This window comes from Oncorhynchus mykiss, chromosome 5 (assembly GCF_057628025.1).
Source record: "Oncorhynchus mykiss isolate SJ-2025 chromosome 5, ASM5762802v1, whole genome shotgun sequence".
NCBI lineage: Eukaryota > Metazoa > Chordata > Actinopteri > Salmoniformes > Salmonidae > Oncorhynchus > Oncorhynchus mykiss.
Genome location: NC_143026.1, coordinates 26,498,748 through 26,787,105, shown reverse-complemented (window position 1 = coordinate 26,787,105; position 288,358 = coordinate 26,498,748). Strand labels below are relative to the sequence as shown.

Sequence of the window (288,358 nt, the reverse complement as noted above, 5' to 3'; positions counted from 1 at the left end):
ATAAAGGATCGCTGACTATCCTGACTAGTCTCCCAGTCCCTGCCACTGAAAAACATCCCCACAGCATGATTCTGCCACCACCATGCTTCACCGTAGAGATGGTGCCAGGTTTCCTCCAGACGTGATGCTTGGTATTCAGGCCAAAGAGTTCAATCTTGGTTTCATCAGACCAGAGAATCTTATTTCTCATGGTCTGAGTGTCTTTTTGACAAACTCCAAGCGGGCTGTCATGTGCCTTTTACTGAGGAGTGGCGTCCGTCTGGCCACTCTACCATAAAGGCCTGATTGATGGAGTGCTGCAGAGATGGCTGTCCTTTTGGAAGGTTCTCCCATCTCCATAGAGGAACTCTGGAGCTCTGTCAGAGTGACCATCGTGTTATTGGTCACCTCCCTGACTAAGGCCATTCTTCCCCAATTGCTCAGTTTGGCCCGGGCGGCCAGCTCTCGGAAGAGTCTTGGTTCCAAACTTCTTCCATTTTAGAATGATGGAGGCCACTGTGTTCTTGGGGACTTTCAATTCTGCAGAAATGTTTTGGTACCCTTCCCCAGATCGGTGCCTTGACACAATCCTCTCTGAGCTCTACGGACTGTTATTTTGGACCTCATGGCTTGGTTTTTGTTCTGATATGCATTGTCAACTGTGGGACCTTATATAGACAGGTGTGTGCCTTTCCAAATCATGTCCAATCAATTGAATTTAACACGTGGACTGCAATGAAGTTGTAGAAACATCTCAAGGATGATCAATGGAAACAGGATGCACCTGAGCTTAATTTCGAGTCTCATAGAAAGGGTCTGAATACTTATGTAAATAAGGTATTTCTGGGTTTTTTTCCCCACAAATTTGCAAAAATGTCTAAAAACCTGTTTTCGTTTTGTCATTTTGTTGTTATTGTGTGTAAAATGATGTGGTTTTTTGTTATTTAATCATTTTTAGAATAAGGCTCTAAAAAATGTAGAAAACTAGAAGGGGTCTGAATACTTTCCGAATGCACTGTATGTGTGTGTGTGTGTGTATGTGTGTGTGTATGGAACCAGAATTTTATGCTTCAAGTTGGCCTGTCATCTGTTCAAGTATGTTTGCTCTACTTCCTCAATCAACAGTCAAAAGTATAAGGGAATGACATACAGAAACACACACGGAAGCACGCAGTGCACACACACACACTTTCCATCTGTATTCTGTAATATGAGAAGGCATTGGTGAATGTAGAGGAGACAGGGCTGGTTGGCTGGTCTCATCTCACTGGCTATGCCTGCTCTCCTCTCCATCGTGCCAAAGCTGCTAGAGAAAACAAACAGCTAAACCAGGTCAGCCAACAGCCTTTCATCCACTTCCCCTGATAGCATGGCCTAGACATGGCATCAATCTCACTGTAATAAGGCTGCTGTGAATGTAATTACAGTGCCCAGGCATACTGTAGATAATCAACTGCTATGAGCACATCCAGAAGCGCTGATGTGGTTTTATGCAGCATAATCTGCCAGTATCACAATGTCTCTCAGTGCTCTGTCTTTCTCTGGGCTGGACCAGATGTCAACCTTCTGATATTTACGCTACCAACTGAGTCAGACAAGCTGCCAATAACTCCAACGAACCGTTTGATTTGCATAAGCAAATAATTGGCAATTATGTTAATGTCATCCAAACAAGCTTTTGATTTAATTGAATGTGTCAGTCAGTAGTTTATTTATTCGATTTGGAATGGGATGGAGATGCCTTCTCTCAGGTGGAAATCATTTTGTCTGTGATGTACTTTATGATGAATACAAATGCTGGGGTAACCTACTCATCAACGATAGATAGGCCTGCCATAGCCTCAGCTGACCTGACCATGTGGAACTGCGGATCAGGCTTTGGTTCTTAGAGAGGTTAGCAGAGTACAATCCTACTGGACTACTGAGCCACAATTAGGACAAGAAAGTTGAACCCAAGACATGGAAAAAGAGCAGAATAAAAGAAAGAGATCAAAGAGAGGATAACTGGAAGTGAAAGAGGGAGAGAGCGACCAATCGTAGAGATAGATAGAGGACTCTACTGCCCAAAAGCCCATTTTAGTATGGGCAGTGCCATTTAGGACTGTAACTATTTTGAAGTAGTCAATTGGGTGGGACTTCCTATGGCTTCCATCCAGGTTATCAGGAGGGATCAGTCTATGAATTATACTTGTGAACAAACATTCCATAACTGCAGGTGGTAGTAAATTGCCAACCTCTAACTATCTCAATGGGACAGACTGAAATCGAGACAGGTGGAGAAAGAGGGAGAGGAACAGGTGGAAAGAAAGATAGGGAATAGAGAAATGCTTAAAGGGGTTAAAGGTATTTTATAGATAAAGGAGTGTGTGGTGTGCCCGCTGTTCACATGCCCCATTCAGCCGTGTCGTGATGTGGTGCCAGAATGTGATTCCCACATTGGGACAGACAGGTTAATTTATTTATGACTCATGGACAGCCACCTCATTAGAAGGCTAAGCACTGCCACTGACCAGGCCAATCCCACCCCAGCCCCATGTCCTTCTTCTGGGTGAGTCATCCCCCTACGCCCCCTCTACACCCTCCACCCAGCAATCCTCTCCCTCTCTCCTTTAATCCCTCATGCTTTTACGCAGAATGCCAAGGTGGTGGGCAGATAATTGTAAATCTGGGTGGGTTAACAGGAATCCTCCTCTCGCCCCTGTCGTGACATGACTTTAACATTCATCTGAAGACTGTTATTTATCTAATTAACTAACTATGTTTAATTGTGACCCGATTAAATTAATTATGTAACAATTAACTCATTAGGATCTGGGGCACCACAATAGCGTTTTTTTAAAGAGTTACCTTCTCCCGAATTACACTTGGAAAGGTCTTTACTTATCACATCTATAAACAGTCAATTTATTAATCATAACCTTGTATCATATCATCATTCTGAACAGTCGTAACTTCCTTGCCACTGCAAAAACCCAAGCCTTACTTATGATTAAGTACTACACAAATTGGTTTAATTATTTATTTACTAGCTAATTAAATGGGACCACAGGATAAACATACATTCTGCATCGGTTATTGACTGTAGACTTAATACGCTGAAAACAGGTCCCTAGCGGAATGACAACAACATGGCTGCTTATTACAAAAGAGATGGAGAGGGAGAAAGAGAGGGACAGAAACACTTAGCATTGGTACATTCAGAAACTACTCTCACCTACAGTAACCATATACTTTGCAACCGAACCGCCGCCTGCTTTGAGTAAGAAATCATGAATGTATTTACGTGAAATGCCTGGGTTTGCTGGGGATCTCTCGGTGAACAGGGCAGCCTTGGAAAGGGTGTTGGGCCGTTTCGCGGCACGCTTGTAAGGCTTTGATTGTCCCAAATGGTTCCAACAACTCTTCTACTGTTGTTCTTCTTTGTGGTTGTCCGGTATCCGGTGACTTGATGTGTAGTCCTGAACAGAACTACAGAGTTGACTTTCCTTCCATTCACTCTTCTTTGAAGATAGGCTAGCCAGCCGTATGGATAGTTTGAGCAGAGTAACAGGATAGTGCTACTTAAATTCGCTTTCGAAGATACTTTACTTAGGACAGCTAATCAGCCATACCAGTGATCGTCCTGGAGATGAGTTTAACTTCTCCACCTCGTGTTGAGATTAAAAGTTAAAAGTTCAAACCACTGTAAACCTGCAGCTACAGCTTCACGGCTTTCTGGTCAGATGTATTTTTTTCTTAACCCATCATTTATACATTTTTCTCAAAAGGGATGGTTCCAGCAGGCTGACACGCTCCTTCACCTCACACCAGGCGGTAACTACTCACTGTGCAAAGTTAGGTAAAACAATCATCTCTTATAGCTTCTTAAATCACATCCCTCTCTTAACAAAAACACTTTCATAATTGTTTATTTTATATGCACAACACGGAGTATGTAAACTTCATATATGTAGTGTGTATACTTTCCAAGTTACAGTATTTGCTTTATAACATTTTTAACGTCATCACAAAATAACAAACAAAATGGCATTAGTGCTCTATAGATTGCTTCTGACCATTCCCCATGTTCTATGTTAGAAGTATTGTTCCAGTATTCGCTTTTGAACATGTTTGAGTTTCAGCAGGAAAAAGTCTGTTGAAACAAGCACTTTGGTGAATCATGAGAGCGCACACTTGAATCTTCTCCCTTGATTTACAACAGGGTGGGATTTGTTGACCCCCACTAGTTCTTTACTTCCCTCTCTAGGGTGAGAGGGGATCTGATTGAAGTTATTCATTGCAAACCTGATCTGACCCATTTGGATTCTCGTGGACAGTCATGACAACCCCTGTCCTTCCGCCTCCCTGTGATATTCTCCAGTGTGACAGTGGTGGATGGGCTGGAGGTCCTGGAGATGATGAGCGTGGTTAAAGGTCTAAATTGCTTCTCATGATGAGAGAGAAAAGCCCACAGCCCCGCTGAGCACTGACAAAGCCCAGGATTCCCCTCCTCACCACGCCAGCTGGAACTCTGTCTTTGTCTGTATCCCTATATAATGGCCTACTTTTGAGCACAGCCCATAGGGCTCTGGTCAGAAGTAGGGTACAATAGGGTGCCATTTTGGATACAGCCTGTATTTTTATCACATACTGTAGAATCAAGATCCCTTTAAATTGGGATTTGCTTTAAACCGGATAAAACTCAGAGTAGAGGCTAAGCTCCTTGAGGTAAGGTCAAACATTCATATCCCCACTCAGACTTCTCCTCGCCCCAACACTCGTATTCCCACTGTCTTCTCCGTGCCTCCAAATCAAGTGACATAGACACTGGCGCAGTGCACCACGTCGGCAGGCAGAAACACACACATTCACACACAGACCCCTAGATTATTAACAGCACAACACCTATCAATACCTGTGTGTGTGTGTGTGTGTGTGTGTGTGTGGATTTGTGGCTGTGCTTGGAGGGGTTCAATTACATGGATGTGTCAGGTCCAGTAATGGAGAGGCCCTGCAGGACAATATCAGCTGTTACTCACTGAGGCTACGTTCTAAATGGCACCCTGTTCCTTATGTTTGAGGGTATGTCAAAGACTATACGGCCCTGGTCAAAATCAGAGCATTATATAGGTAATAGGTTGCCATTTGGGACGTACACTGGATGTATGGCTAGGCCAGGGAGAAGGGCTGATTGAATCTTTAGCTACCATAGTTACTCATGACCACCTCCCATTGACACACATTGTACCAAATAAGCCTTTCTCCCATCTACTGTCTATAACATCACACACACACAATTAGATTCTGTCTCATATCAAATACTATCTCTCAATAGAACAGATAGCGTTCTACAACTGTGTTTATGTCTGTGTGTATGTGTTTTCTAGACGATTATGACACTGTGCATACATGAGCATACATGAGCATACATGAGAATAGAGGTGACATCATTAACACACAAACTGTATAGAGGAACTTTGGTTCACATCACCAAGACATACACACCTGTCTACATAGCAAAGGTTTTTAACTCATCCTTTCCATACGAAACAAATTATACATTTAAATATATTTAATGTAATGCAAAATGTATTTCAGATACATGTAAATACATTTGCATCTTTACTAATATTGCATGTGATGCCTGACAATGTTCCAGAAATGCATGGCTATGAAATCTAGTCTACAGGGTGGCCAAAGTGGTTCCTAATTCAGCTACTTAAATTATTATTTACATATTGGTCAATGGAGATACTATTTTGAGCCACAAAGCCAAAACTTTGGCAGTGATTTTAAATTGTGATGGTGAGTAAAAAAACAACTTTGATTTCACCTAATTTTAACATTGAGATAAAGAGCACATGTTCAACTTCATAAAAAAAATAGTTTTCTCTTCAGCCAAATTAAATAATGAACAAATCTATGAGTGGTATTATATGGCTACAGTGGATGGTTAGCCATGTCATGGTGCGTTCGTAACTAAGTGGGAAGTGAGAATTTACCACATCTGGGGATTTTTCCCAGATTTTGAAAGGCACTCCAACTGGTAATTACTAGTTAAATCATCCGTGATCCCTTGAGACAGGGTGAATGGAAGCTTGTTGTGTGCAGTGGGGATGCGCAATTGAATGCAAGATTCACAAAAATTGTTGAATTGTTAAAACATTTCTAGCCTGTCTATCTATGGGTAACAGGGTGTTAGCCTGTCTATCTAGGCTAACAAACACCCTGTTACCCATGTCTATCTATGGGTAACAGGGTGTTATTCTCAACTCGCTCAGTTTTCTCTCAGTTTTCACCACAAAACACACGGAAATTGCCAAAAAGAGTAGAACCAGCTCATCTACTTTTACACTATGATTTGACTATTAGACTCATGTTTATATTGAAATAAATATTTTAAAAGGAATAGTTTCACCATATTAAAACGAGAGTTCAGTTCATGTAACAGTGTTGACCTTAAATAGTGAGTTTAGTGAGTTAGAATATTCCTAGAGGTCACAGAGGGTGCACGTCAAAATGTTGAATTTTGACACTTTAGCATGTTTTTTTTTTCATATTGAAAATCAGATTGATTAAATTCTTCATGTGGTCTATATTAAAGTGCACTTCATGTCATATAGCAGGCTTTTAGTATATCAAAGGGACATAAAATACACTCATTATGTGGAACGACCCAGTATACATTACACAGAACCCAAACCGTCTGTGTGTGTGCGCCATCGTGCATAATTGTATTTTGTCCCCCTACACCAAGCGCGATCACGACACACAGGTTAAAATATCAAAACAAACTCTGAACCAATTATATTGATTTGGGGACAGGTCGAAAAGCATTAAACATTTATGGCAATTTAGCATTATACATTTATGGCGCACGCACGCAGACGGTTTGGGTTCCAATAATGTATCATGTTTGCAGTCATTTTTGTAGTAATTTAAAAGCATTTAAATGCATGTTAGTGATTTTGGTATGTGTCAAGCACAATAAAAATGCATTTCGACAAAATATATTGTAGCCACGGCAGCCTATTACAAGACTTGGAGGCCTGTCTTGTTGGGGGGCGTGGCTTTGTCTTACTTTTTGGCTTGATTGTGACACCAGTTAATGTGTTATGTTGTGTTCTGTGATGAAAGGTTAACCTGTTCTGCAGTCTTAATGAGACTGACATAAGAGCATGTGATACCAAAGTTCTTTACAATATGATTTGGCCAATATTTTATATTTACCATACATTTTAATAAATAAAAAATATTTCTTACAAATACATTTAAATGCAGACAATATTCACACCCCTTGACTTATTCTAAATTTTGTGACAAACCTAATTGACAGAGTGAAAAAAAGGAAGCAGTAAAGTAATACTGCAAAACATTTTTTTACATACGCTTATAAATACATTCGAACATATATTATGCAATGTTTTTAACATGTATATACAGTATACTATATAAATGTATGTAAAATGTATATCACAATATATGTTAAATGCAGTGGATTTTTTTTAATACATTCTGAAATACAACATTTTGTTTATTTTAGAGAATATTTTCACATGTATTTAAATACATTTTGAAATCAATAAAAAAATCATTTTTTTGGCCAATTTCTAATATTTCATGTATTTCCCCCAAAAATGTATCTAAAAATATATTTTTTATTAATTTTTTCCCCGTATGAGTTAAGTATGCCAAAAAATATTTGCATGGCTCTAATGCATGGGTGTCAAACTCTGGCCCGTGGGCCACATTTGGCCCGCGGGGTAATTATATTTGGCCCACGAGACAATACCAAATTACTACTAGAGCTGGCCCGCCGGTATTATACAGCGCATTCACCACAAATACTACGAATCCCATAATGCTCTGCTGTTTTCGCGCGCCAATCAGGACAGGACCCAGAAACGCTCTCTCCTCTGTGACAGTAGTCATAGCAACATAGACGCTACAACTGTCAGCGAGCTAACCCTTCCCAAAAATGGCGAAAAGAAAGGCAGAAAACAGGAGCTTTCTGGACAAGTGGGAGGCAGAATATCTGTTTACAAATGTAAAAGACCATCCTGTTTGTCTTGTTTGTGGAGTCAACGTGGCTGTAAGTAAGGAGTAGACGACACTATGAAACGAAACACCATGACAAATACAAGGACCTGGACATGACTCAAAGGAGCCAGAAAGTAGAGGAGATGAAAAGAAGTTTGGTTTCACAACAGAATATGTTTAAAAAAGCCACATCACAAAGCGAGGCTGCTGTAAAGGCTAGTTATATAGTGGCAGCAGAGATCGCAAAATCAGCCCGGCCCTTTAATGAGGGAGAGTTCATGAAAAAGTGCATGATGAAGGTTTGTGACCTCGTATGCCCAGAGAAAAAACAAGCATTTTCAAACGTGAGCCTGAGCAGGAACACAGTAGCTGATCGCACATGTGATCTTGCCACCAATCTGTATGACCAGCTGATGGAAAAGGGAAAAGATTTTGTTGCGTTCTCCCTCGCTGTGGATGAGAGCTGCGACGCATCTGATACTGCTCAGCTGTCAGTCTTCATCCGTGGAGTGGACTCAAATCTGTGTGTTACGGAGGAGCTATTAGGATTCAAATCAATGCATGGCACAACCACAGGAAAGGAAATCTTTGAGGAGGTTTCCAAATGTGTAACTGAAATAAAGCTGCCGTGGGATAAACTCGTTGGATTAACGACAGATGGTGCGCCAGCGATGTGCGGTAAAAAGAGTGGACTGGTGGGCATGGTTCGGGAGAAGATGCAGGAAGAGAACTGTGCAGGTGAGCTAACTGTTTACCACTGCATCATACATCAGGAAGCACTGTGTGCCAAAGCCCTAAAGATGGAACATGTTATGACCACAGTAACACAGGTAGTTAACTTTATAAGAGCCAAAGGTCTAAATCACCGCCAGTTTAAATCTTTTCTGGAGGAGTGTGGTTCGGAATACGCAGACGTGCCGTATCACACAGAGGTGAGATGGCTAAGCAGAGGAAAAGTACTGAACAGATGTTTCGAGCTGCGTGAGGAAATATGTCAATTCCTGGAAACCAAAGGGAAGGATACAGCAGAGCTCCGGGAGCAAAAGTTCCTGTGTGAGCTGGCCTTTCTCTGTGACATCTCGAGCCATCTCGATGCGCTGAACCTGCAGCTTCAGGGGCGGTGGCGCATCATCACAGACATGTACGCTGCAGTGAGGGCCTTCAAAACTAAACTGTGCCTGTGGGAGAATCAGATGCTGCAAGGAAACCCTTGCCATTTTCCCTGCTGCCAATCCATAAAAGCGCAGATCTCTACCGCCGTGTTCCCATGCGCACAGTTTGCTGAAAAAAGTGTTCTCGCCGCTGACTTTAGCCGGCGATTTGCCGACTTCGATGCCCAGAAATGCAAGTTTGAACTGCTTAGTAATCCCTTCGCAGTTGATGTGGAAAATGCACCAACCAACATCCAAATGGAGCTGATTGAACTCCAGTGCAACGACACGCTGAAGTCAAAGTATGATGCTGTGGGCGCCGCACAGTTTCCACGGTTCATCCCTGACACAATGCCTCAGCTCCGCACCCAAGCTGCTCAGATGCTCTCCATGTTCGGCAGCACTTATCTATGCGAGCAACTTTTCTCCTCGATGAAGATGACCAAAACAACTCACAGGAGACGTCTGACTGATGAACATCTTCGCTCGATACTGAGGATTTCTTCAGCTCAGAGCTTGAGCCCAGACATTGATGAACTAGCATCCAAGAAGAGATGCCAGGTATCTGGCTTGGGCACATCAGATTAGACCAGTGTGCAATAATTAACGTTTTCTTTATGCACTTTTTCTTGCTACAAGGCATGGGCTTGAATGGTTGATTGATTTATTATCATTTTATTTGTAAAATTATTAGCCAGTGGAAAAAGTTTATTTTGGTATTTAAATCAGAAGGCTGCAAATAGAAAAGAGGCATACAATTTTTATTTAAATTTTATTTATTTAATAAATGAATGCCATTGATGTGTTTTTTCATTTGAAATTCGATTTTGCATGTCTCCACTATTAAATTATATATTGTATGGTAATAAGCGATGCTTGTTCCATATTCAATGTTAAAGCAAAACTTGTTTGGGTCCATATTAAAAGGTTAATTTGTTCAATGTTGGCCCGTGACTTTGTTCAGGTTTTACATTTTGGCCCACTGGGTATTTGAGTTTGACACCCCTGCTCTAATGCATGCATTTCCTTTATGGCCCTCAGTCATTATATTCTGCGATGTAGAATAAGTTATAAGGTCTGTGAACATAGATAAAACATCCTCATCTGAATAAGCTACATTTACAGCATTGTTAGCAGCATAACTCTAAGGCAGTCCACCAATCTCATTACTGCCATCACTTGGGATTAATGACATTCCCGCCGAGGATTTAGGTTCAGCGTGTGTGAGAGGGAGGCCTTCACAATACGTGACGTCCATGCCTTTCCCCACCTTGTCTCACCTTGCCACTGCAGCGCCCAGCCTTCCTTCCTCCTCCCCCAATTCCCACTAAATCTCTCCCAACATTGGCTCTCCAGTGAGGATTCCCGCTCCCTCTCTTATTAGATTCTACTGCTCACCGGTTGGCTGGGAAGAAATGGCCTGATTCTCCAAGAGGTGAACTAGAGCGAAAAGGAACAGTCAGGGGAGGGAAGGAGAGAGGACTGTGGATGGAGAGGCATAGTAAAGAGATAGAGAGGATGGGTAGATGATGATGGTGATAGTGATAAGTGAATTTAGCTGTCTTTGAACAGTTTGGGTGAAGATTAGGTGAACTATAATTTCTCTAGTTCCAGTCTTTCTCTCCTTTATAAGGACAAACCCTCTCTAAGCATCTTCACTGCCAGTGCTGTGTCCTGACTGTTAATTGGTAAAGGACGACAGTGATTAGTTTGCTATTGGATGGTCCTGCCCAGTGTGAATGGGCCCAGCCACAGTGTGGAGTCTTGCTGGGGCTGTGTGACTGTGGCTGGCTGTCCTCCCATGTTGACAGATTTATTATGGTCTGTTTGCCTCTGTTTACCCAGACAAACATTCACTCTGACTGGAACCGAAGTAAACACATTTCCTTGTGTGTGAGTAGCTGGCAGCTAAGGCTGAAATGGAGCTTGATGACATCATCAGATATCGGCTATACATTGAGTCTGAAAAACTCACACACACACACACACACACACACACACACACACTTTTTGCCCTGGGCACATAGAGCTGGGGACTCAGGTCCAGCAGTACAGGGTCCATTAAGAACAGCATGTTCTTTTGGGGATAATGTTGTTGGGAGCAACAGGTCTACTATGAGACAGGTCCAGAACCAAAGGAGCACAAAGGAAGTCTGTGCTGACCCAGATATGTCCTCCAGGCAGAGGGGCGGACAGGGAGGACAGGGAAATGACAAAGGGCACGGTGATCCGATTAAACCTGGCCTCAACGCTCCACTCACCGGTAAAGGCCAGTTCTGTCTACAGTGTCTCGCTCTGTACATTGACTCCCTGTGACCGAATGTGTCTCTCTCCTGCTAAGCAGCAGACAGAAAGAGTGGCACGAGAGAGAGGTAGAATGGGAGAGAGAGGAGAAGGAGAGAAAGTAAAGCGTAAGAAAGAAAGAGGGACATGGTCCAGTCAGCTGAAGAGCGGGATATACAGCATAGAGAAATGACAGGCCATCCAGAGTGGAGATGAATGGAGAAGCATATTAAATGAGGGATGAAAGAGAGCGAGAGAGATAGATAGATAGATAGATTAATGAGTGGTCGTTGTGCTGTCAGGGGCATGAGATATGGGAGATTCTGGGGGTGACTGGTTGTACGGTCCCATAGACCCTGAAGGCTTGGCCTGGCTGCACACAGATGGCACCCTATTACCTATATAGTGCACTGCTTTAGACCAAGGCCCAAAGGGAATAGGAATATGGGTGACAATTGGGACACAGACATACAGTATACAGTACCTGTCTACAGGCATAGAGAGAGACAACTCCCTACAGAAAGCCATGTCTGACAGTGACACATACTGTACAACAGAACTGGGTTCAAATACTATTAGGGTTTGCTCTAACATGCCTGGAGAGCCAAATGGGCAGGTTTTGCTGGTTTTGGCACTATTCTATTGATACATTATCTAGGCAAGCATAATCAAGCAAAGATAAAGTATTTAAAATGATTTAAAATAGTACTTGAATCCAGGTCTGCAGTACAAAGGTTATCATATTGACCTGACATGTCAAACTACATACATGGCATATTCATTAGTGTAGTTTATTTGCATTATACAGGCCATGACATGTCCCAGACATGCATATTAATACATCTAACTCATTCTTCAATCATATCAACCTTTTAATATTGTTATTGGAAAAGTGCTTCAGCTACAGTGCCTTGCGAAAGTATTCGGCCCCCTTGAACTTTGCGACCTTTTGCCACATTTCAGGCTTCAAACATAAAGATATAAAACTGTATTTTTTTGTGAAGAATCAACAACAAGTGGGACACAATCATGAAGTGGAACGACATTTATTGGATATTTCAAACTTTTTTAACAAACAAAAACTGAAAAATTGGGCGTGCAAAATTATTCAGCCCCCTTAAGTTAATACTTTGTAGCTCCACCTTTTGCTGCGATTACAGCTGTAAGTCGCTTGGGGTATGTCTCTATCAGTTTTGCACATCGAGAGACTGAATTTTTTTCCCATTCCTCCTTGCAAAACAGCTCGAGCTCAGTGAGGTTGGATGGAGAGCATTTGTGAACAGCAGTTTTCAGTTCTTTCCACAGATTCTCGATTGGATTCAGGTCTGGACTTTGACTTGGCCATTCTAACACCTGGATATGTTTATTTTTGAACCATTCCATTGTAGATTTTGCTTTATGTTTTGGATCATTGTCTTGTTGGAAGACAAATCTCCGTCCCAGTCTCAGGTCTTTTGCAGACTCCATCAGGTTTTCTTCCAGAATGGTCCTGTATTTGGCTCCATCCATCTTCCCATCAATTTTAACCATCTTCCCTGTCCCTACTGAAGAAAAGCAGGCCCAAACCATGATGCTGCCACCACCATGTTTGACAGTGGGGATGGTGTGTTCAGCTGTGTTGCTTTTACGCCAAACATAACGTTTCGCATTGTTGCCAAAAAGTTCAATTTTGGTTTCATCTGACCAGAGCACCTTCTTCCACATGTTTGGTGTGTCTCCCAGGTGGCTTGTGGCAAACTTTAAACGACACTTTTTATGGATATCTTTAAGAAATGGCTTTCTTCTTGCCACTCTTCCATAAAGGCCAGATTTGTGCAATATACGACTGATTGTTGTCCTATGGACAGAGTCTCCCACCTCAGCTGTAGATCTCTGCAGTTCATCCAGAGTGATCATGGGCCTCTTGGCTGCATCTCTGATCAGTCTTCTCCTTGTATGAGCTGAAAGTTTAGAGGGACGGCCAGGTCTTGGTAGATTTGCAGTGGTCTGATACTCCTTCCATTTCAATATTATCGCTTGCACAGTGCTCCTTGGGATGTTTAAAGCTTGGGAAATCTTTGTGTATCCAAATCCGGCTTTAAACTTCTTCACAACAGTATCTCGGACCTGCCTGGTGTGTTCCTTGTTCTTCATGATGCTCTCTGCGCTTTTAACGGACCTCTGAGACTATCACAGTGCAGGTGCATTTATACGGAGACTTGATTACACACAGGTGGATTGTATTTATCATCATTAGTCATTTAGGTCAACATTGGATCATTCAGAGATCCTCACTGAACTTCTGGAGAAAGTTTGCTGCACTGAAAGTAAAGGGGCTGAATAATTTTGCACGCCCAATTTTTCAGTTTTTGATTTGTTAAAAAAGTTTGAAATATCCAATAAATGTCGTTCCACTTCATGATTGTGTCCCACTTGTTGTTGATTCTTCACAAAAAAATACAGTTTTATATCTTTATGTTTGAAGCCTGAAATGTGGCAAAAGGTCGCAAAGTTCAAGGGGGCCGAATACTTTCGCAAGACACTGTATTTACAATAAACTCCATGAGCTGTGCAAGCAAAAGTCAAATAAGAAAGTCAAAATGATGAGTGTAGGCCTTAGTGCACATGGCTCAGTGTGTGTGTGTGTCTGGGCCTATGCTGTGTTCCTGACAGAGTTCAATGCTATGTTTATCTGTGCTTGTGTATATCAGTGAGTGTGTGTGTCTGGGCCTATGCTGTGTTCCTGAAAGAGTTCAATGCTATGTTTGTCTGTGCTTGTGTATATCAGTGAGTGTGTGTGTCTGGGCCTATGCTGTGTTCCTGACAGAGTTCAATGCTATGTTTGTCTGTGCTTGTGTATATCAGTGTGTGTGTGTCTGGGCCTATGCTGTGTTCCTGACAGAGTTCAATGCTATGTTTGTCTGTGCTTGTGTATATCCGTGTGTGTGTGTCTGGGCCTATGCTGTGTTCCTGACAGAGTTCAATGCTATGTTTGTCTGTGCTTGTGTATATCAGTGAGTGTGTCCTACATGGCACCCTATTTACCATACGGCTCTGGTCAAAAGTAATGTACTATATAGGGAATAAGGTGCCTTATGTGTAATAGAAAGAGATTCCGTATTTAGAAGCTCCTGAACCCCAGTGACGCACTTGGACAAGGACGAGCTCCCACCCACCTCCCGTCTTCACTCAGCAACACCAGTGGGTATAAATAACCAACCAGGAGCTTTGTTTAGTCGCCCAGCACCACACACTCTTCCACCAGCTCTAATTCCGGATCAATCAGTAACTCTGACTCTCATCTAGCTTTAATTTTCCAAACACTCCCACTCTCTTTCTCTCCCTTCCTCCCTCCTCATTTCTATCACCTTCCCTTTCATCACTATTAAATGGGTGGTGAAAGTTGTTCGACCAGACCAAAAGTTTATAGACTCACTGTGGAGTCAGAACCGCTCCATGGGTGTTAGCAGAACCTCTGTGCAAGGTGTTCTACTGGTCTATATGGAGACATCAGACAACTTGTCTTCATCACATCTCCACAGGGGACCAGGCATTATTCATTGCAACATTGATTTGAAGAAACCACTTTGGAAAAGATGCCAAAAGAAATAGGTCTCTCTCTTACTGCTGTGCTGTGTATGCAACCAGCCAGAGCTGACTGTACCAAATGATTTAACCTATCAAAGTGTCACTAGAGGTCACACAGAGATGGGGTTAAAATGGTACTGAAACCTTCAAAGACCCATGACATAAATCCCAGTGTCATCAAGTTTACACTGTTAACGGAAAAGGTTGCTCAAGATATGTCAGTTGAAATACTTGCTGTCCATATCTAACAAAGAAAATACTGACATGAGGGGATGCAGTGGTATTATATAAAACGATAATGTGGGATACTACATGAAGGAGACATAAGCAACAAACAACAAACTGGACGCGATCAAGGCAGCCATTTTGAGCTCAATGCTGAGTCACTTTGTTTTTTCTGAGGTCAACTCTGTCATTTTCTACTCTCCATGGCTCTAAATCTGTCTCCCTCCTTCTCCCCTCTAACTCTCCCTCGTTCTTTCTCGCTCTCTACTCAACGAGAGTTGATTTGGAATTTTTTTACTTCTAATCTACTCCCATAAGGGAGAACATTGCATCGTTAGCTCTCTGAATACTGTTGGTCATTGCCTAGGGTGAAATAAGATGACTGAATAAAGAGGAAATGAAATGCGAGAATACATAGTTTCACCACTCATCTGGCTGTATACCACCTACTGAAAGAATTCATTTTAAGCAAAAACAATATATAAATACAGACCTTGCAGAGCAACAGTTTCTTAACTGACCCGTCATCTGTTGTATATTACTTTGACCTGCAAAATATTTTACAATTCATCAATGGGTGATCAATAAATCAATAGCAATACCATTACCACTTGGATTTGACGTACAGACAGACATAAAACACAGAACGTGAATAAGACAGGCTGTTTATGAGGGGGAAATGATTGCTTGACCTGGGAGTCAAGGTTCCTGACACTGGCTGCTTTACTGCACAGTTGCTTCAGGTCAGGGTCAAACTATAGAATCTCTGGGTCTTCTTTATTATGATGACTCAGTGCCCTGTCACATCATCTAGAGAGAGGAGGGATATACCCAGAGTATACCAAATATTAGGAACTCCTTCCTAATATTGAACACACAATTCGTAGGGGCATGGACTCTACAAGGTGTCGAAAGCATTCCACAGGGATGCTGGCCCATGTTGACTACAATGCTTGTTGTGTCAAGTTTGCTGGATGTCCTTTGGGTGGTGGACCATTCTTGATACACACGGGAAGCTGCTGAGCCTGAAAAACCCAGCAGCATTGCAGTTTTGACACAAACCAGTGTGCCTGGGAGCTACTACCATACCCCGTGCAAAGGCACTTAAATCTATTGTCTTACCCATTCACCCTCTGAATGGCACACATACACAATCCATGTCTCAATCGTATCAAGGCTTAAAAATCCTTCTTTAACTTGTGTCCTCCTCTTCATATACACTGATTGAAGTGGATTTAACAAGTGACACCAATAAGGGATTATAGCTTTCACCTGGATTCACCTGGTCAGTCTATGGTATGGAACGAGCAGTTGTTCTTAATATTTTGTGTACTCAGTGTATTAGGTGACTTGTCCAGTAATGACCTAATCACACCTCTGAGCTCAGACTGAGCCAGGTTTGCTCTGGGGTTGATTTAATCTTTGTGCGAACAATGCAATGCTCTCTCTAGCTCGCCAGCCAGCCCATAGAGAGAGCATTGCATTGTGGATTTTGTAGTCGACTTGAGTTGCAACAGATTTCCACAACTATTTCCACAAGGATTTTCCACGTTGCCTTATGACCATCTAACCTTATGAAACATTCATTCACAAAAAATATTGTTATCACATAGTGTTATTTAAGACGGCAAATTAAAGAAATGAGTGGTTTTGGGTGAATTACTCCTTTAAGATTTTGGCGTTAATGCCTAAACTTAACCCTAACCTTAAAAATGTGGACTTAATGCCTAAACGTAACCTTAAACACTTTGGAATTTGACATTTGAGAAACGTCTAATTCTGACTTGAGATTGTAAGAGCTTGTTGGGACTATATGCATTGACCCTTTTTTAAACTAACTCTCTTGCACTGACTCTATGCACACACACACTGGACTCTACTCACACACACTGTACTTACAGTGACATCCCAACACACATATACTACATATGCCCACATATACATAGCACACACACGCATACTGACGCCAGACAGACACACACACACACACACACACACACACACACACACACACACACACACACACTGCTTCTACTCTCTATTATCTATCCTGCTTATTTAAGCCTCACTTAAATAAACAAACAGATCTGAATCCAGTCAAAAATGTAAGTCAATTTGAATTACCTGCAGCACAACAAATCCATGGAGCAGACAGAGCAGGCTGCAACAGCAAAAGTCTGGTGGTAAGTTGTAACAAATCTTATAGTGCTTTGGCCTGGGCCATAATGCTAGAAAATAATAATAATAAATAAAATAAGCTATAAAAATAGCTATAAAACAAGAAATTATACAAACAACTATCTGTATCTCATGAAAGAGAAAATAATCAGTTATGATTTTAAAGCGGATGTTGTAATATATATACAGATATGGCCGCTGCCAACTAATCTAATCTCAGTGCTTAACTTGGACTGAAATAGCTTATGGAAATCATTTTGGGTGCCAGTACTGTTTATATTTAGTAGCTCCACAATACTTTTGAACTAATATTCTGAGATGAACAGGAGCTCAAGCAGTAGAACATTTGAGGTGCCGGTACTCAGCTCCGGTGAGCTCCTGCCACAAGTCAAGCACTGTCTAATCCACAACATGTTCATCTAATGAAGTGAAGTATTGAACTCTGCAGACAAATGGGAACCTCAACAGCAGCAGAACAAGCTACACCCGTCTACAGAACCATGCACTATTATAGATGAATGGACTCTGTCTTGAGGCAAACAGGCAAATCAATACACCCATCCTCTCAGAAGAAAACATTGCAATCAGCTTTTGTCACAACACTGATTCCTTCTGGTATCTGTCAAGTGATGGGATATTGGTGTCATGTTATCACTAATACAGACAATAAGACTGTGTCCCAAATGGCATCCTATTCCCTGCATAGTGCACTACTTTGGAATAGGGTGCTATTTGGGACACAACGAGACACTGCGAGAGAGAGTCTTACTGCACAGAAGTCTGCAGGCAAATTGCCAGATGAACTGTCAGAGGACAATGTTTAGATCTTACAGATGAGATGAAGTGACTTTCCCAGCCGACCTTAACTCTGGGCCTAGGCTCAATTTCACTCAAAGCTCCTTGAAGAGACGCGGTCAGTCTGCATCTTTTGAAATGTCACATCTAATCCTCCCCTGAGTAAGTGTGCCAACAAACACGTGCAGGCAAGCGCATACGCCAAGGTTTTTATAGTTTTGGGGTTTTATATTATTTACTAGAATGTATATCTATTTTTTACCCCCTTTTTCTCTCCAATTGCGATCTTGTCTCATCGCTACAACTCCCCAACGGGTTCGGGAGAGACAAAGGTCGAGTCATGAGTCCTCCAAAACATGACCCGCAATGCGCCGCTTCTTAACACCCGCCCGCTTATCCCGGAAGCCAGCTGCACCAATGTGTCGGAGTAAACACTGTTCAACTGATGACCGAGGTCAGCCTGCAGGCACCCGGCCCGCCACTAGGAGTTGCTAGAGCGTGTAAAGCCAAGTAAAGCCCCACCAGCCAAACCCTCCCCTAACCTGGACGACACTGGGCCAATTGTGTGCCACCCTATGGGACTCTGGGATCATACCCCAGGCTGCGATGCAGTGCCTTAGACCGCTGCACCACTCTGTGGTTTTCTTTCTACTATTTTGTTTCTTTCTTTTTTCTTTGAAATTCAGTTTAGTTTCTTTCAGGTTTCAGGTATGACCCAGATGTGTCGAAGAAACAAAAGTTTATTTCTAGTACAGGGGCAGGCAAACAACAGGTCAAAGGCAGGCAGAGGTCAGTTATCCAGGGAGGCTGCAAAAGGTCCAGAGCGGAAGGCAGTCTCAGGGTCAGGGCAGGAAGAGGTCAATCATCCAGTGAGGTGGGGCAAGGTATAGAACGGCAGGCAGGTTCAAGGTCAGGGCAGGCAGAAAGGTCAAAACCGGGAAGGACTAGAAAACAGGAGCAAGAACAGACAGGAGCAGGGGAGCAAACACTGGTAGGTTTCACTAAACAAAACAAACTGGCAACAGAAAAACAGAGAACACAGGTATAAATACACAGGGGATAATAGGGAAGATGGGCGACACCTGGAGGGGGTGGAGACAAGCACAAAGACAGGTGAAACAGACCAGGGTGTGACAGTCTCAGTTTGTTTTTAGACCTGATTTGCTCATTTTTATATTGTTTTAGTTGTATACAAATATTTCTGTTTCATTTTTATATTATTGAGTTACATGTTTAGTTTAGTGTTATGGACAGAAAGCGTAGGAGGCTAGGAGACAATCAAGTTAGTTACCTAGATTATTTTTCCCCTTTTAGTGATAGCTAGTTTCAGAAAACTCAGACTCTTGGCAAAAGCAGTGACTGGGGTCTGGGATTAATGACAGACTTTCTTGGTAACTTCGAAAAGGGGAAGAAAAGCATTTCCGGAGAGGGTCCACTTCAGACAGACAACTCCCCCTACAAATCATGAGGCAGGCATGCCAGAACATCACGACTCAAAAAAAGTTTGCAGGCAAAACCTGAGGTGGTTTAAGTGAAGATAGCTGATGCAACTAGGCACTTGCAAAATGCACAATTTTAAAATAACCTCCATGATCACTATCTTGCTAGCTACTATTTTGTGTCTGGGGGATGTGGGAAACAAGGTAGTGACGTAGGCAGTGACATAGTTCCTCTATGCCAAACTGTATCTGTACAGACGTGTACGCCGGAACATTGGCACATTGTTTAATCAAAAGTAATTTTGTTAGGAAAAATACTTTCCCCATTCAAACTCCTGAGAAGGGGAACTGCAGTAGGACATAGAACAGATAAAAACTAATTACACACAAACAATGGCTGTGATTAAACGAGAAAGATTGAAGCACATAATAGTAAAATACTTAACACCCCAATTAAACCAAGAAAAACGACCAACATTTAGACTGAAATGAAAAACCTATTAATTACCTTCAAAACAAAAATGGTTTGGTTTAAACTGAACAGAATATGGTGCGGTGCGTAGGCGATTATGTGAGTAAGACTAATATAGAGAAGGAGGTGTGTGGGAGTTTACCTGCATGTAAACATATGGACATACTGTAAGTGACAATGTCTGTGTAGGAGGTGAGTGATTGAGGGAGAATGGGTCTGTGTTTTGATATTTGTCTTCATGCGTCAGAATGAGGTATTAAAATACCTGAAGCATTGAAAGGGACCCACCTACCTGTTTAAGTCATCTGTGTCCCAGTTCAAAAAGTCTCTGCCTGAGAGAGAAATGTCTGACCATGAAGCATGACCTTCCAAAAATCATGGACCCCCAAACCCCCATTTTCCCATAACTGACTGTTCATTTGGCTGTTTTAATACCTTCACGTTTCACCCTCTGATTTCTTTGCTCTGACATATTGATCCTGTCTAGGTCATCCGCTCTGCTTGCTCTCCATCTCTTCTCCTCCTCTTTTCTCTCCCTCTCTCTTCTTTCTGGCCCAATTTCCCCATCAGATCCTCATCAAATTCCCTTGTCCCTGGGGAGGCGAGTGTGAAAAACCTCATTACCACACATCAATAACACTGTGACATCATGTGATACATGTGTGAAACCTCTCCCTCGGCAGTGCCCGATTTATCCTCACATTACACCAACTTGCTTGTGTCCACTATGATAGGAAAAAAACAAGCTCTTTACACATCCTCATCTCATTCTCTTTCTCACTCCCCGTCCCTCCCCCCACTCAGGACTATCACTATGTGGCACAATGTCTCCCCCTAAAGGGAAACGGAGAAGAAGTCTGTAACTGGAGGAATGGAATCGCAGCCTACATTGCATTACAGATGTAAGAGATAGGAGACACTGATTTCAAAACTGAATCTAGACTAAGAAAGGCTCGAACTGTCTGATCCAAATTGAGCCTCCTGTCAATCATGTCTGCCTACCCAACCAACAGTAGATACTATCAGTAGAACTGAAATGGACAAGAACAATACAAATCACGTAGTTGAATCTTGATTGCCCAGTGCAGTCAGAAATGTGATTTTCCTGTGTTTTCAATATATTTCCACACTCTAAAAGGTTGGAATAATACTGTGAAATTGTGAATAATGACCTTTTAATGTAAGAGCTGTTTGAAAAGGCTGCATGAAATGTCAGCCTGTTTTGGTGGGACGGAGTTTAATCCTGCCTGAATAGATCAATAAGAAAGAGTTCCAAACCTAATTTATGAGACCACTCCCAGACAGTCCTAGCAAAATTATTGCTTGAGAAAGCAATCACAGTAAGGTACTTAATTGTTACCCAGAAAGTATTTCATAACAGCTGCATTGGACCTATTTCATAACAGCTGCATTGGACCTATTTCATAACAGCTGCATTGGACCTATTTCATAACAGCTGCATTGGACCTATTTCATAACAGCTGCATTGGACCTATTTCATAACAGCTGCATTGGACCTATTTCATAACAGCTGCATTGGACCTATAAAGTGTTTTCAGTGTGTTTTTGAAGTCTACTCGGGCCAAATCAGGGGAGATAACATATTTTTCCAGTACACTTGATGAGAAATGCAGCATCTCCAATCCCAGTGAATCCCTCACTATTACGGAGGAACCCAGACATACAGGGCAGCCCACTCAGCATGCATGCATGTGTGTGTGTGTGTGTGTGTGTGTGTGTGTGTGAGGGGTGTTCAATGGTATCCCTGTCTGTAGTGAGGGAAGTCTTTCATGTTTAAGGTGTGTTTTCAGCAGTCTGAGGACATCGGTGTGCTGGTTCCAGCTTTTCAGTTGACAGTCAGGGCTCTTCCTCACTCAGTTCTGACATAAAGGCCTCTCTGTATTGCCCCATCAGATATAATCACAGGTCCCACCAACCAGAGAACAGAGCATGTGTACACACACAATGGGGAGGTTTGATTAAACTGAACTGTGGTGCACCAGACTATGGCCCGCCACGTGACCGGTCTAAACCAGTGATGGCGTAACGCCTTGCTCAAATCAAACTAGTATCTGCGCCACCACAGATAGTCATGCAAGGCACCATGACGGCTCTTTTAGAAACATATATCATATGGCTGGGAGGGAGGGAGGCAGCATGACGGCTCTTTTAGAAACAGATATCATATGGCTGGGAAGGAGGGAGGCAGCATGACGGCTCTTTTAGAAACATATATCATATGGCTGGGAGGGAGGGAGGCAGCATGACGGCTCTTTTAGAAACATATATCATATGGCTGGGAGGGAGGGAGGCAGCATGACGGCTCTTTTAGAAACATATATCATATGGCTGGGAGGGAGGGAGGCACCATGACGGCTCTTTTAGAAACATATATCATATGGCTGGGAGGGAGGGAGGCACCATGACGGCTCTTTTAGAAACATATATCATATGGCTGGGAGGGAGGGAGGCAGCATGACGGCTCTTTTAGAAACATATATCATATGGCTGGGAGGGAGGGAGGCAGCATGACGGCTCTTTTAGAAACATATATCATATGGCTGGGAGGGAGGGAGGCAGCATGACGGCTCTTTTAGAAACATATATCATATGGCTGGGAGGGAGGGAGGCACCATGACGGCTCTTTTAGAAACATATATCATATGGCTGGGAGGGAGGGAGGCAGCATGACGGCTCTTTTAGAAACATATATCATATGGCTGGGAGGGAGGGAGGCACCATGACGGCTCTTTTAGAAACAGATATCATATGGCTGGGAGGGAGGGAGGCAAAAGGACAGATCATTCAGAAAAATATAACATATGGCTGATACGGAGGCAGAAGGACGGATCATTCAGAAACATATAGCAAGCATATGGCTGGGAGGGAGGCAGAAGGACGGATCATTCAGAAACATATAGCATATGGCTGGAGGGAGGCAGAAGGCCGGATCATTCAGAAACATATATCATATGGCTGGGAGGGAGGCAGAAGGACGGATCATTCAGAAACATAGCATATGGCTGGGAGGGAGGCAGAAGGACGGATCATTCAGAAACATATAGCATATGGCTGGGAGGGAGCGAGGCAGAAGGACAGCTCATTCAGAAACATATATCATATGGCTGGGAGGGAGGCAGAAGGACGGATCATTCAGAAACATATATCATATGGCTGGGAGGGAGGCAGAAGGACGGATCATTCAGAAACATATATCATATGGCTGGGAGGGAGGCAGAAGGACGGATCATTCAGAAACATATATCATATGGCTGGGAGGGAGGCAGAAGGACGGATCATTCAGAAACATATATCATATGGCTGGGAGGGAGGGAGGCAGAAGGCCGGATCATTCAGAAACATATATCATATGGCTGGGAGGGAGGCAGAAGGACGGATCATTCAGAAACATATATCATATGGCTGGGAGGGAGGGAGGCAGAAGGTCAGCAGAAGTTTTATATGCATGTTTATCAATAGCATGTGAAAACCTTTGAATTCTAACTCATTTCTCCACATATCTCTCTTTGTTTTGAGCCGACATCACCATCGGCTTTGAACAGGGCAGCCAGGGAGGCAACCAGGTTACCAAAATAATGGAATCACTTTGAACCTGGTGCAAACTTCACCCACCCAGTGCCACGGACCAGCTTAAACAAATTCCCTCCCTATCAGGACAAAGATCAAATCAAATCAAATGTTATTTGTAGACCTTACAGTGAAATGCTTACTTACAAGACCTTAACCAACAATGCAGTTAATAAACATGTGTGTTAAAGTATTGTTGAAATGGTCAAGTTGTCCAGTTTAGTTCAGTAAGTCACAAAAAGCGTTGTTGCATTCACTGAGCATATATGTATGCATTTTGTAAAACGTGGCACCACATTCATATATCTTTAATTGTTTCACTGTAGTCAATCATTATCCAACAGCACTTTTCATGTAGCTAATTCATTCAATATGCCCTTGTTTATTGTACCACATGAATTGTGCCTTTGAATCGGACCCTATCCAGAACTGTGAGGTTGACCATACATTGACCCTACAGTAGTATCAACTTCGCCAACCGTTAGAGAAATGCCACACTAACACAGTCATGATACATCCTCCTTCATGTTCTGACATGCTCTCACACACAACACATGCTGCCTCTTTGCTTCTTTCAGACTTTAGACAGGTTGCGTCTCTTGTGGCATCCTATCCCCTACATAATGCACTGAAGTGAATAGGGTGCTATTTAGGACACACTCCTACAACCACATGGGATCTGTACGATAGAGACGTTCCATTTACTACAACACAATGCAAGGCTTTTGGTGGTAGCATCAACATTAGCTGCGATAAAGGCACTGCTTTATACTGCACTGTATGGATAAACACACATGCAAAAATATATACTGCATTGATTGGCTTAATGTCATGTCAGTACATCTTTTAAGCTAGTTCTAGAGGTAAGTAAAGGCTAATGATTCATTAGTCAAATCAGCTGTGTTTTACAGCTGTCTTGGATGTGCCTGCACATAAGCACCATATAGAATCAGTTCACATTTTACCCCTCCCCCCACGAATGCCTCAGAGAGGATGGCGACGTCCAGCAGATCTTCATCCTGAGGAAGAGGTGGAGCTACAGTGGTTAGGTCATAAGGCTGATCTCAGGCTTTAGTCTCAAAGGAGAGAGAAAGTGATGCAATACCGAGATAAACCAAGAAGAAACATCGACATTCAAAGCTTCACTGCACTGTGTCAGCAGTCTCCTCCCCCTTAGTGGTGTGTTCGCTGTAGTGATTGGATAGCTCAATGTCTGAGTAGGCACTCCCCACCGCCTCCTGCTATTAGTCTGTGGGGTAGTCGGACTGCTCTGACATATGGAAGAATGGAAAGAGGGAAGGGAAGAAAGAAAGGTAGTGAGAAGAAGAGTTGATAGGGGTAATAAAAGAGTGAGGTACAAGTACAACCGGAGGGAGGAAGGAAGGAGAAAGAGAGGGAAGGAGAAGTGTAAGTACAGGAACTGTAACAAAATGCCACTCTAGTCATAGCTGCATATTCATCATCATTTAACCAACCACTTCCGTGGCTCTGCTCTGTGGCAGCATAAACACAACCCATCTCACAGAGCCCAAACAATGTTCAACAATAACAAGGAAGAAGGAAGACAAAAATAAAATTATATTTTATTTTCCCCAGGACAGCAATGTACTGGAGGCAGCGAGCCAATCCCATGAAAGAGAGACGAGAGGGGGGTCAAAAGCTAGCAGAGCGGCACTAAAAACATAAATATTAAACTACTCCAGCTGTGATGGCAACAGAAAAGTAAACAGCTAACTAGCTACTGGCTCGCAGCCTCTTCCCAGCTGGCAAAATAAAATACTTTTTACAAAGTTGTGAAAATGTTGCAGTGAGGTTGTGAAAAGAGGATGGCACTTTTGTTGCCAAATAGCTTAGGTCTCAGAGGTCATTTGGTATTGTGGTCTTGTTGTTGCCTACACCTTGATGCCTGTTGGACCTCCATGACCTCCACAGCACTCTGCTGCTCTATGTGCAGATAAGATAGGATCAGCAGCCTCACCGTCTACCAGAGCAGGTTTGGCCAGCTCGATGCGGGACGCGATCTCAGCCAGGTCAGTGAAGGAGGCGTTGGGACAGGTCACAGGTCTCTGCCTGCAGGACACATGGGACAGACAGTGCACAGGTATATTTGAATAGGGGCTTCATACAGAAATCATTCAGAACAATTGCATTAAAATACACAATTTTACAATGTCTAGTCATATACAGGTATGGAGCACTCCGTTAAAAACAGTATCATCAAAACTCTGTAAATGTCTGCCATTCCATCTCTAATAGTGAGTAAGGCTTTTCTTCATTTTAATACTCCCTCCCTGATCCTCTCCCTCACTCCCTCACTCCCTGATCCTCTTCCTCACTCACTCCCTGATCCTCTCCATCACTTCCTGATACTCCCTCCCTGATCCTCCCCTCACTCCCTGATACTCTCTCCCTCCCTGATACTCCCTCCCTCCCTGATACTCCCTCCCTCACATTGTTGTTGCTGTGTGTGTTATGAGACTCCTCCTGATGGTGGTCCTACAGCATGATCTCCACCACTCCACTGCGAATCCACACATCGAACACAGTGTTGCCATGCTGGTAACCCACCTCCTGCACACACACATCATTCTCACACACAAACAAAGGCTGAATCTAATGTAGCTAATCTCCGGCAATCCTTTAAATCCTTTTCACACTTTTGACTAAGGAGGAGGAAAGATAGATGAATGGCGAAGTGTGAAGAAGTGAGGTCTAGAGTAAGAGGAAGCAAAAAAGACACTGAATGACAGACCTACTCTCCATGTCGAAGACAAAGAGTGAGACTCACAAGGATCGTTTTTAGCGGTTTATGGGCGGTCTGATGTACTCGCAGTAGTCACTGCTCTTCACTGATGCACACAACACACGTAGGGCAGCCACATCTACAGGGGTCAAAGGTCAAATACCACCCTGACAGCTGAACTGTGCTCATACCTCCAGTGTCCTGTTGTTGCGTCCCAAATGACACCCTATTCCTTACAGTGCACTACTTTTGAAAAGAGCAAAAACAGTGCACTAAATAGGAAACAGGGTACAATTTGGGACACATCCTAAGTAATCCTATACATTTCAAGTAATTATTTAAAAAATGGCTTGTATATTCTTAGTAACCAAAAACAAACTTTCACTCCGATATGAACCCAATATCAAGTCATAGAAATTAATTGCAAATTAGCACAAGCCATTAAAGGTGTATTAATAAAATGTATTTTGGTTTACACAGCACCTGAGGCTGTGGAGGAGTGCTATACAGTGCTGTGAGAGAGGCTCACATTCACTTTCTCTGCCAGTTAGTCCCAAGACTAACTCCAGCTGTGCTGTGAAGATGTCTCGTCCTCACCAATCTGCTTGCCCTTGAACACTGTAAATGCTGGAGTTGAAGTCAGCGCCAGAGAACGTAGAAGTGATGGGGTAGGTCAGGTCCAACACCTTTTTAAAATCTGATGTCATCTCCTGCAACATACCATCAAAAAGACTGCGAACAAATCGATGAGAGCCCTTATAATTCACCTTTAATTTTATCACTTTGTCCCATTGAGGTCACAAGACTTCTTAGACCATCCTGGCCAAAATGTAAACACTTGTGTCACGTTCTGACCTTTATTTCCTTTGTTTTGTTGTTATTTAGTATGGTCAGGGCGTGAGTTGGGGTGGGCAGTCTATGTTTGTTTTTCTATGATTTTGGGATTTCTATGTTTCGGCCTAGTATGGTTCTCAATCAGAGGCAGGTGTCATTAGTTGTCTCTGATTGAGAATCATACTTAGGTAGCCTGGGTTTCACTGTTTGTTTGTGGGTGATTGTCTATGTTAGTTGCTTGTGTCAAGCACAGTCCTTATGATAGCTTCATGGTCGTTATTTGTTTATTGTTTTTGTAGTTTACTTTGTGTTTTTTGTCATCTATTAAATGATGCATTCACACCACACTGCGCTTTGGTCCGCTTCTTACGACGATCGTGACAACTTGCCAATAGGCGACAGTTAAAGGTTGAGTGAAGATCAAATTAATATTTCTACATTTGTCTTTCCTAAATTCCTTGCGTCCTCTCTCCTTGCCTCCTTCTCAAGGTATTTTGGACAAAAATATCCAATCTCCCTCCCCTTTGACTTTTTCTTCCAATGCATTTTGAGAAGGAGGCGAGGACGGAGGACGCAACGAATTGAGGAAAGAAACTGAGAAAGAGACTAGATGAGGTGTTGTGGTTCTTCTCACCATGGCCCACTCTCATGCCCTCTTTCACATGCGGCTGTGGTCCTGTGTACAGCGCCCCCATCAGGGAGCCAATGGAAACGCCACCCACCAGGTCCACAGGGATCCCTGCCTCATTCAGAGCAGAGCGAGAGAGACTCCCTCATCAAACTTAAAGGAATGTCGATTGACGTAATGTCTCGGCTTTCATCATGTTGGTGGTTCTGATGACAAAACTAGTACCACATCACTTCACAGGGGGAACAAGACACATAGTTCAAGGCATTTAACAAAACACAAGAGAGAGATGAGGAACCAACCTTGAAACATCTCCTGAACAAAACATAAAAACAGCACAAACAGAAGGAGAAGAGAGAGGAGAGACATGAGAACAAGATCAAATTAAAAGAGTGAGAAATTACATGTGGAAGCAGTCAGTGATTTGAGTGTATCATGGTATGACTTCACAGAAATGACTAGTGACTATATATAGTGCTTAGTGATGTAGAAGTCAGAGATCAGGTGTCATTGGGTCATACCTGTCGCCCCCTCCCTCATCTGAGGGCGATGGCATTTCCGGTCAGCACCCTGGGCAGACGTGAAAAGCCTGAATGGCTGTCAGCTGTCTTTTGGAACACAAGCGGGTACATCTCTATCTGCAGAGGAGGGACAGACACTCAGAAGAACTTAACACACTACTTCCTGAGTGGTTAGACACTAGAAATAACAGCGGGGTTATCTGGCAATTCTACCTTGGTTATGGTTGGTGTCTGATTGTGCAGTTTTGGCAGATCAGATGTGTGTGTTTGCGTGCGTGCGTGTGCATACCAGTTTGGGCAGGCTCCTCTTGGAGTAGACCCTGCATGGGCAGGAGAGGTGCAGGTGTCTGGAGATCCAGCTCCTCATGTTGAGCCACTCCACAGTGCCTTGGGGTGGTGGGCCATCCTCCCTGTGTAACAACACCAGCTGCTTCTGGGCCCTCACCGCACTGCCCTCCAGCATCTGCTACAACTACAGGGTCAAAGAGAAAAGGTCAACTAGAGAATAAAAGGTCATCGAGAGGTCAGACAAAGGGAAGTAGGGCACAGTTTGTCTAAAACTAAACAAACAGACGTATAATGCATACAACAGCCTGTATGCCCATTTCTGTATATTAGAATAACATTCAACAAGCATGGTGGTGGCAGCATCATGTTGTGGTGATGTTTTTCAGAGGCAGGGACTGGGAAACTAGTCAGGATAGAGAGAAAGATGAACAGAGCAAAGTACACAGAGAGCCTTGGTGAAAACCTGCTCCTGAGTGCTTAGGACCTCTGTGTCTAAGGTTTACCTTCCAACAGGACAACAACCATAAGCACACATCCATTCACACATCCATTCTAGTTCCGACAATGCAGTAATAACCAACGAGTAATCTAACCTAACAATTCCACAACTACTACCTTATACACACAAGTGTAAAGGGATAAATAATATGTACATACAAATATATGAATGAGTGATGGTACAGAACGGCATAGGCAAGATGCAGTAGATGGTATAGAGTACAGTACATACATATGAGATGAGTAATGTAGGGTATATAAACATAAAGTGGCATAGTTTAAAGTGGCTAGTGATAAATGTATTACATAAAGATGGCAAGATGCAGTAGATGATATAGAGTACAGTATATACATATTAAATGAGTAGGGTACATAGGGTATGTAAACATTATATTAAGTGGCATTGTTTAAGTGGCTAGTGAAACATTTTTACTTCAATTCCCATCCATTTCCATTATTAAAGTGGCTGGAGTTGAGTCAGTGTGTTGGCAGCAGCCACTCAATGTTAGTGGTGGCTGTTTAACAGTCTGGTAGCCTTGAGATAGAAGCTGTTTTTCAGTCTCTCGGTCCCTGCTTTGATGCACCTGTACTGACCTCGCCTTCTGGATGATAGCGGGGTGAACAGGCAGTGGCTCGGGTGGTTGTTGTCCTTGATGATCTTTATGGCCTTCCTGTGACATCGGGTGGTGTAGGTGTCCTGGAGGGCAGGTAGTTTGCCTCCGGTGATGCGTTGTACAGACCTCACTACCCTCTGGAGAGCCTTACGGTTGTGGGCGGAGCAGTTGCAGTACCAGGTGGTGATACAGCCCGCCTGACTGGATGCTCTCAATTGTGCATCTGTAGAAGTTTGTAAGTGCTTTTGGTGACAAGCCAAATTTCTTCAGCCTCCTGAGGTTGAAGAGGCGCTGCTGCGCCTTCTTCACGACGCTGTCTGTGTGGGGGAACCAATTCAGTTTGTCCGTGATGTGTACGCCGAGGAACTTAAAACTAACTACACTCTCCACTCCCGTCGATGTGGATAGGGGGGTGCTCCCTCTGCTGTTTCCTGAAGTCCACAATCATCTCCTTTGTTTTGTTGACGTTGAGTGTGAGGTTATTTTCCTGACACCACACTCCGAGGGCCCTCACCTCCTCCCTGTAGGCTGTCTCGTCGTTGTTGGTAATCAAGCCTACCACTGTAGTGTCGTCCGCAAACTTGATGATTGAGTTGGAGGCGTGCATGGCCACGCAGTTGTGGGTGAACAGGGAGTACAGGAGAGGGCTCAGAACGCACCCTTGTTGGGGCGGTAAGCAAATTGGAGTGGGTCTAGGGTGTCAGGTAGGGTGGAGGTGATATGGTCCTTGACTAGTCTCTCAAAGCACTTCATGATGACGGAAGTGAGTGCTACGGGGCGGTAGTCGTTTAGCTCAGTTACCTTAGCTTTCTTGGGAACAGCAACAATGGTGACCCTCTTGAAGCATGTGGGAACAGCAGACTGGGATAAGGATTGATTGAATAAACACACCCGCCAGCTGGTCTACGCATGCTCTGAGGACGTGGCTGGGGATGCCATCTAGGCCTGCAGCCTTGCGAGGGTTAACACGTTTAAATGTTTTACTCAAGTAGGCTGCAGTGAAGGAGAGTCCGCAGGTTTTGGTAGCAGGCCGTGTCAGTGGCACTGTATTGTTCTTAAAGCGGGCAAAAAAGTTATTTAGTCTGTCTGGGAGCAAGACATTCTGGTCTGCGACGGGGCTGATTTTCTTTTTGTAATCCGTGATTGACTGTAGACCCTGCCACATACCTGTTGTGTCTGAGCCGTTGAATTGTGACTCTACTTTGTCTCTATACTGACGCTTAGTTTGTTTGATTGCCTTGCGGAGGGAATAGCTACACTGTTTGTATTCGGTCATGTTTCCGGTCACCTTGTCCTGGTTAAAAGCAGTGGTTCGCGCTTTCAGTTTCGCGGAATGCTGCCATCAATCCACGGTTTCTGGTTTGGGAATGTTTTAATCGTTGCTGTGGGTATAACATAGTCAATGCACTTTCTAATGAACTCGCTCACCGAATCAGGGTATTCGTCTATGTTGTTGTTGGACGCAATGCGGAACATATCCCAATCCACGTGATCGAAGCAGTCTTGAAGCGTGGAATCAGATTGGTCGGACCAGCATTGAACAGACCTGAGCGCGGGAGCTTCTTGTTTTAGTCTGTCTGTAGGCTGGAAGCAACAAAATGGAGTTGTGGTCAGCTTTTCCGGAAAGAGGGCGGAGGAGGGCCTTATATGCGTCACGGACGTTAGAATAACAATGATCCAGGGTTTTACCAGCCCTGGTTGCGCAATCGATATGCTGATAGAATTTAGGGAGTCACAGTCTCTGAATGTCCTTGAGTGGCCCAGCCAGAGCCCGGACTTGAACCCGATCGAACATCTCTGCAGATACCTGAAAATAGCTCTGCAGCAACTCTCCCCATCCAACCTGACAGAGCTTGAGAGGATCTGCATAGAAGAATGGGAGAAACTCCTCAAATACAGGTGTACCAATTATGTGGTGTCATACCCAAGAACACTCAAGGCTGTAATCACTGCCAATGGTGCTTCAACAAAGTACTGAGCGAAGGGTCTGAATACTTATGTAAATCTGATATAAACCTGTTTTTGCTTTGTCATTATGGGTTATTGTGTGTAGATTGAGAGGGAAAAAAACAATTTAATCAATTTTAGAATAAGGCTGTAACGTAACAAAATGTGGAAAAATTCAAGGGGTCTGAATACTTTCCGAATGTACTGTTTATAGGCACACTTTATGCAGAAAAACAACCTTTTGAACCACAGTAAAAGCTACAGTAGCAGTTAGGTAGAGAAAAGACTATTACACAATAATATCGAGCCACTTGAGTCTGTCTGTGTGTGGTTGGTATTTTTCTCCATCTCAGTCGATATCATAATCAGGAATAAGTGGTCAGTGAGGTCGACCCTGCCACCAAGCCCCAAGCCCCACACTGTATGATCGGTTCTTTAAGGTTCTTTAGCACAAGGTCTACATCTGTGTCTCAAATTACACCCTATTCCCTACATAGTGAACTACTTTTGACCAGTGCCTTTAGGGTTCTGGTGAAAAGTAGTACACTATGTGGAAAATAGGGTGCCATTTGGGATGGAAACCCAGTGTTTGAGCTGATGAGGGAGGGTGAAGAAATACAATCAACCAGAAGCTATGACTCATTCTGCTGCTTGAGCAAATATTGATCGAACTCTCTCCAGTTCAGTCTACACTTCCATTCTTTTCCTTTTTTCTTTCAATACTTTTTCCCCTATGCCAATTATTTATCATCCACCTGACCGATTTAGACCCTTTTTCCCTTCCCCCCACAACCCACTCTACCTTTTCATTCTCTCCCTTTCACCACCCCCACTTCTCTGAGGTTGAGGAACATACCATGCATTGTAGCTTTGGCCATTGAGCCTGTTGAAACCCACATCAAACACATGATTAAAAAACCTAATGATCTGCACTAAACTTAATCCCACATCAGGGGCTTTCTCTGCCAAGCTCCATGCTAACCTCTCCCCAAGCACCATGCTAGCACGCTAAGCTAGCTAACCTCTCCCCAACCACCATGCTAATACGCTAAGCTATCTAACCTCTCCCCAAGCACCATGCTAATACGCTAAGCTAGCTAATCTCTCCCCAAGCACCATGCTTACATGCTAAGCTAGCTAACCTCTTCTAAAGCCAATGCTAGTTTTGCAATGAAAACTATTGTTTCTATTGGACAAATTCAGGTAGGTTATTTCCTGTTTTGTTTGTTTGTCTGTCTCTTGCTCACTGTCTGCCATTATGTCCGTCTCTGTCAGTCTGCTGATGTACGAAGGGCTATATAAATAAATTTGATTTGATTTGAATTTTGAGGATCATAGCAAAGGGTCTGAATACTTCTGTAAATAAGGTATTTCTGTTTTTTATCTTAAAAATTTGCTCAAATTTTTAAAAAAAACTTTCACTTTATCATTATGGGGTGTTCTTTGTAGATTGATGAGGATACATTTAATTTAATCAATTTTAGGCTGTAACGTAACAAAATGTGGAAAAAGTCAATTGCACTGTACACTCTTCCTCCCTTCCTCACACACTCTCTGTCTCCCTCTCTCTCATAATCACACACCACTCTCTCCTACAAACATACATACACTGCTCCCAACATTTAAACAGTTAGGTATCAAACAACATTTAAGGAGCACCAGAAATAAATACATGTATATAGTTTAGGTTTACTTTAGGCCTATATGAATCCTGCGTTTGAAGAACATCTCAATCAAATTTGCCTCGATTTACCGTCAAGTTACCAGGTTGTTAGCTGGCTATGTATCATGATTGAACAAGTTTTTTGGTTATCAAAACAAGAATTAGCCGCCCAGGATTGGTTTAAAATGGCCCGCGACATTGTTTGTGAAATCACATCAAATGTGCGGGAATCCCGATAGAATGAAAAAAAAAAAAGTATCTCCGGTAATATGGGTCATACGTTTTTAACCATTTAGGCTAGAAACAAGACATTTTCTTTGCTGGAAAGCTGCAAGCATGGCTGTCGCAAAGTGGTGCTCCCTGTTCCCTCTCTCGCACTCAGAGGCATGACAGTGAACTGGCAAAGTCTACACAGGCTGGTCTGTGCTCTTGGTTATAACAGGCGAAGAAATAATACAAGTGAGCGCTGTGGGGGATGCGGAGAGAACCAGGTGAGTGAGGGCCGGTAGGGGATGCGGAGAGAACCAGGTGAGTGAGGGCCGGTAGGGGATGCGGAGAGAACCAGGTGAGTGAGGGCCGGTAGGGGATGCGGAGAGAACCAGGTGAGTGAGGGCCGGTAGGGAATGCGGAGAGAACCAGGTGAGTCAGGGCCGGTAGGGGATGCGGAGAGAACCAGGTGAGTGAGGGCCGGTAGGGGATGCGGAGAGAACCAGGTGAGTGAGGGCCGGTAGGGGTTGCGGAGAGAACCAGGTGAGTGAGGGCCGGTAGGGGATGCGGAGAGAACCAGGTGAGTGAGGGCCGGTAGGGGATGCGGAGAGAACCAGGTGAGTGAGGGCCGGTAGGGGATGCGGAGAGAACCAGGTGAGTGAGAGCTGGTAGTGGATGTGGCTGGCTGATTACAGCTGCCACATGTAAAATGCGCGAAGTGCATGAAAGTGAAGTTAATATTATTGGATCTGCTTAAATTCAACAGAACTTTTAAACAAAACTGACTTTATAAACATTTTATAACAGGCGCTAGAAGATTCATACGGTGTTCTAAAATGTTGCTATCATGACGTTTGGCACCGTGATATTACCGTTGTCTCGATATACCGTGCAACACTAATTCGATTACCATATATACTACGTACATATTACTGTATATTATACGTCTTTATGGTACTCCCTGTCCGAAACTGCTCACCTGCAGCTTGATGATGCCCAGCAGGTCTGGACGATGGCACTGACCTTGCTGGGGTGGACGTTGTCAGAGCATCCCTCACTGTCTGTGTAGTGGAACACTGCCAAGGGTGTGTGCTGCATGGTCACACTCTTCTTCAGGATGGACTGGAGGACAGATGGGAGGACAGAGAGGGAAGGGGGGTGATTCAGACATTAGTGAGGCAGACGCAGGCCCAGAGGCAAAGCTATTGGTGACCCAAATGGCACCCTATTCCCTATATGGCATGTAGGAGGCTCACCTTAGAAATGACAGGGCTGGAGGGGTGTTTGTCTACGGTGACTCTGGCCCGCTCGTACGGGGGGGGGGGGGGGGGAGGAGACAGGGTCCTCCTGAAAGCGGGGTCTGCGTGGGATCCTGACCAGACCCCCCTCTCATACAACCCTGTGTGAGGTGTGTCAGATGGAGCGGAGAAAAAGTCTTATCCAAAATGACAGCCAAATCCCTACATAGTGCACTACTTTTGACAACAGCCCTATGGCCAAATGTATTGCACTATAAAGGGAATAGGGTGCCATTTGGGATGAGACTATATTTCCACTCCATCTGATGTCCAGAATACTGAGTAGGCTATGAACACTGTCCCCCGGGAGCACGTCCTTTCACAACCGGCTCTGTACCATTCTGTACCATCCTGTACCGCACACAGAAAGCTAAATTCCCCTATGTGCACGGAATGACTCATAAAAATGTCAGTGGATGCTGGTGTTAGGGTTAAGGCTAGCTCTGAGCATGTGTACACTGGGTTTATTGGTGTATTCCCAGCAGGTATTCTAGCATGGTCTTCTGTCATTGTGGATACAGTTACAGACGTCCGTCCTGGACCACGTAGATTCTATTGTAATCATCTCCCAGCCGGAACAGCCCCTCCCCTTCATGTAGCTCCACAAGACCATGTGACAACACAGCTCCAGGAACTTTTCAAAGTGGCCAAGCACCCTGAGAGCAGAGGGAGACAACATAGAGTTAGACAGAGAACACACACACTGCTACTGGTGTGTGAGAGTGGAGAGTGGAGTTGTGCACGTCAAACTCAGTCAGGTCGGCCTCCAGTGGGGATGGAGGGGGCTCCTTGGCCTGAAGGGTGGGGAGCTCCTTACGGATACGCAGGATCCTAGAACATACACACACATTAGATGGTATAGACTAGTGCGCCCTTCTTAAATATAATTTCCTCTTTTCTGAGTAGTGGTGTGACAGCCTCTAAAGATGGTAGCCTACCTGTGAGCTATACTCAGGACTTTGGGTCTCTTCCGAGGGCACTGCTTGGACACTCGAGGTAGAGGACAGAGGGGAGGACAGGGTCTGGACCTGTAAGTAACCGAGAGAGACAGAGAGGGAATCCATGGAAGGAAGGGGATGAAGGGATGAGTTACGAAAGGTACAAAATGCTACTTTGCTCTGCGTTCTAGATGGGAAACACGTAACATTTCTTATCATCAGAAGACAAATCACAGGAGATTCACACTCAATTCCAAGAATTGATATGTAATATTCTGAAATTATAAAGGCGTCAGAAATTCATTTCAATTCAAAAGAATGGGAATAAGGATTGGCATGCTAAACTCCAGTGCCTCTTTTCATAAAGTGTTTCAGAAAATAAATAATTGCTGATTTAGGATCAGGTCCCCCCTGACCATATAATCTTATTAGTTTGAATTGAAATGTTTAACTAACCCTAGATCAGCCCTCCTACTCTGAGGCACTTTATGAGTACGGGCCCTGATAAATAATGCATAGAATGGTGACTTGGTGAAGAGTCTCTTCCATTTCCCAAGTAAAAGGTAGTATTCTAGTGAATTCAGGAGGAAACCCCGACTGGGACTCAATCCCAGGTCCAGTGACTGTCAACCTAACACCTTGTGCCAGGAGATCTGACCCTCTTGACGAGCTCGCTGGGTCTTGGGTTTTGGGTCGCTACAGTATGCATACCTTTCTGTCAGTAGGTTGGTAAGTAGGAGAGTGAACAGATTTGTAACCCAAATGGCACCCTATTCATTGGTGCACTACTTTTGACCAGAGCCTTATGGGACCAGGTCAAAAGTAGTGGCACTATAAAGGGACTAGGGTGCCATATTGAACACATTTTAAGAATTACTAACCTTCCTCGTTATCTTCCTGCCGTAGAAGAGCACCTTGTCTCTCTTCCTGAAGAGACAGCGGGGAACAGCCTGCTGTCCACCTTCCAACACAGACATAAAATGCTATCAACATAGATAACACCGTTTTTGTGAGCAATAGTGGCTAGTAAACAGAGTGCAAAATACAACTAGGCCTATATTGTATACAGCACAGATGTAATGAATGTCCTGTGAACAAGGGTTCTCTGTTCAGGACCAACAGTTATTATTCGCCAATGCTGGTGTGGTCAAATTTCGCTCATTGTCCCAATATGTTTTCAGTGTATAATGTCAAGTTCAATATCAACTGTGTTCTTGGTCCACATGCTTGTCCCATGAAGCAAGGAGGAAGAGGATGGATGACTGTATATTCTATAGATAAAGAGCAATACAATGCCAATTAAAAACTGCCACCACAACCCCGATCAGCACGACAGACAACTGGACAACAAAACAGGGTAATTACCATGAAGCTACATTCAATTACAGTGTTCTATTCAATTCGCTTTTGCGCAATTTCTTGTCCAATATGAACCAGTTGAAAAAAACGTTTCCTCCTGGCTGTCCCACCACCAATTTACATCACTAGCCAATCAATGTGTCCCTGATCTGTTTCACCTGTCCTCGTTATTGTCTCCACCCCCTCTAGGTGTCTCTTGTTTTCCCCAGTGTATTTATCCCTGTGTTTCCTGTCTCTCTGTAACAGTGTATTTATCCCTGTGTTTCCTGTCTCTCTGTACCAGTGTATGTATCCCTGTGTTTCCTGTCTCTCTGTACCAGTTCGTCTTGTATGTTTCCAAGTCAACCAGCGGTTTTCCCCGTTCTCCTGCTATTTGCATTCTCCTTTTTCCAGTCCTCCCGGGTTTGACCCTTGCCTGTTTCTGGACTTTGTACCCGCCTGCCTGACCATTCTGCCGGCCTTGACCACGAGCCTGTCTGCCACTCTGTACCTCCTGGACTCTGATCTGGTTTTGCCCTTTTTGCCTGTCCACGACAATTCTCTTGTCCTACCCCTTTGGATTAATAAACATTGTAAGACTCCAACCATCTGCCTTCTGTGTCTGTAGTTGTGTCTCGCCTTGTGCCTTGATACAATGCTGCTTCAAGGAAGGGATTTGATTATCTGGCCCGGATTAACGTGGTGGGATCAGTTTGCGCCAGGTGAAAGGTGATTGGACACTACCCTGGTGTCAGAGTTGGGTATCACCACTCAACCACTTAACCCCTTTCCATTCCCATGGACGTCAGAGCGCTGGATGGGCACTCTATAGGCAGTCACCCACAATATAGTTCCTATCAACCTACGAGTGTCAGGGAGACACAGTGAGTCTTTGCAGTTTATGCTCATCAAGTCTCCTCAGGTACCCATGGTGTTGGGGTTTCCATGGCTCCAGCAACACAATGCCCTTATCGACTGGACTGCTGGTGCTATCATGGGCTGGAGCCCGTTCTGCCACACTCATTGCCTGAAGTCGGTGCAGCCTGCCCCGGGATGTCTTCCTACCCTACGATTGCAGGATCGACCTTCGCCCGGGCACTACTCCACCCCGGGGGCGGCTGTATTCTCTGTCGGGTCCGGAGGCCACGGTGATGGAAACGTACATCAAGGACTCCCTGGTTGCAGGGTGTATGCGTCCGTGTATCGACTACCGGGGCCTTAATGACATCACGATTAAAAAATGTCACCCGCTACCACTCATCGTCTCAGGGTTAGACCCGCTTCAGAGGGCTACTATTTTCTCTAAGTTGGACCTTCGGAACGCCTACCATCTGGTGCGGATACGGGAAGGATACGAGCGGAAGACAGCCTTCAACACTCCAAATACCTGGTGACACCATTCGGACTGACCAATGCCCCTGCTGTGTTCCAGGCCCTGTTTAACGGCGTTCTCCGACATGTTGAATCAGTTCGGGAATCGGTTGAGAGCATGCTGGATTGACCTCAACCCACTTCCCGAGTGTAGCTGCAACACTTCCTGGGGTTTGCCAATTTCTATCGCCCTTTTATCCAGGGTTACAGCACACTGGCTTCCCCCCTTTCAGCACTCACCTCTCCCAAGGTCCTGTTCGTGTAGTCTCCAGCTGCTGACCGGGCGTTCCTGGACCTAAAGCATCGATTCACTACAGCTCCCATATGAATCCATCCTGCTCTGTCCCATCAGTTCGTGGTGGAGTTCGACACCTCGAACATCAGAGTGGGGGCTGTCCTGTCCCAGAGTTCTTCCCAGGACCAAAAGCTGTATCCCTGCGTCTGCTTTTCCCAGTGGCTTAAAACTACTATCTGATGATGATGATGTGGGAAATCGAGAACTTCTCACGGTGAAGATGGCGTTGGAGGTGTGGAGGCACTGGTTAGAGGGGGCGGAACATCCAATCATTGTGTGGACTGATCACAAGAACCTGGAATATCTCCGCACAACCAAGCATCTCAACTCCCGGCAAGCTCAATCGGCCCTGTTATTCACTTGTATTAACTTTATCATCTCCTACCGCGTGGGGTCCAAGAATGTTAAACCGGATGCGTTTTCGCTAACTGGATGTTTGTCCCAGATGCTGCCCTTTCCCCAGTCCTGAAATGGGCTCATTCCTCCAGACCTGCTACCCTGGGTCTAGTTGGACCCTGGCCTTTGTGCAACAGCGTTTTTGGTGGCCCACCATGGTTCCTGATGTCTCCGCGTTCCCCGCCGCCTGCACTGTTATTCTATGCTCAGAATAAGAATCCGCGGTAAGCTCCAGCTGGCCTCCTTCAACCACTTCCTGTCCCTCACCGCCCCTGGTCTCATATCTCTGGACTTCGTCACTGGTCTCCCCCCATCTGATGGCAACACCACTATCCTTACGGTGGTGGATAGGATTTCCAAAGCCGCCCATTTCATTCCCCTTCCCGAGTTACCCTCAGCCAAGGAGACGGCCCAGCTCATGGTGCAGCAGTCTTCCGGCTCCATGGACTTCCAGTGGACATGGTCTACGACCGCGGTCCTCAGTTCTCGTCCCGGTTCTGGAAGGCGTTCTGCACACTCATTGGGTCATCAGCTAGCCTGTCCTCCGGTGTTCACCCTCAGTCTAACCTAACGGCCAGTCGAAGAGAGCCAATCAGGACCTGGAGACGACTCTTCGTTGCCTCGTCTTCACCAACTCCACCATCTGGAGCCAGCAACTTGTGTGGGTGGAATACACCCACAACACCCTTCCCTGCTCGGCCACTGGTCTCTTGCCTTTTGAGTGTTCCATGGGATATCAGCCTCCGCTCTCGCTGAGCAATTGGAAGAGGTCAGCATACCCTCGGCCCAGATGTTCATCCGCCGCTGTCTCTGTACCTGGAAGAGTCTTCCCAGTTCTGACATTTTCTGATTGTTCTGACTCTGATCCTGCCTGCCGTCCTGTACCTGCCTGATTCTGACTTGGATTACAACCCTTTGCCTGCCTTGACTTGCCTTTTGCCTGCCCCTTGTACTATAATAAACTCTGAGATTCGTACTATCCGCCTCCTGTGTCTGCATCTGGGTCTTAGTCTGATAAAAGATCTCATTAACCAGGAGTTAAATCTCTTTCCAATTTTCGCTACAATAGAAGAACAATTTAAGTTGGCCCTTTCTTTCTGATCTTTTCTAACTTTAACATGTGATAACTTTTACAGGGATGTTACGTATTGAGTTTAAGTCACATCTTTTCAAAGCAAATAATTCACATTTCCTAATATTCAGTGATAAACCAGAGACATGTGAGAAGACATTAAAACACTCAATAGCTTTCCTGACTTCATTATGATCTTCCAAAAATGGTGGTGTCATCAGCCAATTGTGAACATTTTATATCTATCTTGTATTTGAATACCCCTGTAACGGTTTTCTTCTGGTGAAAGAGAGGAGGACCAAAATGCAGCGTGGTTATCTTTATACATCTTTAATGATAGATGAAAATAGAACAATATACAAAACAAGAACCGTGACAAACCGAAACAGCCCTATCTGGTGCAACAAACACAAAGACAGGAAACAACCACCCACAAAACCCAACACAAAACAGGCTACCTAAATATGGTTCCCAATCAGAGACAATGACTAACACCTGCCTCTGATTGAGAACCATATCAGGCCAAACACAGAAACAGACAAACTAGACACACAACATAGAATGCCCACTCAGATCACACCCTGACCAAACAAAACATAGAAACATACAAAGCAAACTATGGTCAGGGTGTGACAACCACAAAAACGAACCTTATTGATGTGAAGTGCCATAACTTGTGAAAATAATAAAGGAGAAATTGGGCATCCTTGTTTAATTTCGCGTCTAATATCGAATCTCTGAAGTTCCATGGGATAATTTAACAGAGCTGTTACTATTATTGTAAAGTGTCTTAATTACACTTTGAAAATATTGACCAAATAATCAGTCTCAAAGAAAATTATCAAAAGCCTTGTAAAAGTCTACAAATAAAATAAAGCTATCTTCCATAATGTGCTCATTGTTGTCTATCAAGTCCAATACTAGTCGAATGTTATTACATATATGTGTGACCTTCATAAAACCAGACTGGGTATCATCATTGATTTGGTCAAGACCTTTAAGTCTTTTTGCAAAGGTGGATGCAAGTAGCTTTCCATCATTGTTCATCAATGTGATTGGTCTCCAATTTTCTAACATCGTATGATCTTTGTTTGGGGATTACAGAAATGAGGCCTTGTTGTCGTAGAAACAGGTAGGACCCCTAAATCAATTGCCTCCTTAAAAACATCAGATATAAGTTCAACAATATCCTCCTGAAGATATTGAAATCCCTGGAGATTTGTTCTATTTTAACTTGCTGATACATGTTTTTATTTCATTGAGAGAAGTAAATTCATTCCAATACCTTTGGAAGTCTTCATCTATGAATTTTGTATAGTCTTTGACAGAGTCTAGAAAGGCAGACATGTCACTAGCAGGACAGGCATTACTGGTGTAAAGATTACCATAGAATTCTGAAACATATTTTGAAATGTCTTTGGGTTTTTCATATGTTAAGTTATATTATTTTTCTCTCTAAATTTGAAAAGTATTTTGTATTTTTTTCACTTTCCTCCGACCACCTCCTTCTTGCTCTCTCTTCATACATTCATTCAATTTCTATTTGTAAAGAAAATAAATGACCCTTATCTTCTTCATCAAGGTCCTCCATAGAAATTTCGTTAACAAGTTTCTCTTCCCTCAATCTTTGAAGTTCAACCATTTATTTACCTCTCTTCATGGCTGTTTGTCTTATTTCATACTTCATTCATTCCCAATATTTTCCATAAGCCTTAAATAGTTGGACTTTCCTCCAGTTTTCTTGTATAATATCTTTGGCATCATCTTGCAACAGTCTGCTATTGAGTTTCCAATAACTCTGATTCGGTTTATTAAGTTCAGAGCCATTCATATTTAAAGATAAGAGTACAACTTTATGATCCATAAGATTTATGGTTCGATGGATACCTGGAATACATTGTTATCTAATGAATTAAAAATCAACCAGAAGTCAATTCTTGACTGTCTGAACAGTCCTTTTCATCAGGATATTTAGATCTCCAAATATCGAATAATCCAAGACCAAGACATAGATTATTAAACTCAGGATTAACAATGCTGGATCTGGTAGGAGGAGGACATCTGTCAATCATTACATTAGATACATCATTTACATTTCCACCTGAGATCATTTTGATATCCTGAAATACACCTTTAACTCTATAAATCTCTTCTTCTAATTCTTGAAATAGTATCCTGTTGTTTTGTTTGTTGTTGGATGGATAGATATTCCCTAATAAAAACATTTCACTTTTCAAATTCGGTTAAATTTAACCAAAGCCAAGAGTGTTGAGTCTTACTACTGATGACCTTCCCTTTAAATGCACCTCTTAAAACTGCTAAAACTGCTACACCTGCAGAGTGGTTGTTGTCAGATATCGTTACCCCATTGATTTTTCCAAAAAGATAGATCGGAAGAACAAGTATGAGTCTTTTGTAGAAAGTAAAAGGCTGCATTAAACCGTTTGCAATACAGGGCAATAGCCTGAGGTTTGAGTAAATTACGAATACCCCTGACATTAATTGAACAAAGAGATAAAGTCAAACTTCAACCAACAACCTTGTTATGCTAATATAAGCTTTTCCTAAGGATATGTAACTCAGAAGGATGTCCATCTCATTATTAAACCCTCCAACAAAAAACAAACACAGGTCATAAAGTAACCAAATTATTCTTATTCCCACAAGGGGGAGACATTGTGTAGACATTACAATAAGCAGTAATTCACCCATAGTTAGTGTTCAGTTTACCAGTTTTCAGGTGAGCCTTTTCTCTTTCAAGTGGTTGTGTAAATTCTTTACAATAAAAGGCTGCTTCTCACCTGACAATTAGGCCGTTTCTAGGCCTGCCAGTTCTGGCTGAGTCAGACTCTGGCTGTCTCTCAAATGTTTGGATTTTGCCACATTTCTTTCTCATCAATGATCACTCTTGCACTGACAAAATAATGCAGTTTTCCCTTCCTTTGGAGCTGCAGCCACCATCGGTCACAGTTTCTCCTGTGCCACTTTGTCCGCAGAGATGAGATCCTCTGTGAACCTCAATTTGTGCTTGATGAAGAACTCACGTGTAGATCTGTTGGTGAACCAGATGATGGTTGTCCTTGGTCTCTTGTCTTGATCCTTGACTCGTCCGCAACGATGAACAATGTCCACATTTTCCTGAAGTTTGGCTTTTGATTCGGGAATGACAGCTCCACAGATGTCAACAAAGTACTGAGTAAAGGGTCTGAATACTTATGTAAATGAGATATTTCGGCAAAAGTCTATAAAAACCGGTTTTTGCTTTAACATTATGAAGAATTGTGTGTAAATTGATGAGTGGAAAAATGTATTTAATCCATTTTAGAATAAGGCTAAATGTGAAAAAAGTCAAGGGGTCTGACTACTTTCTGAATACACTGTGTATTATCACCTTCCTCCCTCTCCCTCTGAAAGGTCCTCTCAGTTTTTGTTGGTATCTTTCTTTGACCTTAGTATTTCCCCAGTTGAAGATTCACCTCCTGATACTTTTGTCTGTCTTGTTCTTTTCTTCAATGATGTTTCCAACGACATCTTCCTCATCAGTCGCTTCTGTCCTCATCTCCTCTGTTGTCTCTCTCCACTTCTTTACTCTCTTCTCTTTCAATCTCTCACAGTCTTTCTTCCTTCTTCTCTATCTATTTGTTTCTGGCCCTCAGTTTCTTTCCACGTTCTTTATTTTCTTGCTCAAATGCTGTTTTTCTACCTTTGCTTGTTTTGCCTTACTGTACTGCTTTTCCATTTCTTTGCACCAGAAGTGCTCTCTATCTTTCTATCTCTGACTCATTTTGTTTCTTTCTCTCTCATTTCTCTTCATCAATTTCCTGTTTTGCTACCTTCCTACTCTCATTCTTTTTGTCTTGTAGGTCTACTCTCTTTTGTCCTCTTCATTGCTTTTTCTATCTCCTCTGTCTTTTCATTCGATCAATCCTCTCTTCGTCTTTCCTTCTTTTGCTCCTGTCTAAGTTTTTTTTCTCCTCTCCATCGCTCTCTATCTCCGACTGGTTTGGTATTGACAATCTCTGTTTTTCCTCCTTTTTCCTCTCCATCTCCCTCTATGATAAAAGTGATTCTCTTACAAAATATATGTCACGACTTCCGCCGAAGTCGGTCCCTCTCCTTGTTCGGGCAGCGTTCGGTGGACGACGTCACCGGCCTTCTAGCCATCGCCGATCCACTTTTAATTTTCCATTTGTTTTGTCTTTGTCTTACACACCTGGTTTCAATTCCCCAATTACTTGTTCGTTATTTAACCCTCTGTTCCCCCATGTCTGTTTGTGAGTAATTGTTTGTATTTAGTACGGTCCGTTAATGTGGGCTCTCTTTTTGTATTGCATTTGTATATGTTGAGTAAAGTACGTTTATTTACTCATATCTGCTGTCCTGCGCCTGACTCCTCTACACCAGCTACACACAGACCACATTACAATATAAGAGAAGTTCAGTGTTTCTTCCACTGAACTGACTATCTGAATCATAGATAATATATCTATGGACTGTATTCTGTTCGAACCAAAACCAGGGTTGGGTAGGTAAGTTTCTTTCTAAATGTAATCTGTTACAGTTAAAAGTGACCTGTCCAAAATTGTAATTAGCAACATAACTTTTGGATTACCCAAACACAATAAATTCTCTGATTTTCTTCCGTTAATTTTGGATTACTTTCCCCTCAAGAGGCATTAGAAGAAGACAAAAAGGATCCATCAAATGCATTTGGTGTGTCATCACAGTGGTCTCTGACTTGTGATTATTCCACCCATAGAATTGATCATTCTCATTTTATGATTCCACCCACAGCAATGAAAACAAGTTGCAAGGCAAACACTTTTAGATAAACCAATTCAAATGAGGTTTAGGCCGACTAATATTTATCTGGGCCTAGCTATGATAGTCATTTCAATATGGCACATTTCATAAATGAAAAACCTATCAATCCACATACAATAGTACCACAATTATCTTTGTTTACTTGGCATTTGACATCATGCTTTCTCTTTGTCTCTCAGGGATAGAACATCCAGATCCTTACAATTGCCAGACAAAGTCTGCACATTGCTAGGTTTTTAAAGTGAGCATAAAATACATTGAAAGATTATTAAAATTAATGTTTTAACAGTTGAGTATAATTCAAGGAAAGCAAATATCTACAGAAACTAAACAAGCAGCACATAATTGTATTGCACACACATTGTAACTGTACATATACGAGCAGACCTTCACCCTGTACACACAGCGTTATACACAAATATGTTACTGACAGAAGACAGATATGCCTCATTCTGAGGCACAGGCAGCAGGCTTATTTTTCTGCTCCTCTACACATAAATCATAAATCATGGCTTCATAGCCCTCTTTCCCTTTTTACATTTCTTCTCTTGTCTAAACATACCTTCTTCAACTCCTCTTTTACCCTGTCTGCCCCCCCCCCCCCTCTCTATCTCTCATTGCCCTCCTCTCTCCCCCTCCTTCTCTCCTGATCTACTTGTTGAGGTATTTGGCTACCGAGTGGTAGGCCAGCAGGATCTCGGAATCCTTGTGGCAGGTATTGCGGAACTCGTCCTGCTGGTAGGCCTTGGTCAGGTAGCAGGTCAGACCGGTCAGAGCCGCAGGCATCTCAAAGTCACAGTACTTCCTACACACCACCTGTGGTGAGCAAGAGAGGGGGAAAGGGAGTCAACATGACAGACACACACTGAACCACACTGAACAACATGTTCATCTGTTTACGAGTAGCACAGGGGTGCTAGTGGTACTTGCAATCATACAGACTAATAAAAGGCACAATATTACCATTGCTTAAACCATAGCTACACATCTGAGTGCACCTTTAAATACTGTAAAAGGAATAGACCTTCGCCCTTCTTGATTGAGATTGAGATGGTTCCAACAAAGAGGAGCAGACTAGAGGAAAGTACAATAGATGACACTGGCAAAGGTAATGTAATCTAGGACTTCCTGGAATGCTTGATCTGATAACCTTGACTATATTGAGCTTGGGCAGCAGGTTACAGTCAGCCAGACTGAGGGAGTTCCCGTCCAGATAGTGCCGTGATGACTGGGGGACGTCTGGGTTTTGGTCCAGCTCGTGTAGGAGTGGCGTCAGCAGGTACTGATCCAACTTCATCAGGCTCTTCAGAAACTTCTTCTCAAGCACTCAAGCACTAAAAAAACAGAACTACTGTTTCAATGACTGATACATCAATTTCTAACAAGGAGGGGCTCTTACTATCGTTGAGTCCAGGGTTAGGGTTCTTGATGTATGCAGAGAACGTGGAAGATGTCATCTCCAGCACCATTCGACTCCTTGTAGCGACAGCACAGCTTGGGGTACCTGGAAAGGTATTGCCATTAGCTCTCAGCTTTCTGAGTTAGTAGAGCCAGTGGAGGATACGTTTGACTGCAAAGATGTTAATTGCCCTGTAATAAACCTTTATTAATTAATGACTTGTGTGTGTGTGTGTGTGTGTGTGTGTGTGTGTGTGTGTGTGTGTGTGTGTGTGTGTGTGTGTGTGTGTGTGTGTGTGTGTGTGTGTGTGTGTGTGTGTGTGTGTGTGTGTGTGTGTGTGTGTGTGTGTGTGTGTGTCCGTGCATTTATGCCTGTTGATGTTCATCACACACTCACTGTGGCGGAGCCAGTGCCTCCTCTAGAAACTCCTCGATCTTGTTGGTGTCGGTGCGCACCTCGCCGCCGAAGATGAGGAACGGGGGCTGAGAGCCCGGGGCAAGGTCCTTCAGCACTTCTGGAGCCCTGACAGCAAGGGGACCCGATAAAACACATGGGGGAGAAAAGCCTTTAATTGCACACTTCATCTATCACACACAATTCTCTAGTTATTCTATCAGTGTTAGCAGTTCATAAGTAGTTGTTACCTGGACATGTATGGACAAGTGCTTCGATTCATGCCTGGCTTGGATGGATTGAACTGTGGCATTAAGTGCATCATTGTGGAGACTGTATGTGCGTGAGAGTAAAAAGCCACATTTATAGCTTTTCATGTCTACTGTGGTGAGGGTGAAGTTGGCCCTTTCAGCCAGAGGATCATAAAGAGTCGCTGACAGAAGGGACAGTTCCCCACACTCTCCCCATCATCACTGGCCTATCGGGTGGATGGGTGGAGGTTGGAGGGGTGTGCGATAGAGAAGGAAAATGGACAGAATAAAAATGTGGTCTCTTCAATCAGTCAGTAATTTGTTTTGTTCAACTGTTTCATAATGTAAGTACAGTGTAAGAAAGACGATTAATTGCTATAGTACTTTCTACACTTTACTTGTTTAATAATAATAATTACACAGATGTTGAGAAAAGGATGGACGGTACATTATGACCGTTGGTGAAGAAAAATTATAAAAGGAGACGATAAAAATAAAACAAAATCGATACCTACCAAGTTTCAAAGGGAAATATCATTTTTATTTTATAAGAGAGTTGTTATAATTTTGTTAAGAAAGACTTAGTAAAGACTGAAGCTACCGTCTCATTGTATTTGGGTATTTGACAGCCTTGAGGTTAGCCTAGCATCGTGTGACGCCGAGAGAGAATTGCTTGGGAAAAGTTAACGAGGTCATGTTCCCATGGGATATCGGTTACTGCTAAAGCGTACTCTCTGAATTGACAGCTGTGCTTGCTGTGGATCTTGTCAGGAAACCTGCAAGGAACTGCCATACTTCCCTGAGGCAATATCCACGAGTAGTGAGTAACCACAACGGTGGGGAGCTTCGGGACTTCATGTGTGTCGTCATTTTATTTTAGCTCCAACGCGCGCCTCCGGGTTATTAAAACAAGCTTGAAATCGTTTGGACATGGGTTGTGCACGACTCATTGGGGTTTATTATTTGTATTTCTTTTGATGTGGTGCTTTGAAAATGTAAATAATACACAACTTGTTGCCTTGGTGGAGTCATTTACTGTTTCAATTGAATTGAATGCATGGGAAAGTATATCCTTATACAATAACAAAAATCTATAATCATTCCATCTGAAGTTGATACCCTATTTGTCATCACCCTAGATAGTTTACAATAGGGATTCTTATTGGAGATGTCCTTCTCAGTCAAATTCGAGCCTGGTGAGATGGTTACACTACAATGTAGAAAAATAGAAAAAATGAAGAAAAATCCTTGAATGAGTGTTGTAAAACCTTTGACTGGTAGTGTAGCAGAATGCCCTGGAACATGTATGAGTGTTGTAAAACGCCCTGGAACATGTATGAGTGTTGCAAAAACGCCCTGGAACATGTATGGTGTACTAATGGCAGCTGACCACGTGCTAATTTTCTTGTAGTTAAAGCAACTAGCCATGTGATTTACAAATACACCTGGACTCACATATAATAAAACGTTTGCTTTTCTATTAGGTTTATTTACAGATGTAAGGATCACGCTGTTGCAGGTGAACTTTCCTGCAATGCAGGACATTGAAAATATGTAGTGTATTTGAGGTTTAAAAAGGCTTCTGACGTTTGCGATTTCCACTTTGACATTTTTGACTTTATTTCCCATACAGCCTTTTTTATCAACCCCTACAAAAATGTCCATTAATTATAATCCACATCATAATTCCCATTTCCTGTTGCTTCAGGATCATTTTCCTGCTGTAGCAAACTGGCTCAATTTAAGATCCTAAATTTGTATGAACAAATATTTATTCCTTCCTTGCTGTAAGCTGTCTCTGTAACTAAAATGTACAACCTGTTGTTCTAAAACAGGACTAAAGTTTCAAATACAGTAGGCCTAACACAGGCTCCATTGGATTCTGACTCTTACCTTGATGAAGAGTTCCTGTTTAGGTATTCGTGATTTGAATTTGTCTCTGTTAGATACTCTTGAACTGTATTCTTATTCTCTCTATAGTTCATGGGCCCTTGATATGGAATCACGTTTTAAGCTAATGTCAGAGCTTTAACAAGTGACCTGATCTCTCAAGCTTTCTAAACTATTCATTCTCTACATGAATGTTTGCTTTTGTAATAGAATGATTGTCTTTGAAGTCAAGGTAAGCAATAGGTGCTTTCCAACACACTGTTTCTTGGCATACAGAAGTGTATGCCTGGGCCCCTCTTGGTTTCCTGTTTTTTTAGAAGAGTTTAGAGAAGTGTAGCATTACATTCTGCGGCTTTAGTTCTGTTGGAAGACACTATTGTATTGGGAAATCAGGGAGAGATGGTTGGTCAGTTTCCTCTGTCTGACATTGGCCCTTTCTGAACAGTACAGAACTTGATCTCTTCCCTTCTGATAATCTGATAAACCTATTTTATCATACAATTTGTGTTTAAAAAAAGTGTGACTTTCCCCAAAGTCTCTTTAGGGAGATTTCTCCCCTTCTTAGTGGTCTATCTCAGCCTCCTGGTTTCAGTCAATCGGTGTGCACAAATGGACATTTGGATTCTGGCCCTACCCACTTCAGAGTGGTTATCGTCTTCAGCTGATGAGGATGCAAAGTTAGGCTGGGGACCAGGTTTTCAGTGTGTTTTCTAGAAAGCTGTGAGTGCATCGACATAACCACAACAAGTAAGATCACAAGTCTTTCGGATTCAAATTCCTTCATAAAAACATCTTCAAATGGAAACAACTGTGCTGAGCTCCAGCTAGCCATTTTTACAAATTGACTCTAGAAAGGCTGGCTAAAACTTTTACATGTGCAACTTTTGAAAAGTCCTCTGACTTAACCGAAAAAGCTACTGTATCTGAAAACAATCTTCCCTACTAATAAGGTATGTGTTAGGTCAGTTGTGTAAAGTACTTAAGTAGTATTTTAATGTATTTTTACTTACATTGTTTTTTGGGGGTATGTGCATTTTACTTTACTATTTATATTTTTGACAACTTTTACTTTTACTTCCTAAAGGAAATATTGTACTTTTTACTCCATACAATTTCCCTGACACCCAAAAGTACTCGTTACATTTTGAATGCTTAGCAGGACAGGAAAATGTCAAGAGAACATCCCTGGTCATCCCTACTGCCTCTCATCTGGAGGACTCACTAAACACAAATGCATCATTTTTAAATTATGTCTTAGTGTTGGAGATAGCCCCTGGCTATACGTAAAATTAAAAAACAAGAAAATGGTTCCAATCTGGCTTGCTTAATATAAGGAATGTTAAATAATGTATACTTTTATTTCTGATACTTAAGTATATTTGAGCAATTACATTTACTTTTGATACTTATACTATATTTACTATATTTATATTTCACTATATTTCTATATTTCTATATATTTCTATATTCACTATATAACTATATTTCAAACCGAGTACTTTTAGACTTTCACTCAAGTCATATTTTTCTGTTGGGGTAATCATCATGTACAATGAAATACAGTCTCTGCTAACCTATTTGTCTTCATCACCAATATGGCCACAGCAGAGCATGGTAAACACCAGCTCAATGTTAACCACTGTAAACACACAATGTATTACCACCAACACTGTAGATGGTAGAGATACTGTGTCCTAACAGCCCTCTGACTAACACGTCAAATCATTTTTTTACACTAACTTGCACTATGATGGTCCCAACAATCTCCTCCTGCTTAGTAATAGAGAGAGAGAGAGAGAGAGAGAGAGAGAGAGAGAGAGAGAGAGAGAGAGAGAGAGCATAGTGCTGCTGTGCACACTGAGTACGTACATCCCGTTAAAGTTATCTTTCAATCATCAACACAGAGCATCACAACCCTTTTCACCTCTGCCTTCTGTGGACACTTAAAGCAGGGTCCGCATCAACAGGAGCAGACAAGACAGGGACTTCACATCCACGGACCCACAGCCCACCTCCCAGGTTAGTGGATAGAGAGGGACACAACTATTGTGCTGTCCATGGCATGTTGGAGAGGGAGGGAGTTTTTTAAACTATTTATTTTACTCTGTATTGTGAATTGGTTAGATTCCAGTTAATCACGTTAAGATTCTCCTAATCTCAAGAGTGAGTGTGTCACTCTGGTCCTGTGTCTCTCTGTTCCTGCTACTTTCAGTTACTCAGACTGCTCGTATCTGAGTCTTGTGGTCGGAACTACACAGACTTCTTGTCAGAGAGGTTGCATGTGTTACTTCTTGTCACTCTAATCTACTGTGCAACGATCTAAAAACTCAATTAATCCTTTACACTTGTGAGAATTGGCCTTTATTGATAGGGCTAAATTGAAATGTTTCTTACACAAGAAATATGAATTAGATAACCATGGTATAGCAGCAATTGAAAGGGAACAGTTTCAAGAGTAAGGGGAATTATTAGTCAACAGTTCACCTGACACAAGGCTGAATCCAAACGTGAAACTGTTTATTTGTTGATAACAACATCTGAAAATACTCTGACAAACAGAAAGTGTTTTTTGTTTAAAATCTATTAATTATTTTAAATTAATGGCTATAAATAGATCTCTGAATGTGCTACCGTGTTGAAACCACTCCCTCATGCTGCACTACGATGTAATGATTTTTAGTGCCCAGATTCAAATACTTTCAGATTTCACATCCTACATCAGACAGGCCCAGAAAAAAATACTACTTTGTCCTTGGGTACCAGGGCTATCAATCAATCAATGCAAGCCATTTCGATCTGCGGTATCCACAGATCAATTTATAAGCAAAAAAGGACGGTAGGACCCGATACCAGAACCACGCAGGCCTCCTAAAAGCAAGCTGTCGGGCACGGTTTTCTCCAGTACACGGGAGGTGTAGGCAACACTGTGTGCTAGCTAGCTAACTAGCAACACCGGTAGATAGTGTCCTTCGCCCCCGCCTGTCGGCCCAATTTTCTCTCCAGTACACAGCAAACGGAAGGTGAGGCCTACACCATGTGCTATCTAAAAAGCAAGCTAGCACACGGTGTCGCTAACTAACTAGCTAGCTAGTTAGCACATGGTGTCGTACCAGCCTCTTGCCACTGACCAACAAGGTACAGTGGGGCAAAAAAGTATTTAGTCAGCCACCAATTGTGCAAGTTCTCCCACTTAAAAAGATGAGAGAGGCCTGTAATTTTCATCATAGGTACACTTCAACTATGACAGACAAAATGAGAATAAAAATCCAGAAAATCACATTGTAGGATTTTTAATGAATTTATTTGCAAATTATGGTGGAAAATAAGTATTTGGTCAATAACAAAAGTTTATATCAATACTTTGTTATATACCCTTTGTTGGTGTTGGATTCTGTATTTTACATTATAGGCATTAGCATATATATGATTACATATTATCTGATGTTGGTTGTGTGAGGTGTCTGCATTTGTGCACTGGAGCATCATTATGAGATTAAACAACTGCTTGCTACTGGCCTGTTTGTGTGTGACAAGAACTGAGTAACATGGTGTGACCTGCATGTTGCAAAACTGTAGATAACAGCCCAGCAGATGCTTTGTCCTTGTTGCGTCCATCAATGTAATTGTCTGCATCATTTCCAATCCCCCATATATTTTTGGGGTAAACATACATACATACATACATACATACATACATACATACATACATACATACACACACACATACACACACACATACACACACACAGTTGAAGTCGGAAGTTTACAAAAAGCCAAATACATTTAAACTCGGTTTTTCACAATTCCTTACATTTAACCATAGAACAATTCCCTGTTTTAGGTCAGTTAGGATCACCATTTTATTTTAAGAATGTGAAGTGTCAGATCAATAGTAGAGAGAATGATTGATTTCATATTTTATTTATATCATCACATTCCCAGTGGGTCTGAAGTTGACATACACTCAATTAGTATTTCGTAGCATTGCCTTAAACAATTTAAACTTGGGTCAAATGTTTCAGGTAGCCTTCCACAAGCTTCCCACAATCAGTTGGGGGAATTTTGGCCCATTCCTCCTGACAGAGCTGGTGTAACTGAGTCAGGTTTGTAGGGCTCCTTGCTCTCACACGCTTTTTCAGTTCTGCCCACAAATTTTCTATAGGATTGAGGTCAGGGCTTTGTGATGGCCACTCCAATACCTTGACTTTGTTGTCCTTAAGCCATTCTGCCACAACTTTGTAAGTATGCTTGGGGTCATTGTCCATTTGGAAGACCCATTTGCGACCAAACTTTAACTGACTGATGTCTTCAGATGTTGCTTCAATAAATCCACATAATTGTCCTCCCTCATGATGCCGTCTATTTTGTGAAGTGCACCGGTATCTCTTGCAGCAATGCACCCCCACAACATGATGCTGCCACCCCCGTGCTTCACAGTTGGGATGGTGTTCTTTGGCTTGCAAGCATCCCCCTTTTTCCTCCAAACATAACGATGGTCATTATGGCCAAACAGTTCTATTTTTGTTTCATCAGACCAGAGGACATTTCTCCAAAAAGTACGATCTTTGTCCCCATGTGCAGTTGCAAACCGTAGTCTGGCTTTTTTTATGGCAGTTTTGGATCAGTGGCTTCTTCCTTGCTGAGCAGCCTTTCAGGTTATGTCGATATAGGACTTGTTTTACTGTGGATATAGATACTTTTGTACCTGTTTCCTCCAGCATCTTCACAAGGTCCTTTGCTGTTGTTCTGGGATTAATTTGCACTTTTCGCACCAAGGTACGTTAATCTGAGCAATATGGCTGCTGCGTGGTCCCATGGTGTTTATACTTGCGTACTATTGTTTATACAGATGAACGTGGTACCTTCAGGCGTTTGGAAATTGCTCCCAAGGTTGAACCAGACTTGTGGAGGTCTACAATTTTTCTTTTGAGGTCTTGGCTGATTTCTTTTGATTTTCCCATGATGCCAAGCAATGAGTCACTGAGTTTGAAGGTAGGTCTTGAAATACATCCACAGGTACACCTCCAATTGACACAAATCATGTCAATTAGCCAATCAGAAGCTTCTAAAGACATGACATCATTTTCTGGAATTTTCCAAGCTGTTTAAAGGCACAGTCAACTTGTGTATGTAAACTTCCGACCCACTGGAATTGTGATACAGTGAATTATAAGTGAAATAATCTGTCTGTAAACAATTGTTGGAAAGATTACTGGTGTCATGCACAAAGTAGATGTCCTAACTGAAATGGCAAAACTATAGTTTGTTGAAATGTGTGTAGTGGTTGAAAAACGAGTTTAATGACTCCAACCTAAGTGTATGTAAACTTCAAATTCAATTGTATGTATACATAAACATTCATACATATACATACTTTCCTTAGAATATACCTTTATTATTCCCTACCACCCCTCCCCAATTGGAGTAAACTAATAAACAATAGCACTTATGCTTCTACCTTCAGTTTATACATATTAAATACATTTTACTGACAAGTTTTTTTAGTCCTTCCTCTATTTCTATTTTCCATCCAGTTTGGTTTCTATTTCACAACATTTCTGAACCTATATACATTTTACAAACCCTGTATGTTTTTACATTGGTTATCTTGTTGTTATTAGTCCCATCATTCAGCTCCATTCAGCCCCTCCTATCTATCTCTTAACACCATCTATTTTGGATTTCTATTTGCCATATATTTTTCAACTGTGCTGTGATGCTTCACAAAAGTACTGAACCTTTTATTCTCATGACTTCTACAGATTGTAAATTAAAGAAGCAATAATAATTATTGATTGTCTATGACTTTCCAGATCACCCAGTATTGCTATCTGCAGAGTTAGTTCTAGGTAAATGTTGCAGTTCTTTAGCTGTTCCTGGACCTGTGACCAAAAACAAGCTACATGTGGACAGTACCAAAATAAATGATCTAATGACTCTGCCTCCTCACAGCAAAATCTGCAGAGCTGATGTTCTGACTTTATACACTGCACTCTTTGAGAGAGGTAGTTAGCAAACCAGGCCAAAGACCCCTCAGAGACACCAACACTCCTTAGCCAGCCCACAAGAATGGAATTGTGTACCGTATCAAAAGCTTTGGCCAAGTCAAAAACAAAATAGCAGCACAACATTGCTTAGAATCAAGGGCAATGGTGACATCATTTAGGACCTTTAAGGTTGCAGTGACACATCCATAACCTGAGCGGAAACCAGGTTGCATACCCGAGAGGATACAATAGACATCAAGAAAGCCAGTGTGGAAGATGATGCAATGTAACTAGGTGCAGTTGCTATACTGAGAAAACAACATCAAGCCAATAATTCCATTGGCCGGACGCAGAAATGATGTCATCAAGTGCATGACTCCAATATTAGCAGGCAGTATTTAGACTGTCCACTTTGAAGAGCTAAGACAGAATGGCTATATAAAGAATGGAACATATAGGACCAGGGCCCCGCTACCATTATAACCTATACAGCTGTAAGATGTGGGCGTTAACAAATCAAATGTATTTATATATCCCTTCTTACATCAGCTGATATATCAAAGTGCTGTACAGAAACCCAGCCTAAAACCCCAAACAGCAAGCAATGCAGGTGTAGAAGCACGGTGGCTAGAAAAAACTCCCTAGAAAGGACAAAACCTCGGAAGAAACCTAGAGAGGAACTAGGCTATGGGGGGTGGCCAGTCCTCTTCTGGCTGTGCCGGGTGGAGATTATAACAGAACATGGCCAAGATGTTAAAATGTTCATAAATGACCAGCATGGTCAAATAATAATAATCACAGTAGTTGTCGAGGGTGCAACAAGTCAGCACCTCAGGAGTAAATGTCAATGTCGCTCCTGCTGTCTCTAGAGAGTTGCAAACAGCAGGTCTGGGACAGGTAGCACGTCCAGTGAACAGGTCAGGGTTCCATAGCCGCAGGCAGAACAGTTGAAACTGGAGCAGCAGCACGGCCAGGTGGACTGGGGACAGCAAGGAGTCATCATGCCAGGTAGTCCTGAGGCATGGTCCTAGGGCTCAGGTCCTCTGAGAGAGAGAAAGAAAGAAAGAGAGAATTAGAGAGAGCATACTTAAATTCACACAGGACACCGGATAAGACAGGAGAAATACTCCAGATATAACAGACTGACCCTAGCCCCCCCAACACAAACTACTGCAGCATAAATACTGGAGGCTGAGACAGGAGGGGTCAGGAGACACTGTGGCCCCATCCGATGATACCCTTGAACAGGGCCAAACAGGCAGGATATAACAAGCAAGAAGTGAGGTGGAAAGATAATGGTGGAGAAAGGTTAAGGGAAGCTATTTTCATATAGAGGGAGGGGACTCTATACGCTATGCAAAGACAGAATACTATAAAGGCAGGACTCTGTAATATGAGAATTTAGTATTTTCCATGGAGGGGCTCAGCTTTGTTACATTTGTAATTAAGTCTTTTTTGAATTCACAAGTTCTAGTAAGAGTGTTATATTTTTGAGTCAATATTCCACCACACCAGTCAGTTGATTATTGACAAGTTTTTCCAACACTTTTGATGAACAGGTCAAAATAGAAATTGGCCTATAACAGTTAGGATCCGCTTGATCTCCACCTTTAAATAAAGGACCCACTGTGGCTGCCTTCCAAGCAATGGGAATCTGCCCAGAGAGGAGAAACAGGTTAAAAAGGTCAGAGATAGGCTTGGTGATGATAGGGGCAGCAACCTTAAAGAAGAAAGGGCCTAAACCATCTGAACCAGATGTTTTTTGGGGGTCAAGTTTAAGGAGCTCCTTTATCACCTCGGACTGAGTGACCGCCTGCAGGAAAAACTTTGTAGCGGGATAGGGGGAAAAGTGGGAGGAGCATCGGGGATAGTCGTATTAGAAGGGGTGGAAGATGAAGAAATGTTGGACATGCAAGGAGGCATGGCAAAGTCAAAAAGGAATCTTGACTTAAAGAGCTCAGCCATGTGCTACTTGTCCCTTAATGTGGTTGTTACTGACATGGGAAGCTGTGAGGAGGAGGGTTTGTACTCCAGGTCTTTAACCGTTTTCCAGAACTTCTTGGGGTTAAACCCACAGAGCGAGAACTGGTCCTTAAAATAACTAACTTTGTCCTCCCGGATTGCCTGAGTGCATTTATTTATAATTTGCCTGAATGAGAGCCAATCAGTCTGAGTATGTGTGTGCCGAGCGATTTGCCAAATGGAATTATTGAGGTGGAGTCACTGCCAGATCACAGTCGAACCAGGGGCAGAACGTGTTTTCAATTCTCATTTTCTTTACAGGTGTGTATTTGTTAACGATAATAATAAATGGAACAAACGGAACATCATTTACTTTAATGTTTACATATCTTGCATTACTCATCTCATATGTTTCTACTGTATTCTATACTATCTACTGTTTTTTAATCTATGCTGCTCTGACATTGCTCATCCATATATTTATATATTCTTAATTACATTCCTTTACTGAGATTTGTGTGTATTGGGTATATGTTGTGAAATTGTAAGATATTACTGCACTGCCAGCGCTAGAAACATAAGCATTTCGCTACACCCACAATCTGCTAAACACGTGTATGTGACTAATAACATTTGTTTTCATAACACTGAAAATATTTTTTAAAAGTCAGAGCGTCTTCGACAGAGGGGATCAAGCTGATTCTATACCAATTAGAGGCCAGGTCATGGAGGAAGGCTTGCACATTAAAGTCAGCACAGGTCGTTTCACTGAGCAGCCATTATTAATACAGGCACGTATCACAGCACATAATACTAATACAACACAAAACGCATAAAGATGTCTCTCTTCACAGTCTCCGTCTTGCCGTAAGGTGTTATTTTATTGCTAGCTTGAGTTACCTGGAGTGCATGGCAGTTACATTTAGTCATGGCTCTATTTTAATAGTGTTTTTCCCAGCCTCTGTTCTGCACCTAATGACATTGAAGAGACCTCTGGTCGCATGTCTTGTGTGATACTGATGAGTGTCTGAACAGTTTGCCAACCTCTTGAACAGACAGTTCAGTACCTTCAACACCTTGCACAAAGATCAATAGCGATGCAGTCAATCTCTCATCAACTTTGAGCCAGAGAGATTGACATGCATGGCATTGACATTCGCACTCCTTGTACATCTAAGTGCAATATATGTGCTGCTCCATTTTGGACAAACGCAATTTGCCCTTTTTTGCCACACCTGACCACGCAACTGGACAGAAGTTCAGGTGTGACAAAACTATGGCATGTGGGACCTGATTGATTGACTGAGATACCAATAAATCAGAGCAACGCCGTATCATGGACAGACCTCTTCCCATTACAGTAACCATTGAGTCTATATGTTTTCACAATGATAGCTTGCTATCTAAGGTGACACCCAGCAGTTTAGTCTCTTCAAATGACTCAATAGCCACATTCAATAATAGATCCAGATGAGGCTTAGGGTTGAGCGAGTGACTTGTCCCTAGAGATGCTTTTCATCTTTGAGATATTTAGCAGCAGCCTATTGCTAGTTACTCATTCTAAAACTGACTGGAGATCTATGTTAAAGGTGTCAGTTATTTATTTTACTGTTGCAGTGGGAGGTTATTAGTAAAAAATAATGGCCCAAGCCAGCTGCCCTGCAGTACATCATACTCAACAAAATAATTTGCATGGAAGAAAACCCTCTGTGTTCTATTGGATAGGTAACTGCCCATCCATGATAAGGCAGAGGATATTAATCCATAGTACAAAAGAAGTCTAACAAAACAGCTCCCACAATCTTATCAATTTCTTTCAGCCAATCAGTCATTTGTGCCAGTAACGAGCATGTTGAGTGCCCTTCCCTAAGCATGCTGAAAGTTTCGTTAATTTGTTTTCTGTAAAATAACATTGTATTTGGTGACATGGGGACAAGCACAGAGTTGGGAAGGATAGACAACCACAATACAGGAAGTCAAATGTAACACGCAACACAACCAAAATAAGAATGACAAAGCATGTTTAGCAGTAGCAAACAAATTCAATCTCCAACTGATCAGTCCTATCTTTGACCAAACTACTCCCAACATGTAAATTGAGATGGTAGAGATGGTGACAAACAAACATGTACATCAACCTGTTACAAGGAGATGCATACCGTAGCCATTATCATTCAGCCATTTATCAACCGCTCCCTGGGTGTCTAATAATACCATGGGATGGATGGTGTTCCAATAAAATAAGTGATAAGGCCAGTGGGCTACTGGGTACAGATACAGGCTGGTCTAATAGCCTAGAAGTAACATAGTAAACGATAATCCTGGACACTCAAATCAGTATGATATGTTACGTTTGGTATGAATACATAAGACAAAAGGAGGGTGGTTGGTAGGGTGTATGATATGAACGTCTAGCAACCAAAAGGTTGTGCATTCTAATCTCAAGGACAACTTTAGCATTTTAGCTAATTAGCAACTACTTACATTTGAGCTACTTTGCAACTACTTAGCATGTTAGTTAACCCTTCCCCTAACTCCTAACCCAGCTAACATTAGTCCAAAAAAAAAATGTAATTCGTAACATACGTATTGCAAATTTGTAATTGTATGAATTGTAATTTGTAACATAGCCTATCATACAAATTAATACGAAATGTAACAATTTGAATGTCTCAGATTTGTTTACCATGTTATGTTTACCCCTGAGTCAAGGTTAACAGAAACTCAATCCTGTTTTCTCTGCTCATTTCCCTGCAGTGACAGAACCCTGATGACAAACAAGGGTCCAGCTCTACCATGAAATCCCCCTCATTTTGCCTCAGGCTCTTCCTCCTCATCTGCCTGGCCCCTCTACTGTTCTTTCTGGTGGGACAGGGGAGTGGGGGTGGGTGGGGTCCAAACTCTGACAGAAGCCACAACAACATCACCATCCTGCTGTGGCACTGGCCCTTTGGCCCCTCCTACAATTTGGAGGGAGACGTGTGCTGGAACCGGTACCGTATCCCTGACTGCCGCCTGGTGGACCAGCGCTCTCTCTACCCCAGTGCTGACCTGGTGGTCTTCCACCACAGAGAGCTGATGAACGGCCAGGAGCGGCTGCCCCTCCACCTTCACCGGCCAAGGCACCAGAAGTGGGTCTGGCTCTCTCTGGAGTCGCCTGACAACAGCAGATACCTGAAGCCCTTCAATAACGTGTTCAACTGGACCATGTCCTACCGCCGCGATGCCGATATCACCATGCCCTATGGTAAGCTGCTGCCGAAGGACTGTGATACTGGTAATGATAGCAGCACAGAAGACATTCCCAAAAATAAGTCCATTCTGGCCTGCTGGGTTGTTAGTCACTATGAGCCTCAGCACAGAAGGAGCTTGGTGTACAAGAGCCTGAAAAGAAGCATCCCCGTGGAGGTGTATGGTCGCTTGAGAGGGAGTGTTTTGGCCTCCATCGACCTGCTGCCCACCATCTCAAGCTGCTACTTCTACCTGTCCTTCGAGAACTCCATCTCCAAGGATTACATCACTGAGAAGCTCTGGCGGAACGCTTACCAGGCAGGGGCGGTGCCTGTGGTTCTGGGTCCACCTCCAGATGACTACATAGCCGTGGCGCCGCCCAACTCCTTCATCCACGTTGAGGACTTTCCATCCACCAAGGAGCTGGGGAACTATCTCCGGCAGCTGCAACTGGACAAGGAGAGATATGCTGGGTACTTTGCGTGGCGGCATAGCTATCAGGTGAAAGTGTATACAGACTGGAGGGAGAGGCTGTGTAGCATCTGCCCCCAGTATCACAGCCTGCCTGCTCAGAAGGTTTACCATGACCTGGAAGCCTGGGTCAGGAAGTGAAACCACACCCATGGTTCACTTTGGCAGCTCCTCAGACTTCTGCATCCTAAATAGCACCCTTTTCCCTATGCAGGTCCTTACATTTGACCAGGGCTCATAGGGTCTGGTCAAAAGTAGTGCACTATACAAGGGGAGTGACATTTAGGACACCTTTTAAAAATGTGAAGGTGGTCTTCTCTAGGACCAGCTCTTTTCACATACATGGACACTTCAGCAATAAACCACCTCCCCACACAACTAATGTGTGAGAAACAGGGAAAGTGGTTGAGCATTTATGGGTGATCTGTGTTACACATGCTGCATTTCTGTACACAATAGCATATTCACTAATTGTTGTTACGACACAGGTTGGCATGGAAAATAAAAAATATTTAATTGTGTGGTGCAAAAGTTACAAGTAACATCTTAAGGTTGCACCAGAGAAATAGCCAGAGTTTCAATAAAATTATCAAATATGCTTTTATTTATAAACATGGGATTGTGTAAAATCTTTAGCCAAGAGATTTGAGTCACATAGAAGATGAAATGACTTCAACTACACAACAAGGCACTAGATTGTGCCTGCGCTGGATGGCCATTTCAGATGTGTTTTGATCAAGTCTTTGTATAAGAGTGGTGATGTAATCAGCTCTGTAACAGTGACAACCATTAACAACACAGGTCCCTGATCATGTTAACATAAGTACCACTTTGGTTAATCCCTTTACCGCAATGGCTACCATTAGATTAAAAACAGCTAGTCAACATATGCAATACAGGCATGGATAACAAACATAGCAAGATTTTTTAAGACAAATCAAAAATTGTATCATACTTCCACTATGAGAGTATACCTTCTGGACAAGACTGCAAAGAATATTTAAAGAAATTGTATGTAAGACCTAATAGATAACCTCTGGACGAACTGCAACAAGACAAGGATATTCAAGATAAAGGGGAAAAAATCTCATTTTTAAAATATCAAAAAAAGGTCAGACAACTTTGTGCAAAAACAATCTCACCGCAGATATTCAGAGCCAAGGGACTGGTGGAATGAAGAGGTAGAAAATAGCTAGTGGGGAGAACAAGTATTTGATAACCTGCAAAATCAGCAGTGTTTCCTACTTACAAAGCATGTAGAGGTCTGTTTTTTATCATAGGTACACTTTAACTGTGAGAGACGAAATCTTAACCAGAAATCCAGAAAATCACATTGTATGATTTTTAAGTAATTAATTTGCATCACCTACCAACCAGTAAGAACTCCGGCTCTCACAGACCTGTTAGTTTTTCTTTAAGAATCCCTCCTGTTCTCCACTCACTGCACCTGTTTGAACTCATTACCTGTATAAAAGACACCTGTCCACACACTCAAACAGACTCCAACCGCTCCACAATGGCCAAGACCAGGGAGCAGTGTAAGGACATCAGGGATAAAATTGTAGACCTGCACACGGCTGGGATGGGCTACAGGACAATAGGCAAGTAGCTCGGTGAGAAGGCAACAACTGTTGGCGCAATTATTAGAAAATGGAAGAAGTTCAAGATGACAGTCAATCACCCTCGGCCTTCCCTCAGTAAGAGCATTGAAGATGGGTCGTGGCTGGGTCTTCCAGCATGACAACGAGCCGAAACACACAGCCAGGGCAACTAAGGAGTGGCTCCGTAAGAAGCAACTCAAGGTTCTGGAGTGGCCTGGCCAGTCTCCAGACCTCAACCCAATAGAACATCTTTGGAGGGAGCTGAAAGTCCGTATTGCCCAGCGACAGCCCTGAAACCTGAAGGATCTGGATAAGGTCTGTATGGAGGAGTGTGCCAAAATCCCTGCTGCAGTGTGCGCAAACCTGGTCAAGAACTACAGGAAATGTATGATCTCTGTAATTGCAAACAAATGTTTCTGTACCAAATATTAAGTTCTGCTTTTCTGATATCAAATACTTATGTCACGCAATAAAATGCAAATTAATTATTTAAAAATCATACAATGTGATTTTCTGGATTTTGGATTTAGATCCCGTCTCTCACAGTTGAAGTGTACCTATAATAAAAATGACAGGCCTCTACATGCTTTGTAAGTAGGAAAGCCTGCAAAATCGGCAGTGTATCAAATACTTGTTCTCCCCACTGTATGTTGGGTGGGAATGGGAGGCCATATGGCCAGAGCTGGTTTAGAGAACTGGAACACATTTAGCTGGTCAGGTGACCCACCAGTCCAGGGTGCAGGGCCTGCTTAAAGACTTCTGGCCTCTGGAGGGGGGGCATGTAGAAAGTGGGGGCCCCGGTGTGGCTGGATAGGTGGTACCCCTGCCCAGGGAGGGGGGATTGGGTCATATGCGGGGGAGGTGGACTCTGTTCGTAGTACTGTTCTTCACACTCCTCGTCGAAAGGGAGGGCCAGGCGCTTGCCCTTCTGTCTGCGGTTACAGAACCACACACGCACCACCTGCCAAACACAAGTCACATGCTGTCCAGAAAACACCACATTTCCCCACTTCCTTAATTTTAAAAATATAGAACCTGGCAGTGTCAGACGAGTCATCACATACAGCACTGAGATACAAACCATGGCAACACGGGAAAAGCATATTTACCATAAATGAATTTAGGGTCCATTTCATTTAAGAGCCAATTAGACTAAACAGCCATGCATGGTTGGGGAAATAAAGGCCAGTAGGCGACAAAGGAATTGAGGAAAGGCTGTATCAGTGTGGGACTCACATCTCTCTCCAGACACAGGTCATCTGCAATGTGTGTGATGTCCTGGGTGTTGGGCTTGGGGCACTTGACAAAGTAGGACTCTAGAGCCGTGCGCACCGAACCCTCCAGACTGGTCCGCCGCTTCCTCTTCCTGGTGTCCACAAACACCCGCTCGATCTTGTACATCTGGGGATACAAGTATACTCACATTCAGACTGGGACATTACAGTGTACTTTGGTCCATTGCAGAGGACATAACTATATTGGTCCCCCCCAAAAGGGCCTCCCCTCAAATACCAAATGCAAAAGTTGAATAGATAACATTTGGTGAACATTTTCTAATAAATGTTACTCTGGTTGGCCATGGGAAGTTCATGGCCAACAAGATGGAATCCTAGACACGTTGTGCAAACCTGATGCTGCTCTGTACCAGCTGTGATTCTAAGCAAAACAAAGATATCTGATAAAAAGTTCGATTAGAAGAGTACTCACATCCTGGGGGTTGTCAGAGGTCTCAGCCTCATTCAGCCATCTCCGAAGCAGGGGCTTCAGCTTGCACATATTCTTGAAGCTGAGCTGGAGGGCTTCGAAACGACAGATTGTAGTCTGGCTGAACATCTTGCCTAAACAGAGAACGAGTCATTGTCAGCAGTTGACACTAGGGATTAATATTTTCCCAAAAATCTACCAAATCGCAATACCAGGAATAATTCATATGTATCCTGGGAAATACGCAAAAATCGGAGCGTTTAAAACCAAGATATGGTCGCTCAGGATTCTCCCTAAATAAGATTGTCGCTGAGCCAAATTGGAGTCTTGGCTGCAACACTATTGAAAGATTTCACAACCAAGAGAAACTAATATTTTGTAATGATAGAGTAACAGTTCCCCAATAACATTATTGCGAATTAGGTAGTTGATCAGTTAAGAGCATTATCATGTTCCGCAATTAATTCAGCGCATTTCATCAGTATGCCTAGGCTACCTCGACACAGACATGTACTAACAGCAGCCAAACAAAGTCAATGATCAAAGTGATTAAGCTTGCTAGATAAACGAATACCAAAACTTTATTTGGCAAAATCGAGTGGATTATACAGATGGCAGGTCAGCTCATGAATAACGGGAGATGAAGAGGAACTTGTTTAGATATCAAGGCATCTTAACCGGGACCGACTGTGTTGTTTACACACTCTACCGAAGCTCTCATAGAGGCAGCAATACGAGACAGCGCAGAGAAGAGGGGGCAACTTTTTTATTTTATTTACATTCGTATGCGAGAAGTGATTTGGTAATTCCACCTATGGATTACAGAAAAAAGTTAGAGGGACGTTTTGGAAAAAACCCTAAACTCTATATAGGGCTACTACGTGAGTAAATAGAGCAATTACACTTGATTTAGGCTACATTATTGCATGCTAAATGTTTGATCAGTGAGAGGAGCAAACGAATAAATGAGCTACCATTTCCACTTGTCCAGCCAGATATAATTGAACCAAATATACAGACCTTGGCTTTTGGTCGGGTGTAGAACAGGCTACTTACTACGCGAGTGAAGCGCAAAATCCACTTGTATAACAATCTAGCAAAATGTTCTGATCAGCTAATATATGAGCAAACTATCAAAAATATGTTCATTAGCACAGACTCCAATTTAGCTAACATTTCCCCAGTTTGAATTGTTACCAAATATCTAAACGGAGATTCAGTGAAAACAAAGATCTGACATTGACTAGTCCCCCACTCTTCTCAAATCAGCGACATGGCGCTGTCCCAATGAAAACGGTGCTGAAATCATAATTTAGTTGACCACACACGAGTATAGCTTAAAACATTTTGTATAACAGTTTTATATCACTTTGGGAGTTTCAGTATGAGCAAGAATTTGACAAACGCCTTCAATTGCATTAGCCTACTTAATTCCAATATTTTCATCATTCGGCTGAACATAAGGTGAGTTTCCTCTGCACTTTTTCTTGGCCCAATGGCTGTTTCCTGTCTCCCCACTCAGCTGCCGCCCGCCACATTGTTTTCATCACCAGTTCGAATCAATATAGTGTATGGTTGTCCGGTTAGGGCTCATTTAATTTATGTGATGTTGAACCAGTCCTGGGCTTCAGCTCACTGGTCTTGGTTCAGAACGGGATCGAATGTTCAGTTCTGATGAGAGGTCTAAAGTGCATTCGGATCTGGTGTGCGGTCATTTGCCGGGATCCAAGTTAATCCCTAGTTGACACTGCAACAACTACAGTAGATTTCAAACACAAGGACCATAGTATTCTATGCCAATTTAACGGAACACTCAGTAAGTTCAAAGACCAAGCATGCATTAATATTCACCAGCTCACATTGGCAAGGTTAGGCTGTGACATAGGTTAATGGTAGTTTTAGTGTACGCCTAATCCAAACTCACCATAAAGGTTGCCTAGAGCCATTCCTACATCTGCTTGTGTGAAACCCAGTGTTATACGCGTGTGCTTCAGCTCCTTGGCGAACTGTTCCAGCTCCTCAGTTGAAGGGTTCTCCTGTTAAAAAGAGGCACACTTACCAAAGACTTTAGGAAACATTGTCCATCCCTTCACTTTTTTAAAATTAATAGGCAGGCTCCAGGGTAAACACAAGCTAATGGGACATCATGGGGATAACGGTACATAGGCCTATTTTCAGACTCACCTCTTCCTCCGAGTCGCTGCACCCACCGCTGGCGCTGGAGGATCCATTGCTTTGAGTTTGCGCCTGGGGCGCTTGGGCACCTTGGCTTGCGCTCCCGTTGAACGTGATCCCGGGTAACCCATTGCTGGGGGGTGACGGCGAGAGCGATGGGGATGTTGAAGACGATGTTGAGGGTATGGAGTTGAGGTTTTGAATATTGGAACTCTCAGCAGTGATGTGGGGAAGGCCGGGCCAAAACGAGGGGTTCCATGGGGTCGAGTAGTAAACCCCGTGAGCCACAGCGGACGACGGAGTTGGATACTGTTGAATCTTTACCTCATACTCGTCATTGACATCCTTCTCAATCTTTATATCAGGCATTTTGATTTGTTCCCTGTCTTCGGCAATGGGTGGGCTCAGGTTTGTGGCCTGCGTAGTCACTGCAACCCTCGGTACTTGGCCGGTGTATTCGGGAGCGGCGATGGGATACCAGTGTTTGGGTTGGCAAAAGTCACCGGTTTGTAAATCTGAGGCCCTATAGTCACCACCGACTGGTGGGAATTGGAAAAAGGTTTGAGGTGTTGGAGGCAACCCATTGTATGCAGTCTTGTTGAATATAAGACTGTGGTGCTGTAGAACGCCGTGAGGGATCTGGAGCGACGTGCCTCCAAACGCTTCTTGACTCAAGGCCTGGGCGTACATGGGTCGGCTGAAGTCATCCGTCCGGCTGTTGCAATCCGAAAGAGGGCTCTGAGATCGCTCCGACATTCTCCTTTATTTGAATCTCAGACAATGTGGTTCAGGCACTTGGTTATAGTCAATGACACGCTTGTAGTCTATACCGTCTATATACCCATTACGCAAGATAGAACATCGTTTCTGAACGGCCTGTCCTGAACACTTGAGGGTGGCAAGAAAATGTCCAAACGCCAGCGTTCTTTGAGCAATTCCTTAAAGGGTAAAAATCAATCCCGAAAGTTTCTCTTCGAGCTGTGTGGAAACAAACCTGTACAGAAATAGAAGCCTGTGTGCGAGAGACCCATCAACTGTAGTCCATTGAGTCTCGAGTTCACCACCTACTTCACCTTCAAATGGCCGTCTCACAACACCCCAGCTCCACAGTTTTTTTTAATCAATCGGTGTTGGGATGTTAATTGCCTCGCCTCCCATTGGTCGAGAGAGACAATCAAACACAGCTGATAGTGAATTTGCGAACGAACTTGATTTTTTCCTTCACAGCGAGATAACGGTCTATGCTATCCGGGATCATTGGGACGTCCCTACCTCCCACTGAAGTTGAAATGTAAATGGTTAGGTAAGGGTTGTTTAAGGTTAGGTTAAGGGTAGGGGTTAAAGTTTGTTGTAGGGACGTCCCAAAGATCCCTGATAACACTGACCGTGAGATAACAGGTAACGTGCTTTCCCATTGAAAACTTGACTGAAAAAAATTGATACTAAATATTCGTCTTCCTGAGAATTTAAATAACATATCTAATATGCATGTAGCGTTGTGGACATTGTTTAAATAATTTACCTTGACTAGCTTTCATCGATATTAAAAGTGATTTGGGATAGCCTACATGCAGGCAGATGTATTTAAATACATACCAGAATTACATTTTGACTATCACTCATTATAAAATGTTGGCCTATAGGCCAAGAAAGTATACGCAAAATTGTGTTCAAATCAACAATAATATTTAATGTAACAACATTTGGGCAACCTTGCTGATCATGCTCAACTTATCCATTTTATATTACACTATAAAACAATAGGCTATATAAAGATTTTTTTTCATAGCCTAAAAAGCCAATTTTGTGCAAAAATAATTATCGAGTAAGTGACATTCCATTCGATCAAAATGTAAATAGCATAGACCCATATATTCGCTTGCTGAATTTTCTGGCTAATTGTTAGAATTTAAAATGTAAAAAAAAAAGTTTGGGAAAAATCTTTCAATTTGTTAAATGGAAATTATAACCGACTCAATGCATTTCCATTGAGGTTTAGACTTATACACAAACCACATTTGCCTCATGTGACCCACAATCATTAATGAAGTTAAACAAAGAATTAGGTTCATGTTTTGTCATATTTCACAATGTTTGGACCATCCTTTTGGCCGAGAGACAATGCCTATAATGTGATGGCGCTGTAGCCTAATTACATGGATATCAGTAAACTGAGAAGGACTCCTGTTTCAGAAATACATGTGAAAGGGTCAGTAAGTCTAGAAATTAAAAGCAGTCTTATGACATTTCAAAATAGACAATTAACTCAACGAATGATGCACATAATGGTTGAACTTTTCTGAAGTGACAACTTTACGCTCAATTTTACATACAGAAACCAATTTTTGCCCATGTAAAATCAGGACAACGCAGAGGAAATTACTAAAACTAAAAGCATCCAGTCGAATTTATACTAGCCTTGATGGGTGTATTGAAAAGAGTGGATGGCCGTCGCACCGATACAGATACGCACCCCCATAGCGAGTCGTTTGCTTCAGATTGTGGCAGGAAGACGCGCCGCGGGAGGAGTGGGGGTGTCATTGTGCGACTTGGCCCGGGGGCACCCCGCGGCTTTTAGTCCTTGAGTAGCGATGGCCGACCATTAGCTCCTTTTCAGACACGAACAATAAGTCGAAACCCTTTGATTCCGGCCCACACACACCTACCCCCTACCCTGAATGAAACACTCATGTCCAGAGAGTGACTTATTTGAGTAGGTGGTTGATGATGTTATTATGAAAGTTATAGCATTTGTACATTGCTATGTGCAGTGTGAATAGGAGATGAATGAACATGGTGTCGGGGCATCTCTACACCCCCCCCCCCCCCCCCCCTCAGAGCATGTGCAGACCAGGTGGTTGGATTGTTTAAAGACATATTCAATCTTTCCCCATCCCAGTCTGCTGTTCCCTCTTGCTTCAAGTTGTCCACCATTGTTCTTGTACCCAAGAAAGCAGAAGTAACTGAACTAAATGACTATCACCCCCTTCTGCCACTATGAAGTGCTTTGAGAGGTTAGTGAAGGATCACATCACTTCCAACTTACCTGACACCCTAGACCAGGGGTGGGCAACTCCAGTCCTTGATGGTCTGATTGGTGTCACACTTTTTCTCCATCCCTAGCAAACACAGCTGATTAATCTAATTGCATTCTAAACTGAAGATCATGATTAGGTGATTATTGGATTAAGGTGTGTTAGCTGGGGCTGGGGAAAAGCTGACACCAATCAGGCCCTCTGAGGACTGGAACTGCCACCCCCCCAGACCTACTGCAATTTGCATACCGCCCTAATAGATCCACGGATGACACAATCGCCATTGCACTGCCCTATCCCATCTGGACAAGAGGAATACTTATGTAGGAATGTTGTTCATTGACTACAGCTCAGCCTTCAACACCATATCACCCTCCAAGCTCAGGGCCCTGGGTCTGAGCCCCACCCTTTGCTTTTGGGTCCTGGACTTCCTGATGGTCCGCTCCCAGGTGGCAAAGGTAGGTAACAACACCTCCACTACGCTGATCCTCAATACGGGGGCCCGCCAGGGGTGTGTGCTCAACCATGACTGCGCGGCCACGCACAACTCCAACTCAATATCCAAATTTGCAGAAGACACAACAGTGGTAGGCCTGATTACCAACAATAATGAGAACCTACAGTGAGCAGATTAAAGCCCTGGCACAGTGGTGCCAGGAAAATAACCTCTTCCTCAAAGTCAACAAAATCAAATCGTATTTGTCACTTGCACTGAATACAACAGGTGTAGTAGACCTTACAGTGAAATGCTTACTTACAAGCCCATAACCAACAATGCAGTTAAGAAAAATGCCTACAAAATAACAAATAAAAGTATAAAATATTAAAGAGCAGCAGTAAATAATTGAGGTAATATGTACATGTAGGTCGAGTTCTTAAAGTGACTATGCATAGCTAATAAACAGAGACTAGCAGCAGCATAAAATAGGAGGGAGTGGGAATGCAAATAGTCTGGGTAGCCACTTGATTAGATGTTCAGGAGTCTTAGGGCTTGGGGTAGAAGCTGTTTAGAAGCCTCTTGGACCTAGACTTGGTGCTCCGGTACCGCTTGCCGCAGGAGCTGATCGTGTACTTCAGCAGAGAGCAGAGGGAGCACACCCCATCCACATCTACGGGGTCGCAGAGGAGAAGGTGAAAAGCTTCAAGTTCCTTGCAGTACACATCAGTGGCTATCTTAAATGGTCCAACTACACAGACAGTGCAACAGCGCCTCTTCAACCTCAGGAGGCTGAAAACATTTGTCTTGCCCTCTAAGACCCAAACTTTTGCAGATGCCCCATTGAGAGCATCCTGTCAGGCTGTATCACCACCTGGTACAGCAACTGCCCCCTCCGCAACCGCAGGGTACAATGTCGGCCCTCCAGGACATCTACAGCACCTGGAGTCACAAGAAGACCAAGAAAATCATCAAGGACCTCAGCCACCCGAGCCACGGCCTGTTCACCCTGCTACCATCTAGAAGGAGGAAACAGTACAGGTGCATCAAAGCTGGGAACAAGAGAATGAAAAACAGCTTCAATCTCAAGGCCATCAGACTGTTAAACAGTCACCACTAGCCGGCCTCTGCCCAGTACCTTGCCCTGAACTTTAGTCACTGGTCACTTCAATGTTTAAACTGTTTTACCCATTTCATATGTACACTACCGTTCAAACGTTTGGGGTCAATTAGAAATGTTCTTGCTTTTTAAAGAAAAGCACATTTGTCCATTTAAAATAACATCAAATTGATCAGAAATACAATGTAGACATTCTTAATGTTTTAAATGACTATTGTAGCTGGAAACGGCTGATCGTTTATTAATGGAATAGGTACATACAGTGGGGCAAAAAAGTATTTAGTCAGCCACCAATTGTGCAAGTTCTCCCACTTAAAAAGACGAGAGGCCTGTAATTGTCATCATAGGTACACTTCAACTATGACAGACCAAAATGAGAAAAAAAATCCAGAAAATCACATTTAAGGATTTTTTATGAATTTATTTGCAAATTATGGTGGAAAATAAGTATTTGGTCAATAACAAAAGTTTATCTCAATACTTTGTTATATACCCTTTGTTGGCAATGGCAGAGGTCAAATGTTTTCTGTAAGTCTTCACAAAGTTTTCACACTGTTGCTGGTATTTTGGCCCATTCCTCCATGCAGATCTCCTCTAGAGCAGTGATGTTTTGGGGCTGTTGCTGGGCAATACGGACTTTCAACTCCCCCCAAAGATTTTCTATGGGGTTGCGATCTGGAGACTGGCTAGACCACTCCAGGACCTTGAAATGCTTCTTACGAAGCCACTCCTTTGTTGCCCGGGCGGTGTGTTTGGGATCATTGTCATGCTGAAAGACCCAGCCACGTTTCACCTTCAATGCCCTTGCTGATGGTAGGCTTTGTTACTTTGGTCCCAGCTCTCTGCAGGTCATTCACTAGGTCCCCCCGTGTGGTTCTGGGATTTTTGCTCACTGTTCTTGTGATAATTTTGACCCCACGGGGTGAGATTTTGCGTGGAGCCCCAGATCGAGGGAGATGGTCTTGTATGTCTTCCATTTCCTAATAATTGATCCCACAGTTGATTTCCTCAAACCAAGCTATTACCTATTGCAGATTCAGTCTTCCCAGCCTGGTGCAGGTCTACAATTTTGTTTCTGGTGTCCTTTGACAGCTCTTTGGTCTTTGCCATAGTGGAGTTTGGAGTGTGACAGTTTGAGGTTGTGGACAGGTGTCTTTTATACTGATAACAAGTTCAAACAGGTAACGAGTGGAGGACAGAGGAGCCTGTTAAAGAAGAAGTTACAGGTCTGTGAGAGCCAGAAATCTTGCTTGTTTGTAGGTGACCAAATACTTATTTTCCACCATATTTGCAAATAAATTCATAAAAAATCCTACAATGTGATTTTCTGGATTTTTTTCCCCTCATTTTGTCTTTCATAGTTGAAGTGTACCTATGACGAAATTTACAGGCATCTCTCATCTTTTTAAGTGGGATAACTTGCACAATTGGTGGCGACTAAATACTTGTTTGCCCCTCTATATACATACATTCTGTACCAAATATTAAGTTCTGCTTTTCTGATGTATCAAATACTTATGTCATGCAATAAAATGCAAATTAATTACTTAAAAATCATGTGATTTTCTGGATTTTTGTTTTAGATTCCGTCTCTCACAGTTTAAGTGTATCTATGATAAAAATTACAGACCTCTACATGCTTTGTAAGTAGGAAAACCTGTAAAATCGGCAGTGTATCAATACTTGTTCTCTCCACTATATACAGTGCCTTGCGAAAGTATTCGGCCCCCTTGAACTTTGCGACCTTTTGCCACATTTCAGGCTTCAAACATAAAGATATACAACTGTATTTTTTTGTGAAGAATCAACAACAAGTGGGACACAATCATGAAGTGGAACAACATTTATTGGATATTTCAAACTTTTTTAACAAATCAAAAACTGAAAAATTGGGCGTGCAAAATTATTCAGCCCCCTTAAGTTAATACTTTGTAGCGCCATCTTTTGCTGCGATTACAGCTGTAAGTCGCTTGGGGTATGTCTCTATCAGTTTTGCACATCGAGAGACTGACATTTTTTCCCATTCCTCCTTGCAAAACAGCTCGAGCTCTGAGGTTGGATGGAGAGCATTTGTGAACAGCAGTTTTCAGTTCTTTCCACAGATTCTCGATTGGATTCAGGTCTGGACTTTGACTTGGCCATTCTAACACCTGGATATGTTTATTTTTGAACCATTCCATTGTAGATTTTGCTTTATGTTTTGGATCATTGTCTTGTTGGAAGACAAATCTCCGTCCCAGTCTCAGGTCTTTTGCAGACTCCATCAGGTTTTCTTCCAGAATTGTCCTGTATTTGGCTCCATCCATCTTCCCATCAATTTTAACCATCTTCCCTGTCCCTGCTGAAGAAAAGCAGGCCCAAACCATGATGCTGCCACCAGGGTGATGAGCTGTGTTGCTTTTATGCCAAACATAACGTCTTGCATTGTTGCCAAAAAGTTAAATTTTGGTTTCATCTGACCAGAGCACCTTCTTCCACATGTTTGGTGTGTCTCCCAGGTGGCTTGTGGCAAACTTTAAACAACACTTTTTATGGATATCTTTAAGAAATGGCTTTCTTCTTGCCACTCTTCCATAAAGGCCAGATTTGTGCAATATACGACTGATTGTTGTCCTATGGACAGAGTCTCCCACCTCAGCTGTAGATCTCTGCAGTTCATCCAGAGTGATCATGGGCCTCTTGGCTGCATCTCTGATCAGTCTTCTCCTTGTATGAGCTGAAAGTTTAGAGGGACGGCCAGGTCTTGGTAGATTTGCAGTGGTCTGATACTCCTTCCATTTCAATATTATCGCTTGCACAGTGCTCCTTGGGATGTTTAAAGCTTGGGACATCTTTTTGTATCCATATCCGGCTTTAAACTTCTTCACAACAGTATCTCGGACCTGCCTGGTGTGTTCCTTGTTCTTCATGATGCTCTCTGCGCTTTTAACGGACCTCTGAGACTATCACAGTGCAGGTGCATTTATACGGAGACTTGATTACACACAGGTGGATTGTATTTATCATCATTAGTCATTTAGGTCAACATTGGATCATTCAGAGATCCTCACTGAACTTCTGGAGAGAGTTTGCTGCACTGAAAGTAAAGGGGCTGAATAATTTTGCACGCCCAATTTTTCAGTTTTTGATTTGTTAAAAAAGTTTGAAATATCCAATAAATGTCGTTCCACTTCATGATTGTGTCCCACTTGTTGTTGATTCTTCACAAAAAAATACAGTTTTATATCTTTGTTTGAAGCCTGAAATGTGGCAAAAGGTCGCAAAGTTCAAGGGGGCCGAATACTTTCGCAATGCACTGTATATATACACACACATACATATGTATGTATGTATGTGTATATACACACCTATACACATATATATATATATATATATATATATATATATATATATATATATATATATATATATATATATTATACGCACACACACACACACATATATTTTTTCTTTACATAGTTGAATGTGCTGACAACAAAATCACACAAAAATGATAAATGGAAATCAAATGTATCTACCCATGGAGGTCTGGATTTGGAGTCACACTCAAAATTAAAGTGGAAAACCACACTACAGGCTGATCCAACTTTGATGTACTGTCCTTAAAACAAGTCAAAATGAGGCTCAGTAGTGTGTGTGGCCTCCACGTGCCTGTATGAACTCCCTACAATGCCTGGGCATGCTCCTGATGAGGTGGCGGATGGTCTCCTGAGGGATCTCCTCCCAGACCTGGACTAAAGCATCTGCCAACTCCTGGACAGTCTGTGGTGCAACGTGGCGTTGGTGGATGGAGCGAGACATGATGTCCCAGTCATGCTGGAGCATGTTGCAGGCAGCAGAACGTTCTCCACGGCGTCTCCAGACTCTGTCATGTCTGTAACATGTGCTCAGTGTGAACCTGCTTTCATCTGTGAAGAGCACAGGGCGCCAGTGGCAAATTTGCCAATCTTGGTGTTCTCTGGCAAATGCAAACGTCCTGCACGGTGTTGGGCTGTTAGCACAACCCCCACCTGTGGACGTCGGGCCCTCATACCACCCTCATGGAGTCTGTTTCTGACCGTTTGAGCAGACACATGCACATTTGTGGCATGCTGGAGATCATTTTGCAGGGCTCTGGCAGTGTTCCTCCTTGCACAAAGGCGGAGGTAGCGGTCCTGCTGCTAGGTTGTTGCCCTCCTACGGCCTCCTCCACGTCTCCTGATGTACTGGCCTGTCTCCTGCTAGCGCCTCCATGCTCTGGACACTACACTGACAGACACAGCAAACATTTTTGCCACAGCTAGCATTGATGTTCCATCCTGGATGAGCTGCACTACCTGAGCCACTTGTGTTGGTTGTAGACTCCGTCTCATGCTACCACTAGAGTGAAAGCACCACCAGCATTCAAAAGTGACCAAAACATCAGCCAGGAAGCATAGGAACTGAGAAGTGGTCTGTGGTCACCACCTGCAGAACCACTCCTTTATTGGGGGTGTCTTGCTAATTGCCTATAATTTCCACCGGTTGTCTATTCCATTTGCACAACAGCATGTGAAATTTATTGTCAATCAGTGTTGCTTCCTAAGTGGACAGTTTGATTTCACAGAAGTGTGATTGACTTGGAGTTACATTGTGTTGTTTAAGTGTTCCCTTTATTTTTTTGAGCAGTGTATATATGTGCATATACACAATAATATTTGTATGTGATCAAAATTGGATTTGTACTCATTTTTCTTTCCATTTCTAAACCCCCACCCCACTCAACACTCCCTTTACAGATGACTGTTTCCCCTCTCCATTCAGCCTGCCCATTTTCAAACGCAATGACCAAGCAGATTTAACCAGGAGAGCTGTGCTCTCGCTCTCCCCATTACAAAGCCAGGGATAGGGGACCTTGGAGGCCACAGAAGCCAGTCAAAGGCTTAAAAGACATCAAACTCAAGCTACATGCATTGTCCTGTGCCATGGACTTGGGAGGGAATTGTCATGCTAAACACACAGGGAGAAAGTAGAACCAGGCAGGGATTCCAAGAGGACAAGGGTCCGGGGGCAGGAGGGATCCAGTGGGGACCTGTATGGGCTGGACAGTGAGGGGGTAGTAGGTACAGTCAGGGTGGGAGGGAGGGTGCTTGGGGATTAGGCTGAAAATCCTCCAGATGTCTTTTTTTAGATCTTGTCTTACCTCTTTTAAGTGGCCTCTTCATCGTTCATAGTCCCCTTCCTAAAGGGAGCTCTGTATTTCTCTATAGGAGAAGAATCTATCTGATCCCACTGTGGACTGGGTGAGTGGCTTTGCCCTCCTTTCGCTGAGCTTTAAATAAGAGAGGAGGTAGTGGAGACGGTAATGGTATCACAGCACAATGTAATACCGATTTTGTAATAAAGTCAAAGCTGAGACAACTCGCACATATCAAGTCTGTCTAGCACCATGTCCAAATAAGCTCCCTGTACTACAGTGTGAAAGTAGTGTGGTATCAGCCATGAGGAAGTGTGAGGGGTGTGAGGGAAAGTCACACATAGCTGTGTGGGTAAACAATGTAGTTCAGACACACGGTCACCACTCACCCACCCGGGTGACTGAGATAGGCATAGGAGGACTGCCTAGTTTCAATCATTTAAGTCTTTTTTTAAATTCCATTGCCATAATAACATTTATCTTGCCCTTCTGACTCTGTCAGTGGAGAGATTTCATACAGATTGACTTGCCCAGAAACATTTGTTCATTTGTCTTGAGAGGCCATGATAGGGGGGTGGTGTAGTTTATATACCCATAAATTCTTATTTTAACTAGGCAAGTCAGTTAAGAACAAGTTCTTATTTTCAATGACAACCCACTGTTCCTAGGCTAACTACCTTGTTCAGGGGCAGAACGACAGATTTTTTTTGCCTTGTCAGCTCGGGGATTTGAACGTGCAACCTTTCAGTTATTAGTCCAACGCTTTAACCACGAGGCTACCTGCCACCCCGATTATTCAGGCCAACTCTAAAAACACTAAGCCTTAGTTATAGCCTATATACACAACCTCTAGGGCTCATAGTTTTTTCTGACCCTTCTCCCCCTAGCATCCAAGGTAGGCTCACAGTCTGCACCTTTTTTTCTCCCTGACTACCTTCCCCCACAAATGAGTCTGATGGCTTTTTGATTTTCTCCCTAACAGCCCTGCCTTTGACAGTCAACACCATCCCTCTACCCATCGCAAACCTTCAGCAGCAGACCAATACCGTCCTCCCTACCACCATTCACAGGGACAATGGGCCTTAACAGCCCTAGGCAGGCAGCTCAATAGCGTGAGTTACAAGAGCCCCCACCCCCACATACGTTTGTTTTACTACCCTTGTGGGGACCAAGCAATTGATTCCCATTCAAAATCCTATTTTCCCAAACCCTTAACTTAACCCCTAACCCTAATTGTAACCCTAACCCTGATTGTAACCCTAAAACTAACCTCTAAGCCTAAAATAGCCTTTTTCATTGTGGAGACCGGTAAAATGTTCCCTTATTTTACTATCCTTGTGATGACTTCTGGTTCCCCACAAGGATAGTAAAACCAAACACACACACACACACACACACACGGATGTAGGCCTGATAACCAACAATGATGAGTCAGCCTGTAGGGAGGAGGTAAGTGAACTAGCATTGTGGTGCCAGGACAACAACTTTTCCCTTAACGTCAGCAAAACAGAGGAGTAGATTGTTGACTTCAGGAAGCAGAGGGAACATGCCCTGATCCACACCAACAGGACTGCAGTCGAGAGAGCAGAAGTTTTAAGATCTTCAGCGTCCACAGCCCGAGGACTTGACATGGACCAGGACCACCACTGTTGCCAATAAAGGCACAACAGCGCCTCTACTTCCTAAGGCCGCTGAAGAAATTTGGCGTGCCACCCCGGGTCATCTCCAAATACTACTGCTGCATCATTGAGAGCGCCCTGACCAGTTGCATCACGGCCTGGTATGGGAATTGCTCCGTCCACGACCGCAAGGCCCTCCAGCGGATGGAAGATGAAGACGGCCCAGTACATCACCCATCCAGGACATCTACTTTAAACGGTGCCTGAGGAAGGCCCATTAAAGACCCCCACACACAAGCTGTTCACTCCCTTACGGTCTGGCAGACGGTATTGGAGCAGGAGGTCTGATAGAAACGGTCTCTGAGCCTGTTGGTATCTACAAGCCCTTAGACTGCTGAACACTTGAACTGGACTGACCACTTGCTCTAATCCTCCACACCGTAGCACCCAGACGCACACAACACAACACACACACATTAATGCTGCACACCCATCACAAATGGTTGCTACCAGACTCTTATTGTGATTGCTAAATACTGCACAATTTAAATACTTGCCCCCCAATCCCCCCTTCCCCTAAACACATGTAAATGGACATTAAATTGTGCCTTCCTGTATTATACTTGTGCTAAACAGTTTATTCTATTCTACTGAACCATTTACTTTATGTTCGTGTTGATATATTTTATTATTTCTTAATGTTGTTGCTTTGTCCAGAATCATTTAGTTGTGCGGTGTATACCATGTGTATTCGCTACATATGACTAATACAACTTGTAACACACAAACAGAAAGGTTAAGGAGGGAGGAGAGCAAAAATGACTCCAGTCCAGTCCACCAAAGACACTTGAGAAATGTCATAGAAAGTGTGATTCAATAGGCGATGAAAGTTGAAAACGAATGAAACGGTCTTTTATTTGGTGTTGGTGTGTGATGCGAAACCGACAACACGGCACGTCATAGAGAGCTGGATAACAGAGTCAGGAATGGATATTTCCAGTACCTACTCCAAGCCCCCTCCCCCACACACCTCCCCATTAAGGATCAACTAATAAAACTGATCCCCAGCACCCGCTCCAGCCACTCCTATAGCTTCATTTACTTCATTTCAGGGTCAAAAGTCATGTAAAGAGCAACATCCTTTCGAGAGAGAGGGAGATAAAGAGAGCGTGAAATCCTTTAGAGAGAAAGAGAGAGACAGAGCGACAACAATGTGCATGGTCATTTTGCACATCTCACTTGAGTTAACAACATTTAGTTCAGATGGCCTGCATGTGCAAATATATAACAGAGAACACTCACTCTTTGTATGTTCATTTTGCAACACCAGAGTTGGAACAGAGGGATATATCTTCTTTTTAAATGTTTATTTCACTAGGCAAGTCAGTTAAGAACAATTTTTTTTTATTACAATGACGGCCTAGGAACAGTGGGTGCATTGTTCAGGGACAGAACGACAGTTTTTTTCCTTGGCAGCTCGGGGATTCGATCTAGCAACCTTTCAGTTACTGGCCCAACGTTCTAACCACTAGGCTTCCTGCCGCCCCAAACAGAGGATAAAACAGAGACAATACTAAATAGTGATATTTACCATACATCCACCACAAATCCTATAGATATTCAAGTGCATATATATCACTTTACATGTCTCCTTCAGTTACAGGATCCTTACACATATGAGACTGAATCAAAGTCAAACATGTCGAAATCACACAATTTCCGTGGGCATAAAATAGTACTTTAAAGATTATATCACAGTATATCATGACAGTGTCCCCTTGTGTTCCTCTCGCTCCTTAACCCAATACCAAGCACATTTCATGAAAACCCCTTTATATGTACCTATAATGAACTGGGTTTAGCTACTAGATATGCATGACAAATACAGTAAGGGACTTTTTTATTATACATTATATTATAAAAACTGCACATCTCTGTTCTGTATGCAATCTATACATGTTTGCTCATTGTAACATTCAAACAGAGGCTTTGGGAGATCACTGCACAAAATAATGAGCTTTACAAAGGCAAGCAAAGGAAACATTGATTCTAAGAGGGGGGGTAATAATATCCAGTTGACACAAAAGGGGCTATATAGTGCACTACTTTTGACCAGGACCCATAGGGCTTTGGTCAAAAGTAGTGCACTATATAGTGTCCCATTTGGGACACACAATGAGTTTTACACATGGCTGTAGTTCCCATAGAAGAAGTCCACAATGGCTGTGAGTGATCCAGAGTTTATCTGTCAATCAACATCCCTCTTCATTTTCTTCCAAAAAAATATTTGATTCTACTACAGATGTTGGATCTTAACTTGATTACTCTTGTTGCGGAACATTTTCCTGATTCAGTCATTCAAATGAGCCTTGTGATTGGCTAAAAATGAGCAGTAATTTCTCTCTCCATTCGTGGACAGTCGAGTTATTGGGATCAGAACTCGCTACCTTAAACAAAAATTCTCTCCAGCTCGCTCAAATGCTATAGGCCTAGGTCCTGTCACTGCAACATTCAAATATACAAAAATGTATCTGAAATTCAACCATATACATCAACAACGTTTGTTTTATATAGCTTAACACAAGATAGTTATTGATCTCCACTAGGGTACGACATACAAGTGTCTAGTGCTAGTGTATCCTAAGGTTACAAATAAACCAGGGGCGCAACTTTGGTTTTAGAAGTGGGGGGGGGACATAATTATTCTTATTATATATATATTTTTTATCCAGTCAGATAAACACTCCGAACAGGATACCCGACCGCACGGAGGTGTCCGCATGGTCCTAGAGCCCACCACTGCCTCGGTTTTTTTTTTTGGGGGGGGGGGGGGGGGTGGAATAAACTATCCAAATTGAGTTCAATTGTGGTCTAGTGGTTAGCGCCACTGCCTTCAGCTTGCACATATAGGCCTACCGTGTTGGAGTGCGTTCGATTCCAGCCCAAATAATGCAATCTCCAGATTGCCTTGATGTAGTTAGACATTACAAATATGGACAGTCCAGGGTAATTTCTTGATTAGAAATGACCATACCAGACACTTTTGCATAACAAAAATAGTAAATAAATAAAATAACCATAATACACCAACATTAGTTTCCATTCATACAAAGTGTTGGGGGAATTGCCACAGTAGATTTGCCATAATAAACGAGGAAATACTTTATTTCTATTGTACAGAATTGGTTGTAAAATAGATAAATCACCCGTAGTCTGATCAAAAAGGACTAAATTGTTCCGATCACAATACAAACCAGATGGCGAACATATCTTGAAAGACTTTGGTTGAAAGCAAGGACTAAGGTAGAGAGGAAGAGGTGAATATATTCTGCATATTCTTAATATGCAGACCTAAGCTTGTCGTCTGCCTTTGGGATGACTCCCATTGTTAGGGCGGAGACATGAGCATCTCGTCATTATATACAGATCTCTGACTAAGGTAACACCGCCATCATCTTTTTGCGGGCCTTAGAGGTAATGGTTGGAATTGAGATCAGCTGTGTGGGTAAATTTAGCGCATATTGATAGTTTAACGAGACCTGTAGCCGTGTTCACATTGGCAGTTTGAAATTACTCAAATCCTATTTATTTGCATTTTCAATTCGATCTGTTATTTTCCCTGCTGTCTGCACAGCCAAAAAAACACATGGAATCTGATATTTCAATCCGCATTTCAAACCACCTTCCTGGCCATGTGACTTGTCTGAACGGTCAAATCTGATTTATTTGCCCTCAAGTGGTTTTTAGACTGTTCTATCTTATTGCTTGCTAGCTGCTCTGTTGACAGTTTGACAAGAACATGTGGGAGCTACCTAGCTTGTTCATTGTTTACAAACAAACTAGTGAATATGCTAGAAAGCAAACAGCTACCCAGCTAGCTAGTTGACTGCTGTGGCTAGCCAAAAATGACTCGTTTTGAAAGTGGGATCATCTTGTCCTTTGAGGCTTTAAAAGTGTTCTTACCCTAATGATTTTAAACATTCAAAGCAACTGGGACACGTCCATGGAAGGCATTGTTGTCACCTTAGCTTACTACATAACGTCTGAGTGATAGGAAGCACAAGCACCACCACCAATCAGCCTACACCACTGTGCACACACACCTGTCATTACTATGACAACTAGCGTAGCCTTGCCAGCAAATGACTGCTGTCTGAACACACACAATCCGATTTGGTCACCTTTAGCTTGCTGTCTGGACAGTCAGTAGCCCAAAACAGATTTGATAACCCAAACTGATTTGCGCATTAAGGCCTGCAGTGTGAACAAGGCTTTAGTTGGCGATAATCTAGTGCCATCAATGGTTGCAATAGGCCCCTTGTTATTTGATTATATTTCTATAGGCTACATTTTGTAGGCTAGCCGTTAGCCAATCAATAGTCACTAAATAAAAACCGATAATCTACTGTTTGTGTTTCCCTGGCTAAATTGATGAGCTGATTTGGAGCATCAATTGATTGACAGATGTAGGCCTACTGTAGAACGATAAACTTTCCTCCAGTGTGTATGCTCACCCATGTTTTTTTAGTTAGGCTATGTATAATTTGCAGCGATGGGTAGAGTACTGAAAATCTGTATTTAAGCACAAGTACTGTTACTTAGATGAATGAATTACAAAGTAAAATTTGCCTTCTTGAGAAACTACTCATGAATGAGTAAAAAAGTATCCGGTCAGAAAACATTCATTTATAATTAAAGCCTGCCAGCACCATCTTGCAGACGTCCCCCAGCACAGGTACTCTCCAATGAAGAGTAACATCAAACAAAGTCGGTAGGCTGTATAGTTTCAATTAGGGTCATGCAATGTTGACTTAATATCTAGCAATGTGCACAATTTCATAAAAAGGTATGTGGTACTCGAGGCATTGGAATAATTGCACAATTTCAATAGCATTAATGACAATCATATCATTTCAAGTACATGTGAATATGCATACAAAAATATTTACACCAAGTGTGATGTTCAATTTCCCACTCAGAATGGACAGGTGTTACAACAGCAAAACAATCAATACCGAAATGTCATTATCCAATCGTGTTGCTAGTCTGCAAATCAGACACATTTTACCATGGAATTAAATTTATGTCAAAAGTCTATTTTTGTTGTTGTTGCCTTTTAGCTATTCCTAACACTTTTACTAACCTTAACTTATTCCTCCTAACCTGTTATGAAAAATGTATATTTTTGACAAAAGCTTTATCCCTTCTAGACAAAACAGTATTTATACTCCATCCCTTCCGAACCTGTCCTTTCCACTTTCAAGAGTATTTTCTTCTCTTGGCTGGCTCATTCTCCTATCGCCTCGGTTCTGCCGCTACAAGCTTTAAATAAAAAGACAATCTATATGATTTCTATAGGGCACAAAAAGCTTACTGAGATGATACACTGACTGTATGAAAGAGGTGCTTATAGGCATTTTCATAAAAACAGAATGACACACACACAAACAGGGAGAAAAATGTGTGGGAGGATGCTGCGGTGGACTGACCTGTTGATCTTGCTAATGTTAGCTAGCTACATCGTTGACGCTGCATCTAGTTTAGACAGCTTGTCTTGTAATGGCGACCTAATGTGATAGCTATACTGAGCAAAAATATGAACGCAACATGTAAACTGTTGGTCTCATGTTTCATGAGCTGAAATAAAAGATCCCAGACATTTTCCAGACAGACAAAAAAAGTCTTAATCTACATTTTCTTCCACAAATGTATTTACATCCCTGTTAGTGATAATAATCCATCCACCTGACAGGTGTGTCTTTACCAACAAGCTGATTCAACAGCATGATCATTACACAGGTGCACCTTGTGCTGGGGACAATAAAAGGCCACTAAAATGTGCAGTTGTGTCACACAACACAATGCCACAGATGTCTCAAGTTGAGGGGGTGTGCTGACTGCAGGAATGTCTACCAGAGGTCATATGGGGAGCTAAAAACATGAGATTAAACTTTTTCTGTCACAGTCTGGGTCAGCCAATGCTAGCTAGTTAGCTAATATATTAATATATTATAAATATAGAAATGAATTAGAAATGATTTATCTTACTTCAGAAATATATAATATTACAAAGGCAGAAGGTAATTAAAGTGCAACTTACCTCTGATCGAGTCTGGCTAAGAACCCAAGAACAAAAATATGAAGACGTGCGCTTCCCTTAGAGCCGTGGTGGAGATAAAACTGGCTTTGATGGACAACTTTGAGAGACAACGGACTAAAGAGTTTTGATGACAACCTATTTTGAATACATTTCATTGGTCAAGTGGTTGTGAAACGTTCATACAGACGTATCGAGTCATGTAAAAAATGTCATCCGACAGCGACAATATTATATTAAAAATCTATGTAACTAAAGTAATTGGGTCAAATGTAATGGAGTAAAAAATAAGTTACTTCCTCCAGAAATTACTTGAGTAAGAGTAAATGTACAGCCCACAGAGATTAACTAGAAATGTACTAGTTTCTCAAAGGACATTAGTGGACCAGATTCAAACCCATGCCTACTCTAGCATATGTTTACCGTTGTCAGCGGCTGTACCCACTGGACCACACAGGCTCTGTGATAACCACCAATTTATTTTGCTTATTGTTTGCCTTGAACATATAATACAACAATTAGTCAGTGGACCTACAGTCTAAATGATTGTATAGCCTACAAAACACTGCTTCAAGCTGCCCCCTGGTATTGATTATCAATATTAAATAGACATTCAATTCCTCCTGCTGCAGATCATTTTCCTTCTGCAACAACATGCATCAAATTAAGATCCAACATCTGTAGAAGCCTGTCCAGTTTTGAGAGAGCAACCTGATTGGAGAATTAAGGTGATCTTTTCCAGAGTAAAGAAATTGCGTGTGTGTGTGTAGGTTTGTATTATGTTTTAATTGGGTGTATGTTTCTGTGTGTGTGGTGTCTGCGTGTTCCAGCATGCATTAAAGCCTATGGAATTCCCTTGGGATTCCCTTGGTAGTATAGGGTAGAGTCGTCAAACAAAGGATTTTTCACTTCCATCTCTCCAGTCTGCAATGAAATAAAAACTGTTGTTAAAAGCCAAACAAATACAGTCATCAGCAATATGAATATTGTGTGTAAACAAGGACAGAATTTGTAAGAATATATTATGTGTTTGTGCACCAAGTGTGTGTGTGTGTGTGTGTGTGTGTGTGTGCATGTCTGAGTGTGAGTGCATGTGTGTGTGTGTCCTAGCACACCCACCGGTGCAAGGCCAGGGCACTCGTACACAGTGAAGTCTCCGCCCACTTCTTCCTCATCTGTTGTGACTTCTGAGTCAGTGACTTTCGTCTCCGATTTATGTCTGAAAAACAACAGAATGCACCAAGATGAATATGTGTGTGTGTATTCATATTTGAATGAAACTGAATTGTCGGACAGGTAGGGAGAGAGAAAGGACGCGAGACCGAAAAGGGCAAGAGGAGGAGTAGAACTCACTTTTCCATGGAGAGCATCTGCTGTTTCTGATGCTGGTAGTGGTACATCTGAGCACTCTGGGCCAACTTCTTATCCCCCGACTGAGGAGAAAAGGGAGAAGGAGAGGAGAGACCCATGAAAACCACCCTCAGCGGGGAGGAAAAGCAAAGAAGAGGCAAAGCCTGAAAATCAGATGCTTACGTCACAGACATCCTGTGGTCAAATCACATTGACAGAAGGAAATTAATCATACAAAAAAATAGTCTAGTCCCTTATTTACACACATGTTTTGAGCAAAACTTTGTTTTGGGACACAATTGCAAACTTCAAGAGTTGGCCATTCAAGGAGCTGGTCTGATGGGTTTACTCTGATGTCATCAGCCTCCCCACTTGATTGTGGAAACAACAGAGAACCAAAGAGAACAGGGTCTAATCTGGGTAATTTGGAAAAGACACCTAACGTATTTAGCTGAGGTGGATGTATTGTGCCCCATGCGGAACAATGCACTTACTGAAGTCCTGTTGGCTGTTCCATTTCCATTGCTTCCAAATGCAGGGTAATCTACCTTCTGGGCCAGACGTGATTCCTTCTGCAACCTGTAGGGGGCAACATTATTCTGAGCCATTAGAGACTAGGGAAACTGGAGCAGGAACAGTAGGTAAAATAAAATAAAAATTAAATCTGCATTTTGGACACTTCCCAATAGCGCGATATTCCCTATATAGTGCACAACTTTGACCAAAGCTTTATGGATCCTGGTCCAAAGTGCACCATAGGCAGTAGGGTGCCATTTGGGATGCATCATTACAGTGCAGTGCTTAAATTGATCCTTTATAAAATGTGTTGGAAAATTATTTAACATGCTCTAACAAAAACACTTGACAGTAAAACAATAGAAGGGAGTCTAGCACATCTAAGTTGTCAAATTAAATAATAACATATTGATATTGTTACTGTCTGATGTCTTACCTTACCCAGCAAACTGTAGCCAAGATCAGGGCCACAGTGCCAAAGATGATACACACAGAGATCATAACTGCAGAGGTCAAAACAAACAGAGAAGAGGATAGAGTGAAGACAAGATACCCATAAAAGGAGGAGAAATTATGAAATTGTGTGTGACTGCAGATGAAATCTAACCACTTTCAAATCTATTCCCTTCGGAAAGTATTCAGACCCCTTCACTTTTTCCTCATTTTGTAATGTTACAGCCGTGGTAAATTCAATTGATTGGACATGATTTGGAAAGGCACACACCTGTCTATATAAGGTCCCACAGTTGACAGTGCATGTCAGAGCAAAAACCAAGCCATGAGGTGGAAGGAATTGTCCGTTGAGCTCCGAGACAGGATTGTGTCGAGACACAGATCTGGGGAAGGGTATCAAAACATTTCTGCAGCATTGAAGATCCCCAAGAACACAGTGGCCTCCATCATTCTTAAATGGAAGAAGTTTCGAACCACCAAGACTCTTCCTAGAGCTGTCCGTCCGGCCAAACTGAGCAATCGGGGTAGAAGGGCCTTGGTCAGGAAGGTGACCCAGAACCCGATGGTCACTCTGACAAAGCTCCAGAGTTCCTCTGTGGAGATGGGAGAACCTTCCAGAAGGACAACCATCTCTGCAGCACTCCACCAATCAGGCCTTTAGTGGCCAGACGGAAGCCACTCCTCAGTGACGGCACATGTCAGCCCCATGACATCTCCTTTTGGAGTTTGCCAAAAGGCACCTAAAGGACTCTCAGACCATGAGAAACAAGATTCTCTGGTCTAATGAAACCAAGATTGAACTCTTTGGACTGAATACCAAGCGTCACGTCTGGAGAAAACCCGGCACCACTTATCACCTAGCCAATACCATTCCTAGGCTGCATCATGGTGTGGGGATGTTTTTCAGCAGCAGGGAATGGGAGACTAGTCAGGATTGAGGGAAAGATGAAAGGGTGCAAAGTACAGAGAGATTTTTGATGAAAACCTGCTCCAGAGCACTCAGGACCTCAGACTGGGGCAAAGGTTCACCTTCCAACAGGACAACAACCCTAAGCGCACTTAGTAGAGCTGGCCTGGTCTTACGCCATAAACGTGTCACTACTTTCAACTAATAAAGACACTTACTGACAAGGAGACTGTCCTTGGAGGGGTATGGGATGGCTATGGGGCCTCCAGGTCCCCCCGGTCCCACCCTCTCCAGAGCCCCAGTGGCAGGCTGCGGGGTCCGGGTAGAGGGGTGGGCGGTAGTGGGCTGCTCCGCAGAAGGTTGGGCCTTGCCTCTCTGTCTGGGAAACTTTGTCTGAGTCATAGGAACTGCCTTGGAGGGGGTGTCTGGGAGAGAGAGAGAATAAGAGAGCAGAAGAGAGAGACAGACATTGTTATTATTGTGGTGTAGATAACGTTTTATATATAGCGACACACATCTATGGAAAAGTAACTGAAATGTAATAAAATTCATAGGCTCACTTGATTGTTTGACCTCTGACACTTCCTGTTTGGCAATGACTGAGTGAAGGAAGTCAATCTCTTCATCTAGATCAGAGAAGGCTGTCACTTGACCTGAGGAGAAAGACATTGGCAGATTTAAGAATGAGTCCATATGCACATCATGCCTTTGTTCAGATTAAGATTAAGTTGAGATTTAGAGTTTAGTGAAGGATTTGTCCCAAATACAATACTACATTTTTGAAATAATTAGGACTAACTTATTTCTTGCAACCCATTCTGAAACTAACTGCCGCTCTTTGTCACTCGCTTTAGTAGCTGAAGTGTATAGTGTTGAGTCATCCGCATACATAGACACACTGGCTTTCAGTGGTATGTCATTGGTAAAAATAGAAAAAAAGTAAAGGGCCTAGACAGCTGCCCTGGGGAATTAATTATTCTACCTGGATTATGTTGGAGAGGCTTCAATTAAAGAACACCCTCTGTGTTCTGTTAGACAGGTACCTCTATCTACAATATAGCAGGGGATGTAAGGCCAAAACACACAAGTTTTTCCAGCAGCAGACTATGATCGATAATGTCAAAAGCCACAATGAAGTCTAACAAAACAGCTCACACAATCTTTTATCATCAATTTCTCTCAGCCAATCAGTCATTTGTGTGTATCAATGATGTTGCTCTTGCTGCAGGGGCGATTCCCTGATCCACCTCTACGCAGACGACACCATTCTATATACTTCCAGCCCGTCCTTGGACACTGTGCTATCTAACCTCCAAACGAGCTTCAATGCCATACAACACTCCTTCCGTGGCCTCCAACTGCTCTTAAATGCTAGTAAAACCAAATGCATGCTTTTCAACCGTTCGCTGCCTGCACCCGCACGCCTGACCAGCATCACCACCCTGGATGGTTCCGACCTTGAATATGTGGACATCTATAAGTACCTAGGTGTCTGGCTAGACTGCAAACTCTCCTTCCAGACTCATATCAAACATCTCCAATCGAAAATCAAATCAAGAATCGGCTTTCTATTCCGCAACAAAGCCTCCTTCACTCACGCCGCCAAACTTACCCTAGTAAAACTGACTATCCTACCGATCCTCAACTTCGGCGATGTCATCTACAAAATTGCTTCCAACACTCTACTCAGCAAACTGGATGCAGTTTATCACAGTGCCATCCGTTTTGTCACTAAAGCACCTTATACCACCCACCACTGCAACTTGTATGCTCTTGTCGGCTGGCCCTCGCTACATATTCGTCGCCAGACCCACTGGCTCCAGGTCATCTACAAGTCCATGCTAGGTAAAGCTCCGCCTTATCTCAGTTCACTGGTCACGATGGCAACACCCATCCGTAGCACGCGCTCCAGCAGGTGTATCTCACTGATCATCCCTAAAGCCAACACCTCATTCGGCCGCCTTTCGTTCCAGTTCTCTGCTGTCTGTGACTGGAACGAATTTCAAAAATCGCTGAAGTTGGAGACTTTTATCTCCCTCACCAACTTCAAACATCTGCTATCTGAGCAGTTAACCGATCGCTGCAGCTGTACATAGTCTATCGGTAAATAGCCCACCCATTTTTACCTACCTCATCCCCATACTGTTTTTATTTATTTACTCTTCTGCTCTTTTGCACACCAATATCTCTACCTGTACATGACCATCTGATCATTTATCACTCCAGTGTTATTAACCTGCAAAATTGTAATTATTCGCCTACCTCCTCATGCCTTTTGCACACAATGTATATAGACTCCCCTTTTTTTTTCTATTTTTTTTTTCTACTGTGTTACTGACTTGTTAATTGTTTACTTACTCCATGTGTAACTTTGTGTTGTCTGTTCACACTGCTATGCTTTATCTTGGCCAGGTCGCAGTTGCAAATGATAACTTGTTCTCAACTAGCCTACCTAGTTAAATAAAGGTGGGAAAAAAAGAAAAAATTTTTAAAAAAGTGCCATGTATGTTGAATGCCTTTCCCTAGAAGCGTGCTGAAAGTCTTTTGTCAATTTGTTTACTGTAAAATAACATTGAATCTGGTTCAACAGAATTATTTCCAAAAGTTTACTAAGGGTTGGTAACAGGATGATCGGTCTGCTATTTGAGCTAGTAAAGGGGGCTTTACTATTCTTGGTTAGCGGAATGACTTTTGCTTCACTCCAGGCCTGAGGGCACACACTTTCTTGTAGGCTTAGAATGAAGATATGGCAAATAGGAGTGGCAATATCGTCTGCTATTATCCTCAGAAATGTTCCATCCAAGTTGTCACCCAGGTGGCTTGTCATTGTTGATAAACAAAAATATATTTTCACCTCTTCCACACTCACTTTTCGGAATTCAAAGTTACAATGCTTGTCTTTCATAATTTGGTCAGTTAGTGTTTACCTATTTAGTAGTGTTTGTTGCTGGCATTTCATGCCTAAATTTGCTAATCTTGCAGATGAAAAAAATCATTAAAGTAGTTGGCAATATCAGTGGGTTTTGTGATGAATGTCACCTGATTCAATGAATGATGGAGGGGAGTTTGCCTTTTTTCCCAAAAATGTAATTTAAGGTGGTAACCATATGACAGAACAGAGTGTGGGCGCGTGTGAGCAAGCATTAGAAGAAACAGGACATCCTGTTGTGTGACTGCAAGTGCATGAAGCAACCCATGAGAGAGCCAGAGAGCCAGTGAGTGTGTGTGTGCGCGTGTGTATAAATGTGTTTGTGTGTGTGTGATAGAGAGTGTGCCGGTGTGTTGTTTGTTTGGGCAACAGTGAAAGAGAGACAAAGCCAGGGTGTTGTTTAACAGCTCTTTTGGCCAGACAGTAGGCCACATTCCAGGACTAGGGCACAGTTCTCCCTGGTTACCGGTATACATAGTGTGTGTGTGGCCAGGGGTTGAAGCACCGCAGGGGGCTTGTGCAATCACCCCGCCCCTCTGTCTCGGCCCTGCTCCCTCTCACACACAAGTCCCTAAATCTCACTCAGCTGAGTGCTAATGGTGATAATCTCTCCCTCCCCAAGGTTACTCTAAAAGACCAGGTAATTCTACACTGTTTACGTGATAAGCTAAATATGATTCAGATTCAATATTTAATTACTATAGTGAGACATCATGAGCCATATCACCAACTAAGCCACTTCTTTGAAAATGCTTAGTAATGTCTCATTGTGTTTGTATTAACGTGAGCGCCATGTTATTAATGATTAAGGTGTTGTCCTCTACAGAAGGGTGGCCATCTGGCGGTGGTAATGTGCGTGATATGATGTGACGGCACTTTCAGTCTGTGCTTTGTTACTTTCTCACCCCATTCTATCCCATTTAGTGTGATCCACAGCAGGTGTCAGTGGGGGTGGGTCATGCCATCTGTACTTTGCAGGTGGTGGAGTGCTCCAAGTGTGCCAGTGTACCTGGCACTTTATACCCTACTTTGTTAGCTAACTTAAACAACATTTGAGGAAAATTTCAACATTTGAAAGAAAAAGAGAACATTCCTGAGATTTTGTGTCGGCATGAGTACTTGAGTGAGAGGGTACATAGAAGAATCAGTGAGCATGAACCACAAAAAAGGGAGCATAAGGGTATGTATTTATATATGTTTGTTTGAGTGGGAGTGTGTAGTAGATAGAGAAAATAAGAACGGGGAAATTGGTGTGTGTGTGTGTCAGTAAACCCTCACACACTGACTAAGCATACACCTCTCCATGCATCAGAGAGGAGGTTTTGGCACCAGGTTGATAATTAACCATAACCCAAGAGGTGCCAAGAGGGATGTAAGGTGCACTAGCCTTGAGCGTGGGTAAGAGAGGACTTGACAACGTGCTGGGTTGGAAATGACAGCGATTAGTGTGGACAAAATGGAGAAAAAGGTGGGGGGTTAGTAGTACAGAACTAGGCAGACCATGATTGATTGCACACTCCAGCACAGTAGGTGGCGGCATGCACCTTAAACGTTTGTTTGCGGACTGCCATGATATCATAGAAATAGAAGAAGAGGGATGTAAGTTTATGAAAACAAACACTAAACAGTCAGACTCTTTTATTCCTATCATCTCTATCCACCCTTTTCCCACCCTGGCTGGGCCTTAGTTATACATCAGTACAACACATTCAGTTACCTATCATTTCCCATCACAACGACCAAATTTGTCATTTGTATTTACAGTCAAAGGGGCTGCCCTGCTCTTGTTTGTGAACTGAAGGAATGGGTCTTGAAGGTGAATAAAAGTATCTAATGGATATGTAAATTAAACTTATTGACACTTTTTTTCTAATTGTTTACCAGATTGAATGAGTATAATACCTGACTGAATAGTTGAATTCAGACCCACACATAACCAATCAGTATGCATTATTTCATCAATACATAGCTTGCAATAGTACAAAAAGATATTAGTCTCACTAGCTAGGTTTCCATCCAATTGGAGACAGATTTTCATGCAAATATTTTAGGGTCGGTATTAAAAAAAAAAGAGCAATATTTTACCATTAAATGTCAAATGTGCCTACTCTGGTCCTGGCACCTGCGCTCTAGCCAACAGCTCACAGATACAGTGTGGGTAGGCTGTGCTAGTCTACACAATGAGATTATTATGGATAAGAGCAAGAAATTTTTTTTGTTGTCAAATGGCAGTCAAGCATCGATCACCATGTCAGCGGAATAAGACCCTCGAGATTTATTGGAAAGCAGCATCAAGCGAATCATAGTGCTCTTTCACCACGCTGTGAAGTGCATCATAATTTATTTCATTTGTAGCCTAATAAACTGCATGGATTCCCGAGTCGTAGTGGTAGGATCACACCCCATATCATCGCGTGACTCCAAATTTACTTCGATATGATGGTTATTATATCAGTATTTGAGCATAAAGGCATTTCCACCGCCATTTCCTGCATAATTAATTTTACAGAAACAAAAAGATCCAATTTCGAACTAACAAATTCTGTCTAAACTTATAAAATGACACCGAAACTGCCTGTTTCCGTCACAGCTGTCATTACTTTTTTTTTTATATACGATATGACTTCTCACATAAAAACTGGACGGAAATGTGGTTTCCTGACTAATATTTCTCAGGGGGTGGGGAATTTCTCAGGGGTTCATTCTTAGGGTCTACTGCTGCCCTCTTGTGGCTATGAGAACAATGTGCCGGTGAGTATTTTCAATTGGACCTCTTCCATATTTATTTTTAAGGCAAGTCAGTTAAGAACAAATTCTTATTTACAATGACGACCTAGGAACAGTGGGTTAACTCCCTTGTTCAGGGGCAGAATGACAGATTTCTACCTTGTCAGCTGGGGATTCAATCTAGCAACCTTTCTTTCTAGCAACCAACTGGCTCAATGCTCTAACCACTAGGCTACCTCCATACAGTGCACTAGGTTAGATGGGCAATCATTTTCACCGGAATGTTAGCAGCTATAGCTTCTTCTTGACCACACATGGTAAAGCTTGTTGACCCAAGCCTATATTTGGGTCAGAGGTACTTGGTCAACATCCATAACATGTCTTGGTTAACTATTCCATCCTCAACATTGCAACAACCCATTTTTCTCTCCATGGTGACACTCATCGTAGCTACATAAAACACATTTTCAAGTGAATAATTCCTGAACACCAAACTCCCAAGAGTATTGTCCCTTGTACAGGTGTCTATCAAATTCCATCAACCCTAGTAGTCACCATGTTAAACAGAATATTGAAATAAAGGACTGCACTATTTTTAAATGAACATCACTACCCCTCAACGACACCTCAACCCATTTCCCATCAGGACTAACATAGTCAGAGCTCCACACTGAATCAACCAATAGCATGGCATTGAATGACATCCCTGATTCCTAATGGATTGTCAACAGCTGTCATTAGGCTCCATTAGAGAGCTTCATTAGCTTTGCTTAGCCCCTTATGCATCATCCCTCCCCGCACCCCATCTCTAGAGGGTCTCCCTGTTCCCCATGTCCAGCTCCTGATCTATTATTAGCCTCTATGTCTGACTATGGAGGGGTCAGTTTGACCACAGCTTTACCTGCTGTTGATGACCACACGTCCCTGTTTCTGAGTAGAGCTCTGCCCTCAGTACATACGGTGTGTATACATATCCACTTCTCCTGACTGGTTGCCAGCCTTATTACCAGACAGGGCCCATAGCTCCAGTGTTTACCTATGGAAGTGTATGCCTTGATGTCAAACACAGGCTTGTCTTACACACACAAAGAGTACTGTTCACTAACTGTACTGACTTAGCTATTGTAATTGACCTACCCTCTCGCCTCTGCTCCTCATGGCGGCCACTGTAAAACCAGTGAATAACAGTACTACTCTTCCCATTCTGAGAAGATACATATTGTACCTACCACCGGTGGCTGGTGGCACCTTAATTGGGGAGGGTGGCTTATAGTAATGGCCGGAACAGAGTTAATTGAATGGTATCAAACACAGTTTCAAGTGCTTAATACCATTCCATTCACTCCATTCCAGCCATTATTATAAGCCGTCCTCCCCTCACCAGACTCCTGTGGAACCTACCCATGACAACTTTACCTACAAAGCATGGCACCTACACTCAAATATCTGTGTATTAGTGTGTGTGTGTGTGCGTGCACGTGTGAAAGAGAAAACAAGAGAGTGTATGCTCATGTATGCGAGTGTGTTTGCGTTTGTGTCAATTTGTAAATGTGTGTATTACATGTTGCTGTGGAGAGTGTATTTGCTTATTTTGTGTATACCAGTGGAGGCTTCTGAGGGGAGAACGGCTCTTAATGACTGGAACGGAGCCAATGGAATGGCATCAAACCATGTGATTGATGTATTTGATACCATTCCACCTATTCCCCTCCAGACATTATCACAAGCCCGTCCTTCCCAATTAAGGTGCCACCAACCTCCTGTGGTGTATACTGATGTGCATCCTGTTGCTCTCTCATACATAATCTATAACATCCGAGTTGCTAGATTTAATAATGTATCCGTTTCGGCTCCACTGGGTCACATAAGCCTCTCCCTGGTCCTGCTGTGTCTGGATGGGTTCATCTCTCCATGGACAACAGCCTCTGTCTACATGTGTACTGGAAAAAACATCCATAATCTTCCTCAATAGACACAGCCTATGGAGATAAGATCATGCAAAAAAATAAGCACAAATATGTTTAGCACATAAAAGGAACATAAAAGGTAAGGCTTTGGATGGTGACGTGTCCAGGTTGCTCTGATTAGGAGCACATCTCCATTGATGTACACCTCATCCTGTACATAGGGGCTGCATCCCAAATGGCACCATATGGGCCCTGGTCAAAAACAGTGTGCTATATACAGGTTATCCTGGATGCAGAACTGAGCGATTTCCCGTTAGATAGGCCAGTCAAAAAAAAAAAGTCCAAATTGGCTATATTTTAAAGATTCATGAAAAAGTGGTCTTAATTTAAGGTTAGGGTTAGGCATTAGGCTTACCAGTGTGGTTAAGTTTAGGGTTCAGGTGAGGGTAAGGTAAAAAAATTCTGAATGTATAATTTTGTGGTTGTGCCAGCTAGTGACCACTCTGCAGAGCTGCTTCCAGAACAAGATTCATGACAAAAAACACTAACCTGTGCACGATATAGGAAATAGGGTAGTATTTCAGACATAGCCAGCAGTCTCTGACCACAAGGTAGGCTCCCCACAGGGTCAGTTTGTTCTAGCCAGCCCTCACAGGTTTATGTAACCTAGCCCAGTGGTCTGTAGCACTCATACCACACCACCACAACGACCTAGCCTTCACAGTACACACTTCACACACATCGCTTCTGCTTTGTGTCAGAAGTTCTGCGAATTAGATGCTCCTAGGTTGATAAACTCCCTCCACAAAGTTCTCGCTCTCCTTTTCATCTGCTCTTATTTTTCTTTCTCTCATATCTCTCTGTGTGATGCCGTGACCCCTAATCTAATGTCCTCATATCTCTCTGTGTGATGCCGTGACCCCTAATCGAATGTCCTCATATCTCTCTGTGTGATGCCGTGACCCCTAATCTAATGTCCTCATATCTCTCTGTGTGATGCCGTGACCCCTAATCTAATGTCCTCATATCTCTCTGTGTGATGCCGTGACCCCTAATCTAATGTCCTCATATCTCTCTGTGTGATGCCGTGACCCCTAATCTAATGTCCTCTGCTGCAGACCCAACTAAATTATTAATCCTGGAGAGAAACACACACAGAGAGAGAAACACACACACACACACAGAGACAAGGTAGAGGTGGCAGGGTAAGAGATAATATCTCCCTCTTCCTCTCTATTTCTCCTCTCCCTCAATATCTTTCACAAACCATGGCATGCCTTGTAAAATCACTGGGCAATAAAAAAATGTTATTTATTTCCACGGAGCAACGCTTTTACAGAATGAAATTAGATTGTATGAAGGAGCCAGAGAGAGTGAAAGAGGGAGAGATGGAAGGGGAGAGTAACAGAGAGAAAGGGAGAGGGAGAGAGATATGCAGGAGAGAGAGATGCATGCAGTAATCTGGGTGATTAAATGCGGTGGTCATCTGTCTGTGGGCAGCAGGAGCAGGGATTAGAGAAACACAGGATCAAACTACAGCGCACAGAGAGAGGGAGAAATAAGGACAGATTGATGCAGAGAGCTGAAGAGATCGAGGGAGAGAGAAGAATGGAGAGATCAATAGGGAGAAGGAGGGAGAGGAATTGATAAGGAAGGCGATAGAGTAAAAAAAAAAGGGGTATCAAATAAATATAGAAGAGGGAGATTGAGAGTGAATGCTGCAAGCAAGGAGGGGGACTGGGAGAGTGAGGGAGGAGGAGAAAGAGGAGCAGTGAGGGTTTCCTGTCTGTGTCACTGTGGCTCACTATGCTCACTCTTAAAGCACAGAGTTAGTTACTCATGGCTACGCCACGAACAAAGGCACACGTACACACACGCATCCAATTAAACGGCAGCCTCTCTGCATCAGCTCATGAACCACTGCGTTTGACCTAACCCCATAACCCATGTCTGGATGCTCAGAGATCTGTAGCTTAACACAGGTTGTGTCCCAAACAGCACTCTATTCCCTACATAGTAAACTACAAAGGGGTCAACGTAGTGCATTATGTAGGGAATAGTGTGCCATTTGGGATGCAGTCACAACCAGGGAAAGGATGATGATGGATGTTCATTGAACATACGTAGAAAATGACCCTGTGCTGTTGAAGCAGCTTCATCAAATAAATTTAATAACATATTTCGTAAATTACCCAAATCCCCTTGCTTTCCTACATTATAATGGAGATTGTGGTTTTTTTTGAGTGTGCATAATGTGTGTGTAATATCTAGACCAACATACCATGGTGATGGCGCCTCTTCCTTGCTACACACTGTCCTTCCTCGTTCTCTTCCAATGGGGTGAGGCAGGGGCCGCAGTAGGAGGTGCCAGGTTTGCAGAAGTGCCGCCCCTCACGGGCACAGTCTATGTGGTACGGGCACTTACCCCCAGCTAAATAGAAAAAGAGAGCCAGGCGTTAGATAACACTTTTGCTCACCTCCTCTAACAGGACATACTGAATTATGGTCATCATGATTCTTATGAAGTGTGTGTGAGAGGACAGGAACATGAGTGTGTCACATCATCCCCCAGGTGTCATGACAAAAGAGGCTGCTTGGAGATGACAAGATGCCATGTAGTCATGACAACTGATTGAATTAAAGATGAATTGACGCACCAGTGGCAAACAACATTTTATTATGTACAATGTAGAGGGATTTCGAATAGCAAAACCTTCTGACTGTGCTATTGTCTTCATTGCATGAACATAATGTATTGGTTAGAACTCTGTTTTCAGACACAGACCCAAGCTATTGTATTCACATTGTGCTGAATTTAAAAACAGTTACCAGGGAACTGAGGAGACCTGCTGAGGGGAGGACGGCTCATAATAATGGCTGGAACGGAGCGAATGGTATTTCATACCATTCCACTTATTGCAGTCCAGCCATTACCATGAGCCCATCCTCTCCAACTAAGGTGCCACCAACCTCCTGTGACACTCAAACATCTTCACCTGTTCCCTGGCTCAATTGACCTTAGAAAAGGTTGTCCTTCCAACCTGCAGTGTCATCTATCAAAATGATTGAAAGAATATACAATTATACCTTCAAGGCCTAGATCATGATGTTCTGATGATCAGGATTATAAACCAGGTTGACAGCATGAATGCTTGAATAATTCTCCAATCTGTGATTATCAACATCCCTATCTAGCCATACAATAGATATCTAAAGTGTAAGCATTGGCTTACACGCTTACACACACACACACACACACACACACACACACACACACACACACACACACACACACACACACACACACACACACACACACACACACACAGAGAGAGAAAGTGGGTCACAAAGTGCATTTTGTTGTAGAGGGTAGGCAAGGACATAGCAATAGACTTAGCAGCCTATCAGGGCTTAAAGAGGCAGAGATTAACAATAAAAAAAAAAAACTTTATTTAACTAGGCAAGTCAGTTAAGAACAAATTCTTATTTACAATGACGGCCTACCGGGGAAGAGTGGGTTAACTGCCATTCATGGGCAGAATGACAGCTTTTTACCTTGTCAGCTCAGGGATTCGATCCAGAAACCTTTTGGTTACTGCCTCAATGCTCTAACCACTAGGCTCCCTGCCGCCCCAGAGTGGTACAGTAACCATGGGCTTTTACAAGTGCACAGTACAGAAGGAGGGTATTCATAGAAACGCATGCCCCCTAGGCTGCTGCAGAACTACATCTGTTGCCATAATGACCTCCATGGCAACAGGATCTCTGACATCAGGTGTGAGTCACAGTAGTGTTTATGTTAGTGTGTATTGTATGTCAGTGGAGGCTGCTACGGGGAGGACAGCTCATTAGAATGGCTATATAATGAGTTCCACTTATACCGCTCCAGCCATTAACATGAGCCCGTCCTCCCCAATTAAGGTGCCACCAACCTCCTGTGCTGTATGTGGGTATGTCATAGGCTGTGTCCAAAATCTGGATTGCCCACTACTTACTGCATACTGTGTACTAATCTTACAACATATTATTTAGAACATACTGTTTAGTAAAAATGAATGCAGTAAGAAACAAATATCAGCATACTAGGCTCATCCTACTGACAATGTGTCATCTAATCCGCAATCGCCTTGATTCCCGCCATTCGTTCATTTTGGTATAGCGGGTTCCCTCAGCTGATTGTCAGCCGTTGTCTCGAAAGACGATTCTATTCCTTAATAGTGTGTAGCGAATTCTGCTAGAGGTGTACGACATCCTGGCATTTATATCACTTAGATCGCTCATGTTCATGCATAGGCTATTTAGAATGCAAGTACGGGTTTTCGGACACGGCCTGCGTATTACGTGTGTGTATAAAATAATTGGTGTTTTCACTTAAGGAGTGCACCACTAAGCCACCCACCTCCAGCGTGCCTGTCTTCCCTACTCACTGGCCTGTCCTTCTGAAGGTGGCAGTGCTGATGTTACCCAGGCCACACTGGGATCATGCACTGTTGACTGCTCCCACATGTGATGTGGCTTTGGAGGCCACATATCCTGCCCTTTGAAGGATTTTAATCCCAACTTCCCTCCATGTATATATATCTCTGTCTGTCCACTTCTCTCCATCCATGGTTCTTTTCATCAAATTGTGCCAGATCATTTTTTTATTCTTCTCTGACTCTGATTGCTCTTCCTTGATCTGAGGATTTGTTCAGAGTGCCAAGGTCACCTGGATCATTCACACAATGGGACCCAGATCAGGACAAAAAAATGCAGTGCGTCTTCAGACAAGGAACTATTTACTTTATAAAACGACACCCATCTCTCTTTACTGCTCCATATCACATCTTTCTGTCTGGCTTGACTGATGTCATTATGGCAGCATGTAGTGATTCTACTGAGAATAGACTAAGAATACACTGAGTATACAAAACATTAAGAACACCTGCTCCTCCCATGACATAGGCTGATCAAGTGGATCCAGGTGAAAGCTATGAGCACCTAATTGATGTCACCTGTTAAATCCACTTCAGTGAAGATGAAGGGGAGGAGACAGGTTAAAGAAGGATTTTTAAGCCTTGAGACAATTGAGACATGGATTGTGTATGTGTGCCATTCAGAGGGTGAATGGGCGAGACAAAAGGTGTTCCTAATGTTTGGTATACTTAGTGCAGTAAATATATCTGAAAGCATTGTTCAGATCATTATATCTGTGTTGCCTCTGTATGTTCTGTGGTGTAAGTATCATTAGCCTGCAGTTCTGCTGTAGTTTTTTTTTAAGCAGGAAGTTCATGGTTGCACAGAAAATTGCAGCCCTGAATACGGATCTTTAAGCTTTACTAACACACACACACACACACACACACCAAGTGCATCTTTCCCAGCTGAAGCACCACTTCTTCGCTGTGGGTCATAATGGTAGTGAATTAAGAGGTAAGTGCATCATCAGCCCAAGATACCACAGCATGAAGCAATTAAAGGAGAATAGTCTGAGTCACACCTAAGGCACTTCATTAAACCTGCGACTGAGGTGGGTGGAAAGAAAGAATGGTGAGAGAAAGAGAGGAGGGAGAGGCTTAATACAGAAGAGCTCATTGCTAGAGCATCGCTACTGAGGCATGTGTGGAGACACTGAAAGGCTCTAGTCAAAAGAAGTGCACTATGTAAGGGAAAATATGCACTGTCTATAGGGTTTTCATGACACCATCACCATTGTGAGACAGCGTCCTATACACTTTCCCTTTTTGTCCTCATCTTGTCGATCGCCACAAACACAATGTGATTACAGAAGGAGAGAATATCAATAAACCATAGGCCAGGTTGTCACCTCACCATGCCTCCTACACCACTCACTAATTAGGAAACATGAAGATCTCAGAGAGAGAGAGGCAGAGAGAGAGGCAGAGAGGCAGAGGTAGAGAGAGGCAGAGAGAGAGGCAGAGAGAGAGAGAGGCAGAGAGAGAGAGAGGCAGAGAGAGAGAGGCAGAGAGAGAGAGAGAGGCAGAGAGAGACAAACACAGAGAGAGAGAGAGAGAGAGAGGCAGAGAGAGAGAGAGAGAGAGAGAGAGAAGCAGATAGAGACAGAGACACAGAGAGAGAGAGAGAACCATTCGGTCAGGTGGGACCAGAGGTGTAAATACAGTTATGTAACGCCAGAATAAGTCGATATGAGACATGAAAAATGACTATTCTAGCCATCTGCTGCCTGCCAGGCTGTGCAATCATAAACAGTTCCAAGAAGGGCAGACCAGCAAACAGTGCCATGACATGTGTACCACAGATGGTGAAAAACACTGATGTGGCAATGTTGACCGTTTATTGGCTTAAGGTGGTATCATCAGAAGTCACGAGAAACGCTGGCAAATTACACCAATCAATGCATAGGAGGAGTGGAGTGGGCCTCCTATACAATTACATTTTTGTCATTTAGCAGAAGCTCTTATCCAGATGAAGTGAGACATACTGTATCAGTCATAGTAAGTTTTTGGAGGAAAATGTGCTATCTATCGGCAAACTCAGTGCTACTGTAACGGATGTGAAACGGCTAGCTTAGTTAGCAGTGGTGCGCACTAAATAGCGTTTCAATCGGTGACGTTTCAATCGGTGACGTCACTTGACTGAGAACTTGAAGTAGTGGTTCCCCTTGCTCTGCATGGCCCGCGGCTTTTGTGGAGCGATGGGTAACAATGCTTCTTGGGTGACTGTTGTTGATGTGTGCAGAGGGTCCCTGGTTTGAGCCCGGGTATGGGCGAGGGGACGGTCTAAAGTTATACTGTTACATTGCTGCTGGTGACCCGGATCATTGGTTGCTGCGGAAAAGGAGGAGGAGGTCAGACTCCAGTCACCCAAGTCATAGACAGTTGTCTGTGCTACCGCACGGCAAGCGGTACCGGAGCGCAAAGTCTAGAACCAAAAGGCTCCTTAACAGCTTCTACCCCCATGCCATAAGACTGCTGAACGATTAATGGCCACCGGACTATTTACAGTGGCTTGCGAAACTCCCTTGGCATTTTTCCTATTTTGTTGCCTTACAACCTGGAATTAAATCTGAGGTGAAAGATCTACAGCGGTGTTTATCAGTCCATGAGACATCTCAAAAAACAGTCTTCTCACGGTTTGGCCTAGAAAACTGACCTTCTGTGGAAAGACGAGACTCATGAACAAGATGGTGTTCTCCGTTTTGCTCTACGACCCCCACAAGCGTCTTGGACTTGTCTGAAGTCAGAACAGCCGATCTGCCAACTTCTGTCTGTAGCGTACGAACAGTTTGGACTACACACTAATATGACCCCTCTGCGTAAAGGTGAGACTCTCACAAACATGTACATGTCGGTTAGCTTGCACTAGAACGCCCACGCATTTTTTTACGGAAGTATAGTATATATGGAGATGGTTTAGTGACACAAATAAGGTGTTTAATACATGTAAAAAAAATATATTAAAAATCATGATCTTTCTTGTATCTCAGATATAGGACAGACACTTCTGAACATTTGGGGGGACCATCTGTTGTTCCATGTAGTGAATATGTTATTCAATGCATTTGTATGGGCTAATATCTATAAGGCCAAAAATGTTTGATACTTCAAGGGGTTTTACAATTCCAAATCAAATAGTAAAATGATCCTTGGTATGATCTTCTTAAAACAATTACATATAGCTTAGTAGTACACCTCTGACATAGACAGGGCTTAGACTCTTGCATGATCACTACAGAGGTGCACCATGTGCTGGGTACAATAAAAGGACACTAAAATGAGCAGTTTGTCACACAACACAATGCCACAGATGTCTCAACTTTTGTGGGAGTGTGCAATTGGCATGCTGACTGCAGGAATGTCCACCAGAGTTGTTGCCAGATAATTTAATGTTAATTTCTCTACCATAGAGAATTTGGCAGTATGTCCGACCGGCATCACAACTGCAGGCCATGTGTAACAACGCCAGCCAAGGACCTCCACAGCCGGCAACTTCACCTGCTGGATCGTCTGAGACCAGCCACCAACTGTGGGTTTGCACAACTGAAGAATTTCTGTACAAACTGTCAGAAACTGTCTCAGGGAAGCTCATCTACGTGCTCGTCATCCTCACCAGGGTTTTGACCTGACTGCAGTTCGACGTCATAACCAACTTCGGTGGGCAAATGCTCACATTCGATGGCTAATGGCATGCTAGAGAAGTGTGCTCTTCAGGGATGAATCCCTGTTTCAACTGTACCGGGCAAATGGCAGACAGCGCGTTTGGATGTTTTCTGACGTCAACGTTGTGAACAGAGTGCCCCCATGGTGGGGTTATGGTATGGGCAGGTATGAGCTACGGACATTGTTGTGCCATTCATCCACCGCATAACCTCATGTTTCAGCATGATAATTCACGACACCATGTCACATGGATTTGTACACAATTCATGGAAGCTGAAAATTGTACAGTTCTTCCATGGCCTGCATACTCACCAGACATGTCACCCATTGAGCATGTTTGGGATGCTCTAGATCGACTTGTATGACAGCGTGTTCTAGTTCCCGCCAACATCCAGCAACTTCGCACAACCATTGACAAGTAGTGGGACAACATTCCACAGACCACAATCAACAGCCTGATCAACTCTATGCGAAGATGTCGCGCTGCATGAAGCAAATGGTGGTCACACCAGATACTGACTGGTTTTCTGATTCACACCACTACCTTTTTTTTCTTCCAAAGGTACTAGTGACAAATAGATACATATCTGCATTACCAGTCATGTGAAATCCATAGATTAGGGCCAAATACATGTATTTAAAATGGACTGATTTCCTTATATGAACTGTAACTCAAATCTTCGAAATTGTTGCATGTTGTGATTATATTTTTGTTCAGTGTAGTTTTGCTTGTTTCTATAAACGTCAGCTAGAATTGGACTTGTAGGGACTTGGGAGTGTTCAGAATCGTTGTTTTTTTTCAGACTACAAAAGCAATACTTTTGCTTTAACTGTCACCCTGGCCTGATATTATCAACAATATCTAGCTACTTCCCTCTACAGTAAGTTACTGCAGGAGAGCAGTGCCCGGCAAGCGGGACTGATAGGCACATTGTTCCATGTTGTTTTGCTGGCTTGCAGCGCAAACTCTTCCCATTGAGCAGTAGACTGTATCACGGTGACATCCAGGTGGTTACTACCAATATTACAAGTTATTTATTGTGTTATTTCTGTAATCTTACTCGAAATAAAATCAAGTGGGATGGAACAACATTTCCACATTAGCTACCTACAGCGACACAGCTGCCCGGTGAAGCAACTGCTACCGAGTGGAAAGCAGCAGTGAGAAGCACCTCGATACAACACCGTTACACTTGTCATTACATTAGCTAATTGGCATGTAACTACAAGTTATTTCTCCCTTGTCCATTGAAATAAACTACTTTATTTTACCCGTTTTAACTAATGCCATGCTAATGTTGTTGCCAGTTAGCCAGCATAAACTAGCTATGCAGCTGGGAGGGCTCTTCAGGACGACTAACAGAACCGAATCCATTCGTCTCCACTCGACTCTCAGTTGCGCGACATACGTCATCAATTTGGGCACCGGGGGTGACCGTATAGCCCTTCCCAGTAAGGAATGTCCAGAACTCTATGTGCCCTGGTCAAAAGTATTGCGCTATACAGGGACCCATTTTGGACAGACGCCTACTGTAACTGTACTTTCCCCCCACCTGGTCTCAGAGCACTTCTTATTATGTACTCTACCAGTGTGTGGGGGTTGAGTATAGACTGGTGCAGTGGCGTGAGAGGGGGTGCAGGAAGCTGAAAGGGCAGCAGGGTTATGCTGTCCCATTGTGTGGAATTCCTGTCTCTAGTTAAACAGGAACTGAGCCATGCACGTCAAGTGGCTACAGCCAGCAGCCTCACGACGAACTGAAGATACCTTTGAAATGGATATGATTATCTGTTTCAGACAGTCTCTTGGATACACACTGTATGATTACATCTGTATATGAAGTGTCACTTTTATATTTTACACAGCAAGGACGATCAAGTCGTTGATCGCAGCCCAATTTAAATTGATTAAGAAAATATAGATAGCCCATGTAACAAACAGCCAGTACTCAGAGTATTATTTATTTATTTAAATTCTATAACAATGGTCATGTCAGACATGTTTCAACCAGAAAGACAAAAAAATGCTATGAAATAGAACATAAGAACTACCCACATAAAAATACTAGTTTACTATAGTACTTATACATTTGCATAAACATTGCCCATTCCCCTTCCCATATTACAATTTGTGTCACCTATGAGTGAGAAACCTACATGCCAAGCATATACCAAATACTGTGTTCCCTAACTTTTGACTTCTATGTTAAATATAATAAAACAAAAACACTATAGTAAACACTACAGTAATGTCAGCGAAAAAAACACTACAGTAAATACTACCATATATTACCGAAAAGTCAGCAAAAACACTACAATGAATACTGTAGTATATAAATATAGTAATACTACAGTATTTATATCCTTGCATATTATAGTATTTTTTCATGAAGGTAGGCCTAACTGTATTTGTTAAAGCTGACCGTCATTACGCATTATAGTCCTAGAAGGCCGGACAATTTCGCTTGGTTTACTGGGGGGTTTCAAAACTCAGTGCAAAAAAGTCCCTATCAGACCAAGCTGTTCCTATTTTCATGATTTAGGTTCAGTCTGGTGATTCAACCATGACCCTGAAAAGGCCTGACAAGAGTCTGTAGCAATGGCACTTTCTTGTTAAGTCCTTCAAATGTGTCAAAGAAGCAAAGATAGCCCTTGAGGCTCACACAGCACCTGTTTAAATACATTTACAGTGCAAGCACATACTCACGGTCACACATAATCTTACAACATGACTAAAAACGACAAGAAAGTGAAAGAATTTGTTCCTGAATAGTGGCCTTTTCACAATTTTATTCCAACCCCATAATGTGGAAATAAACAGTACCAGTCAGAAGGTTGGACACACCTACTCATTCAATTGTTATTTTTTTTATTTTTTATTTTTTACAATTTTCTACATTGTAGAATAACAGTGAAGACATCAGAACTAAAACTCAGCAAAAAAAAGAAGCCACCCTTTTTCCGGACCCTGTCTTTCAGAGATAATTAATAAAAATCGAAATAACTTCACAGATCTTTATTGTAAAAGGTTTAAACACTGTTTTCCATGCTTGTCCAACGACCCATAAACTATCAATGAACATGCACCTGTGGAACGGTCGTTAAGACACTACCAGCTTACAGACGGTAGGCAATTAAGGTCACAGTTATGAAAACTTAGGACACTAAAGAGGCCTTTCTACTGACTCTGAAAAACACCAAAAGAAAGATGCCCAGGGTCCCTCCTCATCTGTGTGAACGTGCCTTTGGCATGCTGCTAGGAGGAATGAGGATTGCAGATGTGGCCAGGGCAATAAATTGCAATGTCCGTACTGTGAGATGCCTAAGACAGCGCTACAGGGAGACAGGATGGACAGCTGATTGTCCTTGCAGTGGCAGACCACGTGTAACAAGACCTGCACAGGATCGGTACATCCGAACATCACACCTGCAGGACAGGTACAGGATGGCAACAACAACTGCCCAAGTTACACCAGGAACGCACAATCCCTCCATCTGTTACGGTGAGTGAATGAGGACCCAAAAGCGAACTAACTTAAACAGAGCTTCTTTAATAACCAAACATAGGTAGGCTCAGATAGACCGGCAGATTCCGACAGGACAGGACAAGGTTACAGCAAACATGACGATAGTCTGGCTCAGGCATGAAACACAACAAACAAGAATCCGACAAGGACAGGAGCAGAAACAGAGAGAGATATAGGGACCTAATCAGAGGGAAAAAGGGAACAGGTGGGAAAAAGGGGTGACGAGGTGGTTAGGAGGAGACAAGGCACAGCTGGGGGAAAAGAGGGGGAGAAAAGGTAACCTAACAACGACCAGCAGAGGGAGACAGGGTGAAGGGAAAGGACAGAGACAAGACAACATGACAGTACATGACAGTACCCCCCCACTCACCGAGCGCCTCCTGGCGCACTCGAGGAGGAAACCTGGCGGCAACGGAGGAAATCCTCGATCAGCGCACGGTCCAGCACGTCCCGAGAGGGAACCCAACTCCTCTCCTCAGGACCGTACCCCTCCCAATCAACGAGGTACTGGTGACCACGGCCCCGAGGACGCATGTCCAAAATCCTGCGGACCCTGTAGATGGGTGCGCCCTCGACAAGGATGGGGGGGGGGGGGGGAAGACGAGCGGGGGCGCGAAGAACGGGCTTAATACAGGAGACATGGAAGACAGGGTGGACGCGACGAAGGTATCGCGGAAGAAGAAGTCGAACTGCGACAGGATTAATGACCCGAGAAATACGGAACGGACCAATGAACCGCGGGGTCAACTTGCAAGAAGCCGTCTTAAGGGGAAGGTTCTGAGTGGAGAGCCAAACTCTCTGACCGCGACAATATCTAGGACTCTTAGTTCTACGCTTATTAGCAGCCCTCACAGTCTGCGTCCTATAACGGCAAAGTGCAGACCTGACCCTCTTCCAGGTGCGCTCGCAACGTTGGACAAAAGCCTGAGCGGAGGGGACGCTGGACTCGGCGAACTGAGATGAGAACAGCGGAGGCTGGTACCCGAGGCTACTCTGAAAAGGAGATAGCCCGGTTGCAGACGAAGGAAGCGAGTTGTGGGCGTATTCTGCCCAGGGGAGCTGTTCTGACCAAGACGCAGGGTTGCGAAAAGAAAGACTGCGTAAGATGCGACCAATAGTCTGATTGGCCCGTTCTGCTTGACCGTTAGACTGGGGGTGAAAGCCGGAAGAGAGACTGACGGAAGCCCCAATCAAACGGCAAAACTCCCTCCAAAATTGAGACGTGAATTGCGGACCTCTGTCCGAAACGACGTCTGACGGAAGGCCATGAATTCTGAAAACATTCTCGATGATGATTTGTGCCGTCTCTTTAGCAGAAGGAAGCTTAGCAAGGGGAATGAAATGAGCCGCCTTAGAGAACCTATCGACAACCGTAAGAATAACAGTCTTCCCCGCTGACGAAGGCAGTCCGGTGACAAAATCTAAGGCGATGTGAGACCACGGTCGAGAGGGAATAGGAAGCGGCCTGAGACGGCCGGCAGGAGGAGAGTTACCGGACTTAGTCTGCGCGCAGACCGAACAAGCAGCCACGAAACGACGCGTGTCATGCTCCCGGGTGGGCCACCAAAAACGCTGGCGAATGGAAGCAAGCGTACCCCGAACGCCAGGGTGGCCGGCTAACTTGGCAGAGTGAGCCCACTGAAGAACGGCCAGACGAGTAGGAACGGGAACGAAAAGAAGGTTCCTAGGACAAGCGCGCGGCGACGGAGTGTGAGTGAGCGCTTGTTTTACCTGCCTCTCAATTCCCCAGACAGTCAACCCGACAACACGCCCCTCAGGGAGAATCCCCTCGGGGTCAGTGGAGGCTACTGAAGAACTGAAGAGACGAGACAAAGCATCAGGCTTGGTGTTCTTAGAGCCCGGACGATAAGAAATCACGAACTCGAAACGAGCGAAAAACAGCGCCCAACGCGCCTGACGCGCATTAAGTCGTTTGGCAGAACGGATGTACTCAAGGTTCCTATGGTCAGTCCAAACGACAAAAGGAACGGTCGCCCCCTCCAACCACTGTCGCCATTCGCCTAGGGCTAACCGGATGGCGAGCAGTTCGCGGTTACCCACATCATAGTTACGTTCCGACGGCGACAGGCGATGAGAAAAATACGCGCATGGGTGGACCTTGTCGTCAGAGAGGGAGCGCTGAGAAAGGATGGCTCCCACGCCCACCTCTGACGCGTCAACCTCGACAACGAACTGTCTAGAGACGTCAGGTGTAACAAGGATAGGAGCGGATGTAAAACGATTCTTGAGGAGATCAAAAGCTCCCTGGGCAGAAACGGACCACTTAAAGCACGTCTTGACAGAAGTAAGGGCTGTGAGAGGAGCTGCCACCTGACCGAAATTACGGATGAAACGACGATAGAAGTTCGCGAAGCCGAGAAAGCGCTGCAGCTCGACGCGTGACTTAGGGACGGGCCAATCAATGACAGCTTGGACCTTAGCGGGATCCATCTTAATGCCTTCAGCGGAAATAACAGAACCGAGAAATGTGACGGAGGAGGCATGAAAAGTGCACTTCTCAGCCTTCACAAAAAGACAATTCTCTAAAAGGCGCTGGAGGACACGTCGAACGTGCTGAACATGAATCTGGAGTGACGGTGAAAAAATCAGGATATCGTCAAGGTAAACGAAAACAAAGATGTTCAGCATGTCTCTCAGGACATCATTGACTAATGCCTGAAAGACAGCTGGAGCGTTAGCGAGGCCGAAAGGAAGAACCCGGTATTCAAAGTGCCCTAACGGAGTGTTAAACGCCGTCTTCCACTCGTCCCCCTCCCTGATGCGCACGAGATGGTAAGCGTTACGAAGGTCCAACTTAGTGAAAAACCTGGCTCCCTGCAGGATCTCGAAGGCTGAAGACATAAGAGGAAGCGGATAACGATTCTTCACTGTTATGTCATTCAGCCCTCGATAATCTATGCAGGGGCGCAGAGACCCGTCCTTCTTCTTGACAAAAAAAAACCCCGCTCCGGCGGGAGAGGAGGAGGGGACTATGGTACCGGCGTCAAGAGCTACAGACAAATAATCTTCGAGAGCCTTACGTTCGGGAGCCGACAGAGAGTATAGTCTACCCCGGGGGGGGGTGGTTCCCGGAAGGAGATCAATACTACAATCATACGACCGGTGTGGAGGAAGAGAGGTGGCCCTGGACCGACTGAACACCGTGCGCAGATCGTGATATTCCTCCGGCACCCCTGTCAAATCACCAGGCTCCTCCTGTGAAGAAGAGACAGAGGAAACAGGAGGGATAGCAGACATTAAACATTTCACATGACAAGAGACGTTCCAGGAGAGGATAGAATTACTAGACCAATTAATGGAAGGATTATGACAAACTAGCCAGGGATGGCCCAAAACAACAGGTGTAAAAGGTGAACGAAAAATTAAAAAAGAAATGGTTTCACTATGATTACCAGAAACAGTGAGGGTTAAAGGTAGCGTCTCACGCTGAATCCTGGGGAGAGGACTACCATCCAGGGCGAACAAGGCCGTGGGCTCCTTTAACTGTCTGAGAGGAATGTCATGTTCCCGAGCCCAGGTCTCGTCCATAAAACAGCCCTCCGCCCCAGAGTCTATTAAGGCACTGCAGGAAGCTGACGAACCGGTCCAGCGTAGATGGACCGACAAGGTAGTGCAGGATCTTGAAGGAGAGACAGGAGTAGTAGCGCTCACCAGTAGCCCTCCGCTTACTGATGAGCTCTGGCCTTTTACTGGACATGAAGTGACAAAATGACCAGCGGAACCGCAATAGAGACAGAGGCGGTTGGTGATTCTCCGTTCCCTCTCCTTAGTCGAGATGCGGATACCTCCCAGCTGCATGGGCTCAGCACCCGAGCCGGCAGAGGAAGATGGTAGTGATGCGGAGAGGGGGGCAACGGAGAACGCGAGCTCCTTTCCACGAGCTCGGTGACGAAGATCAACCCGTCGCTCAATGCGAATAGCGAGTTCAATCAAGGAATCCACGCTGGAAGGAACCTCCCGGGAGAGAATCTCATCCTTTACCTCTGCGCGGAAACCCTCCAGAAGACGAGCGAGCAAAGCCGGCTCGTTCCAGCCACTGGAGGCAGCAAGAGTGCGAAACTCAATAGAGTAGTCTGTTATGGATCGATTGCCTTGACATAGGGAAGACAGGGCCCTGGAAGCCTCCTCCCCAAAAACAGATCGATCAAAAACCCGTATCATCTCCTCCTTAAAGTCCTGATACTGGTTAGTACACTCAGCCCTTGCCTCCCAGATTGCCGTGCCCCACTCACGAGCCCGTCCAGTAAGGAGAGATATGACGTAGGCGACACGAGCAGTGCTCCTGGCGTAAGTGTTGGGCTGGAGAGAAAACACAATATCACACTGGGTGAGGAACGAGCGGCATTCAGTGGGCTCCCCAGAGTAACACGGCGGGTTATTGATTCTGGGCTCCGGAGATTCGAAAGCCCTGGAAGTGGCCGGTGGATCGAGGCGGAGATGGTGAACCTGTTCTGTGAGGTTGGAGACTTGGGTGGCCAGGGTCTCAACGGCATGTCGAGCAGCAGACAATTCCTGCTCGTGTCTGCCTAGCATCGCTCCCTGGATCTCGACGGCTGAGTGGAGAGGATCCGAAGTCGCTGGGTCCATTCTTGGTCGGATTCTTCTGTTACGGTGAGTGAATGAGGACCCAAAAGCGAACTAACTTAAACAGAGCTTCTTTAATAACCAAACATAGGTAGGCTCAGATAGACCGGCAGATTCCGACAGGACAGGACAAGGTTACAGCAAACATGACGATAGTCTGGCTCAGGCATGAAACACAACAAACAAGAATCCGACAAGGACAGGAGCAGAAACAGAGAGAGATATAGGGACCTAATCAGAGGGAAAAAGGGAACAGGTGGGAAAAAGGGGTGACGAGGTGGTTAGGAGGAGACAAGGCACAGCTGGGGGAAAAGAGGGGGAGAAAAGGTAACCTAACAACGACCAGCAGAGGGAGACAGGGTGAAGGGAAAGGACAGAGACAAGACAACATGACAGTACATGACACCATCAGTGCTCAGACTGTCCGCAATAGGCTGAGAGAGGCTGGACTGAGGGCTTGTAGGCCTGTTGTAAGGCAGGTCCTCACCAGATATCACCGGCAACAATGGCGCCTATGGGCACAAACTCACCATTGCTGGACCAGACAGGACTGGCAAAATGTGGACCAGACAGGACTGGCAAAAAGTGCTCTTCACTGACGAGTCGCGGTTTTGTCTCACCAGGGGTGATGGTCGGATTCGTGTTTATCATCGAGGGAATGAGCGTTACACCGAGGCATGTACTCTGGAGCGGGATTGATTTGGAGGTGGAGGGTCCATCACGGTCTGGGGCAGTGTGCCACAGCATCATCAGACTGAGCTTGTTGTCATTGCAGGCAATCTCAATGCTGTGCGTTACAGAGAAGACATCCTCCTCCCTCATGTGGTACCCTTCCTGCAGGCTCATCCTGACATGACCCTTCAGCATGACAATGCCACCAGCAATGCTGCTCGTTCTGTGCGTGATTTCCTGCAAGACAGGAATGTCAGTGTTCTGCCATGGCCCGCGAAGAGCCCAGATCTCAATCCCATTGAGAACGTCTGGGACCTGTTGGATCGGAGGGTGAGGGCTAGGGCCATTCATGTCCGGGAACTTGCAGGTGTCTTGGTGGAAGAGTGGGGTAACATCTCACAGCAAGAACTGGCAAGTCTGGTGCAGTTCTGGTGCAGAACTGGCAAATCTGGTGCAATGCCAAGAGTGTGCAAAGCTGTCGCCAAGGCAAAGGGTGGCTACTTTGAAGAATCTCAATTATAAAATATATTTTGATTTGTTTAACACTTTTTTGGTTTCTACATGATTCCATGTGTTATTTCATAGTTTTAATGTCTTCACTATTATTCTACAATGTAGAAAACAGTAAAAATTAAGAAAAAGCCTGGAGTGAGTAGGTGTGTCCAAACTTTTGACTGGTTCTGTATATACTGTAAAACACATGGGAATCAAGATTTTTACTGCACTGGGCCTTTAAACCTCAAATAGACAGCAAGTTTTACATTTCCTGCATAACTCACTCACTCACTCAAATTAGTAGAAATCATACAGCACAATATAGACAGCATTGAATTAAGATGCAGTGGGTTGAGTCTGGTTAAATGTCTCTGGATCAATATTAGGCATCCCATTGCCAGCTACACTACTGTTTTCCCTTGGGCTGGCTGGGAGAAACTGGCTTGTTTCATCTGAGGCTTCAGAGTTGTCATGGCAACAAGTCCCTGCCAGACCAATTGTGTTGTGAAAAAAAACATCCTTTCTTCCTCCTTGCCCCTTAGTCCTATCAAACAACATCTGTTCAGGAGGATTGGAATCATGAAAAGGAATCAAGGAAAACAGATCATTATTAACTCCTTTCTGAGTGCTACTTAAGAGATTTTGAAAGCCTTTTTTTCGAAGGAATCTTTCTGAGAGCAACACCCTCCACTGTATACTATAGACCATTTTAATTTTTCTCTGCATCTATAGACGTGTACTACCATTAGTATACCTAATCTCGAAAAGGTATGACATTTATAGCTCACATTTGGCCAGGTTAATAATTATCTATGAGTTCTGGCTTATAGTTGAAACATCACATTGAAGCACTTACAATTTCAGAATACAGATGTAGGATCTTCATTTTATCACCATGTAGCAGGAAAACTTTTCTGCAATACAGGATAATTCAAATTTGTAGTGTATTGTTTAAAGGCCCAGTGCAGTCAAAAACTAGATTTTATTGTGTTATATATATATATATATATATATATATCTCCTCATTGAGGTTGGAATAATACTGTGAAATTGTGAAAATTATGATAATGTAGTGTAAGAGCTGTTTGAAAAGACCACCTAAAATGTCAACCTGTTTTGGTGATATTGAGTTTTGGCCTGCCTGGTGACATCACCTGGTGGTAAATTAGTTAATAGACCAATAAGAAAGAGTGCCAAAACTCTCAGTTGGATTGCAGAGTGAAGGACAACAGCCAACAAGTGCTCAGCGTATGTGGAAACTCCTTCAAGACTGTTGGAAAAGCATTCCAGGTGAAGCTGGTTGAGAGAATACCAAGAGTGCGCAAAGCTGCCAATAACAGTAATTAACTCAGACCACTCCCAGACAGATCTAGAACATTATTGTTTGAGAAATTGCTCTTTGCTAAGAAGCTATTTTTGTTCTTTATGACCACCAAGCAATCACAGTAAGGTACTTACTTGTTACCCAGAAATTATTTGATGTTGAGATTAAATAAACAAAAACAGCAGCCTTGCTGTAGCAAACTGGCTAAAGTTAAGCGTAAGGTTGGCTGCCAGCTGCCATGTGGGTTCAAGACCAGGATTTGAGTAATTTCACTGCCAAGTTCCTCATTCCATCTTTTTACTGTAATTACATATTCTTCTGACCCCTCCTGAACCTGTAACTGATCTCAGAGCATAGAACAGCATGTGACCACTTATAGTCCTTGTATGGAGTACACATACAGTGCCTTGCGAAAGTATTCGGCCCCCTTGAACTTTGCGACCTTCTGCCACATTTCAGGCTTCAAACATAAAGATATAAAACTGTATTTTTTTGTGAAGAATCAACAACAAGTGAGACACAATCATGAAGTGGAACGACATTTATTTGATATTTCAAACTTTTTTAACAAATCAAAAACGGAAAAATTGCGCGTTCAAAATTATTCAGCCCCTTTACTTTCAGTGCAGCAAACTCTCTCCAGAAGTTCAGTGAGGATCTCTGAATGATCCAATGTTGACCTAAATGACTAATGATGATAAATACAATCCACCTGTGTGTAATCAAGTCTCCGTATAAATGCACCTGCACTGTGATAGTCTCAGAGGTCCGTTAAAAGCGCAGAGAGCATCATGAAGAACAAGGAACACACCAGGCAGGTCCGAGATACTGTTGTGAAGAAGTTTAAAGCCGGATTTGGATACAAAAAGATTTCCCAAGCTTTAAACATCCCAAGGAGCACTGTGCAAGCGATAATATTGAAATGGAAGGAGTATCAGACCACTGCAAATCTACCAAGACCTGGCCGTCCCTCTAAACTTTCAGCTCATACAAGGAGAAGACTGATCAGAGATGCAGCCAAGAGGCCCATGATCACTCTGGATGAACTGCAGAGATCTACAGCTGAGGTGGGAGACTCTGTCCATAGGACAACAATCAGTCGTATATTGCACAAATCTGGCCTTTATGAAAGAGTGGCAAGAAGAAAGCCATTTCTTAAAGATATCCATAAAAAGTGTGGTTTAAAGTTTGCCACAAGCCACCTGGGAGACACACCAAACATGTGGAAGAAGGTGCTCTGGTCAGATGAAACAAAAATTGAACTTTTTGGCAACAATACAAAACGTTATGTTTGGCGTAAAAGCAACATAGCTGAACACACCATCCCCACTGTCAAACATGGTGGTGGCAGCATCATGGTTTGGGCCTGCTTTTCTTCAGCAGGGACAGGGAAGATGGTTAAAATTGATGGGAAGCTGGATGGAGCCAAATACAGGACCATTCTGGAAGAAAACCTGATGGAGTCTGCAAAAGACCTGAGACTGGGACGGAGATTTGTCTTCCAACAAGACAATGATCCAAAACATAAAGCAAAATCTACAATGGAATGGTTCAAAAATAAACATATCCAGGTGTTAGAATGGCCAAGTCAAAGTCCAGACCTGAATCCAATCGAGAATCTGTGGAAAGAACTGAAAACTGCTGTTCACAAATGCTCTCCATCCAACCTCACTGAGCTCGAGCTGTTTTGCAAGGAGGAATGGGAAAAAATGTCAGTCTCTCGATGTGCAAAACTGATAGAGACATACCCCAAGCGACTTACAGCTGTAATCGCAGCAAAAGGTGGCGCTACAAAGTATTAACTTAAGTGGGCTGAATAATTTTGCACGCCCAATTTTTCAGTTTTTGATTTGTTAAAAAAGTTTGAAATATACAATAAATGTCGTTCCACTTCAAGATTGTGTCCCACTTGTTGTTGATTCTTCACAAAAAAATACAGTTTTATATCTTTATGTTTGAAGCCTGAAATGTGGCAAAAGGTCGCAAAGTTCAAGGGGGCCGAATACTTTCGCAAGGCACTGTAACTGAATCTTATAAAAATGGTCAAGCCCCAAGACACACTTAAAAAAAACAGACATGGATAAGAGACCTGAAGAAGAGGAGTACATTATTGTCCATTTTCCTTTCCAAAATGTGTCTTATTTGGTTTCAAGCCAACCTCCTGAGAAACACGCACATACACCCAAGGGGTTGGAAGCTAGGGTCAGCCACAGTGCAGGGCCCCTGGAGAAGATTGCATTGTCCGTACTCTTCTAAAAATACTCATAAGTATCTATCTAGGTTTCCATCGAACTGGGAACAGATTTTCATGCGTATAAAATATATATGCGCATTTTCCCACCAGATGTGTGTTTCAATCAAACTGACTTTTTGTGGGTAAAATGCTGTGCGTGATGATGTAGTGCACATCAAATAAATGTTTAACCTTTGTAACGATTGTCCTTATGTTCAGTGGTGGAAAAAGTAAATAATTGTCATACTTGAGTAAAAGTAAAGATACATTAATAGAAAATGACTCAAGTAAAAGTCACCCAGTAAAATACTACTAGAGTAAAACTAAAATGATTTGGTTTAAAATATACTTAAGTATCAAAAGTAAATATAATTGATCAAATGTACTTAAGTAACAAAAGAAAAATGACAAATAATTTCTAATTGCTTAAATTAAGCAAACCAGACATCACCATTTTCTTGTTTTTTACATTTACGGATAGTCAGGGGCACACTCCAACCAAACCTCAGACATAATTTCAGAACTAAGCATTTGTTTAGTGAGTCCTCCAGATCAGAGGCAGTAGGGATGACCAGGGATGTTCTCTGTTTAGTGAGTCCTCCAGATCAGAGGCAGTAGGGATGACCAGGGATGTTCTCTGTTTAGTGAGTCCTCCAGATCAGAGGCAGTAGGGATGACCAGGGATGTTCTCTGTTTAGTGAGTCCTCCAGATCAGAGGCAGTAGGGATGACCAGGGATGTTCTCTGTTTAGTGAGTCCTCCAGATCAGATGCAGTAGGGATGACCAGGGATGTTCTCTGTTTAGTGAGTCCTCCAGATCAGAGGCAGTAGGGATGACCAGGGATGTTCTCTTCATAAGTGAGTGAAAAAAAACTAAAATAGTGCCGGAGCAGACGTTTTACATGCCCACAACCGATTGTGTTATTTTGTTAGTTTATCTGCGTTGTTTGTAACTTAGTTTTTTACTATTTTTGTACATAATGTTGCCTCTACCGTCTCTTATGACCGAAAATAACTTCTAGACATCAGGACTGTGATTACACACCATGGACTAGCAGAATCCTTTTTCTTCTTTCACGACTCTGACGAGCCTGAGGATATAGGGCTCCATCAGGAACAGGCCGCGACCCCAGTGATCTGCGTGAAGAGGAGGCGGAGAAAGAGAGTCTGGAGGGCGGGCTGCCTTCTGAGGAGTAGGAGGTGAGCGAATAAACCCCCACTCCCCTCAATTCCGCTCGCAAACATGCTATCTTTGGACAATAAAATGGATGAGTTATTGGTAAGATTAAACTACCAACGGGACATTAAAAACTAACATCTTATGCTTCACAGAGTCGTGGCTGAACAACGACAATCTCAACATACAACTGGCTGGTTACACAATGTACCGGCAGGATAGAACAGCGGCGTCTGGTAAGACAAGGGTCGGCGGTCTATGCATTTTTGTAAACAACAGCTGGTGCACGATATCTAAGGAAGTCTTGAGCCATTGCTCACCTGAGGTAGAGTTTCTCATGATAAGCTGCAGACCACATTACCTACCGAGAGATTGTGTCTATATTCTTTGTAACTGTTTACATACCACCACAGTCAGAGGCTGGCACCAAGATAGCAGTGAATGAGCTGTATTCCGCCATAAGCAAACAAGAAAACACTCACCCAGAGGCAGCATGTCTAGTAGCTGGGGACTTTAATGCAGGGAAACTTAAATCAGTTTTACCTCATTTCTATCAACATGTTAAATGTGCAACCAGAGGGAAAATAACTCTGGACCACCTATACTCCACACACAGAGATGCATACAAAGCTCTCCATTTGGCAAACGTGAGCATAATTCTATCCTCCTGATTCCTGCTTAGATCAATAAATAGTGACTAGATCAATAAAAAAGTGGTCAGACGAAGCAGATGCTAAGCTACAGGACTGTTTTGCTAGCACAGACTGGAATATGTTCCGGAATTCCGCCAATGGCATTGAGGAGTACACCACATCTGTCGTTGGCTTCATCAATAAGTGCATCGATGACGTCGTCCCCACAGTGACAATACATACCCCAACCAGAAACCATGGATTACAGGCAGCATCCGCACTGAGCTAAAGCTGCCACTTTCAAGGAGCGTGACTAACTGAGAAGCATAAGAAATCCCGCTATGCCCTCCGACGAACCATCAAACAGGCAAAGCTTCAATACAGGACTAAGATCGAGTCGTACTACACCGGCTCTGATGCTCATCGGATGCGGCAGGACCTGCAAACTATTACAGACTACATACGGAAGCACAGCCAAGAGCTGCCCAGTGACACGAGCCAACCAGATGAGGTAAACTACTTCTATGCTTGTGTGATCACGCTCTTCACAGCCGATGTGAGTAAGACCTTTAGACAGGTCAACATTCACAAGGCCGCAGGGCCAAACAAATTACCAGGATGTGTACTGCGAGCATGCACTGACCAACTAGCAAGTGTCTTCACTGACATTTTCAACCTCTCCCTGTCCGAGTCTGTAATATCAACATGTTTTAAGCAGACCACAGTAGTGCCTGTGCCCAAGAAAACTAAGGTTACCTGCCTAAATAAATACCGACCCGTAGCACTCACGTATGTAGCCATGAAGTGCTTTGAAAGGCTGGTCATGGCTCACATCAACACCATCATCCCAGAAAGACCCACCCTAGACCCACTCCAATTTGCATACCGCTCCAACAGATCCACAGATGATGCAGTCTATTGCACTCCACACTGCCCTTTCCCACCTGGACAGAAGGAACACCCATGTGAGAATGCTATTCATTGACTACAGCTCAGTGTTCAACACCATAGTGCCCTCAAAGCTCATCAATAAGCTAAGGAACCTGGGACTAAACACCTCCCTCTGCAACTGGATCCTGGAATTCCTGACGGGCCTCCACCAGGTAGTAAGGGTAGGTACTACACATCCGCCACACTGATCCTCAACACAGGGGCCCCTCAGGGGTGTGCGTGCTCAGCCCCCTTATGTACTCCCTGTTCACTCATGACTGCACGGCTAGGCACGACTCCAACCCCATCATTACATTTGCCGACGACACAACAGTGGTAGGCCTGATCACCGACAACGATGAAACAGCCTATAGGGAGGTGGTCAGAGACCTGGCCGTGTGGTGCCAGGACAACAACCTCTCCCTCAACGTGATCAAGACAAAGGAGATGATTGTGGACTACAGGAAAAAGGAGGACCGAGCACGCCTCCATTCTCATTGACGGGGCTGCAGAGTGGAGCAGGTTGAGAGCTTCAAGTTCCTTGGTGTCCACATCAACAACAAACTGTCATGATCCAAGCACACCATGACAGGCGTGAAGCGGGCACAACAAAACCTATTCCCCCTCAGGAGACTGAAAAGATTTGGCATGGGTCCTCAGATCCTCAAAAGGTTCTACAGCTGCAACATCGAGAGCATCCTGACTGGTTGCGTCACTGCCTGGTATGGCAACTGCCTGGCCTCCGACCGCAAAGCACTACAGAGGGTAGTGCGAACGGCCCAGTACATCAGTGGGGCCAAGCTTCCTGCCATCCAGGACCTCTATACCAGGCGGTGTCAGAGGAAGTCCATGAAAATTGTCAAAGGCTCCAGCCACCCTAGTCATAGACTGTTCTCTCTGCTACCACATGGCAAGCAGTACCATAGCACCAAGTCTAGGTCCAAGAGGCTTCTAAACAGCTTCTACCCCCAAACCATAAGACTCCTGAACATCTAGTCAAATGGCTACCCAAACTATTCACATTGCGCCTCCCCCACCCCTCTCCACAACACTGCCACTTTGTTGTCATCTATGCATAGTCACTTTAATGAACTCTACCTACATGTACATACTACCTCAACTAACCGGTGCCCCGCACATTGACTCAGAACCGCCACCCCCCTGTATATATTGTTATTTTTACTGCTTCCCTTTAATTACTTGTTACTTTTATCTCTTATTCTTATCCATATTTTTTGAACTGCACTATCAGTTAGGGGCTCGTAAGTAAACATTTCACTGTAAGGTTGTATCTGGCGCATGTGACTAATAAAATTGGATTTGAATTGGACCATTTTCCTGTCCTGCTAAGCATTCAAAATGTAATGAGTACTTGTAGGTGTCAGGGAAAATGTATGGAGTAAAAAGTACATTATTTTCTTTAGGAATGTAGTGGAACAAAAGTAGTCAAAAATAAAAATAGTAAAGTACAGATACCAAACAAAACTACTTAAGTAGTACTTGAAAGTATTTTTACTTAAGTACTTTACACCACTGATTATGTCCTTGTCACCTAAGCTAAAGTTAGGCCTGATTATCAATAACCAGACAATGTTTATGAAACTGTTTATGAGAGGCACATGTATTTATTGAATATAATGTGGGATTAGGGATGTATTTCGACGTCTTGATTGTTGATCGCCTGCAATTGAGAGGAGACTTGTGTGAGAGTTGGTGGTCGCATGCCGTCAATGGGTTTGTGCGCGCAAAACCCATAGTTGTGCATCGCCCACTATATAACTTAATGCTCATGTATTTATGACTCGGAAGTACAACTGTGATGTAATCATGTTTGAAGATGAAATCATGAGCGTTAAGCTTAAATGTAGATTCTTAACTTGTTATCCTCGTTTATTGAAGAGAGTTCCGGTTATTTCCTGGTCTGAGAATTGACGGCCAAACGGTGCTCGGTCGAGCACAGTTAATGAATGGTACATGTAAAGCTTACCCCGGGGGATGTACATGTTTATATCCCAGGTTGTATTTATGCTTAAAGCAAGTGGAGCAGCTTTATTGGCATGTGTGCTGGCATGAAAACATGTTTATGAACTTATTAACATGTTCTATTGAATTTCCTGCATTGTTAATGTTAATTGATCATGATGTGATACGGTTCATCCTATTGGCTGATACCCACAATGCATGTGTATCTAAACCCTGTCATTTTCATTGTTTGGGATTGGACAGGGAACTGGTTGGCATGCTGCTGGGTTACAGTACATTTGGGGCCTGGGTTTTGTTTGAAGCGCTCTATTAGGTTGAGTTTGTATTCCTGTTGCAACATCCAGTTTGTTATTTTCTTATGTAAATATTTGTAGAGTTCCCTGGCTATCTTCACTTTTGCTAATAAAAGCCTCACTTGGGGCAAGAACAGTAAAGACCTGCTGTTTCCGCCTCACTGTTAAAAATTGAACAGAATGGTCAATCTCACAGCCTTAAAGGAGAATTTTGGTTTTCTTCAACCAAATCTCATTTTTTATGTAAATGGAGTGTTAGACATTTTTTTTTTGCAATTTCACTTGTTTTTGAGAAACTTACCCCAAATACGTCCTTTTAGAAATGGACAACATACAATATACAAAATTACCAAACATATTAAGAAAAATGAATTTATCAACATAGGAGGTATCCAATCATTACTCTGAACTGATCAAGGGGGACCAGAACATCTCATATCAGAGAGCTCTGGAAGTTGTTCCACATAACGGGCACAAAAAACTAAAAGCAACTTTACCCAACTGTGTGGAGACCAAAGGGGCCTCCAGTGTTATCCAAGCCTGGTTGTGGTCAGTTTCTCAAAAACAAGTAAAATCGTAAAGAAAATGTGTCTGGACACTTCTATAACATTTCATTTACATACTTAAAAAAAAAGATTTGGTTGTAAAAAAAAGCTAAATTCTCATTAAAGTTTCCATGTACCGAATTAAAAGCAAACTTTCCCTATCTGGTTTCGGCACATGTTCTCTAGACAACAGTTTGCTGACAAAGTGGACAGGGTAGGTTATATGATGAATTATAAATAAGAGCAATATCATTTTTATTTGATAATTGCCAGCCAAGCGTCGATCATCATGTCACCAGCATTCATATAAAACCCTCAATAGTTATAGAACATTTGCATTAAGCTCATCACCATCCAGCACTTAACCGCCATGAAGTTCATCATAACTTATTTCATCTACCTATAAATGCATAATGTTTTTCCACGTCGTGGTAGTACAATGTATAGCATATCACTGCGTGACTCCAAGTTCACTTCAACATGATGGTTTATAATATAAATATTTTAACATGAAAGAGTTCCCACCGCCATTGTTGCATAACTGATTATACCGACACAAAAAGATCCCACCATGTCGAATGAACAACTTGTCTGTTGACATTTCTGAAATTGTACCAACACTTCATGTTTCCACCAAACCTGTCATGGTCATTTTTCATACAGCATGACTTTACTGTCATAAAACCTTCAATGGAAACATGGTTAGAGAGAGAGAAACAAAGAGAGAGAGAAAGAGACACCCCTTCAGTAGTGCAAGTCAGTGGTCTATGTGGGCCTGTCACAGTGTCAGTTCAGACCCTTAACTATTTCCATCTGCTCTCTCTGCCTGGCCCCAAAGGTGCTGCAAAATCTGGACAGTATCTGGGTCACAAAAGTGTGCGTGCGTGCGTGCATGTTATTTGTGACTAGCAATAACAGTTAAACTGTAATCTCTCCCTCTAACACAAGCAAGCCTCCAGGCGACTGATCACTGAATAGTGACAAGATTGCCAGAGAACCACACAAAGGCACTGCCTTTGCAATGACAAACCTGACATTTGAAAATAAAACACTGATGACAACATGGAGAATCAGCTAAAAGTAGGGCCTGAGAGAGAATATGCTTTTTATGTGGTGTTGTTCATCAACAGAAGCCAGTTGAATAAGACAGCCGGCATTTTTACAGTGGAGAAGCCATCAGAAGACAAAAGTGGTGCCAATGCAAATACAGTTTGATTTATATGATGCATTTCCATCCCTGGCTTTCATTCTCTTTGACAGTACTCGGCTTACATAACATGAACATGTTAGCAATTCAACAGCCTGCTTATAGTCAATCAGGATGATGATACATCCATAACAACACCTAATGGTAAACATTGTCCGAATGCCTGAAGCCTTACTCGGAAACTTCAACAAGCAGTACAGGCCAACATACAGGAGGTCTGTGTGCACATGTATTGTAGAGATATACATCCCACCATTTTGGGATTATACTGTATATGCCAGAGTAGAGTTACACTACACTAAAGAGTGTATGAGTGTATTTGAGTTATTGTGTGGAACTGCATGAGTGTATAAGATTTAAAGAGTGGATGCATGCCACTGCTAATGGAGGGATGTGTGTGATTAGTCCAGCAAGATAAAGAGATTGTGTGTGTTAGTGTCCAGCTTTTGTGTTGCTCATAGGGCCTCAGTGTGAATAGCTCTCTCATCACCAGTCAGTCAGTCAGGTCCTCTCATCTTCAGATAATATTCATTCTCCAATTCATCCTTTTCAACCTCATCTGTCTCTTATAAAAAGGTGTCTTTATGTCAGTAAAATAAGGCCTACATGTTCAATATTTTCATGGAAATTACAGTTAAATTCCATTTGATTAATTTGATTATATTTACTAAATTAAGTGTCTCCCCCCAATTACAACCTGCAATATAGGCCAAGACTACACAATGATTTACTTAAAATGTATACATAGTTATATGAATTACATCAAATAATATAATAATAATATAGACCCATCCATTTTTTTATTTATTTAACCCTTATTTAACTTGGCAAGTCAGTTAAGAACAAACTCTTATTTACAATGATGGCCGGCCAAACCTGGACGAAGCTGGGCCAATAGTGCGCCACACTATGGAACTCCCAAACACGGCCGTTTGTGACACAGCCTGGAATCGAACAAGGGTCTGTAGTGACGCCTCTAGCACTGAGATGCAGTGCCTTAGACCGCTGCGTCACTCGGGAACACCATTTGCTAGGGCAAACTGTAGAGCGGAAACGCTTTGAGAAATTTAAATTACGAGTTAGGGAATTAGTGGGGAATTCTTGAGAATGTATTTTTCTCGATCCCTTTTGCTAGTTTGCGTAGAGACATATCTAGACTTAGTAAACCTGACTAAAAGTAGACTGTTGTCTTGGTAGAGAGCAGCAGCACCCTGTTGCATATCAGATGTAAACTCTTAGTGAAGCAAAATGTTACCGTCACGCACTAAGTAGTAAAGTACAGTGAGCGTTAAACACAGTTCATTGATTCAACTCACAATTAGAAATAAACATTTACATTTCAGTGGCCCTTGGACAATTTTCTCCATAAAATGACCAAATAATGTCATGTTTTTAATGTTATGTTTGTTGTTTTTAAATTGGATGCGGGCTGTTTTTAAAATGTGAAGACATTAATAGGGCATAGGCTAATCATCATTCTATACGGGACAAAAGAAAATATAAATCTGCCTTAAAAAAAAGAATATGTTTAATTTGTCCTAGAAGTAAACTATATGCTTACCTGGCATGCTGGCACTGACAGTGGCGAGAATGAAACATAGGAGAACCACGGGCAGGAGCGAGGGCCGGGGTTGTCGTTCGATCCGCTTCGAAAGCAGCATCCTTGAAAATGCTTCTTTAGGAAAAAAAAGCCAGAAACGGGTACATGGGGTTTGTCATCATTCCCCCCACTCGATTTCCGAATCCGTGCCAAGTGGTTTCCGTGACAAGTAACTCACCGAATGCACCGATACCGAGCGAGGTCCTACATACAATGCTTATGGACAGTCCGGTTCACGGTCTCTGCGCCACTTTACATTAATCCGTGGCAGTGCTAAAAATAGCGGTGCGCTCGTTGAAAAGTGGGGAGGCGGGGAATTCAGCATACACAGAGAGGCGAGATTAGATGGAGGGGCACGGGTGAACCGTGGAGGTAGGCTACGTCAAATCTTGGTGTTGGCGTCATAACGCGTTTACAAAACAGGCTTGGGCACTTTGACAGACAGCGCAGGCAGGTAAGCGAACGCCAGGTGTGTGTCTTGTGTAGCCTGTGGTCTGACCAAAGACGGTGTATTCCTTTGTCTCTGGTTTGACCACTACCAGTCACACAAAAACGTAGGCTAACTATTTTTTTCCTTTTCGTTTCACTTCACCAATGTAAATCACTGTACACTGTAAATTATATACTCTGGGAACCATATATACAGCAAAGTATGAGGATATTAGGAGGGAAAATATTTACAAAGCTTCCTGATGCATATTTGTTGGTAAGATATGCAATGTAAAGTCCATGTTTATGCCAGAGACAACGTGTAGGCCTAAGCAGCTCCTTTGAGTTTCCACTATTACCCTGGTTTTACCCCTTTATTTAATAAGTCAATTAACGTGCTATCACAATATCAATATAACCCAACCTCTCTATTTTCTGAGAAAATAACATTGTTAATAACAATAGCCTATTTTTGTGCTATAAAAGTGTTGCCCAAAATACCAGAAAGTGAGTACAGCATCGGGTGAATGTTAGTGTCAACACCGGTGAGGAAGGTGACATCTGTCTCATAAGGGTCCCAGTTGGAGCACTGCACATCTAGAGTTCCACTGTCAGGGCTGATACAGCTGAAAGGCTTCAGGCCTTCTATCTGATGGCAGCCAATGGGAATAGTTTTACTTCAGCCAGCAATAGTGCCTTGCGAAAGTATTCGGCCCCCTTGAACTTTGCGACCTTTTGCCACATTTCAGGCTTCAAAACATAAAGATATAAAACTGTATTTTTTTGTGAAGAATCAACAACAAGTGGGACACAATCATGAAGTGGAACGACATTTATTGGATATTTCAAACTTTTTTAACAAATCAAAAACTTTGGGCGTGCAAAATTATTCAGCCCCTTTACTTTCAGTGCAGCAAACTCTCTCCAGAAGTTCAGTGAGGATCTCTGAATGATCCAATGTTGACCTAAATGACTAATGATGATAAATACAATCCACCTGTGTGTAATCAAGTCTCCGTATAAATGCACCTGCACTGTGATAGTCTCAGAGGTCCGTTAAAAGCGCAGAGAGCATCATGAAGAACAAGGAACACACCAGGCAGGTCCGAGATACTGTTGTGAAGAAGTTTAAAGCCGGATTTGGATACAAAAAGATTTCCCAAGCTTTAAACATCCCAAGGAGCACTGTGCAAGCGATAATATTGAAATGGAAGGAGTATCAGACCACTGCAAATCTACCAAGACCTGGTCGTCCCTCTAAACTTTCAGCTCATACAAGGAGAAGACTGATCAGAGATGCAGCCAAGAGGCCCATGATCACTCTGGATGAACTGCAGAGATCTACAGCTGAGGTGGGAGACTCTGTCCATAGGACAAGAATCAGTCGCATATTGCACAAATCTGGCCTTTATGGAAGAGTGGCAAGAAGAAAGCCATTTCTTAAAGATATCCATAAAAAGTGTCGTTTAAAGTTTGCCACAAGCCACCTGGGAGACACACCAAACATGTGGAAGAAGGTGCTCTGGTCAGATGAAACCAAAATTGAACTTTTTGGCAACAATGCAAAACGTTATGTTTGGCGTAAAAGCAACACAGCTCATCACCCTGAACACACCATCCCCACTGTCAAACATGGTGGTGGCAGCATCATGGTTTGGGCCTGCTTTTCTTCAGCAGGGACAGGGAAGATGGTTAAAATTGATGGGAAGATGGATGGAGCCAAATACAGGACCATTCTGGAAGAAAACCTGATGGAGTCTGCAAAAGACCTGAGACTGGGACGGGGATTTGTCTTCCAACAAGACAATGATCCAAAACATAAAGCAAAATCTACAATGGAATGGTTCAAAAATGAACATATCCAGGTGTTAGAATGGCCAAGTCAAAGTCCAGACCTGAATCCAATCGAGAATCTGTGGAAAGAACTGAAAACTGATGTTCACAAATGCTCTCCATCCAACCTCACTAAGCTCGAGCTGTTTTGCAAGGAGGAATGGGAAAACATTTCAGTCTCTCGATGTGCAAAACTGATAGAGACATACCCCAAGCAACTTACAGCTGTAATCGCAGCAAAAGGTGGCAAAGTTCAAGGGGGCCGAATACTTTCGCAAAGCACTGTTCTCTAGTTTTTGTAGCTGTATGGATCATAGGGTGTGAGAACCATTACCAAAACACTACAATAACCCCTATCACATGGCTACATATGACCTCCAAAGCGTTACCCCTCTTATCTCAGAACACTTTTCTGATACAGGGGCAGATTCCCGGACACAGATTATGCCCCGTCCTCGACTAAAATCATTTTCAATGGAGAATCTCCACTGAACTTACTTTTTAGTCCGGGGCTATGTTTTACCTGTCTCTGGGAAACTGCTCCATACACTCTTAGAAAAAAAGGAGAACCCTTGGAATAACTCCTTTTGGTTCCAGGTAGAACCCTTTCCACAGAGGGTTCTACATGGTACCCCAAATAGTTCTATCTTATAGGACAGCCGTAGAACTCTTTTCGAACCCTTTTTTCTATAACATAGAGTGACTACTGGCCTACTTCATGGCTTGGAGGACTGTTCTGCTGTTTCTGTGCTTTCATCTTAGTAGGGTTCCTCTGGGAGTGACGGGAACGCTCAGACTGGCCCGACGTGCAATCATTGGAAAACAAACTGGACGATCTACGATTAAGATTGATAGGACAACGGGACATTAAAATGGTAATATCTTGTTTCACCGAGACTTTGCTGAACGAAGACATGGATAATATAGTGCTGGCTGGCTTCTCCGTGCTTCGGCAGGACAGAGTAACTATGTCTGGTAAGGGGTGTCTATTTGATAATAACTGCTGGTGTGCAATGTCTAATATAAAAGACGTCTCGAGATGTTGCTCACCTGAGGTAGAATTCCTTATGATAAGCTGTAGACTACATTACCTACCAAGAGAGTTCTCATCTATATTACTCGCAGCTGTCTATTTACCACCACAAACCGATGCTGGCACTAAGACCGCACTCAACAAGCAGTATAAGGCCATTTAAAAAAAAATGTTACCTTTATTTAACTAGGCCTTTATATACCGATTTCCGATTCTTATGAAAACTTGAAATCGCCCCGATTTATCGGCCATTCCGATTACTCGGTCGACCTCTAGTTTGGAGTGGCCCAGACTGGGCAAGGAGAACGCGTGGGTCTGGGAGGACATCTGTGATTGTGAGAGAGGGCGCAGCCTGCTGACCATTGTAGGAAGCATAAGCTGCAATACAGATGTATTACTAAAACTATCACCAGAGTAATAATAGGAGTAGCAGTTTACATAACCTGGACCCAGGGGTAAACATAACATAGTAAAACTAAATCCAGGACTATCCATTTAGTATATGTTACGTTTCGTATAGTATATTAATTTGTGGATATCCATCATCCATTTTGTATGATACTTTACAAATAGCATTTTTTTGTGGCTAACGTTAGCTAGGCTATGAGTTAGAGGATAAGGTAGGGTTAATGTTAGCTAACATGCTAAGTAGTTGCAAAGCAGCAAAAAAGTTATGTATTTGAGATGTTCCTAACTTTCTAAAACGCTGAAGTTGTCCATGAGATTTGAACACTCAGCCTTTGGGTTGATAGACGTTCGCATTATATGCCCACCCATCCACTCTCCCCTGAAAGAAAAGGATTTTATCAGTCTCCAAACCTCACAATAAAGCAGTAAAACAAGTAGGCTACTGAACTTAAATGAAAAACTGAGATCATGATTCTTAATTTATTGACAAGATCAAGTTGCTTCAGCTCTCAAAGAATCTTCACAAAATACAAAGTACATTAGAATCTGATACCATGTTACCAGCATTAATCACTTTGGCACTTTTAGGAGCTTCAGCTATTCCTATCAACATTTCCAAAAGGCAAATAATATTTCCAGAATAAATATAAAAAGTCAACTTATGTTTAATGTCTCATGGCGCTTTCCTCTCTGAGTGGAGAGTAATGGTCATAGATGCCATAGATGTATACAGGTAGACTTTGCCTTGAATACACATGTATATAGATGGCAATGTTGGAATAAGATTTAAAATGTGAGCAGCAACAATGACCGGTCTACTACACTGTTAACTGTTTGGAATACACTCATGACAAAACACTGTTTTTCTTTACAAACCATTCCCATGTTCACACAGGGATCCTTGGAATATAACCCACTTTTACACCTTAAAATTATATATTACACATGAAACCCATGCAAAAATTATTCAACATCTGGCAGATAAAATTGAGACTCAGGAATGAATGATAAAATACGCAGATGTGAGTGACTGCATTTGACCATACAAATATAAACGTTATGGCTGTTATGGCTGTATGGTACACACAGACACATTCATGCCTAGGTAATCTCACACTGCAAAAATAAAGATGAATGGAAAGAGAAAAAGAAAACAATGGAACAGTCTGATGTTTTTAAACGGTCCACACAGACATTCATACAAAGGCTGTTTGCAATGAGACACCAAACAGACAAAACAGACATACACTGTTTAGTGTGCTGTGAGCTGTTTGAGGAGCAGTCCCTGGGTGTGCCCCCACCATGACAATAGCTCTAGTAGGAAGATGCACAGTACCAAAGTGCATGGCATTATAAGACTCTGGTGGCAGTGAAGACAGGAAGAGTACAAACCTAGAGCTAAAACCATCCGATAAAGACCTAGAAGAGGCATTGGTGTGAACTTAAAGGTAGACTCAGCGTTTTAAAGTTGCAACGAGCAGCTTCGCAGATATTGAGTTAACTGCAATGCAAGACCTTCTTCTCACACAGTATCTGCATATCATGCGCTGGTGTGCTTCACACTGCTACAACATGGTAGCTACGGGTCCAAAACAGCAGAGAAGTTTAGTTTGGCACTTAAACGGTCTTAGTTGTTACGGATATCGGCCAGATATGATGTTTACTTCGTGTATCGCCGAGTCTACCTTTAATAATAACCAATTGACATTTGAAAAATGGAATATGCAAGACTAAGGTCGATACAAGGTCTTGATTCGGTAGTGTAGTAACGATCACACACATTCAAGTATTTTTCACTCTTAAAATTCCCTGATTTACCAGTACAAAATAAATAAGACTGAAGTCATCAGTTCACCGAAATTGGCCCCTTATCGAAAATCATTATAGTTTGTTATTCTTGTGAGAGATAACGCATCCCTTCAAACAGCACTACTTGCCACAATGTGGAAATTAACACACATCATTGTATTGACAGGACAGCATCTTGGTACAGGGGACAATAAAGAAATCCCCTCATCATTGCAGTAGCTCAACACATTCTAGCCTACAGTACAGAGACTCAAACACAAGGCTTCAGACAAAGGTGCCCTATATCAGCCTAATATCCCCTCCTCTGCTTACCTCAGCTATTTCTCTGAAATGTGCACATCATGAATTCTCTTACAAGCATCTGACTAAATCTATGTCATCACCACAATACAACTGGGGATGAGGCTACAGTAGCAAGGTAAGACTAACAAGCTGTTTGTGTAGCACTACCCCTGCCCAATGCCCATCCCTTCCTATACATGAATACATACTGCAGTCCCAATAACGATTAACTATAAGAGAAGGGAGAGTGAGTGAGTCAGTGGGATTGACTGTCATACTAAGCTCCCCTCTTGGTTAAAACGATCAATTCAGTCCAGTCCCGAGCCTGCGGCAAGGCAGTGAGGGCTCTCTCTTGGCACAGCAACATGCCTGTAGACACTGACCAGGGATCAGTGCTGGGGAGCCCAGGGCTTGTGGTCAGTGGGAGGCGGTTGAGGAACCCGACTGTCCTGAGATCCGGGGTCTGTATTGGGGTCGTTGGGGCTGTGGGAGGGGGGCGAGGCAGCAGTCTGTCCATAAGAACACAGCACATCGCCTCCAGGTGTTAAGCAGCTGTCTCCTTGCTGTCTGTACTCCTCTTCCTCCAACACCACCTCTCCCTTCTCCAGGACAAACTTCAGGGTGGGGCCTCTGGCCTCCCCCTCCTCTAGCTCCCCCTCTTCTGCCAGGCGGAACTTGATGTTCATCTTCCCCAGGGGCTTATCTGCTTTGTCTGGAGTAGTGATCAGAGAGAGAACAAGAAAGAGAAAGATGAGGACAGAGGGAGCAAAGAAGACAGTGTAAGTGGAAAACATGTAATCTGTTACACATCAAACATGTAGCATTTAAGTTACAGAAGTGTTTTTGTCATTGAACCCCAAAAAACAATACTAAAGTTCAGAATGAAACATGAGTGAGGTTTTTGGGCTGTTTGACCTTTGCTAAATTTAGAACCCTTCATCCTCATAATGAACCCCCATATCCAGGCCGCCACTTTTTACATTTTATTTATTACACTTTACTCTTTATTTAGACTGTTGGCGACAGATGAGGAGACAAGCAAATTGGAGAACAGCAGGAAGCATAGATGCGGTAATTGAACCCTGGTCTTCGGTGGGGAGCATTATATTTGACTGACCGCTAGACCACAGGCCCCCTCTCTTACCTAGCTGTCTCTCCTTGGGCAGCATCAGTACATCTACGTTGCTGTGATCCTCCAGAGCAGAGGTGAGCAGCGCCCCCTCCTGGCTGAACAGGAAAACCAGAGGGATGGTGATGTCAGCCGTGGGCCCTCCATCTCCCACCATCTGGAACAGGGGCGTCTCTGCACTGTTACTCCCTTCCCGGTGGTCTAGGAGGGACGGTGAAACATGGGAAATTGAGTTTTGTATCGATGCAATCCAATGTTAATTGTTGCCTAGACTTTACTACACTCAATTCTTGAGAAAACCCCCCACTAATATTGCAGTTAGCCATGACAGCATTTATAATAGAATGCTTGTGACCACACACATAAATATTGCACTTGGGGAAAAGACATCTGTAAGTAGAAATAGAATTAAACAAACAGGCATTCTATTTTTGCTCTATTAGAGTGGCCACAAGGCTACATGTGTGCAAAAATAACGTTCAATGAGTAAAAAAAATGACAATCACCCTCACTCATACATACTGTCAAGTTCAACACAACATTGAACAATATCTTTGGGCTACACAGTACATTATTACATTGTACACTTTCTGCCAGTGGACATCTGTTCTACAATGTGCCAGCAGAGCATGATACCCGTTGGCATAATGGATCTCTTTCAGGCAGAGAGTACACCTGGCATACCCCTTTTATCCACTGTATTGAGAAAGAGGGAAAGTGTTGTGTTCCTTTTTATTTATTTAACTAGGCAAGTCAGTTAAGAACAAATTCTTATTTACAATGACGGTCTACCAATAGGCATCCTGCTGGGACTGGGATAAAAAAATATCTATCTATAAATAAATACTATATAAATATAGGACGAAACACACATCACAACAAGAGAGACAACACAACACTACATAAAGAGAGATCTAAGGTAACAACATACCAAGGCAGCAACACAGCATGGTAGCAACAACATGGTAGCACCGAGGTAAAGACAGTTTCAAGTTGGATATTCAACGGATATTCGCGCTTTCAAACCTTAATAGCTTTCAAACCACTTGAGCCACAGACTCCAAATAAGTGTCATTATGTTGGAACACAATATTGCACAGGTCTTATTTTCACGATTTGGACATTAATTCACTTTCCAAAGCTAATAAACATATGGAAATGTGAGCAGCATTTTGTATTCCTAGTTGAATTAGTTAGGGAGCGTAAACAAAGCACAAACTCTAATTTCATGTGACCTAATGACTTCAAACAAGGTTCAGAATGTCCACTGACTACCCTTCTATATTGCACACCTTTTTGTTTGTCCATTTTCATCTCACAAGATTTTACATTAATTTTTCAAAATGTAAAATTTCAATAGCTCCTTGGTCATGTGACCTAGTGACTTCAAACATGGTGCAGAATGTACCCTTCTATAGTACACTCTTGTTTGTGTACTGTAAAATCACACGGTGTAATGTACATTTTTCATAGTTTTAAATTTCAATAGCTCCTTGGTCATGTCAATTACACACCTAATTAGCGTGCAGTGGATATACACCCATATTGCATAACCTCTAGTTATGCCTCTTCTATATTGTTGTAAATTAATATTAGTTTGACAATTAGGGGGTTCAGTCCAGTGTTGTGTGTACCCTTTTCTTTAATATTTATCTATAATAATTGGTAGTTCTAAGTACTTATTTTCCCATTTTTTATTTTTCCCACAGTATTTAACTGCAGTACACAATAGGAGAGAGACAGGTATCTCCTTTCGTCATTAATATCAACCACTATAATCTAGTAGTAGAGTTAATTTCCTTTATGCCCCATTCTACACATAGCCTAAATTATAGGCACTGAACCATTTACAGGACAATAATAAAAGTAGCATATAGGATCCAACCCTATCGCAGAGTGAATAAATGTAGAGCGTGTGTAGACTAAGGAAAAAACAATTAAGTGACAGTTTCATCAGTACGTGCTGAAAGAAAGTCATATCACAAAGATCACAGATGACAGTGCCCACCAAATCTATGACAATGGAGAATGAATTGTAAGCACCAAAGTGTGTTTGTCAAAATAATATCTGAAAATGTCAGTTGTTGAACATAATACTTCTATTTGCAATAACAATTTATGATCTATGCAGTTGAGGAATATTCCATGTACCAACACTACATGTAGGATGGACATTCCCACATACAGTATTTTTAAAATTTATTTTATTTTTTATTTCACCTTTATTTAACCAGGTAGGCCAGTTGAGAACAAGTTGTCATTTACAACTGCGACCTGGCCAAGATAAAGCAAAGCAGTGTGACAAACAACAACACAGAGTTACACATGGAATAAACAAATGTACAGTCAATAACACAATAGAAAAGTCTATATACACAGTGTGTGCAAATTAAGTAAGATTAGGGAGGTAAAGGCAATAAATAGGCCATAGAGGCGAAATATTTACAATTTCGTAAATAAACACTGGAGTGATAGATGTGCAAGTAGAGATACTGGGGTGCAAACCAGACACCTAGGTATTTGTAGTTGTCCACATATTCTAAGTCAGAACCGTCCAGAGTAGTGATGCTAGGCAGGCGGGCAGGTGAGGGCAGGGATCGGTTGAAGAGCATGCATTTAGTTTTACTTGCATTTAAGAGCAGTTGCAGTATTTTCATTTTTGGAAAAATAACGTTCCCGTAGTAAACGGGATATTTTGTCAGGACAAGATGCTAGAATATACATATAATTGACAGCTTAGGATAGAAAACACTCTAAAGTTTCGAAAACTGTAAAAATATTGTGAGTATAACAGAACTGATATTGCAGGCGAAAGCCTGAGAAAAAGCCAATCCCGGAAGTGCCTAATGTTTTGAAAGCTCTGCGTTCCAATGCGTCCCTATTGAGCAGTGAATGGGCTATCAACCAGATTACTTTTTCTCCGTATTCCCCAAGGTGTCTACAGCATTGTGACGTAGTTTTACGCATTTATGTTGAAGAATACCCGTAAGCGGCTACATTGCGCAACTGGTCACCTGATGGCTCCCAGAGTGATTCTCGTGTAAAATACAGAGGTAGCCATTATTCCAATCGGTCCTACTGAAAAACCAATTGTCCCAGTGGATATATTATCGAATAGATATTTGAAAAAACACCTTAAGGATTGATTATAAAACAACGTTTGCCATGTTTCTGTCGATATTATGGAGCTAATTTGGAATATTTTTCGGCGTTTTCGTGAACGTGAAGAACCTTTACACCTTTACAACAATCTACTTTTTGATCTTCACTTCTTATCAGGTAAACTGCTACTATGTGTCAAGAAAATATCCCCTGTTAGGACTTAATGTACTCCAGTAAAAAAGGGCTGGTTTAGATTAAAAACTATTGCCCCAGGCCTCCCGGGTGGCGCAGTGGTCTAGGGCACTGCATCGCAGTGCTAGCTGTGCCACCAGAGACTGGGTTCTGTCGCAGTCGGCCGCGACCAGGAGGTCCATGGGGCGACCCACAAATGGCCTAGCGTCGTCCGGGTTAGGGAGGGTTTGGCCGGTAGGGATATCCTTGTCTCATCGCGCACTAGCGACTCCTGTGGCAGGCCGGGCACAGTGCACACATTGGTGCGGTTGGAATAACTAAGACCTGAATTTGAATGCAGCGTTTTCCGATTCCTCCTTCTCTTTCTGTCCAGCAGCGTCAACCAAAAACACTTGGCCTGATGGTTCATGCAGATATTGGGGAAGAAATATAGAAATGTATTGATCCTTAAATGATTTTACATCCGCTGATGTAAGAAGGGCTTTATAAATATATGTGATTTGATACAAACATTATTGGGCACAGTCAACAGCACAAAGGTCAAGAAGGTAGGGACAACAATACATCACACAAAGCAGCCACAACTGTCAGTAAGTGTCAATGATTGAGTCTTTGAATGAAGAGATGGAGATAAAACTGTTCAGTTTGAGTTTTTTGCAGCTCGTTCCAGTCGCTAGCTGCAGCGAACTGAAAAGAGGAGCCATTCACATTTTGAAAAACAACCACATACTGTAGAGGGAAAAAATAGTTAACAGATCATGGTTAGTTCGTTAGCTAGTTAACTAGTTTCACACAGATTGCCAGGGTCCAGTAAGCAACTAACGCGTTATAACTTGAGGAACGACAAAGAGCCGTATACCAGTTAATACTAGAGCGAATTGGTTAGGTTAATAATGATAGCTAATCTGATGTTGTAACGTTGGCTGTCACACGATAAACTAAATTATTTGATCAGTTGAATTGGCTAATGTCGCTCAACATTACTCTGGCTAACGGAGACTTCGATCCAGCTAGCAAGATACTTAACAATGCTAATACTTGTTCCACCACACGTTCTCCCTCACCTCAAACTTTCCAAATGTTTTTCACTTGACCACCACTGATGCTGTAACTAGTCAATTGGCTGTCTCCTCTTTCTACAGTCATGGTGCGCTGCATTCTGTCGTTATGTGAACGATTGGCTGAGCCTACGGCCACTAGTATTGCTCCAAACGCGCATCTCTCGTTCGCTTACAGTCAGTAGTGATCCAACCCCCCCTCTCCAAAACTTTTGTCATCAGATCTACACGTAGGTCACCTATTTTGGATTCAAAACGAAAGGTGACTAGTTTGCATCCCTGAGGGAAGGCTTGTGAGTGACATGAATGAAAAAAGGAATGGCATATCAATCAAAGCCTGTTAGGGGACTAACTTAGAAGGGTAAACACAGAACTACTGTAAACTCACACAAAAAAGTGAGTGATTGTAAGTAGTTACAGTAGACAGTAGTGCACTAACAATGCAGACCAACATGGCCTTCTCAAACTAGGTTAAGCCCCACTAAACTCTTTCCCTAAGCTCCTGACTCTTACAGCATAGTAACAGGCTGTGTCCTGATATTATGGACTGTGTAGGTGTAATATGAGAGAGAGAGAGGCAGAATTGGTGTGTCTTTTTCCCTCACCTATGAAGATGACTCCGATAGCCCCCGCCTCCTGTAGCCTACGGGCCTTGGCAGCAAACATGCAGTCGCCACGCAGTGCAAGGGCAATGTGCCCACTCAGCTCCTGAGCATTCTCTATGGGCCCACACGCTGTGTAGGGAGAGGTCTTCACGATGCTGCCCTTCACCTGGGAGAGGAACATGGCGTGTGTGAGAGAGAAGGGAGGAGAGATTCCTGTAAATACTCCATACAGTAGTGACACATGCAGACATCCAAAGAGCTCCAGAAATATACAAAACGAATGCTGACATGGGTAAATATTTAAATTTGAGTCTTTGGGTGATACATTTAAGAGGATTAGGAGGTGCATGCCTGTCTTTTATCAATATTCTGAGTGACATATAAAGCAAATACAAATAAATGCAAGATTCAAGAAAGCTCACCCCGTGCTCCTGCTTGATTAGGTCCATTCCAAACTTGGCTGGTCCAGCAGTCAGGACCATTCTACCCAGATACGGGGGGGATATGAGCTGAATGATGAGGGGCACTACTTCCTCCTCTGGGGTCTGGGTCACCTCTGCCACCAGTTTCACCCTGTAAACACCTTCATGTGCCTCATTAAAAGAAAGACATTGGTGAAATGAATTACACAGGAGCATGATGGAAACAGGGTAATGTTGCCCTGCTAAGCAAGAGGGACAATAGAATGCTAGGTCACATCCCAAATTGCACCCTATTCCCTATATTGTGCACTATTTTTGACCATGGCCCATAGGGTTCTGGTCACAAGTAGTGCACTGCATAGGAAAAAGGGTGCCATTTGGGATGCACACTTAGAGGCAATAGAGTGCGATAGATAAATAAGCTGCTCAATCATCTTACCCCATGTGTCTCTGTTGCCCCAGCTTCATTCAGTGGGGTGAGGGAGATGCCCATGCTCCTCAAAAACTCCACTGGCTCCATACCGTGGTCGTGAAGTGGCAGCTCGATGCCCCTGCAAACACACACACACACACAATCGTCAGATAGGGAGTTTGATTAAGATTAACATGGGTAGACCCCGGGCAAAAGCGGTGAGGGAGGCCCCTCTCAAATCAAATAGTCATATGTGCTGCCTGGTCATATTGTCAACAAGGCAGCATGGTGCAATGTTCAGAAACATACCTTATGTAAAATACATTTTGTATGTTAGAATTTTCAAACTAGTTTTCCTCAAGGCGGCAGATAAAGCACACGTTTTTTTTTAATCAGGGGAGCATGTGAAAACTCGGAATCCTTAGTCATTACTCCACATTAGGGTTGGATAGGTTACTTTCTAAAATGTAATCCGTTAGTTCCTAGTTACCTGTCCAGAATTGTAATCAGTAACGTAACTTTTGGATTACCCAAACTCTAATCTAATCTGATTACTTTCAGTTACTTTCCCCTTAAAAATGAAAGATTCACCCATTTTTAACATTATATTGTTTTTTTCCCATCTCTTAGCAATGTATCGATTTCCGGGATCATTACTCTGTATCTGAGCTATTGCCGTTGAAGAAGGCCGACATTTGGCTGGTATGATGTATTTATAACTAACTCAAGATGGTTCATCTGTGTCGTTTACAGTGGGAGCAAATGAAGCAGTGGGCAGAACAAGCATGAGCTAGTGATATCCTATCGGCGCGTTGTAGAATTTATTTGCATATTTCCATTAGCGAACGTCTCCTCTGAAGTGCGCATGTGCACAAACTTAATTCAACCTTGCACTCCTAAACAATGTCATTTTCTACAAAGTCTATAAAAAACAAAAAACTTAGTGCACTGTGTTCAGATTCTAGTTTTGGGAACAGAAATGTATTGAGATTTTGCACTGAAGCGTCCCAGTTTCACCTAGTTCCATCCTCTCCTACTACTGGACTTCCTCTCACTACCATATTTGGTGGTGATAAAACGTTCTAAACGGACGCTTCAGTTTTATAGCCCCTGTGACGTGTCTGGATTACCCAGCCTGTGACGTGTCTGGATTACCCAGCCTGTGACGTGTCTGGATTACCCAGCCTGTGACGTGTCTGGATTACCCAGCCTGTGACGTGTCTGGATTACCCAGCCTGTGACGTGTCTGGATTACCCAGCCTGTGACGTGTCTGGATTACCCAGCCTGTGACGTGTCTGGATTACCCAGCCTGTGACGTGTCTGGATTACCCAGCCTGTGACGTGTCTGGATTACCCAGCCTGTGACGTGTCTGGATTATAATAACAACAACATGAATCATTTGTTCACAGAAGATATTGTGGTCACATAATGTTATTTAACACTGTAAATTGTAGGAATGTGTGGTTTTGGGTGGAATTTTCCTTTAAGAGGTAATAAAGCCAAAAATGAATATTACCAATTGAACTTCATCTATAGTAGGATAAATCAATGTTAGAGTTTACATAGCTGGCCATAAATGGATGTTTCATTTTCCTTTATGTGTTGGTTATGTAGGCTTCTTAACCCATCATTTTCTACTACATATGATAATGCCATATCTTTACATTTCCAGTCCTCAATTTAATATCCCTTGATCCACAAAAAAGGACTTGGAAATATGAAATATAGATTACCCAAATTGTTTTACCTGAGCATAACCCAACAACTAAGGATTTATAAGCCTACTCTGTTGTTTATGATTTTGTTGTCATGGAGGATTGATTGGGCTCATTGCTTAGAGTAAAAAAAAAAAAAGCTGCTCTCATGGAATGGCTCGCTTTGAGAACTACAGAAAAGTGCCATTTGCATGTGAAAATGTAATGCCATATGTTGCATTTGCTATTGGCCTTTTGTCTGTTTTTTATGGTGACACTTTCATATCTCGATAATATGTTTAAAGTCTATCAAAAGTGTGAGAGTTTAATCATGTGTCTGTTAGGTCTTTGGATTGTTTTTATCAGCACAAATTAGATTGAGCAATAAAAGCCCCACTCTTCTTAAATAAAACTACTTTAACATTATGGACTGGAGCACAATATACCAGGGAGAAGTATAGAACAGAGAAACTCCCTCAAACTTCTATTCCAAAGGCTGTAAAGCACACTATGAAGCTGTTGCAAGAGAGCATTTTTCATTGGCTGTCCACTGGTTGCAAAAACAATGATTGATAGGTAGTTAAACTCATTCAATTCATCCATTATACGTGTTAAAATACACATGGCCTACACATTTGTGAACAGCCATCCACATCAACCACAATCCATCCATAAGGTGCAAATAGCTAAATGAGAGAGCAGCAGTGTGATTCACATCAATGCGCTATGTACAGTAGATATCAATAATAAGTGATATCAGTATCGCCAGTAGGCTACACCACTGATGTCATCCTTACCTCCAAGCGTTTATTCAAGTTGTATAATTTTTGGATGCCGGGGTTAACACAAAGGATGTAACAGAAGGAAAATTTAAAGAAGAAAAAAATCTATCTTCGTGAATGTGCAGCTACAGTGCCTTGCGAAAGTATTCGGCCCCCTTGAACTTTGCGACCTTTTGCCACATTTCAGGCTTCAAACATAAAGATATAAAACTGTATTTTTTTTGTGAAGAATCAACAACAAGTGGGACACAATCATGAAGTGGAACGACATTTATTGGATATCTCAAACTTTTTTAACAAATCAAAAACTGAAAAATTGGGCGTGCAAAATTTTTCAGCCCCCTTTACTTTCAGTGCAGCAAACTCTCTCCAGAAGTTCAGTGAGGATCTCTGAATGATCCAATGTTGACCTAAATGACTAATGATGATAAATACAATCCACCTGTGTGTAATCAAGTCTCCGTATAAATGCACCTGCACATAGTCTCAGAGGTCCGTAAAATGCGCAGAGAGCATCATGAAGAACAAGGAACACACCAGGCAGGTCCGAGATACTGTTGTGAAGACGTTTAAAGCCGGATTTGGATAGAAAAAGATTTCCCAAGCTTTAAACATCCCAAGGAGCACTGTGCAAGCGATAATATTGAAATGGAAGGAGTATCAGACCACTGCAAATCTACCAAGACCTGGCTGTCCCTCTAAACTTTCAGCTCATACCAGGAGAAGACTGATCAGAGATGCAGCCAAGAGGCCCATGATCACTCTGGATGAACTGCAGAGATCTACAGCTGAGGTGGGAGACTCTGTCCATAGGACAACAATCAGTCATATATTGCACAAATCTGGCCTTTATGGAAGAGTGGCAAGAAGAAAGGAATTTCTTAAAGATATCCATAAAAAGTGTTGTTTAAAGTTTGCCACAAGCCACCTGGGAGACACACCAAACATGTGGAAGAAGGTGCTCTGGTCAGATGAAACCAAAATTGAAATTTTTGGCAACAATGCAAAACGTTATGTTTGGCGTAAAAGCAACACAGCTCATCACCCTGAACACACGCTCATCACACCATCCCCACTGTCAAACATGGTGGTGGCAGCATCATGGTTTGGGCCTGCTTTTCTTCAGCAGGGACAGAGAAGATGGTTAAAATTGATGGGAAGATGGATGGAGCCAAATACAGGACCATTCTGGAAGAAAACCTGATGGAGTCTGCAAAAGACCTGAGACTCTGACGGAGATTTGTCTTCCAACAAGACAATGATCCAAAACATAAAGCAAAATCTACAATGGAATGGTTCAATAATAAACATATCCAGGTGTTAGAATGGCCAAGTCAAAGTCCAGACCTGAATCCAATCGAGAATCTGTGGAAAGAACTGAAAACTGCTGTTCACAAATGCTCTCCATCCAACCTCACTGAGCTCGAGCTGTTTTGCAAGGAGGAATGGGAAAAAATGTCAGTCTCTCGATGTGCAAAAATGATAGAGACATACCCCAAGCGACTTACAGCTGTAATCGCAGCAAAAGGTGGCGCTACAAAGTATTAACTTAAGGGGGCTGAATAATTTTGCACGCCCAATTTTTCAGTTTTTGATTGTTAAAAAAGTTTGAAATATCCAATAAATGTCGTTCCACTTCATGATTGTGTCCCACTTGTTGTTGATTCTTCACAAAAAAATACAGTTTTATATCTTTATGTTTGAAGCCTGAAAAGTGGCAAAAGGTCGCAAAGTTCAAGTGGGCCGAATACTTTCGCAAGGCACTGTATTTACAACACACAGACACACCTGTCAGGTGACGGATGGAAAGCCCGGCCCACCCCAGTCAGGTACTTGTAGCTGTCCCTTATGGTCTTGGCAAAGGAGGGGTTGTTGGGGAACAGGGTCTGGGTGCTGGGGCACGAGTAGGTGAACAGGTCCTCCTCCACGGCAGTGGGCGCTTCCTAGACACAAAATGGCGGATCAGTTTCAGCTCTTCTGACCATAACACACGTTCATAACTGGACAGCTGGTTCAAATAGACACCATATGGCAAATCAGTTTCAGCTCCTCTGACCATAACACAACTGTTGGTAACTGACTGAGCCTCACCGTGTTGTTGCCCCGACACGGGGGCTGTGAAGTGGACAGGGAGACAGGCAGCAGGTGGGCCTCGGTGGTGAAGATGTAGTCGTCAATGTCGAAGTGAAGCTGATTCTTCTCAGAGAACAGAAGGTACAGGTACTTAAACATCTCCGCTAGGAAGAATGAGTCCATCCTAAAGAGAAAGGGAATGTTTGAAATCACTTGAACAGAACAAATAATGGGTCACGTGACACTGTCATTTGAGCTCTCTTGCTAAAGACCAACATATCCATTAGTAATATTGGAAATAGCACAGTTGAAGGCTGTAGTGAAAAGGAATCAGTGGAGATGACCTGAGGTTTCAGATTTGAACCCATATGTTTCACTGTGTTCCCCTACCTATCCTCATGGGTCCCTGTGCGGACATCCTGCACAGCTGCAAACCCACAAGGCACCCTGGCATGAGCGTTGAGCTTCTCCACTATGGACTGGCCCACTCTGAGGTAGTAGGGGTCACCTGTGGCCTGTGGAAGGGAAAACGTGGTTTATCCCATTCCCAACCCCTCTCTCAAACAGTTCAGGATACACCATTACTATGCATGTTGGCTTTTCACAGCGGGAACAGCATTACCTTGTAGAGGTAGTAGGTGCTTTCTGCAAACTCTGGCCTCAGAGGGTGTTGACCCCAATGAACTCTGAACTCCGTGGTGAAAGCCTGCAACGTGAGGAATACCACGCAGTCAAGCAGAGCTGAGAGCAGATATTATCCTCTTGACTCAAATTTCAAATGTCACTTTTTCTGACCTCAGGGAGAAACTTGTGTTGCTTGGTGACCTGGTAGAGCATTTCATGGGTCTCTATGGCTGGTTTCAGGTCTCCTCTCAAAACCTATAGTGAAGAGGTTGATAAGGCAGTCTTTACTATGAACGATTCCCTTTCAGAGTGTATACTTGATCATACAACCCACTTAAACTATAGAAACTCAACCTACAAACCAGAGAACGTTCTTCTGCTGTAGTGGAAAGAGATGTGGTCATGATGATGTCATGATACAAACAGAGGGTCTCATTGTTCACTTATGTCATATTTGCATTCCAAATAGCACCATATGGGCCCATAAAAAAAAGTTGTGCACTGTTTAGGGAATAGGATGCCATTTGGGATGCATCCTATGTCATATTATTAGAGGCAGGGGGGGCTAACCATAACCCTGACAAGTGGCGATGATAGAGGTTGTGTTATGGGAATCACCTGCAGGCCGGGGAAGAAGGCGAGTAGGGAGTCCATCCAGCTGCGGACGCTCACCGTGGGGTTGTGCATGTGCACGTTGAGCAGCAGCGGAGGCTGGCTGATGTACTTCATGATGGCGCTGTAATGCTGTAGGAGACAACAGACAGCCGGGGTCACTAAAGATACCTACATTATGCATGATGTGTTTTGATATGGGGGGTTAGATCAGTGATGTGACTGAGACCCCGTTTACACGTCATACTAATGTACATCTTGTTTTATCTGATTTCTATCTGACCACAGTTAATCTGAACTCAGAGCATTTGATATGAACATGTATTTTTTGTTGTCTGGTTCTGCAATCTGGATGCAGGTAGCATTTTAAATTCAAATGTAAATGGTGTCTGAGAATTTGGAGTGTTATCTACAAGCATAGAGCAATTCATTGCAATACATCTGCAGCTGGTGATAGTACAGTAGAGTCTCACAGTGTTGAACCTCTCCAGGTAAACGTTGTCTCCCAATAGAATGTAGGCCTTCATTAGGTACTCATAGTAGGAGTCAATGCCAGCACCCACACCACTGTCTGAAGATACACAGAGGAAGGGAGAGGGGGGAGATACTGTTAATATAGGGCCTGACTGAGCTAATGTAAATAACAAAACAGGCAGAGACACGTATTCAAAACCAAACTAGTAGTATTGGAAGTGACTAAATGGTATATAAAGGAACTGAGTGGGACGATGCGTCATCACATGATGCGAGGTGATAAAATGTTTGTTCCTACTGCTAAATTTTGACTTTAAATGAGAGAGTGGTTGACTATGTGTGAAGGTGAGGGCGAGTGTGCTTTCTGCTAGAGGTCGACCGATTATGATTTTTCAACGCCGATACCGATTATTGGTGGACCAAAAAAGGCCGATACCGATTAAATCGGACGAGATATATATATATACATATACAGTGCCTTGCGAAAGTATTCGGCCCCCTTGAACTTTGCGACCTTTTGCCACATTTCAAGCTTCAAACATAAAGATATAAAACTGTATTTTTTTGTGAAGAATCAACAACAAGTGGGACACAATCATGAAGTGGAACGACATTTATTGGATACTTCAAACTTTTTTAACAAATCAAAAACTGAAAAATTGGGCGTGCAAAATTATTCAGCCCCTTTACTTTCAGTGCAGCAAACTCTCTCCAGAAGTTCAGTGAGGATCTCTGAATGATTCAATGTTGACCTAAATGACTAATGATGATAAATACAATCCACCTGTGTGTAATCAAGTCTCCGTATAAAGGCACCTGCACTGTGATAGTCTCAGAGGTCCGTTAAAAGCGCAGAGAGCATCATGAAGAACAAGGAACACACCAGGCAGGTCCGAGATACTGTTGTGAAGAAGTTTAAAGCCGGATTTGGATACAAAAAGATTTCCCAAGCTTTAAACATCCCAAGGAGCACTGTGCAAGCGATAATATTGAAATGGAAGGAGTATCAGACCACTGCAAATCTACCAAGACCTGGCCGTCCCTCTAAACTTTCAGCTCATACAAGGAGAAGACTGATCAGAGATGCAGCCAAGAGGCCCATGATCACGCTGGATGAACTGCAGAGATCTACAGCTGAGGTGGGAGACTCTGTCCATAGGACAACAATCAGTCCTATATTGCACAAATCTGGCCTTTATGGAAGAGTGGCAAGAAGAAAGCCATTTCTTAAAGATATCCATAAAAAGTGTCGTTTAAAGTTTGCCACAAGCCACCTGGGAGACACACCAAACATCTGGAAGAAGGTGCTCTGGTCAGATGAAACCAAAATTCAACTTTTTGGCAACAATGCAAAACGTTATGTTTGGCGTAAAAGCAACGCAGCTGAACACACCATCCCCACTGTCAAACATGGTGGTGGCAGCATCATGGTTTGGGCCTGCTTTTCTTCAGCAGGGACAGGGAAGATGGTTAAAATTGATGGGAAGATGGATGGAGCCAAATACAGGACCATTCTGGAAGAAAACCTGATGGAGTCTGCAAAAGACCTGAGACTGGGACGGAGATTTGTCTTCCAACAAGACAATGATCCAAAACATAAAGCAAAATCTACAATCGAATGGTTCAAAAATAAACATATCAAGGTGTTAGAATGGCCAAGTCAAAGTCCAGACCTGAATCCAATCGAGAATATGTGGAAAGAACTGAAAACTGCTGTTCACAAATGCTCTCCATCCAACCTCACTGAGCTCGAGCTGTTTTGCAAGGAGGAATGGGAAAAAATGTCAGTCTCTCGATGTGCAAAACTGATAGAGACATACCCCAAGCGACTTACAGCTGTAATCGCAGCAAAAGGTGGCGCTACAAAGTATTAACTTAAGGGGGCTGAATAGTTTTATATCTTTATGTTTGAAGCCTGAAATGTAGCAAAAGGTCACAAAGTTCAAGGGGGCCGAATACTTTCGCAAGGCACTGTATATATTTTTAATAATGACAATTACAAAAACTTAACTTAACTTAATATAATACATCAATAAAATCTATTTAGTCTCAAATTATGAAACATGTTACATTTGGTTTAAATAATGCAAAAACAAAGTGTTGGAGAAGAAAGGAAAAAGTGCAATATGTGCCACGTAAAAAAGCTCACGTTTAAGTTCCTTGCTCAGAACATGAGAACATATGAAAGCTGGTGGTTCCTTTTAACATGAGTCTTCAATATTCCCAGGTAAGAAGTTTTAGGTTGTAGTTATTATAGGACTATTTCTCTCTATACCATTTGCATTTCATATACCTTTGACTATTGGATGTTCTAACAGGTACTTTAGTATTGCCAGCCTAATCTCGGGAGTTGATAGGCTTGGAGTAATAAACAGCGCAATGCTTGAAGCATTGTGAAGAGCTGCTGGCAAACGCAGTAAAGTGCTGTTTGAATGAATGCTTACGATCCTGCTGCTGCCTTCCACTGCTCAATCAAATCATAGACTTAATTATAATAATACACAGAAATACGAGCCTTCGATCATTAATATGGTCAGATCCGGAAACTATCATTTTGAAAACAAAACATTTATTCTTTCAGTGAAATACGGAACCGTTCCATATTTTATCTAACGGGTAGCATCCATAAGTCTAAATATTGCTGTTATATTGCACAACCTTCAATGTTATGTCATAATTACGTAAAATGGTGGCAAATTAGTTGGCGGCCCAAACTGTTGCATATACCCTGACTCTGCGTGCAATGAACGCAAGAGAAGTGACACAATTTCCCTAGTTTAATATTGCCTGCGAACATTAATTTATTTTAACTAAATATGCAGGTTTAAAAAAAATATACTTCTGTGTATTGATTTTAAGAAAGGCATTGATGTTTATGGTTAGGTACATTCGTGCAACGATTGTGGTTTTTTCGCAAATGCGCTTTTGTTAAATCATCCCCCGTTTGGTGAAGTTGGCTGTCTTTGTTAGGAAGAACTAGTCTTCACACAGTTCGCAATGAGCCAGGCAGCCAAACTGCTGCATATACCCTGACTCTGTTGCACAGAACGCAAGAGAAGTGACACAATTTCCCTAGTTAAAAAAAAATCATATTAGCAGGCAATATTAACTAAATATGCAGGTTTAAAAATATATACTTCTGTGTATTGATTTTAAGAAAGGCGTTGATGTTTATGGTTAGGTACACATTGGTGCAACGACAGTGCTTTTTTCGCGAATGCGCTTGTTAAATCACCCGTTTGGCAAAGTAGGCTGTGATTCAATGATAAATTAACAGGCACCGCATCAATTATATGCAACGCAGGACAAGCTAGATAAACTAGTAATATCAACCATGTGTAGTTAACTAGTGATTATGTTAAGATTGATTGTTTTTTATAAGATATGTTTAATGCTAGCTAACACCTTACCTTGGCTCCTCGCTGCACTCGCAATGCAGTCTCCTCGTGTAATGCAATGTAATCGGTGTCCAAAAATGCTGATTACCGATTGTTATGAAAACTTGAAATCGGCCTTAATTAATCGGCCATTCCGATTAATCGGTTGACCTCTACTTTCTGCATGGCTGAGTGTGTGACAGTGGATCTTTGGCTCACCCCTGCGGACCCAGTCTCCATTGTGGATATTGATGACGGTGCCCACGAGGTCACTTCCTCTCTGTCTCTTCTCCCACAGGACGTCCAATGCTTTCCTAGCATGCTCCTGTGGGACACAGAAACACAGGGTTATCATCTTCATACACACTGGCCAATAAATACAAGACACTATCGATTATTACTGGAATTACTAATGTACCTCGAACACAGCCTCCCCAGACAGCCGACTGAGAGCAGCAAACTCCAGAATCATGGTCCCTGCACAGGCTGTACAGGTGTCCGACTCAGTGCCTGTGCGTGACAGGGGGTTAAGGACCCCATACCTCAGGTTTACCTGGAAACAAACAGACAAGAAGTAAGTGTATTGAATGTACTACATGCATATTGTCAGATAGCTTTGTAGTCTTATTACTATCTTGAATCACTTTTAATCCTCTATTCATATTCGACTGGACAGTCCGGTCAGACCTGCATCTGGTACTTTTCCGTTCATGTGACATTGTGGAAGTTCTGATAAACAAGGCGTTGTGCACCCAGGGGTCCCGAGAAAACCAGAAGCGTGGAGACTGAGTGAGGTGTGTTACCCTGGGGTAGGGAAGGCCACTGGAGGTGTTGAAGGCAGGCAGCAGTCTGTGGCCCAGCTCCTTGGCCATGTGGAGCAGCTCATCTCTGTACCACTGCATCCTCTCCCCCCGCTGACGGAGCATGTCAGCCATCACATGCGCCCCCAGCAAGCCTCTGTAGGGAGAGCAAGATGATGGTGTGGTGAGCAAGATGATGGTGTGGTGAGCAAGATGATGGTGTGGTGAGCACGTGGCAATGCCCAGACAATTTACTATTCATCTCAATATAAAAATACTGTCAGCCCTATATTATGAAGTTATTAGTTATTTTATCATAAAGTCAGTAAGACATTTGGACCAGTATCGTACACAATCTTGGTGAAGCTCTGTGTAGTAGTGAGACAATGCATTGTATAAGTTCGTACCCCAGGACTCGGATGTTGGTCTCAAACACAGACACCACCACATCATTGTCCAGCCTGACATCCCTCAAAGTCCTCCTAACTGCATCCTCAAATTCATCCAGCTTGTTCAACACCTGGACACATGCACAAAACAAATGCGTTAATAGGGTAATAGACAGAATAAATAAGTGTTTCTATAGTTAGGCAAAAAAAAGACTTACCTAAAAACACATAGCTATTTGAATAATTCCTATGAATTACTACATTTCAATTATTTTTTGCTAATGTTTCCAGAACCGCAAGAAAGAAGGACTAATAATTTAATATACTGCCATTGACTGTATGTGTGTGGCTCTGAGGGGTTGTCAGGACAACGGATCCCATTTGCTCATTGATTTCTCTATAGACATCAGTGTTCCTATAGCTGATTCAAAAACTTATAGCCAGACAGACAGGATAAGACACTCACCACTAAAGTATCCAGGGTGTCGACCAGTGTGAGGGAGAACCTAAGAGAGAAAACAGGGCTATATTCATTAAGGAAAGGGGGATACCTAGTCAGTTGTACAACTGAATGCATTCAAAATGTACCTTTGAAATGTGTCTTCCACATTTAACCAACCCCCTCTGAATCAGAGCACACCATAGCAAATACTTGCAACAGTTTCAGTCATTTTCTTCCATTTGGTGCTTAATAAATATGACCCAGGTCAGGAGGATGGCATACTGCAGTGCACAGCAGAGGAACTGGATGCTGCGCCATGTCAGCTTCACCATGTAGTCTCATCGTCTATTGTGTTTCCAAGTTAAGTGTGTTTTACAAGGTCTTAAGGAAGAATCAGAGAGAGGTCGGATTCCCTTGATGTGTTCCTTCCTTGTATTTTCATAATATAGGCTAGATTTTCCCCACATGATTTCACAACACACCTCAATTAATTTCCTTTTCCTATGAAAATTACTTATTGAAAAACATGGGACATCTTTCTCTACTTAGCCCCCCATCCCTCCATCAGTGCAGGGGATGACATAACAGACACATAATGAATCCATTGTGAGACTGAGTTGGCTGAGTGGCTGTCTCTCTCTATACATCAAAAGACCCCTTTGAGTACAAAAGTAAGCTGATAAACAGCTAAAATCACCACAAAGGCTAAACGCAGAGAAACCACATGTTGTGAGGAGGCTTTCCATGCAGTTATACTCACTTCCCCAGAGAGTCATCAATGTCTCCCCTGTTGGGCTCCAGGCCACGCACCCTCCCCCTGCAGCTCAGAGGCATCAGCTCGTCCGCTGGGTACGCATATTTCTATGGCAGAATCAGGGCACGGGGCTACAGTCAGGGTACGGTACACATACTCAATAGGAGGAACATTTGTTTAAATGTTTGAATCAGTGGAGGCTGGCTCATAGTAATGGCTTGAATGCAGTCAATGGAACGGTATCAACCAATGGAAACCACATTTGATACCATTCCATACCAACCATTATTATGAGCCGTCCTCCCCTCAGCAGTCTCCACTGGTTTCAACTTAGAAGTATAGGCCGAGTGTATGGCACACAGTCAAGTTAGAGAGGCTGTTTGAGCAGTACCATAATATTAACTAGGGCCTGGGACGATACCAGTATTGCGATATTTGTTAGAATCGTGGCAAGGAAACAAAACAGCAAGCGGATTTGACTTCTTCAGGAAAACAGCCATAATGTTAGAAACAAACAGCATTATGATGTCATCCAGAGTCACATTTATATATTTTCCAATCTCTAGCACACAATATTTAACATAACATTAAAGGACCAAAAAGTTCTTTACTTTGTGTTTTCATTTTGCCATGAAAAAAATATTGCAATACTGGAAACCATAAACAGCAGCATGCCCTGACATGGTCAGTAATACAGATGGACAACAATAGCTACGGGTTGAAACATTCAACTTTGCTTAGTGTAGTTGAAAGTGGCAATTATGTGGTCAGACACAGACTTACCATATAGCTGCCATAGGCATGATCAAACATCTCAACAATCTGGTCCCTGTAACAGAAATAAATACACAAAATCAACATAACCAAGTAATTTCTAACAGACAAGTGGACAGATAGATAGTGATGGTGTGTTTAATGATTTAGTCCCTTCATCTTTATAGTATTGACTTTGCCACTCAGTAGAGGTGGGCATTGGGTAATACTGGAGTGTGTGATCATACACGGTTTTTTATCTCACCTGATTTTGGACTTTTCTTCAGGTAACATGGTCAGACCTTCTTGGCCATTGGCCCAGCTAAGAAGGCTTGTGAGGAGTAGGGCTCTCAGCATCATGGAAATGCCAGGAGAACCCTGTGGCGGGCAAAACAGTTTTTCTCCCATTTAATCTTTGACAGGTCTGTACACAAGTAGGTGTTCCTGTGCTCTCAATGACACCCCAGAAATATCAAATAATCCAATGCATTTCCTCTGCATGGTGCGGCCTTATGGACAAGCAACAAGAGTTCATAAAGTTGACAACTGGCTGTCTCCACTACAGTTGATGGGTTTAGCTGTCAAGCTAGTTGTCAAAATGGCTAATTGACAACAATTTCACATTAACCCATACCTTACAAAAAAAGATTGCAGTTTTGAAACGGCAGTAAACGTGCAGTAACTGCAGTCGACTGTGGTATTTTGGACGTAGTAACTGCAGAATAACTGCAGTGTAATGCACTGTAACAGTAGTTACACTGCAAAATCACTGCAGTTAAAAACAAATCTGGGACGCAGTATTTGCATTATACTGCAGTTATGTAGCACTTTAACAGCAGTTATACTGCAACGTTTTTTCGTAAGGGATAGCAACTGTCAACAACTAACAGGTTACTTGATATGTACACAATGATAAGGCATGTTACCCCTGGCAGCTCAGGATAATTAATTAGCTAGCTGGCTTAACAAGTGAACCAGTTGACATCTGTACAGTAGACGTGTACCTAGCCAACTTGCTAGCTAGATAGTAGCTATGTCCATATACTTCGAATCACACACGAAGCTCCTCGTGTTCACTACTAATGCGAGTTCCCAGTCTATAATCAGGCGTATACTCCAAAGAACAGGGAGGATCGCCATTAGGTTAGCTTGCTTGCTGGCTAGCAGCTAGTTAGCTAGCTAATTAACAAACAAGACTGAACGCCGGTGGTGATGTGTCTTCTTTCGTATTGCAACACAAATATCCCTATTCTTCCGTGTCAGTCCCAGTCTCACGAACAACGCCGGGTATCCCGACCCGAAAGTGGTATTTCAACCAAACCGTCGATGAAACCCCAGCGAGAGTACTATTTTCGGAAATCAGACTGTTCTCAATTTTTTTTTGCTTCTTTAGCTAGCTAACGTTACTTTCCTAGCTAGCTACTCAAAAACCCTTGACAAGCTGGATACTGAGAGTGCCTCTTGATTCTATTGGTTAAGGCGGCGGAAGTAAAATGAAAACATTATTACGTTTGTATCACGATAAAATGGCGAGTGATATTGTTTTTTAAAGTTACATTCTTACTAGTTATGAGCATAAAATATTGAATTGCAATGTATCCGATCCGTAGTTTTTAACTTGAAGAAACATGAATTCCTCCAGTCTTTTAAAACAACACTGCATTGTACCTATATTTTTATATATGCATTATTACTTGATTATACCTGAAATGTAGTGTATATACAGATACTGCATAAGCATAGTTGCCTCCAGCACGTAATTGTATAATGGACACGAGACTCCATTTACCATCTGCCCTTGCGATATTTAACGTCACATGGGGGCGGACTCATGCTGTTGATGGTAGCCTACAGCCCTGCGATCAAAACAAGTATAAGTGGAACGCAGCTAAATTACTGAAAAAAAAATGTCTGCAGTTCGCTGTCTTCTGTGATGGGGAGTCGAAGGACCTGAGGATTCCCCCATAAAATTCTTATTTGTCTGCTCAAGTTGATAAATCATGTCGGTAAGTAGTTTCTTCGCCTAGACCTCTGTGTTACCTTTGATTTGTCCCCTCTAAAATACTTTTTTTTTAAAGGAACTCAGCCCGGCTTTAAATTTACTCTTAAGTTGCAATGGTAGAATGCAAAAGGTGCAATTTAGAAATTGGGTAGTGCATCATCAGTTCTTCTTGTCATGTTAATAGTCATTGCATACCTTGGAGAGCTATTTATACTAGCCCATGTCAGCTAACGTTTTTTAAATATCCCCCCCCATATATATTGTTGTAATGTTTCACTCAAATATAACATGAATACACATTAGACATGGCAAAATGTATAGAATTGCCATAAAATTATCTTTAAAACTGCAAAATGTTCTTTGCACCCTGTGACAAGATGTGTAGAATTTCAGAAAATAAGGTTTAAACCTGCAAAATTCTCTCCACCAACAAGAGGGGTGTGAACAGTTTGTATCATGAACAGTGCTTGGAAAAGTTAAGAGTCCACCCACCGATTTAAGGAAATATAATTTTCATAGTCATGGCATGCTTTGTGAATGAATGAAGGTGTGGATTATTCTCCATCCACCCGAGCTATTGAAGATTTTTAAAACCAGAATAAAAAAATGAAATACATTTCAAAAACAAAAAAAGCTGTGGATTTTTGTCCATCCTCCCCGATTCAGAATATATCATTATCATATTCATGGCACACTTTCTGTAAGAACTATCAAATATTGAAATCCGAAATCGTATTGATTAAAAAATAAAATAAATTAAATGGTTTGGTTTATTCTCCATCCACCCGATTCAGAATATACCGTCTTCATAGCCATGCTTGTTTCAATAGCGAGTCACGAGAGAGAACCGAATATCCTGTATAACACTAATTTTACCTCGTAATTAAACCGTCTGATATTAGCTCATGAGGGAACGCTGGGCTGTTTTTCCATAGTAGCCTAATGCTGTGTCCCTGAAATGAGCATGTTTGCTCCAAGCATTACGTGGCCTCTGTCATTAATTGCCACAAACGATTTGGTCTATTGGATTAGATTGGAAGACAGAGACAGGTAATGAAAGGTTTTGAGATTGTACGGGGCTGTTTCCCCAAAAGTAATTTAAGGCTACGTTACTCGCTTACTAAGTAAGAGCAATGACGGACTAGGAACAGTGGGTTAACTGCCTGTTCAGGGGTAGAACGACAGATTTGTACCTTGTCAGTTTGGGGATTTTGAATTTTGCAAACTTGCAACCCTCTAACCACTAGGCTACCTTGCCGCTGGTTATTTAACGATTGCCTCAAACCAGTTCACTCGTAAACTACACTAAACTAAGCTACATCGTTAGATGCTTTCCATGACCCATTCAGGCAAATTGCGCATTAATATGTTGGCGACAGCCTGTAATGACCTCCCACCTATCGGTTTCATGGCTCAGGTAGCCCGCGAAAGCCATCAAATAATTTGCCACTTTCGAATAATTATGTGCCAATGTATCCCCACGGTTCGTGCCATGGTGAAACTTGCAGTTTGACAAAAGAAAAATACACCCCTGTCGAATGGATAAACATGTTGATCTTTAGAACATTTCTGCTGTAGACTGTCATTTCCATTACACATGTCCCAATTTATTTATGCCAAATAAACCTGGGTCAGTGGAAACATGCCTAGAAACTAAAAATGCTAAATTGCAATTTTCGCTAGCTTGCGACTCTACGTCTTTCAGGAACGCGCTCACACGCACTGTCGTGGATGCAAGGTCCGATCACCTCTGACACCAGTGTAGTGAAACAGCAGGGAGCAGGTCTCGAACCCACGACCTTCAAGCCCGAGGTGCTATCGACTGTGCCGCAAAGGTATGCTCGTGCGGCAGGGTCGAGTTCTGCGCTTATAAACCCAGGGTCATTGCAATATATTTAACGTGCAGAATGATGTGCCAAATATTGATTTAACTCGGCAAGCCAGTTAAGAACAAATTCTTATTTTCAATGACGACCTACCCCGGCCAAACCCTAACTTCGCTGGACCAATTGTGCACCGCCCTATGGGACTCTCGATCACGGCTGGTTGTGATACCTCTTACACTGAGATGCAGTGCCTTAGACCACAGCACCACTCGGGAGCCCAAAAAATGTTGTGCATTATTATAGGTGGTTAGAATATGCCGCCACAATACTTGATATGTCTCTAGGAGATGATTCGTTGTCACTATTGTGGAATAATTTGAATATTAAGGTAAGATTTAAAAGGGAGAGCGCTGATCCGAGAGCAGTGCTTCCATTCTTTCGATCCTATCAGTATCGACACATGCCTCTACGATGAACTTAACAAACGTTGTCTCTGCTTGGTGTGTTGGGAAATGCATGTTACATCTTGGGCTGTTGTTGGAAAGAAAGATGCATCATAAACCAATCGTAAACCTAAATTCCAGATCTATGCATCAGGAAACCGGGCCCAACTTTTGTATACTTCCCCAAGATGTAAGGAGAGAATGAGTTTGATTTCCTCTTACCAGAGCTACAGCTAATTGCTTTCACGTGGTACAATAATAAGTCCACATCATGGCCTCACATACAGTACATTCTTTATTGTGCATGATCAGCTCCTATGATTAGGCATTTCAATGGAGGACTATTGGACAGGTGACATATTAACAGGACTGCATCTGTCTGGCAGAGTTTGGGTAACACTGACAAAGCACGTTCCTGTGTTGTCATTATCTACCTGACTAAGCAAAAAATATTTTTTACATTTATATATTTGACATTTTGTTGATGTAACCACTGTTCATTGGTTAAGGATTTGCTGCACAGGTCCCAGATCTGGTTGCCTGTATATTGCTGTTCTTTATTGTAGTTATATGGCTCTCTTTTCTCATACAGATGACCTTCGAGGCAGGGAGTAGAGTGACGCTGCTGTTTGACTTCTGGGATGTGCACGGACCCGCAGGTAGGCTAACATTGATGACAGGCCTGTGCCCTCAGGAGAATCTACACAGTAAATCATATAGTTCAGAACCTGTTTGTCTGGCAGTCAAAGTACACTATAACTGCAGTATGCTGCAAATACTGCATCCCAAAAAAGTTATTTTTTACTGCAGTACACTGCAGTTATTCTGTACTTACTGTGTCCAAAATATTGCAGTTACTGCACTTTTACTACAGTTTTAAAACTTCAATCTTTTTTTGTAAGGGTGACCTCATTGTAATGTGAATGCACAGTTTACCCCCTTCACCCTGCAGTGTGGTTCAGGTACAACAAATGAACTTCTTGCAAATGAGATATTTTAGATCTGTTTCAATCGGGCCCCAAGTGATGGATGTACTGATTTCTTACATTCTTAGATTAGGTCACTGTTGTAGTCTGTACAGTACTACACTTAGGTTGTAGTCATTAACTTGTTTTTCAACCACTCCACACATTTCTTGTTAACAAACTATAGTTTTGGCAAGTCGGTTAGGACATCTACTTTGTGCATGACACAAGTAATTTTTCCAACAATTTTTTACAGACAGATTATTTCACTTTTATAATTCACTGTATCACAATTCCAGGGTCAGAAATGTACATACACTAAATTGACTGTGCCTTTAAACAGCTTGGAAAATTCCAGAAAATTATGTCATGGCTTTAGAAGCTTCTGATAGGCTAATTGACATAATTTGAGTCAATTGGTGGTGTACATGTGGATGTATTTCAAGGCCTACCTTCAAACTGTGTCTCTCTGCTTGACATCATGGGAAAATCAAAAGAAATCAGCCACGACCTTAGAAAAAAAAATGTAGACCTCCACAAGTCTGGTTTATCCTTGGGAGCAATTTCCAAATGCCTGAAAGTACCACTTTCATCTGTACAAACAATAGGACTCAAGTATAAACACCATGGGACCACGCAGCCGTCATACCACTCAGGATGAAGACGCGTTCTGTCTCCTAGAGATGAACGTACTTTGGTTTGAAAAGGGCAAATCAATCCCAGAACAACAGCAAAGGACCTTGTGAAGATGCTGGAGGAAACAGGTACAAAAGTATCTATCCACAGTAAAACGAGCTCTATATCGACATAACCTGAAAGGCCGCTCAGCAAGGAAGAAGCCACTGCTCCAAAACCACCATTAAAAAAAGTCAGACTACGGTTTGCAACTGCACATGGGGACAAAGATCATACTTTTTGGAGAAATGTCCACTGGTCTGGTGATACAAAAATATAACTGTTTGGCAATAATGACCATCGTTATGTTTGGAGGAAAAAGGGGGAGGCTTGCAAGCCGAAGAACACCATCCCAACCGTGATGCATGGGGTGGGCAGCCACATGTTGTGGGGGTGCTTTGCTGTAGGAGGGACTGGTGCACGTCACAAAATAGATGGCATCATGCGGCAGGAAAATTATGTGGATATATTGACGCACCATCTCAAGACACCAAGTTAAATCTTGGTCGCAAATGGGTCTTCCAAATGGACAATGACCCCAACCATACTTCCAAAGTTGTGGCAAAATGGCTTAAACACAACAAGATCAAGGTATTGGAGTGGCCATCGCAAAGCCCTGACCTCAATCCTATAGAAAATTTGCCCCAAATTTGTAGGCAGAACTGAAAAACGTGTGCGAGCAAGGAGGCCTACAAACCTGACTCCGTTACACCAGCTCTGTCAGGAGGAATGGGCCGAAATTCCCCCAACTTATTGTGGGAAGCTTGTGAAAGGCTACCCAAAACGTTTGACCCAAGTTAAACAATTTAAAGGCAATGCTACCAAAGACTAATTGAGTGTATGTAAACTTGTGACCCACTGGGAATGTGATGAAAGAAATAGTTCTCTACTATTATTCTGACATTTCACATTCTTAAAATAAAGTGGTGATCCTAACTGACCTAAGACAGGGAATTTTTACTAGGATTAAATGTCAGGAATTGTGAAAAACCGAGTTTAAATGTATTTTGCTAAATTGTATGTAAACTTCCAACTTCAACTTTATAGTTCCAGACCGAGCTGTGGTCTCTGATGAACATTATTGCTGTCAGCCATGATAAGCTCTGTTGTCAATGTGTTTGCAGGGATGGTGCTGTCTGTGTTTGTGGTCCTCCTGTTGACGGTGTTCTACGAGCTGCTGAAGGTGTGGAAGGTCCAGCTGGGAAAGCCCTTAGAGCAGCCCACTCAGCCAGCCTTCCCACGGCCTTTCCCCCCTCCCCTCCACTCCTCAGACTGCCAGGGAAGCAGCGCTGTGTTTGCCAGTAGCCTCTCAGAGTCTTCTCTGGCCCCCACGGAACAGGCTGTTCCCACTCCCTCCCCCATGAACAGGTAGGATTCACACTGAAGCCCATGTCGTTCTCTGTAACATGTTCCAGGGATGCTGGCTTAAATCTACTGCTTCACAAATTGTCAAGAGTGCGCATGTGTAACAGTATTGCTTCCATCCATCTCCTTGCCCCAACTTGGGCTAGAACCACAGACAACAGTCACCCACAAAGCATCGTTACTTATTGCTCCAAAAAGCCACCGCCCTTGCAGAGCAAGGGAAACTACTACCTCAAGGACTCGGAGCGAGTGACATCACAGATTGAAAAAAATCCACCGCTAACTAGCTAGCCATTTCACTCCCTTCCCTCCTGGAGGACCTGAGCCCTGGGACCATGCCTCAGGACTAACTGGCCTGATGACTCCTTGCTGTCCCCAGTCCACCTGGTCGTGCTCCTGCTTCAGTTTAAACTGTTGTCTGCAGCTATGGAACAGCCAGAAGAGGACTGGCCACTCCTCAGAGCCTGGTTCCTCTCTAGGTTTATTCCTTAGTTCCTTCCTTTCTAGGGAGTTTTTCCTAGCCACAATGCTTCTACTTCTGCATTGCTTGCTGTTTGGGGTTTTAGGCTGATGTAAAAGGGCTTTATAAATACATTTGATTGATTTACACATGCACCTGGTTTCCCATGCCTACATAATGTACTGATAAATTATGAATAAATAACAGCTGATAATTAGACCCATGAGAACCTGAACTGTGCACCTCTATATAATGACTCCAGAGAGAGTACTGCAGCAGTCCCAGTTGTATTAGATGGACTGTTGTGGCCCTGTCCGCCTGTGTGGAAAACAACCTGTGGTTACCTAGGTTATCCCATTAGCTCACAGCAAAACATTGCCTGCTCCCGCGCATTCTCACTACTTAGAAAAACGTAATGTTAGGACTTCCCTCATGCCCCTTTTCATGATGGCGCTAGCAACCACAAGAGTGCTAGCTACCAACTGAAACATTAAGCTAGCCAAGAACAACACAAGCAAACGGTCTACACAGCTACAAGTAGTGGGTGGAGTTAGTTTAGACTAAACAAGTTAAATGTCTTGCCTGTGATGAAATGTTTCACACTCACATAGCTATGTGTAGCCTACTTGGACACCGGGTCCCCACATTTCCCACTGAATATCCCGAAGCAACAGGGCTCTTCTAGCAGGCTACATTTCCCTACATGGAAGCATTGCAACCTGTAGGTCGTATTGTTTTTAACCTAATTACATGTACATTGAACAACACAGAAGCTTTTCGGCATGTTTTGTTATTTCTGTATAACAACTTTGACAGTTGGCTCTTTTACAGTGGGGGTCAATGTTTTCCCCAATTTATTGGTGATTGTCGAGGGGAAATTCCTTATGACCTGAATACCGACTTGGGAGTATATTACTCTTCTGTCTCCTCTCCACCAGATGGCGTCTCCATGGTATCCAGACAGCCATGCACATCCTGCAGGTGACTCTGGGCTACATACTGATGCTGTGTGTCATGTCCTACAACACCTGGATCTTCCTAGGGGTCATCTTGGGCTCGGTCCTGGGATACTTCATATGGTTCCCACTACTGAGTCAAATCTGATCAAACAATGGAATCGAAAGTTCTTTTCCTGGACTATAGAGCTACAGGGACTAGCTATCCCATACCTGTTGGTCAAAGATTTGATCTGAAGAGCATATCGTAGAAACTCCAATGGTGTATGTCATTCTGACTGTTGTGCACTGATGCGCAATAGATCTCCCTGTGACTGTGTCGCTTATCAAGTTACCTGAAGTGGAAGGTTGTACCAGTATTTCTTCCCTACTTATACACGATCTTAATTAAAAAACAAGATGGAGACTTCCATATAGTGACACAGAGTACAGCACAGTAGGAGTGATTGAGCCATGATACCTTTTTATCAAAGTTTTATGAAGTTTTACATTGTTCAAGCAAGGCAACTGTTACTATGTACTACACATCCACAGTCATCATTGTGACCAGGGCCCGTGAGTAGCTACAGGGCTTGAGTTCAATGTTGTCAACCTGTGGTTACTTGACTTAAGGCAGGGCTGCCAAACCCTCTTCCTGGAGATCTACTGTCCTGTAGGTTTTCAGTCCAACCTTTTATAAAGAGTATCTGATTCAGCTGGTTAAGGTCTTGTTGAGCAGCTAATTAGTAGAATCAGGTGTGTTAAATTAGGGTTGGACTGAAAACCCACAGGACTGTAGATCTCCAGGAAGAGGGTTGGGCAGCCATGACCTAAGGTTTGTCATTCTACCATTTCACTCCAAGGTCAGACTTCCAGCCCGCACTCTAGTCACAAGACAACATTGAGGAATTGCCACCTTGACAGCACAGAAGCATGTGATGGAGTATTGTAAACTCCATAGATACTGCATGTCAGGCTCATTGGGAAACAGATTGTTCTATTGCTCTGAAATACAGAGGAGAACAGAATCTGGGTCATGTTGTGTTTTTTAATCATTTGCAAGAGAGCCACTGTAGAGAAACCAACCATTTGGTGCCTTTTATATCAGATGAATATTTTCATTTTAATTAGCTATTTTCTGTTGAGTTATCCAGTAGCCTAGTTTGAAAACATGGATGAATGCAACACTTTTTTTTCAATGCCCAATTGATAAAGTCAACTGAAAGTAGATAACGGACTACTCATACAAGGCTTCTAAAGTGGTTTTGTTTAAAAAGTCCCTATTGAGAAATACCCATGTAGACATGTGCTTACTGTTGTTTTAGTGTCATTTTATTCTAATTATCAATAAATACCACCAACTAAGAATTTTCAGAAAATCAAATATGATCTAATTGATTTGAAAATGCATTTTAGTGTAGAGATACAGATGCTCAATAGGAAAACCATAAAATCAACTTATTTATTAATCCATACAACTATACCCAGTCATACTTATAGCTAAACACAATCAATAAAAGGTCTTGCATGGAGCTTTACATATAAAATAAGAATATAGCAGAGGCTGGTGCATTGATCACCACACAGTATGTGTCATAAATAAGAAGAAGGAAACCGAAGCACTTTGAGTGAACTAACCCTTTAAGTCCTGGAATTACATGGAAATATTTTTCTCAAGGCTACAAACGGATTAAGTCTGATTTAAGAACAATGTGCCTCAAATATACAGTTTCCATAAACATAGCATTGATAGTTTAGGAAATAATACATTTGATTTCCCTCATTTAAAAGAGTGGGGGAAATGACTTGGTTATTTTCCCATGATTCCCTTTGTTTGGCCAGAAGAGACTGACAAGAGGCCTCTTCATGACAAGGTGCATAGCCTGCTGTCAGTCATCCAGACCTCCCACACGCAGACTGAGCATTCTATCTCAATGAGATTCTGCTGATGCGTCACAGTCAATAAAAGTTATCAGCAGAGAAAGTCCCTTTAGTAACAACTGTCATCATAATTATGACGGTGGCATTTCAGTAGCACTGTAGCCGACATGGGACCTCTAGCATCTATAATACGACTGTAGTGACTGCTACCATTTGAGCAGCTCCCCTCACACTAAAGGGTTGGACTAACATACATAGAAAATAAGTCCATAAGCAAGTGCCATTTCATGCTGAAGTCATGCACTGTGAAAATAATAAAATAATGGTTGAAAAGGAGGCCCAACATACACTTATTCAAGACAAAATGTCTGCCTGGTTTTATACATGTTTTTAAGTCAATGTAAAAACATGTTAAAAAGCAGTGCTCCCAGACCCTGAATACAATGACAGCTACATCTCTATAATGATATGTTATACACAACAATGTCCATTTCAGTAGGATGACATGCCAGACTGTTTGCGTCAACCGCCTGCCTACAGTGCCCCCTACTGCTGAATAAAAGGACATGTAACACCAGTGGGTGTGTGACTGCCCATGAACCATAGTTATGCATCTCTGAACATATCCTTAGGGCCCTTGCAGATAGGCCTCTGTAGTGTAATGTGTATCTTCTGCATCCACAATTCTCCCCACATCCCTTATCCAATTCTGACTTAAATTATTTAAATTCCTTAGTGACCACACAATCTAAGGATAATGCAGCAGATACCTGGGGTTCAGTGTCTCACACACAAGCTTGAGGAATAGAGTAAAATAAAATGTACAATTAAGAGAAATTAAACTTGAACAAACATGACTCCAGATGAGAGGTTGGAAGTCACAGTTAAATAGGCCACTGTTGTAGATGTGACTGTACGGAATATAAACCAGAAAAACAATGCTGAGGGGTCAGGAATTATCAGTTAACACCGACTAAAATGAAAGGTTTTTTGCTCCCTTGTCCTCCCATTCAAAATCTTATATACAATTTCTGTCTCGCCTTCTGCTGTTTTCCCAGTGAAGTCCTCCACGGTCTCACTCGTTGTGAAGTGCAGTGTCTCCCGGCTCTAAAACCACCACCACCTCTCCTGGGTCAACCACAGTGTCCTCTGTTTTCAGAGCATCCAGGATTGGCTGAGCTTTGCCCTCATTCAAGGCCTCATTGGTAGGCGGCTGGAAGCCTCCGTCATCATGCCTCGAGTGGCTGGAGTCGACCAACGGCGGGGCCAGCTCTGTGTCAGAGTCTACAGCACACTCAGTTATCCTCTCTCCATCCTCTTCCTGTACCGCTATCTCTATTTCCTGTATGGCGTTCTTGATGGCCGCCTCATCTTCGTCTCCTTTGCCTTCAATAGCTGCCTCCCCCTTTTCCTGAAGCCCCCCCTCAGCTTCCTGGTATGGACTTCCTGTTTCTACCAGCTGCTCGTTCACTTCCTGTGGGGCGCTCATCCAGTGTGGTGACTTCCTGTGCATCTCCTCCACCACGGTGGTGATGAGTGTCACCTCCTCCTCCTTCCCATCCTCCAGCGTCAGCATCCCTGTCCCATTGGTGAGAACAGCTAAGTCCTCCTCTGAAGCCGAGACCATCATCTCCACCACTGGTTTGCTGTGGTAACAGATCTCCTGCACGCTGTCTGGAGAATCAGGTTCCGTGGGGGTCTTTTGCTCCTTGGGCTCCTGAGCTTTAACCTCCACCTCCTCAATCTCTCCCTCCTCGGGGATGAAGTCCACCCCCGGCACCTCCAGGCATGACTCGTAGGGCAGTGGACCCATCTCGTCCAGTTGGATCATGGAGACCACTTGCCTACGCCTCCTGCTGGACTGGCCGCCTCCTCCCAGGGCCCCCTCAGGCTCCTCATTCCCACCCCTGAACTGGGTGGCCCAGTCCACCGAGGGGTTCTCCCCCAGCAGGTGGAGGTTGGGGTCGCTGTTGGTTAGGATCATGCTGTCTCTATACAGGTTGTGTTTCTTCTGGACCGCCGCCTCTTTCACAGCTGTAGGCAAACATAGAATCACTACCATGCTAACAGTCCATTTGTATCACATTTACATCAGGGCCATATCAACAGTCACCTCAGAATAGCACTGCTGATCTAAGATGACCATATAATCTTGTTCAGTACTCTGAGATGCTTTGTGAATATGGGCCTAGAAGGACTCTCCAATTATCTAGTCTATGCCAGGCCAGTGTCTCCATGCATGTCCACCACTCACCCATCATGATGTCCTTGGTGACAGACTGCAGCACCACCTCCTCAAACACGTTCTCCACCAGGATGAACTGGGAGAAGTCCTCAAAGATCAACTCCTGGAAGCGAGGGAGGTCCTGAGAGGTAGGAGATGAGAGGTTACAGACGAATGCACTTAACATAGACAATGTCCCAAGTGGCACCCCAGTCCCTATATAGTGCCCTACTCTTGACCAGAGGTTATAGGGTTCCATACGGGTGGCTAAAGTCTGAGGGGTATCACTATATTCAGTGAGCCTCACCAGATGGAAGGAGGGAGAGAGCTGCTTCAGCATGTAGGGGATGATGATCTGTAGCAGGGCCTCTTTGAAGAACTTCTTACGCACCGTGCTACTGTCATAGTCATATTTCTGACAGGGACAGAGAGGGATAAAGACACAAGACCTTAGACTCTTTGATCCGTGATGGCAAGGGTTGCAAAATTCCATAACCTTTCCCAAATTCCCAGGTTTTCCGGCCTCCTGATGGGAATATTCCTGGTATCAGGTGGGAAATATTGAATCCTCCAACCAGAATTTCGGGAAAACCTTGGAATTTTTGGAAAGTAACTGGAATTTTGCAACCGTATTGAGGGAGAATCTATTCATTCATTCAATCAATCCAGTCATTCGCCTTCATCCTAATCCACCCTCAGACTAACTAACGAACCTTAAGAACTCTGTCTTGACAGCAGTGGATGGTCTTACACAGGTCCTCTCCTCCCTGGATCTTTCCCTCCAGACTCTGGTGGAGCAGATGCTCAAACGTGTACACAGCATTATCCATTTGCTGTTACAGAGGAGAGAGGACATAAGTGATGGGGGGGGGGGGGGGAAATAATAATTTTATTGTTGACACACTTGTTTGCCATTAGCCAATTAGCATTTCTCAACAAGTTCAAAACATGTGAATGCATCCAACTCGTATTTACTACTTCACAACTAGAAATTACCACCTTCCCACTTTGTTATGAACACAGCATCAGAGCTTCAGAAAACTAAAGTGTTGGTAGTCTGGTGTGGCAGGGCACATCCATGCCCACTATGCCTACTAGATGGTGGGATTTGTGGGTTAAGGTCTCACCTCTCTCATGAGGATTTGAGCCCTTTGGATGAACACGGAGGGGCTTGACACATCAAACCTCTGCTGCAGTCCCTCCAGATTCAGCTGCTCCACCTTCTCATAGCAGCTCTGCATCTTCACCGGGTGGAACGCCAGCATAGAGATCTTCTCCATGTGCTGAGATAGGGGCGAGGGGAAAGACGGAGAGAGAGGTAGCGAATGAGAAAGAGGTGGGGGTAGGTAGAGAGAGAAAGGGTAGGGGAGCGAGAGAAAGATTGGGGGTTAAAGACAGACAGACAGAGGGATGAGGACTTGGCACAAAAGACAATCCCCCAGGGTCCCTGCGAACCCCTCTGGTGTGTCCAGTCCGGTGGTCCACTCACCTCCGCCAGTTTGTCCTTGCCCCCTCCGTTGAGCGTGTTCTTGCTGACCTCCACCAGCTCTCTGAAGAAGACGTCTCGGACCTCGGAAAAGCCTCGGCTGGTGGGCTCCATCAGGGCCTCCAGGATGGAGCTGAGGAAGGGCTGGACGCTGCCCCGCAGGAGCTGCCCTGCCCTGGGCAACACCAGAGCTACAGAGTGGGGAGACATTGGGGAGTACTGTTAGTCACCCTGGTGGTCTGTAGACAGTAAACACCCACACTTCCAGACCACAGTATTACCCAGAGCATTAAACTCCACACACAATGGAGTGGATCCGAGACCAGGCTTTGTGGAATCTAGCTCTGACTGCATCGTTTCGCCCAAGGTCAATACTTAAAAAAAATACAAAATTATGAAATGGCCCCCTTTGTAGTTACGTGCCTCTGCTGAAACCATACCTTTCTAATAAACGTTAATCAAATACAACCACCAACTGTTTGCTCATTGGTGTTACGCTAAGATTTCAACTCAGCGCAAATGCGCATGTGGCAATTGAATCTCAACAAGGAAAAAGTCAGTGGCGGTATTTGATTAACGTTTAATGAAAAAGTATGTATTTCTGCAAACAAAGAAAGGCATGCAACTCCAGAGGACGAACAATGGTACGCGGTTGGCGTTTCATAATTTAAAGTTAGATTCCACAAAGCCTTGTCTCGGCTTACCCAAAAGCATCAGACTGAAAAGTCCGGAGGAAAGCAAGGGTGGGAACAGGCTCAGGGAACAGAACACTAAAAATAATGACATTATTTGAGGAACAGAACTCGAACCGAAAACGAAAGTGATCTATACTGTTCCGGAACAAAGCCGTTATTTTATAAGCATGGAAACTGGTTAATAACGTTATTTTATAAGCATGGAAACTGGTTAATAACGTTATTTTATAAGCATGGAAACTGGTTAATAACGTTATTTTATAAGATGGAAACTGGTTAATAACGTTATTTTATAAGCATGGAAACTGGTTAATAACGTTATTTTATAAGCATGGAAACTGGTTAATAACGTTATTTTATAAGCATGGAAACTGGTTAATAACGTTATTTTACGTTCCGGGCATTTTTTTCCCAGTCACACAAAAATCTTAAAGCGCCTACGCAAAGCCCTCACTCCGTCACTCAGAAACGTATTCCAGCGTCTGCCTGCCAGCTGGAAATATTTGCTACTGTGTGTGTGTGTGTGTAGGTTACCTGCCCCTCCACACTGAAGCATAGGTTACTGTAGCCTCCTGACAACATTACATAGATTACTGTAGCCTCCTGACAACGTTACATAGATTACTGTAGCCTCCTTACAACGTTACATAGATTACAGTACCCTCCTGACAACGTTACAGATTACAGTACCCTCCTGACAACGTTACATAGATTACAGTACCCTCCTGACAATGTCACATAGATTACAGTACCCTCCTGACAACGTTACATAGATTACAGTGCCCTCCTGACAACTTTACATAGATTACAGTACCCTCCTGCCAACGTTACATAGATTACAGTACCCTCCTGACAACGTTACAAGCCTGATTCAGAAATTAGGGAGAGATGTTTAAAAGAATGTATTAACTTTGTTCAATGCTAGTTAAGGATACTATAGTTATCACGTTTCACATTGGATTTATGAACTACAAAAAGGTAAGACGTGTTTTTAATTTTAGTGCTGCTCTGCACACACAAGCCTGTTAGCTAGCTCTGGTTAGTTTGCTCTGGTCCAAAGTTAAACCAAATCGAAAGTTGAAAGACATTTAAAGTTCCTCAATAGATGCCGCTCCTCCATCACATAGTGGACCTGTGAGCCCTGAGCCCGGTCTGAAGTGTACCAGTGGTATAAAGTGAACATTGGACTCCAGTGACATCTAAGGAATGCAGTCCTTCAACACTGGCTCCATGGGAAACAAATCACAAGAAAGAAAAAAAAGTGCCCTTTTTCTTTTTATGTGGAATGGTGACGCTGCTAGAATAAAATAGTGAAAGATGCTTTAGGGTTAAAACAAGCAGGCAGACAAGAGCATGAGAGAGAGAGAGCTAAGATGAGGTAAAGAAAGAGATGGGAGTAAGGGAAGAGAGAGAAAGTGGGAGAGAGTAAAGAAACAGAGTTGACGTTTGAAATGTGAGAGGGAAAGGGAGGGTCAGTTACAGTACAGGATCCCTCTGGTGGCAATTGTCCATAGAAATTCACTAGTAACATGATGCCATAGTCTAATACTGTAGTGTTACTCAATGTGTGCATCCCAAATGCCACCCTATTCCCTATATAGTGCACTACTTTTGACCAGGGCCCATAAGGCTCTGGTCAAAAGTAGTATACTATGTAGAGAATAGGGTGCCATTTGGGATGTAGCCAGTAACTGGTCTTACTGCTTTACTGTGCCAATAAGCCCTTCGCTCTGTACACAACAAACCAAAACCACTACAAATGACAAATAGTAGGCACTCTAACAATGGACATTACAGACGCTAAGACTGCAGAAGTAACACAGTGTGATTTGATTAGGATCTCTTTTAGTCCCGATTGGGATGAAGTCTACATATCAGTAAGTAGTGTTTTCTATGGGTTCCGTGTGTGCATGTCTCTCACCGCGGATCTTGCCGCTGACGTGTTCCTTGGAGGTGATTATCTGGTCCATATCTGTGCGTAACACTGTGTCTAGACGGGATGTCTGAACCTCACAGGCCTGGACTAAAGCCTCATACTGAGCCTGGGTCTGAGACAACACCTGCTTATACACCGCCTCAGAGATCTGTAGAGGGGGAGAGAGAGAGGTTGAACACACACACTGCATCCCAAATGGCACCCTATTCCCTACATAGTGCACTACTTTTGACTGTGGCCCATAACTAGTGCACTATGTAGGCATGTCAAATGTAATGCACTATTTAGGGTGCCATTTGGGATGAGGACCATTTGACCCGGGCCCGTGACATTAGCTGAACCATACAGTGGCAAGAAAAGGTATGTGAACCCTTTGGAAATACCTGGATTTCTGCATAAATTGGTTATTACATTTAATCTAATCTTCATCTAAGTCACAACAATAGACAAACAGTCTGCATAAACTAATACTACACAAACAATGATACGTTTTCATGTCTTTATTGAACACACTGTGTAAACATTCACACTGCAGGGTGAGAAAAGTATGTGAACCCTTGGATTTAATAACTGGTTGACCTTCCTTTTGGCAGCAATAACCTCAACCAAACGTTGTCTGTAGTTGTGGATCAGACCTGCACAATGGTCAGGAGGAATTTTGAACCATTCCTCTTCACAAAACTTTCAGATCAGCAATATTCTAGGGATGTCTGGTGTGAACTGCTCTCGAGGTCATGCCACAGCACAGCATCTCAATCGGTTGAGGTCAGGACTCTGACTGAGCCACTCCAGAAGGCATATTTTCTTCTGTTGAAGCCATTCTGTTGATTTAATTCTGTGTTTTGGGTTGTTGTCCTGTTGCATCACCCAACTTCTGTTGAGCTTCAATTGGTGGACAGATAGCCTAACATTCTCCTGCAAAATGTCTTGATCAAAGGAAAAATGAATTGCCAAGTTTATGATAGCAAGCTGTCCAGGCCCCGAGGCAGCAAAGCAGCCCAAACCATGATGCTCCTTCTACCTTACTTTACAGTTGGGATGGTTTTGATGTTGGTGTGCCTTTTTTTCTCCACAGCAAGTGTTTAATGTGTTTCTTTCAAACAACTCAACTGTAGTTTCATCTGTCCACAGACTATTTTGCCAATAGCGCTGTGGAACATTCACGTGCACTTTTGCAAACTTCAGATGTGCAGCAATGTTTTTTTTGGACAGCAGTGGCTTCTTCTGTGGTGTCCTCCCATGAACACCATTCTTGTTTAGTGTTTTATGTATCGTAGACTTGTCAACAGAGATGTTAGCATCTTCCAGAGATTTATGTAAGTCTTTAGCTGACACTAGGATTACTCTTAACCTCATTGATCATTCTGCGCTGTGCTCTTGCAGTCATCTTTGCAGGACGGCCACTCATAGGGAGAGTAGCAACAGTGCTGAACTTTTTCCATTTATAGACAATTTGTCTTATCGTGGTCTGATGAACATCAAGGCTTTTGGAGATACTATTGTAAACCCTTTCCAGCTTTATGCAAGTCAACAATTCTTAATCTTAGGTCTTCTGAGATCTCTTATGTTGGAGGCATGGTTCACATCAGGCAATGCTTCTTGTGAATAGCAAACTAAAACTTTGAGTGTTTTTTATAGGGCAGGGCAGCTCTAAACAACATTCTCCAATCTCGTCTCATTGTTTGGATGAAGAGCAGATCAAATTTGATGACCAATTTATGTAGAAATCCCTGTAGTTCCAAAGGGTTCACATACTTTTTCTTGCCACTGTAGATAGATAGCTTTTAGGCTTACATTAGCTACAACTTTAGCGTATTGAAGTTAACTTACAACAAACCAGGCTTCATTTGACCAATATCATGCAAATCATTACATGAAACATTTTTCATTGTGCCTGAAAATGTTGGTAATTCACTGGGGAGTTGCTGCTTGCAGTTCCTGCTTGCCGTGTTCTGAGATTCCCTTAAAGCTACAGCGACCAATTTGAGAGTAACAGACTATTACAGCAATTCCAGGTAAAATATCTATAAAACAAGTCTCAAGTATAAGGTAAATGTCTATATATTTCAGCTGTTTCAAAAACATTGCTCTGCTATTAAGATTTTTACAATAGGAGCAAACATTTCTCTTGGATACTATTTTGTTTACATTAACTGCTTGGCGGGAGCAGTCTCACACGCGGAGGTGGCGTAAGAGATGTGAAAAATGAATCAAGATTCTAGTCGTTACACTATTGTAATACGTCTAGCCGCGGGTAGTTTTTCCTATTGCTCTCGGGAATCTATCATAGTGTAAATTCACTCTGTAGGGAATAGGGTGCCATTTGGGACGCCGGCTCAATCAGCAATGTGGTTAGGAATGGTAGGTTCAGGAGTTTTCCTGACTATGTGACCTGAATGGGAAAAACTTAACATGTGGTCGGGGGAAACTCCAGGTTCTAGGAAAGAACACAGTGCAGAATGTAGGAGGGACAACAACTCACCAGCATCCAGTTCCTCTGTCGCTGTTGAATCTTCCCCTTTAGACGAGGACCAATCAGATTCCTCAACTCTGGATGGAGGGTCTCCATCACTAGGTTGGCTAGGATCTACACACACACACACACACACACACACACACACACACACACACACACACACACACACACACACACACACACACACACACACACACACACACAAACAAAAGCAAACACTTTATGCATTATCACTTAAACACTCTTTAAAGTGTGTGTAGGAGGTGTCTCTATAAATAACCCAGAGGAGTAACTAGTGGTTGGCAAAACTTGGCATTAATTAAATTAGAATAAGACTTCAGAGAAGCCTTGTTGTTTGAGTCAGGTGTTTCCACAACAGAGAAAATGACATGGTGTTGTGTCAGTTGTGACACTTCAAACGGCAACAAACACACAACTCAACCTATGGAGTGCAGGAACAGCTTCTGAGTCACCCATATGAATGGGTTGAGTGGTGTGTGATTCTGAGGATTTAGTACATGAGTCCATGGAAGTGGGAAAGAGGGCAGTGATGTTGAACCACTACAATGAGAAACAGCATTATGTGGCTCCTCTACAAAACATAATAATAACTAAATGTATGAGTAAGGTGCAGTTCCCAATACAAGGTACCATACAATACAACACCAAATAGTTTAAAAGGCGTGTAATAGACTGTTCTGTGAAAAGTCAACTGAATTAAAAACTGGAATATCATATGTATTCAGTGCTATGGTATTGTCTCCCTAATCTCAGCACCCACAACTCCATGAAATACTATTTTCTCTCTAAAATGCAGTAAAATACTCACACACTCCAAAGAAGCCCAACATGCATAAATCTGCTGGGAGTGGGTTTGTCAGAGGGCCAGTTCTCCATTTCCATTAAATGGAAAATAATACAGGGTATAAATAAGATCTAAATATTAAAAACACAGCATTCAGTCAGTATCATCTAAACGTGCAGTGGTCTTGGCTGCAGATTACAAAACCATAACCATGTGTTTTAATTGAATATGCTTGGACCAGGGCTTGACTTGGACCACTCTGCTTTAGACCTAATTGAATAACCGTCTCAATGCGGTCCAGGCAGCATATTGGAGCTGAACAAAGTGGCTAGATACATGACATGCAGAAGATGTTTTCCTGGAGCATAGATGTCCATATAAAACTACTGTGTTGGTGAGGTACAGTTCATATTTTAGGATGCCTGTGATGCTCTGGTGCATGAAACACACTATTAGTCCTTCCAGGACAGCTGTTATTATACTGAGCAAACATAAAACGCAACATGCAACAATTTCTAATTTTACTGAGTTACAGATCATATAATGAAATCATTCAACTGAAATAAATTATTCAGGCCCTAATCTGTGGATTTCACATGATATAGATATGCATCTGTTAGTCACAGATACCTTTAAAAAAAGGTAGGGGAGTGGACCATAAAACAAGTCAGTATCTAGTGTGACCACCATTTGCCTCATGCATCTCCTTCGCATAGAGTTGATCAGGCTGTTGATTGTGGCCTGTGGAATGTTGTCCCACTCCTCTTCAATGGCAAAGTTTTGCGAAATTGCTGGATATTGGCGGAATCTGGAACACACTGTCATACGCGTCGATCCAGGGCATCCAAAACATGCTAAATGGGTGACATGTCTGAGTATGCAGGCCACGACAATGGGCCTCAGGATCTCGTCGCAGTATCTCTGTGCATTCAAATTGCCATCGATAAAATGCTATTAAAAAGTTTGTTGTCTGGAGCTTATGCCTTCCCATGCCATATCCTCACCGCCACCATGGGGAACTCTGTTCACAATGTTGCCATACATGTGGTCTGCGGTTGTAAGGCCGGATGGACGTACTGCCAAATTCTCTAAAACGACATTGGAGGCAGCTTATGGTAGAGAAATTAACATTAAATTATCTGTCAACAGCTCAGTGGGACATTCCTGCAGTCAGCATGTCAATTGCACACTCCCTCAAAACTTGAGACATCTGTGGCATTGTGTTATGTGACAAAACTGCACATTTTAGAGTGGTCTTTTATTGTCCCCAGCACAAGGTGCACCTGTGTAATGATCATGCTGTTTAATCAGCTTCTTGATATGCCACACCTGTCAGGTGGAGTGGATGGATTATCTTGGCAAAGGAGAAATGCTCACTAACAGGGATGTGAACAAATTTGTTCCCAAAACTTGAGAGAAATAAGCTTTTTGTGCTTATGGGACATTTCTGGGGTCTTTTATTTCAGCTCATGAAACCAACACTTTACATCTTGCATTTATATTTTTGTTCAGTATACACAGGGCCATGATATTGACATGATAAGTCTTGGGTGCCTGTCCGAATAGCACCCTATTCCCTATAGTGGACTAATTTTGTCCAGGGCCAGTTTAGGGTGCACTATAGAGGGAATACGGTGCCATTTCAGATGCAGACCTACTGTCTAATGCCCAACACTTGGACCCCTTTAGAGTTTAGTGTCTCATTTCTACTGAGTAAGTGTGATCACTTCAGAACTTCACAGAGTAACAGTGTCCCGTCCCAAATGGCACCCTATTTCCTTTACACTGCAATACTTTAGGAAGTGAAACCAGAGTGATTTGACTCAGGGAATGACACCACTTAGTCCCTACTTGTACCTTTACAATGGTAGCAAGCAAAAAAACAACTCCCACAGTAGGCACAAACAGGTCGACAGTGGGAAGTATTGATAATCGGGGGAAGAATATGAGTGAAATGGAGCTCTTTAAGGGGAGACCCCACTAAGAGGAGCAGGGGTTTAGGATCACTTACAGAGGAAGGTGGTGAGGTACAACATGTTCTCTACACTGTTTTCTCAGGGGAAGAGTATTTTCTCCTTCCACATGTACTCTCAGATAAACTGTCAATCCTCAACAAACAGCTGTGAAATACAGACCGGCTGCCTGACTGACATCCATCTTGGCCACTGACCACTCAAGAGGTTTGGCTAAGGCCGGGAATGACCTGCTGTAAGATTGCTCCTGAACTTTGGTTAGCGATCTTGAATACAGTACATATACTGTAAGGTGTTAGCATCACTAATTCAGAATACATTCAAATGAAATGAGATTGTTACATTTAGTCAAAGTCCCCAGCTCCATAGTGTTCCTCTCACCTGTGGTGGCCCTCCACACATCATGTCCCAGGTGCCGTAGTGTCCCTGAGCTTGCCTGTGGAGTCGCATCGCATCTGTGAAGGCCGGGGTCTGCACCCTGCACTCCTCTGACAGACCTGGAGGGGGCACCAGAGAGCACACATTTTGGATAGGTTGGAGCTTCTGCAGTGGTGGTGTTTGACATGTGTCTGTCCAAAAGGTGATAGAGAAATTTGAAAAATCTATTCCCTTTCACTTTCAGGAAGTAGGCACTCACCGTGTGGGTTGGTTTATGTGGTGAAAATACACCAGCACTCAAAATCAGGGGATCCTGAAATGAGGATCTGTTTCTATTAAGGTCTCTGTATTGTGACACCGTCTAAAAGTGAGTGTGTTGAGAAGTGTGGCCATGAACTGAACAGCCACAAGCGGATGTGCCTGCCTCGGTCTGCCATATGGATTGACGGATGAGACAGAGTGCCACAGCATGTATACAAAGAATACACAACACGCAAACACACAAGCCAGTTGATTAGGTACATCCATCTAAAACCAGGGCAGACCCCCACCACCCACCCACCCAACCCCCACTTGCCTTACATGTGTTGGAAATGTTTGTTACGCAATTGGTATTAAGGGACCTAACAAGTGCCAGAAAAACATTTCCCACACACCAGTACACCAGGCTGGATGGGCCATGGACTCCTGCTGCTTACACCAAGTCCTGACTGCCACCAGCCTGTACCATAGACACCAGGCTGGATGGGCCATGGACCCATGCTGCTTACACCAAGTCTTTACTGCCACCAGCCTGTACCATTGACACCAGGCTGGATGGGCCATGGACCCATGCTGCTTACACCAAGTCTTTACTGCCACCAGCCTGTACCATAGACACCAGGCTGGATGGGCCATGGACTCCTGCTGCTTACATCAAGTCCTGACTGCCACCAGCCTGTACCATAGACACCAGACTGGATGGGCCATGGACTCCTGCTGCTTACACCAAGTCCTGACTGCCACCAGCCTGTACCATAGACACCAGGCTGGATGGGCCATGGACTCCTGCTGCTTACACCAAGTCCTGACTGCCACCAGCCTGTACCATAGACACCAGGCTGGATGGGCCATGGACTCCTGCTGCTTACACCAAGTCTTTACTGCCACCAGCCTGTACCATAGACACCAGGCTGGATGGGCCATGGACTCCTGCTGCTTACATCAAGTCCTGACTGCCACCAGCCTGTACCATAGACACCAGGCAGGTTTGGGCCATGGACTCCTGCTGCTTACACCAAATCCTGACTCTGCCATCAGCTTGATTCAACAGGACCCGGGATTCGTCGGACCAGGCAATATTTTTCCCCTCCTCAATTGTCCAGTGTTAGTGATCGCATGCCCACCACGCTTCTTCTTGATTTTAGTTGATAGGAGTGGAACCTGGTGTGGTCATCTTCTGCAATAGTCCATCTGTGACAAGGACAGATGAGTTGTGCATTCCGAGATGCCGTTCTGCACACCACTTGTTGTACTGCGCCGTTATTTGTCTGTTTGTGGCCCGCCTGTTAGCTTGCACGATTCTTGCCTTTCTCCTTCGACCGCTCTCATCAACGAGCTGTTTTCACCCACAGGACTGCCACTGTTTTTTGTTTGTTGCACCCTTCTCGGTAAACCCTAGACACAGTGCACAAATGTGACAGGTGGGATCGAACTACTACAACCCTTCACGGAATCAGTAGAGGATGGCTCTCAGCTTAGTAGAAGCCAAGCTACCTACTGGGAAAGGACTGCATAAAGGAGACCCCTGCTAAATATAACCAAGAGGTATAGCCATACATGGGAATAAATTATGTCTGGCATAAGCTCCAAAACCAGCATCACATATCACTTCATGACTCCACAATAGTCAAGCATACAGGAAAGGCTCAACTTGAGTGTGAGTGTCATTGATGTCGTGTAGTCATGTAGCAACAGTGGTGGAAAAAGTAACCAATTGTCATACTTGAGTAAAGGGAAAGATACCTTAATAAAAAATTACTCAAGTAAAAGTCACCCAGTAAAATACTACTTGAGTAAAAGTCTAAAAGTACTTGGTTTTACATCTACTTAAGTGTCAACTGTAAATGGAATTGCAAAAATATACGTACATATCGAAAGTAAAAAATAATTTCAAATTGCTAAACAGTGCTTTCAGAAACTATTCAGACCCCTTGATTTTTTTCTCCACATTGTCAGGTTACAGCCTTATTCTAAAATGGATTCAATTGTTTGTTTTTTCTCTCAATCTACACACAATACCCCATAATGACAAAGCAAAAACAGGTTTTTAGAATTTTTTGCAAATGTATTAAAAATAGAAAACTGAAATATGACATTTAGATAAGCATTCAGACCCTTTACTCAGTACTTTGTTGAAGCACCTTTGGCAGCGATTACAGCCTCGAGTCTCCTTGGGTATGACGCTATAAGCTTGGCACACCTTTATTTGGGAAGTTTCTCCCATTCTTCTCTGCAGATCCTCTCAGCTCTGTCAGCTATTTTCAGGTCTCTCCAGAGATGTTCGACAAGGTTCAAATCCGGGCTCTGGCTGGGCCCCTCAATGACATTCAGAGACTTGTCCCGAAGCCACTCCTGCGTTGTCTTGGCTGTGTGCTTAGGGTCGTTGTCCTGTTGGAAGGTGAACCTTTACCCCAGTCTGAGGTCCTGAGCACTCTGGAGCAGGTTTTCATCATGGACCTCTCTGTACTTTGCTTAATTTATCTTTGCCTCGATCCTGACTAGTCTCCCAGTCCCTGCCACTGAAAAACATCCCCACAGCATGATGCTGCCACCACCACGCTTCACCTTAGGGATGGTGCCAGGTTTCCTCCAGACATGACGCTTGGCATTCAGGCCCAGTTTAATCTTGGTTTCAGGTCTGAGAGACCTTTAGGTGCCTTTCGGCAAACTCCAAGCGGGCTGTCATGGGCCTTTTACTGAGGAGTGGCTTCCATCTGGAAACTCTACCACAAAGGCCTGATTGGTGGAGTGCTGCAGAGATGGTTGTCCTTCTGGAAGGTTCTCCCATCTCCACAGAGGAACTCTGGAGCTCTGTCAGAGTGACCATCGGGTTCTTGGTCACCACCCTGATCAAGGCCCTTCTCCCCGTTTGCTCAGTTTGGCCGGGCGGCCAGCTCTAGGAAGAGTCTTGGTGGTTCCAAACTTCCAGTTAAGAATGATGGAGGCCATTGTATTCTTGGGGACCTTCAATACTGCAGAATTTCTTTGGTACCCTTCCCCAGATCTGTGCCTCGACACAATCTTGTCTTGGAGCTCTACGGACAATTCCTTCGACCTCATGGCTTGGTTTTTGCTCTGACATGCACTGTCAATTGTGGGACCTTATATAGACAGGTGCGTGCCTTTCCAAATTATGTCCTTTCAATTGAATTTACCACAGATGGACTCCAATCAAGTTGTAGAAACATTTCAAGGATGATCAATGGAAACAGGATACACCTGAGTTCAATTTTGTGTCTCATAGCAAAGGGTCTGAATACCTATGAAAATAATTTCTAAAAACCTGTTTTCGCTTTGTTATTATAGGGTATTGTGTGTAGATTGCTGAGATTTTTTATTTTGGATAAATGAGGGGTCTGAATACTTTCCGAAGGCACAGTATTAAGCAAACCGGACAGCACAATTTTCTTATTTATGTATTTACGGATAGCCAGGGGCACACTACAACATGCAGACATAATTTACAAACAAACAAAGCATTTGTGTGTAGTGAGTCCGCCAGATCAAAGGCAGTAGGGACGACCAGGGATGTTCTCTGTTTAGTGAGTCCGCCAGATCAGAGGCAGTAGGGATGACCAGGGATGTTCTCTGTTTAGTGAGTCCGCCAGATCAGAGGCAGTAGGGATGACCAGGGATGTTCTCTGTTTAGTGAGTCCGCCAGATCAGAGGCAGTAGGGATGACCAGGGATGTTCTCTTGATAAGTGCATGAATTGGACCCTTTCCTGATAGCATTCAAAATGTAACGATTACTTTTGGGTCTCAGGGAAAATGTGTGGAGTAAAAAGTACATTATTTTCTTTAGGAATGTAGTGAAGTAAAAGTAAAATAGTAACGTACAGACACCCCAAATAACTACTTAAGTCGCACTTTAAAGTATTTTTACACCACTGTGTAGCAAATGTGTGATTTTGATTATTTTACCCTACTCTTACAATACGTGCCATGGAATCTTTAGTGACCACAGAGAGTCAGGAAACCCGTTTAACATCCTATCCTACACAGGGCAATGTCCCCAATCACTGCCCTGGGGCATTGGGATATTTAATTTTAGACCAGAGGAAAGAGTGCCTCCTACTGGCCCTCCAACGCCACTTCCGGCAGCATCTCCCATCCAGGGACCGACCAGGACCAACCCTGCTTAGCTTCAGAGGCAAGCCACTAGTGGGATGCAGGGTGGTATGCTGCTCATGTGAGAGTCTATCTCATATGCTTTGGCTGTGGGTTAGACAAAGACAGGAAATAAATGGAGAGAGTTGGGGAGGGGTTGACAGAGACAGGAAGCCCTCTCTCTGCCCCCAGTGCCCGCTGTGCCAACTCTGGGCTGATGGGTGAGGGTGAAACAGGGCTAGATTGTCTAGGCATTGGCTCTCATGAGAACACACTGGACATATAGATCAGCTGACCAAGGGTGCATCCCAAATGGCACCCTATTCCCTATATAGTGTCCTACCCGTGTCTTATAAAGTGCACTCAAAACTAATGCACTATATAGGGAATAGGGCATCACTTCGGATGCACACCAAGAGAAATGTGTCGCTAGGGATGTAGTTTGAACCCCTTTTAAAACAGGACTGCTATGAATTCCTTTCTTCATAAAACTGTATCATACCATGTTCCTCTACTAAGTTACATGTATTGACACGGAGTATACAAAACAATAAGGACACCTGCTCTTTCCATGACAGATGAATCCAGGTGAAAGCTATCATCCCTTATTGATGTCACATGTTAAATCCACTTCAATCAGTGTAGATGAAGGGGAGGACACAGGTTAAAGAAGGAATTTTAAGCCTGGATACTTATTGAGATTGAATGGCACACATGCACAGAGGGTGAATGGGCAAGACAACATATTTAACAATGGTCCACCCCTCAAAGGACATCCAACAACATGGGCCAGTATCCCTGTGGAATGCTTTCGACACCTTATTATGTAGTCCATGCCCTGACAAATTGAGGCTGTTCTGATGGCAAAAGGGGAGGGGGAATCCTGGAATGTTTGATTCACAATATGTCACAATGTTGGAAACCATTACTTATACCAAGATCAGGGAGCAGATTGCATCCAGAGTAGCATAAAAAAAGTGTGTGTGTGTGTGTGTGTGTGTCTGTGTAAAAAATATGTGGTAGCATTTACCATGGTCTCTTTATTTGAGACATTTCCCTGTCCATCTTTGCACTACTGCAGTTGGTGTGACTCCTGCCACAGCCAGCTCCCTGTTCCCTTCACATCTAGGCTGTGCGTGTGTATTGTTTACAGGAGTCTGCGAGACAGTACCATCAACCGTCTCTCCGTTAGCTTAGAGGCAAGATGGGTTCAGAGTTCAAGTGTATACCATGATAGCACCTCATGGTAAGATACTGAAACGTACTATAGCCTTCAGCTCTATTCTCTACAACCAAGCTCTGACAGCATTACAAAACTCCTTCCCATGCTGTCTGTCACAGCCTGGGTGTGTACCAGCCTCACTACGATAAACACACTAGGACAAACAGAACCCATTCTACAGTCAGCCAACACATTATGAAAACATACAATGAACGGTAAACATGGTAAACATATGCCCCACTCAGTCTGCTAAGGGTTAAAGCAGTGATGTGGAGGTGTGATGCTTAGACCAGAGGGGTATAATACTACAATGCTAGCTATATCTATTCAGGAGTTTAGAAAGCTAGCCAGCTTCATGTAGCTTCACATTCCAGCTCAGGCTTTATCCATGTTACGAAGGTGGGTTTTGATCCTGCACCTGCCGCTTATTTAAGCCAGGCTTGTAACTGCACGTGGCTAGTGGAACGCCGAACTCTTCATTAAGACAATGCTGATACAGCAATTGATGGCTCCCTGGTGGCAGCCCAGGGACTCTGACTGCCAATGAGATGCACCGCCCTGCAGGAAATACAACTGGTATGGTGATAGACCATGGCTTAGACTGACAGACAGGCTGACTAATCATGAGAGATCATCTCGATCACATACCACAAGCCGACCATAAGCATAGGACTATGAAAAGTTCAACCAAAAAGGAGAAAGCGTGCTGGAGAAACAGTGTGGAAATAGTCTGATCTTATAGAGAAGAGACAATTAATTATATCTGCACGGCATTGATATATTACATTGATTGACGTCAGCGTTTGCACAAAAGACAAAATCCCTCATGAGTTACTATTCTAAAAGTGTGGGAGAATTGGTAATGAAGATGTCATCAAGTGACAACAATACCATCACCTGCCACAGGTAAGGCCACAGGAACGAGTGGGCGTTTTTTGTTGTTGTGGTTATCATGGACACCAGGTATAACAGCCAATAACAGCAACATGGCAATTATCCCCCACAGTGACAAGCGCCTGAGTCTTCCCTATATGCTTTAACTCTCTACGAAAGGGAAAATAGAGAAATCAGCCATTTCCTTCCATGCACTCCACTCAGCTTTTAGTGTGGTATTACATTTCTCAAAGAAGGCTTGCATTCAAATAGGACTCAGGCATTTCATACAACAGGACACTGAGCCACAAGCACAAAACCAGCCTGAGTCTACATCCCAAATGGCACCCTATTTTGAAAAAGCTGCACACTATTAAGGGTGCCATTTGGGACTCAGCCCAACCCAGTCCTACCCCAGCAAACAATAGATCCTCTGAACGTGATGCAAAACACTGTTGGTAACACTTTTACTGGACTGTACTTCATGATAACCAATTCCGCTGCGAGTATGCAGCAAGCCACACAATGTGTGTGTGTTGGTGGTTAGACTTATCAGGTTGTTTCAGATTATATCACAAGGCAGTATCTCCACTGACACACGGCTCTAGACCGTCGCCTCTCCCGAGTCCGTACGGGAGTTGCAGCGATGAGACAGGACCGTAACTACCAATTGGATACCATGAAATTGGGGAGAAAATAGACAAAATATATATATAGACAAAATATATATATATATATATATATATTTCCAACTGAGCGTTTTTAACAGCCATGATTGAGTGTAGTCTGGCCCAGGGGTGTGAAGGTGAACGGAAAGGCACTGGAGCAACGAACCGTCCTTGCTGTCTCTGCCTGGCCGGTTCCCCTCTCTCCACTGGGATTCTCTGTCTCCAACCCTATTACAGGGGCTGAGTCACTGGCTTACTAGTGGTCTTCCATGCCGTCCCTTGGAGGGGTGCGTCACTTGAGTGGGTTGAGTCACTGACGTAATCTTCCTGTCCAGCGTGGCGCCCCCCTCGGGTTCGTGCCGTGGGGGAGATCTTCGTGGGCTATACTCGGCCTTGTCTCAGAGTACTAAGTTGGTGGTTTGAAGATATCATTAAAACTTGTTTTTCAACCACTCCACAAATTTCTTATTTACAAACTATAGTTTTGGCAAGTCGGTTAGGACATCTACTTTGTGCATGTAATTTTACCAACAATTGTTTACAGACAGATTATTTAACTGTATCACAATTCCAGTGGATCAGTAGTTTACAAACACTAAGTTGACTGTGCCTTTAAACAGCTTGGAAAATTACAGAAAATTATGTCATGCCTTTAGAAGCTTCTGATAGGCTAATTGACATCATTTGAGTCAAATGAAGGTGTACCTGTGGATATATTTCAAGGCCTACCTTCAAACTCAGTGCCTCTTTACTTGACATCATGGGAAAATCAAAATAAATCAGCCAAGACCCCAGAAAAAAAATTGTAGACCTCAACAAGTCTGATTTATCCTTGAGAGCAATTTCCAAATGCCTGAAGTTACCACGTTCATCTGTACAAACAATAGTACGCAGTAATAAACACCATGGGACCACGCAGCTGTCATACCGCTCAGGAAGGAGACGCGTTCTGTCTCCTAGAGATTAACGTACTTTGTGAAAAGTGCACCATCCCAACCGTGAAGCATGGGGGGGGGGGGCAGCATCATGTTGTGGGGGTGGTTTTCTGCAGGAGGGACTGGTGCACTTCACAAAATAGATGGCATCATGAGGCAGGACAATTATGTGGATATATTGAAGCAACATCTCAAGACATCAGTCAGGAAGTTAAGGAAGTCTTGGTCGCAAATGGGTATTCAAAATGGACAATGACCCCAAGCATACTTCCAAAGTTGTGGCAAAAAGTCAAGGTATTGGAGTGGCCATCACAAAGCCCTGACCTCAACCCTATAGAACATTTGTGGGCAGAACTGAAAAAGCATGTGTGAGCAAGGAGGCCTTACAAACCTTACTCAGTTACACCAGTGTGATGAAAGAAATAAAAGCTGAAAAAAATCCTTCTCTCTACTATTATTCTCACATGTTACATTCTTAAAATAAAGTGGTGATCCTAACTGACCTAAAACAGGGAATTTTTACTTGGATTAAATGTCAAGAATTGTGAAAACTTCCGACTTCAACTGTATATCTGGAGTATTTCTCCTGTATGAATTCTCTCTCTCATCGGCTATGAAAAGCCAACTGACATTTTCTCCTGAGGTGCTGACCTGTTGCACCCTCTACAACCACTGATTATTATTATTTGACCCTGCTGATCATCTATGAACATTTGAACATCTTGGCCATATACTGTTATAATCTCCACCCGGCACAGCCAGAAGAGGACTTGCCACCCCTCAGAGCCTGGTTTCTCTCTAGGTTTCTTCTTAGGTTCCTGCCTTTCTAGGGAGTTTTTCCTTGCCACCGTGCTTCTGCATTGCTTGCTGTTTGGACAGCTGGCAGGCCTGGGCATGTAGGGGGAGTACTATGACTTTGATTGGCTCCAGGCCTGGACAGGTAAGGGGAGTACCATGGCTCTGATTGGCTCCAGAGGGGCCAACAAGGGTTGAAGATTCTGGAGCTTCTTATTGTTCGTACAAAGAGTCAGAGACAATAGTCAATGTGCAGCTGAAGTGGATGTCTTAAGCTCACCCAATGTGGTCTAGGTGTTAAAAAATATATATATCCTATTTATGAGAATGTTTTAGTAACCAGAGCAGATTACAGGAGCAATTCGGTTTAAGTGCCTTGCTCAAGGGCACAGACAGATGTTTAACCTAGTAGTCGGCTAGGGGATTCGAACCAGCGACCTTTCAGTTTCTGGCCAAACACTCTTAACCGCTAGGCGCCACCATAAAAATAGGCAAATGATGAGTCCATGAGAAAAAAGTATGTACTTATAGTTCTACTAACTATATAATGCATGGAAATGACTATATAGGATGCTTTAAATCAATCAGCAGAAGACATCTTCAAAGGTTGAAGTCAAAATGGACACAAACACTGTCAGCACCTTATCATTGTGTGTGTGTGTGTGTGCCTGCATGTGTGTATGCACGTGTGTATGCATGTGCGCTTTGATCCCAAGTGAACCCGGCTCAGATCCTCCCAGGGCGTGGAGTGTTAGTGGTCGAGACATGCGAGTGTGTTTATTTAAAGTGCATTATGGGAAGGTGCTGACGTGATGTCAGAGGACCATCAGTGGATCAGTGCAGTGATCACCATTTTATTGTTGAGCTGCTTCTGCAACCTGTTGGATCCTAGCAAGTCTGTTCATGTGATTTCATCGGCCCACTTTGTCACTCAATGAATAATCACATATTGTTTCACCTTCCTGTGAAATCCTCCCTAAGGGGATTTCTCACTTCTCCAAGTTTCACTGAAAATGTGTGTGTGTGTTTGATGAGGTACAGGAATACACACAAGCACATTTACGATTGACATGGAAAGGGGGGGGGGCTCACCTCATCCTATATCAATTTGTCGCCCATTAGGCCTCTGGACAGAAATAATGCACTATATAGTAAATAGCGGGCCATTTGGGATGTTGCCCAAGAAAATAACTTCAATAACACATTCCTGCCCTGCTGCATTTCACTGTCACTGATAGACCAGCTCATTGTGATGGTATGCAAACTTTCACAAGACACACACAGGTCTGTGTTGTGAACAATGGCAGTGAGGCAGAAGAGCAGTAATTTGTCAGGGTGGAGCTGATGGAGAGCCTCTATGTTGTTCTCTATCTGAGATGGGTAATCCTCTGTCATGCAGAACCACCAATGGGGCTTGTCTGCATGAGGTGATATTCTTGCTGTAAATGTGTAGTGTAGAATTTTGAATGGAAATCAATTTTAGGTCCCGACAAGGAGAGTATTTGCTGTTTGTGTGCGTTATTATGACAGTGTGTGGTGTGTGTGTTCAGACAGCTCCTCACCATTGTTGCTGTGTCTGACACAGTCCTGAAGCACAGCGTGCCACTTCTTCTGCTCCTTCTCTGTCAGCACACAGAAGTAGTGGTGGCGGGCGTACGGGTGCCACAGGATCAGGGGGAATTGGGTGGCACACTTCACAAACTGACCACTGCCCACCTTGGCCTTTATACCTAAAACACAAGCACACATTCAGGTGTATCGGTGTTCATAGCCTCCTCAATGGGGAACCAATACAAAGAAAACATATTGAATCAGAAAAGCATTTCCAGAACTTGTCCAATAGGAAACACTCATTGCTAAATGTTTTGCTACAGTATTCCCTAATGAATATGGCCCAGCTAGTCACAGTACTTTAGTACTTGATCTCACATTGGGGAAAGTGCTGGTTATTCCAAAATCCAACAGTGTCTAATGATCAGCTGTTTATTATACACAAATCAGCTAGTCAAGTGTAACCAAATCATATCTCTCACCTGGCAGGCTGGTGTTGATCAGTTCAAGATACTCCTCCATGGAAGTTAGAGCTTTGTATCCAGCACAGTTGATGGTTCCTTTAGGGCGCAAGCTCCTCTCGTGAGCCTATCAGAGAGTATAGATTTCAAGGAGAGGGTGAAAAATTTACAAACAGTTCAGAACCATCAAATCACAGTTAAAGCTGTGACCTAAACGATTCAGACTAGCTGGCATGTAAATCTGTCTGATTATGAAAGTAAAAACAAATCTAGCAACAACAATCTAGCGACCACCCTCACCACTTTGTTTTCGTAGAAGCTGATGTTGTAGGTGTCGGCCACGAAGACAAAGCGGTTCCTCCATCTCTTGTTTTCCTCCAGGTACTGGAACAGACCCCCAGAGAAGATGGAGCGGTCCTCCAGAGGGTTCTACCACACCAGACAGTTAGCATTAGAGCTGCTGTCACTAGTATTATCGTACTACATGAGTTTTGGTTTGATTAGAGAACAAATTGATACAATTCGGTTCGATGCACTAACAACTGTTGCATAAACACATTCATTTTCCATTCTAAATGAAACTGAGCTGGGCCTGTCTGAGCCGGGCCTGTCTGAGCTGGGCCTGTCTGAGCTGGGCCTGTCTGAGCTGACTTCTGTGTGTGTGTGTAAATGATGTATGTCTATGGTGTATGTATTATGTAGGCACTTGAGCTGCTGAGCCATAAGGGAGACTAGGCATCTACCACCTCACTCCGACTATCAGATAATTTTTTTTACCTACGCAAAAACAAAAGTATTTTTCATTCTATAGCTTGTTCTCCATCTTCTTAAATAGTAATCCAACATGTTTTCAGCACTTATTTCCATGACTGATCTAGCCGATTAAACTCAACTCCACAATTTACGATGGAGTTGATTGGCGACTAGTGTGGGCAGACAGGAGCTCTGACAACAAAATGTTTTCCAAAAAAACTACTGATTTCAGCACCCAATGAATAGTGCGCAATTACACAGGACAATGTCATACTGTATCGGCATCTAAGCATCGTGATAATATCATGTCGAGGTCCCTGGCAATTCCCAACCCTAGTTAGTTAGTACCAGCAAAAGCAGTAATGATGGGCTTTGTCCCGAATGGCACCCTATTCCCTATATAGTGCACTACTTTTTTTTTTTTACCAGGTCTGGTCAAACATAATGCACTATAAAGGGTATAGGGTGCAATTTGGGACACAACCGTGGTGTTTGCAGTTGTACAAGCGATGCAGATCTGCATGGTCAGTTAGTTACCAAGTCAATTACAGAGCAATCAATATAATTCAGACACTATTTAAAAAGGACTGAAAACCACACACTAATGCTGTTCAGGAAATACATTGGAAACCATTGGTCTAAACATGTCTTGTAACATACAGAGAAGGCATCACGTGTGTGGAACAACAAGGTCCTGACACAGGCAGGCTGTGTCTCAAATAGCACCATAGGGCTCTGGTCAAAAGCAGTGCACTATATAGGGAATAGCGTGCCATTTGAGACTCATACATACAGTAAATGTCAGGCCTGATCTCATTTGACACGCTGGTGGAGGTTGAGACTGGATGGCTAAAGTGAGAACACACAGGGGTGGCATATTGTTTACACCACCACTTTGTTTTTAGATTTCCTGTTGTAGATCAAATACTGTAACTCAAACAGCATAATCCCAGCTGAGGAAGAAAGGGGGGGGGGGGGGGTGGAGCTGGAGAAGAAAGGTTATGTGTGCTTGGAAGGTGCTAACTGGCAATGCTTGGTTAAAGGTGCCTATGAGTGCCTCTGTTTTAATCTGAAAGAGTTTTGTGCTGTTTCCTTGTGTGAATGTAAGTATGTGCATGTGTCGATGCGTGTGTGTCCCTACACAGAGCATCAGTTCGGTACTGAAGAGAATAGACAAGGAAAGCAGTCACACGACTCTTAGCACCATCACTGTTTGTTCACGTATAAAATCGGCTTTATTTCCCTCCAGTGACTCGATGGTGGAGACCAACACAGAACTCAACAGTATTACAGTGGAGATAGCTACAGTACACGTTAAATATCTGTGTCCATAGCAGTGTAAACACTCACGACCTAACAATGAGATAAAATCTTAAGGGAGACTCAGAGAAGGATGGTGAGGTAGATAAAAAAAACAGAGGATGAGGAGCGGAGGAGGATGAGTAGGAGAGACACAGATGGCGTGGGAATACTGTGATAGAGGAAAATGAAATAACTGAATAAACGGAAGAGGGCTTAATGTGTACATTAATGTATAGAATTGATTATAAAAGGAGAGAAAATTCACGAGGGTGCAGTGAGATACCCAATGGGTTGGCTGATACTTTTACCATCAATCATCTAAAAATATATATACTTAAAAAGAGGAAATCAACCACCATTAACACAATGGAAAGGTCAAATGCATTATTATCTAAATGTTGAAAGTGCGTGGGTGACAGAGAGAAACAAAATGGTGCAGTTTGAGGCCATGTGGAGGAGGGTAATGTGGGCGCTGGAGATGGGGGTGTGAGCAGGTGCGTCTGGGCAGGTGTGATGTAGTTGATGTTTGTGTATGTTTTTTATTGTTATATATATACACATACACACAGTGCCTTGCGAAAGTATTCGGCCCCCTTGAACTTTGCGACCTTTTGCCACATTTCAGGCTTCAAAACATAAAGATATAAAACTGTATTTTTTTGTGAAGAATCAACAACAAGTGGGACACAATCATGAAGTGGAACGACATTTATTGGATATTTCAAACTTTTTTAACAAATCAAAAACTGAAAAATTGGGCGTGCAAAATTATTCAGCCCCTTTACTTTCAGTGCAGCAAACTCTCTCCAGAAGTTCAGTGAGGATCTCTGAATGATCCAATGTTGACCTAAATGACTAATGATGATAAATACAATCCACCTGTGTGTAATCAAGTCTCCGTATAAATGCACCTGCACTGTGATAGTCTCAGAGGTCCGTTAAAAGCGCAGAGAGCATCATGAAGAACAAGGAACACACCAGGCAGGTCCGAGATACTGTTGTGAAGAAATTTAAAGCCGGATTTGGATACAAAAAGATTTCCCAAGCTTTAAGCATCCCAAGGAGCACTGTGCAAGCGATAATATTGAAATGGAAGGAGTATCAGACCACTGCAAATCTACCAAGACCTGGCCGTCCCTCTAAACTTTCAGCTCATACAAGGAGAAGACAGATCAGAGATGCAGCCAAGAGGCCCATGATCACTCTGGATGAACTGCAGAGATCTACAGCTGAGGTGGGAGACTCTGTCCATAGGACAACAATCAGTCGTATATTGCACAAATCTGGCCTTTATGGAAGAGTGGCAAGAAGAAAGCCATTTCTTAAAGATATCCATAAAAAGTGTCGTTTAAAGTTTGCCACAAGCCACCTGGGAGACACACCAAACATGTGGAAGAAGGTGCTCTGGTCAGATGAAACCAAAATTGAACTTTTTGGCAACAATGCAAAACGTTATATTTGGCGTAGAAGCAACACAGCTCATCACACTGAACACACCATCCCCACTGTCAAACATGGTGGTGGCAGCGTCATGGTTTGGGCCTGCTTTTCTTCAGCAGGGACAGAGAAGATGGTTAAAATTGATGGGAAGATGGATGGAGCCAAATACAGGACCATTCTGGAAGAAAACCTGATGGAGTCTGCAAAAGACCTGAGACTGGGACGGAGATTTGTCTTCCAACAAGACAATGATCCATCACATACAGCAAAATCTACAATGGAATGGTTCAAAAATAAACATATCCAGGTGTTAGAATGGCCAAGTCAAAGTCCAGACCTGAATCCAATCGAGAATCTGTGGAAAGAACTGAAAACTGCTGTTCACAAATGCTCTCCATCCAACCTCACTGAGCTCGAGCTGTTTTGCAAGGAGGAATGGGAAAAAATGTCAGTCTCTCGATGTGCAAAAATGATAGAGACATACCCCAAGCGACTTACAGCTGTAATCGCAGCAAAAGGTGGCGCTACAAAGTATTAACTTAAGGGGGCTGAATAATTTTGCACGCCCAATTTTTCAGTTTTTGATTTGTTAAAAAAGTTTGAAATATCCAATAAATGTCGTTCCACTTCATGATTGTGTCCCACTTGTTGTTGATTCTTCACAAAAAAATACAGTTTTATATCTTTATGTTTGAAGCCTGAAATGTGGCAAAAGGTCGCAAAGTTCAAGGGGGCCGAATACTTTCGCAAGGCACTGTATATATATATATAAACTCAGCAAAAAAAGAAACGTCCTCTCACTGTCAATTGCATTTATTTTCAGCAAGTTTAACATGTGTAAATATTAGTATGAACATAACAAGATTCAACAACAGACATAAACTGATCAAGTTCCACAGACATGTGACTAACAGAAATTGAATAATGTGTCCCTGAACAAAGGGGGGGGGGGGGGGTCAGAATAACTCAAAAGTAACAGTCAGTATCTGAGGTGGCCACCAGCTGCATTAAGTACTGCAGTGCATCTCCTCCTCATGGACTGCACCAGATTTGCCAGTTCTTGCCCCCCCTGTTCAGCGACACATTATTCCATTTATGTTAGTCACGTCTGTAGAACTTGTTCAGTTTGTGGGTCAGTTGTTGAATATTGTTATGTTCATTTAAATATGTTCATTTAAATATTTACACATGTTTTCTGAAAATAAACGCACTTGACAGTGAGAGGACGTTTCTTTTTTGCTGAGTTTATATATAAATAAAAAAATGGAAGAGGGACAGATGGAGCAAGAGAAGAACAGAGGAAGACACAAAAACAGCAATAGGGGGTAAACGAGTGCGACAGACAGTCGTTTCCGGGCCGGCCTCTTGCCTTGCGGTGCAGGAGTTGTGACTGGGGCCCTCCTCCTCCCTCGATCTCAAAGCGGACACTGTTGAAGAGGGCCACTGCATACTGCTGCTCGTACACATGGCCAAACTCCCCCGTCACCTGCCTGGTACGAGCTGTGGGCAGAGATAGATGACAGTTAGAGACACATTCACAGAACGCACACAACACAGCTGCAGAGCGACACAGTCTGAATAATCCAGTATGTAGCGTAAATGACAACAGGTGCCAAGTTACTCAAACATCAATGTCAAAACAGACATGTCAATCTGGAAAAACACACACACAGAGAGAGAGAGAGACAGAGAGACAGAGACAGAGAGACATGCTAGACAGTCACAGAAAAACAGCCACAGACAGAGAGAGAGAGAGTGAAGAGTGAGAGCAGCAAAGAATGTGGGAGAGCGGGAGAGAATGTGGGAGAGCGGGAGAGAGAGCACAGCTAGGCCACACAGTCCCAGAAACTTCAGCTGGCAGCAGGGCCAGAGCATGACACATCAGTAATGTGACTCGTCAGATCACAGAGTACTTGGTCTTGAAGAGAAGCTGTGAGACTACCGAAGGTGGCATAGACGACAGGCTTGTGGAGAGGCTATACTATAGGGTGACTCGTAACGAAAGGTGGACTGGACTCAGACAGGTAAAGCAGAGAGAGACTGTGGATGAGAGGGCATTAACCCTCCAGTATTTTTACCACCTTTCTATCAGCCGTATATGAAAAGACAAGCAGTAAAATTAAAATTACTCTCACATGTCACTATAAGGAATTATACCAAATCATGAGTTATAGTATGTTTAAACAGAGACATCATTAATTGAGAAAGGGCTAAACACACCGAGTGTACAAAACATTAAAAACACTTTCCTAATATTAATATTGAGGTGCAACCACCTTTTGCCCTCAGAACAGGGCATGGACTCTACAAGGTGTCGAAAGCACACAGGAAACTGTTGAGCGTGAAAAACCCAGCAGCGTTGCAGTTCTTGACACACTGAAACCGGTGTGCCTGGCACCTACTGCCACACCCTGTTCAAAAGGCCTTTAAATATTTTGTCTTACCCATTCACCCTTGTTTCAAGGCTTAAAAATCCTTCTTTAAATCTGTCTCCCTTCCTTCATCTCTAATGATTGAAGTGAATTTAACAAGTTACATCAACAAGGGATCAAATCTTTCACCTGGATTCACCTAGTCAGTCTATGTCATGGAAAAATGTCCTAATGTGTTTTACACTCAGTTCATAAAATGTAGTACAATAAATGAATTCTAAATTGGAACAGATAATGAAGACTTCTACAGTCAAGGCACATTAGAGCCTACAATAACATTGTACCTACTGAATTTGTACCACACTACAGACTATATGGAGATACAAGCATCAGGATGTTGAATGGTAAAATACCATCGTCTAACCAGCAATAAAGACCATCTTTTTTATTATAAAAACAAGTTATTTTTGGTAGGACTTTTCCTAACTATAGCCCTTTTCCTAAAGATCCCTTAGAGTTCACAGGCTTAGCTTGTGGTGGCTCCGTGTTCTCAGCTCAACTCATGACACAGTAATCTGTGAGATGTTTATGGTAGGGGCGCCACAGGAAAGAGAGAACAGTCTTTGAGTAGGAGGGCAGGAAGGAAAGACCTGACAAGATAGGAAAGAGGGGAGAGAAGTAATCTCAAAGTAACACTCAAACACACGTTCCGTGTATTGTATTGCACTGTATAAAAAAACATACTTGGTTCAATCCTGGGTTTCAGAACCCAAAAAATAAATACTGAGAAGGATCTAGACATAGATACTAAAAAGGGTGTTCCCCTCAGTTCCACCTGTATAATATATTACACGCTGGTCTAATTCATCATGACACCACCCTCAGTGTGTATTTGTATAACAGTGGAAACAGGCCAGCAGGGCTTGGATGTTGTTTGAGTCATCATGAGGGTACCAGATATCTCCTGCTACATCTGTGAGCACTTTGATCCATTATTTCCCACACATCCTCTGTACCGTGCCTGTGACCTCTGACTGAGAACAATACACTAGACACCCATGTGTGTTCTCTGAGGACCAGAGCTAGCCCCATTCACAACCAGAGGCTAGAGTTGCTATTTCATTCACATGCTGCACTTTCCACAAGCTGGGTTAGTGTGCCAAAGCCTGCAGACTGGCCACAGGGAGAGTTAGGTCAAATGACACACTTCCCCACAGGAATGAAGGCATGGCTTGAACGACAGTCTGCAGCAAACTAAACTGATGGGAGATTTGATTGCACTTAAGGGCTAAATTAGGAAAGTGTGTGTGTGTGTGTGTGTGTGTGTCTACTTAGTGCCCCGTCATCCCAAATACAAGGAGCAGGCAGTCCCAGTGCCGGGGATTAGAGACTGACAGCACAACCACCTACTTCTAACCTGTGTTTGAGAAAGAAAGACAGAAAGAAAGGTAGAAAGGCAGACAGAGTGAGTGTACAGTAGTCAGAGTGCACTGATCATTTCCCTTCCTGTTTCCATTGGGTGCAGATGATCTAAAGAGCTGGAAAACTCTAAGAATTAGCAGACATCCTGTAGCTTGAATGGTACACTGTCACACTGGGATGTAGGCTAGGCCTACTGTGCCATATTGTATAATATAATGTCTTAACCCTCCTACTGTGTTCCGGTTGAATTGGACCGATTTATAAGTTCTCTCTGAAAAATGTAGTTAATTTAATCTGATTGTTAAAAGGTTCCATGACTTTGTCCACACAGGGCATCTGAACACACAAAATACAATTTGTCAAAGAGGAGTTCAGCTGCTGAGAATGTGCCTTGATAGCAAATGTGGAGATGTTGACCAGTACAGCCAACTACTCCAAACAGTATACTCCCAAAGGAAAAGAGCTGACTAACCACTCCTCCCACAGGCACAAACATGTGTGCAGACACACACACACACACACACACACACACACACACACACACACACACACACACACACACACACACACACACACACACACTGCTCTCACCTTATGCAGTGGGTTGGGTAGTGACTGTGAAATAGACAAAAGGTTTAAGATGAAACAATAGGAATATGACAAGTAGAACGAAGCTGCAGAGAGAAAGATGGATTTTTAGGCCAAAAGAACTACATTGTGAAAGAGCGAGAGAGAGCCAGAGAGGGAGGACAAAATAGGGCAGTGTGTGAGAACCAAACTGGCTTTCTGCTCAGTAATCCCAAGGCATGTTCCTACCTGTTTCTTCTTCTGTACACACACTCACTTCCCTCTCTTTCTTTCTTAATCTGCAGCTTTAGACATCGTTGGAAGCTATACAGGGACAGAATCCTGAATCTCTCAGCCTCATGGCAAATTATGTAGACTAGATTGAAATGAGCTAAAAAACAGCACATTTTTCATCACACCCATGACAAAAAATTTAGTATTGCAGGAAATGATCTTTAAAACTGCAACATTTTCTCTTAGCCTCATGACAAAGTGTGTAGAATAGCATTATAAAAAAAATCAGTTTTCCCAAAAATATGAAACGAGTGTACGAAACATAAGAAACACCTTCCATAATATTGTGTTGTGCACCCCCTTGTTGCCCTCAGAACAGCCTCAATTCATTGGGGCATGGACTCTACAAGGACTCTACAAGCATTCCACAGGGATTCAGGCCCATGTTGACGCCAATGCTTCCCACAGTTGTATCAAGTTGGCTGGATGTCCTCTGGGTGTTAGATCATTCTTGCTTTGTACACTCAGTATATATAATAGAAAACCGAGAGTCATCAGTTATTTCGACCATTCGATTGGTTGAAATTTTAAAACGTGTATTTTTCAATATGTAGACACACCCCATGTTAGAATAAAATCAACTATATGTAGGCTACATTGTCTGATGCTTTAAGCGCTGTGACTTAAAAATGAAGACACAAATTACTAAAGAGGAAGCCAGAGATCAATAAAACCAGAAGTAAAAACCTGTTCCCAACCCCCCTCCTCCCGCTGCTGGCCTTGGCAGATTCTGCCATTTTGCTCCTGAAGTTGCCGGTAATAGGGTACACCAGCATTCTGCAACTTTTTCCATTTGTAGTGCCAAGTTATTATACCATTTCTACTGATCTGCTTGCCAGTTATGATTTTCATATGCACATTTTCATGGAATAGTTTAATTTAATTTATAATAAAGTCTTCATATCTCAAAATCAATATAATGTGGTTAATCAAAATTCTATCTAAATGAAAATGATACAAACCTAAAAGTAACTTCTATTGCCAATACGTAAAAAATAGCCTACATAAAGCCAACAAATAAAAACATTGCAGCCCGCAGGTTGGAAATATCCTGATAAAAATCCTATAAATCACATTGGCTCTGTATGGCCTGTCTGCAAGGAACTTGAAACATTGTATTAACTATTAACTTGGGTCAGGCCTGCAAACTTGCAACATTGTATACAGTATTCTGGGCCCTCAGAGTTTAACATGCCAGCGAGCTCCAGACTAAAAGCTGTATGGTATTTGCACAAGGGATAAGAAGTAATCAGGTTGGCCTATTTTATGACATTTGCATCGGATCAGAGCATGAACTACTGTCTTTCTCAATGGATGTAAAAACAGACTTTGTTCACTTGCTTTTTGAGGTGAAGAAAAAATTACTTTGAGAAGCTCCACAGTGATAGTGAGTTAAGACAAATCAGAAACAGTATCAGATTCCCAAATGGGCACATTTATAAGCCTACATTTGCGCACAGGCCAGGCAGCCTAGGCCTAGTTCTATGCATATCTCAAATTTGACAGGAGCGCTCCAAACAAAAGACAATTAATAAATTGACTACTCGTAAACGGAATCAAATAAATAACTTGTCCACTCCTACAATGACAAGACTATATTATTATTACTACATTGAATGCATTAACAGAAATGACCTTGTCCAAACAAACATTGTAGATCAGAAATGGTAAACCATCCTCGCGGCCTACACAATGGATTAGACCACTCAGACAGGCGTGAATCAGACAGGTGTCTCGTGTGCCATAACATTTATTTTGATATATTTGCCACAGCTCGACAAAAAAAAAATATATTGGTTGACCAACAGCCTATCGACCAGTTGACTAAATGGGGTCAGCCCTGATAATAACCATCAAATCCATGATATAACAACCATCATATCGAAGTAAACTTGAAGTCATGCGATGACATGTTGTGTGGTCCTCCCACTACAACTCGGGAAACCATGCCGTTTATTAGGCTACAATAAGTTACGATGAACTTCACAGGGTGGTGGAAGTGCACTGTGATGAGTTTGATGCGCCTTAAATCGAGGGTCTTATTCTGGTGAAATGATGATCGATGCTTGGCTGCCATTTGACAAAAAAAAATGATCTTGCTCTTATCCCAAATAATAATTTGGTCAAACAGAAAAGTACATTATCTTCATGATTCCTGTAATGAAAGTGTCTCCCTGCCCCTGTACCCATTTAGTTGGGGCCTGTTGCTGTGTCAAGCGAACCACTCTCTCTTTCCCAGGGGGAAAAAATGCTCTGGGAGAAAGAAAAGGTTTTCTGATTGTATAACATTTAAAAATCATATTGTGGGGAAAACGCAGCCATTCTGTTGCCACAGTTGAATAAATGAGGTTATCAGCGTTCTATAGCTATACTTTTTATTTCACAGCTCTCAATTTTGAGCTCAATAGCAACTATTTTTACAACCAAAATATTTTATATGGTTTTGAGCCGAACTTCCCAACACTGAGTATCATATTTAGAGTTAGTAATCTAGCTAATGTGTTTTGAGTTTCTAATATAAACTAGCCTTTGGTATTAGTGCACATTAAGACGTAGGCAAATTCATGCAATTGGAGAATTTTTTTATTTTTTATTCTGGAGCCCTATTTTAAAATGTAAAATAAAACAGCCTAATTGTCAACCCATAATGAATGACAATCACTGGATTAGGTTGCACATAAGTAAGGCCCGGAAAAAGCACCTGCCCCTACACCTCCATCACTCCAGTATCCCTGCACATTGTAAATATTGCATTGGAACTGACCCTGTATAGTATGCTTACTTAGTTCTGATTCAGAGGGGTTGGGTTAAATGCGAAAGACACATTTCAGATGAATGCATTCAGTTGTACAACTGACTAGGTATCCCACTTTCCCTTCATATTTTTCGTTTTTTTTTCTTCTAGTATTACATAGTTATTGATTATCGCAATGTTGGGTTTCGAGATATCAAGAAAGGAATTTCACTGTACTTATGCATGTGACATTAACTTGAATCACAACATGAAACAATGTATTTCTTGAATACGATCTCATTTTTGAATAAAGCACTGAATTACTTTATAAGATATATATACATACAGTATATATTATGTGACGGGGTGGTGTGACCAAATCATGGGCTGGTGCAACTGAAAAACTTAGTGGCTCCAGGGGAAAATGTTAGTCTGGAGCCCTGTGAGGGTGAGTCTGGGGGGAAAGTGGCATACAGTGTTTCCAGCCACAACCACACACACACACACACATATCCTGGATTCTGAGGTTGGAACCCCAGACAGTGTGGCTAGCCATGGAAAATATAGGTCTGGAGTAGCCTGATCAGACCACACTTCACCCAAGCAAACTCATATAATCAATTCAACGCGACTGAATTGAGAAATGGTTCAGTGAAACACACCCCAGCAAACATGACCCCATTGGCCTCATGTGGGTTTTCACGCCAGTCCGACATGGGCTAGTCGTTCCAATAAGTGTTCTGTTGTGTGATGACCAATCTCTCTTTCTTGTACACTGCCAATGATGAAGTCTTTAAACATACTTCAATACCTAAGTGCATGTGACATATGAGAAACGTAAAGGGAAATTTCACTGCTGCTCTATTTCACTATATATGTCCATTAATATGTGTTATATGTTATATGTTATTAAAATCAAGAATTTATTCACTACACGGAAATCAAGGGTTTCTGCATTTCACCGGTAGAAAACGGGCCATCTACATTTGCTGGTTGTAAACCAACCACCATATCCAGAATTCATAATTTCAGGATGTAGTACCGTCCTGGTGGAGGTAGATCCAGTTGATGTGAATACTCCCATGGAGAAATAAAAATGTCTGTTTGTAGCCAACACTTTCAGACAGCGGATTTTGAAACGGATCGGAAGTCTCAACTCATGGTGTTGCCAGGTCGAACGTTGAAACGTGACGCTATTCCATCGATTTTCCACTTCACGTCAAAGAATAAGGCATCCGATCAGCCAACATCAGCGCAGCAGAAAAGAAGAAGTCGAGCTGACGTTACCTAGCCAACTAGCTAGAGAACTACATTTGTTTATCTAAACCAACATTTCCCCAGCTTTCATAATACGCTGGCTATTCAAAAAAAATATTTGTTTACTTTTTTTTCTTCTTCATTCCACACTAGGAAGAGCTGGGTAGAGCTGGCCGCATTGCCAAACTTCTTCCATTTTAGAATGGAGGCCACTGTGTTCTTGGAGACCTTTAATGCGGCAGACATTTTTTGGTACCCTTCCCCAGATCTGTGCCTCGACACAATCCTGTCTCGGAGCTCTACGGACAATTCCATCGACCTCAGTCTGAGGTCCTGAGCGCTTTGGAACAGGTTTTCATCATGGATCTCTCTGTACTTTGCCCTGTTCATCTTTCCCCCGATCCTGACTAGTCCTCCAGTCCCTGCTGCTGAAAAACATCCCCATAGCATGATGCTGCCACCACCATGCTTCGCCGTGGGGATGGTGCCAGGTTTCCTCCAGACGTCGCACTTGGCATTCAGGCCAGAGTTCAATTTTGGTTTCATCAGACCAGAGAATCTTGTTTCTCATGGTCTGAGTCTTTTAGGTGCCTTTTTGGCAAACTCCAAGCGGGCTGTAATGTGCCTTTTACTGAGGAGTGGCTTCCCTCTGGCCACTCTACCTACCATAAAGGCCTGATTGATGGAGTGCTGCATAGATGGTAGTCATTCTGGAAGGTTATTCCATCTCCACAGAGGAATTCTGGAGCTCTGTCAGAGTGACAATCGTGTTCTTTGTCATCTCCCTGACCAAGACCCTTCTCCCTCGATTTCTCAGTTTGGCCGGGTGGCCCGCTCTAGTAAGAGTCTTGGTGGTTCCAAATGTCTTCCATTTAAGAATGATGGAGCCCGAAGCCAGACGCACCAATGTGCCGGAGGAAACACCGAAGTCAGCTTGCAGGCACGTGGGACAACCCGGACGATGCTGGGCCAATTGTGCACTGCCTCATGGGTCTCAAGCTGGCTGTGACACAGACTGGGATCGAACCCAGGGCTGTAGTGACTTCTCAAGCACTGTGATGCAGTACCTTAGACCGCTGCCCTGTATCTTTACTTTTTTTTTTTTTTTTTTTTGAATTTTACCCCTTTTTCTCCCCACGGAGAGTCGGAGGTCGAGAGCCATGACTCCTCCGAAACACGACCCTGCCCTGCGCTGCTTCTTGGCGTACTGTTCGCTTAACCCAAGACCTTAAGACCAAGCCCTCCCTAACCCGGGCGACGCTAGGCCAATTGTGCGTCGCCGGTTACGACAGAGCCTGGGCGCGAACCCAGATGGACTCTGATGGCACAGCTGGCGCCCTTAACCACTGCGCCACTTGGGAGGCCCTGTATCTTCACTTTTACTCAAGTATGACAATTGGGTACCTTTTCCACCGCTGCTTGTTTACGGAAAACATACGGAAGACAGAGTGGACTACCTGTGTTTATTAGCTATCTGCTTCACCGTACACCAGTGTGTGTGAATGGAAGACAGACACCACAAACGTGTTGTCAGTGAAAAATACTGTTGGCTGCAACTGTGTAAAAAAAACAGTTAAAACAGCATACAGTAAATGTGTATTATGCATTTGTGAAATTATTTTGTGATATGATAGAGGGATTTCTGGTTCTAGAACAATACCACAATGGAGAATCAATTCACGTTTAGATGAAGTATTTGGCTGTTTTGACTTCCAGAGACAATTCACCCTTTAAACAGAACGTATAATGAATGTTCTTGGACAAAGGAGTATCATTAGGCTCTTTTTGAGCGACCTAACCTGTAACTCCCAGTAATGGATACCAGAAATATTGGGTTAAATCACATTATTTTGTGTAACAATCTGTAGCTATTATCATCTCTGAGAAATAAGGTCTTTCAGATTGGGTTTGATTCAAGTTGGGAGTGTTTGTCCGTTTAGAATGTAATTCGGCTGAGTTTTAGGCGAGGAAATTTGACATTATGTAGTATTCTAATTTATTGCAACAATGTACATTTTAAAACGTGTAACTTTCAAGTGATGCTGACTGTCGAGTAATTTTCCTGTGCGGGAATAGAAAAAAACAGTGGGTAAGGAGCCCATATCCTTTAAAATGAATTGTCTTGTATCTCTCTTCACATTTTACGCAAATATATTAAGCAGCAATTCAAGATGTAAATTGGAGGGAAAGTGAAGGAGGAGCTTACCGGTAATCATCTCTCGCTTGCCTTCGTCCAGGTGAGTGGAAATTACATCCCCCATCGTTACAGCCCCGCTGGTTAACCAACAAACCCCAAGAGAAGGGGCAAAAAGGCGCGTTGGCCAATGTCAAGGACAGTATCTCAACCTAGGAGAGGAAAAAATACACTATGACTTCGCCTTTCCCCGAAACTACGCCACATACAATGTTTCAAAAGCAAGTTGATTGCTTATCCGCCAGAAAATCTGCGTCGACATAAAGTGGTGGAAGAGCGTGTCCTGTTGTACCTTTTCTGGATCGTGAGTAAAATCAAATGAAAAGTTAGAAAAGTCGGCTAAGTTAGTTCATTCTGACAAGACACACCCTCCCAAAATCATCACTCCATCGTGTTCAGCCTGGGTGTGGCTTTTAAAGGAATATTCTGGGTATAAAATTACCAGACTGTGGAGTGCATAAAGTACCCTTTTGTGATTTACAGAAATTATATCTGGCCCAAATTTCAACGTCATTATTGACGTGCGGATATGTTGCTTTTAGTTTTTGCAAAAAAAATGTAGGCTAATAACCGTTTTTCAACACTAATATAGCGTAGGCTACAATACAGCCATCTATCATGTCATGAGTGATGATGTTATTCTGTAAAGTTTCTGTTTTTGTAAGAAAGTAGTCTTTGACAGGAAACAAAATGCCATGTCTAGGGAGAGGATGATGAGCTAGGGATGGGGATGAGACTGCTCAGGAGGAGGTATACTGCCCCCGTGTGGACCATCAACATTGGCAAAAGTGAAAGGACCACCACGGACCATTTTCATCCAGTTTTGGCTGAAGATTCTTGACCAATACTAATTTAAATTTTTTAATTTAAATATTTTAAAAACGTTACAAGCGGATGGAGCCTGTTGTTGTGGTGGGCCGGACCTGTGTTGGGGACTTTTGTCATGTCCCTGTCACTGTGGAGAGGGTTCCCTGCTCTGCCCTGGTGGACACTGGGTCCACAGTAACTCTGGGGAGGCCAGATATTGTGCCAGGTTGGACTCAGTGTGAGCCCACAACCGTGCAGCTCCGCACAGTCACAGGTGAGCTGGCACCCATGAAAGGGAAGGGATTAATGACTCTGACAGTAGGGGGCAGGTCCTGTGTGGGTGGCGGCTGTGCAGGACCCTTGTATACTGGGGTTGGACTTTCTTAGGAGCACAGGCTGCCAGTTAGACCTAAATGGGGGCACACTGAGCTTCCAGGGATGGCCGGCAGTCACCATGGTCCCCCCTAATGTCACATTCACTCAACCCAACAAACCCTTTACTCCAACAGTTAAAGCAGCAGAGACTCATGGCTGCCCCCCCCTCCCCCACATCTGTGTTTGACTTTTCCCCAGCCCCTCTGTCACCTACGGCTGTGTGTTACATTCCCCCAGCTACCTCCACGACACAGCCCTCTGTGAGCCCAGGCCGCACCCCCCCCCCCCCCCCCCCCCCCAGCCCAGCTACCCCAGATGGGAGAGGAAAGGACACTGTGCAGTGAGGGAGATATGGGGGAGGAACTGTGTTGGTCTTGACCCCGAGCAGCAGGAACGGTTGTGCCAGTTGCTGTTTGAATTCAGAGACAGCTTTGCGCTGAGTGAGGAAGAGGTGGGTCAGACTCATCTGGTGCAGCATGAGATCGACACAGGTGATGCTGGACCCATCAAGATGCGTCCCCGCCGTATCCCGCTGGCACGCCAGGAGGCGGCAGACAAGGCTGTGTTGGAGATGCAGCGGGCAGACTTCATCGAGCCCTCAGACAGCCCCTGGGCAGCGCCAGTCATCATGGTTCCGAAGAAGGGGGGGGGGGCAAGCTGAAGAAGGGGGGGCAAACAGTAGCCTGTGTAAAGTTGGTTTAATAAACCGTCAATTCGTAAACTAAATCCTCTGTCTGGACAATTGTTCCTTTATGATCTAGTCAGGTCATTACAATATTTTTGCCATCGTGGGCCAGAATCATATTACAGGATTATACATCATGTGTATGACTGTGTTGGCAGATATTTCTACTGTAAATCACCTCCAGATATGCTACTTATTTTACTTTTTTAACATGCATAGAAATAAACCACATCAATGTTCTCCTTATGGTTGGTATTTTCATTATTAAACATCAATGAACTACACGGAGGGAGAAGTACACTGTGCATTCAGCACCACGGCCAGAACTCTTGATAATGTGTATGCACAAAAACACAAGAAAGAGAGAGCTCAACATTACATTTAAACTAGCCAATCAGTGTGTGGAGTGAAGTCTCTGATGGGCATTGACTAGAGCAGTGAAGTCAGGTATAGTTTCTGACGTCGCTATGCGCAGGATTGCTGAGAGAGGAGAGTCGGTAAGAGATGATCTGTGCCTTGACTTGTTATATTCCATCACTGAAAATGTCTGTTCACATACATAGGTTGACCCAAACAGTACATACACCTTCTGAGCATGACTCCTAATCTTTGGAAAGTTTTGTTCATCGAGAGATGCATAGAACCTCGTCAGTGACATTGTTTTGAATCACTGCATCAGACTGAAGATCGACGAGCTCAAGTTGCAGGTCAGTGGGAACGTTATCCACATTGAAGGTGAAAGGAGAGGAAACCAACAGCATTTTCAGTAATTTTCCAACACTTTGAAATCCTCAAAACGACGAGAAAACTCACCTTTCAAAGCACGCATCCGCAATGTATACTTCTCCCGCTGGTCATCTGATAAGGAACAGACTAGTAGTGTCGGAAGGTTGGTGAGATTGTTGGCTTCTACTTGGCGGGTCAGGAGGAGTAATTTTCCCTTGAAGGCTTTGACAAGGCTGTACATCTGATGTGCAAAAAGGCCTTCCCCTGTAGTTTGGAATTCAGTTCATTCATGAAGGCCATGATGTCCATGGTGAATGCCAAATCATCCAACCATTCTTTATCTTGCAGTTGAAGGAAATCCATATTTTCCTTTCATTTGCAAAAACTCAGCAATCTCCAACTTCAGGTCCCACACCATTTTAAGCACTTCCCCAAACTCTGCCATCTCACGTTTGTGTGGTAGGGGAGATCTCCATGACCTGACTCTGTCTCTTCCAACAGTGAGACAAACTGCCTGTGGTTTAAAGATTTTGCTCTTATGAAGTTTACCACTTTAGTGACTGTATCCACAACATGGCTCTTTTTCAGAACACATTTTTACAGAGCACCTCCTGATGAATAATGCAATGCAGGAAAATAATTTTCTGATCTGGGTTCAGCTCAGCTATTTCATCTTGTATCCTTTACAAAAGGCCAACGTTTTTTCCTGTCAAGTTTGTTCTCATCCAGGGCCAAGGAGAAATAGATGAAATCCTTTACCTTGTCTTTCAAATATTGTTCCATATCCTCTGCGATGTCCTCGACACGATGTGTCACTGTTCGTCTTGACAGGGAAACATTTTCAAACAGCTGTTTCTTGTCGGGGCAAAGTATTGTTGCAGAGTCAATTAAACATTATTTAATGCATTCGCCCTCAGCGAATGGCTTGCTATGTTTAGCAATTCCGTCATTTGCTGAATGCAGTTTCGTGAAAAGTCCTTGCTGCTTTTGCAAATGAGAAAGCAACTCTTTTGATGCACTTGTCCTCTGCTCAGAAGACATATTCCTATATTTCTCTACATGCTTCGTCTGGTAGTGTCGGGACAAGTTGTAGTCTTTCAACACAACGATGCTCTCTTTGCACACTAAGCCCACAGCTTTCCCTGATACCTCAATAGATACATGTTTCGATGTCCACTCTTGCTGGAACACCCTACATTCATTGTCTACTTTCCCTTTCTTTGAAATCTTTGAAAAACTAATTTTTGCACAATTTCTAGCTAACTATTATTCATAAATGTGACGTGTGTCAGCCTGCCAGTCACTGTCTGTCCTCGTGCAGTTGTTATTTATATGTGCCTTCAAAGTAAATGTCCCACAAGCGGTGGGAGTTAAATCATTACACAAAGGCTGGCATTCATTGGGCTTTTAATTTGAATAACAAATACGTTTTTCAAAACTTTACCATTGTAAATTCTTTACGTGATCTGAGCATGATTCCGCGGACCGTATTGAATCAGGTCATGGGCCGCATCCGGTCCCCGGGCCGTCCTTTGCCCAGGCCTGCATTAATTGCACTATAACTGTGACACACCGTGCCCACAAACTGTTAGGGCCTACATAACGCTCTCCCAACAGCAGAGCTTTATTTTCAGCACCATGGAGTGAATCCTTACCGCTGCTACACCTGGCTGTCAGCGGAGCATTGACTGGCAGCGAAACAGTACATTTAGCCTAATTTACTGCCTTTTAAAAAAAACTTGCTGATATGGCTGACTTGCTTAAACAAATGTTTGTTCAGCACCTTTGAAATGTTCAGCGACAGAATTCAGAACATGGGCGTTCTTACAGTATTCTCCCTGTACACCAAGTCAGAACCGTAAGATAAATATAGAGGGCATATAAGCAGAAAATGAAAGCTCTTACAATATTCAATGATTACATTTCTATAAAACAGGCTATAGGCTACATGTGCACCACCAAGTCAGAACACTAGGCTAAGTTATGAAGGGGAAAGGGACTACATTATTAGGGTTAGGCACATGGGCTACTAACAGCTTACTACACAACATACACTTAGCATTAATTTCTTCGCTCAGTATACAACATCTCCCTGGCATATTACATCATTATGCAGCAGCATACAATACATTTTTGGACTCACCTTGTTGTTTTTATTGCGGTTCTGCTGGTCATTTTGTCACTTCATGTCCAGTAAAAGCCAGAGCTCATCAGTAAGCGGAGGGCTACTGGTGAGCGCTACTACTCCTGTCTCTCCTTCAAGATCCTGCACTACCTTGTCGGTCCATCTACGCTGGACCGGTTCGTCAGCTTCCTGCAGTGCCTTAATAGACTCTGGGGCGGAGGGCTGTTTTATGGACGAGACCTGGGCTCGGGAACATGACATTCCTCTCAGACAGTTAAGGGAGTCCACGGCCTTGTTCGCCCTGGATGGTAGTCCTCTCCCCAGGATTCAGCGTGAGACGCTACCTTTAACCCTCACTGTTTCTGGTAATCATAGCGAAACCATTTCTTTTTTAATTTTTCGTTCACCTTTTACACCTGTTGTTTTGGGCCATCCCTGGCTAGTTTGTCATAATCCTTCCATTAATTGGTCTAGTAATTCTATCCTCTCCTGGAACGTCTCTTGTCATGTGAAATGTTTAATGTCTGCTATCCCTCCTGTTTCCTCTGTCTCTTCTTCACAGGAGGAGCCTGGTGATTTGACAGGGGTGCCGGAGGAATATCACGATCTGAGGCACGGTGTTCAGTCGGTCCAGGGCCACCTCTCTTCCTCCACACCGGTCGTATGATTGTAGTATTGATCTCCTTCCGGGAACCACTCCCCCCCGGGGTAGACTATACTCTCTGTCGGCTCCCGAACGTAAGGCTCTCGAAGATTATTTGTCTGTAGCTCTTGCCGCCGGTACCATAGTCCCCTCCTCCTCTCCCGCCGGAGCGGGGTTTTTTTTTGTTAAGAAGAAGGACGGGTCCCTGCGCCCCTGCATAGATTATCGAGGGCTGAATGACATAACAGTGAAGAATCGTTATCCGCTTCCTCTTATGTCTTCAGCCTTCGAGATCCTGCAGGGAGCCAGGTTTTTCACTAAGTTGGACCTTCGTAACGCTTACCATCTCGTGCGCATCAGGGAGGGGGACGAGTGGAAGACGGCGTATAACACTCCGTTAGGGCACTTTGAATACCGGGTTCTTCCTTTCGGCCTCGCTAACGCTCCAGCTGTCTTTCAGGCATTAGTCAATGATGTCCTGAGAGACATGCTGAACATCTTTGTTTTCGTTTACCTTGATGATATCCTGATTTTTTCACCGTCACTCCAGATTCATGTTCAGCACGTTAGACGTGTCCTCCAGCGCCTTTTAGAGAATTGTCTTTTTGTGAAGGCTGAGAAGTGCTCTTTTCATGCCTCCTCCGTCACATTTCTCGGTTCTGTTATTTCCGCTGAAGGCATTAAGATGGATCCCGCTAAGGTCCAAGCTGTCATTGATTGGCCCGTCCCTAAGTCACGCGTCGAGCTGCAGCGCTTTCTCGGCTTTGCGAACTTCTATCGTCGTTTCATCCGTAATTTCGGTCAGGTGGCAGCTCCTCTCACAGCCCTTACTTCTGTCAAGACGTGCTTTAAGTGGTCCGTTTCCGCCCAGGGAGCTTTTGATCTCCTCAAGAATCGTTTTACATCCGCACCTATCCTTGTTACACCTGACGTCACTAGACAGTTCGTTGTCGAGGTTGACGCGTCAGAGGTGGGCGTGGGAGCCATTCTTTCTCAGCGCTCCCTCTCTGACGACAAGGTCCACCCTTGCGCGTATTTTTCTCATCGCCTGTCGCCGTCGGAACGTAACTATGATGTGGGAAACCGCGAACTGCTCGCCATCCGCTTAGCCCTAGGCGAATGGCGACAGTGGTTGGAGGGGGCGACCGTTCCTTTTGTCGTTTGGACTGACCATAGGAACCTTGAGTACATCCGTTCTGCCAAACGACTTAATGCGCGTCAGGCGCGCTGGGCGCTGTTTTTCGCTCGTTTCGAGTTCGTGATTTCTTATCGTCCGGGCTCTAAGAACACCAAGCCTGATGCTTTATCTCGTCTCTTCAGTTCTTCAGTAGCCTCCACTGACCCCGAGGGGATTCTCCCTGAGGGGCGTGTTGTCGGGTTGACTGTCTGGGGAATTGAGAGGCAGGTAAAGCAAGCACTCACTCAAACTCCGTCGCCGCGCGCTTGTCCTAGGAACCTTCTTTTCGTTCCCGTTCCTACTCGTCTGGCCGTTCTTCAGTGGGCTCACTCTGCCAAGTTAGCCGGCCACCCTGGCGTTCGGGGTACGCTTGCTTCCATTCGCCAGCGTTTTTGGTGGCCCACCCGGGAGCATGACACGCGTTGCTTCGTGGCTGCTTGTTCGGTCTGCGCGCAGACTAAGTCCGGTAACTCCCCTCCTGCCGGCCGTCTCAGGCCGCTTCCCATTCCCTCTCGACCGTGGTCTCGCATCGCCTTAGATTTTGTCACCGGACTGCCTTCGTCAGCGGGGAAGACTGTTATTCTTACGGTTGTCGACAGGTTCTCTAAGGCGGCTCATTTTATTCCCCTTGCTAAGCTTCCTTCTGCTAAAGAGACGGCACAAATCATCATCGAGAATGTTTTCAGAATTCATGGCCTTCCGTCAGACGTCGTTTCGGACAGAGGTCCGCAATTCACGTCTCAATTTTGGAGGGAGTTTTGCCGTTTGATTGGGGCTTCCGTCAGTCTCTCTTCCGGCTTTCACCCCCAGTCTAACGGTCAAGCAGAACGGGCCAATCAGACTATTGGTCGCATCTTACGCAGTCTTTCTTTTCGCAACCCTGCGTCTTGGTCAGAACAGCTCCCCTGGGCAGAATACGCCCACAACTCGCTTCCTTCGTCTGCGACCGGGCTATCTCCTTTTCAGCGTAGCCTCGGGTACCAGCCTCCGCTGTTCTCATCTCAGTTCGCCGAGTCCAGCGTCCCCTCCGCTCAGGCTTTTGTCCAACGTTGCGAGCGCACCTGGAAGAGGGTCAGGTCTGCACTTTGCCGTTATAGGGCGCAGACTGTGAGAGCTGCTAATAAGCGTAGAACTAAGAGTCCTAGATATTGTCGCGGTCAGAGAGTTTGGCTCTCCACTCAGAACCTTCCCCTTAAGACCGCTTCTCGCAAGTTGACCCCGCGGTTCATTGGTCCGTTCCGTATTTCTCAGATCATTAATCCTGTCGCAGTTCGACTTCTTCTTCCGCGATATCTTCGTCGCGTCCACCCGGTCTTCCATGTCTCCTGTATCAAGCCCGTTCTTCGCGCCCCCGCTCGTCTTCCCCCCCCCCCCCATCCTTGTCGAGGGTGCACCCATCTACAGGGTCCGTAGGATTTTGGACATGCGTCCTCGGGGCCGTGGTCATCAGTACCTAGTAGATTGGGAGGGGTACGGTCCTGAGGAGAGGAGTTGGGTTCCCTCTCGGGACGTGCTGGACCGTGCGCTGATCGAGGATGTCCTCCGTTGCCGCCAGGTTTCCTCCTCGAGTGCGCCAGGAGGCGCTCGGTGAGTGGGGGGGTACTGTCATGTATTGTCATGTTGTGTCTTGTTTCTGTCCTTTCCCTTCACCCTGTCTCCCTCTGCTGGTCGTTATTAGGTTACCTTTTCTCCCCCTCTTTCCCCCAGCTGTTCCTTGTCTCCTCCTAACTACCTCGTCACCCCTTTTCCCACCTGTTCCCTTTTTCCCTCTGATTAGTCCTCTATATCTCTCTCTGTTTTTGCTCCTGTCTTTGTCGGATTCTTGTTTGTGTTATTCATGCCTGAACCAGACTATCGTCATGTTTGCTGCAACCTTGTCCTGTCCTGTCGGAATCTGCCGGTCCATCTGAGCCTACCTATGTTTTGTCATTAAAGAAGCTCTGTTTACGTTAATTCGCTTTTGGGTCCTCATTCACGCACCGTAACAACTTCTAATAAAACTCTATGGCAGCACCCAAGTGGCTTGAATTTTCGAGCTCTCCCCATAGATTTTGAAGTGACATTGGGTCCCCATGAGTGACAGAACACTGAGCCAATCACTGCGCAACTAGAGAATATTACCAACCCCTACACTCTGTATTTTCTGCTGGCTGCCCCACCACCATAAAAAGCACTGAGCTAGACTGAAACACCTGCATTTTGTTGCTGCCTTACTCAAGAAAGCAAAAAGGAGAACATGTTTGTATGCGACTGTATAAACTCAATAATAATTTCATTTTTTACATTGTTTGCAAACTGAAATGTTTGCAAATGTATTCATGTAAAAATAACATGCTAAAAAATGTGGTTCTGACCCACCTGCCCTGAATGACGGGTCTCCACTAAAACATATAATAATGACATTTTTATAAATGTAATTGGCTAATGTAGCCACTGATATGGGGGTGGAGAGATAAGCAGTGACGTCTCCATTCGAAGCTCTGCAGCGATGTGAGGTGTGCACATTCGGTCGAGCAGAGAAACGAGAGGAATACTGCGAGGGAGAAAGAGGGAGTCAAAGAGAGAGATTGAGAATACGGTCAAACACACAAGAGCATCATGGCACCCATAGGACTCAAGGCGGTGGTTGGTGAAAGTAAGAATACCTTATTATATTTAGCCTATTGACCATTTTATATAAATTGAACATCCATTGATACACATCGATGGGATGCACTGTGCGTTTTTCTCGGACAGAGTGGTGATGTGCATGAGCCAAGGACCTATAGCATGAGCCAGGGAGCTATAGCATTAGCCAGGGACCTATAAATGTGCAATTTCTCTGCTACAGCGATGCTGATGCGCATTACAATTTCGACGGATTAGGCTATAATCTGAACGCGCCGCGGCCAATTATCAACTATGAAAAATCGAACTCTGCATAAGAAGGTGCTTTGATCGAGAAAGACACAGATACGCCCATACTACGAATCTGAAATTAAAATACAAACTGTGCGGCAGTAGAGTGACATTACACAACGTTTAAAACCATATGCTATTCCAGGCCATTGATTTTTTAAATTGAGGCAGAATGTTAACTGCACAGTAGAACGTTGTAGGCCGATAAATTACATAATTTCATGTAATTGATGATTAGATGGATCGTAAATGAATATTCTCCACCCAGGAGAGCTGCGTCTAGAGCGTTTATGAGATTGCCGTGTTTCAGAAATGCCTCACCCCTATGATGGATCACCAGTGCAATACGCTGCATAGAACATCATCCTTCAGCATGAACGGTTCAAACAATAAAATGAAGGTTAAACATCATGATATTATTGGTCTGCAGTATTAGAGTAATGGCGGAGGGTGAGCTGTCCTCTATATGGAGGACAGGAATGAAATAGACAGTAAAAACAGAAAAAATCCGCATTCCGTATGTTAACACACCTTTTCGAATACGGATATTACGGTGTTTTTATCCGCGTATAATAAGTGGCAATGCGCCTTGACTCATAGGCCTACTTGCTCACGATCTACAAGCATCATTTGCGCAGTTTAAGTAGCAGTTGAAGCCTAATGAAACAGCATCGGTGTATGGTTTCAAAATAAGCATCGATGGTTGTTTTCAGACAGTGCTGTCACTAGGCCTATTGCCCAATCCCCTGGAGGTTGAAGTCCATGAATGTTGCAGGCCATGGTCATGTAGGGTCTTTTGAGACATCTCTCTAACTGTTCAAACGAAATATTATGTACACCCATAGGAAAAAAGGTTCTGGATAAAAACCAAAAATGGTTATATTGCTTGCTTCATATAGCGTATTGCACCACTAAAGGTTCAATATAGAACCATTGTGTAGGAATCTCAGGTGTTATTCTTGACTGAACCAAAATGGATTCATATTGAACCATTGGGTTCCATATGGAACGTTTACGGGTGCCATATACAAAGCAAGTTTAGAACACTTTTTGGTTCAATCCAGAACCCTTTTTTAAAGAGTGTAGCATCACAAATCATCTGGCAAAATGTGTGGACTAGTGGTGCGCAGGTCAGCCGTTTGTTCACCCGCCCGCAATTGTTAACCCATCCGCAACCGTCCGACTATATGTTGTAAAGTGAAAATCTGAGCCCGAACACGACCCTAATCCGCTAATATATAAAATGCGCAGTAGGCTAGTCAGAGAAGGCGTAACGTTTTTTTTGCCTGATTTAGATATGTTTCTACTTATCATTTCCTACATTTTGGTAGGTTATTTGTTAGTCAACTTGTCTATAATTAGATACATGCAGCTTTTCTTTAGTCATTGGACTAAATAAACCTCTGCTCACCGGAATTATGTCATAAATCGATAGAATGGATCAAGTTTTCACTGTCACAGATTTTCAGTGCAAAATTTCCAAATGACATCAGTTTGACCGGTTGTAAAGAAATATAACGATTTGAAAACGACACTACATGTTTCTGATACGATTTCAGTTCTGCATGGATGCATATTTTATTGGTTGAAATACTATTATCAGCTTTCATGATTCTGCTATAGATAGCACCAGACGGTAGCCCATCTAACGCATTCGCATTCTCTCAAGATGCTGAAATAAATAAATCATATTTATCTACTGCTGTTCCCAAATCAAAATTGTGCCTACGTTTGGTGTATCATTATACTGCAAGAAATTATTAATTATGCTGGAGTTTATATTAAGGCTATGTGAGCGATTATAGACCTACAGTCATTGTCCAAATTTAAGTTTCCATTTAACCCATCTGAACAGTAGGCTACAGTTCCATTGACGTGTAATAGGCCTATTTGAAGTCCTTGTCATATTTGTATAACGCCTCACAATCATCACGCAAAACATAACAGGTGTTGTGCCGAATATCTCCCCCCTGCCAGAACCCCCCCCCCCCCCCCCTTCTAATTTCCTTAATGTTGTGGCTAGTGTGACACACAGTTATGTGACACACAGAGTCAAATACTTTCTATAGAATAAACTTCACGTAGGCAACATAAATTAATAATTAATGCATGTGTGTTATATTAAACATAGAGGGAGTAAAATGTAGGCAAGCAATAAACATTTCAGAACAACTATGGCTGAATTATTATCCTTACACTTTCAAAAAATACTAGTCGAATAAGACATGGGAGAGATTACGAATTTTGGCAAAGAGATTTATTTATTCACTAATACAAAAATCAATAGCGGATTTAGGTACGGGCGACATGGCAGCAGCCCAGGGCGGGCGGCATCTTGCCGGGGGAGTCACGGGGCGCCACCGGGTGCGGGTGGGGGCGAGCGTTGAAGGGGTGGTTCGCTCAGACAAATAGCCAAACCGAAAACTGCAGACAAAAACAAGTGTGCGCATCTTAAACACAAACCAGATTTATTACGGGGTGAGGCATTGTCCTAAAGGCTCACCAAATGTATGTTTTTTTAAAAGATTAAACATGTTTTTATCAGATAATGGTGACATCAACTGCAACGGATTTATATCCAGAGGTTATTGTGGATGTGTAGGCATAGCCCACAAGCCTACTTACTATCAGTAATGGTAGTGCAATTAGATATGCAAAGAATATTCAACAAACGAACCCAATAGCTTGATTCTCAAGAGATAGCCTATTGATCACGTTAGCCTACCAAATTACCAACCTGGACAGAGAGGCAGACGTATTACGTTTGGTATGTTATGTATCAATTTGTGGATGTCCATCATCCATTTCATATGATATGTTACGAATTACAATTCGCATGATATGTTACGAATTGCAATTTGTACATTATGTTATGCATTTGCAGTACCTATGATATGTTACAAATTCCAATTTGTTGTGGCTAACATGAGGTAGGTGGCTAGGTGGCAAACGCTAATGTTAAGCTAACATTAGCGAGGCTAGGAGTTAGGGTTAGGGGTTAAGCTTAGGTTAAGGTTAGGGCAAGGGTTAGCTAACATGCTAAGTAGTTGCAAAGTAGATAAAAAGTATTAGGTACTGTAGATTCGTATAACAGAGAAATTGGCAGAAATCTTTTTTTAAAATCATCTTAACAGGACCATGGGCTGCCAGCCATGTCACCTTTTTCATTGTTTTATTTTTATATAAAAACATAGTTTTTTTGTGTGTCAAATTCGATCAGCCCACACAACTAAAAAATGGTCCAGCCCATCTGACATTTCCCAGAATTGCCAGATGGTCAATCTGCCCCTGCCTAATCCCTGCCTACATGTTACATATCTACCTCAAATAGTCCAGTATCCCTGCACAGTATACATTAGGTACTGACACTGTATATAGCTTCTTCTCTTATTTCATACTTATTGTTATTTTGTGTGTTTTTTTTTCTTATTAATTATACTTTTTATATTGAATACTGCACTGTTGTTTGGTAGAGCCTGCGAGTTAAGCATGTCGATAAAGGCAGGGAGGGATGCATCGAGCACCTGCGTGCTATTTAACTGGGTTGATGGTGAGGAGATTGGCTCGGATTGGTTTACAACGGGAATGTACGCAGTAAAACGCGATACACCACGGGTCCTCTGCAGCACGCGCAGTAGCAACCTCTGTTGAAGGGGGATGGGCAGCGTATAGCGTTTATATCTCTCTCCCTCCGCCTTCATGATCGTGAGCATCAATTCCATGAAGCAGCAGACTACAAAATAGGGCCAGCGATAGGCATGAAAGGCCAAAGTCCATAGATGTGTCAATTACATTTTGACATTAATTTGTAGGCTGCCTACACCTCTAAACGAAATGGGAGAGAATACGTGATTCTAGTTGCATTACCTGCCCTTAAAATGAATTTATTTAAAAATAATTGAGAATGCATGGTAGCCTATATTTTTATCATTCAACAAAATAATGTATTTTTTCAGCAGCATTCTGCAACAGAAAACCATCTCTTTGTTCTCTTTTTTATTGCCACTATAGTGAATCAGTGGTATTGCAGGGGTTAGAGTGCTGTCTGTGCCCAGTCTCATCTGTGCTTCATACAGTATGAAAATGTATGCACTCACTACTCTAAGTCGTTCTGTATAAGAGCATCTGCTAAATGACTCAAATGTAAAATGTAATACGTTTATGTTTGACTTTATATGGATCAGACAAGAAGGATGTCACACATCTTGCTCTCAATTCTGTCATGTCTTGATCTTTTACTTGTTGGAAATACTTAGCCTAAAACATGCATTTCAGTTTTATCACAATGGCCCTGTCTTACATTCTAGCCTTTCTGTCAGACTGAGGTCCACAGGGTGTGATATGAGGCTTGTGTAGGTAGCTTGACAGTACATGGGCTGTGAGAAGAGACTAGCCTGACAGTACAGAGGAGGAAACCGGGAGTAGTGTGATCATGACTGTAAATCCAGTGTGACACATGCCAGATAGAGACACAGTAGCCCAACTGACCCAAGCGACTGCATCCTACCCAATGACTCATAGTATTTCTCCCACTTCATTGTCCCTGCTGCTTGAGTGGGTGGTTTTAATAGTCTGCAGTGGACATCACTCAGTTTCTTAATAACATGGTTCAAGAGCACCCCACATCCCCATGTGGGCTGTGACTGCTGCTAAGATCTTGCGGCTCCATCCTTCCAAAACTACAACAGAACGCGAGAAGCCTGGGTTTTCCGAGGCTTGCTAAGATGTGATTCCAAAGTGAATCAGAAGGACAGAGAGATGACCATGCAGGGAGAGGAGAGGGATGGAAGGAGGGAGGGAGGATGCTCACCACCATGTAGGACTTCAGGGTTGACCAGGCTCCGCAGTATAGGGAGAGAGGGAGTTACTGTACATCTCATTGACCCATCCCAAGCACTCATCAGCTGCACAGCCCAGGCCAACACCAGGATGGACACACACACACACACACACACACACACACACACACACACACACACACACACACACACACACACACACACACACACACACACACACACACACACACACACACACACACTCACACACTCACACACACACTGACCTTGACAGGGATACAGCCTCACACACACCTGCTGGGTTCATTGTGTGACGCAGTGCCCTCAGCCTGCCACTGTAAACACACAGACAGACCCAACATTTAATATATTTTCTAATGACTTTCTAGACACAGACTAGCCCTCTTTATATGCTAGATTAGAATAGTCTTGATTATGAACATTAATAATTACATCCCATTTTCTTTGATTAAGAAGCACTGCTGCTGTGTCAGCACTGGCAGGGACTATTCCTCCTTCCTCCCACTCAACTCTCCAGCAGACCTCACTCACACACAGCAAAGACAGACTTGTATTTAGATTTGAGATTCCTCTGCAGCGAAAAGCACCATACAAATTAAATGGCAGTATTGGCCGATGCTACTTGGCCCTGCAACAGCAAGCCTCTTGATGGTCTCTGGTGCATTTTGATGTTTATTTTATTATATATTTTCATACTTAACATAGAAACATCCAAATGCACCAGAGACCATCAAGAGGCTTGCTGTAGCAGGGCCAAGTAGCATCGGCCAATACTGCCATTGCTGCGGAAGAAAGAGAGGAACAACATCACAGAATGCAGATTAGGCTGCCAGTGGGAGAGATGGATAATGACAGAAGGAAGAGGAGGAGAGCGAGTGATGGAGGAGAAGTGATGTGGAAAGTAGTATTATTGCTTTATGGGAAGGGATTTCATCAAGATGGTGATGTGCAGAGTCATTAAGCCCTCGTACCTCAGACCTCATGAGATTGCAGAGCTCCTTCACCTATCACAGCCCCCCTCCCCTCCTGACTCAGACACCAGACACTTACGCATGCACACAATCCGCTCAGACTTCAGACAGAGAGAGAGAAACCTTGTTTTAACTGATCTTGCCAGGACATAGCAGCCTGCGGCATTGCAATGCATCACTTGCTTCTCCATTGACATTTCTTACTGCCTGCCATTTTCAGCACTAGACTAGGCATTTTGTAAATTGCTTCAACGTTGCACTTGACTGCAGTCAGTAAATACAGCTTTCAAATAAGGGGGAAAATGAACTCAAACATAGAGGGAAATGTATCTGCAGGTGAATTTATCAAGTATTTTTTTTTGTGCTAAAACCTCGCCCGGGCTAGATCCAATAGGCTTGCATGTTGCCCAACCCTGCTCTAGTCTGTCATTACACTGTGTTGTAGGAAAATGAAGAAATAGATGGAATATAACTCCCAGACACCAGGAGAGATTTTTGTGGCAGACAAATACTTTACCTCAACACAATAAGAATACAGTATTTATGTGAGGGATTGTTCGTGGTCTTCATCTTGTCTGTGTTCGTTAGAATGTTAGAATTCTTTTTCCTCTCACAATACCCTGTCCCTTTCCCACTGGCTGTGGCTACAGCAAAGAGTCACACTCACATCCATCCATTTCCTGCTCTGAGAAAGTGGTCATGACCGGCAGCCAGCCTCTGACAGCACAACCTTTGACCCAGTCTGAGATGGGGATGAGAGTAGTCGCTGCTTGCTTGTTATTCCTGTTCAGTTCTCCTGAGATGTCTCTTAGCTGATCTGGAATCTGTTTTGCGGTGACGCTGTGAGAGACAAGAGGTTGCGTAACGGCAGGCTGGCCTCACAGAGCTGACTGAGGTACTGTCGACTCATGGCTGCCTGTGATTGGCTAAGTCTGTGGAAGGGCACTCTGAGACACTCTGCTCCTTCTGTTACTGAGGATCATACCAGGGAGAGCAGTAGTCAATATCTACATCTGAGAATCCATTCTCCTCTGTTTTTTATTTGTGTCGTATCCACACTATTACATACATGTTAGAACTGTGTTTAGTATTGTTAATGTAGTATGAACAGGGCAAAATTAAACCAAATATGACTATTTTACCAAATGTGTCTATTCTCTTCTTGTCTTTTCAAGAGCCATCCGAAATGTCAGAGGACCAAATCAGTCAAGATCCTAATCTTTTTAACTGAGATAATTAAGAGTGAATGTACCTCCTGCTGTGTGCCCTCCAGGACTAGAGTATGGTTCTGATGATGAGAGGGAGATGAGAGGGGCTGTGTCCTGCTAAAATGGCCACCTTTCCCTTCAAGAGCAGGGATGTTACATTCCCTGGGGACTAATGCTGATATCCAGAGAAAATGGGTCACTCAATCGTAGTCGCCAACCCCCAAGGGAGAATAGGAAGGTAAAGGGGGAAAGTCTCAGTGTTGAGTAGCGAAAGCTGTGTGTTTGTTGGGGTCAATGTTGAGGATTCTACAGGAGTGGATGACATAATGCACAACCATGACAAAACCAATGCACAACCATGACAAAACCAATACACATCAATGACACAACATACAGCCAGCCAGCCTCTCAGTGAGACTAATTGTTCCTGTGTGGATAAAAGGCTTATCCTGTGCTAAGCACACTTACGACCTACAATAAAGGCTGAGAAATAACAGGCAATGCCCCAGTCTGTCTATGAATGATTATACTGCTTCAATTTACTATACTGCTTAGAAGCAATAGCATACTTTGTTTTACCATATTTATATCTATTTTGATGGGGGTTAATGTTTCATACCAAAACATATGGAAGTGGAAAGGATAGTGGTCTGATATTCTGCTAGTTATGTTACGCTGTTTTGGTTATCTGTATGAAGAGTGTGTTGAGTGACTCCTGCTGGAGCCTACCATTACAGTATGGGTTATGGATTAATGTTAGCCTAGCAGTGTGGTATGGGTTGATGTTAATGTTATTGTTGATGTTAATGCTAGGCTGCTAAAGCGACAGCTGTTCAGTATGCTGTGAACACAGAGTACTGCCTTCCTGTGTGAGGTGAATGGTTGGGGATCATCTGTATGTGTCTAACCCATTCCAATTCTCTCTGCTCTACTTTGGAAGACAAAAGTCAGTATCAAGATTCAGGTGAGGGTTATGTATCCCCCTAATTTGAACAACTCTGAGATGTCAAATAGATTTCGTATTTACAGTGACACACAGATCAGGCTGAGGACAGCTATGCCTGATTCACCTAGAAAGAGCTCTGGTTCCAACCCATCCCACAATGGACAATTTCATACACTGGTCTGGTCACAGACACAGACTGATTTTTTACACAAATATATTTTTTAATTGAACCTTTATTTAATTAGACAAGTCAGTTAAGAACAAATTCTTATTTACAATGACAGCCTAGAAACAGTGGGTTAACTGCCTTGTTCAGGGGCAGAACGCTTGCATACTGTATAACTCTACTATTTATGTTTGGTAGCATATGACCAGACCTATCTGAAGGAGACTCCTGCGTGTCTCCGGTTAGCCTCTCTACTCTGCTAGTTGACACAGCTGCTCCACTGTGTTTGTTCAGGTTCCTTCCCTCCTCTCAGTCTGCCTGCTATGGGACTGCATTGTTATGCCACACAGGGGTCAAGGAAGAGCCAGAACAATCTCAGAACAGCCTCCACTTCCACTTCCTCCTATGTGCTTTGTTAATCTTGGTGTTTGTCTTTTGGCTATCCCTCAGTCTCTTTGTCATTTACATACACATACCTCAGCTCAGGAGAAGGGAGTCAGAGAGAGTATACATGTATGTACCCCATGCCCTTAAAAAAACAGCCATTTTGGTTCTAACTTAATTGTATGTCTATGTGCAGTCATGTGGACTGGCAGTTTTTGTTTCTGTATGACGGAGAGAGAGGGGGAAGATAGGAGGGCAAAGAGAACCACACAGGACACAGGAAAAGGGAAAGTGAGAGAAGGATATCCCTTGTGCTCCTACAGTTCTGTCATCCTGTTTGCTGACAGTTTCTTGTGACATAGCCTAGAAAGAGCTGGAAATAGACAAGCTGAATCAAGGATTCACTTTGGATTCACTCTCTGCCATTCCCCACAAAGATTGCAAGATTAGACTATTTCCCTACCGAGGTCACATCATGATGACATCAGTGCATCTACGGTTGGAGTGCTGTATTATGTACAGACCTAACCCCCTGGCTTTGAGTGGTCTGTGCTTAAAGGGAAAGTCCACCCAAATGACCTTGTCCTTTGACTGTGTACAGGGTTCAAGGAAACCAATATGTCATGTAGTAAATTGGGTAAGCTATCCCTTTAGTCATCATGTGAGTGTTGTCCTTACAAATTACTATCGGCAGCAATTAACCAACAAATCCCCCTCATTCTCTGAATGGCCCGGTAGTCTCCACATAGCACATTCACACACACAGCCTGTTTAATCTGTGATAATCCATCTGTATCTCTGTGTATGCCCAGATGTTGGGCACTACTGCGCCAAAGGGCTTAGCGGTTTTTATATGGGGATACCGCAAAATGTTAAAGAGAGTCATCCTAAATGGATTTATCCCAATACTGCAGCCAGATGGCCAACAACAGCGATCAGGCTAATAATGGCTCCGCCACACACACACACATGGCCCTACTTGGCCTGATCCACAGATGACCAATGGAATGAGTTTATTCATACTGCAGCAGAGAAGAACTAGAGCCAATTTGTAGTTTTTTTAAGTTCAGAGAATGAATTTAGCATCTAGCAAAAATGTGTCTTTTCTTTTGGATAATACATTTGATTCTTTATTTACTTGTAATGGAGTCAAAATAGATTCAGTCCATTTTGGAATGGAATTGCATGAGAAGGCAATAGACAAGCTGTATTTCATCATGCATTTTGACTCATTGGTGGAGGCAGCCCTCCATTTTGCTAGCTACAGTGTAAGATAGAGTAGACATGATGCTTTCAGAGACCTTCCCTCCAGTGACAGCATTTAATACACAGGCAGTGATCTGCGTAGCATTGTGGATTTGCTCGTCTCTTGTGGCTTTTAGCTCCGTGTCCAATTACTTCTTTATCTGATACTGTGGGTACCTTTGTATACCACTAAAAGCACTTGGCACATAACATAAATATGAAAGAAAATGGTGTCCAATACAGTGCCTTTAGAAAGTATTCATACCCCTTGACTTATTCCAACATTATTTTTTGTGTTACAGCCTGAATTCAAAATGGATATATTTTATAAAATACATTCTCACCCATCTACACAGAATAACCCATAATGACAAAGTGAAAACATGTTTTTAGAAATGTGTGCAAGTTTATTGGAAATGGAATACAGAAATGTCTAATTTACATAAGTATTCACACCCCTTTGCTATGACACTCCAAATTGAGCTCAGGTGCATCCAATTTCCTTCGATCATCCTTGACGTCACTACAACTTGATTGGAGTCCAATTGTGGCCAATTCAAATGTTTGGACGTGATTTAGAAAGAAGGTCCAGTTGACAGTGCATGTCAGAGCAGAAACTATACCATGAAATCCAAAGAACTGCCCATAGATCTCTGAGATAAAATTGTTATGAGACATATCTGGGGAAGGGTATAAAACTATTTCTAGAGTGTTGAAAGTTTCCAAGAGCACAGTGGTCTCCATCATTGGGAAATTTAAACTAGAATTGGCCATCCGACCAAACTGGGCAACCGGGCAAGAAGGACCTTGGTCAAGAAAGAAGGTGACCAAGAACTCAGTGACCACTCAGACAGAACTACATAGTTCCTTGGCTGAGATGGGAGAACCTGCCAGAAGGACAACAGTCTCTACAGCACTTCACCAATCTGGGCTTTATGGGACAGTGGCCAGACGGAAGCCAGTCCTAAAGGAAAAGGCACATGTTAGCGCCTAGATTTTGCAAAAAGGCACGTGAAAAACTCCTTGGTCTGAACGCCAAGCGCTATGTCTGAAGAAAAACAAGGGCACAACTCATAACCTGCCTAACACCATCCTTACCGTGAAGCTTGGTGATGGCAGCATCATGGGGATGCTTTTCAGCAGCAGGGACTGGGAGACTGGTAAGGATAGAGGGAACAATGAATTGAGCCAAATACAGGCAAATCCTTGATGATAACCTGCTTCAGAGTGCAATCGACCTTAGACTGGGGCAAAGATTTACATTCCAAAAGGACAATGACTCCAAGCATACAGCCAAAGCAATGCTGGAATGACTTCAGAATAGGAATGTCAAAGTCCTTGAGTGGCCCAGCTAAAGCCCAGACTTGAATCCCATTGAACATCTGTGGAAAGACTTGAAGATTGCTATTCACCGCCACTCCCCATCTAACTTAACAGAGCTTGAGAAAATCTGCAAGGAAGAATGGAAGAAAATCCCAAATCCAGATGTGCAAAGCTGATACAGACATACCCAAGACAACTCAAAGCTGTAATCACCGCCAAAGGTGCTCCTACAAAGTATTGACTCAGGGTTGTGAATACTTATGTAAATTAGACATTTCTGTATTTAATTTTCAATACATTTGCTAAAATTTCTAAAAACATGTTTTCACTTTGTCATTAAGGGGTATTGTGTGTAGGTGGGTGAGAAAAAAAGTATCCATTTGGAATTCAGGCTGTAACGCAACAAATGTGGAATAAGTCAAGGGGTATGAATACTTTCTGAAGCTATACATACCTATAGGTATGGACCTAGCAGAACAGACAATGTTAGGTATGGACCTAGCAGAACAGACAATGTTAGGTATGGACCTAGCAGAACAGACAATGTTAGGTATGGACCTAGCAGAACAGACAATGTTAGGTATGGACCTAGCAGAATAGACAATGTAGGTGCTGACGTTTGTCCTATTTCACACATGTACAACTGTGTATTATACCTGAATTGGAAATGAGCTTTTTGCAAATCCCATTCCCCCTGAGACACCCTTGGAGAGTGTAGTTACGGATCAGCCATTATTGACAGCAACCCTGGAACATTTAGGGTTAACTGCCTTCCTCAAGTGCAAATCGACAGATTTTTTTAACTAGTCGGCTCGGGGTGTTGAATCAGAGACCTTGGGTTCTGGCCCAATGTTCTTAACTGCTAGACTACCTGCCAAATTGTACCCACAGTCATACCCAGAGTCACAGACACATGAACTCTAACAAATAGAGCGTATACCCTCCCTATGAGCCATATGTTCACAATGATGTGAGTATTTCATTACGGTCGGCAATGCATACATGAATAAACACACACACATGAACACACAACCCATTCACTTAATATAGAACAGAACCCTTGCCAGCATGCTGATGTATTCTTAAAGGGGTCAGATGACCAACAATTATACATGACAGCTACGAGGAAGGCTGTCAAGAGCATATAGTAGCAATGTGGTCCAATAGAACCATATATAAGGTTCAGTGTGCTCTGTGGCTGATCTGGGAGTGGAGCTCACTGCAGGGAGGTACTATTCACCTGGCCTTACTGACATTCTCAACATATTCTCACTCGTAACTTATCTCACAAGCGTGTGTGTGTGTATCTGTTTGTGAGCTTGGGGCTCTCTGGGCACAGCCTGACTTAGGTGTGTTTGGCACAGCAGGATGCTGATAGATTCCTGACAGGGTTGGGGCTTTGGAGCAAGCAAAGGGCTGTGTTAGATGTCATGAAGTTGGTGCAGGGAAAGTTGTGTGTGTGTGGGTGGGGGGAGGGGGTGCATACGTGTGTGTGTCTTCCATAGAGGAATGACTCTTCTCACGGGCCTTGTTCCCAGATGCGAGTGTGAGAGTGTTTTTTTGTCTCCTGTGCTCCACTGTCACTCATCACTTTGGAAACAGTGTCTGTCAAGGAAATTAAATCAGACAGAGAAAATGACTGTATATTATGAACCTGTACTGTACACTCAAATCTATATGCTAGGGGTTTTGACATTGAAAATAACAAAAATAGAATTGTATCAACTGAAATTGGTCAGATGCACACACAGTGAAGAAGCATGTGAAGAAAATAATACTGTTCTGACCTGTGCATCTCCTCTCTTCTCGTTCACAGAGATTATGAATGATGTCATCAAGAAGGTGAAGAAGAAGGGGGAATGGAAGGTGAGAGTTTATTTTTGCAGTCCACCTTGTATTCCTTTTTTCCCCTTTTTTTTACACTTTGACACTTAGCAACAAACTGGTGTGGTTATTCTACTGTGGTCCCTGCAGTGTACTCTCAAACTGGTGTGGTCATTCTACTGTGGTCCCCGCAGTGTACTCTCAAACTGGTGTGGTCATTCTACTGTGGTCCCTGCAGTGTACTCTCAAACTGGTGTGGTCATTCTACTGTGGTCCCCGCAGTGTACTCTCAAACTGGTGTGGTCATTCTACTGTGGTCCCCGCAGTGTACTCTCAAACTGGTGTGGTCATTCTACTGTGGTCCCCGCAGTGTACTCTCAAACTGGTGTGATCATTCTACTGTGGTCCCTGCAGTGTACTCTCAAACTGGTGTGGTCATTCTACTGTGGTCCCTGCAGTGTACTCTCAAACTGGTGTGGTCATTCTACTGTGGTCCCTGCAGTGTACTCTCAAACTGGTGTGGTCATTCTACTGTGGTCCCTGCAGTGTACTCTCAAACTGGTGTGGTCATTCTACTGTGGTCCCTGCAGTGTACTCTCAAACTGGTGTGGTCATTCTACTGTGGTCCCTGCAGTGTACTCTCAAACTGGTGTGGTCATTCTACTGTGGTCCCTGCAGTGTACTCTCAAACTGGTGTGGTCATTCTACTGTGGTCCCTGCAGTGTACTCTCAAACTGGTGTGGTTATTCTACTGTGGTCCCTGCAGTGTACTCTCAAACTGGTGTGGTCATTCTACTGTGGTCCCTGCAGTGTACTCTCAAACTGGTGTGATTAGAACGTCCAGTTTCGATTGACGCAACAGTCAGCGTTTGAGCTGGTCACAGTTTTTTTCATTGAAACATTTTGCACAAACACAGTCCTTACAAAGTTATGTCCTGAATGTGGCCAGTTTGTTTTTGGACCCAATGTCCAGATATTCACAAAAGTACAGTGGGTCCTCATTTAAAAGTTGCAGCATACAGCTTGCACAATGTTATGGCATGTTGGAGTGCATGACGTGCATGACGTATTTATTTTCCTGTCATTGTTGCCGTTGATGCTAGTTTGACCATCAGAGGGCGTCTTTATGAAGCTTGTTGGTGCTTGCTTACTTTTACAAATAATCCTACAGAGGTCCATGCAGGCCAGATGTTTTGATTGCCAAACCCTATCTGAAAGGTTTTTAATTAACCTAGTTTTTCCAAGCAACACAAAATGTTTTACAGATGGTCTCTCTGTCAGAGTGAAACGGTGCTGAAATAGTTGACCACACTCCAGTTGACCACACACTTCAAATCCTATTATAACAGTTGGATAACTTTGGGTGTTTCAGTATGCAACAATTTCATGCCATCAATTGCATTAGCCTACTTTATTCCACTATTTCTCTCATTCAGTGATTTATTCCCATAGTAATCCGTTATGGATCCATCCAGATGTGGTTAGAAAACAGTGCATGTGGTGGGCTATGCAAAGAGATGGGTGAAGTGACATGCTGCGCAAACACACATTAATAAATGTAAAGTCCCTAAACTCGGCAAGAGTCTATTGTCCTGCTAAACCATTTACACCTGGCCCACAGCCTTGTTGAGTACTTCCAGTACGGTGCACTTTCACTCCATTCTCCGCATGACTCTCTGCCACCAGATGCTTCTTCCTATTGTTGAGATCTATTCGGTAACATTCCACAGGTAAATGTAATAAATTAAACACATAGCTCTGGTCTGGAAAACATGTTAAACCTGGGGGGTTTTATTGGGGGGGGGGGGTTTATTAATCTGTGTTTAGTAGCTGAGGCTTTATGGCTTCGTCATCAACTTGTTAATTTAGCAGACATCACTTGCAGTAAACCATATATTTTATGAATATAACAGAATATAACATAACATTTGAGTTTCTCTTAGAATAAAAACCTTATAGTGTAACAACAGTTGTAGTAAGTAACAGCTACAGAGGAAGAGCAATTCTTACACTATTGTTCTAAATTCAATCACCCTCTTCTTCTTCATCTTCCTCATTCCGTTCACTCAAATGAAATTGTAATACATTTTGTCACTCCTGTTCAACAACTCCAAATCGCTTTTGCATGTGCTCCAAAGGGATAACATGATATAGGTTCATTAAACAATCCAAAGGAAAATGTGACTATTTATTAGCCTAGTGTATATAAGTATTTTAGGCATATCATGTGAATTAGGCCTCATGTCAAATCATTGTCAAAGTGCAAGAGATACTGTTGCATGACAAACAGGGGCTGTTAGATTACAATATAATTGTTCTGCCCATTAAATACATTATAAGTAATAACAGAGAGTCTGTCTAATGAAAATAAATGTAAAGCCTTTCATATACAGCATAGAAAAGTTTAAAAACAGACTTGTGAAATGGATTTACCTGACATGTTGCATTGCGTGAGGCTCGGTGATCCCAGCATCACTAGGATATTAAACAAACACTCAAATAGGCAACAGAAGCAGGAACATATGCATAGGGCTGAGTGACTCACTCATTTCTGGCTTTTGTTCATATCATAATGCAGGGTTAAAGACACATTCTTTCTGATTGTCTTTAGCGTATGTAGTCTCTCTCCTCTTGCTACACCTCATTTCATTTGAATTATTATGTGATTATAAGAAATGTATATATTTGCAGGGGTTGATGCATTTTGTTGTTAGGGCAAATCAGGTCTGTGATATTGAAAGGAAAGTAAAGGAGTTTGAAATGTAAAATGTCAGAGGACTTAAGCATCAAATACATTGCAAGTTTGTCCTTTTTGGCCATTAGGCTATACTTTACAATAGGACTCAACTCTGACTGACGTCATTATCTATCGGTAGTCTAAACTGTGCACAAATTGGGGGATTTTTCACACCTAGCTGAGCTATTGGTAAATTAATTGTCGTGTGAATATTTCAGTCTGAGAGTCTCTCTCCTCTCGGAGAGTCTCTCTCCTACATCGGGCAAAAAAAAATCAGCTGGCAGGTGGTCCCTGAGTTGAGAGAGAACTTGGGTAAACACAAGGGCACAATAATAAGCTACTGTCTGTAGTCATAAAACAATTAGGCAAAATAAATGTATGTTATTTTGTTGGGTAACGAATCGGCTCTCGGGAACTCGTTAAGAGGCGGCTTCTATCTTCAATATAATCATTCATTCAGAAGGTTCGACCCATAGGAGTGAGGCCTGCAGTAGATTAAATTAGATTATCAGGTTCATTTTTCATTAGGTTATAATGATCCATGCCTTCTGGGAATGTTAGAAAGTCCAAAAGTTGGTGGTGGCGTTACGGAATTGTCTGTCAGAGGTATTACAATGGAAATAAATCAAATATCCGTCTGTCTGCATATTTCAAGACATGACATGTAAGGGTGCAATGAGATACCCTATGGGCTGGACAATACTTTTGTAGTCAATCAACTTGAAAAAACGTATCCTTAAAAACTGAAAATCAACCAATGTCAGCCTTTCAATGCCTTATTATCCAAGTATTGAAAGTGTGTGGGCGACGGAGAGAAACAAAATGGTGCATTTTGAGGCCTTGTACCCTGTGTAGCTCAGTTGGTAGAACATGGTGCTTGCAATGCCAGGGTTGTGGGTTTGAATCCCATGGAGTACCAATATGAAGATGTATGTCAGAATGGGGTGTTACAAACTGATCTGTAGCCACAGCCTTTTTTTCACAAATATGCGGGTCACATTTGGCTATTTCATAAACCATGTCACGGGCTGTATTAAACTACTCGGGCTGCAGACTTGTTTGGTAACCAACAACCTGGTAACTTGATGAGTTTGGTTTAAGATGGCAGATGGCACTGGAAGAAAGGAAAGTGGCTCCTGGATAGCTACTTCAGGACATGTTTTTCAAAAGCAGTCACTTTGGCCTAATGTAGGCTATCTAAACAAATTTATATCAATTTATTTTTCTGGTGCTCCTGAATCCTGTTTAGTCAGGTGCTTCTGACTTTTAAAAGTTGGGTGCACCAGTGCTACCAATGTTAAAAGTCAACATGTTTAGAGACTTTGTTTTCTGAAGCCTCTGACTAACCCTTTCGTGTATCTCACTCTCCCTGGTTTCTCATTGGTTTCTCTTCCTGTCTCAGGCGCTGATTGTGGACCAGCTGAGCATGAGGATGCTGTCCTCCTGCTGCAAGATGACAGACATCATGTCAGATGGCATCACCAGTAAGCCATTGTTAGCACTGCAGCAAAGATACTGTATATGATGACGAAATGGTCTGGTCTCCGCCTTAATGAGAGTTGTTGTTCCAAAGGCCGGAAGACAGGCAGTCTGCTTATCGGTTTACTTATTGTGGACAGATTATGATGAGATTGAACCCTCTTGCTTTCCCTCTTCATCTCTGACTGTAGCTACCATTTGGTAAACATGGCTCAGCATTCAGTAAACATGATATAACCACATCTCTCCCTTCTGTTTATTTTCTCTCTCTCTAGTTGTGGAGGACATAAACAAACGGCGAGAGCCTCTTCCCACCCTGGAGGCCATTTACCTGATTACCCCCACGGACAAGGTACACGCACGCACGCACACATGCACACACACACACACACACACACACACACACACACACACACACACACACACACACACACACACACACACACACACACACACACACACACACACACACACACACACACACACACACACACACACAAATACACAAACACACAAACACCTCACTATCTTGTATCTTTAATTTTCCAGTCTGTGCAGACCCTGATTGGCGATTTCAAAGACCCCCATTCAGCCAAATACAAAGCAGCCCACGTCTTCTTCACTGACTGTGAGTAGATACCTGAGGAGCCTTTCCACTACACAGATTCACTACACAGGTCATTAAATGCAACCACAGACGCAGCCGCAGCCAATCATTGAATACTCTCACAGCCATTCATTCTTAGTGGAGAGGGCTGTGATGTTGGTTCAATTTATTACAAAACGGAGTTGATCTAGCCTGTTACGGATGTTGGTTCCTGCACAGGAACCAAATCAGCAGAAATTTCAGAGCGCCACCTATAGTACTCGATAAAACTCAAACTTTCATTAAAACACACACGCAAGATACTCGATTAAAGCTACACTCATTGTGAATCTAGCCAACATGTCAGATTTGTAAAATGCTTTTCGGCGAAAGCATGAGAAGCTATTATCTGATAGCATGCACCCCCCAAAATACCTGAACGAGACCTAAACAAAAGATTTAGCGGTAGCCGGCGCTACACAAAACGCAGAAATAAAATATAAAACATTCATTACCTTTGACGAGCTTCTTTGTTGGCACTCCTATATGTCCCATAAACATCACAATTGGGTCTTTTTCCCGATTAAATCCGTCAAAGTATGCCCAAAATGTCCATTTATGAAGGCCGTCTGATCCAAGGAAAATTCACCTTTACAAGACGCAACGTCACTTTTTAAAATTAAAAAAGTTACCTATAAACTTTGACAAAACACTTCAAACTACTTTTGTAATCCAACTTTAGGTATTAGTAAACGTTAATAATCGATCAAATTGATCACGGGGCGATCTATATTCAATAGCAGCACGTTTTGAAATCATGGTCCACATTCTCTCTTTCATTACTTCCTGTGGTGTGGTCGACGACAGGAAGTGCCTATTCCTCATGTTACCAAGGATTCATTTAAAATCAATTGACAGTACTGGCGACATCGTGTGGAAGCTGTAGGCCCTATCTATTTTCCCTTGCCATAGACAATACAGAGACTGGCGGAGGGATATTATTTAGGGTTTTTTTGTGAACAGTTTTCCTTGGGATTTTTCCTGCTAAACGCGTTCTGTTATAGTCACAGACATGATTTAACCAGTTGTATAAACTTCAGAGTGTTTTCTATCCACACATACTAATCATATGCATATACTATATTCCTGGCATGAGTAGCAGGACGTTGAAATGTTGCGCGATTTTTAACAAAAAGCTGCAAAAATTCGCAGCCTCTTTAACAGGCTCTAGACATCCAAATTAGAAAATCGCTCTGAATTTCACCAACATAATCCTATGAAAAGCCTCTTACAGTAAGTAGTGTGTGCATACATTTTCATATGGGTGGCCCCAGCAGGAATCAAACTCACAATCCTGATGTTGCAGGTGCCATGCTCTACCAGATGAGCCACACAGAACCAGCACTGAAACTCACATCAACCTCTCCCTGTTTCAGCCTGCCCCGACCCACTGTTCAACGAGTTAGTAAAGAGCCGTGCTTCCAAATCCATCAAGACCCTGACTGAGATCAACATCGCCTTCCTGCCCTACGAATCACAGGTACTAAACAGAGGGAGGGAGAGAAACAGAGGGAGGGAGAGAAACAGAGGGAGGGAAAGAGAGAGAGAAACAGAGAGAGGGAGAGAAACAGAAGGAGGGAAAGAGAGAGAGAAACAGAGGGAGGGAGAGAAACAGAGGGAGGGAAGAGAGAGAGAAACAGAGGGAGGGAGAGAAACAGAGGGAGGGAAAGAAACAGAGGGAGGGAGAGAAATAGAGGGAGAGAGAGAAACAGAGGGAGAGAGAGAAACAGAGGGAGAGAGAGAAACAGAGGGAGAGAGAGAAAAACAGAGGGAGAGAGAGAAACAGGGGGAGGGAAAGAAACAGAGGGAGGGAGAAAAACAGAGGGAGGGAGAGAAACAGAGGGAGGGAGAGAAACAGAGGGAGAGAGACAGAGGGAGAGAGACAGAGGGAGGAGGGAGAGAAACAGAGGGAGGGAGAGAAACAGAGGGAGGGAAAGAGAGAGAAACAGAGGGAGAGAAACAGAGGGGGGGAAGAGAGAGAGAAACAGAGGGAGGGAGAGAAACAGAGGGAGGGAGAAAACAGAGGGAGGGAAAGAGCGAGAAACAGAGGGAAGGAGAGAAACAGCGGGAGGGAGAGAAACAGCGGGAGGGAGAGAAACAGAGGGAGAGAGAGAAACAGAGGGAGGGAGAGAAACAGAGGGAGGGAGACAGAGGGAGAGAGAAACAGATGGACGGAGAGAGAAACAGACGGAGGGAGAGAAACAGAGAGATATGGAGATGGAGGGAGATTGATCAATCCAGAAAGAGCTAAGCAGAGAAAATCGAATCACATTGTATTTGTCACATGCTTCGTAAATAACAGGTGTAGACTAACAGTGAAATGTTCCCAACAATGCAGAATTTAAATAGTAGAAAAAATACAACCGCAAGATACAGAGATCCTAGAATAGTCAGAGAGATCGATTGAGATGGAGAAAAGTTGGAGGGAGGGAGAGATTGTGAAATGCTGTAAGTGAAGAGAGAGGATCAGAAAGAGATGGAGACAGACAGAAATAGGTATGGAGGGATATCAGTAAAGAGAATCATATATCAAATCAAATCAAATTTTATTTGTCACATACACATGGTTAGCAGATGTTATTGTGAGTGTAGCGAAATGCTTGTGCTTCTAGTTCCGACAATGCAGTAATAACAAGTAATCTAACTAACAATTCCAAAACTACTGTCTTGTACACAGTGTAAGGGGATAAAGAATATGTACATAAGGATATATGAATGAGTGATGGTACAGAGCAGCATAGGCAAGATACAGTAGATGTATCGAGTACAGTATATACATATGAGATGAGTATGTAAACAAAGTGGCATAGTTAAAGTGGCTAGTGATACATGTATTACATAAGAATACAGTCGATGATATAGAGTACAGTATATACGTATGCATATGAGATGAATAATGTAGGGTAAGTAACATTATATAAGGTAGCATTGTTTAAAGTGGCTAGTGATATATTTACATCATTTCCCATCAATTCCCATTATTAAAGTGGCTGGAGTTGAGTCAGTGTCAGTGTGTTGGCAGCAGCCACTCAATGTTAGTGGTGGCTGTTTAACAGTCTAATGGCCTTGAGATAGAAGCTGTTTTTCAGTCTCTCGGTCCCAGCTTTGATGCACCTGTACTGACCTCGCCTTCTGGATGATAGCGGGGTGAACAGGCAGTGGCTCGGGTGGTTGATGTCCTTGATGATCTTTATGGCCTTCCTGTGACATCGGGTGGTGTAGGTGTCCTGGAGGGCAGGTAGTTTGCCCCCGGTGATGCGTTGTGCAGACCTCACTACCCTCTGGAGAGCCTTACGGTTGAGGGCGGAGCAGTTGCCGTACCAGGCGGTGATACAGCCCAACAGGATGCTCTCGATTGTGCATCTGTAGAAGTTTGTGAGTGCTTTTGGTGACAAGCCGAATTTCTTCAGCCTCCTGAGGTTGAAGAGGCGCTGCTGCGCCTTCTTCACAATGCTGTCTGTGTGAGTGGACCAATTCAGTTTGTCTGTGATGTGTATGCCGAGGAACTTAAAACTTGCTACCCTCTCCACTACTGTTCCATCGATGTGGATAGGGGGGTGTTCCCTCTGCTGTTTCCTGAAGTCCACAATCATCTCCTTAGTTTTGTTGACGTTGAGTGTGAGGTATTTTCCTGACACCACACTCCGAGGGCCCTCACCTCCTCCCTGTAGGCCGTCTCGTCGTTGTTGGTAATCAAGCCTACCACTGTTGTGTCGTCCGCAAACTTGATGATTGAGTTGGAGGCGTGCGTGGCCACGAAGTCGTGGGTGAACAGGGAGTACAGGAGAGGGCTCAGAACGCACCCTTGTGGGGCCCCAGTGTTGAGGATCAGCGGGGAGGAGATGTTGTTGCCTACCCTCACCACCTGGGGGCGGCCCGTCAGGAAGTCCAGTACCCAGTTGCACAGGGCGGGGTCGAGACCCAGGGTCTCGAGCTTGATGACGAGCTTGGAGGGTACTATGGTGTTGAATGCCGAGCTGTAGTCGATGAACAGCACTCTCACATAGGTATTCCTCTTGTCCAGATGGGTTAGGGCAGTGTGCAGTGTGGTTGAGATTGCATCGTCTGTGGACCTATTTGGGCGGTAAGCAAATTGGAGTGGGTCTAGGGTGTCAGGTAGGGTGGAGGTGATATGGTCCTTGACTAGTCTCTCAAAGCACTTCATGATGACGGAAGTGAGTGCTACGGGGCGGTAGTCGTTTAGCTCAGTTACCTTAGCTTTCTTGGGAACAGGAACAATGGTGGCCCTCTTGAAGCATGTGGGAACAGCAGACTGGTATAGGGATTGATTGAATATGTCCGTAAACACACCGGCCAGCTGGTCTGCGCATGCTCTGAGGGCGCGGCTGGGGATGCCGTCTGGGCCTGCAGCCTTGCGAGGGTTAACACGTTTAAATGTCTTACTCACCTCGGCTGCAGTGAAGGAGAGACCGCATGTTTTCGTTGCAGGCCGTGTCAGTGGCACTGTATTGTCCTCAAAGCGGGCAAAAAAGTTATTTAGTCTGCCTGGGAGCAGGACATCCTGGTCCGTGACTGGGCTGGATTTCTTCCTGTAGTCCGTGATTGACTGTAGACCCTGCCACATGCCTCTTGTGTCTGAGCCGTTGAATTGAGATTCTACTTTGTCTCTGTACTGACGCTTAGCTTGTTTGATAGCCTTGCGGAGGGAATAGCTGCACTGTTTGTATTCGGTCATGTTACCAGACACCTTGCCCTGATTAAAAGCAGTTGTTCGCGCTTTCAGTTTCACGCGAATGCTGCCATCAATCCACGGTTTCTGGTTAGGGAATGTTTTAATCGTTGCTATGGGAACGACATCTTCAACGCACGTTCTAATGAACTCACACACCGAATCAGCGTATTCGTCAATGTTGTTATCTGACGCAATACGAAACATGTCCCAGTCCACGTGATGGAAGCAGTCTTGGAGTGTGGAGTCAGCTTGGTCGGACCAGCGTTGGACAGACCTCAGCGTGGGAGCCTCTTGTTTTAGTTTCTGTCTGTAGGCAGGGATCAACAAAATGGAGTCGTGGTCAGCTTTTCCGAAAGGGGCGCGGGGCAGGGCCTTATATGCATCGCGGAAGTTAGAGTAACAATGATCCAAGGTCTTTCCACCCCTGGTTGCGCAATTGATATGCTGATAAAATTTAGGGAGTCTTGTTTTCAGATTAGCTTTGTTAAAATCCCCAGCTACAATGAATGCAGCCTCCGGATAAATGGTTTCCAGTTTGCAAAGAGTCAAATAAAGTTCATTCCGAGCCATCGATGTGTCTGCTTGGGGGGGGATATATACGGCTGTGATTATAATCGAAGAGAATTCTCTTGGTAGATAATGCGGTCTACATTTGATTGTGAGGAATTCTAAATCAGGTGAACAGAAGGATTTGAGTTCCTGTATGTTTCTTTCATCACACCATGTCACGTTAGCCATAAGGCATACGCCCCCGCCCCTCTTCTTACCAGAAAGATGTTTGTTTCTGTCTGCGCGATGCGTGGAGAAACCCTTTGGCTGCACCGCCTCGGATAGCGTCTCTCCAGTGAGCCACGTTTCCGTGAAGCAAAGAACGTTACAGTCTCTGATGTCCCTCTGGAATGCTACCCTTGCTCGGATTTCATCAACCTTGTTGTCAAGAGACTGGACATTGGCAAGAAGAATGCTAGGGAGTGGTGCACGGTGTGCCCGTCTCCGGAGTCTGACCAGAAGACCGCCTCGTTTCCCTCTTTTTCGGAGTCGTTTTTTTGGGTCGCTGCTTGGGATCCGCTCCGTTGTCCTGTTTGTAAGGCAGAACACAGGATCCGCGTCGCGAAAAACATATTCTTGGTCGTACTGATGGTGAGTTGACGCTGATCTTATATTCAGTAGTTCTTCTCGACTGTATGTAATGAAACCTAAGATGACCTGGGGTACTAATGTAAGAAATAACACGTAAAAAAACAAAAAACTGCATAGTTTCCTAGGAACGCGAAGCGAGGCGGCCATCTCTGTCGGCGCCGGAAGTAACAAGGTAGTGATGGGGAGAAAAATCATGCAGTTACATGCAGTTACATATCGGGATATTATTTTTCATTATATGTCGTATCGTTTGTACAATATCATTTTTGTGCTACTTGACTGTACCTCCACCAAAACTCCAGTATCTTCTATTTAAATAGGGAGCCAATTTGTTTTCAGCTCTTTGATTTCCATGACTGATCTAAAACCCATCTTCTCATGGCTCTCCATGGGAGGCAATATATTTGGAACATCAAATCGCAATAAAATCACTGTATCGAATCACAATTCATATAGAATAGTGAGAATGGTAATACATATCGTATCGCCACCGAAGTATTGTGATAATATCGTTTTGTGAGGTCTCTGGCAATACCCAGCCCTAAATACAGTGCCTTGCGAAAGTATTCGGCCCCCTTGAACTTTGCGACCTTTTGCCACATTTCAGGCTTCAAACATAAAGATATAAAACTGTATTTTTTTGTGAACAATCAACAACAAGTGGGACACAATCATGAAGTGGAACGACATTTATTGGATATTTCAAACTTTTTTAACAAATCAAAAACTGAAAAATTGGGCGTGCAAAATTATTCAGCCCCTTTACTTTCAGTGCAGCAAATTCTCTCCAGAAGTTCAGTGAGGATCTCTGAATGATCCAATGTTGACTTAAATGACCAATGATGATAAATACAATCCACCTGTGTGTAATCAAGTCTCCGTATAAATGCACCTGCACTGTGATAGTCTCAGAGGTCCGTTAAAAGCGCAGAGAGCATCATGAAGAACAAGGAACACACCAGGCAGGTCCGAGATACTGTTGTGAAGAAGTTTAAAGCCGGATTTGGATACAAAAAGATTTCCCAAGCGTTAAACATCCCAAGGAGCACTGTGCAAGCGATAATATTGAAATGGAAGGAGTATCAGGCCACTGCAAATCTACCAAGACCTGGCCGTCCCTCTAAACTTTCAGCTCATACAAGGAGAAGACTGATCAGAGATGCAGCCAAGAGGCCCATGATCACTCTGGATGAACTGCAGAGATCTACAGCTGAGGTGGGAGACTCTGTCTATAGGACAACAGTCGTATATTGCACAAATCTGGCCTTTATGGAAGAGTGGCAAGAAGAAAGCCATTTCTTAAAGATATCCATAAAAAGTGTTGTTTAAAGTTTGCCACAAGCCACCTGGGAGACACACCCAACATGTGGAAGAAGGTGCTCTGGTCAGATGAAACCAAAATTGAACTTTTTGGCAACAATGCAAAACGTTATGTTTGGCGTAAAAGCAACACAGCTGACCACACCATCCCCATTGTCAAACATGGTGGTGGCAGCATCATGGTTTGGGCCTGCTTTTCTTCAGCAGGGACAGGGAAGATGGTTAAAATTGATGGGAAGATGGATGGAGCCAAATACAGGACCATTCTGGAAGAAAACCTGATGGAGTCTGCAAAAGACCTGAGACTGGGACGGAGATTTGTCTTCCAACAAGACAATGATCCAAAACATAAAGCAAAATCTACAATGGAATGGTTCAAAAATAAACATATCCAGGTGTTAGAATGGCCAAGTCAAAGTCCAGACCTGAATCCAATCGAGAATCTGTGAAAAGAACTGAAAACTGCTGTTCACAAATGCTCTCCATCCAACCTCACTGAGCTCGAGCTGTTTTGCAAGGAGGAATGGGAAAAATTTCAGTCTCTCGATGTGCAAAACTGATAGAGACATACCCCAAGCGACTTACAGCTGTAATCGCAGCAAAAGGTGGCGCTACAAAGTATTAACTTAAGGGGGCTGAATAATTTTGCACGCCTAATTTTTCAGTTTTTGATTTGTTAAAAAAGTTTGAAATATCCAATAAATGTCGTTCCACTTTATGATTGTGTCCCACTTGTTGTTGATTCTTCACAAAAAAAATACAGTTTTATATCTTTATGTTTGAAGCCTGAAATGTGGCAATAGGTCGCAAAGTTCAAGGGGGCCGAATACTTTCGCAAGGCACTGTAGATGGATAGATAACAAGGAAAGCACAGGGATAGGAAGAAAAAGGGAGCGATGAAAACAAGAAAGAGAGAAGAGAGAAAGACATATCCAGCCACCTAGGTCCCTTTATCCCCAGAGCCACGGCAGCTTTAACACACAGCTGACGGAGTCTGCCAAATGGTACACACTATTCCCTTTATAGTGCACTACTTTTGACCAGGGCACACTATATCGGGAATAGGGTGCTACTTGGGATGTAGACTGACTGTGTGAGTCACCAGTGAGCTAAGGGTTGTTTACTGATAGACTGTTTACTGATAGACTACTCCAGAACTACTCACAGCTCTCTGGCTGGCTGACGATGCTTTGCCCATCCTGTCTCAGATGATTATTTCAGAGCCATAGGTTTTTGCTCCTGGCGAAATGCTGCCTCATAAGCATGTCTAAGGACCCCGCCTCATTGGCTCCCTCAGCCTCCCCGCACCATACGGCAGCCAATAGGAGTGGGGCAAGGAGAGGGACCCATATGCACAGCAGAAGGGTGGTCATGTGACCTTGGGCAGATGGGGCCACAGGGTGGGTGGTTGTGTTCTATAGGAAGGGGGAGGAGAGGAGAAGGAGAGGTAAAGGAGGGGAAATAGAAAAGTAGAGTGGAGGAGGGGAGAGAAGAGGAATGGTAGAGGAATGGCGAAGGAGAGGAGAGAGAAAGGACAGAAGAGAGGAGACACAGTGAGAGATTCAGACAGTGAATGTGATGAAGGGTGGGGGAGGAGAGGAGAGGAGAAGAGAGGACTGCAGCAGAGACAAAGGCAGGAAGGAAAGGCCACAGTCTAGGCACTGTCACTGAATATCAGCTCATACACACATACAGAAGCTAGGAGGCCTGATTTTGCCCTCAGAAAGACCCAGAGTAGGCAAGTAGTACAAAACAGGAAACCTAGATAGAAAATACTCTGTTGTTGCTATCAAATGATTACACCATCACAATCCTTACATAATATACAGTGTAACTGTGGATCAACATGGTATAGAACTTAGCCTTGTAGAAAAATGATAACACACACACACATACATTTGACCTCTGTACATTTATTGAGGTCGACGTTTCGGTATGATACTGTACCCCTTTCAAGACAATGTTAGATGCATTTTCTGGGGCAGTAACTCCCACTACCATTAACTGTGGTAAGCTTGGTAGTGTGCATGATAACTATCTTCTATAAAACTGAGCTTACCAACAATGCAGTTGGCTAGAGAATGATGCTCTTTTCCCTGCCAATGTCTGCTCTGCTTACATAAAGCACTATACAAATATATATTTTTTAAATTAAATTTGATTGTGCGTGCGCGTGTGTGTGTGTGTGTGTGTGTGTGCAGGTGTACTCTTTGGACAACCCGGATGCCTTCCAGAGTTTCTACAGCCCCCATAAGACCCAGCTGAAGAACCCAGTGATGGAGAGGCTGGCAGACCAGCTGGCCACCCTGTGTGCCACCCTGAAGGAGTACCCCGCTGTTAGATACCGAGGGTGAGCCACAGACACAAACATGACTGTGTCCCAAATGTCACCCGATTTTCTGGGCACTGGTCAAAAGTAGTACACTATGTAAATAATAGGGTGCCATCCTTTCATTTAACTAAGCAAGTCAGTTAAGAACAAATTCATATTTACACTGACGGCATAGGAACAGTGGGTTAACTGCCTGTTCAGGGGCAGAAAGACAGATTTTTACCTTATCAGCTCAGGGATTCGATCTTGCAACCTTTCGGTTACTGGCGCTAACCACTAGCCTACCTGCCGCCCATATCATTGACAGAAGGGAGAAAACCTCTCATTGACAGGAGGTAGGAAACCTCTCATTTTATTTTTCTATTTTTTTTTTTTTTTGTTTGAATTTTACCCCTTTTTCTCCCCAATTTCGTGGTATCCAATTGTTTTAGTAGCTCCTCGCTACAACTGCCGTACGGGCTCGGGAGAGACAAAGGTTGAAAGTCATGCATCCTCCGATACACAACCCAACCAGCCGCACTGCTTCTTAACACAGCGCGCATCCAACCCGGAAGCCAGCCGCACCAATGTGTCGGAGGAAACACCGTGCACCTGGCAACCTTGGTTAGCGCGCACTGCGCCCGGCCCGCCACAGGAGTCGCTGGTGCGCGATGAGACAAGGACATCCCTACCGACCAAGCCCTCCCTAACCCGGACAACGCTAGGCCAATTGTGCGTCGCCCCACGGACCTCCCGGTCGCGGCCGGTTACGACAGAGCCTGGGCTCGAACCTAGGGACTCTGATGGCACAGCTGGCGCTGCAGTACAGCGCCCTTAACCACTGCGCCACCCGGGAGGCCAGGAAACCTCTCATTGACAGGAGGTAGGTAAAATCTCATTGACAGAAGGGAGGTAACCTCTCATTGACAGGAGGGAGGCAACTCTCATTGACAGGAGGGAGGTAACCTCTCATTGACAGAAGGGAGGTATTGACAGGAGGGAGGTAACCTCTCATTGACAGAAGGGAGGTAACCTCTCATTGACAGAAGGGAGGTATTGACAGGAGGGAGATAACCTCTCATTGACAGGAGGGAGGTAACCTCTCGTTGACAGGAGGGAAGGTAACCTCTCGTTGACAGGAGGGAGGTAACCTCTCATATTTTCAGTTTTCAGTATCTGTCTGTGTCTGTCTGTCTGTATCTCTCTCTATCAGTGAGTACAAAGACAATGCCACCCTGGCCCAGCTGTTGCAGGACAAACTGGATGCCTACAAGGCTGATGACCCCACCATGGGAGAGGTGAGGCAGGGATGGAACAAGGGAAGGAGGGGGGAGTGCTTATTAGATAACAAAATGAGAGGCAGAAGGAAATGTTTTAGCAGTGAAAAAATGAGAACATAGAAGAAGTTACCTAACTGAAATATATTGTTATCGTGTGCTACTTTAACAAGCATCATGCTACAAAGGATTCCACCTTGCACTCACTGTGGCACTTTGTAATTGTCTTTCAATGAAAAACGTGTTATAAATTAAATGTATTACTATTATTATTATTAGTATTTATACTACATATAACTTTCATGTAGGAGCTATCAGGACACAGAGTGAATCTGTACCTCTCTCCTCTACCCCTCCTCCGTCTCTCCATCTCTCCATCCTACTTTCTCTGCAGGGTCCTGATAAGGCTCGTTCTCAGCTGATCATCCTGGACAGGGCATTTGACCCCGTCTCCCCTGTCCTGCATGAGCTCACCTTCCAGGCCATGGGCTACGACCTGCTGCCCATCGAAAACGACGTCTACAGGTACGTGTGTGCATGTGTTTGTGTGTGTATGTGTGTATGTGTGTGAGTTTTCCACTGTGTGTGTGTCTCTGTATTCACATCGTCTTCAGCTGTCTCCAAGGAAACAGACAGGCTGAGGCCTAGCTAGCTGCTAAGGTTTAGGTGTAACTACTGTAAATAGAAGAACACAAACAGTTCAGGGAGGGCTGCTGTAGCGCCCACAAAACGTTCACTACAAGGTAATCAATCGTCTGTGGTGTTTTAGATCACTAGAGACTTTGATCAGAGTACCTTTCTCATCCACACACATTCAGGACTCGAGCATCTGTGCCAGGTTCGAAGAATAGCTGGTTTGGTTTGGTTTTGTGTTGAAATCCTTGGCTGTGCTGGAAATCCTATGTGCTAGAGTTTCTGTAGTCTAGAATGTAACATAATGTTGCTAAAGTTGATTACAGTAAATATACCTGAAGTGCTTTTGCCTGTTTTTATGTATAGATCCAATTTATCTTTGTCTCTTCCCCTGTCTGTCTGTCTGTCTGTCTGTCTGTCTGTCTCTCCCCCTGTCTGTCTGTCTCTCCCCCTGTCTGTCTCTCCCCCTGTCTGTCTCTCCCCCTGTCTGTCTCTCCCCCTGTCTGTGTGTCTGTCCATTCATGTCTGTCTGTCTGTCTGTCTGTCTGTCTATCTATCTGTCTGACCATTCATTTCCGTCTGGCTGTCTCTGTGTGTCTTTCTGTCTGTCTGTGTGTGTGTATCAGATATGATTCCCCTGGGATGGGAGACACTTCTCAGAAGGAGGTCCTGCTGCATGAGGATGATGACCTGTGGGTGGGGCTCAGACACAAACATATCGCTGAGGTGTCCACGTAAGTCATCACACACCCATTTCTCTCTCTGTCTCTCCCTCTCCCTCTCTTTCTCTCTGCTTCTCTCTCTCCATCTCTTTCTCTCCTTCTCTTTCTCTCCGCTTCTCTCTCTCCCCCCTCTTTCTCTCTGCTTCTCTCTCTGTCTCTCTTTCTCCCTCTCCCTCTCTTTCTCTCTCTCTCCCTCTCCCTTTCTTTCTCTCTCTCTCTCCCTCTCCCTCTCGTTCTCTCTGTTTCTCTCTCTCCCTCTCCCTTTCTTTCTCTCTCGCTCGCTCTTTATCTCCCTTTCTCTCTCTCCCTCTCCCTTTCTTTCTCTCTCTCTCTCCCTCTCCCTCTCTTTCTCTCTGTTTCTCTTTCTCCATCTCCCTCTCTTTCTCTCTGTTTCTCTTTCTCCCTCTCTTTCTCTCTCTCTCTCTCTCCCTCTCCCTTTCTTTCTCTCTCTCTCCCTCTCCCTCTCTTTCTCTCTGTTACTCGCTCTCCCTCTCCCTCTCTTTCTCTCTGTTTCTCTTTCTCCCTCTCCCGTTCTTTCTCTCTCTCGCTCTCCCTCTCTTTCTCTCTCTCTCTCTCTCCCTCTCCCTTTCTTTCTCTCTCTCTCCCTCTCCCTCTCTTTCTCTCTGTTACTTGCTCTCCCTCTCTTTCTCTCTGTCTCTCCCTCTCTCTCTGTTTCTCTCTGTCTCTGTCTCTCCCTCTCTTTCTCTCTGTCTCTCCCTCTCTCTCCCTCTCCCTCTCTCTGTCTCTGTCTCTCTCTCTCTCTGTCTCTCCCTCTCCCTCTCTTTCTCTCTGTCTCTCCCTCTCTCTCTGTTTCTCTCTGTCTCTGTCTCTCCCTCTCTTTCTCTCTGTCTCTCCCTCTCTCTCCCTCTCCCCCTCTCCCTCTCCCTCTCTCTGTCTCTCCCTCTCTCTGTCTCTGTCCCTCCCTCTCTCTGTCTCTGTCTCTCCCTCTCCCTCTCTTTCTCTCTGTCTCTCCCTATCTCTGTTTCTCTCTGTCTCTGTCTCCCTCTCTTTCTCTCTGTCTCTCCCTCCCTCTCCCTCTCTTTCTCTCTGTCTCTCCCTCTCTCTCTGTTTCTCTCTGTCTCTGTCTCTCCCTCTCTTTCTCTCTGTCTCTCCCTCTCTCTCCCTCTCCCCCTCTCCCTCTCTCTCTCTCTCTCTCTCTCTCTCTCTCTCTCTCTCCCCCTCTCCCTCCCTCTCCCTCTCCCTCTCTCTCTCTCTCGCTCTCTCTCTCTCTCTCTCTCTCTCTCTCCCCCTCTCCCTCTCTCTCTCTCTCTCTCTCTCTCTCTCTCTCTCTCTCGTGTATGTCACTGCCACTGGTTGATATTAACTCAATAAAGTCAGAACAAAGTCGAGCTCTACTACTTACATGTTCTCTAATGCTATCTATCTTCGCTAACTGCCATCAGGGAGGTGACACGCCAACTGAAGGACTTTTCTGCTAGCAAGAGGATGAACACTGCTGGAGAGAAGGTAAGGAGGTAGAGATGCTTTCAGAAGCCTCCCTGTCAGTACGTTTTTATGGCTGAGTAGAGAGCAAACGTGACCATGTTCTGTGTTCCAACAGACCACCATGAGGGACCTCTCTCAGATGCTGAAGAAGATGCCTCAGTACCAGAAGGAGCTGAGCAAGGTTAGAGTGTGTGTGCATGTTTGTGTGTGTGTGTGTGTGTGTGTGTATGTGCGTGCATGTGACGTGTGTTTGTGTGTATGTGCGTGCATGTGACGTGTGTGTGTGTATACTGACCTCTCTCTGTGTATTGCAGTACTCCACTCACCTGCAGCTGGCTGAGGACTGCATGAAGCACTACCAGGGCACAGTGGACAAGTTGTGTCGTGTGGAGCAGGTAAAGGAGAGGAACGGGGGAGGAGGGGAGAGCAGGGAAGGGAGAGGAACGGGGGAGGAGGGGAGGAGGGGAGAGTAGTGAAGAAGAGGAGGGGAGGAGGGGAGAGCAGGGAAGGAGAGGAGGGGAGGAGGGGAGAGCAGGGAAGGAGAGGAGGGGAGAGCACGGAAGGAGAGGAGGGGAGGAGGGGAGAGCAGGGAAGGAGAGGAGGGGAGAGCAGGGAAGGAGAGGAGGGGAGAGCAGGGAAGGAGAGGAGGGGAGGAGGGGAGAGCAGGGAAGGGGCAGAGGGATGTAAGAGGTGGAAAGGGATGAGAGGATGAGAGAAGAGACTCATTCTAGGGCACTATAATGAACTCAGTGGTTAGTGTCCGCCCTGATGTTTGAAGGTTGGGAGTTCGATCCCAAACCGAGCCATACCTGTAAAAAATAGGACCTGATGAATCCTCTACTTGGCACTCAGCATTAAGGAGATTGGGGGTAGCGTCCTGTCCAGGGAGTGTACTTGTACATCAAGCTGCCTCACGCTACAGAAACAGGAGATAGGCTCCTGGTCCTATGAGCCATTCTGACTCTACTTATTACTTCCTTATATAGGGCACTATATATTGAATAGGGTGCTATGGGATATATCGCTAATCTCCTCTCTGTCTCTGGCACGTAGGACCTGGCCATGGGTACAGACGCTGAGGGGGAGAAGATCAAGGACCCCATGAGGGCCATCGTGCCCATCCTGCTGGATGCCAATGTCACCACGCACGACAAGATCCGCATCATCCTACTTTACATCTTCCTCAAGAACGGTGAGATTGAGAGACGCTTGACCTTTAACCCTAACATTTACCCTAACCCTGTCCACATCCCAGTTCAACCCTAGCCTCAAACACAACCTTAACCCTAACAACTGATCTAGGATCAGATTTTCTTGTTTATTCCTGAAGCTTATTTTAAACCCTACATACAAATGTAATGCAAGCTGCGCAAATTGGCAGTAGTTGCGTATCAATATACAAATGTGTGCAGCGACGCAATTTGTAATTCATCCAACGATGCAGGATCGCCATTTTGCGTGGTAAACAAAGGGTATAAATGATGGTTTAATGGTAACCTATAAGAGCTTAACAACCTGTGGTGTGTTGTGGGGTAGGCATCACGGAGGAGAACCTGAACAAGCTCATCCAGCATGCTCAGATCCCACCTGAGGACAGTGAGATCATCACCAACATGGCCCACCTGGGTGTGCCCATCATCACAGATGTGAGTCAGCACTTCCACCTTCTGTCTATCCAGCCTCCTCTTCCATCCCTCCTGGAGCTGCAATCAAGGGCATAAATGCACCAACACCTTTTCAACACCTACTACATACCATCTCTCACCCCTGCCCATACTCTTTCTCTCTCTCTCTCTCTCTCTTTCTCTCTCTTTCTCTCTCTCTCTTTCTGTCTCTCTCCCTGTCTCTCTCTCTGTCTCTTTCTCTCTCTCTCTCTCTGTCTCTCTTTCTGTCTCTCTTTCTCTCTCTCTTTCTCTCTCTCTTTCTCTCTATCCATTTGTTCTTTTCACCCCATGTTCCTCCTCCCTCCTCTAGTCCACCCTTCGCAGAGGAAAGAAGCTGGACAGGAAGGAACGTGTGAGTGCGCAGACCTATCAGCTGTCTCGCTGGACACCACTGGTCAAGGACATCATGGAGGTCAGTTACTGGACATTCACATAGTCTGTGTGTGTGTGTGTGTGTGTGTGTGTGTGGGGGGGGGGGGCATCCCAGCTTGTCTTTAGTGTGTATTTTCTAACCGTTCTCTTGCTCTGCCTCTCTCCTTGTCATCCCTATAGGATGTTATTGAAGATAAGCTGGACACCAAGCACTACCCCTACATCTCTACCCGCTCCTCTGCCTCCTTCAGCAGCACTGCAGTCAGGTACACACACACACACACACACACACACACACACACACACACACACACACACACACACACACACACACACACACACACACACACACACACACACACACACACACACACACACACACACACACACACACACACACACACACAACATGTTATTTGTATAGTGCTTTATGTAAGCAGAGCAGACATTGGCAGGGAAAAGAGCATCATTCTCTAGCCAACTGCATTGTTGGTAAGCTCAGTTTTATAGAAGATAGTTATCATGCACACTACCAAGCTTACCACAGTTGTGGTACTGGGAGTTGGAATGTATTGCAGTATAGTCACTGGAATGTATTGCAGTATAGTCACTGGAATGTATTGCAGTATAGTCACTGGAATGTATTGCAGTATAGTCACTGGAATGTATTGCACTATAGTCACTGGAATGTATTGCACTATAGTCACTGGAATGTATTGCAGTATAGTCACTGGAATGTATTGCAGTATAGTCACTGGAATGTATTGCAGTATAGTCACTGGAATGTATTGCACTATAGTCACTGGAATGTATTGCACTATAGTCACTGGAATGTATTGCACTATAGTCACTGGAATGTATTGCACTATAGTCACTGGAATGTATTGCAGTATAGTCACTGGAATGTATTGCACTATAGTCACTGGAATGTATTGCAGTATAGTCACTGGAATGTATTGCAGTATAGTCACTGGAATGTATTGCACTATAGTCACTGGAATGTATTGCAGTATAGTCACTGGAATGTATTGCACTATAGTCACTGGAATGTATTGCACTATAGTCACTGGAATGTATTGGACTATAGTCACTGGAATGTATTGCACTATAGTCACTGGAATGTATTGCACTATAGTCACTGGAATGTATTGCACTATAGTCACTGGAATGTATTGCACTATAGTCACTGGAATGTATTGCACTATAGTCACTGGAATGTATTGCAGTATAGTCACTGGAATGTATTGCAGTATAGTCACTGGAATGTGTTGCACTATAGTCACTGGAATGTATTGCAGTATAGTCACTGGAATGTATTGCAGTATAATCACTGGAATGTATTGCAGTATAGTAGCACTATTGAGATTACAAAGAATGGAGGGTCGTAGATTAATAGTAATTTGAGCTCCGAGTGGGAGAGGAGATCAATACTCTGATTGGCTGTAGAAGAGAAAAAGGGCGGGACTAAGAGCAGTGAAACTAAACAAATATTCTGTTACGGAGAAGAGGGCATTTAATGAAACAAACAGTACTGCAACAGAGGGTTCTGTTCAAACGTAATGCACAAAATAAGGAATAAGGTGCCATTTGGGACACAAACAAGGTATCTGACCCTCACACTACTACCACAGGGAGAGAGGATTGATGGTGTTGTGGGCACTGGGGAATGATGAGAGGGTGCTGACACATTGACCCCTGCATCCTGCATATCCCTCTCCCCTCTTGACCTTCATTGTGTGCGCATTGATCAGATCTGTGCTGCTGAAAATGTGAGCCACATCCACCAGTCATTTCCCCCTCCAATGTTATTGACTTATTGGGAAAGAAGCTCTGGGAATCCAAAGGCAGGCTCAGTTACATGAGCACATTTCACATCCATGTGCGAGGTGGGGTGAAACACCTCCCACAGCCAAACACGCTCACACACACTGGTTGCAATCCAGACGGACTACATTACAGACGTTAGACTGTGTGGTTTGCTGATACATTATAACACTTGCGCATGACTCCCCCCTAGCTATTTTAAAATGAATGCACAAACTGTAAGTCACTCAGGATAAGAGTGTCTCCTAAATGAGATCTGGCATATGTCTGCGTTGTGAGATCTGGCATATGTCTGCAATGTATTCGGCCTGGAAGGTGGCGGTGTGTGTTATTGACTCAGTTGGAGACAGACCCTGGAACAAATACAGGTGGGTCAGATTAGCCAGGTCTCTCCACCTATCTTCCTAGTTAGATAGACTCATTCCTAACCCAGTACAGCAGTGTTGAAATAGTAAGACTGTGATGTTCCACCCTTGTGATTGTGCTTCTCCCTCCCTGGCAGTGCCCGTTATGGCCACTGGCACAAGAATAAGACCCCAGGCGAGTACCGCACCGGGCCGCGCGTCATGGTCTTCATCATCGGAGGCGCGTCCTTCAGCGAGATGCGCTCTGCCTACGAGGTCACGCAGGCCAACGGGAAGTGGGAGGCTATCATTGGTGAGTCTGACACCGGGGGGCGCCACTGGGCGCAGGCCGAGGGGGGATACGAGGGACTCCTCCGTAGGGAGTGTGACATTAGTGGTACATTAACACACGGATTCCTTTCATTTATGGAAGAACGCAGATTCATTTCAAATGGACACATAGCCCCCCCCTCTGGGTACTTGTAGGTCTGAAAAGTCTGGATAGGTAGCCACAATATGGTAATATGTCCACAATGCCCTCTGATAGGCTAGGTGGAATGGCTGATATCTACACACTTCTTTTCAAGATCTACACAAGGTGCTTTAGGGATGGGGGCTAGGACGTAGATTGTGAAATGGGCGTCCTTCACTAACTGACTGACTCTCGTACATTAACTACTTCTGTTTTGTCCCCATTCATTGTGGTCAGCACAGCAGAACATGAATACACATGTGTCTGCCATCATCAGTGCCAATGTAACTGTATTCTGTTCCCACTGTGTTGACCACAAGTGAATAAAGAAGAACGAAGCAGAGAAGTCACCCGGATAATCTTTCTCTCTTTTGAGCGTCTACCGCACTCGACCGTACTTCATGAACATTTTGACTCATCCACACACCAACATAGTTGACCTCAATTCGCTTTCCGACTCCCATACACCCACACCATGAATCCCAGTCAGTAAAGGTTAATTAAGCGTAAGCTTATGTCATGACCCTAGTTTGCCTATTGAAGCAATCAACACTTTTTTTAAGTGCTAGACTTAGTGCTAGACTTAGTGCTAGACTTAGTGCTAGACTTAGTGCTAGACTTAGTGCTAGACTTAGTGCTAGACTTAGTGCTATATATAGAAACTTAGATGGAGGAAAACATTATGTTTCTGATGAACACTTACCTGGAATGCCACCTGTGATATGTTTAAACCCCTTTTGGGTGACATGTGTTCCCTGTTCATTGAATGTTGTCTGTCGAGTCAGCCAGTCCTAAGGGAGGGGGTGTCTCCTATGTTGTTTTTGCTGTGCTATGCTTTTGCTTTTGGATTCAGTCTTGTTCTGTCTAAAAACACTGTTGTCTTTGAATTGCAGCTACACCCTGTCTTTTTCTGTGCATCTGGGTTTTGTGTGTGTGTGTGCGTGTGCGTGTGTATGTGTGTGTATGTACAGTATGTGGGTGGTGCTGTGCAGTGGTGTGTTTAACCCCTTCTTTTGGAGATGGCAAGGAAGGGGCAGAAGAGAGAAAGTGGCATGGGAGGCATGGCATGTGATGAGAAATGAGCGTGAAGCGCCCTCTGTTCCTCCACAGGTTCCACCCACACCATCACCCCCATCAAATTCTTAACGGACCTGCAGCACCCTGACTTCCGAGAGTCCACTAGGGTGTCCTTTGAGGAGCCAGACGCAGGCTCAGACGAGTGAGACAGACAGAGAGAGGGAGGGAGGGAGAGAGAAATCACACTCTGACAAAGTAAAGGCAGCCGCGCAAAGAAGCCCTTTCTGAACCCCCACAGCACAAGGGCTTTTTTCCCCTCCGTACTCCTCTTACTACACTCAGTACTGTTTAAACTCCGCCCCCCTACCCTCAGGGATGGCTGTCTGGTCCCTGGCTCACTGCATTTCCCAGTTACCTCAAGCTCCACCTCCTGCAGGCCAACACCCAATCACAGCGTGATACAGTGTGATACAGTGTGATTGGTGACCCCCACAGCCAATAGCGATTGGCCATGCCATGCTGCTGACCGATAGAATGGGCATGTGTTGCAGTATCTGTTTGTTGGGCCTTCAGGTAGTGAAGCCTGTGTGAGCTGGCCTTGCTACAGGCGTCCTGACCTCATCCCTGCTGCCCCTCTCCACCTCCACATCATCTCAGCTGGGTGGATTAAATCGCCCTCTCTGCCCTCAGGGCCCTCTCGGCCTGTTTCATACCCTACTTCCCAGAATTAATCCTTTTTTGGTGCAGATTTAATCTACCCCCGAGATCCATCTTTTTCTACTTTATTATTACGATCTAATTATTTTTTATAATTAACACCTTCAAGACAATCAACTTGATTTAGTGGTTTCTTACAGGATAGGTCCTTGAGTTGATGTTGGATTTCAAGAAAGGATTCTCGTTCTTTTCGTTCTCTCTTTTTTTTCCAACTTTCTCCCCCTCTCCTCCACTTCACGCTCTCTCAGTCCACCAGACATCACATGCATGCTTACATGGCCCACGAGTCATCTGCAGAGAACACCAATGTATGTCCCTACTGCTATCTCCAGTTCCCCCCTAGCAACACCACATGTTGCCCATACAGCATAGTCAACCAATAGTAGACCAATATGGGTTTTGGGACATAAAGACAGGAATATAAAAGCACATCATAGGTCTACTTTTCGAACACCAATATGATCAATTACCACATCACTGCCTAATTTTGGGATTTTGTTTAATTAAGTAAGTAAGATTTTCCCCACACTGTCAACGATATTTTCCTGCACACTTTGTTAAAGGGATAGTGTGAGATTCTGACAATTAAGTCATTTCTTTCTACTTCCCCAGAGTCAAATGAACTAGTGGATAGAATTTGTATGTCTTTGTGTCCAGTATGAAGGAAGTTAGAGGTAGTTTCGCAAGCCAATGCTAACTAGTGTTGGCACAACGACTGAAAGTCAACAGGTACGCCAGCGGTATCCACAAGTTCATCTGACTCTGGGTAAGTAGAAAAACGTCTTAATTGCCAGTCTCGCACTGTCCCTTTAAAGCTGTCTCCTGAGTGAGTTTCCCTCAACACATTAGCAAAGGACATCCATTTCGTTCTTGCTTATCTGCTAAAGCTATATCCTTTTCAAACAACTTTTGGTTTTATGGTTTTGGTGTTTTCTTAGTATCGACCACCGTGCAGTATGGACTCTTTACCACATACTGCCACATTCAACACTTCCAGAACAAAATGACCATTGTTTATTTACAAAAAAACAGTTTGTTTCTGTTATCTGGTATTTGGATATGTAGTGAGTGTTGGGGAGCAACATGTATCAAAGTGTTTCTGGCCAGAGGCCTGCAAAGCTGTGTGTTTCAGATGCTGAGAGACAGGAGAGAACCAGGCAAGGCCAGTCCAAAGTTGATCTGTGACTAGTGCTCACCCCAACCCAACCCCACCCCACCCCACCCCACCCCACGCTCCCTTACACGCATGATGCCTGCATCCCCATGGTGACCCAACTTAAGATGGACTTGCCTCTTCCTCTCCTGTCTCTGTCTATTGATGCTGGGATAAACCACTCCTGATTGGCGATCATGCCACAGCTAAAGGCCTAACTGCCAGGGCCAATTAGATTTACTGAACTTTAATTGAATTCTACCTAGCAACAGGTAAACCTATGCGTCTTCCTTGTTGAGCCAATATGACAGAAACATGCAGCTTTCCTTTAGAAACAAACCGATGAAGAATAACAATACTACTGATTAAACTGTTGAGTAGGTATGGGGAGTAAATCAAAACTTTGGTCCAGCGGTCTGCTTTATGAAGGCCTTGGTTTGTCCAAGATGGAGGGTAAGCCATTGATACACTCAACATCTTAGTGACAAAGTGATAAACTAGATGGACAAATGTTTGGTTGACTCCAATCCTATACCTTCTGAGTTATACTGTGTCCGAAATGTGTCTTCAGCTATGAAAAAGTCAGCTCATTCATATTTTGGTGGTGCTATTGTGTTTAGCTTTCAATTTCACATTTTCATTCACAAGCGTAGGCAAAATTACTTCCCTGATGTCATCCAATCAGAGAACGGTTGGACTGAAATCTGCTTTTCTTTTTTTTGCAGTGTTTTGACCAGGTTTTTCATATTGCTGATGTTTGCATGCTCTGTGATAAAAGCTTCTTAGGTCACATGCACAAGCTTACAGCTGGTTGGCTGCACTCTCCTATAGGTGTGGTCACAGGGTTCTACCACCAGTGCTTTGCAGCTCACAGAATCCTGCCTGCTCTGTGATGTCTGTGCATGTGCGTTTTTGGCAGGCAGTCCATTACCCCACCAATCTTCTTTCAATCTCTAAAATGTGTGAATAGCCCACACATCGTATGATAACCAATAATGATAACCAATACATTCTCCAAATGCTGACTATCAACTATGATTTCAAGTTTTTTGGTTGTACGTATATGTTTATCTTATTTCCAACATTTTTTTTTCTCAAGAATACAGTGGTTTTATCTAAGCATTCAGAGCAAGAGCTGAAAACACATTTTCCTAGCAGGCTTATGTTTGGGCAGCTCTAATATAATGCTCTGTCTGTGTGCTTCCTCTGCTGCGTATCTGTCCACCTCTCTAGGATCAACCCACGTCTTCACCCCCACCGCCCTCCTGGAACAGCTCAAGACCATGAACAAACCAGATGAGGAGCCAGCAAGCTAAAACCACCCAGCCCCATCTATCTATCTCCTTTCCTCTACCCTACACACCCCCCAGTCATCCTCCCAGTCATCCTCCCAGTCATCCTTCATGAATTGTGGAAACATCTCATCTTGCACGAGAAGAATAAGAATATAAAACAATGATAGCATTGGTGAAAAAAATATATGTTGAAACAGAAATAAAATCATGTTGCAAGTATTCTCATGTTTTACAATGGATGCAAATAACAGAACTTATTTAAAAAATGTTTAAATATCAACTAAGGTCATTTGAAACTGAAAGTACCAAATGTAATATTGTATGCTATGAAACCTGCTAGAATGTGTAAAACGTAGAGGTTCTCTCTGTTTGTTCCCTCAGTTTATCTTATTGGTGTGATTTTTATTGGTAGTGGGTGGAGGAGGGATGCCTTACTTGAGTTGGTTGGCACAAGGAAAGTCAATGCAGTAAGATCATATCACTCAACATGCAATATAACTCATCCCTGTCCTATTAGGGGGAGAATCCTAGCTGGTCAAGACATTTGTATCAGTAGCATACAGGGATGGAACCTAAGGATTTTGGGCACTGACCAGCCAGGCTAGAAGACCGCAATTTTTACTAGTCCAAAATCTGTGCCATGCGATATTTGAAAATACAACATTTCACTAGCCGTTGGACTAGTTGGGCACATTTTCTACTAGCCCGGTCTGAAAAGTACTAGCCATAGGCTAGCAGGCTAGCTTAATTTCCATCCCTGATAGCATGCCTGAACATTGTGTGGACTGTTACTGTATATCCTTTAGTATGGCAATACTGAGAACAAGCAACCCAAGAGATCCTTCAGTGCTATCTGTGAGTTAGACAGTAACAAACAGCCAAACTGACCCTAGGTCTGAGGATAGAGAAAAACGGGACTCTGTAAATAGCTACAGAATGGTAGAAGCATCCTTCCTCCAGCCATAAGACTGGAACTATTTACTCACCACATCCTTTTCCTTTTCTCTGGAGAGATTTCACGGTTGAGTGTCAAAAGGCCATTGCTTGCAGATGTTTAAAGAATAATCATAAAGGGCCGATTTGTATTTCAATATTGTATCCTGTCACATTGTAAGTCTTATCATTGGTTAGTATCAAAATGTTTAACCGGGTCATGCACTGAGTAGTGTGTTGTGTATATGCCATATGTTGATGTTTTAGTGTCCCACTGTTGACTGGTGATGTTTCTGACTGTGCAGTAGTAAAAGATTTCCTTTAAAAAATGCCAATGTGAAGTCACGTGTTTGTGATGTTTTAGCTGTAGCTGTAGTGGTCAACAGGGAAAAGAACTAATATCTATATTTTGTTTGTCTGTCCGTTTTATCTTCTGGTACATTTTAACTCTTCCAATGGTGAATGGCTTTGCAAAGAAAATGTAACCCCGATATTTCTATCATTTTATTTCTCCATTTTTCCTCTCTATTGCCTGGCAAAACAGGTTGTATATTGATAGCACTATGCGTTTTCTGTTATGCCAACAATTATTTAATTTTTTTTTATTATCAGTTGCTGTTGTAAAGGTTTCACTGTCTATTCAATTAATTTATATCCAAGTTATTTGTCAGAGGGAAGAAATATTAATAAATGAAACATAAGTCTGTCCTAAACCGGTTTAACTTATTGGGATTCTATATTTGCAAGTGTTGAAGCACAAACAAAAGTATACTTCATGTGTACCAATGTACTAAGGCTGTCTAATAAATTGGCTTCCATTACAAGGACAAAAGACTCATCACATTCTTTAGTCCAGGTAGCCATTTGATTATCTGTTCAGGAGTCTTATGGCTTGGGGGTAAAAACTGTTGAGAAGCCTTTTTGTCCTAGACTTGGCACTCTGGTACCGCTTGCCATGCGGTAGTAGGGAGAACAGTCCATGACTGGGGTGACTGGGGTCTTTGACCATTTTTAGGGCCTTCCTCTGACACTGCCTGGTATAGAGGTCCTGGATGGCAGGCAGCTTAGCCCCAGTGATGTGCTGGGCCGTACGCACTACCCTCTGTAGTGCCTTGCGGTCGGAGGCCGAGCAGTTGCCGTACCAGGCAGTGATGCAACCAGTCTGGATACTCTCGATGTTGCAGCTGTAGAACCTTTTGAGGATCTCAGGACCCATGCCAAATCTTTTTAGTTTCCTGAGGGGGAATAGGCTTTGTTGTGTCCTCTTCACGACTGTTTTGGTGTGTTTGGACCATTCTAGTTTGTTGTTGATGTGGATACCAAGGAACTTGAAGCTCTCAACCTGCTCCACTACAGACCCGTCGTGGAGAATGGGGGCGTGCTCGGTCCTCCTTTTCCTGTAGTCCGCAATAATCTCCTTAGTCTTGATTACGTTGAGGGATAGGTTGTTATTCTGGCACCACCCGGCCAGGTCTCTGACTTCCTCCCTATAGGCTGTCTCATCCTTGTCTGTGATCAGGCCTACCACTGTTGTGTCGTCTGCAAACTTAATGATGGTGTTGGAGTCGTGCCTGGCCATGCATTCGTGGGTGAACAGGGAGTACAGGAGGGGACTGAGCATGCACCCCTGGGGAGCTCCCGTGTTAAGGATCAGCGTGGCAGATGTGTTGCTACCTACCCTCACCACCTGGGGGCGGCCCGTCAGGAAGTCCAGGATCCAGTTGCAGAGGGTGTTCAGTCTCAGGATCCTTGGCTTAGTGATGAGCTTTGAGGGCACTATGGTGTAGAACGCTGAGCTGTAGTCAATGAATAGCATTCTCACATAGGTGTTCCTTTTGTCCAGGTGGGAAAGGGCAGTGTGGGAGTGCAATAGAGATTGCATCATCTGTGGATCTGTTTGGGCGGTATGCAAATTAAGTGAGTCTAGGGTTTCTGGGATAATGGTGTTGATGTGAGCCATTACCAACCTTTCAAAGCACTTCATGGCTACAGACGTGAGTGCTACACTTCTGTAGTCATTTAGACAGGTTGCCTTTGTGTTCTTGGCCACAGGGACTATGGTGGTCTGCTTGAAACATGTTGGTATTACAGACTTAATCAGGGACATGTTGAAAATATCAGTGAAGACACCTGCCAGTTGGTCAGCACATGCCCAGAGCACACGTCCTGGTAATCCATCTGGCCCCGCAGCCTTGTGTATGTTGACCTGTTTAACCTCTCTAGGATATGTGGGATGCTAGCGTCCCATCTGGCCAACATCCAGTGAGATCGCAGAGCGCCAAATTCAAATACAGGAATACTCATTGTAAAAATGTAGAAAACAAAACATATTTTACATAGGTTTAAAGATTAACTTCTTGTGAATCCTACCACGGTGTCAGATTTTTAAAATGCTTTACGGCGAAAGCATACCTTAAGACTATTTGAGAACATAGCCCAGTTAACAAATTATTACAAACAGTAACCAGCCAAGCAGAAGCGTTACAAAACTCAGAAATAGAGATAAAATGAATCCCTTACCTTTGATGATCTTCATATGGTTGCACTCAGAAGACATTAATTTACTCAATAAATGTTCCTTTTGTTCGATAAAGTCTCGTTATATCCAAAAACCCCAAAATTTTGTTCGCGCATTTTCTTCAGTAATCCACAGGCTCAAACGCAGTCAAAACAGGCAGACAAAAAAATCCAAATTGTATCCGTAAAGTTCATAGGAACATGTCAAACGATGTTTATATTCAATCCTCAGGTTGTTTTTAGCCTAAATGATCTATAATATTTAAACAGGACAATAATGTCGTCAATATAAAAGGTAAACAAGAAATGCACTCTCTCGGGATTGCGCATGAAAAAAAGCACTGTGACACGTCTTACTCCCTCATTTATAAGAATACAAGCCTGAAACAATTTCTAAAAACTGTTGACATCTAGTGGAAGGCATAAGAACTGCAAATTGAGTCCTAAGCCAATGGATACTGTAATGGCATTGAATAGAAAACTACAAAACCAACAACAACAAAAAACTTCCTGAATGGATTTTCCTCAGGTTTTCGCCTGCCAAATCAGTTTTGTTATACTCACAGACACTATTTTAACAGTTTTGGAAACGTTAGAGTATTTTCTATCCAAATGTACCAGTTATATGCATATCATATCTTCTGGGCCCGAGTAGCAGGCCGTTTAATTTGGACATACTTTTCATCCAAAATTCTGAATGCTGCCCCCTACCCTAGAGACGTTAAAGGTCTTACTCACGTCGGCTACGGAGATCCTGATCACACAGTCGCCTGGAACAGCTGATGCTCTCATGCATGCCTCATTGTTGCTTGCATCGAAGCGAGCATAGAAGTGATTTAGCTCGTCTGGTAGGCTCTTGTCACTGGGCAGCTCGCCGTAGTGCTTCCCTTTGTTGTCTGTAATAGTTTGCAAGCCCTGCCACATAAGACGAGCATCGGAGCCGGTGTAGTGTGATTCAATCTTAGCCCTGTATTGACGCTTTGCCTGTTTGATGGTTCGTCGCAGGGCGTAGCGGGATTTCTTGTAAGCTTCCCGCACCTTGAAAGCGGCAGCTCTACCCTTTAGCTCAGTGCGAATGTTCCCTGTAATCCATGGCTTCTGGTTGGTATGTACGTACAGTCACTGTGGGGACGACGTCCTTGATGCACTTATTGATAAAGCCAGTGACTGATGTGGTGTACTCCTCAATGCCATTCTAAGAATCCCGGAACATGTTCCAGTCTGTGATAGCAAAACAGTCCTGTAGTTTAGCATCTGCTTCATCTGACCACTTTTTTATAGACTGAGTCACTGGTGCTTCCTGCTTTACTTTTTGCTTGTAAGCAGGAATCAGGAGGATAGAGTTGTGGTCGGATTTACCAAATGGAGAGCAAGGGAGAGCTTTGTACGCGTCTCTGTGTGTGGAGGACAGGTGATCTAGTATTTTTTTCCCCTCTGGTTGCACATTTAACATGTTGATGGAAATTTGGTAGAACTGGTTTAAGTTTCCCTGCATTAAAGTCTCCGGCCACTAGGAGCGCCGCCTCTGGGTGAGTGGTTTCCTGTTTGCTTATTTCTTTATACTGCTGACTGAGTGCGGTCTTCTGTCTGTTGTGGTAAATAAACAGCCACGAAAAATATAGCCGAAAACTCTCTAGGCAAGTAGTGTTGCCTGCAATTTATCACAATATACTCTACTTCAGGTGAGCAAAATCGAGAGACTTCCTTAGATTTCGTGCACCAGCTGTTGTTTACAAATATGCACAGACCGCCCCCCCTCGTGTGCTGTTCTATCTTGCCAGTGCAGCGTGTATCCCACTAGCTGAATATCCATGTCATCATTCAGCCACGATTCCGTGAAACATAGGATATTACAGTTTTTAATGTCCCGTTGGTAGGATATTCGTGTTCGTACCTCATCTAGTTTAATGTCCAATGATTGCACGTTGGCGAGTAGTATTGACGGTAACGGCAGCTTTCCCACTCGCCTTTTTCGGGTCCTGACCAGGCATCCGGCTCTTTGTCCTCTGTACCTGCGTCGCTTCCTCTTGCAAATAACGTGGATGTCGGCCCTGCCGGGTGTTTGGAGAATGTCTTGTGCGTCGTCTTTGTTGTAGAAAAAATATTTGACTAATCTGAGGTGAGTGATCGCTGTCCTGATATCCAGAAGCTCTTTTTTGCCGTAAGATACGGTTGCAGAAACGTTATGTACAAAATAATTTACAAATAACGTGAAAAAACCCACATAATAGCGCAATTGGTTGGGCACGTTGTTTGTGATACAAATGATATTTTTGTGATACAACAGAGTTGTGTGGTGTCTCCACAACACGTGTGTAATTGTTTTTGAACAGAGAATCTCTGCATTGTATCAAAAGGGTTGTGTCAAATGCATAATACGCCAGTTGTACAACTTCAGTGTGTATGGGTCTCTGACAGTGTGACACCCAGGTGACTCATCCATACCTGCAGTTCATGGCCAAGAGTAACAAGCTGGTTATAACCAACTTGACCTGACTTAATAACAACTATTAGTACAACTTTGCAACCCATTAGAGACAGGTGCATACTGTAATGTACTCAGTATTACAAGAGCAATATAGAAAACGGTTTCAAGAATGTGACGCTATAAAGTGTTCTGTCTTAACATCAACATTTATTTGGCTTCAAATCGGAAATACAAATGTTTTACTACAAAATATTTGAACAAAAATCATTTGATAATCAATCACAGTACAAAGGTACAACAGATACCAGAATCTAGATTTCCAAATCTGCATTTCTGAAATCCCATTTTTGTGTTCAATCTTCGGATAAAATATTTTCCTGATGTGTACAAGTTTACACTACAGTAACACTGACACCAATTATTAACCTTATTAACTAAATATTTCACACAATACACAAATGATCAAGAACAAAATACAAAACAAATAATTTAGAATCAATAAATTAGGGTAAACAAATGGAAGAAATCAATGTGTGAATAGTTAATCTCCTCACCTGAAGATCCATACCAGTCATTGTTCAAATGTAACAAAACAAATGTAAAAATAATATTCCAGGTTTCAAAGCAAATTAAACAAACAATGAGCATATGTCCGTTATTTTGAAACGTAAATCATTCATGTATAAATTATTCAGATTCTAGTGCATTTCATGAGTAAGAGATGAATTTGTGTTGTTTCTATATGATACTTGATATTGCAATATTGGCACTCCACCTTTGACCCCTGAACCCAGAGGCCACACCCCCACTCAGAGACACATAGATGAACTGGGGGTGGGATTGAGCTGCCTTTATCACTGGGCTGGAGTAGTACCTGCAGGGAACAGGACAGATTCAGAACTACACTTACTTACTACTGCTCTTACTACGTAGGGGGAGAAAGTGGAATGTTAAACGATGATGAAATCACAACAGATACTTATGTGTGATTCAAATATTCACACTATTAAAACTATTAGAGGATTAATGCAAAACGTAAGCACCTCCAGGATTTTGCACCTGGAGGAGTTCCTCCACATAAGTGAGCTGATTACTCGTGTTGTCACCACTTAAGTGGTGAGTTTGTGTGTGTGTGTGTGAGTGAGTGAGTGAGTGATAGAGAGAGAGAAGGGTACTCACAGAACTGGTGGGCACACTGGCACAGCGGCACACTGCCCAGCATGGAGGGGGCGGCGCTACAAAGGACATGCCTCTCACATCTCTGTGGGGATGTGGCCGGGTGCCTCTGTCTCTCTCTCCGTCCTTCGGTCTGCAAGTCAGAAATCAACACAGGCTTGTTGTCAATTAAAATGACAAAGCGTTTACACACAACGGAAAACAAGAATTGAATCAAATCAAATACAATTGTATTTGTCATGCTTCGTAAACAACAGATGTAGACTAACAGTGAAATGCTTACATACGGGCCATGCAAAGAAAAGAGAAATAGTAGAAAAAACCTTTTACATATTTGCCACATTACAGCCTTATTTTAAAATGGATTAAACAAAATGTCCCTCAGCAATCTAAACACAATACCCATAATGACAAAGGAAAAAACGTTTTTTATTTATTTTTGCTATTTTTTTTAATACTTTTTAAAACTGAAACATCACATTTACATAAGTACTCAGACCCTTTACTCAGTGCTTTGCTGAAGCACCTTTGACATTGATTACAGCCTCGAGTCTTATTGGGTATGACGCTACAAGTTTGGAACACCTGTATTTGGGGAGTTTCTCCCATTCTTCTCTGCAGATCCTCTCAGCTCTGTCAGGTTGGATGGGGAACATTGCTGCACAGCTATTTTCCGGTCTCTCCAGAGATGTTCGATCTGGTTCAAGTCCGGGCTCTGGCTGGGCCACTCAAGGACATTCAGGCTCTGGCTGGGCCACTCAAGGACATCCTGCGTTGTCTTAGCTGTGTGCTTAGGGGTTGTCCTGTTGGAAGGTGACACTTCGCCCAAGTTCGAGGTCCTGAGCACTCTGGAGCAGATTTTCATCAAGGATCTCTCTGTACTTTGCACTGTTCATCTTTCCATAGATCTTCCCCTAGATCCTGTTTCCCAGTCCCTGCCGCTGAAAAACATCCCCACAGCATGATGCTGCCACCCCATGCCTCACCGTAGGGATGGTGCCAGGTTTCCTCCAGATGTGACACTTGGCATTCAGGCCAAAGATGTCAATCTTGGTTTCATCAGACCAGAGAATCTTGTTACTCATGGTCTGAGAGATATTTAGGTGCCTTTTGGCAATCTCCAAGCAGGCTGTCATGTGCCTTTTACTGAAGAATGGCTTCCGTCTGGCCTGGTGGGTGGAGTGCTGCAGAGATGTATGGGTTTCTGGAAGGTTCTCCCATCTCCAAAGAGAAACTCTGGAGCTCTTTCAGAGTGACCATTGGTTTCTTGGTCACCTCCCTGACCATGGCCCTTCTCCCCCGATGGCTCAGTTTGGCCGGGAGGCTAGTTCTAGGAAGAGTCTTGATGGTTCCAAACTTGTTCCATTTAAGAATGATGGAGGCCACTGTGTTCCTGGTGACCTTCAATGCTGCAGACATTTTTTGGTACCCTTCCCCAGAGCTGTGCCTCGACACAATCCTGTTTCATAGCAAAGGGTCTGAATACTTATGTAAATAAGGTATTTCTGTTGTTTATTTTTTATAAGCTCTCGACCTATAAGCTCTCGACCTGTTCCATAACAGGAGGTGTATCTGTGGATGAATTTCAAGGTCTACCTTCAAACTCAGTGCCTCTTTGCTTGACATCATGGGAAAATCAAAATAAATCAGCTAAGACCTCCGAAAAAAATGTAGACCTCCACTAGTCTGGTTCATCCTTGGGAGCAATTTTCAAACGCCTGAAGATGAAATCTCACTTAAAAAACAAACAAATGGCCAACCTAATGCAATGTGTTGAGCTGAGAGGATGTGTGTGGTCGTTCTGGGCTGAGGGGGTTGGTCTGTCTCAGACTGCCCTCTAGTCGCACTTTCAGTCTGCTCACTTCCACTTTTAGAGACTGGATAGCTTCACTGGGACAAAATGAAGACAAAGACTTCATCCAACTACCTATCACTCTCACTCACTCACTCACACACTCTCTCTCTCTCACACACACACACACACACACACACACACACACACACACACACACACACACACACACACACACACACACACACACACACACACACACACACACACACACACACACACACACACACACACACACACACACACACACACACACACACACACACACAGAGTAGAATGAGTACATATAAAGTGGGGATGCTCTGTCTACCTCACAACTCTGTTCAAACTCGATCAGTAATGGTACTTGTTCCAAATATTGTAGTTAGTAATATTGAAGTAATATCGACCACAAGTGTGTTATAGGTGTTAAAACGTATAATTGGCCCAGCTAACCAAATTGATTTGACATTCCAAGCCAAACCATATGTGAGTCAAGAAGCAGGGTCCACTCATGCAGTGTCACACCATGCAAGAGTCAACATTGGGTATGTATTTACCCCCCGAGTCTCCACATTTACTAGCTTTCAAGTCTGTAAAGAAATCAAATCACACATAATGTATAAACGATTCAGGTTGTTTGGCATTTCACTTGATGTATCAAACTCTACCTGGCCATGGGAGGCCACACATTAGAAACACCAGCCAACACTGAAGGATCCAGATATTGAGAATAAATAGAAATATATTATATAATACATAATAAATATATGGCTCTGGTAGGATCCAATGCAATAACCCCTTTTCCCAGATAGAAGCAAGACGCCAACCAGCCAACAATCTCAGCATAAAAGGAAATTAAAAATCAAATGTCTAATAATTCCCCCTCCTAGATTCTGTTGGGAATTGGAAGAGCTGTCCCCATGGCAGTTTCGATAGATAGATAGATAGATAGATAGAGAGAGAGAGAGAAAGAGGGAGACTCACTTGCGATTAGTCAACTGACCAGAGCTCAGGGCCCGAGGGGGATCGCCATGGTGATAGGGTGCAGTGGTGGAGTGGCTTGGCTGGTAGCAGTGCTGGGGATAGGGTGTTCAGGTGGAACGGTCACTCTGTCCCCCTGACACAGTGTGGACTGAGTAAAGATGGAGGAGAGATGGAGGAGAGAAGGAGGAGAGATGGTTTTAAAGGAGGGCAGGGGAGGGGTGAAGGATCAAATAAACTGACACTGATAAAGAAACAGCCAAACAGCTAGCGGCCTCCTTGCTTGATCTCAGGAGGGTACATGCTTCTGACACAGAGTAGACTGTGTGGTTACTAGACAGACAGATATTAGTGCTTCATTACAAAATGTTTTCATGTGTTCTTAAGTAGGGTTAGAACCGGTTCAGGGAACAGAATCGAAAACCAGAAAATAACAAAATGATTTGAGGGATCTGAAGTGATCTATACTGTTCTAGAACAGAACCTTTCTTTTAAAAGAATGGGAATTGGTTAATAGCTTTATTTTACGTTTCAGGCATTTGTTTCCAGTCCCACAAATATCCTAACAAAGCGCCTTTGCAAAGCCCTCACTCCGTCACTCAGAAACTTATTCCAGCTGGATATCTTTGCCACTGGGTGTGTGTGTGTGTGTGTGTGTGTGTGTGTGTGTGTGTGTGGGCTACCTGCCCCTCCACTCTGAAGCATAGGTTACTGTAGCCTCCTGACAACGTTACATAGATTATTGTAGCCTCTTGACAACGTTACATAGATTACTGTAACCTCCTGACAACGTTACATAGATTACTGTAGCCTCTTGACAATGTTACATAGATTACTGTAGCCTCCTGACAACATTACATAGATTACTGTAGCCTCCTGACAATGTTACATAGATTACTGTAGCCTCCTGACAACGTTACATAGATTACTGTAGCCTCCTGACAACGTTACATAGATTACTGTAACCTCTTGACAACGTTACATAGTTTACTGTAGCCTCCTGACAATGTTACATAGATTACTGTAACCTCCTGACAACGTTACATAGATTACTGTAACCTCCTGACAACGCTACAAGCATGATTCCGAAATTAGGGAGAGATGTTTAAAATAATGTATTAAGGATACCATAGTTATCACGTTTCACATTGGATTTATGAACTTTAACGTTTCATATTGGATTTATGAGCTACAAAAAGGTAAGACATGTTTTTAATTCTACTGCTCATCTGCACTACGGTCCAACGTTAAACCAACTCTGAAGTTCAAAGACATTCAAAGTTCCTCCATAGAAGCCCCTCCTCCGTAGGTATAACTCTGTGGGCCTAATTCAGATAATGCATGTCATAACAAGATGCCCAGCACTTCCTGGCAAGCTTCATCCATCCTCTCTCGCTCTCTCCTCACCCGCAAAATGTCAGTTGCATCTTGCTACCTACAGTATGACTGGCATCACAGTGTATGTTTGTCTTTCATTATGATTAAACCATGCTGTTGCGGCAAAATAAAATGTGCTCTTAACGGATTTTCTATACAGATTCAATCGCTTACCTGCTCCATTGCAAGCTGCTCTATCCACACTGATTGGTGAAGCAATTTTTAAAATATTTTTTAAAATATATATTTATACATTTTTTATCCCCTTTTCTCTCAAATTTCGATCTTGTCTCATCGCTGCAACTCCCCAACGGGCTCGGTAGAGGAGAAGGTCGAGTCATGAGTCCTCCAAAACATGACCGGCCAAACCGTGCTTCTTAACACCCACTCGCTTAACCCAGAAGCCAGCTGCACCAACGCGTTGGAGGAAACACTGTTCAACTGATGACCGAAGTCAGCCTGCAGGCGCCCGGCCCGTCACAAGGAGTCCCTAGAGCGTGATGAGCCAAGTAAAGCCCCCAATGCCAAACCCTCCCCTAACCCGGATGACACTGGGCCAGTTGTGCGCCACTCTATGGGACTCCCGGGCACTGCCTGGGAACGAACCAGGGGGGGCTGTAGTGACGCGTCAAGCACTGCGATGCAGTGCCTTAGACTGCTTCGCCACTCAGGAGCCCATGGTTAAGTAATTTAATGAGCTAAATGTAAAATGTTGATTTCAGAGGTTGAAAAGGAACACAAAGGCACAATATAAACCAGAGCTTTTTCTTTGGTTCGAACCGGTTCAGAACTTTATTTCGCTGGTCGGAACAGTGAAACTGAACAAATAAATTAATGGTTCTGTTCAGAACAACACCATCAGGAAACAATTTAGGTTTCAACCACTGGTTCTAAGTCACTTCATGTAAGAACACATTTTGCAACATAACATATAATAACATATATATATATATATGATGGTTATATCAGAACAGCATGGACTCACTATGGTCATTGCCTTGTCCAAACTCACTGGTACCACTGCCAGCCCAGGGCTGGGGGAATATTGATGCTGAGGTTCTCAGCCCAGGTCTGGGGAAAGCTGGATGCTGAGGCCCCCCCCCCCCCCCCTAGTTCTCCCTGAAGACTCTCGTACCCACCTTGTGGTGCTGAGAGGAGAGCCTCCACTGTGCTCCAGCGAGGGGGGTCTCTGAGGTCTTTGTGAGGGGGAGGAGGAGGGGAGAGGGGGTGTGTGTTGGGGCTTCCCTGAGTTCTGCTCCTCTGGAACTGACAGGCTACACAGACTGGAGGGAGGAAGGGAACACAAAGACAGGAACACAAACTGATAAGATTACAAGGGAACCCATAAGCTGTCTGTTTAAAAGTAATGGCGCAGGAATAGATGGCTGCCATTTTAAGGGGGCCTAACCAATTGTGCTATTGTGTGTGTTTTTCTGTGTTATTTGTAACTTATTTTGTGCATAATGTTTCTGCCACCGTCTCTTATGACCGAAAAGAGATTCTGAATATCAGGACAGTGATTACTCACCTCATACTAGACAACGTTTTTTTCTTTACAGAGTCGGACGCGAAGGATTTACTTCAGACACCGGACAAGGCCCAAATCCCCGTCATTCGCTTGAAGAAGAGACAGAGATATCGGGGACATAGGTTGGGTTGCCTTGTAAGGATTCGCCTCTACCATCAGTCCTATTAGCCAACATGCAATCATTGGATAATAAAATGGATGAGGTTCGATCAAGACTAATCTACCAACAGGACATTAAAAACTGTAATATCTTATGTTTCACAGAGTTGTGGCTGAACAACGACATGGATAACATACAGCTGTTTGGGTTTTCTGTGCATCGACAAGATAGAACAGCTGCCTCCGGTAAGACAAGGGGTGGCTGTCTGTGTCTATTTGTAAATAACAGCTGGTGCACGGAATCGAATGTTTAGGAAGTCTGAGGTAGAGTATCTCATGATAAGCTGTAGACCACACTATTTACCAAGAGAGTTTTCTATATTTTTCGTAGCTGTCTACTTACCACCACAAACTGATGCTGGCACTAAGACCACAGTCAATGAGCTGTATACATTTAAGGCCAGACGGATTACCAGGACGTGTACTGACGTGTACGCACTGACCAAGTGTCTTCACTGACATTTTCAACCTGCCCCTGACCGAGTCTGTAATGTTTCAAGCAGACCACTATAGCCCCTGCGCCCAAGAACACCAAAGCAACCTGCCTAAATGACTACCGACCCATAACACTCACGTCTGTAGCCATGAAGTGCTTTGAAAAGCTGGCCATGGCTCACATCAACACTCCAATTTGCATACCGCCCCAACATATCCACAGATGACGCAATCTCTATTGCACTCCAAACCGCCCTTTCCCATATGGATGAAAGGAACACCTACGTGAGAATGCTATTCATTGGCTACAGCTCAGCGTTCTACACCATAGTGCCCTCAAAGAACCATGGGACTAAACACCTCCTTCTGCAACTGGATCCTGGACTACCTGACGGGCCATACCTAGACACAACAATCCTCAACACAGGGGCCCCTCAGGGGTGCGTGCTCAGTCCCCTCCTGTACTCCCTGTTCAACCATGACTGCATGTTCAAGCACGACTCCAACACCATTATTAAGTTTGCCGATGACACAACAGTGGTAGGACAGCCTATAGGGAGGAGGTCAGATACCTGGCAGTGCGGTGCCAGGATATCAACCTCTCCCTCAACCTGATCAAGACAAAGGAGATGATTGCGGACTACAGGAAAAGGATGGCTGAGCACGTGCCCATTCTCATCGACGGGGCTATACTGGAGCAGGTTGAGAGCTTCAAGTTCCTTGGGGTCCACAACACCAACGAACTATCATGGTCCAAACACATCAAGACAGTCGTGAAGAGGGCACGACAACGCCTATTCCCCCTCAGGAGAGTGAAAAGATTTGGCATGGGTCCTTAGATCTTCAAAATGTTCTACTGCTGCACCATCGAGAGCATCCTGGCTGGTTGCATCACCGCCTGGCATGGCAACTGCTCGGCCTCCGACCGCAAGGCACTACAGAGGGTTGTGCGTATAGCCCAGTAGATCATTGGGGCCAAGCTTCCTGCCATCCAGTAACTCTATACCAGGCTGTGTTAGATGAAGGCCCTAAAAATTGCCAAAGACTCCAGCCACCCTATTCATAGACTGTTTCCTCTGCTACCACACGGAAAGTGGTACCGGAGCGCCATGTCTAGGTCCAAAAGGTATCTTACAAGGTTTTACACCCAAGACTCCTGAACAGCTAATTAAATGGCTACCTGGACTATTTGCATTGACCCCCCTCATGTACCTACATGTACATATTACCTTAATTACCTCGACTAACCTGTGCCCCGCACATTGACTCTGTACTGGTACCCCCTGTATATAGCCTGGTTAATGTTATTTTATTGTTGCTCTTTAATTATTATTATTTTTTATTTTTTTACTTCATTTTATATTTGTATGTACTTTCTTAACACTTACTTTTCTTAAAACTGCATTGTTGGTTAAGGGCATGTAAGTAAGCATTTCACTGTAAGGTCTATTACACCTGTTGTATTCGGTGCACGTGACAAATACAATTTGATTTGATTTAGGCAACTATAATTAGGAATTAAACAGGGAAGGAGTTTAGATAGGCAACTAGGGATAATGTAAGGGCACGGTACAGAGCTGTGTGTGTGTGTGAGAGAGAGAGTGAGGAATGTGATGTGAGGTTCGGTGAGAATTACAGCCAAGTCACTGACTGGAGAGAGAGGGAAGGAGTAGGAGAGTAGCTCACCTCGCTGTGGCCATCTGGTGGAAGAGACTGGGTGCTGCAGGAGTCAGGTGACCGCTCTCAGAGCCCACATCTCGGGTGAGATGATCCTATCCTATCCTATCACACAGAGGGTTTGAGAGACAATTTACTGCTGGTTTAGAAGATATTGCTGAATTGTCAAGATAAATGAACAACATTCTTATTATTCAACATTATTTTTCATATGCATAGACCTAGACACTTTTTCCTCACTTACTAGCTCTGACTTTACTGATAGCTACTTTACTGAAAAATGTACTTACTATGCCTATGATATGTGGTTGTCCCACCTAGCTATGGATACGAGTGTCAGATATTTATTTGTTGGTTGAACATGTTTTGGAAACAAGTTAGATGCAATTACATTGTGTTTTCAGTCATGAACAGGAAATGGGTGGATAGTGTGCAAAAAGTAATGACATTTTTTCTTTCACAGCAGACACCAGGTAGGTGAATAAGCAGTCAAAAATGTAATGGAAGCTTGATCCAGTCTCTCAGGTAATTGACCTGAGATTACACTCTCCTGGTCCCAGGCTGCAGTTTGGAGCCCCTCCTCTCTGACGCAGTACTTTCCCCCAGACTGGTGAGACTGCTGCCTCGAGACTTCCTGAACTCTGACTTCTTGCTGTCACTGGCAGACGAGCCATGAAATGCAGGGGATTGGCTGAGGTCTTTAGGGGAACAAAGAACTGATTTGCTGGTCCTTGGTCTTGCCATTGGAATGAATGTAGCGTCCTTCTCACCTAGCATTGGCTATCTGAAAACACATAATAGAATTTAGAGTATTAAAAAAATAATGCAATTTAGGAGCTGGTCAGAGTTTATGATCAGCATTTAGAGAAATTGATGTCCTGGGTCAAATTCATTAGTGCACAGTCTGCACACCGTAGCAAAAGGTTTGAAACGTAAAACGACAACAAGTTCAGATAGTCACTCTCTGTTTCAGCCAGTTTGCTTCCGTTTGGTTCAGTTTGGTTCCTAGTGAATACAACCCCGGTGCAGTGAGTTCAGACTCACCTCCGAGGGAGACTTGTGTGGCCCTCCTCCCTCCTGGTCCCTGGGTGTGGTCCCTCTCTTGTCCGCTCACCGCCTGCATGTGTGGCTTCTTCTCCTGCATCAGGAAAGTCATGGTCTCCCTCTGTTAGATCCAGGTCTAGCAGTCGTGGCACCTCCCTGAAACTCTGGTAGCTGGAAGAGACAGAGCCTTTGGATGTGGTATTTACAAGCAAACTGATATTGACATTACTACTACATTGATCAATTGGCTGCTTTTGAATAGTGCTGTACTACATATACAGACTAGACTTCTTAAAAGGATTCACCCAAATTACAAAATGACATATTTCCTTACTCTGTAAGTGGTCTATGGACAAGGTAAGACAAGGTTTACCTCTGACCACTGTCTCCAAATTATACTTTCTTATAAGTCCAAAAACAAATGCAAGTCCATATCCCAAATGTTTTGTTTTTCTGAATCTCAAAGTGTCTAAAATTGATGGAGTCTTACTGGTACATCAGCAAGCTGAAGTCTCGCTCTACACGTTTGTGTTTGTGACCTAAAGGATGGAGGAGAAGGGACGGCAGTGCCTCCTCCTCTCCCATCCCTCCCCTCACTCCCTCGCTCTCTCCGCTAGCCGAGCTAATCTCCACCCTCATCACCCCCCCCCCCCCCCCAGACTCCCCAGGCAGAGGTAACACTGGGCTCTGGAGAGAGAGCTAGTGAGAGAGAGAAAGAGAGAGATAGTGAGAGAGAAAGAGAGATAGTGAGAGAGAGAAAGAGAGATAGTGAGAGAAAGACAGAGTAAGCAAGACAGAGGTTAACACTCTTTGAAAGGCAGGCCTCCATTCTGTGAGATAGTATAGTATAGAATAGTGAATAATCTAATGTAGTTTATTCAGTAGCTAGGTTGTCATGGTACCTCAGGGAGTGGCATGTGCTCGCTGCCCCCTTCTGGCATGGAGTAGGGGGTGGGGTAAGGCGTTAGAGTGGGAGGGGCCTCTGAGGTGGGTCGGTCCTGTTCAGTCTGCTCCACCTGCTCTTTGAGCTCCTCCAAGCGCATCCCACACTGGATATACGTCCCTCCAACTCCCTATCACACACACACACACACACACACACACACACACACACACACACACACACACACACACACACACACACACACACACACACACACACACACACACACACACACACACACACAAAGACAAAACATACACACAACGCACACTTGAATGTTCTCATTCCCACCATATGGAACAGCATGTTCTAATAGACCCTTTCTATAACAGTTTAAACACAGTATTGTAGATATCCTGCAGTGTGGTCTCACCTACCTGGGTCAGAGGGGCTCAGCCACTCTCTGCAGTTGGACTCTGTGTTCATCTCGTGCTGCTAGATAACCTCTTTCCAGAGAATCCGGCCCCTGGAGAAGCTAGGGGCAGAGAAGCTAAGGGATACATCACATCATTACTAATACAAAATGGTGGCTATTTAGCACTGGAAGATGCTCCTCTATTTGCAAGACTCAAGGGAGATAAATATCAGAACAATACCTTCATCTGCTCAAACGGTTTGAGTTTCCCTCTCCTCAGGAGTTCTTCAAATGTCTGCACCTGGTGGAGGATTCTGTGAGTCTGCTTTGAGAGAGCCCTCTCCAACTCCAGGGCCCAGGCTTCTCGAGGAAGAGGAGGCCGTTGAGGAGGGACGGACAGGGGAGATTCCACCAGGTCCTTTAGTGTGGAGAGAAAATAGGTTTGCACTAAAGGACAATTGAAATGTGTGAATTGTTGAATGATTTATTTATTAGGATCCCCATTAGCTGTTGCTCATGCAGCAGCTACTCTTGCTTGGATCCACACATGAGAGGCAGAATCAGCTGTCAATGGAGTGTAAGAACATATTTAGACAAAGCAATATCTGTGTCCCAAATTGTATCTGTGTCCCCGATGTTAGCCTTTTACCCATAGGGCTCGTTTCAAAAGTAGTACACTATAAAGGGATTAGGGTGCCATTTGGGATGCAGTGATCATTCAAAGATGACTGTTAGTACCTTGGTGGGCAGCCTGTTCATTCAGGTGAATGGAGCCTGAGCTGAGCTCCGTCCTCTGAGCTTGGGGAAAGGTTAAGGTCATGACTTTTTAACCTTCATGGAGCACACCTGATTACACAGCGTGACTGCAATTTGGTGGGTCTGAGTAGAAGCCCACCTGGAGAGAGAGACAAAACCCTAGAGAGAAACAGGTGTCAAATCAATGAGAATTATGCCACCTAAACATAAATTAGGTAAACGATAGCCTACATTTGTTTGAGTCATAAGCTGTTGGGATAGAGGCAGGGATATAAATAAAGACCTTGATAGTTCTGCTATCTTGGAGGAGATATGCTTCAAAATAGAAAAGTCTGAAGTCTATGGGGTGGCTCTAGCCTCTGAATGTCTACAGTGCCTTGCGAAAGTATTCGGCCCCCTTGAACTTTGCGACCTTTTGCCACATTTCAGGCTTCAAACATAAAGATATAAAACTGTATTTTTTTGTGAAGAATCAACAACAAGTGGGACACAATCATGAAGTGGAACGACATTTATTGGATATTTCAAACTTTTTTAACAAATCAAAAACTGAAAAATTGGGCGTGCAAAATTATTCAGCCCCTTTACTTTCAGTGCAGCAAACTCTCTCCAGAAGTTCAGTGAGGATCTCTGAATGATCCAATGTTGACCTAAATGACTAATGATGATAAATACAATCCACCTGTGTGTAATCAAGTCTCCGTATAAATGCACCTGCACTGTGATAGTCTCAGAGGTCCGTAAAAAGCGCAGAGAGCATCATGAAGAACAAGGAACACACCAGGCAGGTCCGAGATACTGTTGTGAAGAAGTTTAAAGCCGGATTTGGATACAAAAAGATTTCCCAAGCTTTAAGCATCCCAAGGAGCACTGTGCAAGCGATAATATTGAAATGGAAGGAGTATCAGACCACTGCAAATCTACCAAGACCTGGCCGTCCCTCTAAACTTTCAGCTCATACAAGGAGAAGACTGATCAGAGATGCAGCCAAGAGGCCCATGATCACTCTGGATGAACTGCAGAGATCTACAGCTGAGGTGGGAGACTCTGTCCATAGGACAACAATCAGTCGTATATTGCACAAATCTGGCCTTTATGGAAGAGTGGCAAGAAGAAAGCCATTTCTTAAAGATATCCATAAAAAGTGTTGTTTAAAGTTTGCCACAAGCCACCTGGGAGACACACCAAACATGTGGAAGAAGGTGCTCTGGTCAGATGAAACCAAAATTGAACTTTTTGGCAACAATGCAAAACGTTATGTTTGGCGTAAAAGCAACACAGCTGAACACACCATCCCCACTGTCAAACATGGTGGTGGCAGCATCATGGTTTGGGCCTGCTTTTCTTCAGCAGGGACAGGGAAGATGGTTAAAATTGATGGGAAGATGGATGGAGCCAAATACAGGACCATTCTGGAAGAAAACCTGATGGAGTCTGCAAAAGACCTGAGACTGGGACGGAGATTTGTCTTCCAACAAGACAATGATCCAAAACATAAAGCAAAATCTTTAATGGAATGGTTCAAAAATAAACATATCCAGGTGTTAGAATGGCCAAGTCAAAGTCCAGACCTGAATCCAATCGAGAATCTGTGGAAAGAACTGAAAACTGCTGTTCACAAATGCTCTCCATCCAACCTCACTGAGCTCGAGCTGTTTTGCAAGGAGGAAGGGGAAAAAATGTCAGTCTCTCGATGTGCAAAACTGATAGAGACATACCCCAAGCGACTTACAGCTGTAATCGCAGCAAAAGGTGGCGCTACAAAGTATTAACTTATTAAGGGGGCTGAATAATTTTGCATGCCCAATTTTTCCGTTTTTGATTTGTTAAAAAAGTTTGAAATATCCAATAAATGTCGTTCCACTTCATGATTGTGTCCCACTTGTTGTTGATTCTTCACAAAAAAATAGTTTCATATCTTTATGTTTGAAGCCTGAAATGTGGCAAAAGGTCGCAAAGTTCAAGGGGGTTGAATACTTTCGCAAGGCACTGTATGTGTATACAGTATATGTGTATCCATCACATCCTCCATTTTGTGGATACTTTTTATCACAACCCTTCTCAGTCTCAGGATGATAGAACTTCGATTAGAAAGAGTGGGTGTGTTAGTGATGGCTGTGGCTGAAGCTGACTGCCCCTCTCTGGTAAGCCCTTGAGACAGTAAATCACAGTGACCTCTGCTTGACCTCCCAAAGTGTCTGTGTAGCACCATCTCAACAAACACAGCTGCCATGACTACCCAGTGCCCACCGAACAGAATGGAGAATAGGCTAACTGTCAGAAACAGCCATTTAATCATTTTCATACAAGCACATATTGGGCTGTGTTCGATAAAGGATTAGGATTCAATTGGCCTTCCCTGCATATCTACACGATTATGTCTCCAGAAGGAGGAGGAGAGAGACAGATGGCTGTGTGCTTGTGTGGGTAAGGAGAAGAGTATGAGGGGCTACGCTGATATGAAATAGTATTAAGAGAAGAGTGCTCTGCAGCTGGAGAAGGAATGTGGGACAGAGGACAGGAAGAAGGAATACTCCTCCTAGATCCACATTCGATACGATGTGTGTGAGCCTTAGTTTCCACTTCAAATCAATGACTAGGCTATAACCAACATTAAAGAGGCAATAAACTGTGAATGTCCAAGACTATGAAAACAAACTCACTACACTGTCCATCTGAAGAGGACTCCCCTACAGGGCTCTGAAATCAGTTACAGTTACATTTCCTGTTTTCCTTGACTGTGTCATGAGGGCAAAATCAATGCATGTGATTGTTCTATTGTGAACCGCAGAGTCACTTGACTGTATCCCACATGACAGGATGGGTCTATTTAGTGTTGGTCTAGTATTGGGGTTAGAGAGAAATGAAGACCTACCAACCCAACTGCAAAAGCTAAGTGGTGTTGTTAACCGTCTAACCAAATAGTAAACTGTGATACACAAGCATCGTTTAAAGTTGTTCTAGTAATAATGCAGTGTGCTAGAATTTGTATCTTATTCTATAGCTTTTTGAGCTACATGAGAACCTAACATTCCTTTGGTTCTACCACCACAAACTCTGTTTGCTACTGTCTAATTCTTTCATTTGACCTACAATACCAATGTGGCTCTTCAGAGGTGCTAAGACTAGTCCAACAGCAACAGAGGCTGGTGTTTCTCTTCAGTAGGTAGTGTATTGTGCATGCAGGGTGCCCCCTGAAATAAGCTGTGTACCAAATGGTATCCTATATCCTATAGTGCACTACTTTTGACCAGAGCCCTGAATGGGAATAGGGTGCATTTAGGATGTTTAAACAGGCTATAATCATACAGTCCACTTGACTGGCTGCATCACTGTTTGGTATGGAAACTGCCTGGCATTCGACCGCAAGGCGCCGCGGCGGGTCATGCACACAGCCATGTACATCACCCTTTTTGCACAAACTTTTTTTGGACTCATCACATACGTTGCTACTTTTTACTATCTGTTACTTTATTCATAGTAACATGTGTATATCTACCTCAATTACCTCATACATCTGCACATCGACTCGGTACTAGTACTCCGTGTATAGTTATCATTACTCAATGTCTTTTAATATTAATTGTATTATTACGTTTTACTTTTCTATTATTTCCTTTCTCTCTGCATTGTCAGGAAGGGCCCGTAAGCCCTACATCTGTTGTTTATGAAGCATGTGACCAATACAATGTGATTAAATATAACCCCTCTGTCTGCCAGACACAACACACACCACAGAGGGGATGGAGGGAGTGTTCAGTGTTACACTGATCTCAAGCTTAGCATTGGTTAGGGGCTGTGTGAATCAAGCGTCTGAGTAGCAGTGTCCCACCGTCCATGTCATCTTCTCATTGAGATCTAAAAGGCAGAACTGATCCTAGATCAGCACTTATACTGGGATGCTTGATCCACACAGCCCCTGGACCTTGAACAGAAAACTCTGTCCATGTCCAATTGCTCAATGGAAGTTTTGTAGCACATACAGGTATTGTGATGACACTTGCTACCTGCCAACTTTACGTTTTTTACTTTTTAATTACGGTTTATATTTTTGGTTTTCCCCTTGGTCTACTTTTTTTCATTCAACTTTTTCACTCCGGATGCTTTATCTGGACGTGGTTCGTCAGGACTTCCAGCGTGTAAATCAGCTAGAAAGATGTGTCGGCATCAAGTAATTGTCTCTGGCCCCCTCCCAGTTAGGGGGAGTGATGAGCTCTACAGCAAAGTCTCACAACTCAATCGCTGGTTGAAAACTGTTTTCTGCCCCTCCCATATTATAGAATTTGTAGATAATTGGCCCTCTTTCTGGCACTCACCCACTAACAGGACCAAGCCTGGCCTGTTGAGGAGTAACGGACTCCATCCTAGCTGGAGGGGTGCTCTCAGCTTATCTATGAACATAGACAGGGCTCTAACTCCCCTAGCTCCACAATGGAATAGGGTGCAAGCCTGCCAGCTTAGTGGAGTCTGCCACTAGCACAGTCAGTGTAGTCAGCTCAGCTATCCACATTGAGACCATGTCTGTGCCTCGACCTAAGTTGAGCAAAACTAAACATGGCGGTGTTCGCCTTAGCAATTTCACTGGAAGAAAGACCTCCTCCATTCCTGCCATTATTGAAAGAGATCATGATACCTCACATCTCAAAATAGTGCCACTTAATGTTAAATCCCTCACTTCCAAGGCAGTTATAGTCAATGAACTAATCACTGATCATAATCTTGATGTGATTGGCCTGACTGAAACATGGCTTAAGCCTGATGAATTTACTGTGTTCAATGAGGCCTCACCTCCTGGTTACACTAGTGACCATATCCCCCACGCATCCCGCAAAGGCGGAGGTGTTGCAAACATTTATGATAGCAAATTTCAATTCGCCCCGATGTTTTCGTCTTTTGAGCTTCTAGTCATGAAATCTAAGCAGCCTACTCAATCCCTTTTTATAGCTACTGTTTACAGCCCTCCTGGGCCATATACAGCATTACTCACTGAGTTTCCTGAATTCCTATCGGACCATGTAGATAATATATAAATATTTGGTGACTTTAATATTCACATGGAAAAGTCCACAGACCCACTCCAAAAGACTTTCGGAGCCATCATCGACTCAGTGGGTTTTGTCCAACATGTCTCCGGACATACTCACTGCCACAGTCATACTCTGGACCTAGTTTTGTCCCATGGAATATATTTTTGGGATCTTAATGTTTTTCCTCATAATCATGGACTATCAGACCACCATTTTATTACGTTTGCAATCGCAACAAATAATCTGCTCAGACCACAACCAAGGATCATCAAAAGTTGTGCTATAAATTCTCGGACAACCCAAAGATTCCTTGATGCCCTTCCAGACTCCTTCTGCCTACCCAAGGACATCAAATCATATCAAATGTATTTATATAGCCCTTCTTACATCAGCTGATATCTCAAAGTGCTGTACAGAAACCCAGCCTGAAACCCCAAACAGCAAGCAATGCAGGTGTAGAAGCACGGTGGCTAGGAAAAACTCCCTAGAAAGGCCAAAACCTAGGAGGAAACCTAGAGAGGAACCAGGCTATGTGGGGTGGCCAGTCCTCTTCTGGCTGTGCCGGGTGGAGATTATAACAGAACATGGCCAAGATGTTCAAATGTTCATAAATGACCAGCATGGTCGAGTAATAATAAGGCAGAACAGTTGAAACTGAAGCAGCAGCATGGCCAGGTGGACTGGGGACAGCAAGGAGTCATCATGTCAGGTAGTCCTGGGGCATGGTCCTAGGGCTCAGGTCCTCCGAGAGAGAGAAAGAAAGAGAGAAAGGGAGAATTAGAGAGAGCACACTTAAATTCACACAGGACACCGACCAGTATGACGCTCGCCACGGTAAGCTTGGAGAGTTGGCTCAGGTCTCCAACCTGACTCAACCAAACTCCCCGCTGCCTCTCATGCCTGCTCTGTTGCCATGAGTCCTGGTAGCGAAGTCATTCCTCCCTCGCTACTTCAGCCTGTTTCCATGGCAGGGTCTTGTCCCCTGCCATAACCTCCTCCCATGTCCAAGATGTCCTCCATTCTCTCTTCTCTTGGGCCCAGGATCCCTGCTCCTCCTGGCCATGCTGCTTGGTCCTTTGGTGGTGGGTAGTTCTGTCACGGCCGTCAAAAGAAGTCGACCAAAGTGCAGCGTGGTGAGCATACATTTTCCTTTTATTTAAAATGTCCCCCACAAAACAACAAACAACCAACCATGAAGCTTACAGGGTTATAGTTCCACTATCAAAAGTCAACTACCCAAACTGAAAGGAGGGAAAAAGGGCTACCTAAGTATGATTCCCAATCAGAGACAACGATAGACAGCTATCCCTGATTGAGAACCATACCCACCCAAATCACACCCTGACCAAACCAAAATAGAGACAAAAAAGGCTCTCTAAGGTCAGGGTGTGACAGTCTCAAATAAAACTGTGAAGGACCTCTGCGTTACTCTGGACCCCGATCTCTCTTTTGGCGAACATATCAAGACTGTTTCAAGGACAGCTTTTTTCCGTCTACGTAACATTGCAAAAATCAGAAACTTTCTGTCCAAAAGTGATGCAGAAAAATTTATCTGGGATTTTAGGTTAGACTACTGCAATGCTCTACTTTCCGGCTACCCAGATAAAGCATTAAATAAACTTCAGTTGGTGCTAAACACGGCTGCTAGAATCTTGACTAGAATCCAAAAAATGTATCATATTACTCCAGTGCTAGCCTCTCTACACTGGCTTCCTTTTAAGGCAGGGGCTGATTTCACAGTTTTACTGATAACCTACAAAGCATTACATGGGCTTGCTGGTGCTCTTCCATGCTGTCCCTAGGAGGGGTGCGTCACTTGAGTGGGTTGAGTCACTGACGTGATCTTCCTGTCCTGGTTGGCACCCCACCTTGGGTTGTGCCGTGGCAGAGATCTTTGTGGGCTATACTCAGCCTTGTCTCAGGATGATAAATTGGTGGTTGAAGATATCCCTCTAGTGGTGTGGGGGCTGTGCTTTGGCAAAGTGAGTGGGGCTCTATCCTGCCTGTTTGGTCCTGTCCGGGGGTATCGTCGGACGGGGCCACAGTGTCTCCCGACCCCTCCTGCCTCCAGTATTTATGCTGCAGTAGTTTATGTGTCGGGGGGCTAGGGTCAGTCTGTTCAGTCTGTTATCTGGATTATTTCTCCTGTCTTATCCGGTGTCCGGTGTGAATTTAAGTATGCTCTCTCTTTCTTTATTTTTTTATTTTTTTATTTCTTTCTTTCTTTCTTTCTTTCTTTCTTTCTTTCTTTCTCTCTCTCCCTAGGACCATGCCTCAGGACTACCTGGCCTGATGACTCCTTGCTGTCCCCAGTCCACCTGGCCGTGTTGCTGCTCCAGTTTCAACTGTTCTGCCTGTGGCTATGGAACCTGACCTGTTCACCGGACGTGCTACCTGTCCCAGACCTGCTGTTTTCAACTCTCTAGGGACAGCAGGAGAGGTAGGTGTGACTCCTGAGGTGCTGACCTGTTGCACCCTTGACAATCTCTGTGATTATTATTATTTGACCCTGCTGGTTATCTATGAACATTTGAACATCTTGGCCATGTTGTGTTATAATCTCCACCCGACACAGTCAGAAGAGGACGGCCACCCCTCATAACCTGGTTCCTCTCTACGTTTCTTCCTAGGTTCTGGCATTTCTAGGGAGTTTTTCCTAGCCACCATGCTTCTACACCTGCATTGCTTGCTGTTTGGGGTTTTAGGCTGGGTTTCTGTACAGCACTTTGTGACATCAGCTGATGTAAGAAGGGCTTTATAAATACATTTGATTGATTGACACACACACACACACACACACACACACACACACACACACACACACACACACACACACACTTATATAGACTGCCTTGGGTTCCAGACGCATCTGATCAATAGTGTTCTCTACCTCAGCATACTTGGTCAGCAGCCTGTTGTAGTCCTCCTAGAGAAAAGAGGGGGAAGGAAAGAGAGAGGAGGGAGGATAATAGTCAAGGCCGTGAGCTGGATAGAAAGTAGAAAAGCACTATTCTGAGCTAGACAACTAATTCAGTGAATTAGTGTCAGCGTGTGGAAGACACGGAAAGTTGTTTAGCCTTTGCGTCTGAGTATGTCAGAGTGCTTAGGAATCAGACTTAGTCTGAGTCTGTCAGAACGCTAAGGAATCAGACTTAGTCTGAGTCTGTCAGAATGCTAAGGAATCAGACTTAGTCTGAGTCTGTCAGAACGCTAAGGAATCAGAGTAAGTCTGAGTCTGTCAGAATGCTAAGGAATCAGACTTAGTCTGAGTCTGTCAGAACGCTAAGGAATCAGAGTAAGTCTGAGTCTGTTAGAATGCTAAGGAATCAGACTTAGTCTGAGTCTGTCAGAACGCTAAGGAATCAGAGTAAGTCTGAGTCTGTCAGAATGCTAAGGAATCAGAGTTAGTCTGAGTGTGTCAGAATGCTAAGGAATCAAAGTAAGTCTGAGTTTGTCAGAATGCTAAGGAATCAGAGTTAGTCTGAGCGTGTCAGAATGCTAAGGAATCAAAGTAAGTCTGAGTCTGTTAGAATGCTAAGGAATCAGAGTAAGTCTGAGTCTGTCAGAATGCTAAGGAATCAGAGTTAGTCTGAGCGTATCAGAATGCTAAGGAATCAGAGTTAGTCTGAGTGTATCAGAATGCTAAGGAATCAGAGTTAGTCTGAGTCTGTCAGAATGCTAAGGAATCAAAGTAAGTCTGAGTCTGTCAGAATGCTAAGGAATCAGAGCTAGTCTGAGCGTATCAGAATGCTAAGGAATCAGAGTTAGTCTGAGTCTGTCAGAATGCTAAGGAATCAAAGTAAGTCTGAGTCTGTCAGAATGCTAAGGAATCAGAGTTAGTCTGAACGTGTCTGAATGCTAAGGAATCAGAGTTAGTCTGAGCGTATCAGAATTCTAAGGAATCAGAGTTAGTCTGAACGTGTGCCTGTGGTGTGGTCCTACTCTCTGTGTATGTACCTGCAGCTGCTGTACCAGAGTGCTGGCCTGTTGTGGGCATCTGAAGTCCTCTGGCACCGTGGAGTTTTGGGGCCTGTGGGGCCCATTGGGGTGTGAGGGGGTCCGTCTGTACTGATCAGCAGCACCTCTCTCACTATGTCAGCAGTGGACTTGAAAACCAGGGCGGGCTCCACTGACAGAGACCTCTTTCTGGGGGAGTTTTTGCTCTTGGGGGGTGGAGGGTGTAGCCGTTTATGGGGAAGCGGACCCTGGGCTCTACCTTGGAGAAGTCTGGGGTGGGTCCCTCTCCTGGGGTGGGGTGGGCTGTCTCATCTTCCTCGGAGAGTGAGAGGCGTGTTGCCAGTAGTTAGTGCCTGACTCATCCTGTAGGCTCTCTTCACTCCCCTTGTTCCTCTATCTGAGTCGGTAAGATATCCCATGGTCAGGAAAGATGGCTGCTGGGTAAGGGGAGGTCCTAGGCTTGAGCTCCTCCCCCCCTGCCAATGAGGCCTGGGGGCATGGCTCATTTGGCTGCTGCAGGATTCCGGAAGGCTCTCTGTAAAGGTGGGTTCCTCAGGGAATGTCTCAGCTTCAATCCCGGGAGCATTAGCCAACTCCTCGGAGGAGAAGTGGAGGAGGTAAAGAAAGGTACAACCTATGGGAGGGGAGGAGGGATACGTGGGGGATGGACTGAGCAGGTCAGGTGGGAAAAGGGAGGAGAGGTCTTCAGACACACTCTCTACCAATCGTGTCCTCCGTCTGTTGTCACTCTCTACCAATCGTGTCCTCCCTCTGTTGTCACTCTCTACCAACCGTGTCCTCCCTCTGTTGTCACTCTCTACTAACCGTGTCCCCACTCTGTTGTCACTCTCTACCAATCGTGTCCTCCCTCTGTTGTCACTCTCTACCAACCGTGTCCTCCCTCTGTTGTCACTCTCTACTAACTGTGTCCCATCTCTGTTGTCACTCTCTACCAACCGTGTAGAGTCTGTTGTCACTCTCTACCAATCGTGTCCTCCTTCTGTTGTCACTTTGTTGTCACTCCCTCTGGGTCCAAGGCTCCAGAGTACCAGGGCAGATCATCCTCTCCATTCTCCACTCCCTCCTCTTCTCCCTCCTCCTCTTCTTCCCCCAGACCCACATCATGCAAGGCGTTCTCCAGTCCTATAATCCCATTCTCATCCATCTGGCTGTGGAAGTCCTCTTCTTCCTCTTCTTTCCTGTCCCCACCTTCCTTCTCATCCCCATCCCACCAGTCCACATCTGAGTCTATGGAGCTGTAGGGAGAGGGGTGTTGAGGAGCAGGGGTCCAGAACAGAACCCGCCCTCTGGTCTCCATCCTCTCTCTCTGGTTCTCTCTCTCAAGTCTGACCTCTAGCCATAGGCTGCTCTGGTGCTCCTCTGAAGCCCACCTCCCACAGCCATGGCTCAGAATCTAGCCTTCTGGACCTGGCTGTAGGTCTGTTCTTATGGAAAGCTTTGTCATGGGGGCACTGGATACCCTGAAACCAAATGCAGTAATATTACAGGATTAGTGAGGGAAGCCTAACTCACTTTGCCCAGTACAACAAGTTTCAAATGCAAGCACACACATATTCACAGGTTGCATTATAAATGTTGCCCTTTCCCCTACATTGGGCACTACTTTTGACCAAGGACTTTAGGGAATAGGGTGCCATTTGGGATGCTCCCACAGACACACGGTAATGCTGCGTACGCACCAACATCTGGGGAAAGTCAAGTGCAGCATTATACCACTGCATCCCTACTTCTCTGAAGACAGATGTGACTTCACTACACTGAAAACTGCAGGCCATATTTGAGGCAGTAAGGCCGTCATTCAATCATTTGATGCAGAACACAGAGCTAATGAACTGTGATTAAAGAGCAAGGAAATGAACAGTCTGTCTTCATCCTCATACACAGCTGCTCCCTACTGTTAACATGGAAGCATCTTAATTAACAGATAATCATGTGTCACTCCTTCAGTATGCCCAATATTTCATGCTTACGTAGGAGGGCTTTTTCTCTCTCTCTCTTTAAACATTTTTGGGGGTTAATGAGACAGACTATAATATGGGGAGACAGATTAGAGAGAGACAAAGGGTAGGAACAGGGATTGAACCCCGGTCTCCCAAGTCTGTGTTTAGACCATGTGACCTGCACAAAAGAAGGGCTTTCATACAGGAGAGGGGAATGGGGATATTAATTCCTAAAGGTAATCTTAGAAGAAATAAAGATCCATGTTTCAGTTTCAGTTAAACTATGCATATTATGAAGATCAATTGATTTATCAAATTGAATTGCTCAGTTTTGAGAGATATTGCATATTGCTATTTAGGCTAGCAATGGGAACACATCTGGGGTTCATATCAAGATAAAATTATTTTTTGACGTCATGGAGTCTTTGGCTGTCACCATAGCAACAGACAACACCAAACCCTGCCTTACTGAGCTCAGAGAACAACAGGCCTCAAAGCTGCACTTCTTATCTCTACCTTCAGCCAATCAGCATTCACACAGCATTGACTCATGGACAACAAAAAAAGCATGGAGAGAAGACAAATGAGAGAAGTTTCTGGGAGTTTGAGTGGGAAGCAGCTATAGACTCATCTGTATGAGTGACACGTACCTCCTCACCCTACTGCAGTGCACTTTCATGCACTTCAAAATACCTCACACAAGAATATAAACATTCTACCTGTGAATGGAACAGAATCTATTAGGATAACAAATCAGTTTTGCAAGACACAAAGACCCAGAAGTGTTTGAAGAATATATTGTCACATCCAAAAGTGTAGTTTTGAGATATGAATATTCAGATGTTGTATGTTGAACAAATGTGAAAATGTGCATTTCAGAATCTAGAAAACACTATAATAGGGTCTTACAGGAGGCAAATGGCCAATTTCATCATGATTTAAAAAAAAAATGGTTTGTGATACCAATGTAAAAAGCATGTTAAGCATCCTTCCTCTCAATGAAGTTGCTATGTGAGATTTGCCAGAACAATCTGAGACGCCAGCAGACTCATATAGCCCCTCTGCCCTCATTTCACACGCACATGTATGGAGAGTCTCTCTCCACAGAGGAGAAGAGGCAGCTGGGCTGACGCAGCATGCATCTAAACTGAGACAACTGGGAAAACACAAGCACTTCAGGCAGATAAACAACTTCGGGGCATTTTTCTATGCTAATTTCAGATCCGGGACATAGTTCATTAGTGAATATCAGACTTATTTTGATGTAGCCTAGATAAGTTGTTTAGTTTGTATGCATCCTATCTTAAGTAGGAATATAAATTGAAACTGTAGGATCATATCTTTGATACATTGATTAGGCTAGTATGCACATCTTCACTCGTCAATAGAGCAATATAGCCATTCTGTTGATTGTAAAGCATAAAGAAGGTGGACTCACCTGTTGCTTAAATCCAAGCGACGTGTCCATACAGCCCTGAAACCATAATCCAAGATTTTATGTGGTCAGGCTGGGGTATTAAACCGTGTGGGGTTTACCTACAGTGCACAGACAGACAGGGCTGATCTGTTGAGCACACCCACTAGTACCTCTCCACAGGAGCCCCACAGAGCCACACTGACATCTAGGCCACTCCTTGGGGTGCCAGGGGAGCTGTCTCTCTTTGAGACTGGGATGACGGGAGCTGCCAAGCTAGGCTAATTAACGCCCCTGCCAGCTTGGCTCTCCGACGACGACAGACTCCCAACCCTCCCTCCCATAGCTGTCAGGACAGACATCAACGGAGCCAAAAGCAACACATTTCAGTTTTGTTAGGCTGAAGACGAGAATTCTGATGATTCTATGAATCTATTTGAAGCCTCAGGATATCACTCAAGCTGAGAGAGAGCCCAGTCCAGTGAATATTAGCTAAGATGACCTGCTAAATATCTAAGCAACATAGGCTAATCTTCTTACGAGGCAAGGGGGAGAGATAAGGATGTGCAGACAGTCACAGAACAGAATTAGTTGGGTGCTCATGCTAGGGGAATGACAAACAGGCCTGGGCCTAGTGCTGTGAATAATGCTCAAAGTTTTAACTTAGCAAAACCAAAGTTAGGGGACCACAGTAGTTTAGGTGACTAATACCAGGTCAACTTATTACAAAAAATTCCCAGGTCTCCAAACTGCCTACCCACAAGATTTTCCATCCTGACAACATGCTATATCAGTTAGTCAAGGTTGATCAATGTTTAGTGAGCCGACGACAACAGTCCCACTGATGCAGTGAAACTAGGAGAAACATTACAGGGCGTCAGTGGTTCCTTGACTCCACTGGGGTAAAGCACACAGAGGCTGCCCAAGAGAGCCCATCAGACTTGTCAATTGCTCATACTTGTGTAGTAACATTGTAAAAGGACTATGTAACAACAAAGTAATACATAGATACTACTAATGTACAGTATGACATTTTTACATAACATTTTAGGAATAGCTTTGCATAGCACAAAGGAGTTGGGAGGTTTTATCACACAAACCCCCCCCCCACACACACACACACACACACACACACACACACACACACACACACACACACACACACACACACACACACACACACACACACACACACACACACACACACAAGAACACTACAGATTCTAAACTTACCTTGTGCTTCTTAGGTTATATCATCCAAGGCAGTCGTAGCAGGAATTCAGAGAGACAGCGAAATTGCAGCATCGGCAGACTTAAAAGTAGCATGCCTTAGTTGCCTTGAGAACTGCTTACAAAAAAAGACTCACCCCAATGTCACCAAGCGACCATGCGGTGCATGGCAAAACATGACTTCACTCAATGCCACCTGAGTAAACAAAAAGACTGAGCTATAGCTAGGTTCAGTTTCAATTCAGTCACTGACCATAGCAAAGAGTATACAAAGAGTATCTTTATCTTAAAACCTGTGCTATAATATCTACATCTATTCTGCCTATTTATCTATTCTTTCTCGGGCATGAACGCACTCTCCAAGTCGCTCCAAGTCCCGAAAAATCTGTATTTGAATTCCCACCACTCTCTATTTTAAATGTATAGTCAAAACTTATTAAAAGTAGATTACAGCTAATTCATGGTTAACGCAAATTAACTGGGTTGTAATACCTGATCGTGGACAATAATGTAAATCTATCAGGAAAAAGGTGAAAGAGTATTGTTGGATAATTCTTCTGTTCTCGGGGCATGGCACAAATTTTCAAAGCTAAATGTTATCAAGAAACCAAGCAATAGAGCGAAGTACCAATTGGTTCGCTAGGGGGCAGGACTTTCTGACTGATTTTTATTATGTATTATTTATTATGTAGACATAATAATATAAAGTTTCTATAATTTCTATAATCAGCATATTATAATAATTATCAGAATTATGTATCAACACCAATGATGTGTATGGGTTAATACATATCATTCATTGATTATGACTCAAATGATAAAGGGGAAAATACAACTGTTCAGTATCACTTCATCAACATGAGGTCGGCATTTTCTTATATTTTCAATGCCATGTATTATTGTTCCTCTAGATGGCACCCTTAGATGAATTACTGCAGAAACGTTCTGCGTCTGTTGTGTCTTTTATTCTACATATAATACATTATCAATTATTTTCCACATGAATGAAAACACCCATTATTCCCACACATTATGTGTATTAGTAAGGTTTGACTCCAAAAGCTGTACAGTCGCGTCTAAGACTGCTGATCTAAGATCAGGACCCGTAATCATAAAGCATCTCAGAGTGGGACTGCTGATCTAAGATCAGGACCCGTAATCATAAAGCATCTCAGAGTGGGACTGCTGATCTAAGATCAGGACCCGTAATCATAAAGCATCTCAGAGTTGGACTGCTGATCTAAGATCAGGACCCGTAATCATAAAGCATCTCAGAGTGGGAGTGCTGATCTGGGATCAGGACCCGTACTCATAAAGCATCTCAGAGTGGGAGTGCTGATCTGGGATCAGGACCCGTACTCATAAAGCATCTCAGAGTGGGAGTGCTGATCTGGGATCAGGACCCGTACTCATAAAGCATCTCAGAGTCGGACTGCTGATCTAAGATCAGGACCCGTAATCATAAAGCATCTCAGAGTGGGAGTGCTGATCTGGGATCAGGACCCGTACTCATAAAGCATCTCAGAGTGGGAGTGCTGATCTGGGATCAGGACCCGTAATCATAAAGCATCTCAGAGTGGGAGTGCTGATCTAAGATCAGGACCCGTAATCATAAAGCATCTCAGAGTGGGAGTGCTGATCTAAGATCAGGACCCGTAATCATAAAGCATCTCAGAGTGGGACTGCTGATCTAAGATCAGGACCTGTACTCATAAAGCTTTATCTTGGCCAGGTCGCAGTTTCAAATGAGAGCTTGTTCTCAACTAGCCAACCTGGTTATATAAAGGTGGAAAAAAACGAAAACAATTCAGAGTAGGAGTGCTGATCCTGGATCAGGTCATTCATGTCCATGCAATCTTAGTTATTATAATATAGAAACTGATCCTAAATCAGCACTAAAACTCTGAGACGTTTTATGAATATGTAATCTTGTTCATGGAGATCTAAAAGGCTAAACTGATCCTAGATTAGCACTCCTACTCCGAGACACTTGATACATACAGCCCCAGGAATATAAGAATAAAGCTGAGGCCCCAGACCGGCATCTTCCACTGGGTGTCAATGGTGCTGCTATGGTCCTCCCCAGGAAGGGCTGAGGTAGAGGAGCCGAATACTAATGCAGTCTACAGCCAGTGATGGGGTTTCTGTGGCTAGTGGGAAAGGTGTGCCTGGTGCCAGTAACGTCAAGCCCTGGTGTCTCCATCCTCCACACTTAAGAGGCAGAACGATGACAAACCCTTCCATGGCTGGTTTGCTGACACAACTTAGACACGACAATTACTCAAAGAGCATGTATCTCCTCTGTGGGGATGTGTGTGTGTGTGCCTGTGTCAGAGAGAGAGTGGGGATGCCGTTTGTGTTTTTGTGAGTGAGTGTGTGTATTGAATGAGAGAGAAAGCTTATCTGGTAAAGAAAGAATGACGACAGAGAAAGAATGACGACAGAGAAAGAATGACGACAGAGAAAGAATGACGACGAGAAAGAATGACGACGAGAAAGAATGACGACGAGAAAGAATGACGACGAGAAAGAATGACGACGAGAAAGAATGACGACGAGAAAGAATGACGACGAGACAGACAGACAGACAGACAGACAGACAGACAGACAGACAGACAGACAGACAGACAGACAGACAGACAGACAGACAGACAGACAGACAGACAGACAGACAGACAGACAGACAGACAGACAGACAGACAGACAGACAGATAGATAGATAGATAGATAGATAGATAGATAGATAGATAGATAGATAGATAGATAGATAGATAGATAGATAGATAGATAGGAGGGAGAGGTAGGGAGAGAGAGAGATAGTAAACAGACAAGAAAACAGATACAGAGATTTAATCATAGGGTGAATGTTGCAAAATTCTTGTTACTTTCCAAAACATCTCAGATTTTCAAGACATCCTGTTTGAAAAAGTCACTGGAATTTTGCAACCAAAGGTATTGATGTTCATGTTATATTTCTGTATCGCTTGTTTGTGTATTGTTTGAGTATGGAACATTAGTAGCCTAGAATGTGTGTGTATGACTGTTTCTATGTTATTAGCTCACTGTATTGTCATAAACTCCGCACTGCCTGAGCACAAAGGCTTAGCAGAAAAAGGCACAGACAGCCAGGCAGTTCTTGTGCAGTTACCTTTACTGTCAAATTAAACACACTTTCTGTATAAATAGCATGGCTGTGTTCAACACTTGTCATTAAACTGTACAAGAGGCAGGCAAATCAAGAACGTTGAAGGGAAGAAAACAATAACACTAAAAACAACTTGTGCAGCTAATGGGGAGGCACACTCAGTGAGACAGAAATAAACAGTAGTGATTATCAGTAGACTCCAATAGGTTGTTATTAATATAACGTAAGATGCAGAGTGTACATTTTGCCTGCTGGGGGGGGCAAGGAGACCCACAGCTCCGCTAAAAACATTGACAACTGTGTGCCGTTTTCAAGGGATTGTTAAATAACTGTAAAATACTTGGCTGTCATATTATCACCTCTTAGCAATAAGGCACTACAGGGGTTTGTGGTATACTAATATACCACGGCTAAGGGCTGTATACTCAGTGTTGCGTTGTGCATAAGAACAGCCCTTAGACGTGGTATATTGGCCATATACCACACCCCCCCGGACCTTATTGCTTAAATAACTCTGATGATGGAGCTAAATGTGGAATAATGGGAAATGTGTAGTTCTGACTATATGCTCTTCAAGAGGTGATGATATTACAACCAACTAGTTATCAAATGTACTTAACAATCCCTTGAAAACGGCACGCAGTTGTCAATGGTTTAACTAAGGGGAGCTGGGGGTCTCCTTGCCCCCCAGCAGCCAAATTGAACGCTATTGTGACGTTTTATTGATAACAACCTGTAAGTAGCACAGGTTCATGTGTTTACTACATTACCAAAAGTATGTGGACATCCCTTAAAATTAGTGTATCTGGCTATTTCAGCCACACCTGTTGCTGACAGGTGTATAGAATTGAGCACACAGCCATGCATTCTCCATACACAAACATTGGCAGTAGAATGGCCCGTAATGAAGAGCTCAGTGACATTGAACGTGGAACCGCCATAGGATGCCACCTTTTCAACAAGTCAGTTCGTCAAATTTCTGCCCTGCTAGAGCTGTCCCGGTCAACTGTAAGTGCTGTTATTGTGATGTGGAAACGTCTAGCAGCAACAACAGCTCAGCCGCGAAGTGGTGGCCACATAAGCTCACAGACCTGGACCGCCAAGTGATGTAGCACGTAAAAATGGTCTGTCCTCAGTTGCAACACTCACTACCGAGTTCTAAACTGCCTCTGGACACAACATCAGCACAATAACTATTCGATGGGAGATTCATTAAATAAGTGTCCAAGCAGCCAAACACAAGTCTAAAATCACCATGTGCAATGCCAAGTGTCTGCTGGAGTGGTGTAAAGCTTGCCGTTCTCGCCTAGAATGGGTGTGTATGTGATAAATCACACTTCACCATCTGGCAATCTGACAAATCTGGGTTTTGTGGATGCTAGGAGAACACTACCTGCCCGAATGCATAGTGCCAAACTGTAAAGTTTGGTGGAGGAGGAATAATGGTCTGGGGCTTGGTTCAGGTTAGGCCCCTTAGTTCCAGTGAAGGAAAAACCTTAACGCTGCAGCATACAATGACATTCTAGACAATTCTGTGCTTCCAACTTTGTGACAACAGTTTGGGGAAGGCCCTTTCCTGTTTCAGCATGACAATGCCCTCGTGCACAAAGCAAGGGCCATACAGAAATGGTTTGTTGAGATCAGTGTGGAAGAACTTGACTGCTATACACAGAAACCTGACCTCAACCCCATCGAACACCTTCGGGATGAATCGGAACACTGACTGAAAGCCAGGCCTAATCGCCCAACATCAGGGCTTGACCTCACTAATGCTCTTGTGGCTGAATGGAACCAAGTCCCCGCAGCAATGTTCCAACATCTACTGGAAAGCCTTCCCAGAAGAGAGGAGGCTGTTACAGCAGCAAAGAGGGGACCAATTTCATAATAACCCCATGATTTTGGAATGAGATGTTCGTCTAGCAGGTGTCCACATAATTTTGGCCATGTAGTGAATGAGCAGAGGGGAGAGATACATTAGAATGACCAGTCTACGGCTGCATCCAAAATGACAACCTATCCCCTACACAGTACATTCGGAAAGAATTTAGATCCCTTCCCCACATTCTGTTATGTTACATTCTTATTCTAAAATGGATTCAATACTGTTTCTTCCTCATCCATCTACACACAATACCCCATAATGACAAAGCGAAAACAGGTTTTAAGAAATGTGTGAAAATGTATAAAAAATAAAAAACAGAAATACCTTATTTACATAAGTGTTTAGACCCTTTGCTATGAGACTCGAAATTGAGCTCAGGTGCATCCGGTTTCCATTGATCATCCCTGAGATGTTTCTACAACTTGATTGGAGTCCACCTGTGGTAAATTCAATTGATTGGACATGATTTGGAAAGGCACACACCTGTCTATATAAAGGTCCCACAGTTGACAGTGAATGTCAGAGTTAAACCAAGTCATGAGATCGAAGGAATTGTCCGTAGAGCTCCGAGACAGGATTGTGTCGAGGAACAGATCTGGGGAAGGGGACCAAAAAATCTATTCAACATGAAGGTCCCCAAGAACACAGTGGCCTCCATCATTCTTAAATGGAAGAAGTATGGAACCACCAAGACTCTTCCTAAAGCTGGCCGCCCAGACAAACTGAGCAATCGGGTGAAAAGGGCCTTGGTCAGGGAGGTGACCAAGAACCCGATGGTCACTCTGACAGAGCTCCAAAGTTCCTCTGTGGAGATGGGAGAACCTTCCAGAAGGACAACCATCTCTGCAGCACTCCACCAATCAGGATCAGGAGTGGCCAGACGGAAGTCACTCCTCAGTAAAAGGCACATAACAGCCCGCTTGGCGTTTGCCAAAAGGCACCTACAGGACCCTCAGACCATGAGAAACAAGATTTTCTGGTCTGATTGAAACCAATATTGAACTCTTTTGCCTGAATGCCAAGCGTCACATCTGGAGGAAACCTGGCACCATCCCTACGGTGAGGCACGGTGTTGGCAGGATCATGCTGCAGGGATGTTTTTCAGCGGCAGAGACTGGGAGACTAGTTAGGATCGAGTGAAAGATGAACGGAGCAAAGTACAGAGAGATCCTTGATGAATACCTGCTCCAGAGAGCTCAGGACCTCAGACTTGGGTGATCGTTCAACGACCCTAAGCACACATCCAAGACAACTCAGGAGTGGCTTTGGGATAAGTGTCCTTTGTTGGCCCAGCCAGAGCCAGGACTAGAACCAGATCGAACATCTCTGGAGAGACCTGAAAATAGCTTTGCAGCGACGCTCCTCATCCAACCTGACAGAGCGTGAGAGGATCTGCAGAGAAGAATGGGAGAAACTTACCAAATACAGGTGTTCCATGCTTGTAGCGTCATACCCAAGAAGACTCAAGGCTGTAATCGCTGCCAATGGTGCCTCAACAAAGTACTGAGTAAAGGGTCTGAATACTTATGTAAATGTGATATTTCCAAATTGCAAAACATTTCTAAACCTGTATGTTTTGTCATTATGTGTTATTGTGTGTAGATTGATGAGAGGAAAAAACGATATAATCAATTTTAGAATAAGACTATAGCGTAACAAAATGTGGAAAAAGTCAAAGGGTCTGAATACTTTCTGAATGCACTGTATATAGTGCACTGATTTTGACCAGCACCTTACAGGCCCTGGTCGGAAGTAGTGCACTATATAGTCAGCAGGGGGCCATTTGGGACAGAGCCCACATCTGTGTTGTTTCCAAGTACATGCCACAAGACAGGACACCTGCCTCTCCATCATATTCGCTGATTAATCACCCTGTCATTGGATTGGACTGATTCCTTTCATCATCTCTTCCCCTCTGAATTACTCTGTAATATGGGTTAAAGAGAAAGCCAGAATGTTATTAACATTAGATCCAGGGTCAGTAATAATAAGTAATCCCAATACATTTTTTTTTACTTTATTGAATTCCTCAAAGCCTGATATGACGTGGGGAGACAATTACGTTGGATGCCTGGGCATGGTTGAATGGCTTGGCATCAGAGTAGACAACTGACTGTATGTCTATAATATAATCACATTTATGTGGTGTAGTTAATGTGTTACTAAGATTGTTTGGGACATTTCAAGACATGTCATCGGTGTTTGAAAGAGTCCCTGTGTGTGGAGTCATGCCTGAGTCAGTGTGTGGAGTCATGCCTGAGTCAGTGTGTGTGGAGTCATGCCTGAGTCAGTGTGTGGAGTCATGCCTGAGTCAGTGTGTGTGGAGTCATGCCTGAGTCAGTGTGTGCAAAAAGAAAGTTCACTGTAGACATTACGCAAAGTCTCAGAGCATGTTAGAAGCAGAACGTGGATTGACCAGTGTGTGAGTATTTGTTTTTGTGTAATGTGTGTGTGTGCCTTTCCCTCTCTCCTGCATCAGGTCAACCTGTGTAATGTGTGTGTGTGTGTGTGTGTGTTTGCCCTTCCCTCCCCCTGCATCAGGTCAACCACTTTTGCTCTCTGATCCTTGCTCTGCATTCTCTGCCCATCTCCAGTGCAACAACGTAGAAACAACGTTAGACACAGTACACCTTCCTCTCATCCCTCTCTCTGAAGGGCTGTCTGTGTCATATGCACAGTGTAAAGACACGGCTCAGAGAACAAAGCCACCATTTCTGAAGCTATGCAATTCCTCCCAGATAGCAGTGTTTAATAGTGACTGCCTTGTGGATAGGAGTAGGACACACTCACACACTCCCACACACACGCTGAATGTTAAGCATTTGAGGTGGCATTGGCAGGGAATAGGGCAGTCTTCTCATGATTGTGTCTCATACCCTAAGTATGCATACAGAATACTATTGCATCCCAAATGGCACCCTATTCTCTATATAGTGCACTTCATTTTACCAGAGCCCTATCGGTCCTGGTCAAAAGTAGTGCACTATAGGAAAAGGGTGTCATTTGGGATGCTGCATAAATATACAATGATTGAAAAGATGGAAAATCTCTATTATCTGAATGGGGTGAACAAAGCACTTGTATGTTAATGGACATCAAGAGAAACCTGACTTAAACTTGATTGTTATTGTTGCTACATCAATAACTTATATCTGTCCCTTTCTCTGTCTGTCGTTCTCTCTATCTGTCCCTTTCTCAGTCTGTCGTTCTCTCTCTCTGTCCCTTTCTCTGTCTGTCGTTCTCTCTATCTGTCTGTCGTTCTCTCTGTCTGTCCCTCTCTCTCTGTCTGTCGTTCTCTCTATCTGTCCCTTTCTCTGTCTGTCGTTCTCTCTATCTGCCTCTCTCTCTCTGTCTGTCTCTCTCTCTCTGTCTGTCTCTCTGTCTGTCTCTCTCTCTCTGTCTGTCGTTCTCTCTATCTGTCTCTCTCTCTCTGTCCCTCTCTCTGTCGTTCTCTCTATCTGTCTCTCTCTCTTTGTCTGTCATTCTCTCTATCTGTCCCTCTCTCTCTGTCTGTCTCTCTCTGTCTGTCTGTCGTTCTCTCTATCTGTCTCTCTCTCTCTGTCTGTCGTTCTCTCTATCTGTCTCTCTCTATCTGTCTGTCGTTCTCTCTATCTGTCTCTCTCTCTCTCTCTGTCTGTCGTTCTCTCTATCTGTCTCTCTCTCTCTGTCTGTTGTTCTCTCTATCTGTCTCTCTCTCTGTGTCTGTCTCTCTCTCTCTGTCTGTCGTTCTCTCTATCTGTCTCGCTCTCTGTCTGTCGTTCTCTCTATCTGTCTCTCTCTCTGTCTGTCGTTCTCTCTATCTGTCCCTCTCTGTCTGTCGTTCTCTCTATCTGTCTCTCTCTCTCTGTCTGTCGTTCTCTTTATCTGTCTCTCTCTATCTGTCTCTCTCTCTCTGTCTGTCGTTCTCTCTATCTGTCTCTCTCTCTGTCCGCTATAATGCTAAAACTCCCCTGAATGGCACATGTACCGCTTCACTCTCTCTCCCCCTCCCTCGCACACCCCCTCTTCCTCCCCGAGAGGAAACAAATAATCCTCCACAACAACTACTGCACTTCTCAGTTCTTTCATTGGTCTCTCTCTCGCTCGCTCTCTCTCTCTCTGTCTCTCTCTGTGTCTCTCTGTCTCTCTCTGTCTTTCTCTCTGTGTCTCTCTGTGTCTCTCTGTCTCTCTCTGTCTTTCTCTCTGTGTCTCTCTGTGTCTCTCTCTCTCTCTCTGTCTCTCTCTGTGTCTCTCTGTCTCTCTCTGTCTTTCTCTCTGTGTCTCTCTCTGTGTCTCTCTGTCTCTCTCTGTCTTTCTCTCTGTGTCTCTCTGTGTCTCTCTGTCTCTCTCTGTCTTTCTCTCTGTGTCTCTCTCTGTGTCTCTCTGTCTCTCTCTGTCTTTCTCTCTGTGTCTCTCTGTCTCTCTCTGTCTTTCTCTCTGTGTCTCTCTGTGTCTCTCTGTCTCTCTCTGTTTCTCTCTGTGTCTCTCTGTGTCTCTCTGTCTCTCTCTGTCTCTCTGTGTCTCTCTGTCTCTCTCTGTCTTTCTCTCTGTGTCTCTCTGTGTCTCTCTCTCTCTCTCTGTCTCTCTCTGTGTCTCTCTGTCTCTCTCTGTCTTTCTCTCTGTGTCTCTCTCTGTGTCTCTCTGTCTTTCTCTCTGTGTCTCTCTGTGTCTCTCTGTCTCTCTCTGTCTTTCTCTCTGTGTCTCTCTCTGTGTCTCTCTGTCTCTCTCTGTCTTTCTCTCTGTGTCTCTCTGTGTCTCTCTGTCTCTCTCTGTCTTTCTCTCTGTGTCTCTCTGTGTCTCTCTGTCTCTCTCTGTCTTTCTCTCTGTGTCTCTCTGTGTCTCTCTGTCTCTCTCTGTTTCTCTCTGTGTCTCTCTGTGTCTCTCTGTCTCTCTCTGTCTTTCTCTCTGTGTCTCTCTGTGTCTCTCTCTCTCTCTGTCTCTCTCTGTGTCTCTCTGTCTCTCTCTGTCTTTCTCTCTGTGTCTCTC

General features: G+C 43.5%; 8 protein-coding genes, 2 long non-coding RNA genes and 1 pseudogene across 15 annotated transcripts in view; 3 read left to right on the top strand and 8 right to left on the bottom strand.

Annotated features, from left to right (window-relative positions):
* Positions 1 to 45,822: 45,822 nt before the first annotated feature.
* LOC110522858 (chloride intracellular channel protein 4-like) lies at positions 45,823 to 49,840 on the bottom strand (annotated as a pseudogene).
* Positions 49,841 to 50,898: 1,058 nt separating this feature from the next.
* On the top strand, positions 50,899 to 61,367 carry LOC110523510 (alpha-(1,3)-fucosyltransferase 7). Its single transcript, XM_021602263.3, has 2 exons — positions 50,899 to 51,123; positions 59,811 to 61,367. The coding sequence occupies exon 2, from the start codon at positions 59,850 to 59,852 to the stop codon at positions 60,894 to 60,896; it is 1,047 nt and encodes a 348-aa protein (XP_021457938.2). The 5' UTR covers positions 50,899 to 51,123; positions 59,811 to 59,849; the 3' UTR covers positions 60,897 to 61,367.
* On the bottom strand, positions 61,331 to 70,691 carry LOC110523509 (POU domain, class 5, transcription factor 3). 2 transcript variants are annotated; one of them, XM_021602261.3, is made up of 5 exons: positions 66,245 to 70,691; positions 65,985 to 66,096; positions 64,064 to 64,194; positions 63,593 to 63,757; positions 61,331 to 63,317 (listed from the first exon to the last, which is right to left on the bottom strand). In XM_021602261.3, the coding sequence occupies exons 1-5, from the start codon at positions 66,989 to 66,991 to the stop codon at positions 63,063 to 63,065; spliced, it is 1,410 nt and encodes a 469-aa protein (XP_021457936.1). In that variant the 5' UTR covers positions 66,992 to 70,691; the 3' UTR covers positions 61,331 to 63,062. The 2 variants fall into 2 exon arrangements, with proteins under 2 accessions (XP_021457936.1, XP_021457937.1); XM_021602262.3 differs by having other exon boundaries at positions 65,985 to 66,093.
* A 13,467-nt stretch (positions 70,692 to 84,158) lies between these two features.
* Positions 84,159 to 124,341, bottom strand: LOC110523508 (neural proliferation differentiation and control protein 1). The gene is made up of 9 exons (XM_021602260.3): positions 123,787 to 124,341; positions 96,768 to 96,917; positions 87,484 to 87,576; positions 87,142 to 87,348; positions 86,000 to 86,066; positions 85,542 to 85,626; positions 85,051 to 85,130; positions 84,817 to 84,916; positions 84,159 to 84,621 (listed from the first exon to the last, which is right to left on the bottom strand). Exons 1-9 carry the CDS (start codon positions 123,884 to 123,886, stop codon positions 84,541 to 84,543), a joined length of 963 nt encoding a protein of 320 aa, XP_021457935.1. The 5' UTR covers positions 123,887 to 124,341; the 3' UTR covers positions 84,159 to 84,540.
* A 3,653-nt stretch (positions 124,342 to 127,994) lies between these two features.
* Positions 127,995 to 150,791, bottom strand: LOC110523505 (ER degradation-enhancing alpha-mannosidase-like protein 3). Its single transcript, XM_021602255.3, has 20 exons — positions 149,581 to 150,791; positions 149,346 to 149,391; positions 148,569 to 148,669; positions 147,833 to 147,872; positions 147,385 to 147,497; positions 146,981 to 147,134; positions 146,596 to 146,730; positions 146,397 to 146,502; positions 142,800 to 142,897; positions 142,333 to 142,458; positions 141,886 to 141,969; positions 141,713 to 141,796; positions 141,481 to 141,605; positions 141,109 to 141,274; positions 140,806 to 140,960; positions 136,567 to 136,678; positions 136,128 to 136,298; positions 135,706 to 135,871; positions 130,764 to 130,949; positions 127,995 to 130,331 (listed from the first exon to the last, which is right to left on the bottom strand). The coding sequence occupies exons 1-20, from the start codon at positions 149,721 to 149,723 to the stop codon at positions 130,009 to 130,011; spliced, it is 2,634 nt and encodes an 877-aa protein (XP_021457930.3). The 5' UTR covers positions 149,724 to 150,791; the 3' UTR covers positions 127,995 to 130,008.
* Positions 150,781 to 159,354, top strand: LOC110523507 (protein SLC31A2). 2 transcript variants are annotated; one of them, XM_021602259.3, is made up of 4 exons: positions 150,781 to 151,321; positions 154,179 to 154,245; positions 156,351 to 156,594; positions 157,990 to 159,354. In XM_021602259.3, exons 1-4 carry the CDS (start codon positions 151,316 to 151,318, stop codon positions 158,153 to 158,155), a joined length of 483 nt encoding a protein of 160 aa, XP_021457934.1. In that variant the 5' UTR covers positions 150,781 to 151,315; the 3' UTR covers positions 158,156 to 159,354. The 2 variants fall into 2 exon arrangements, with proteins under 2 accessions (XP_021457934.1, XP_036833040.1); XM_036977145.2 differs by lacking the exon at positions 150,781 to 151,321 and adding an exon at positions 152,203 to 152,367.
* Positions 159,299 to 197,457, bottom strand: LOC110523506 (protein Niban 2). Its single transcript, XM_021602258.3, has 15 exons — positions 197,342 to 197,457; positions 197,062 to 197,201; positions 187,579 to 187,709; positions 183,015 to 183,143; positions 182,736 to 182,841; positions 182,265 to 182,432; positions 171,844 to 171,959; positions 168,691 to 168,795; positions 166,194 to 166,356; positions 163,581 to 163,768; positions 163,219 to 163,374; positions 162,805 to 162,924; positions 162,399 to 162,506; positions 162,122 to 162,233; positions 159,299 to 161,901 (listed from the first exon to the last, which is right to left on the bottom strand). The coding sequence occupies exons 2-15, from the start codon at positions 197,114 to 197,116 to the stop codon at positions 160,943 to 160,945; spliced, it is 2,616 nt and encodes an 871-aa protein (XP_021457933.3). The 5' UTR covers positions 197,117 to 197,201; positions 197,342 to 197,457; the 3' UTR covers positions 159,299 to 160,942.
* Positions 197,458 to 205,781: 8,324 nt separating this feature from the next.
* LOC110523504 (syntaxin-binding protein 1) lies at positions 205,782 to 248,399 on the top strand. Of its 2 annotated transcripts, XM_036977142.2 has the most exons (20): positions 205,782 to 206,222; positions 219,365 to 219,414; positions 223,512 to 223,593; positions 223,864 to 223,940; positions 224,138 to 224,216; positions 225,611 to 225,714; positions 233,589 to 233,737; positions 234,912 to 234,996; positions 235,370 to 235,500; positions 236,235 to 236,342; positions 237,734 to 237,797; positions 237,892 to 237,957; positions 238,091 to 238,171; positions 238,830 to 238,968; positions 239,313 to 239,422; positions 239,751 to 239,852; positions 239,993 to 240,078; positions 242,139 to 242,293; positions 243,563 to 243,724; positions 246,573 to 248,399. In XM_036977142.2, the coding sequence occupies exons 1-19, from the start codon at positions 206,186 to 206,188 to the stop codon at positions 243,673 to 243,675; spliced, it is 1,818 nt and encodes a 605-aa protein (XP_036833037.1). In that variant the 5' UTR covers positions 205,782 to 206,185; the 3' UTR covers positions 243,676 to 243,724; positions 246,573 to 248,399. The 2 variants fall into 2 exon arrangements, with proteins under 2 accessions (XP_036833037.1, XP_036833038.1); XM_036977143.2 differs by lacking the exon at positions 243,563 to 243,724.
* A 4,300-nt stretch (positions 248,400 to 252,699) lies between these two features.
* Positions 252,700 to 261,809, bottom strand: LOC110523503 (uncharacterized). 3 transcript variants are annotated; one of them, XR_005051697.2, is made up of 4 exons: positions 261,689 to 261,809; positions 259,409 to 259,497; positions 259,020 to 259,163; positions 256,526 to 256,654 (listed from the first exon to the last, which is right to left on the bottom strand). It is a non-coding gene; the product is annotated as an uncharacterized LOC110523503 (long non-coding RNA). The 3 variants fall into 3 exon arrangements; XR_016495952.1 differs by lacking the exons at positions 256,526 to 256,654; positions 259,020 to 259,163; positions 259,409 to 259,497 and adding exons at positions 252,700 to 253,386; positions 253,692 to 253,821 and having other exon boundaries at positions 261,689 to 261,802; XR_005051699.2 differs by lacking the exons at positions 256,526 to 256,654; positions 259,020 to 259,163; positions 259,409 to 259,497; positions 261,689 to 261,809 and adding exons at positions 252,700 to 253,386; positions 253,692 to 253,821; positions 255,449 to 255,578.
* Positions 261,810 to 263,659: 1,850 nt separating this feature from the next.
* LOC149983222 (uncharacterized) lies at positions 263,660 to 264,380 on the bottom strand. Its single transcript, XR_016495953.1, has 3 exons — positions 264,263 to 264,380; positions 264,044 to 264,156; positions 263,660 to 263,796 (listed from the first exon to the last, which is right to left on the bottom strand). It is a non-coding gene; the product is annotated as an uncharacterized LOC149983222 (long non-coding RNA).
* A 17,119-nt stretch (positions 264,381 to 281,499) lies between these two features.
* The window catches only part of LOC110523501 (whirlin), a 163,652-nt gene continuing 156,793 nt past the window's right edge, over positions 281,500 to 288,358 (bottom strand). The window contains exon 12 of the mRNA XM_021602252.3: positions 281,500 to 288,358. This exon is cut by the window's right edge and continues 2,049 nt beyond it. The gene's annotated coding sequence lies outside the window, so the exon portion shown is untranslated.

Bases quoted from the DNA above. Each gene is read 5' to 3' on its own strand.
- LOC110523510 (XM_021602263.3), top strand. From the start codon at position 59,850: ATGAAATCCCCCTCATTTTGCCTCAGGCTCTTCCTCCTCATCTGCCTG.
- LOC110523509 (XM_021602261.3), bottom strand. From the start codon at position 66,991: ATGTCGGAGCGATCTCAGAGCCCTCTTTCGGATTGCAACAGCCGGACG. The intron at 66,097-66,244 runs GTGAGTCTGAAA...TCTTTTTAACAG, and splicing joins GCAGCGACTCGGAGGAAGAG to GAGAACCCTTCAACTGAGGA. The intron at 63,758-64,063 runs GTGAGTACTCTT...TTGTATCCCCAG, and splicing joins CCTCTGACAACCCCCAGGAT to ATGTACAAGATCGAGCGGGT.
- LOC110523508 (XM_021602260.3), bottom strand. From the start codon at position 123,886: ATGCTGCTTTCGAAGCGGATCGAACGACAACCCCGGCCCTCGCTCCTG. The intron at 87,577-96,767 runs GTATGTTGGTCT...CTTTCTCCTCAG, and splicing joins GAAGAGGCGCCATCACCATG to GTCAAGTGACAGCCTTCTCT. The intron at 86,067-87,141 runs GTAAGTGTCTTT...TGACCTCTGCAG, and splicing joins CAAGGACAGTCTCCTTGTCA to TTATGATCTCTGTGTGTATC.
- LOC110523505 (XM_021602255.3), bottom strand. From the start codon at position 149,723: ATGGGAGAAAAACTGTTTTGCCCGCCACAGGGTTCTCCTGGCATTTCC. The intron at 149,392-149,580 runs GTGAGATAAAAA...TTTCTGTTACAG, and splicing joins GAAGAAAAGTCCAAAATCAG to GGACCAGATTGTTGAGATGT. The intron at 142,459-142,799 runs GTGAGACTCTAC...TGTCTCCTACAG, and splicing joins ACCTGGAGAGGTTCAACACT to CATTACAGCGCCATCATGAA.
- LOC110523507 (XM_021602259.3), top strand. The intron at 154,246-156,350 runs GTAGGCTAACAT...ATGTGTTTGCAG, and splicing joins GGATGTGCACGGACCCGCAG to GGATGGTGCTGTCTGTGTTT. The intron at 156,595-157,989 runs GTAGGATTCACA...CCTCTCCACCAG, and splicing joins ACTCCCTCCCCCATGAACAG to ATGGCGTCTCCATGGTATCC.
- LOC110523506 (XM_021602258.3), bottom strand. From the start codon at position 197,116: ATGGGGGATGTAATTTCCACTCACCTGGACGAAGGCAAGCGAGAGATG. The intron at 162,507-162,804 runs GTTCGTTAGTTA...TGTCCCTGTCAG, and splicing joins GTCAAGACAGAGTTCTTAAG to AAATATGACTATGACAGTAG. The intron at 161,902-162,121 runs GTGAGTGGTGGA...GTTTGCCTACAG, and splicing joins CACCAAGGACATCATGATGG to CTGTGAAAGAGGCGGCGGTC.
- LOC110523504 (XM_036977142.2), top strand. From the start codon at position 206,186: ATGGCACCCATAGGACTCAAGGCGGTGGTTGGTGAAA. The intron at 235,501-236,234 runs GTACGTGTGTGC...TGTGTGTATCAG, and splicing joins ATCGAAAACGACGTCTACAG to ATATGATTCCCCTGGGATGG. The intron at 237,958-238,090 runs GTTAGAGTGTGT...TGTGTATTGCAG, and splicing joins ACCAGAAGGAGCTGAGCAAG to TACTCCACTCACCTGCAGCT.